Source organism: Ursus arctos, unplaced genomic scaffold (genome assembly GCF_023065955.2).
Source record: "Ursus arctos isolate Adak ecotype North America unplaced genomic scaffold, UrsArc2.0 scaffold_9, whole genome shotgun sequence".
Classification (NCBI taxonomy): Eukaryota; Metazoa; Chordata; class Mammalia; order Carnivora; family Ursidae; genus Ursus; species Ursus arctos.
Genome location: NW_026623111.1, coordinates 74148837 through 74437194, shown reverse-complemented (window position 1 = coordinate 74437194; position 288358 = coordinate 74148837). Strand labels below are relative to the sequence as shown.

The 288358-nt window shown below is 37.0% G+C and overlaps 2 protein-coding genes and 1 long non-coding RNA gene across 12 annotated transcripts; 2 read left to right on the top strand and 1 right to left on the bottom strand.

The window, feature by feature from the left end:
• Nucleotides 1-57387: 57387 nt before the first annotated feature.
• HPGDS (hematopoietic prostaglandin D synthase) lies at nucleotides 57388-105424 on the top strand. 3 transcript variants are annotated; one of them, XM_026509708.4, is made up of 7 exons: nucleotides 57388-57457; nucleotides 65014-65155; nucleotides 71829-71921; nucleotides 72461-72570; nucleotides 78382-78480; nucleotides 82487-82651; nucleotides 105078-105424. In XM_026509708.4, exons 2-6 carry the CDS (start codon nucleotides 65023-65025, stop codon nucleotides 82649-82651), a joined length of 600 nt encoding a protein of 199 aa, XP_026365493.1. In that variant the 5' UTR covers nucleotides 57388-57457; nucleotides 65014-65022; the 3' UTR covers nucleotides 105078-105424. The 3 variants fall into 3 exon arrangements, with proteins under 3 accessions (XP_026365493.1, XP_057165583.1, XP_057165584.1); XM_057309600.1 differs by lacking the exon at nucleotides 105078-105424 and having other exon boundaries at nucleotides 82487-88304; XM_057309601.1 differs by lacking the exon at nucleotides 105078-105424 and having other exon boundaries at nucleotides 57416-58352; nucleotides 82487-88304.
• Nucleotides 86890-163393, bottom strand: SMARCAD1 (SWI/SNF-related, matrix-associated actin-dependent regulator of chromatin, subfamily a, containing DEAD/H box 1). Of its 8 annotated transcripts, none has more exons than XM_048211811.2 (25): nucleotides 163268-163374; nucleotides 162933-163162; nucleotides 162412-162620; nucleotides 148716-148893; nucleotides 140144-140315; nucleotides 137138-137204; nucleotides 131791-131891; nucleotides 123783-123884; nucleotides 122618-122699; nucleotides 120785-121176; nucleotides 112072-112271; nucleotides 106502-106592; nucleotides 104045-104144; nucleotides 103305-103364; nucleotides 103125-103200; nucleotides 101861-101996; nucleotides 100790-100927; nucleotides 98990-99085; nucleotides 98777-98894; nucleotides 98437-98558; nucleotides 96559-96747; nucleotides 95820-95938; nucleotides 94170-94352; nucleotides 92848-92957; nucleotides 86890-88252 (listed from the first exon to the last, which is right to left on the bottom strand). In XM_048211811.2, the coding sequence occupies exons 3-25, from the start codon at nucleotides 162599-162601 to the stop codon at nucleotides 88191-88193; spliced, it is 3084 nt and encodes a 1027-aa protein (XP_048067768.1). In that variant the 5' UTR covers nucleotides 162602-162620; nucleotides 162933-163162; nucleotides 163268-163374; the 3' UTR covers nucleotides 86890-88190. The 8 variants fall into 8 exon arrangements, with proteins under 8 accessions (XP_048067768.1, XP_044244009.1, XP_057165582.1 ...); XM_044388074.3 differs by having other exon boundaries at nucleotides 131791-131894; nucleotides 162412-162650; nucleotides 163268-163373; XM_057309599.1 differs by having other exon boundaries at nucleotides 162412-162650; nucleotides 163268-163373.
• LOC123001628 (uncharacterized) lies at nucleotides 163219-166221 on the top strand. The gene is made up of 2 exons (XR_006410697.3): nucleotides 163219-163528; nucleotides 166171-166221. It is a non-coding gene; the product is annotated as an uncharacterized LOC123001628 (long non-coding RNA).
• The last annotated feature ends 122137 nt before the right edge of the window (nucleotides 166222-288358 follow it).

Genomic DNA, 288358 nt, shown 5'->3' with positions numbered 1-288358 from the left:
AGTGTTTCATTAAATTATGAAAGAAGAAAATCACAATGCTAGAGGAATTGCAATGTTGAATAAATTGGCCTAGGTATGTGGGATGTGTTGGGGGAGAGTGGGAGGGAGGAGTACGTCCTCCTCTTAGCTGGGTCCCTTATTTACACCTATTCTTAACCTGTCCTACTTTCCTGTTGCCTTGCTGATAAGAAGATGAAAGGCTGATAACCCATCACTGGTTATTTTAATTCCTTTTCCAGGTAATTAAAAAGACATTACAGTACTGATCATTATTATAATACCATGTTTAGTTATGAGCATGTTGTCTTGTACAGGAGTATCCAGAAAAGATCGGGCTTCCCAGTGGATTTGTACCTCACGACTTCAGATTCCTTGGTCTCTAGGGAGAAAGCTTTATGTCAAAAACAGGAATAGAGGTTTTAGAATGATTTCTATAACCATGTCCAGTAAATTCTTATCATGCAAGTAAAATAACAAAGTTTGTACTAAACACTGCACTTAATTGTGGACCCACACACCGCAGGACTCTGCTGGAAGTCAGATAATCCTGAAAAAGACACTGTTACCTATTTTAAAATATCCCTAAAGATTTAACAAAGTTGGTCCATGTGTAGAATGACTCTCTTTTAAATGTTATTAGGTATAAATATTTTAGTTTGAATGCTCTCGTGTAATATTGCTAAGGAATTTAGTATATTTTCTAGGATAAATTCGAGCTGATCATGTGACATCATGAGAAAAATAGCTAATGTAGACATGGAATGCATTGACATAAGTCTGATGTTCAGATTAATACTGTACTCTGTTACAGTCAGTCACATGTGAGATAGTGTGCTCTATTCTGGCATCAGAGTTTAATGATTCAACAAATCACAGAGGAGTCAGAAGCAGGAAATGTTGGAAGCTATTTGGAGAACAGCTAAACAAAATGGGCAATTGCTGATATTTTAGCTCTTTTCAAATATATGGAAGACGATACTGTAAAAGGAAAGGTATTGGGAGAGGAAAGATTACATCTAGGTCTGTAGTTTTAAAATCCTGCTGTTTTCTGTATAAAATATGTCTCAAACGTGTACCTTTCTTCTGTTTAATATGTCTCCTAGATTTGTCACAATTGCTCTATTTTCAATGTCAGTATTTTAATTTTGATTATTATAATAAATGTGTACCTGATTTTTACTGCTCACCCCTGACTTCATTCACCTTAATACTGTTACTAGATGATTCTTATAAAAATATTGTTGATGTCATGGAGCTACAATTCTAAACTATGGCTGACCTTTAAATGCCTCCATTCATAATTTATACTGATTTTACCTATTTAATCTTGTTTTCTGCTATTCCTAATGGGCCATCTACTCAAGTTTGTTTCTTCTTTATCCCACATAAATGTCATGTTGTCAGTTCATGCCGTTCTTAAGTTATATCCCTCATTTACCCATTCCTAATCCTCTGTTCATAAATTTGTCCCTTCACATCCAAGTCCTATCTATTCTTTGAGAGCCATTATGTGCCATTCTTTCCTTCAGGCTCTTCTTAAACTATTCTAGCCAAAACTTGGGGCATAATTCCTATACCATATTTTGACTATCCTTTACTACTTGGTTTTTTATAAGGTACAGTTACAAAATGATACTTATTCCATGATATTGCTCATCAATGTCATTCTAGTCACATTTTATATTGTTGGCGTAGATTGTTGCAGAGATGACCCTGACTTATTCATGTGTCCTAGTATATACGCCTTTGGGTAGACTCTCCTATAATGACTCTGGACATGGTCACTTGACATAATTTGACCAAAGAGACAATAAGCAAACACAATGCAATAAGAAACTTGAAAAATGTTGCCTACCGGGGCTTGCCTTCTCTTGCTGCTTCTGGGAACCCTGAGACCACCCATGAGAAAGGGCTTAGGCTGTCCCGATGGAGTCATGTGGCCCAGCCATCCCTATTTCTTAAATCAGGGTCAGTACCAACCACCAGCCAGTATCAACTGCTGACATATGAGTGTAGCTCACCTAGAACCACTAGCCCCAACCAACCCCACCAATGTATTGCAACCACATGACTGAGCCCAGGCAAGACCAACAGAAGAACTGGTTAACTGACATGGCCAGCTGACATTACTGACTCACAGAATTGCTAGCTAAAAAAATAATTGTTGCCTTAAGTCACTGTATTTAAGAATGGCTTGGTTTGCAGCAAAAACTAACAGATAAAACAGCTACTTACTAGCCAGTTGTTAGTTGGATATTAGATCTGCCCCAGCATCTGTACTGTGAGTTACGTGAGATCAAGAAAGATGAAATCTTTTCTAAAATCTTCAGGATTTTAAGAGGTGCTAGATACATAATTGACATTGCATAGACAATTTGATTAAAATTTTCTAATAATAATTTTAATATTGTTTTGTTGGTACCACAAGGATGAGATATTGATCTTTAGACACAATGACATCACCTGCATCTTCTAATTTTATGTAGGATAAAGTGTTTTCTTTTAAATGTAGAATTCATGATATGTGTAATCCTGGATTGGACTATAATTTTTTAAAAAAATGCTAGAAAGAATGATACTGAGACAATTGGCAATATCTGAATGTGAACTATATGTTAGGTAATACTAATTTATCAATGTAAAATTTCCTGAGTTTTATAATTATATTATGGTTATTAAGAAAATGAGTCCACAAAAATACTAGTACTAAATTCACTACTACTAAGTGTATATATACATTAATGTAATAAATTTACTACTAAGTATGTATAGACAAACAGACAGAGAGATGGAGAGAACAGGTCTGGCAAAATGTTAAGAATCTGATGAATTTTAGGTGAAGGATGAAAAAGGAGTCATTACATCAGCCTTCACAACATTTTTCTAGGTATGTCTCCTCAGGCAAGGAAACAAAAACAAAGATAAACTATTGGGACTACACCAAAATAAAAAGCTTTTGCACAGCAAAGGAAACCACCAACAAAACAAAAAGGCAACCTACTGAATGAGAGAAGATATTTACAAATAACATATCTGACAAGGGGTTAATATTCAAAATATATAACTTAATACCAAAAGGCCCAAATAATAAATTAAAAAATGGGCAGAAGACCTGAATAGACATTTCTCCAAAGAAGACATACAGATGGCCAATGGACACATGAAGAGATGCTCAACATCACTAATCATTAAGGAAATGCAAATCAAAACCACATGACATATCACCTTATACCTGTCAGAATGGCTAAAATAAAAAACACAAGAAATAACAAATGTTGGTGAGGATGTGGAGAAAAAGGAACCCTTGTGCACTGTTGGTGGGAATGGAATCTGTTGATAGACGAATAAAGAGGAGGTGAGATACATATATATATAATGGACTATTGGAGATATGGATATATATTATATGTACAATGGAATATATATATGGATGTGGAATGGAATATATATATAATGAATATATATAAAATATATAGTGGAATATTACTCAGCCATAAAAAGGATGAGATCTTGCCATTTGTGACAACATTGATGGACCTAGAGGGTATTATGCTATAAGTCAGACAGAGAAAGACAAATACTGCATGAGTTCACTTATACATGAAATTTAAAAAACAAAACAAATTAATAAACAAACAAACAAAAAGCAGAAGCAGACCCATAAATACAGAGAATAAACTGTTAGTTGCCACAGGGGAGGGTGGTGGGGAAATGGGCAAAATCGGTGAAGGGGAGTGGGAGATAGGTTTCTAGTTATGGGGTGAATAAGTCATGGGATAAAAGGTACAGCACAGAGAATATAGTCAATGGTATTACAACAGTGTTTTATGGTGACAGATGGTGGCTACACTTGTGGTGAGCATAGCATACATAAGGACCTTTCAAATCACAATGTCATATACCTGAAAGTAGGGTATATTGTGTGTCAACTGCACTTAAAAAAATAAAGAGTCGTTATACAATTCTTTTTTTTTTTTTTTTTAAGATTTTATTTGACACAGGGAGAGAGAGTACAAGCAAGGGGAGCAGCAGGCAGAGGGAGAAGCAGACTCTCTGCTGAGCAGGGAGCTTGATGTGGGACTCGATTCCAGGACCCTGGGATCATGACCTGAGCTGAAGGCAGATGCTTAACCAACTGAGCTACCCAGGCTTCCCTATTATACAATTCTTGTACCTTTTAGGTATATTTGGAATTTTTGTTCAAAATAAAAAGTATGAAAAAAGAGGTAAGAGCCCCTACTCACCAAGTACTTTAAACATTTTAATTTATAAAAGAAGAGGTCACTGTTGTTTAAAATGGAAGGTCTGCGAGACTCAAAGAATGAGCTGCCAGTTACTCTATCCATTCTACTGTCATTGTTTGTTATCCCAAGGAATTTGTTCTTCAACACATGATGGAGGATTTGGGAAGGAAAAGCAGAAAATGTTCAATGAATGCTGTAAATTCAGTGGCCAGAAATAAACTTGGAAGTCTTTAGGCCAACCAGATATTCTAATATAGGCAAATTTTACAGATAGATTCTAAGAACAATTGATTTCTGATGCTATTCCCAGAAATAGTGTAGTCCTGACCTACTATTCCACTCTAAAAGCCTGTCTCACTGCAGTGGAGAGCGATTTACTTTGCCATTAATAAATGATAAAAGAGAAGAGAGATTGCATTGCAGTAGTTTTCTTTGGGTAGGAGACCCAGAACTGAGACTTTAAACATTCAGTGAATTCCTGAATATTCAGAGTATTTTTCTTTGCAGACTGAGCTATAGGATCCTTAGAAATTTAGCACAGTGACCTCACTTAAAATTTATCTTAAATTCCTTAACTTTTATATACTATTGTATACATATCCAAAGAAGAAAAGCCACCATTTTCTGGAAAAATTGTGGAATGCTACAGCCTAATTTGAGATATTTACTATTTCAGGAAAATTTTTTTACAGCAGGAACATTAATCTTTAATTACAAGATGTTAAAGATACTGTTTTATTTAAATACACAACTAAAACAAGCAAAACAGCCTGAAATTAAACTCTGAATGCTTAATTCCAAATGCTGTAAGAGAGTGAATTTTAGTAATTGATTTCAACATCTTTTTCAAAGTATTGACTTTGTTAAGAAGTGTTACTAAAAAAGATAAACCAATTTAATGCTTATGATAGATTGAACTCAAAAATAGGGGCTTTTCCCGAGCTATTCTTAAATAAAAGCACAGAATTCAAAGATGGAAACGTTTAGCTTTGCTGCAATTGACACTATTTGGGGATACAAGATAAATACATGGCCCAGTAACAAAATTATTGTTTAAAGAAAGATCAAAGACAGAAAAATCTGGTTGAAAAAGAACTTTCTTTGAAAGTACGCTATGCTTTTCATTGTTAATGGGAAATATGGCCATAGATAAGATAAAATCTTCCTGTTTCTTCTCCATCTATGCAGTGTGCTAAGTGCAATGGCAAATGGCCCCAAAAGTGTTGAAATTGTTACTTAGCATCAGTTAACAAAATCATAATGGGAACACATTTGCATGAAAACTCTCTTAACATAGAGAAGTTCAAAGAATAACAGAGTACACAAAGCATACAGAGTAATGCTCTCTTAAGTAAATAAATAAATAAAAATTTCCCATTTAAATTTTAAAAATATTTACCCTATAACCTGAACTGGGGTAGAGGGGAAAAATGTTTTTCTTGAAATGCTCAAAACTCTGATTTCTTTTATGTTTTGTGATTTTTCCCCTCATATAAATGAGATAACTGGCTCATAATGTTTGTTATCTTAAAATACATTTTTACCCTTTCTAACTGAGCCCAGGCGCCACACACTTGACTGTCCCTAGTTCAGCTCATTCCTTAGCACTCCATCCCGTCACTGTTTGGAAATGATGAGGTATGTCCTGGTTTCTTCCTATTTATAGAACAGAGGTGATGACCAGAAATGACAGGTGGGGCTTATATTAGTTAGAGTTTAAGTAAGAGTCCTAAGCTCTAGGCTTGTGTGTGAATTTAAAGAATGAGGAGTGGGCTCTTTATTAACTTTGTCTTTTCCTTTGCTAATCAATTTCTATTAATCAATCATATATACATTTAGGAACTGGCAAAGGCTAATTATTTTCTCTTACCTACTAAATAGGAACTTCTAAAGAATTATAAACCTCTAAGTAAATGAAGCTTAGTATATCCTTGTATCTGTTATTCAGGGAGCTATTTTTCCCCCATGCAGCCTGAATCATTAATTGTTGTTTTCATATTTTATATTTGCTTAAGAAAGAGTCAATCTTTTATCTTATTCATACCTTACTGGGCTTAGAATACTGTCATCTAAATGAAAGAATACGAGAATTATTCATTTCAATTGATTATAAGTTATAAAAAGGTCAAGTTGGTCTCTAGATTATGCCATTCATTCATTCATATAACGAGTACTTACTAAGTATGTGCCATGTGCCAGGCTTTACTGGAGATGTAACACAGTCTTCATTCCTATGGGTTTGATATCTTACATAGAATAGAACCAAGTGTGTAGACGATTATAACAGAGTATGGTAAAGAAGTATAATAAGGTCTTGGGTGAGATTAAGTACAAGGTGCTATGAAAGCATATGGAAAATCCATACAACTCAATCTTTGGAACTGGAAAATTTTCCAGAGAAAGTAATATCTGACCTAAGAACTGAAAGACATGTTGGAATAGGGAGATGAAGGCCAGAAGTAGAGGAGGAAAGAGTGGTGCAAGGGAAAAATAAAAAGGTATTTCAGTGGGAGGTATCAGCATGTTTAAGACCCAAAGTTTAGAGAGAGCATGATGTGAGTCTAGACACTGGGGTGGAGTAAAGAGAGAGAAGGTTGACAATGTATTGAAGGCAATTTCCATCCTTTTTAGGATTTTGAACTCTACCCAAAAGGCAATGAACAGTATTTATAGATTTTTAAAGCAGGTGGCAGACAATATAAAAATTATTCGGTCTGCATTGGAAATGGATGATAGCAGGAAAATATTGTTAGGAATACAGTTAAAAAGCTGTTGCAATGATCTCAGCAAGAATGATAGATATTTAAAACAAAGGGATAAAGAGAAGTTGACAAATTTAGGAGAGATTTAGAAAGTAGAGTCTAAAAGACTTGGTAATTATTTAAAGAGAAAGAGAGAATAAAAGATGGTGCTTTCAATTTTTGCCAAGGCAACTGACTGATGGTGGAAATATTAATAGTTATATATGTGATATGGGACACAAGAGAGAAATTCCGTTTCCAGATAAAGATTTGAAAGTCATCATCATATGAACTGTAATCAAAACCCAGAACATGCATGAAACCATCCGGTGTATGTGGAGGCGAAAAGAAGAGGAGGCCTGAATATCACCATGAAGGAGATGAACATTAAAAAAAAAAAAAAAAAAAAAAGAATGAATTAAACAAGATAAACCTGCAAAACAAACTGAGATGGAATGCCCAAAGAGACATGAGGAAAACCTAGGGTGCCAAGGGAGTCAACAGAGGCCATTGTCACCAATGTCAATATCCTATGGGTTTAAGTAATATGAACATCGAAGGGTATCTTTATGCTTATTAATAGTTTATGCCTTGAAGATATTGCTTTCATAAAAATAAATTCAAAATGGATGAAAGACCTAAATGTGAGACAAGAATCCATCAAAATCCTAGAAGGGAATGCAGGAAAGAACCTCTCTGACCTCGGCTACGGCAACTTCTTGCTAGACACATCTCTATAGGCAAGGGAAACAACTGCAAAAATGAACTATTGGGACTTCATTAAGATAAAAAAATCTTGGGGCGCCTAGGTGGCTCAGTCGTTAAGCATCTGCCTTCAGCTCAGGGCATGATCCTAGGGTCCTGGGATTGAGCCCCGCATCAGGCTCCCTGCTCCAGGTTCCCTGCTCCGCTGGGATCCTGCTTCTTCCTCTCCCACTCCCCCTGCTTGTGTTCCCTCTCCCGCTGGCTGTGTCTCTCTCTGTCAAATAAATAAATAAAATCTTAAAAAAAAAAAAAAAGATAAATCTTTTGCACAGCAAAGGAAACAATCAACAAAACTAAATGGGAGAAGATATTCACAAATGACATATCAGATAAAGGGCTAGTATCAAAATCTATAAAGAACTTATGAAATTCAATACCCAAAAAACAAAAATCCAGTGAAGGAATGGACAGAAGATATGAAACAGACATTTCTCCACAGAAGACATACAGATACATGAAAAAATCCTCAACATCTCTCAGCATCAGGGAAATACGAATCAAAACCACAGTGAGATACCACCTCACACTGGTCAGAATGGCTAACATTAACAACTCAGGAAATAGCAGATGTTGGCAAGGGTGTGGGAAAAAAGGAAATCCTCTTACACTGTTGGTGGGAATGAAAACTGGTGCAGCCACTCTGGAAAACAGTATGAAGGTTTCTCAAAAAGTTAAAAACAAAACTACCCTATGACCCAGCAATTGCACTACTAGGTATTTATCCAAAAGATACAAAAATAGTGATTCAAAGGGTCACATGCACCCCAATGTTCATGGCAGCAATATCCACAATAGCCAAACTATGGAAAGAGCCCAGGTGTCCATCGACAGATGAATGGAGAAAGAAGAGGTGGTATGTATATACAATGGAACATTACACAGCCATCAAAAGAATGAGATCTCGCCATTTATGATGACAAAGATGGAACTAGAGGGTATTATGCTAAGGGAAATAAGTCAGAGAAAGACAAATACCGTATGATTTCACTCATATGTGGAATTTAAGAAACAAAAAGATGAACATAGGGGAAGGGAAGGAAAAATAAAATAAGATAAAAACAGAGAGGGAGGCAAACATTAAGAGACTCTTAACTATAGGAAACAGAGGGTTGCTGGAGGGGAGGTGGGTTCAGGGAGTGGGCTAATTGGGTGATGGGCATTAAGGAGGGCACTTGATGTAATGAGCACTGGGTGTTATAAGCAACTGATGAATCACTAAATTCTACCCCTGAAACTAATAATACACTATATGTTAACTAAATTGAATTTAAATTAAAAAATAAAAATATATTTGTATATATTTCTACACATTTGGTAGCTATGTAACGTTGAATAAATATCTTAACTTTTCAAGCATCAGTTTCTTCACCTAAAAATTGGAAATAATAATAGTATGTATCTTCAAGTATTTTTGTAAAAATTAAATATAATTTATGTAAAGTGATTAATACATTAGTTAAATAGTTCTAAATATCACTGGATTCGTTAACACATTATAAACAATTGAACTAAATAGCAAATAATCTGGTAACTTTTGCTCTTCTATAAAAACTGTAAAAATATTAGTATGAAAATCCATGAGGAGATAGCAATTTTGAACACCACTATAGACCAAAGGAACCTAACAGACACATAAACAACATTCCATCCAACAGCAACAGAGTACATATTCTTTTCAAGTGCACATGGAACATTCACTAGGATAGATTATATATTATATATTAGGGCACAAAACAATTTTAAAAAGTCTTAACAAATTTAAAAAGATTGAAATATCAAATATTTTTTCTTTTTTTTTAGAGAAGGAAAGCCAGAGTGGGGGAGGGGCAGAGGGAGAGGGAGGGAGAGAATGAATCTTAAGCGATCTCCACGCCCAGCGTGAAGCTCAATGCAGGGCTCAATCTCACAACCCTGAAATAATAACCTGATTTGAAATCAATAGTAGGATGTTTAACTGATTGAGCCCCCCAGGGACCCTCAAATATTTTTTCTGACCACAATGTTACAAAACTAGAAATAAATAACAAGAAGAAAATTGAAAAATTTAAAAATATAAGGAAATTAAACAATGCACTTCTCAACAACCACTGGGTCAAAAAAATCAAAAGGGAAATAAAAAAATCTTGAGACAAGTGAAAAGGGAAACACAACATAACAAAACTTATGGGATGAAGCAAAAGCAGATCTAAGAGGGAAATTCATAGTAACAAATGCCTACATTAAGAAAAAAGAAAGGGGTGCCTGGGTGGCTCAGTCGGTTAAGCGTCCCACTCTTGATTTCGACTCGGGTCATGATCTCAGAATCCTGGATTGAGCTCTGCCTTGGGCTCCATGCTCAGTGGGGAGTCTGCTTAAGGAACCTTTCCCTCCCTCTCTGCCCCATCCCCACCATAGTATGCATGCATTATGTGCTCTCACTTTCTAAAATAAATAAATAAATCTTTAAATAAAAATAAATAGGGGCACCTGGGGTGGTGTAGTCCATTAAACGCCAACTCTTGGTTTTTGGCTCAGTTCCTGATCTCAGGATTTTGAAATTGAGCCCTGTGTTGGGCTCTGCACTCAGTGCAGAGTCTACTTGGGTTTCTTTCTCCCTCTCCCTCTGCCCCTCCCCCCTCTAAAATAAGTCAATAAATCTTAAAAAAAAATAAATAAAAACAACTGCAAACTCAAATATGTGAGCTCATATTTGTAACATACCGAAAAAGAAAAAAGAAAAATCTCAAATAAAAAAAGTTAGCATCACACCTCACAGAACTAGAAAAAGTAAAACCAGAGTCAGCAAAAGGAAGAAAATATGTACACTAAAAACTACAAAAAATTAATGAAAGAAATTGAAGATACAAATAAATGGAAAAACATTCCATGTTCATGGAAAGAATTAATATTGTGAAAATTCCCACACCACCCAAAGCAATCTATAGATTAAATACATTGTCTATCAAAATTCCAATGGCATTTTCCACAGAAGCAGAAAAAAAAAAAAAAAACTTCTAAAATTTAAATAGAACCACAAAGACACATGAAAAGATACTCAACATCACTCATCACTGGGGAAATACAAATGAAAAGTATAATGAGATATCACCTCACACCTGTCAGAATGACTAAAATTAACAACACAGGAGATAACAGATGTTGGCAAGGAAGCGGAGAAAGGAGAACCATCTCACACTGTTGGTGGGAATGCAAACCGGTGCAGCCACTCTGGAAAACAGTATGGAGGTTCTTCAAAAAGTTAAAAATAGAACTACCTTAGAATCCAGCAATTACACTTCCAGGTATTTACCCAAACGATAAAAAATAATGACTTGAAGGGATACATGCACCCCAATGTTTATAGCAGCATTATCAACAATAGTCAAATTATGGAAAGAGCCCAAATGTCCATCAACTGATGAATGGATAAAGGAGATGTGGTGTACACACACACACACACACACACACACACACACACACACAGGAATATAATTCAGCCATCAAAAAGAATGAAATCCTGCCATTTACAATGACATGGATGGAGTTACAGTGTAGTATGCTAAGTGAAGTAAGACAGAGAAAGACAAACACCATATGATTTCACTCATATTTAGAATTTAAGAAACAAAGTAGATGAACATAGGGGGAAAAAAAGAGAGGCAAACCAAGAAACAGACTTTTTTTTTTTTTTAAGATTTTATTTATTTATTTATTTGACAGAGAGAGACAGCCAGCAAGAAAGGGAACACAAGCAGGGGGAGCGGGAGAGGAAGAAGCAGGCTTCCAGCAGAGCAGGGAGCCCGATGCGGGGCTCGATCCCAGGACTCTGGGATCACGCCCTGAGCCAAAGGCAGACGCTTAACGACTGAGCCACCCAGGCACCCCTACAGACACTCGACTATAGAGAACAAACTGAGGATTGCTGGAGGGGGGTTTGGGTGGGTGGGGGATGGGCTAAGTGGGTGATGGCTATTAAGGAGTGCACTTGTGATGAGCACTGGGTGGTTTATATGTAAGTGATGAATCACTAAATTCTACTCCTGAAACTAATATTACACTACATGTTAACTAACTGGAATTTAAATAAAAACTTGAAACTAGAAAAAATATATATATAGAGAGAGAGAGAGAGAGAGAGAGAACCACAAAAGACAATTAATAGCGAAAGCAATCTTGAGCAAAGGAGCAAAATTGAAGGCATCACACTTCCTAATTTCAAAATATACTGCAAAACTATAGTAATAAAAACAGCACGCTACTGGCAAAAAATCAGACATATAGATCAATGGAACAGATAGAGGGCCCAGAAATAAATCCATTCACTATGGTCAATTGATTTTTGACAAAGGTGCCAAGGACACACAACGCAGAAAAGACAGTCTCTTCAATAAATGTTTTTGGGAAAACTGGTTTTCCACATGCAAAGAATGAAATTGGACCCCTATCTCACTCCATACACAAAAATCAACACAAAATGAAATAAGAGACTTAAATGTAAGACCTGAAACCATGAAACTATTAGAAGAAAACATAGGGGGAAAAGCTTCTTAACATTGGTCTGGGTAATGATATTTTGGATATGATCTCAAAATTATAGTCAACAAAGGCAAAAATAGATAATTATGATTGTATCAAACTAAAAAATCTTCACAAAAAAGGAAACAATCAACAGGGTGAAGAGACAATCTAAGGAATGGGAGAAAATATTTGCAAGCCATACATCTGATAAAGGGTTAATATCCAAAATACATAAAGAACTCAAATAACTCATAGCAAGAAAACAAATAACCCAAGTAATAATAGGCGAAGGACATGAATAGACACTTCTGAAAAGAAGACATACAAATGGCCAAGAGATATATGAAAAGATACTCAACATCACTAATCAGTAGGGAAATGTAAATTAAAACCACAATGAGGGGGGCGCCTGGGTAGCGCAGTCGTTAAAGCGTCTGCCTTCGGCTCAGGGCGTGATCCTGGCGTTTCGGGATCGAGTCCCACATCGGGCTCCTCCGCTGGGAGCCTGCTTCTTCCTCTCTCACTCGCCTGCTGTGTTCCCACTCTCGCTGGCTGTCTCTCTGTCACATAAATAAATAAAAAATCTTAAAAAAAAAAAAAATAAAAATAAAAAAATAAAATAAAACCACAATGAGACTTCACCTCACATCTGTTACTATGCCTATGATCAAGTAGAAGAGATAGCAATTATAGAAGAGGGAATCCTTATACACTGTTGGTGGCAATGTAAGTTGGTGCAGTCAACTTTCTATGGAAAATAGTATGAAAATTCCTTAGAAAACTAAAACTATATCTAATATACGATCTAGCAATCTCATTTCCGGGTATATACCCAAAAGAAATGAAATTGGGATCTCAAAAAGATATCTGTACTCTTATGCTCATTGCAGCATTATTCACAAGAACAAGATATGAAAACAACACAAGTGTCCATTAGGGGATACTCGGATAAAGAAGATGTGATATATAAACACAATGGAAGTTTAGTCATCCATGAGAAAGAAAGAAATCCTACCTTTTGTGAAATCATGGATGAAACTGAAAGACATTATGCTAACTGAAATAAGCCAGACAGAGAAAGACAAATACTGTATCATCTCACATGTGCAATGTAAAAAAAACAAAAAAATTGAACTCATAGAAGCAGAGTAGAATGGTAGTTACCAATGGCTTGGGGGAAGGAAAGAGGCTGGGTAAATGGAGAGATGTTGGCCAAAGGGTACAAAAAGTTGCAGTTATGTGGGATGAATAAGTCTAGAGATTAATGTACAGGCATGATGACTATACTTAATAATACTGTATTAAACACTGGAAATATGCCAAGAGAGTAGATTTTAGGTGAACTCATCACATAGAAAAATGGTAATTATGTGAGGGAGATGATATGTTAATTAATTTGATGTATATGTACATCAAATCATCATTTTGTACACCTTGAATATACATACTTTTTATTTGAAAAATACATAAATAAATGAAAAACTGCCAAAAAATATTACTCTGATGTTCACAACTTACTTTGAAATCCATCACAGAAATCAGATAGATTTCTGAGTGTATAAATGGACAGATTCTTAGAGTCGTTCTTGCAAAATTCTTTTTTTTTTTTTTAAGATTTTATTTATTTATTTGAGAGAGAGAGAGAGAGCACGAGTGGGAGGGAGGGGCAGAAAGAGAGGGAGAAACAGGCTCTCTTCTGAGCAGGGAGCCCGATGTGGGGCTTGAACCCAGGACCCTGAGATCATGACCTTAGCCGAAGGCAGATGCTTGACTGACTGAGCCACCCAGGCACCCCCCCCCCATGTTTTCTTTTCAAAGATTTGTGGGTTTAGTATTTTTTATCCATTGTGAATTAATTTTAGTTAGGTAAAGGTCGAGATTCATTTTTTTCCACATTGATATCCAATTGTTAACATGTGTTGAAAAGATTTATTGTTCCCCCATTGAAATGCCTTGGCAACTATGTTGAAACTCAATTGACCACATGAGTTGATTTCTGGGTCTGTTTCTGTACTCTGTTCTGTTCCATGGATCTATATGTCAATTCTTACACCAGTTCCACATTTTCTTAATTACTGTTACTTTATAGTGAATCATTATGGCAGGCAGTGTAAGTTCTCCAATTTTCTTCATTTTTAAAACTATTTTGGCTATTCTAGATACTCTGCTTCTTCATAAAAATTTTTTTCTTTTTTTAATATAAATTTTAGAATTGCCTTGTAAATTTCTACAAGACAAGCCAAACAAGATTAAAAGTGTTGGAAGTAGGCAACAACTTGGGGTGAATATGTCCTAGTTTTAAATAACAAAGAGTTTTAAAAAAATTCAAATCTTATATGAGAAATTGCCTAACTTATGTTGTGGGTTTCCCTTTCTCTCATTCTCTCCCACTCAGTTCTCTTTTTTTCCCCTTTATTTCTCAAAGCTAAAAAGCTATTTTGATAGAAAAGCTAAAACTCAATTGCTCAGAATTGAAAAAGGCCAATCTAAAGGCGTAAGTGTCACAAAGAAGGTTTTGCTCTTACCTGCTGGCAGCAACTTGATTTCTAATTCATAAATTCTTGTATAATGGTCACGCAATAGACAAAAGTTTTCCTGTTGTGGCATTTATTGTTGGGATATTGTTGAAAATGTTACCTCCATGAGAATTCCATTTAATGAGATGTCGTGAGAGGCATTTTAATCCTCAGTGCTAGGAAAAATTGTAGTTGACCTAAACAACTAGACTATTTTCATTTTATTGACACTGAATTTTGAATTCATCATATTTCCTCCAAGAAATCAAGAAACTTGTGGCTTAATTCTAGCATTTGTGTAAGAATTTAATATTTTCAGTATATGAGCTTCATCCTTGCCTTCATTTTACGATCCTACTTTTTCTTGCCCTGATGTTATTTTTCTATTTATCTTTTAGTCCATTGTATGCATTTATTTTTGTAAAGTGTCAATCTCTAATGATACTGTGTGTACATATGTATGTTATATATACATATATAATTAAATTCCATTTAGTCATTGCAAATTAGTGGGATAATAGTTACGTCCATTTTGTAAATAATACTACTAAAGCCTAGACCTTGCCATATGTTTCTTATGAACTAACCAGTTGCTAGAGACATATTTTTATTTCAGTAACAGTAAATATTTAATAGAAATAACCTTAGCTGAATTTTTCAATTTGGGAAACTCCTTCAGAAAAGATGAAGACACTCAGCAAACGACTGGTGGTTGAGTTATTGGCCTGCCATCCCATCGACCTCCTACCTCTCTGGTTGCGGAGCTTTGAGACCACGGCCTCATTGCAGCCCCGCTGCTTCCTAGAAGCCCCAGGGAGTGGTGGATGTGATTCTTCCAAATCTTTCAGACTTCACTCTCTAAGGGCAAGATTGGAATCCTTTCTGCTCCTCATTACATCTCCCACATCCTTATCCACCAATCTCTTACAGAGAGGAATCCTACTAATCCTACTTCTTTGAGGCTATGCCCTTTGTCATCTATGACCTCTTAAGTTTCTTTGTCACTGTCGTATCTATCATCTGGCCGCTCTCCTTCGTTCATCAAGAAACTTCGGCACCAGATTCACAGTCTTCTCTCTGCCTCAAGTCCTGTCATCATCGCAGGTGGATTCAGTATCCGCCAGTGCAGTGTTTTTCCCAACCCTCTGGCCTCTCATTTCCTGACCCTCCTTATCTCTTATGGCCTTTTCTCCTCTACTCAGCTACCTCCTCCCACAGGCACACTCTGGATCTTTTGATCAACAAAATTCTTGTTTTCCAAATTTTTGACTTTGACATTGAGCACTCTCTCCACACCTCTCATCTTTCTGGCTTGCTTCTTCAACTACATCCATCTTGACAACTCTCTGACCACTCTGAACCCTCCAACAAGGGGCCAGTCCCCATTCTATATCTTTCCTTCTATGTTTAATTTTCTTCCTATTCAACTTATTTTCCATGATCTATAATTTTAAAAACAGTTTTGTCAATGTCATAAACTGTCTCGTTTCTTTGTCTTATCTCTTCTATCTGGCAAAAACCGTTCCAGTGTGATCTTATCTTTATCTGGACAACAAAACAATTGCAGGAGAAAAAAATCACAAGACGGTATATCAGTACCTCCAGAAACACGATCTCCAGCTTCAACTGGACTATCTGAATGGCCCTGAAATCCTACTGTGTAGGTAATTTGCTTTCTTTTTTTTTTTTTTAAGATTTTATTTATTTATTCGACAGAGATAGAGACAGCCAGCGAGAGAGGGAACACAAGCAGGGGGAGTGGGAGAGGAAGAAGCAGGCTCGTAGCGGAAGAGCCTGATGTGGGGCTCGATCCCACAACGCCGGGATCACGCCCTGAGCTGAAGGCAGACGCTTTACCGCTGTGCCACCCAGGCGCCCCGTAACTTGCTTTCTTATTTGCTCAGCTATTTCATATTTTCTCTAATTTCCGAAATTCCTTAGACTTATTCCATCTTCCCTTTCAGCCCAGATGAAGTCAGAACAATCAACTCCCTGTTGCCTCCCCCAACTCTCACCTCTCTTTCCTGATTCTCACCTGATGTATCTGAGGAGAGTCCTCATCTCTTGTCTTGTTTTCCGTCAATGCCCCAAAATCCTTCTCCTTTTCCCTTTCAAGGGCCTTACAGAATGCATTCTCCTTCCTCCCCACTGTACCTTCAACCTCTTTGCTCTTAATGAGGCTTTCCCATCAGCATTTCAATTTGATCAAATCTTTCTCAGCCTAAAAAAATACCTTTCGAAAGCCTCAACTACACAGCATATTTTAACATCAACATTCTCAGCATCATTAACAGAGTTCCTATCAGTAAAACCTAGCAAATATTTTGAGGTTCAGCCTCATCACCATTACTTTTCCCGTATAGTGGAATCTAATTGCATTTAGAAAATATTTTCAAGGGACACTTGGGTGGCTCAGTCTGTTAAGCGTCTGCCTTCAGCTCAGGTCATGATCTCAGAGTCCCGGGATTGAGCCCACATTGGGAATCCCTGCTCAACGGGGAGCCTGCTTCTCCCTCTCCCCCACACCCCCACTCATTCTCTCTCTTTCTCTCTCTCAAATAAATAAAATCTTTAAAAAAATATTTTTTTTCAAGATTAACTAACACCCTACTGCCAGCAGGTGGCTCTGTGTCAAAAAAGGAAAAGGATGTCGAGTTTATAAATTCTTTATATATTTTGGATATGAGACCTTTATCAGATATGTCATTTGCAAATAATCCAATTAAAAATGAGCAGAAGACATGAATAGAATTTTTCCAAAGAAGACATACAGATGGCCAATAGATACATGAGAAGATGCTCAACATCACTGTACATCAGGGAAATACAAATCAAAACCACAATGAGATACCATCTCACACCTGTCAGGATGGCTAAAGTCAACAACACAGGAAACAACGGGTGCTGGAGAGGATGGAGAAAGGGGAACCCTCTTATACTGTTGGTAGGGATGCAAACTGGTGTAGCCACTGTGGAAAACAGTATGGAGCTTCTTCAAAAAGTTAAAAAATGGAACTACCCTACAATCCAGCAATTGCCCTACAGGTATTTACCCAAAGAATACAAAAATACAAATCAAAGGGGGGCGCCTGGGTGGCTCAGTCGTTAAGCGTCTGCCTTCGGCTCAGGGCGTGATCCCGGAGTCCTGGGATCGAGTCCCACATCAGGCTCCTCCGCTGGGAGCCTGCTTCTTCCTCTCCCACTCCCCCTGCTTGTGTTCCCTCTCTCACTGGCTGTCTCTCTCTCTCTGTCAAATAAATAAAAAAAAATCTTTAAAAAAAATGCTAATTCAAAGGGATTCATGTGCCCTGATGTTTATAGCAGCATTACATACAATAGCCAAATTACGGAAACAACCCATGTGTCCATTGACTGATGAATGCATAAAGATATGGTCTATATCTATATATCTATGTCTATGGCTATATCTATATATTTATCTATAATTAAATACTACTCAGCCATCAAAAAGAATGAAATCTTGCCATTTTCAACGACGTGGATGGAGCTAGAGAGTATCATGCTAAGCGAAATAAGTCAGTTGGAAAAAGACAAATACCATATGATTTCAGTCATATGTGGAATTTAAGAAACAAAACATATGAGCAAAAGGGGGAAAAAAAAAGAGAGGCAAACCAAGAAACAGACTGTTAAAGATAGAGAGCAAACTTGTGGTTACCAGAGGGGAGGTGGGCAGCGGGATGGATTAAACAGGTGATGGGATGAAGGAGCGCACTTGCTGTGACGAACACAGGGTGACGTATGGAAGTGTTGAAGCATTATATTGCACACCTGAGACTAATATTACACTGTATGTGAACTAACTGGAATTTAAATAAAAACTTTTATAAAAGGGAAAAAGGGAACAAAACTACAAACTGTAAGAGCACAAGCTAAGATTTGGGCCCAGGTTCCTGTTATTACTGCTTATTCTGGTTACACCTTAATAGTTACCACCTGAAAGTTGCTTACTCTCCAGAGAAGAAGAGGATACACTTGAAGGAACAAATAAGTAAAACACTAAAAGATACCAACAATTTTTTCACGGAGATTTCACAAGAGTTCAGACTTATAACAAGAAGTGTGGGGTTTTTTTAATTTTGTATTTTACTTTATTTATTTATTAATCTAGCCAAAAAGATAAGAGGGTAGGACATTAAAACGAACTATTGTTCTACATTGATTTTCTGGGGTTAGGGCAGAAAGACTTTGACTATCACTCATATGCCCAAAAAATATATACATTATAAAATATGAACAAAGCAAACATCTGTGCACACCGCGCATCCAAATAAATAGAAAATTGTCTAACATTTGATAGCTGTGTAAACAAATTTACCTTTTTCCTCACAGGAAACACTGTTCTGTTCTTCATGTTTATAATGCTTGTCATTTCCTTTCTTGTCACTAGTTTTGCTACATATATGTTACCCCTAAATATAAATTGTTTAGTTTTAGTGTAAACGATGCCATACTATGTGCATCTCTGTCACCTACTCTATCATCAACATTTAAATTTGTGAGGTTCATCCATTTTGAGATATATATTCCATTGTAGAATATACCACAATCTATTATTGAGTTGTCACCTTTGATTAATAAAGAACTTAGACCAACTGAGTGCAACCAAGGGAAAGAAGAATATAAAATGGATATTGGAAAAAGAAGTTACAAGTTTGGGCCTTTAATCAGTTGCAGAAATGGGGAGTGTAGGATTCATATTTCATCTCACCTTACCATGTATGAGTTATGTGTATATATAACTAAGTACATTTTTCTCCCTTTCTTCCTTCCCTCTGTTGTTTTATATGAATGATTGGTAGTGGTTAATTTTATAAATTTGGTACAGGATATCAATACATGATTGTGGATGAAACAAGTGGAGGGGAAATGTCCAAAACTGCACAGGGTATGAGGTTTACCCTACTTGCAAGTTAGCCTCATGGAGCTTCATGGATGTTCTTAACACTCCTGGGTCAACAATGGACAGTTTACTGTCACATCGATAGCAGTAGCTAGAAAATCGTCATTTGGTATATGTGCTTGTTCTCTGAGCCTCAATTTCTACAGGGAAGTCCAAAGAGGACCAGATAACATCTGTACGTGCAATGTGTTGTATTCCAGCAAAGGAATCTGAATCTTTCATAATGAGCAGAAAACACGCCCTTTGCTCCAGAAGAGACATTATATCTATCTTCAAAGGCTGTTCACTATTATAAACATTCTTGAAAAGAATAGACATTAGAGATTAGAGACAGTGTGCTAAATTCTGACCCCCACCTGTGGCATATGACGTAGGCATTAAGGTACCCCTGAGGAAGAATTATTAAGGTATATGTGGATATCTATATTCACTAAAAGCCTCTTGCCTGCTTAAGACATCAAAACACTTTAATTTAATAATGTCATTGTTAATAAAAAAATGTAGCCCAGAATCACGTTGCATTGGTTGTTGTATCTCTTTAGTCTCTTTTAATCTGAAACTACTCTCAACATTTCCTTGACGTTCATGACTTTGACATTTTTGAATAATATGGCCAGTTATTTTGTAGGTTATCCCATATAAAAAATGTTTCCTTATGATTAAATTCAATTATCTCTGGCAGAATTAGGACAAAAGTGATGCAATGGTCTGATTGGAAGAGAAGGCAAGAACAAGGGAAAGGTAAGAGGCAAGCATTCATTTTGTAAAATTTAGTGGGTAGAGAATATTTTCCCTGACAAAGAATTCTAGGTAAACTTCCACCCTTAGAATTTCTGAGATCTAGTTCTGACTTCTCTAGTTACTGACCATATGAACTTGGGCAAAGTATTAGATTTACATGGGATAGGCATTGTAAAATGGCAACTTCTGACATTCTCAAAGACATTACAAAGGTAACAGGTATGGAAAGTTCTTACAGCCAATATTGAACATAACATTTTTATAGGCAAAAAAGTCCCCCATTAGAGTCATAAATTATATAAAAACTCATTTCTAAAACCAGTAACAACTATAGCCAATATATGGTGCCTCCTTAGAAAATTTAGAACAAGGGGCGCCTGGGTGGCACAGCAGTTAAGCATCTGCCTTCGGCTCAGGGTGTGATCCTGGCCTCATGGGATCGAGGCCCACATCAGGCTCCTCCGCTATGAGCCTGCTTCTTCCTCTCCCACTGCCCCTGCTTGTGTTCCCTCTCTCGCTGGCTCTCTCTCTGTCGAATAAATAAATGAAATCTTTAAAAAAAAAATTTAGAACTGGACATTTAATGTTTATTAATTTTTCCTGCATATACATGCATGAATAATAAGCTTCATACTTAGCTTGTTGGTTTACTCAGAGAAAATGAGCAGACGTACATAGCTAAATTCCTACGCCCAGGAACATAAAATAGGTGTTATTGTCTCTTCTTTCAAAAGAAAAATAAAGGACTAAACACATGCAAAGTACAGGTAAAACACCATTGTTCTTATAATGCTCTCAGTCAGTCTCAAGCCTCTGTTTCATTGGCAACTGAAATATTTTTTTTAAAAGATTTTATTTATTTATTTGACAGAGATAGAGACAGCCAGCGAGAGAGGGAACACAAGCAGGAGGAGTGGGAGAAGAAGAAGCAGGCTCATAGCAGAGGAGCCTGATGTGGGGCTCGATCCCACAACACCAGGATCACACCCTGAGCCGGAGGCAGACGCTTAACCGCTGTGCTACCCAGGCGCCCCCGGCAACTGAAATATTTTAACCATTGAGAAGAGACTGAGCTAGGGTGTCTCGTAGGAATATGACTCTAGCTATAGAGTGGTAAAAATACTAACGTAAAAACGGTCAGCTCTCATAACATCTCCACTTGAGTAATGAAGAAAGCAGTATTTAATTGTCTAGAAGTTCTATAAGGCTGAACTACTGTTAGAAACCAGTAGAAATGAGCAACACGTATTTTTTAATGAGGTAGAGGAGAATGTTTTTTTTTTCTTTTAATGATTTTTTATTATATTATGTTAGTCACCATACAGTACATCCCCGGTTTCCGATGTAAGGCTCGATGATTCATTAGTTGTGTATAACACCCAGTGCACCATGCAATACGTGTCGTCCTTACTACCCATCACCGGTCTATCCCATTCCCCCACCCCTCTCCCCTCTGAGGTCCTCAGTTTGTTTCTCATAGTCCATAGTCTCTCATGTTTCATTCCCCCTTCTGATTACCCCCCCTTTCTTTATCCCTTTCTTCCCTTACTGATCATCCTAGTTCTTATGTTCCATAGATGAGAGAAATCATATGATAGTTGTCTTTCTCTGCTTGACTTATTTCACTCAGCATTAGCTCCTCCAGTGCCGTCCATGTTGTAGCAAATGTTGAGAACTCGTTCTTTCTGATAGCTGAGTAATATTCCATTGTATATATGGACCACAACTTCTTAATCCAGTCATCTGTTGAAGGGCATCTCGGCTCCTTCCACGATTTAGCTATTGTGGACATTGCTGCTATGAACATTGGGGTGCATATGGCCCTTCTCTTCACTACGTCTGTATCTTTGGGGTAAACACCCAGTAGTGCAATGGCTGGATCATAGGGTAGCTCAATTTTTAACTTTTTAAGGGACCTCCACACTGTTTTCCAGAGTGGCTGTACCAACTTGCATTCCCACCAACAATGTAGGAGGGATCCCCTTTCTCCACATCCTCTCCAACAATTGTTGTTTCTTGCCTTGTCTATTTTTGCCATTCTAACTGGCGTAAGGTGGTATCTCAGTGTGGTTTTGATTTGAATTTCCTTGATGGCTAATGATTTTGAACATTTTTTCATGTGTCTGTTAGCCATTTGTATGTCTTCATTGGAAAAGTGTCTGTTCATATCTTCTGCCCATTTTTTGATTTATTTGTTTCTCGTGTATTGAGTTTGAGAAGTTCTTTGTAGATCTTGGATACCAGTCCTTTATCTGTAGTGTCATTTGCAAATATCTTCTCCCATTCCGTGGGCTGCCTCTTAGTTTTTCTGACTGTTTCCTTGGCTGTGCAGAAACTTTTAATCTTGATGAAGTCCCATAAATTCATTTTATCTTTTGTTTCTCTTGCCTTTGGGGATGTGTCATGAAAAAGGTTGCTTTGGTGGATGTCGTAGAGGTTGCTGCCTATGTTCTCCTCTAGAATTTTGATGGATTCCTGTCTCACATCGAGGTCTTTCATCCATTCGGAGTTTATTTTTGTGTATGGTGTGAGATAGTGGTCAAGTTTCATTCTTTTGTATGTAGCTGTCCAATTTTCCCAGCACCATTTATTGAAGAGACTGTCTTTTTCCCACCGGATGTTTTTGCCTGCTTTATCAAATATTAGTTGCCCAAAGAGCCGAGGGTCCATTTCTGGGCTCTCTATTCTGTTCCATTGGTCTATGTGTCTGTTTTTGTGCCAGTACCATGCTGTCTTTGTGATCACAGCTTTGTAGTACAGCTCGAAATCCGGCATTGTGATGCCCCCAGCTTTGTTTTTCCTTTTCAACAGTTCCTTGGAGATTCGGGGCCTTTTCTGTTTCCATACAAATTTAAGGACTATTTGTTCCAGTTCTTTGAAAAATGTCCTCGGTATTTTGATCGGGATAGCATTGAAAGTGTAGATTGCTCTGGGTAGCATGGACATTTTAACTATGTTAATTCTTCCGATCCATGAGCATGGAATATCTTCCCATCTTTTTATGTCTTCCTCAATGTCTTTCAAGAGTGATTTATAGTTTCTAGAATATAGGTCCTTTACGTCTCTGGTTAAGTTAATTCCAAGGTAACGTATGGTTTTTGGTGCTATTGTAAATGGGATGGATTCCCTAATTTCTCTTTCTTCGGTCTCGTTATTCGTGTACAGAAATGCAACTGATTTCTGAGCATTGATTTTGTATCCCGCCACGTTACTGAATTGCTCTATAACTTCTAATAGTTTCGGAGTGGCTTCTTTTGGGTTTTCCATATAGAGTATCATGTCATCTGCGAAGAGAGACATTTTGACTTCTTCTTGCCGATTTGAATACCTTTGATCCCTTTTTGTCGTCTGATTGCTGTTGCAAGGACTTCTAGTACTATGTTGAATAATAGTGGCGAGAGTGGGCATCCTTGTCGAGTTCCTGATCTCAAGGGAAAGGCTTCCAGCTTTTCCCCATTGAGAATAATATTTGCAGTAGGCTTTTCATAGATGGCTTTTATGAGATTGAGAAATGTACCTTCTATTCCTACACTCTGAAGGGTTTTAATCAGGAAAGGATGCTGTATTTTGTCAAATGCTTTTTCGGCATCGATTGAGAGGATCATATGGTTCCTGAGTCTTTTCTTGTTGATATGATGTATCACGCTGATTGATTTGCGAATATTGAACCACGCTTGCATCCCAGGTATGAATCCCACTTGATCGTGATGGATAATCCTTTTAATGTACTGTTGGATTCTATTAGCAAGTATCTTGTTGAGGATTTTGGCGTCCATATTCATTAGGGAAATCGGTCTGTAATTCTCCTTTTTGAGGGGGTCTTTGCCTGGTTTGGGGATCAAGGTAATATTGGCCTCATAGAATGAGTTTGGTAGCTTTCCTTCTGTTTCTATTTTTTGAAATCGCTTTAGGAGAATAGGTATTATTTCTTCTTTGACTGTTTGGTAGAATTCCCCAGGAAAACCGTCCGGGCCTGGAGTTTTGTTATTTGGAAGGTTGTTTATCACTGACTCAATTTCTTCATAATTAATTGGCCTGTTTAAGGAATCATTTTCTTCCGGTTTCAATCTTGGTAGTTTATAGGTTTCCAGGAAGGATTCCATCTCTTCCAGATTGCTTAGTTTATTGGCATATAGCTGTTGATAAAAATTTCTAATAATCCTTCCAATTTCAATGGTGTTCGTCGTGACCTCTCCTTTTTCATTCATAATTTTAATAATCTGGGTCCTTTCTCTTTTCTTTTGGATAAGTGTTGCCAGTGGTCTGTCAATTTTATTGATTCTCTCCAAGAACAGCTTCTAGTCCTGTTGATCTGCTCTACTGTACTTCTGGTTTCTGCTTGATTGATTTCAGCTCTAATTTTGGTCAACTGCTTCCTCGTGCATGGATTAGGCCTGTCCCTCTGTTGCTGTTCCAGCTTCTTGAGGTGAGAATATAAAAACTGCATTTTAGATTTTTCTATTCTTTTGAGTGAGGCTGGGATGGCTATGTATTTCCCCCTTAGGACTGCCTTTGCAGTATCTCATAGGTTTTGGACTGTTGTATTTTCATTCTCATTGGTCTCCATAAATTGTTTAATTTGATTTTTGATTTCCTGGTTTATTGAGTCATTCCTGAGCAGGATGGTTCTTAGTCTCCAAGTGTTTGAGTTTCTTCCAAATTTTTCCTTGTGGTTGAGTTCCAATTTCAGAGCGTTGTGGTCTGAGAATATGCAGGGGATAATTTCAATCTTTTGATATCGGTTGAGACCTGTTTTGTGTCCCAGAACATGGTCTATTCTTGAGAATGTTCCATGGGCATTAGAATAGAATGAGTATTCTTTGGTTCTGGGGTGTAGTGTTCTATATATATCTATGAGGTCCAACTCGTCGAGTATGGCATTCAAAGCCTTTGATTCTTTGCTTAGTTTTTGCCAGGGTGTTCTATTTCTGATAGTGGAGTGTTGAGGTCCCCTACTATTAATGTATTTTTATTTATATGTCTCTTTATTCTGGTTAAGAGTTGGCTTGTGTATCTTGCTGCTCCCCTGTTGGGGGCATATATATTTATAATTGTCATATCCACTTGTTGAATACTTCCCTTAAGAATAATATAGTGCCCTTCTGTGTCTCTAACTATAGTCTGTAGTTTAAAATCCAATTTATCTGATATGAGAATTGCTACCCCAGCTTTCTTTTGAGGTCCATTTGCGTGAAAGATGGTACTCCATCCCCTTACTCTCAGTCTGAATGCATCTTTGGGTTCGAAATGAATCTCTTGTAGACAGCAAATGGATGGGTCATTTCTTTTTATCCAATCTGCAACCCTGTGGCATTTATGGGTGAATTTAAGCCATTAACATTAAGACTGAGTACTGAGAGATATGATTTTAATGATGCCATGTTGCCAGTAAAGTCTTTGTTTGTATTGGCTGTGACTTTCTGTTCTGTATCACTCTTGGGGCCTTTTTACTTTTATAGAACCCCCCGTAATATCTCCTGTAGGGCTGGTTTCATGGTTACGAAATTGGTTAGTGACTGGCGATTCTGAAATGTCTTTATTTCTCCATCAATTCTGAATGACAGCCTTGCTGGATAAAGGATCCTTGGCTGCATGTTTTTCTCTGAAAGAGCTTTAAATATGCTCCCCCAACCCTTTCTCTCATTCCAGGTCTGTGTAGACAGGTCTGACGTAATTCTGATGCCTTTGCCTTGGTACGTGAGAAATTTCTTTGCCCTGGCCGCTTTCAATACTGTATCCTTGGATCTCATATTTGCGAAATGCACTATGACATGACGTGGCGTAGGTTTGTCGTGGTTGAGCTTGGGAGGGGTCCTCTCTGCCTCTGGGATATGAATGTTTGTTTTCCTCGCTAGATTATGGAAGTTTTCAGCTACAATTTGTTCAAATATCTCTTCTAGACCTCTGTTTTTCTCCACCCCCTCGGGGATGCCGATGATTCTAACATTGGATCGTCTCATTGAGTCAGGAATCTCCCGTAACCTACATTCGTGGGCGTGGATTTTTTTAAGACCATCTTCTATTTTCATTTTTTCCTCTATTAACCCATCCTCCAATTCACTAACCCTTTCCTCTGCTTCTGTGACCCTGGCCGTCAGAGCCTCTAGTTTCGCCTGCATTTGGCTCATAGAATTTTTAATTTCTGTCAGATTCGCTCTCATTTCTGTCCTTAGGGATTCTATATTCTCAGTAACCTTTTCGTTAATAGTTTTTTCAATTCTACTCTTCATTTTGACCATCGTTACTCTGAATTCCATTTCTGATACTTTGGTTACATCCATATCCATTATTTCTGTGGCAGAGGCCACAGACTCACTGTCTTTTCTTTGCTGGGGGGGGGGGGCTTCTCCTTCTTGTCATTCTGATGAGGAGAGGTTGCGGGGTTGTCCAGAGCCCAAATTATTGACTGGGTCCCAGGCTGTGCCCCTTGTTTTACAGGGATCTTAGGGATGTGGGCTTCTTCTTTAAAGATTTTATTTATTTATTTATGTGGCAGCCAACCAGCGAGAGAGGGAACAGAAGCAGGGGAGTGGGAGAGGAGGAAGCAGGCTCCCAGCAGAGGAGCCCATTGAGGGACTCCTTTCCGGAACGCCGGGATCACGCCCTAAGCCAAAGACAGGTGCTCAATGACTGCGCCACCCAGGCACCCCGGGTTGTGGGCTTCTTGATTTTTCAGCCTGCCTTCTGGGGGAGGGGCCTGCCGCGCCGATACTCAGGCAACCCTGTTTGGGTAGAGTCTCCGCGTCGCCTGCGAGGGGGGATGGGGATGGGCACTCTCTGAGCCGGTATTTCCAGGCTTTTGTTCTCTGGCGGCTTTCCCTGGCGGTTTGCTGTGCCTCTTCCGAAAGTCAGAGCAGCAGCGGCCGAATTTCAGCCTCTGTCACAGAACAGAGGGATTGCGGCCCGTTCTCTACCAATGTTCTGGCCACTTTAACTCTGTTACTGTTGGTGCTGCTCAACCCTGCAGCGTCCGGGATGTGCGCCCCACACCCGGCGACCCAGCCCTCACTTCCAGGGCCGCCGCGTCTCTGTCCTTTGTGTTTCTAATGCCGCCAGCCACCGGCCGCCCCGCGCGCGCTCCGGAAGCTCCCGGTCTCAGTCTGGATCCAGTAAGCGCACCGGGATTCCAGTGTTCCGCAAGATGCCTGGTGGCGCCCGCACCCGGCTCACGGTTTCAGTCTGCTGTTTTGCGGGTGCCGACCATGAGCCCGCCCGCTCCCCCGTGCAAGTGGCTGCCGCTTCCCGGTGCCCGAACGCAGCGGCTCCCTCCCCCTTCCATTTATCTTCCGATATCTGTGCACGGTTTCATGGCTCCCCGCTCCGTACCTCAATACTCAGCGCTGGAGATGTTCATTTGTAGAGATCCAGATGTATCTTCCTGCATCTCAGGCTGGTTCCGTGGTTGTTTAGGCTGGTCTAGTACCTATCCAGCTCGACTCAGGGGACCGGCTGAAAAAGGTGTCTCCTACTCCTCCGCCATCTTAACTCCCCGAGGAGAATGTTTTTACCTTCCATAGAAAAATGTATTGATGTGAGTAAAATTCTCAACCACTAAACATCAGTTCTCAAAAACAAACACACACACAAACAACCCAAAACGACCCCATGCCCACCCCCAAAATACATGGAAATCTACTTGGGTGGAAATACCAAATCTGATGATATTGACTCATAAAGATAGAAATTTGAGTTATCACCTTTTCTCTGTAACTCTCCATGCACTCATTGCTGACAGATGGTAAAGCACTTTATGTTCTTAGGAGATATCCAGGGAAGAAGACTCTGTAATGCCTCTCAGGAATTTGTTCAGTTCTTTACAACCTTTACTGTCAGGAAACTATTCTTCATATTTAACCTAAATCCCACAAGCCAAAGTTTAGACCCATTTCCTTTGGTTCAGTCCTCAGTGGAGATGGAGAACAGCTGGTCACCATCTGCATAATATTTCTTTATAAATGAGAAGGCTGAGGTCATCCCACAGGCTCCTCTACTGGATAATGATCCCATTCATTTAACCTGTCCTCATATCGCCTATTTGCGAACTCTTTGTCATTTAAATTCATGCCTGTGACTTCTAAGTTTTTCATGTCATTCATAAATAGTGTATAAGACACTCTAATATTTGTACCGGAGTAGAGAATAATTTCTTTTTTTCTTCTACATCTCTGTCCATAAGATCTTGGTGTCATCTCCACTTTTAAGCAATATTATGTGTTTCGAAATAAGTCATTACCTGTGTTCTCTGCCATTACCATCTTTTTAGTTAAACCTCACGTTCTTGAATTCAATTACTATACTTTTTCTTCTGTATTTGGATCACTTTAGGAACATGAATCTTCAAGACAAATTCCATTTTTTCTGACTTAGAGAAATTATGTTACCATAGTGGCAAATATCTTATTATTTTAATTTGAAATTACCTGATTTTAATTTATATGCTTTATAGTCCATTAATGTGATCATCAAATGAAACATGAAAAAAAATCTACATTCAACATGAATTCTATAAAACATTTGGCTTCCAGGTTAATGTTGCCTTTGAGGACTGTGTTTTTTTCTTTTTCTAGAAAAATATTTCCATTGACAGTAACATTAGTTAGGCAGTCTTTGGAGAAAACACACATACATATTTTGTTTGGGGTATTGATCTGCATTGCTGTTGCACTGAGTTTGTTCCTCAAACATCATTTTCTTTGCCTTCTGCCGACAGACCAGAAATTGCTCTCTGTGAGCTTGTGCCACTGGCTTTAGTGTCTGCTGGCCTCTTCTGCAGCATTGTTTCGTTGAAGTGTCTGCTGGCCTCTTCTGCAGCATTGTTTCGTTGAAGTGTCACTGCTACTGTGTGCCATCCAACTGTGGCCACAACCTCTCTCCAATAAGACTTTTACCATAATCACAAAAAGCAGTATGTGCAGAAAGCTCATGTAGAGTCCAACTAGAAATTCTCTTGGTCTCGGGGTCATGAGTTCAAACCCCACCTTAGGTATAGAGATTACTTAAAAAAAATAAAAATTAAATTTAAAAAAATTAAGAAGAAACTGACTGAAAGAAGGGGCTGACTCTCATGCCAGACTATTTTCCTGGGGTCATGATTTCCATTTCTACAATATCCTATTCAAGTCAAGATAAATTATACCTATTCTAATCAGTTCTGTCACTCTGGTCTGCAAAAAAAGTTAGATAGGTCCCACAGGATATTACAAAGCCATGCTCCTTATTATTTTGTTGTTCCTTAAGTGTTTGCCAACAGATTTTCTAATGATTAAATATAGTTATTTGGAGGGAGGGGTTGTTGAACTTTTAAGTCTATAATTTCTAAGGGGAATTTGGAAGGAGGAGGCATTAAACTCCTAACTTTATAATTTCTAAATAGACCCTTTCATTTTTAAAAAGATAGGCATTTCATTGACTCTTACTGACAGAATTTACAGTTAACAAACAAATACTAAAGATTGACCTTAAAAAAAAACTAAGGCAGAGGCACCTGGGTGGCTCAGTTGGTTAAGCATCTGACTCTTGATTTTGGTTCAGGTCATGATCTCAGGGCCTATGTGGGGCTCCACACTTGGCAGGGCATCTGCTTGAGATTCTCTCTCTCCCTCTCCCTTTGCACCCCCCTCCACACACACTCCCTCCCTCCTTTCTCTCTCTCAAATAAATAACTCTTAAAAAAAATAAGCCAATAAGTCAATCCTTAATTTTTGTCTTTAAAAAATATATATAACCACACATTATGAAACTTTCCAGGGTAGTTCTCCATTCTTTCCCCAAAGCAGACTTACAGATAGTGTTCTATTTTAAGTTGGCCATGAATTAGGTAATAGTTCCTCATTGCTCTAAATTGCAAAATGGTCGCTATCTTTTATTGTTCATTCAGAACTACATTTCACAAAATAACTTAAAAATTTCCAAATTTAGGGGCATCTGGGTGGCTTAGTGGGTTAGGCATCTGACTCTTGATCATAACTCAGGTCTTGATCTCAGGGTTGTGAGTTCACTGAGCTCCATATGGGCATGGAGCCTACTTTAAAAAAAAGGTTTCCAAATTTAACACTGTTGAAGTTTTAAAAATTCAAACCATAAATTGAAGTTAAAATGTTCTCATTTAGACATGTCTCATTCTAATTTATAGTTCCCTTATGAAATTGGAAATCATTCTTATCAATGGTTTTAAAAACTTTTGCTTATATAATCCTTAAAGGATTTTTCATTCATTTATTCAGCAAATATTTTTGAGCATTTTCTATAGACAGGTGCTATTCCATGTTCTTGGGATATATTAGTAAAAAAAATAAACCAAGTTCTTGCCTTTGGGAGCTTACAGTCTTGAAACAGATAATAAACATAATAACTAAATCAAATGGTATGCTAGAAGGTGATATGTGTCATGGAAAAATGAAAAAGTAGAAGAGGAATTTAGAGAGGCAATGGGAGGTCAGCTCCTGAGGGGACCCTGCAGCCATTGTAAGGACTTTGGTTTTAATTCTGAGTATAAAAGATGGCACTGGATGGTTTTAAGCTGAGGAATAAGGTGATCTGAAATACATTTTTTTAGGGTCATTCTGGTTGCTTTGTTGAGAATAGACTGTACATAGGGTAGAAGTAGGCAGACCTCTAAGGAGGCTATTGAATAATTCAAGTAAGAAATGATAGTGTCTTGGAACAGGCTAGTAAGAAGTGATCTAGTTATGGATTTTATTGAAGGTGAGTCAAAACCTGAAGATTTCTAGGTGCTCTAGATGTGCAACATGAGAGAAAGAAAGGAGTAAAGGATAACTCAGGGCTTTCGATGTAAATAAAACATAAAATTTGTAGATAAGCCTGAAGTTCAGGAGAATGGACTGTGATGAAAATACATATATGAGAGGCAATATGGACAATGTTATTTAAGGAGTGGAATGAGATCGCAAAGAGAATGACTGTTGAGAAAAGTAAAGGATCAAGAATTGAGCCATGTGGTAGACCAATATTTTGAGGTTGGGTAAAGAGGAAGAAAGAGACACCAGTGAGGGAGGAGGAGCACCAAGAATGAAAATTTTTAGGTTGCTAGAGGGGAAGGTTGTGGGGGATGGGCAAACTGGGTGAAGGGGAGCGGGAGATACAGGCTTCCAGTTATGGAATGAATAAGTCACAGGAATAAAAAGCACAGCATAGGAAATACAGCCAATGATACTGTAATAGCATTGTATGGTGGCAAATGGTAGCTACACTTGTGGCGAGCACAGCCTAAGGTACGGAGAAGTTGAATCACTATGCGGTACACCTGAAACTAATGTAACAGTGTGTGTCAACTATACTCAAATAAGGGGTGCCTGGGTGGCTCAGTCGTTAAGCATCTGCCTTTGGCTCAGGGCGTGATCCCGGGGTCCTGGGATACACTCCTCCACTGGGAGCCTGCTTCTTCCTCTCCCACTCCCCCTGCTTGTGTTCCCTCTCTCTCTGGCTGTCTCTATCTCTGTCGAATAAATAAATAAAATCTTAAAAAAAAACAACTATACTCAAATAAAATTTCGTTTAAAAAAAAGACTACAACGCAAGAGAAAAAAGATAAAAGTTTGGAAGAAAAGTTACTTTTTTGGAAAAAAAACTGAAAAATTTTACATAACAATTTACATCAAGCAGTAAAGATTAATCAATTATATTAAATCCTGCTGATAGATCAAGTAAGCTGAAATGGGATTGATCATTGGATTTTGTAACTGTGAAAGTCATTAATGAATCTTATAAAAAACTTTTGGTGTAATGATAGGTGAAAGCCTAATTCTGTAGCAATTAATGGACTAAGAAGAGAGTGGAAGAAGAGGAATCAGGGAAAGCAGGTATAGACAACTATTTTGAGAAGTTTCTTTAGAATCGATAGGGAAAAAAAGAATGATAGTTTTCAGAATAAGTGTGGTTAAAAAAGAGTATTTTATTTTATTATTTATTTCTTTTAAGTAGGCTCTACGGGGCTTAAACGCACAACCTTGAGATCAAGACCTGAGTTGAGATCAAGAGTTGGACACTTAACCGACTGAAGTCACCCAGGTATCCCAAGAGGGTATTTTGAGATAGGAAAAATAATAACATATTTGGATACCGATAGGAAATATTTGGTACAGAGTGAAAAATTGAGAACATAGGAAGGGGTGGGATTGCTTTCAGTTTTTGAGTAGGGAGAGTTAGGATGGGATTTATGTCCAAGTGAAGAGGAATTGGCTTTCTTCCTAAACATGATAGTTAGCGATGCTGACAGGTGGGAAAGCAGAGTATATGGTTACACTTTTGGTGGGTGGACACCTGTGGGGGTGGAAGACTGGAGTCATCACAGTTACTGGAAATGACAAGGTGTATTCCATGATCCTAGAAGTTAATGGTGGAGGTAGGGTGAAGTACAAGATCACTGCAGAAGAGTTTAAAAACAAAGACAACAACAACTGAATTTGCTGACAGGATGAAATAAGGTGCTGTCACCTTTAGTATGCATTACTGATGCTCTCTGCTTTGTTCTCGTTGTGCTCTTCCTCAGATGAAAAGTATTTTTTTTTGCCTATAATTAGGGGATAGAAAAGAAATGACTATTAAACTAAAATAGTCGTCACTCTCGGTCTGCCTACTCTACAATATATCTAAATTAAGAACATTCCAACATGGGCCAAAGCACTCCATTTCTAGCAGCACACACAGGAGTATGTGTAAGACAGGAAAGATAGAAAGTTCTACTGTGGATTTATGATGCCCTGCTTAAATGAGGCTTCACTGACAGCAAATATTTTGAGGTTTTCCTATATTTGGCACTCTCAGAGATTTTCACACCCTGGCACAACGTACATAGTAGAATTTGGACGGCTGGACTGTTCACCTCACTTTTATACAGTGAAAGGGAAGGTGGGAGAAGAAAATTGGCATGACTCCTTGAGGCAGATCAGTTTTAAGGAGAAATGCATATGAAAGTTGAGATTAAGGAAAATTGATTCCTTTAAAACTTTCCATGTTGACATCCCCTATGAAAAGTCTTTGTGTGTCCTAGTTTGCCAACTCCTGATAGAGATACTTAGAAATTAAAACAATCTGGTTCATTAACAGTCTGAGAAAGAATTTATCACAGCTCAACATATTCAAGATGAATATTTAGTTCAAGTAAAGCAGAGGGGAAATAAAACAAAAATAATTTGGAGCCCTCTAGAAAGGAAGGGACATTCTTTTTTTAAAGGAAAAACTGCATTGTCCTTAAGAGAACATTTCTATCTGGTGTCCATTCTGGAACCTTTATAACATTGGATGGCACTTGACTGGTTGGGACACTTGATCCAGGGATGGCAATAACTCACCTACCAGAGCAGGACAGACCCAAGGAAGCCCATCCCAACGACAGTGGTTGACAACACAGATTTAGTCTTGCAGGAAAGGCTGTATCCAGGGATTTCAACGGTCTTCAAATACCATTCAAACATACACCAACAAGGGCATTAGTACAGAGCACCTGGATATCCCAACAGGCTGATGGAGCCTATGACCGAGACTGAAGCAAGGCTAGTTAGAATCTGAGTTGTATAGATAATTGCCATTAGGGAAGAAGCTTATCCAGGGGTACCTGAGCCTCCTGTCAACAAAACCAACAATTTGTAACTTGACTGAACACTTACCTCTGTAGCTATTATCAAGATATGTAGTTCTATAAAAGAAAAGGTTGACAACTCCCACTGATAAATGGGGAACCTCTAGTGGAGACTATTGGCTTCAATTAAAACAAATTTGTGGACATCCTAGGACATCTCTGCTTTCAGCCAGACCACCTCCTCTGGTTATGTTCTGGTAATGGGCCTTATGCACATTGCACTTGAAAGTAACTGATGGAGAACAGAGAGTGGAAGAGTCACTATGAGTTCAGCAACTCTTTGACATTTTACTACTTTTAAGAGCATCTGCATAAATCTGAAAACTATTAATATGCATATTTACAAGATATTTTATTTATCCTGAAAAAGTTAGTGTTTGTTGTGCATAGAGACTCCTCACTTAGTTTCAAAACTAACTCCTATGGTCACGTGTGCTAGAGATCAAAAGTCATTGTTCTAATCCAGTTCCTTCCCATCTTCTTATTTTGTCTTGCTTCAAGGAAGCCACCTTCCCCAATGATCTATCTTGAAACATGTCATCTATAGTCAGGATTCTAAAACTGGGATTCTTGGGAGAATTATAAGGAAACCATCTCTACATGTCCTGAAATGTGGTCGTGAGGCAAGGCCTCCTTATAAACTTGATCTGAACTTTCCATTTTGGAAAAAAATACAATATGGAATTTATGAAAACATAATTCAATGAAATGTTTAAGTATCTGTGCATTAGAAAGTTTTGTCAAGAGTTCCAAAGAAAATTATAAAGATTACTCTGACACTGAGAGTACTCTCAAAAATCAGAAGATAAATTGGTTTGAATGGCATGATATATAGAAATAGATATTTCTTCTGTTAAAGCTGTAGTCTCATAAAGATGTTTTCCTTTATAGAAAAGAGTAAAGGTTATAAATAAAATAAGTTGGAGAAAAATGATTACCAGCATTTTCTCATCTTAAATCAAAGCCCCACCAGAGAGCTATAAGTATTTTTGTGTGATTTTCCGAGCATTGGTAAGAATGTTTGTGATTAAAAAATTCACTTCCAAATACTATTATGTATTTGTTTTGCCATATGTTTGAAACTAGGTTTCTAACGATTTCCCTGGATACACCAGTGTGCTCACAACAGTGCTTATTTCCAACGAAATACTGGAGAAATATTAGGAAAATAATAGTAAATGAAACAAATAAATGTGTGGTTTTTATATGTAGGCAGATTTCATACAAATTAAAGTGTTTGGTTTATTTTCCCTTTTTTAAAATCTTCAGAACAATTTCAATTGCAAAATTAAATGAAGGACATCAGATCATGTGTATTAGCATTAAGACATGGGTGGAAGTCCACAGAGTACTTAAGCTTAATTTACAAATAGTGCTTACACAGGAAAACCTGCCCTAGAGTGCTGAGGATGGAGATTCTCGTTTCCTTCCAGCTGCGGATTCTAAAACCTCTCTTATTCCTCCCCCTACACCCCTGCTCCTGTCCTTCCACTAGCCCAGATTTTTAAAAAAATTTTTAGCTTTATTTATTTATTTGAAAGGGGGGGTGGTCTCAAGCAGACTACCCACTGAGCACAGAGCCCCATACTGGGCTCGATCCCACAACCCTGAGATCACCATCCAATTGGAAATCAAGAATCAGATGCCTAACCAACTGAGCTGCCCAGGGACTCCCAGCCCAGGTTCTTCAGAGCTATGTTCCCAGTACTACACTCTACTGCAGTCTATGGCAGGAGATAGGTGAGGGCCCAGCAAAAGAGGCAACTCCTCTCATCCCCCTCCCTATTCCTCTAGTGGACTTGTCTCAGCTGCAGGCTGGCCAGGACTAATCTAAGATTTCCTGCCTCATCCAAAGTCCCTGTCCTATCCTCCAGGGTAACTTCCATGCTAACTTCAGTGGTGAAATGCTTAGATGGTGTTCCTTTCTAGAAAAAAAAAAAATGTTTGAGGAACATTTTGAATCTGAATTTGCCTTTGAAATAGAGATGCTCATACTTCGGTCCATTATGAACAGTACCTAAAATGTCCAATTATCACTAAAGCGGTCTTGTATTTCCTTACAGAGTGAAAATAAGTAAAAGAAAATAAATAAGAGGGAGAGAAGGAAGTCTTTATGGAACTAAACAAAACAAAAATGGGGGGGAGGGTGATTATTAAGATTGGGTTGGAATGGGTTAGAATGGGTTAGATGGGTTAGAATAATCACTTCAGATAAAATAAGGAATGGTTAAGTTCATTTGAGGATTATTTCCTCCCTCTCTCCCTTCCCTGCCTCAACAAATATTTATACAGATCTACTATACACCAGGAACTGTGCTCTATTTTAGGTTTACAATGTTAAAAGAGAAAGAATCGTCCTATACTGGTCAAGACAAAAATTTCAATAGCTCAACACAATAATGATTTAATTTTTGCTTGTATCAACGTCTGACTAGGTGCTTTAAATGTGCTGATTCAGGGCTCCTGGTCTCGTTGGAATCCACCCCTGGATACTCCATGTTTAACAGATTCATAGGCAAGGACAGCAAGGGAGAAAACGATGGCCCAGGATGCTTTGTGCCTAGGCCTGGAAGAGCTCTACTATTCCAAGAGTCAGAATCCAGTTGTGTACCTCTAATAGCAATTGCAAGGGAGGCTGAATAAAGTAATCTCCCCATATGAGCTGGAGGAGGAAATGACATTGCCGGGGACTAGCTAGTCTCTGCCATCTATGCCCAGGGAATTTGCAAGGATATAACCATAAAACAATGCAAAGGATAGTTTCTGGCACCTCGTACTGCTTTCTGTAACTATTTGTTGGAGGAAAAAGTGAATTCAGAGAGGAACCAGAGGATAGGGTGTGAGGATAGGTGAGATGAAAAGAGTGGGAATGGTGTAAAAAGCCGGATTGGTTTTCAGTGTTTTTCAATAGGGACTTTCTTAGAAATTTGGGTCAAACAATTCTTCATTGTTTTAACTCGTTTGCATCATAGGGCATTAGCTCCAGGGTGCTATAATAGTTACACTTACATTGCACTTACTATGAGCCAAGCATTGTTGATGAATGCTTTCTACGCATGTAACTCCCGTAATCTTCACAACCATCTTATGAGATAAACATTGCACTTGCTATAATAATGAGAAAACCGAGGCAGAGAAGTTAAGTAACTTGGCAGTCACCCTTCAGTCATTACGGTAATGAAAACACTCCCCTACATTTCCAAATGCTGAACGTGGCTAGAGTACTAACTTGGTTGACAACAACTAAATATAATTCCACTACCATCTGGCTTTCATTACTGCAGCCGAGTACTCAGTTGATGTGTATTTTAAGCTGATCTGGGAAGATCTTGCCTATGGTATTTTGAAATTTCACTACAGTATGATGAAAGAGGGTATTTCTTTTTATATATTCTTCACTGGACTCATTGGTCTTCTGAATCCTGAGGATTGATATCTTGTATCATTTCTGGACAATTTTCAGCCAATCTCTCTTTAAATTCCCTCCCCTATTCTCCACATTTTCTCTATGTGGAACTTCCATTAAACGTGTATAGAGATTTCTCCATCTTCTGTGTTCCTTATCTTTTTTTTTCATATCCTTGTGTCTCTGGTTTACATTTTTAAAAAAAGACTTTATTGTTAAGCAATCTCTGCACCCACCATGGGGCCCGAATTTACAACCCTGAGATCAAGAGTCCCACGCTCTTCTGACTGAGCCCATCAGGCACCCTCAGGTTTACATTTTTATAATTTCTTGAGTGCTACTACCTTCCAGTTTACTAATTATCTTTTCAGCCATTTCCAGTCTGCTATGGAGCCAAAATATTGAGTTTCTAATGTCAATATTATGTTTTTCGTTTTTTGAAATTAATCTTGGTACTTTTTACAAATTTGCTTATTCAACTGTATCTTTCATCATTCTTTCAATGAATTCTTTTATATCTTTAAATGTACTTATTTCAAATTCTCCTTTGTTATCAATTCTAAAAACTGCTGTTCTTAAAATGTGAATACAGTAGTTTGATTTCTATTGACTCTCACTTACAGTATCTTGTTTTCATGCATATTTACTAATTTTTTATTTTAAGCTGATTTTCCTCGGAACTTTATCTGTGCCATTTCTTTGACAACTAATTTTTTTTTTTTAAGATCTTCTTGATTTATTTGCCAGTGAGAGAGAGAACACAAGCAGAGGGAGTGGGAGAGGAAGAAGCAGGCTCCCAGCAGAGCAGGGACCCGATGTGGGGCTCGATCCCAGGACCCTGGGATCAGTCCCTGAGCCAAAGACAGACGCTTAACAACTGAGCCACCCAGGCGCTCCTCTTTGACAACTCATTTTAATTAGCTAGAGAGCACACACCTGGAATTGCTTTAAAGTGAATTTATGATCTGTTTTTGGGGGGAGGGGATACAAAGTTAGTGTGAATACAGACTTGAAATTAAGAATTATTAAAAGCTTTTTTCTTTTTTTTTTCAATCTTCCCAGAATGCAGCAGGTATCTCTCTATGTGAGATGGTTAATTTTTTCCTATTTCACTTAATAAGGATATTGTTCTTTAGTGACTTTACAGCCAAGGTCTGTACATATGCACAAGTCAGGGCCCCAGCTCTGTGGGTGGTCCATTAAAACACAATGCCTTCTTGTTGTTTGTAGCCTTTGAAGATTCCTTAATTCCTCTGCCAGCATTAATCAGCAATCCTTTCTGAAAAATATTTTGCCCAAATATTGTCTCATGAGGAAGGATTTCTCTGAACGCTAGACTGTGATATTTCCAGAAATAAAAGTTGAGGTTGGATATCTTATCGGGGACCAGATCTTAAAGTCTTTGCATACTGTACATTATCTGACTGCTTATGTGAACTGATGGATTACATGTGTTAGACAGTCACAAATGGAAAACCCATGAAAGGATCCACGCAAAAAATCAGTAAATAGAAAATTATTACAATGCAAGCACGGGCAGACGAAAGGAAATTACAAAGCTGACTTTTCTCTTGCCCTTCTTTGGCAGCTATGTTTGGAGGTAAAAAGTAAATGATAATCTAATTGGATACAAGACGAGGAGGTGGTCTAATAAAATTAGTCAATCACGAAGGACCTTTGAGACATGAATTTAAACCATGATAATTAGCAATAAGCTCCATGCTAAGATATAATTATATTTTAAGATATTAGATAATTATCGTAATACACTTGTGTAATTTCATATGGAGGAAATACATATTGTCATGCTTAATTTATTTATTTTTTTTACTGTTTAGGCATAGCTAGTTGTAAAAAAAACCTTGGAAACCAATGCTGTAATCAACTGCCTTTTTGTAGACAATAAAGAGCTACTGAAGTTTTTGAGCCAAAGAGTAACAAGATTATACTGCTGTTTAGAAAAATTAATCTAATTGTAAAATCCAGGATGGATCTGCAGGAGCAAGACTGGAGGCAGAAAGACTGGTCTCTAATGATCTAACTCAGTGATCAGGACAGCCTCCTCCTTCTGTGTCCCCAAATAGAGCTTAGCGGCAATTTCTATCAAACCTGAAAAGACTAATAGGCGGTTAAATTGGGATTAGCCTCTGCTGTGGTATGCCAGGGAGGTGGCTTCCTTAACTGTGCTTTTAAAATCATGACCCAACATAACTTATATAAAAATAAATTTACTGCGCTTCATGATCATGACCAAAAACAGTTGATCAACTCTTCAAAGAGATCAGCCTGACTAACTGAATATTAATTGCACTTTCAGATTACAATTGCTGTAGCCAGTGTCCTATGGTCCAGACTAAGAGAATGAAAGCAGAAAATGTAGTAAATTTTTGTTTGTTTCTGTATGTATGTTTCATATTCATCTGCAACATTTCCGATTCTTATTCCTTTTTTTGAGGAGATTCAAGTAGAGATGAGGACGAGTTTACCATGTTTGTCCTTACAGCACTGCAGTGAAGTAAATAAATACGTGTGTAACACCTCGGTGTTAGACCTTCTTGCACACGATGATGCTCCGTGCTCAGAGCAGCCCGCGAGAGATGTAGGTTGCGTTGCTGTGACAGCCACGGTGTTCAGAGACTGCGTGTGTTGCTAAGGATCCCTGTCTTTTCTCTGGAACAAAAGCTGTAATTGACAGAAGACTTAGAGTCGTAGTGATAAGAAAAAAGAAAGATACTAAAAGGAAATGCCTCTAGAATTGATTTAAAAAAAAAAAACAACTGAAGATAAAGGAGCCAGTGAAAGAGGGCTTGCCTTGACTAAGCCTGTTCAAAGGGGTCACAATGAGGGTGGTCACATTCTTGGTTAGTCATTAAGTATGTTGGAAGCCTAAAAATGAGCAAAAGCAAACACAACGAAGGAAATCAAAAGGATAATCTACTTTCCTGCGCGCGCGCGCGCACACACACACACACACGCACACACACACACACACACACGCAAACACACGTCAATGATTCTCAGTCAATTAAATACACCCAAATATGTAGATCTAAGGCATAAAGGTTAAGTGTCTGTTCTATAAAACAGTAAAGCTACAAAGTAAAACTTTCTGGACCACCCAGAAAATTAATGGTAAAAACAAAAGGAAAGTTTCAAGAGTCTAATAATGGCCCTTACTTTGGAAACCAAACTGAGTGCTGTATCTTTATATATTATAGATTATGTATTATACGTTTTATGTATTATAGCATTGCATTACTATACTTAATACAAGTATGATTTTTCTCCTAATTTCACCCATTAAGTGTTATGCCCTCTGAATGTTCCATGGGTGAATTTTCTTTATAGAGAACCAGAATCAAATGTTTTGATCCTTATTTCCTTCTAACATGTGAGCAGAAACCATATCTTATTTATATTTTTATCTCTAGAGTCTAGCACAGTGCCTGACACACAATGATTTTTCCTTTAATGAATTGTAACTTTCTCCATACAAATATTTCTCTCAGCCAAAATAATTATTCAATAGGTATTTTTTACTAATCAGTTCTTTATAAAAAATGAAATATCTTTGTCAAGGGTCTTTCTTGTTAAAGAGATCCTTTAAGGTCTGCGTGTACACCTGGGGAGAATAGAACCTAGCTAAATTCTGGCAGTTCATATGTGTGAAAGGAGGAGGGCTGGGGTGCTTATTCAGCTAAAACAATAATGATCTTCTGGGAAAAAAAAAAAAAACCATAGGGATATTTGAAAAAAGGAAAATAACAAAAGTCAGCATTAATATACACTGGTGATGGAAAAGCATTTTATTATCTTTCCTATTGTCATTATTCTTACTTTTCCTATAAGGAGACATAGTATCTGGAGTTAATCTTCATGCCTGAATTCTAGATCAGCCATTTTCTAATTTGTGATGTTGGGTAAGTTACTTATTCTTTCTGTGCTTTGATTCTCTCATATGTAAAATGGAGACTATAATAATACAACTCCCTGGGGTCATTGGGAGGATTAAATGAGAAAATACATTTGAAATAGCATGAAGATTGTCTGAAGGAGACTGTCAATAACTGTTAGTTGCTATTACTATTCCTGAGACAATGGGGTTTAGATAAACTCCCCAATGAGTATGTTATTCATTAGGATCAAATGTCAAGGAAAATTCTGAGAAAATTAGCACTTCACCATTAATGCAAATTGTTTTTTCAAGGACACTGAGAATATAACTTCAGAGCAATGCACAAAATTAACTTTTCCCCCAAGACAACTGTCTGCCCCACCATGCTCTGGACACAACTACACAATAGAACCTATGATTCTTTCTTTCCTTTAACTCTTCACATGTTCCTTGCCTCCTCTTTAAACTATGCACACCTGGAAGACAAGAACGGGCTCTGATTTGATTTACCTCTGAATTCCAGATTCTGTCTCCATTCCAGCCACTTTGTAAATGCTCGCTAGATTTTTAATGAATGGATGATTGACCATCATCACTCTTCTCTCCTTCTCTCGACTGTTCTCCTGAGCACCAGAGGCACAGAACCATATTATCAACAGGATGTTTGCACTTAGACATCCGCTGATCCTCCCAAGGGTAACCTCCTGGAATGCTCCTCGTCCCACATGTTTGACGTGGTGTCATGCAACAGACGAATATGGCATGTGTTTTCATCATATCACTGTTTCATTACTGTCTCTGGAATTTGCTTTCTTCTCTCCATTGCACATGTCCTCTGGTCCCTCCCCACTCCTGACTCTATACATTCTCCTGCCACAGCACTCTTTCTAAAATGCAAATCTAGTCACACACTTCCTTGTATAAAATCCCTCAATGTCATCCTTAAAAAGTTTGCTAAAAATCTTAATTCTTTAGTATGACATAGCAGGCGTTTACTCTTTTCTCCTCTCTCTCCAGACTCTGCTCTCGTACACTCCAGCTCACGCGGACGGCTGGGGTAGCTGCAGTCTCCGTACAGTTCTACTCTCCCAGATCTGGGATTTTTAAATATGCTGCTCTCCCTGCTGGGAGCATTCTTCCCTTCCCTTTACCTCATCAACTCTAAAGTCCTGTGTCATCTCCTTTGAGAAATGTTTTCTCCTCTCTCCCTTTGGATCCTATTCTCCATTTTGTGTGCATTTTCACACGTTCCCAGGTTTCAGCTGTCTTTTCCCTTCCGTGCACCCACCATTGAGTATGAATCCCTGAGAGCAGAGTGGTGGGAGCACTAAATGGGGAGTCGGAAGAGGGGGCTTCTATTCTCAGCCTTGCGGCCAGGTCACAGTATGAATGATGCCGGACCTCCATTTTTCTTTTCTTTCTTTTCTTTATTACAGTGCTCACATAGGTTACCTTTACATGGAAGCTTAACAATTCCATAGGGAACATTTTAAAAATAAACTTTCCATATCTCTTACTCTGTTGCTTTTCTGCAAAAGCTGAGTTCCATGTGACAGAGTCACTTTAGCAATCCTATTGACCGTTAGTCACAACTGACAGGGAGACCAAGACCCAGCCACTTGGAGCAAAGCGACAGAATTAGGAACATTCTTCTGCCCTCTGGCATATACTTTTTACTAACTAAAAGAAGTATCATAAGGGCCAAAAACAAAACAAAACAAAAACAGTCGAAAGTCTTATATGAGCATAGGGTGCAAAAGCACTGTGCAAAGCCAAGAGAGGAAATCTCTCAGGGTGTGCCTGCATTATAGTTTAGAGATAAAGAGCACCGCTTTTAAAGACAGGCTGCCTGGGTTCAAATCCTAACCCTTTCAATACTTAGCTGTGTGAATGTGGGCAAGTTCTGAGCCTCATTTTCCTTACTTATCAAATAGGGATAATAATAATAATAATACCCCATAATGGTGTTGTAAGGATTAAATAAGTTAATTTGTATGATGTGCTTATAAAATGACTGATGCCAGTAAGTTATGTAAACTATGAGTATTATGAAGAGGAAATACAAAACAGTTACTTAATCAGATCATAACTGTGTCCGCCGCACACGTCCACAGAACATGATGTTCTGAAGAATTCATCTATGTAATCAGAGATCGGTATTCGGTAACTGACTGAAAGATCAACACCATTATCAATGGTGGTGTTCTGCATAGCGTGCCCCTAATTATCTACAGGCATAAGCTACACTGGAGAAGATTACGAGATTTTAAAGAAAAGCAAAAACGCTTAAGATACGCATCACTGACTGAGAATCGAAACATTACTTTTGCAGCAAGCCCTTTGCACTTAACCGACTGAGCCACCCAGGCACTCCAAGCCCTTAGAACTGAGTAGGATAGTAATCGCTTTATATATGATCAGAAATAAACACACATTGAAATTAATAAAAAATACCTACAACAAACTGGAATTACAATAGATTGTTTATAACAGAAAATTGTTGAAATAAAAACAAAATCAACCAAAACTGTTAACAATGTAATCCTAGGCTTATTACAGAATAGTTTCCCAATCATGAAAAGATCTTGGAAAACAATGTCTTGAGTCTATGACAAATATAAACCTCGGTCAGTTTTACATGAAAAGCACACAGAAAAAAAAAAATCATACAGCCTTTTGGCTTAAGGATCCTACTTGAGATATCTGACAATAATGTTCCAGGTCATAGGACCATCAACTTTGTATTGAGCATTGATCCCAACGGACTCGAACTGAACATTCTTCAAGTTATGTACATAACTTGGCCTGAAGATGGACATTGAACCTTAACCAGTTTTCCACAGAAATATGTTTTGCAAGATTTGGGCATCAGATAAAACAGTCCAACATATTTCAATTATAAGCAGTCATACGGTATCTCTAGAGGAATGACTGCTTGGCAAACAGAAATATAAGTATTGAACACATATGCTAGAAAAGCAATAGGCATTTTCTTGGAGCTAGGGATATGACTTGATTCAAAACTGAGCTCAATTTGGACAATGTGTTTGCCTGTCTGTTTGTTTGTTTGTTTAAATGAATCAGTAAGGACATGAGCTATATTTTGTGTATCCAATATAAATGTTATCCTTCACAACCAAGCCAAATACACCCAGAAAGATTTTGGCAGGAACTTAAGAACCACTGGTATGGTAGTCACTCAAAACTTTAAACCAAATAACATATAATGAAAGTTCAAGCTCAATCTGAAAAATATTTTGAAGTTTGGTTTTATTCAGGACCAACCGCTTTTTTAAAATATTTTTTAGGGGTGCCTAGGTGGCTTAGTTGGTTAAGCAGCCAGCTCTTGATTTGGGCTCAGGTCATGAACTCAGGGTCCTGGCCCCGCCTTGGGCTCTGTGCTGGGTGGGGGAGGGGGGTCTACTGGAGGATCCTTCCTCTTTCTCCCTCCGCCCATCCCTCCACTCACATGCTCTCCCTCTGTCTCTCTAAAATAAATAAATCTTTATAAAATATTTTTTATTGTGGTAAAATATATGTAACCACTTTAGCCATTTTTTTAAAAAGATTTTTTTAAATTCATTTGAGAGAGAGAGAGTGTGGGAGGGCAGGAACAGGGGGGAGGGTCATTGGGAGAGGGAAAAGCAGACTCCCTGCTGAGCAGGGATTCCTGTCTTGGGGCTCGATCCCAGGATCTGGAGATCATGACCTGACACAAGCTGAAGGCAGATGCCTAACTGACTGAGCCACCCAGGCGCCAGCCATTTTTAAGGGTACAGCTCAGTGGTACAAGCACATTCGCATTGTTGCGCAGCCACCATCACCATTTCCAAAAATTTTTTATCATCCCAACAGATGAGTAGTTTCAGAATATACACAGGTTTGGCTTTTTAAAACATTGATCCCCTAAAAATGTCTTTTTGAAGAAATTTTTGATTACTTCCTAGTTTCTTAAAAGAATGTATATTTGAGTTTATCACATGAATTCGATTTGTTCAAATGCATGCTTTGCTCTTTCTGTGCTTTAATTCTCTGCTTGGGAGCACTAGAAAATAACCCTACTGGGCAAAAAATTTACCTTGGATTATATTTTCATTCCAGGTAAAGTAGTGTGAAAATTCATAGCGATTGCATTTATACACATGAATGATTAGTATTCTACTTTAGGAAATAATTTTTGGATCTGTTATCATGGTGGTTCTATTTTTTAAAGGTACATCTGAAGTCATTGAAAAAAGGAAAACACCGATAGTTTGATGCCTAGAATTCAGTCTCCATTTCTCTAACCAAGTTGGAAAACCATGTCTTTCCTTTCAGATGACCGCTGGTCTCCGACTATTATGGATAGGATAGAATTAATAGAGCTAATAATTCATGATTTCTTGGGTTTAGAGGAATGCTTTGTGCCTTGAGTTTAGTTGGGGCAAGCATTATAATTTCACTTATTGGACTGTAGAGTTGATTCTGAATCTAATTTAGGGGCTGGTTCACAGAGATTAAGAATTCTTAGGTGACGTGAATTGTAATAGCTACAGAGCTCAAGAACATCAAGAAAATGACATTCCACATCATTGCTACTTCCCAGAAACCCAACTGTGTAACTCTTGTGGGAAAGGATCTTGTCAATCATGTTCACCCTTATACCACTGATTTCTGGAATAGTGCCAGGTATAGAGAAGACACTCAAAAAATATTTTTAGAATTAAAGAGTAACCCCTATCCATCTATACAACACACACACACACAAACACACACACACATATCTTTGCTTCTACCAGCATGAAGGTACAAATGAGATCATGTTAACATTAACTGCTCAAATTTAACAGGCTCAAGGCCTTACCTGCCTAACTGATGGTTATTAGCCTTTCTCTCTCCAAATCTCCTGCAGTTTTTGTAGACATCTCCCAAATGTGTCTCAGTGAGTGTAAGAACAAGTCTGCTCCTGTTCTGCTGACCTAGCTTCCTTGTGCTGCTGCCTGTGGCCCACAGCAACTGGAGGGAGCGTGTCCTCGTTCTCACTGCTGTGGCTGAGCAGCGGGAGAATGTGAGCCTGATGCGGCCCCAGACAAGAGTGCTGGTCCTGATGTTCCTGTGCCTGAAAAATCCTCAGTAGAAAAAAATGCCATAGTGCATATTCAGTGCTCAGGGCATTGGAGCCATGCCACATCCCGTAAAGAAATAGGGAGAGGGGCGCCTGTGTGGCTCAGTTGGTTAAGCGTCTGCCTTCAGCTCAGGTCTTGATCTCAGGATCCTGGGATGGAGACTGCATTGGGCTCTCCCTCTCTCTGTGCCTGTCGCTCCCCCTGCTGTTCTCACTCTCTCTCCGTCAAATAAATAAATAAAATCTTTAAAAAGAGAGAAATAGGGAGAATCCTTCCCTCATCCCAATTCAATATTATACTTTGGACATAGGAAATCACATCACCAAGTCTGAAGTCAAAAGATAGAAATGAACAACTGTAAATCCACAATAAGTATGGGAAAAAATAATTCTATAGCATGTCTATAACACATATAAAGAGAACCTTGAAAATCAACAAGAAGAAAAGATGAAAAACCTAACAGGAAAAAAATGCAGGAAATTTACAAAGAATAAATATAAATGACAAAGAAACATAGGATGCTCACTTTATGTTCAACTTTATCTGTAATGAAAGACATGCTAATGTAAAGCACTGTGACATATTTTTTACCCATGAGATTAGAAAAGAATAAAATAATAATATTAACTCATATTAGCTACAGAATAAATTTGTGCCAACTTTCTGGATGTCAGTCTGGCAATGGGTATTATCATTTAAAAGGCACATAACCAATTACTCAGCAATTCTCCTTCCAGGAATTTATCCTAACAAAACAAAACAAAACAAAACAAAACAAAACAAAACAAAACAAAGGTTGTGCCAAGATCTATGTACAAAATATTTCCTATGGGTAAAAAAGAAAAAACGGCAAACGAATTGAAGAAAGCTCTTTGTTCGTAAGTACATGGCAGAGCTAAAGTAATCACTTCATCTGCAGCATATAATCACAGATTTTGCACAGTGACATAGTCAATCATATTTATCAGGAACGTAACACGTTTACCACCATCACCATGATGAATTTCTTTTTTGCCCTAAAAAATGTGCTTTTACTGTGAAACGTTAAAAAATATCTCTACAGGAAGGAGAAAATGAGATAGGAAAAGAAAGATAAAAGCAGAAAAAAATTGAAAAGAGAATGGTTATCAGGCAATTTCTTATAACACGCTTTCTGGGTTTCATGGTGGGCCTTTAAAAAGGTTGACTTTTCAGCATCTTACATCTAGATTGTGAATCTTAGCACCTAACACACTTCGTCAGGAATCTGTTTAGCAGATACGAAATGAATGGAAGGAAAAGATGAGCAGCATAATTGCTGTAGAGTATTTTTAAGCAGTTTCTAGTAAAGAGTGACCTGGAGTGGTCAGCCCAGGCTCATTATTCCGAGGGTCTCCCCAGTCGGGGGGAAAGCACAGGCTGCCATGTTGGAGGAACAGCTTCCCAGTTGCTAACGGGCTGTCAAGGCTAGAACACATTCAGGGACTTCATCTCCCCCCTTAACATCACCTGAGTTACACAGAGTGGCACAGCCCCTCTTCCATTTGCATATTATCTTCATGAAGCCTTTTAATGTGAAGATTTTTTCCCCTCTTTCCTGTTACTCTTGCTATACTTTTCATTTTATTTAACTAGCTAAAAATTGCTAGGTATGGCAGGTGGACAAAAGACAAACTGTAAGATCTTTCCTTCCAGATCTTCCCACAAATCCATGTTTCCACCCTTTCTACCCAATTCTCCACCACACACCTCAGCTCAACTCTCCTGAAGGATGGCTCTGCCCAACGATTCATATAGAGAAAACAGGAACCTTAAATCAGTATGTGAGCATGCAAATTGCTATTTGGACCACCCGACAAAGAAAAAAAGTTGGTAAAAAATTTTAAAAATATATTAAGCTAATACGTAAATGGATAGAAATCATATTAAGTACTTTGACCCCAGCTATTAGCCAGAACACAACATTGATCAGGGGACAATGAGTTCAGGACACATTAGGCACAGAGACAGTCTCAGAGGAAATGACTAACGGAAAAAAAGATAGGAAGCACTTGGTAAGATTGACTCACATTGTTCAGTATTTAATGTGTATTTCTAAGTTTGATTTTTTGTATTTGCAGTTTTAGGAACAAAATAATATTTGAAAGTATTTATACTAGCCTTTGGATTTCAAGCTGATTAGTCTAGTGAAACAATGAAGTAATAAGAGAAGTTCTAAGCTTGTAGGAAATGTTCCCCGACACTCCTTCCTTATCTGAAGAATCTTCCCTATGTGCCAAGTGGTTATACACCAAAACTTTGTGAAGCATTTTGGGGTAGTTGTAAAAGTATAGGCTTGTGATCAACAGAACTGAGTTTGAGCACTAGCACTGCAACCTAATAGCTGTATGACCGTGGGTAAACTTACTTCATCACTCTACGCCATCATTTTCTCATCTGTACAGCAGGTCTAATTATATCTGCATTACAGACATGCCGTGTGCATTAAACAGCTCCACAACTATCATTATCATGAAATAAGCATATCAAATATTTGAATTGAATGCAATTTTCTCACTTTATTTAAATTTTTATGGATATTATTTTCCAAAACTACCCATCTGTAAGAAAAATTTTCAATAAATAAAATACTCGATTTTATATCCCACACCCTACATGGTTTCTGTTTCCCCCAGATTCTCCCGCTCCTTTTCTTTTTAAGACTGAGGGATTAGGGATGTCTGGGTGGCTCAGTCAGTTAAGTGTCTGCCTTTGGCTCAGGCCATGATCCCACAGCCCTGGGATCGAGCCCCATATTGGGCTCCCTGCTCAGCAGGGAACCTGCTTCTCCTTCTGCCTGCACTCACCCTGCTTCTGTGCACTCTGTCTCTCAAATAAATAAATAAAATCTTTAAAAAAATAAAAAAGACTGAGGGCTGGGGGTTGAGAAGAGGTAGGGCTACCAGGGGTCTGAAGCTTTCTCTGCTGACTTTTAGATAATCCCCTTGTTTTCAGTCCTGAATCTCAAGTCCACTTTTATGGGTCTCAGAGCCCTGGTCTCCTGGGTTCCTCAGGGTTACTGAGATGGCATTTCCTTAGTGTATGTCCTCCTCGCCACTGTTAGAGAAACTTGGGTCATAACTTTGACTCCATGGGTTGGATCAACTGTCACTCCTCCATTTGCTTCCTGTCTGCCAAAATGTTTTTTGAAATGTGTCCTATACTCTTCACTTCTCCCCTTTCTCTTTGTCCTTGCTGACTATACCTTTTATGTACTTTTACTGTCTTTTCAGTGTGTTGAAACAACACGTAACGTGTTGTCAATATGCCATGCTTAACCAGCTGCTCTGGAAACAAAAAGTTGGGAAATTTAAACAATAGGATTTAAAACTAGGTATGAATAAAAAAAAAGATAAAGCAATTTTTAAAACTTCAGGGAAAGGATGTATAAGAATTGCAACTTTTCAGTTTCTAGAGATCAATCCATACATTTAATTTGAGCACTTCCATCATCTAACTCTGAAGATAATGCAGGAAGAAGACTGAACCTTTTTTTTAAAGCGCATTTTTTCAGGAGTTTTGCTATCCTTACTCTTTGAATTTGTAAACAGGGTTTAATAAACAGGATCCAAAGAATGAGAACTAAAACTAAACATTCAACTGGCTTAAGTTCAAACTTCACTTTTTGAAATTCAAAGGGTGTTAGAAGATGTCTTTGACTTTGATAAAAGATGCCTTTAATTTTTTTGAAAAGAATGTAATACTTCGCATTTGCTAAAACTGAAAAAAATGAGCCATGAACAGCAACTTACTCTGGGTGGCTAACACGCGTCAGAACAGCCTTTTGTTAGAGCCGTGTAGCTGAAGAGGCTTTGCTGTAGTCCAGAGCATTCTTATCTCTCCTCCGCTGTCTTAAAACAGGAAACAAGTAGAAATTTACAGTTGATGTATGACCACCACTACATCCAAAGAAATAAAATAAAAGGCAAAGATTTGATTTTTTTTAAAGATCTTATTTATTTGAGAGAGAGTGCAAGTGAGTACAAGGTGGGGTGAGGGCAGAGGGAGAGAGAGAAGTAGGCTCCCCGCTAAGCAGGGAACCCAATATGGGCCTGGATCCCAGGACCCTGAGATCAAACCTGAGCCAAAGGCAGAGGCTTAACTGACTGAGCCACCCAGGTGCCCCCAAAGACTTGATTTTCAACATTTACAAAAACATAGTAGCATTTTAACATGAAGTTTAACTCAATATAACATAAAATTTCATATAAATTTCTATTTATTTGCAGAAAAGCCCATCTTTCCAAATTGGGCCTAACAAAATGTCTGTAATGAGTAAGTCTCCATTAAGCTAAGATCTGCTCCTTAATCTGGCTTATTTTGGAAATTTGATTAGGTTACTCAATATTTCATGAACCATTAAAAAAAACAAAATATGAATTTATTAGAATATGCATTTGCCAAACAAGAAATACATTTGCCAAACATTAGTAAATCTTCTTTCAGGTGTTGACTCAAATTATAGAGAACTGGATCATTTTAACAAAAAGCATAATCAAAAAAAGGATAGATCTGCATGGAAAAGAGAGTACTTGTGCCTGTCTATTGAAGCATATTTTATCTTAGATAATGGTGGAAAATGTCTCACTTGTTTTTCTCTTTTCAGGTATTCTTACTAGACACCAAAATGCGTACACCATAAGAACAGATCTCTGTAGGAGACATCTCACAGTGCTGGGAGCAGTGTTCATTCCATGTTGGTTATGTGCGTGTTGAGTGATAATGTCATCTTAATTACTCCTTTATGTGTATATTTTTCACTTCTTGATTTAACAGAAGTATTTAATTGAGGCAGGTTGCTCTCTTTGAAAGAACATAGCACTTTGAGAGGAAATCAAAAGGATTTTGAGGAAGGAAGGGAATAGCCAAATGGCCAAAACACCCTAGCCAGCAATTATACAAAGATGCTGCGATCCAGCACTAGTGTATCTGACATTTATTACATAAGCCACAAGGACTGTGTTAATATGTAGGAAGCAATTCCTTTCAGAATCACATTTACACATCTTCTTTCAGTTGGTGTCCACAGATGACAAGTTAACCATTTATATAAATTCCTCCAAACCCCACACTGATGCTGATAAATCTGGATCTTTTCCCCAGCCGAAGGTGGTTCATTCCTAATTAAGGCCTGTAGCTTCCCATGAGCTATTGAAACTGCTGCCTCAACAAAATGTCCATAGTGCCAGAAAACATACCATCCTCAGCCTTCCTGGATTAAGTGGCAGCATTCTGGAAACGGCTGATATTTTCTCTCCATTTAGTGCCGGCTCATGAAGAACCAAAGTTCTTATATAGCAAAATTGTATCTTGGAGGCCAGAAAAATATATTTTAGCATAAGTTGGTTTATTGTTTTCTGGACCTTTTCGTTACCTTTGCTATAGATGAAAACTGCTTTTCATTTGCTTATAAAAACTAACTAATGAGTCATGGAACGCTACATCAAAAACTAATGATGTACTATACAGTGGCTAACTGAACATAATAAAAAAAACTGCTTTTTAAAAAAATATTCTTGTATAATTCTGTGCTCTAAGGTTGAAGCTTCATCTAATTTCTGTAAAATTTTCCTTGCATTAGAACTCTGTTTCCCTTATAGACATAGGCCAGCAGATGCTAGTTGTATTAGCAGAACCAAGATTTCTTGATTTCCTTTGTTCTAAGCAATTTCCTCTCTGCATTACAGACCAGTCTGAAAGAATTCTGCCAGAAATCTTACATGTTTGATAGAAGGCATGCAAAATCAATTTCTAGAATGAAAGGGTGAAAAAACCTGCTTAGGAGAAAGAATTTAGATCAGAAATTTACTTGACATATAGAGTTCGGCTAAAGGAAGTTGAATAATCCAAAAACCTGGTGTCAGCAAATGATAGAAGTCTGATAGACTGAGAAATATATGTATAAAAATATATATCACTGTAGTGATAGTGATATATATTTATGAGACAATCTAATCTGGTGATTAATAGCAAAAACTCTGAAGGTACACTAGCTGGCTCAAATATGGGCTCTCTGCTTGCTGGCTTTGAGACCTTGGCAAATTAAAACTCTGAGTGAGTACCAGGTACATGGTAGGTTCAGATCTTGGAGTCTGCTATCATTAATTCTTTATAGAGTCTTAGAAGTTTTTTGACATGTTCTTATTCTCCAGAATCTCCTCTAATTAGGAGTGCACTTGTTGTGATGAGCACCGGGTAATGTGTGGAAGTGTTGACTTCCATATACTGTACTATACATCTGAAACTAATATTACACTGGATGTTAACTGGAATTTAAATGAAAACTTAAAAAAAACACACCCAAATCTTTTTTCTAGATTTCATGAGAAAAACAGACTTTAGTTTAATATATTTTTAAAATATGTAAAAAATCCAAATATACAAATTATTTGAATAAATACATTTTAGTTGCCGGCTTCTCAATAAATTCTAGGAAGTTGCTTTAATCTTACAAAAAAATTCTCTCTAAGTTACACTTTTGTCTGCATTACTGTAGTACCTGTAAATAGTGAATCTATTCTGTGACCTGAGATTATCAGAGAAGGTCAGAGGATCTTTTTTTGTTGCCAGATGTGGGAACAGAGATAGTTTATGCCCTTGTAACTTTCAGTCCAGGAACTCTGTGTCCCTTTGGTCTTAGTTTTCACGTTAGAAAAGTGTTCAGGGGGAAATTATGTCATTGAATAATAGAGCGGAAAGAGACTTCAGAGGTCACTAGGCCAATTCTTTTATTTTCTAAGAATTGGGGTTTTGAGAGGAGATGAGATGCTTTTGGGTAACAGGACAGGGTAAAGGCAGAGGAGGATGTAGGTGTGCCTTCCTCCCACAGTGTATGTTGTAATGATATAGAGGGCACAGTAATTGATTCTGGAAAAATCTTAAAAAGCAAGTCAACTTACTCTGTTGTAATGTTTATTTCCCCCACTCTTGACAGAAGAATAAACATGAAAATTCATGAATAAGATTAAAATATTCAAGGAATTTTGCATCTGGAAATGCTTTCATGACATGCCCTGGGCAGTTACATAACCATACTCAAGCATATGCACACCACTTATGATGTTATTTTAGGGGCATTAAATGAGATAATACATGCCAAGCACTTTGCTTAATGCCTGGCTCACAGGAAACAGTTAAAAAAATATTAGCTATTTATATGACTATTATTTACTTACCTCTGGGAATCCTCTTTCAGCCAAAAGGCTAGGCAGAAAAATATTTACTGACCATCTTGGAGATAATTATTGTATGATTCTTCACAGTATCTGAAAAGTCAGGTAAGAATAGCATTATCCCTGTTGAAATCTGGGAAACAGACACTAAAGATTTGGAGGCACATTTCAAATACTCAAATAGGTTAGAAGCAAAAAGAGAAACATATTCTTCACTTCCTGACTGCTCCTTCCCAGGTTTAAATACTTTAGTTCCTGATGTTTTTAGTTTCTCAAATAACTTTCTCAAATAGCCCTGAAAAGGATATCAGGAAGCTGAGTAAGGAAGCTCTGTGGGTTTCTCCCGGAGACTTCTTTCTTTCTCCATCAGCAGAGCAGCTGGAAAAGTAGAAATGGGTATGTTTGAACACTTCCCCTTTACCAAAAAAAAAAAAAAAAAAAAAGAGGAACCGATATGTGGGCAACTTTTTAAGTATTACATTTATTTTTCCATTATTTTTTTTAGAAGATTTTATTGATTTATTTGAGAGAGAGAGAGCACAGAGGGACAGAGAGAGGGAGAAGCAGGCTCTCGCTGAGCAGGGAGTCTCACACAGGGCTCCATCCCAGGATCCCGACATCATGACATGAGCTTCAGGCAGTTGTTTGAGCCACCCAGGTGCCCCTATTTTTCTATTATTAAAGGAATCTGTAATAACTACTGATACTTACCAAGCAGTGACTCCACGTCAAGCAATGTACTAAATGATTTAAATACATTAACTTGTTTAATCCTTTCAACTCTGAGAAGTCAGAATGATTTTTATCATTGCCATTTCACAGATGAGGAAGCTGATGCCAGCAGAGGGTGTTGGTCTGCGGGAGGTTCCAGAGCTCAAAGCGGTAGCGTTGAGAGTCCAATTTCAGGTAAGCAGTCAGTCCAGGCTGGAAGTCTTCATCAGGACCTTAGATGACCACATGAGTGCGTTGGTTGGAAAATAAGAAAAACAAGAACAAATTGGGACTCTGCGTCAATGTTGTATCTTGAAAGGCAATTAGGAACTCTCTAATTAAATACCACGGGGTCAAGAGGGCTCCAATTCCGGAGCCGCCCGAGAAAAATGAAGGTATATTCAATTACGTTCTCACAGTCCTTCAAAAGCTTGTGGGGACATTATCATACAGACCGTCACGCTTATTCATGCTCTTTCTCACGCGCTCCAATCTGACGCACGGGGTGCACGTGAGGGGCACGCGCCGTACGCGACGTGAGGGGCACGCGGCGTGCGGAAAGCCGCGCTGGCCAGGAGAGAAGGCAGATGATGCGTGAGGGGCGTTCACGCTACCTTTCCCGCTCTACCGTCCCCACGTTCAAGCAGACCGTTGACTCAGCTCGTTTCATCGAGAGGGTGAAGCGGGGTAAAAGTGCAGGTTGTTTGGCATCTGCTTCTGTTTCTGGCTTTTAGCTCCAAGGCCTACCGACGGAGCCGGCAAGGACTGTTACGCGCTCAGTAATGCTCCCGAAACCTTATAAGGTTGTTGTTACTAATATTAAGAAGGCTCCATGAGGGGGGCGCCTGGGTGGCTCAGGGTCATGGTCTTGGGGTCCTGGGATCCGCCAGGATGGGGCTCCCTGCTCAGTGTGGAGCCTGCTTCTCCCTCTCCTCCCCACCTCTGCTCTCCCTCGGTATCTCTCTCTCTCTCTCTCTCTCTCAAATAAATAAATAAATAAAATCTTAAAAAAAAAAAAGAATGCTCTATGAGGGCAAGGATTTTTGTCTGTTTTTGTTTACTGCTTTACCTCTACTATTCAAAATAGTAGTACCTGGCAAAGATTAGGTACTCACTAAATATTTATTGTAGAATATATTCCCATCTAAAGGTGGAGGAACTGAAGCACAGAAACGTTAGTAACCTTCTCCAAGTCCCAGAGCGGTGGTAGACTGAGATAGCTTAAAGCCTGCCCACCTGGGCCGGGGAAGGGAGAAGCAAGAGGAGGGGCAATGTGTGGTTGTTCCTAAGAGCAGAGGGGCCTGGGACCATACTGTGCTGCCAGGGAGGTGGAAGAAATGGCTTGGAAGAAAGGGCTATTGGGTGGTGTGCCTTTGCAACTTTAGGCAGCATTATAAGTGACTAAATTGCCACATTTGGGCAAGAGAGTGGCAGAATGAGGATACTGCGGACGCAGCAGGGAGCCGTGCACACAAGGACAGTGGGCCACATCTAGGACAGCTGGTGTTGATGATGATGGAGAATCGAAGGGCCACTCCTCCTTAGTCAATGATTGGTTGCTTTGTCTTCCTCCAACCAATAAAAATGGGTTGTAAAACAGAGCATTGTTATAGAGAATGGGAAAAGTGCTATTTCTTGCGTATTTGATTTTTTTAAAACTGAAGCATACTTAATATAGGGAAAGAATATTAAATATGCCATCAGAAGACGTAAGTGTTGATCTTAGCTTATCCCGCCCCAAATCCCTAGGCAATTTATCTAATTTCCCTATGTCTGTTTCCTCATCTATAAAATAGGGGTTAAAAGTGATTGAGGTGAGGGCAAAAAAGATTTTTTCAAAATGTAAGTTAAAACTCAGTGAAAGATAAATATAATATGCTAATTTTGTAGAGCTCCTATTTCATTTGCACTTAATTTTGACTTACATAGATTTTTTTGGTGAATAAGGGTCTGTATTTGTATCCTAATTAAACTTTTAAACAGACTAATATTTATATTTTTTTCGTTTCTTATGCTTATAATCAATGGATGTAAATATATTTTTTAAAGTGCATGCGCATAGGAACTATTACATGTTGATAGGTTGCTATTGCTGCCTGTGAGGGTAATTGTCTGGAAGTTGAAAGCCAGCCTGTCATTAAAATGTTTCATGGACAATCTGTGGGTCCAACAATGCACAGGTAGGTATTTTGCTAGATCTTTTCACTGAGCTGTCCCAATACTACAGCTGGAATTAATTGGAGTGAAAAAAAATAAATTTCTGAAACAATTAGGCATTTGTTACAAATCTGTATAAGGATTCTCAACAAGGTTTGTTAGAATCTTGCACTCCAGGTTTGCTTTAAACAATATGGCTCTTCTGAGAAAAGGAACGTAAACGAAATATACTAACAGCAATGAGAACTTAAGGAGTCCTTGTAAAAATGTGATTTGTGGGGAAATATAAATTGGGATCATTCATTCAGCAAAGATATATTAGTGCCTATGATGTGCCTGACATTCCTTCCCGTCATGAGGGCAACACAATAAACTGAACAATGAACTGCCTGCATTTAGGGCACTCACGTTCTGCTGGGGGAGGGTGAAAACAAGAAAACACACTATGTTGTCAGACACAGTAAAGAAGAAACACACAGCAGGTGAAGGATGAGACTGTTGGAGGAGGGTCCTGGTGAGGACGTGGTCAGCCAAGCATTCTCCAAGGAGATGTAATGAATTGAGGAAGCCAGCCACGTGCATATCTGAAAAGAAGGCTTACTTGTGTTCACTTTCTCTCATTCTCCAGGAGCCTACGGTATAAAGTTTTAAACATAGTTTTAAACATATGGCATGTAGCCATAGGCACACATCAGCACCTGTAACTCTGATTTTACCAACTGAATGCAAATGTGTTAGGTTACTTACAGAGATCCTATAAAATGCCAAGAATAACCAGAAGTCTTTGCAGGATTGGACTGTTTGGCAGGCATATTTCATCTAAGAAATGAAGGAAGAGACTTAGGTGGAAGTAAGTCCCTTCGTTTCTCATTGGTTTGTGACTGTCACTTACTCATCATATAAACCCAAGAAGCAGTCACTTATGAGAGCATAGAGGATACTAGAGACTGCACGGGGACATAGCACAAGTAAGTGATAAGATTGAACTCTACAAAGATGAGAAATGAGATAGTGTTCTTTCTTCATCTTAGTGTTTATTACTGTGATATTCTGTGTGTGACTGAGCAATGGATACCTATTTTCACCGTGCCACTCCTTCAGCTCTCATTCAGAGCCTTTCTGTTAGTGGCCAGGTAGAAATCAAACAGGAGTTTCTTTTTTCTTTTTTCTTTTCTTTTTTCTTTTTTTTTTTTTTTTGAGGGTAGGTGGAGGGGCAGAGGGAAAGGGAAAGAGTCTTAAGCAGGCTCCATGCTGGGCCCAGTGTAGGGCTCAATCCCACGACCCTGAGATCATGACTTGAGCCGAAATTAAGAGTTGGACGCTTAACTGACTGAGCCACGCAGGCGCCCCCAAATCAAACATTTGTTTCTAAGAGACATGTAGGTGCTGAAGATTTTGAAGGATTTTACGAGATTTTTAAAGATCCTTTAAGTAGATTTTAACATAAGAAATGCAGTCAGTACTGAAGGGAAAATTCTGTTCTTCCAGAATTTTCCCCACTGTTTTCGATGTGTGAAGCAGTAGAGAAGTTCTTTTCTTTTTCTTTCCTCCTTTCTCTCTCTCCTCCTTTCTCTCTCCCTTTCTTTCTTTCTTTCTTTCTTCCTTCCTTTCTTTCTTTCTTTCTTTCTTTCTTTCTTTCTTTCTTTCTTTCCTGTTTAGGTATTTTCTTTTAATTTTATTTATTTATTTGAGAGAGAGAGACAGCCAGCGAGAGAGGGAACACAAGCAGGGGGAGTGGGAGACGAAGAAGCAGGCTCCTAGAGGAGGAGCCTGATGTGGGGCTCGATCCCAGAATGCCCGGAACCACGCCCTGAACTGAAGGCAGACGCTTAAGGACTGCACCACCCAGGTGCCCCTGTTTAGGTATTTTCTTTGTAATATTTTCTATCACTTTAAGGCTCATTTTGTTGAAGCATCTCCATGTTTTGCCAAGAATTGTGTTCTATCATCATTTGGTTTCAAAGGTAATTTAAGGCATTTGCCCCAGGCTAAGAATTTGAGCTCTCAGCTCCCAAAGGATATTTCAATTATTCCTCTTGCTTTGGCTTTAATGTGAGGCAACTATTTAAAATGATATTTAGTTGGTCTTTGGTGGGAAAAGAGAGATCCTGGCTTGCCAATGCAAAATTAAACATTCGAGGTTTGATTGAAATCAATATTTTACTCAGTTAACAAAAATGCTTATATTTCTCTATTGTCCTACAATTCAACTCCAACCTGGTAATTTTTCCAGAACCGAACTAGACATGTTCAGGGACCTGTGAAGGAGGGAAAGCAACATTCCTTACCACCAACTGTTAGTGGGTAATGCAGTGTGTTATTTAATGTCATATTGTGCAAGAAGTTCTTATGTAGACAATAGCAGCTCATGTGATTTCTCTCTAAATCCAATTTTTACATTTCAACACACTACAGTGTCTATGATGGGATCACAAACATTACGCTCTATGCCGGTACATTTTTCGTCAGTTCGGTACTGGTCAAGTTGAGATAGAGCAAAGAACTGTCGGCAAATTCACATGTAATCTTTGTTTTTATATTTCAGACTCAGAGGTTATTGCATTACTACTAGGCATATATAAAACTATCTGGAATTCTTGAGTATGTTTGATGTTCCTTTTATTTAAGAGTAAGAGCTCATGTAGCTCAACGCTTTTATGAGTAAAGTCAAGGTAAATAGTGTTTAGGTTTTGAAGCAACTTGTAAAATGGTTAATACTTAATTCCTTATTTGTAAGTTTTTCTATCCATCAAAATTACTCCAAAAATTCAACTCCTTTTTTCAGTTACTTGCTGAAATCTTGCAGGTATGTAACATAGTAAATGAATAATTGCCTCCTTTTTTTTGTTTGTTATCTCCTTTCTGGCACAGACATTAACATTTTTGATACTGTTTTACTGTGCGCTTACAGCAACATACAGATTAGAACATCAGCTCAGTTAAAATGAAATGGTTTTATTATAGCTTGTATTTTATCAATGACTGCATTACAGTTGCCCCTGGGGTTGAATGCTCCCGTGTTTTGTGGTCGCTAATCAGTTGAAATGTACCAGTGTTACATTAAGGAAAAAGAGCTACAAACCAGGAGAAAGAAAGGAGCTCCCCAAGACAGAACTTTTCAAAAACACTATTATTTTCCATGTAAAAGATTTCTTTCTAAATAAGTTTAGCATATATTAAAAGCTCAATCTTTTTTGCATTTAATGGGTCCATCTGTCTGAGTTCACAGGTGAAAGCGTCTATGCATGGGTTTTATGAGTCATCATTCATATGTTCTTTGAGAAACCGTGTATCTTATTTTTCAAACACAATTCTTAGTGGGTTTTTTATTTATCTGATGAATCAGGAATGTTATTTTTTTAAAAGATTTTATTTTATTTTATTTAAGAGGGAGAGCATGCAAGCATGAGCAGGAGGAGGAGCAGAGGGAGAGGGAGAAGCAGGCTCCCAGCTGAGCAGAGAGCCCAATGTGGGGCTCCATCCCAGGACCCTGAGATCATAATCTGAGCCGAAGGTGGACGCTTAACTGACTGAGCCACCCAGGCACCCCTCGAATCAGGAACTTTAAATGACTTTCTTCAGAGTGGAAGGAAGCCAGTGGTTAGTTTTAGTTGTAAAGGAAAGCATTAAGTACAATCAGCTTACCTTTTTACTTGCTGCCCTGTATCATCTCAGGAAATGTTTTGCAGCATTCCCTACATGGGATTCTTAACATGGAGTGACAGTGGAAGGGCTCAGAAATGAAGCTCACAGGGAACAACCTGACACTGGAATTTGCACAGGCCAGGCAAAGCATCCTTAGGTCTATCATGCAGCGGGGTGGTATTTCCATGTATCATGGGAAGCTGGGATCTAATGCTGTATAGTTTTCCTCTTTGTCTCAGTCTGGTCCTGTTAGGTCGCCACTGTAATGGCATGTCTGTCATATATCTGAGATTCTGTTTCCAGACTCTATGCACCTCTAGATGTCTGGGCCGGAACAAAGATCACATTACCCTCATTGCAAGGTTTTATGTAGAAGTCTTGCAATCTGGTAGGTCAAATCCTCTCTTTCTCTTCTCTTAATTTGTCTTGGGTATTTTGGTGCTTAGCATTTCCATTTGAAATTTAGGCTCAGGTTTATCCACAGACTCTCTTGAATTTTAAATACAAACAGTAACTTTGATTGCAAATGAGGACAGTTTTGTCTCTTCCTTTCCATTCCTTACGTATGTTGTTTATTGTTGTCTTACCTTACTGAGTTAGCTGGGCCATCCAGGACTATGTTGAATAGTAAGGGTAATAGTGGGGTTCTCATTATTCCTGACGTTAAAGAAAATGCTCCCCGTTATGTATGATGTTTGCTCTAAGATTTTGTAGAGACTCTATTTTCTTTTGGGCCTGGTGTCTTTCATGAATGTAACTAACTACCAATTCTATTTCTTTACTGGTTAGTGTTAAATGCAGGCTTTCAGGGTTTTTTTTCTTTATGTGATTATGTGAGTTTACATATTTCTCAAAATTTTTCCATGTAAGTGTTCAGATTCAGGGACATAAAGTTATTTGCCATGTTAGCTTATGATGTTGAATGATCTTTTTCATCTGTTGTTATGACCCCATTTTGTGTATAATAATTTTTGTGACTTTTCATACATTTTCTCCATCAGTTTTACTAGAGGTTTACAATTTGACCTTTTAAAAGTTGTATATAAAAGGCTGCCAGGCCCTAGTTTCAAGCAGTGCATCTCTACACAGTCTCCCACTTGTGTGGGGACTTTATTCTCCTTTTTTCTGAAGGAGCTACCCTCATGGATGGCCACAGCTTCTCTCAGAATTAGGGGTCCTGCTTTACCATTTACAGGTGAGGAAACTAAAGCTAGGGACAGGTGACTTGCTCAAAGCCATTCATGTAGTAAGTGGTAGGGGTGACCCCAAAAATCACACATTCCCTTTGCCACTGACCTGCTCTGCCCTTGAGCCTATCCCTCACTGCGTCCGTTGGTGGAAGAAGGATATGTCTTACTTTCATCCTTTTAACCCATCATCCTCATGAAAGAAAGGCTTTAACAAACTGAGGTTATTGTAACAGAAATATACTGCTAAATACAGTAAGAGGAAAAAACATTTTTTTAGGCACTGTCCTCTATAGTGATCATTAGCTTACATTGTAAATTTCCTTATCAATTTTCACCATACAAACATGGAATTTCTTCTGTTAGTTTTTTTGTTTGTTTTGTTTTGTTTTTAAGATTTCATTCATCTATTTGAGGGAGAGAGTGTGCTCGTGAAAGAGCACAAGCAGGGGGAGCAGCAGAGGGCAGGGGGAGGGAGAAGCAGACTCCCCGCTGAGCAGGGAGCCGGATTTGGGGCTGAATCCCAGGACTCCGGGATCATGACCTGAGCCAAAGGCAGACGCTTAACAGACTGAGCCACCCAGGCACCCCTCTTCTGTTAGTTTTTATGCAACAGCTTTATAAAATATAGAAAGGATTTTAAGAATCCATGTTGCCAATTGCATTTACATTGGCTTATTTTCCATGTTATAAAAATGTGCACATATACCCTGAAAAACAGAAGTCTTCAAGTGTGGAAGTTCGTAGCTGTAAAAATCAAGAAACCAGACTTGGTTTATGCAAGTGACTACAGGAACGTGTTGTGCAAGTACAGCTTCATTAATGAGTTATGACTGTTGAAAGGATGTTCTAGCAGGAGAGAGAAGCATCTGTCAGATGGTCACGGACCTGTGCCACATCTTAGATTTAAAGATATATTTGCCGAGAACCATAGATAGCTGCCAATTTACGCTAAGGATTTTTTAATGTCTTCTTTACTTGAGTGAAACACAATATAAAGCAGCACGTTTTTGTGAATGAACAACAACAAACAATCCTTATGTTTTCATGCAGAATGAGGAGGTAGACACTGACATTTACATGGCATTTGACCAAATGAGAAAAAGTTATACGTTTAATTTTTAATATTGATCATAATGGATGTTATGAATCTATATATTCATATAATGTTCGTAAGGAAAAAACATATCATTTCTTTGCTGCTGAGGAAAAATTGACCTATGACAGTAAAAATCAATAAAGAGAAGTTGTGTAAAATGTCTGCCAAATAAAAACTGCAACCAAGAATGACACTTTTTCCACTCTGAAGGCTTTTTTTGTTCTTTTGAGATTTAAAACAGATAGGTCAAGGAATTGTGGCCACTATGCTTTTTATTTCCTAGATAGGAATGTTCCCTTTATTGTGATTACATAAATATTTCCTTTTTTCAGAAGGAAGCTTACTACTTTACATTTTTTATTGACCATTTTTGTACTCTTCTATTTTTCCAATTATTTATTTCTAAGCCCCACACTAAGCTTCATTTAGTCCTTACTCCACATTTGAACTCCATCTATGCATATTTCTCCCCCAAAGAATTGGGGCTGTAAATCTTGGCATTTTCATTGGTTCATACCAGTGAATTCTTCCCTCTACAGAGAGCATTCCTCACGTAGTGATGTGTGTGGCAGGTGCCACGTGTCAGTTGGGTGCAGACTGGACTGGCTAGCAGGAGTGGGATGGGGCATGGGATGTTCAGAATGACTGTTTCTAACAAGGAGCACCACCTCCACCCGCAACACCTGGACAGGGAAAACCAAGGCCCAGAGAAATGGATCCACCAGAAATCACCAGCATCATCATTTCTTGGATCTTGAGGGGGGTCTAGATCGGCAGTTCTTTGTAGTCACCCATAGACAGACACTGTGAATGCATGAACTTGGCAATCTAGATTTTTATGGTTTGTGTTTGACCTTTTATGTGATGTGCTTTTGAATATATTTTTTAAAGATTTTATTTATTTATTTGACAGAGAGAGAGAGCACAAGTAGACAGAGCGGCAGGCATACGGGGAGGGAGAAGCAGGCTCCCCGCTGAGCAGGGAGCCCGAGGAGGGACTCAGCTCCAGGACCCTGGGATCATGACCTGAGCTGAAGGCAGGCACTTAAGTGACTGAGCCACCCAGGCATCCCTGTAATGTGTTCAGATAGAATTTTGTTTTGAGGCTTTAGCCCAACTTTTCTTTCTATCTAATATTCCATTAATATCCTTGAAAGACTTCCTTAGCAGAGAATGAACTATTAATACTTACCACTTAAAATAAATGCTATTTATGACTTCTATTCATGTAATTACTATGATTATTATTTATTTTTAGTGTACTGTATTCACAGTGTTTATTCTTGACCACAGAATGAATTCAAAGTTAATATCGTCGATAGCTAATAATTATTAAGTACTTAGCATTGTGTTAAATGCTTTACATGTATTACCTCATTAAATCTCCAAATCCATATTAGTATCTCTATTTATAAGAAGTGGACTTTGAAATTCAGAGAGATTTTGTTGACTAGCCCAAAGATAGATAGCAACGAAGTGGAAGAGCTGAATTTCAAATGAAGATGTTTCTTTCTCAGTTGCTGGATCATTATCAAATTACAGTCCATGCTACTACCATTGCTTAAAATCATTAATTATTTCTAAACAATGAAAATGAGATGATACAAAATCACAGAAAACTCAAAAAATTATGATGACCTACAGCTACCCAATGCAGTGAGTATTAGCAAACTCTCCGAAATGTAAGAGAAGTTGCTTTCTTTCTTCCTTGCTCCTCTACAGAAGGAATGGAGACATAGGCTTACCATTGCCCCCACCCCCCCAGCAAGGTCACCAAAATGGACTATGTTTGTATGGTGCTAGTAATCTGATAGAACCCAGGAGCATGGATGCCGTAAAAAAGAATGAGAGCAATGTTTCCCTACGCCTTTGAGTCCCAGAGGGAAATGCCACGGGTGAGAGAAGAGAGGGGATGGCCCGCTCAGGTTGGCGAGGCTGGCCCACATTCCTCTTGCATGTACCCTGTTCTTGAAATTCTTATCCAGCTGTCCTCACAAACTCAGCTGCATCACCAAAGCCAACAATAAACCAAATGTCAAATTACAAGTGAGTAAAGGCAGGACAAAAACAGCTTCAAATGGAAAGTTTTGGACTCTATCCTCTGACAGTTGGTGTATAGACAGCCTCTCACTCTGAATTTTTTTATAAGTAAAATTTGAGTCTGGTTATTTCACTGGAATATTCCAGCTAGTTCTTTTTTTTTTTTTTTAAGATTTTATTTATTTGTTTGAGAGAGAGGGAGAGCAGGAGCTGTGGGGGAAGGGGCAGAGGGAGAGGGAGAAGCAGACTCCCCACTGAAAAGGGAGTCTGACTCGGGGGCTTGATCCCAGGACTCTGAGATCACACCCCGAGCTGAAGGCAGACACCGACTGAGCCCCCCAGTGCCCCATCCAGCTAATTCTTAAAGACAGAGTCATGATCTTATTTCTGTCAAGTCTTCCAATATGTTATTAGGATTCAGGTTTTGAAATATTCTCTAATATGTCTAGTTATCTCAAAAGATGCCATAAAGTTTTGAAAAAGTCCCTAAAGAAAAATGTTGAAACATCTTTAGAGGGCTGTTACAATAATCTTTCAATTTTTCTTTTTCCAGAATCACACCATGCCAAACTACAAACTCATTTATTTTAATATGAGGGGGAGAGCCGAAATAATTCGTTACATATTTGCTTATTTGGACATAAAATATGAAGACCACAGAATAGAACAAGCTGATTGGCCTGAGGTCAAATCAAGTAAGTGGCACAAGTAACAGTTTATGAAAATGTAGGGAAAATATGTCAAAACGTTCCGTCTTTCCTCAGGGAAATGAAACTACAGAGGTTTTTAAATCTCATGTAGCTTTACATTGAGAAGCAGCAGTTCAAGCAAGTTCAATAAATGCTATGTGGCCCAAATTTTCCTTTTCAAGGTGAAAACACAAACCTCACAGAAAGAATATATAACGATAAACAATAAGAAGCTTTGTCATAAGAGCTGAAAGAGGGAAGACTGAAGTGAGTGTTCTTGACAACTTGAATTGGATAGGCTTACTACAGATATCTACAATCTTCTGACAAGGAATCAGATATGCTGCTCTAACAGAAAACCAAACTCAAAGTGGCTTAAATAACAAGGAAATTGTCTCACATAACTGAAAACCCAGAAACAGGACAGGTTTCGAGAGATGGCTTTATCCATTTTTCCTCCTCTGTGTGGTGGCCGCATCATGACGTTAGTAGCAGTAAGTCTGCTGCAGTTTCAGCCCCATAGCCTTGAACAGTAGCATCAAGAGGTATATGAAAAAGAGAGAAAGAGCGCTGTTCCTTAAGAGTTCCCAGAAGAATGAAGAAAAACTCCCAGAAGACCTTGGCAAACTTGTCATGTCTCACTGGTTCAGACTGGGTGACATGTCCATTTCTGAACCAGTCACTGAGCAAGCAGATGGGAAAAACCTTGAACCTTCTAGTCTACCTCAGAAGTTGGGGTTGGAGTCAATTTTCATGAAGTATGTGACTATTCAAAAGAACGGTGAATATGTGAACAAAACTGGGATGTTTGATCAGAAGGAAGAGCAAATTGACAAATTGGGCGTGTAATCCAATGAAAACATGCTAGTTAGCACTCAGGACAAAGGGGGAGAACTAGAAATATTATCACAGTAAGAAGTGTATGGCTCTCAGTAAGTTGTACATCATCCTCTAGGTGCTATTTTCTTTTTAGAGTGAAGAAAGGATAGATGAGCTAATTCTTTTGTCCATCATGTCTGCCTAGAAATACTAACTAAATATTAATTATTTGTCTAAAATTCACATTTCTGTGCTGGGATTATTACAAATTTGCATAAAGATGAAGTTGAAGAAAACAACTATTGAGTATTTGAAGACTTTTGGGCATCTGGTGGATTTCATTTAATTTCTCCAGCACGACTTCATGGGATGTATTATTGTATCTATTTTATCGTTGGGATAACTATAACACACAGAATTTATGTAATTTTTCCAGGTTCACAGTCCTAGCAAGGTAGAATTATTTTTCAAACACAGGTCAATTTCATACAGTGGCCCAGGTTATTCACATTAGATAATGCCAGTAACACCATGATAACTAGCATATTAACAATATATCTTGCCACATGACTTTTGGAAACATGAGTTCCTTAAAAATCATTAGCCCTGTAGCCTGGTGGGCTAGAATATCCTATTTCCCGTTCTCATGAAACTTTCTCATTAATACCCAAACTTTCCCCCACTATCAGATTTTGTACACGGGATTTTTAATTCTGTGAATATAAAATAGGTGAAATTTAATTTTATCCATAGATGGATATATATGTATATAGTTTCAAATGCTTTAACAGACACCCAACACAAGTGGAATTTAAGAAACAAAATGGACATTTGGGAGGGGAAAAAAAAGAGAGAGAGGGAAACAAATCATGAGAGACTCTTATCGATAGAGACTGAGGGTTGATGGAGGGATGTGGGTGGGGGATGGGCTAGATGGGTGATGGGTATTAAGGAGGGCACTTGTTATGATGAGCCCTGGGTGCTGTATGTAAATGATGAACCATTGAACCATATGTCAACTAACTAGAATTTAAATTAAAAAAAAAAATAGACACTCAACATAAAAATGGACTAAGGAGGATAGAAATTTATTTCTTTTGCATAAAAGCCCAAGCTGATATGGCAGTTCTGCTCCACAGAGTGGTCAAAGATTTCTGTTGATCTGTCACCCCTAGTTGGTTGTCTTATTTATATAGTATAAGATAGTCCTGTCTCCTTCCACAGTCCTGCTCACAGGAAGTGTGAGAGGGAAGGAGGCACATCTCTTTCTTTCAACTGCATGACCAGAGAGTTTTATATCTCACTTCTGCTTATAGCCCCTTGGCAAGAACTTACTCACATGGTCACACATTACTGCAGGAGAAGCCAGGAAATGCTGACTTTATTGCTTTGAGAAAAAACGGAAAAAATAGATGTTGTAAACAGTTTATTACAAATTTTAGCTGGCCTCGCCTTCTATCTGATTTAGGCATGCTCTCTGGTGTTTGAAACCCTCAATATCACAAACCCTGTGATAACCTAGAATATCATTGGATATTTCTATTAAAAAGTTCTTCCAGGTTGGGGCACCTGGGTGGCTTGCTCGGTTAAGTATTTGCCTAAGACTCAGGTCACGGTCTCAGGGTCCTGGGATCGGATCCTGAGATCAGTCCCACATTTAGGCTCCCTGCTCAGTGAGGAGTCTCCTTCTCCCTCCCCCTCTGCCCCTCCCCCCGCTTGTGCACAAGCACGTGCTCTCTCTCTCTCTCTCTCAAATAAATAAATAAAATCTTTAAAAATAAAAGTTCTTTGAGGTCAAATCTGGTGGACTGTGCACAGGTGTTGACATTTTTTTTCTCTTTTCAAATAACATTAAAGTACTTCTTTTAAGAAAAGTCAAAGCCCTGCAAGGACAAAGACATCAAACTTGAATAAGAGAGCACAAAATTCTTAAAGCTGAAAAGCAGGTTGAAGAATGATAGGTGACTAAGTAGGCCAGTGATGCCCTAATATAAGCCTGGTAGAGGAGACGTCAAGCAGAATCACTCCAGGGAGCCCCCAAAAGGCTCAGGAATTGGTAGCAACAGAGAGCTCTAAAAGCTGAACCCCCAGGGGATTGACTAGAAGCATGTGAAGCAGCGGCAAGACCTCGAGATCCCTTCCCTGCCCTGGAAAAAGTATGGAGATTACTCTCAACAGAGGATAGACCAGAGGATTATAGGACCGCAGGCATCCCTGAGGACACAATACTATAGGTGGGATTTGGTGGAAGTCTAGAAACTCAATCGTGAGACCCAAAGCCCTTATCTCCTGCTCCACAGTCAGAATGCTACAACCAGACAAGTATCCCTCCGGCAGGAAGAGCTCTCTTGGGAGAAGCTGATCAATCAAATATCTGGCAGACACTGAACAGGTGGGAGTCTCAATGACATGGCCAGCCCAATCCCGTGTACATGGAGATTCCAATTAGCTTCTAGTCCTTTCGCTTATTTAAACCAGGAATTGCAAACCAAAAATGAATAGACATTTGTGAGAAGGCCTCTAATGTGAAACAGAAACAAAGAAGCAGAGGGAGAAAAAACTCAGCTGAAGGCATCAGGGTGTTGTAGCAAGAAAAAACTTCAAAAATATAAGCCTTCAGAGAGAAGAATTCTATACATTCTGAACAAGTATGCTATAAAAAGGAATGTTCAGAGACAAAAAGCCTTTGAAAATTAAAAATTTGATACAGACAAAACAAATCAATAAAATGATAAAAAAATAGGAACTCCTCCAGAAGGTACAATAGGAAAAAGAAATAAAAAAATAAGAGAAAAAAGATTAGAAAAATTGAGACTCAGTAAGTTTAGGATGTCCAATGTCTCAGTGAAATTCTGGGAAGAAAGGAGGGAAACTTTTAAAAGACTCTTCCTTATAAAAAATTAAAACCTATCTCCTCGTGGCTTTCATATACTGGATTTGGACATATCCTTTTAATCCGTGGGAAACAGCTCATTCCTTCTTTCACATCCAATTATTTGAAGCAATTTAATATCTTTAGGACATAGCAAAAAAGCCACTGCTGTGTAGATAGTTCAAGGATAATAACTCTGAGTGAAGATAAAGGTCACTGGCTGAATACGGAACTGAGTCCCAGCTAGCTCATGCATCCATCCCTCCAGCTATCAACTTTTAGAACTTGCGCGATTGTTCCTCTGAGCATCATTGAGAATATCAGCCCACACTTCCCAGTGCTGACTCCGCTTCTTGACTTAGATACTGTTTCCCGTGGACTATATCAGATCTGCAAAGTAGGTCCAAGGGACAACTCTCTTCTCTTCCTTGAGTGATCCATTTTTATCCCTTGGTTTGGATTTCCTCACTACCCAAGAAGGACAAGATCCTGTTGGACTTATGTCCACCATTTCATGTGCGGTGCATGGGGAATCACACTGTTCCAGGCATAGGAACAGCGCAGAGCACAGTGGGACCACCATTCCTAGTGTGGGTCCAGATACTGTCCAAAGACATTTTACCACGATCACAGTGGTTACCCTGGCAGCCGTATCACACAGCCTTATATTCAGCATCCCTAATTCCTTAAAGCTGTTTGACAGGTGCTCCTGTTTGGTTACACCTCCAACAACCCCAAAGTTATTATTTTTTTTCTGGAAGCTAATGAAGGACTTGGCATTTGTCTTCTTAAATTTCCTCTTGTTAGATGCAGCCGAATATTCCAACTGTTGGCAATTATCCCAAGCTTGGCTCAAATGCTGCCAGTAGCTGAAAGCTTACCATCTCACAGGAAAACACATTCTGTCGTCAGTGGTTCCAAGGCTAAAAAAATAATTATTCTTCATTTGAGTTAATATCTGCCCCCTTTTAAAGGACCTTTTAGTTGTAGTTCTGCATTTTAGAGATAGTCAGAGTAAGTCAAATTTTTCATCCATTTGATAGGTGTACCATATTTGAAGATGGCTATTAGGTTTGTTTTGTCTTCGTTTGTTTTGTCCCCCTCAGTATAGAGTGTCACGTTCTGCAGCCAAACCTTATCAAATGTGGTTCTCAGACCCTTCTCTAACTTGGATACTATCCTCTGAGTTTGCTCTGATTTTTAATGTATTCTCAAAACATGGCTCTGAGAACTATGAAAACAGCTGAGCAAAGGTTCCAGCTGGACTCAGTTTGAATCTCACCTCTACCAGGTGTGTGACCTGGACTATTTATATAACCTCTCTTCACCTCACTTCCTCATTTATAAAATGAGATAATAGTTAGTACCTACATCATAGGGTTGTTGTAAGTACTAGAAAACCTAATGGGTACGGTACATACGTAGTACACCCCTAGCATAAAGGAGGCATCCCTCAAAATGGTAGGCATGTTAATTCCTAATCCCATACTTTGCTTCAAATGAGGCATCACAGTTTGGGCCGGCTGGCTTTGGGGCTCTGTTTTGCTCACGGCAATATCTCAGGCACACGGACCAGCACTCGGCACACTCATGAGGTAAGTACTCAAAGATGTTTTCACTCCTGATGTGAACTGCAGTTCATCTTAGTTAATGTGCATGCGGAAGACACTTGAAGGTTGATTCTAGTAGTTGCTCTAGGGTCATGGGATTATGAGTGGCATTTCGTTCTTTTCTCTCTTTCCAAAATAATTATATTTCCCAAAGTAAGGCACTGATTGGAAAAATTGTGATCAATACATGTGACAAAATATAGTAGCCGTTAAAAAGGTGATGTTTCACTGATTTGGAAAGATTTCAAAAAGATGTTATCAAGTTAAAAAAGTGGTTTACAGGGGCGCCTGGGTGGCACAGCGGTTGGGCGTCTGCCTTCGGCTCAGGACGTGATCCTGGTGTTATGGGATCGAGCCCCACATCGGGCTCCTCCGCTATGAGCCTGCTTCTTCCTCTCCCACTGCCCCTGCTTGTGTTCCCTCTCTCGCTGGCTGTCTCTATCTCTGTCAAATAAATAAATAAAATCTTTAAAAAAAAAAGTTGTTTACAAATACATTATGATGCTGTTTTTTAAATATATATGAGAAAGCAAAGTATTCAAATGGTTATAATTATGTGGTAGAATTATTCTTATTTATCTCCAACTTAGAATTTTTCTATAAAATCATACGTTACCCTCTGACAAAATATAATAAGTTTAGATAGGAAAACAGAGTAGGATCTGCTATGAGGCTGCCCTGTAGTTGTACAAATTGCTTGCTGCCTTACTATATATTTCACAGAGTCCCTCCTCAAAAGAAGAATTAGGCTAAGTTCCTGACCGTAACTCAATATATAAATCAAACTTTCCATTTCCTCAGATTACAGTTTTATTTATTTATTTATTTGAGAGAGAGCACGAGCAGTGGGGAGAGCCAGAGAGAGAAGCAGGCTCCCCACTGAGCAGGGAGCCCCACATGGGGCTCGATCCCAGGACCCTGAGATCATGACCCGAGCCAAAGGCAGATGCTTAACCCAGGACTGAGCCACTCAGACACCCCAGACTATGGTTTTGAAGAATGATTAATGTTCTTGCTGATCTAGGTCACAAAAATTAATGAAGCTTTAAAAGAAAGGTTTTTTAAAAGGTAAGCGGTAAGCATGTGTAAGTCTATGAGGTAACACACAGTTTAGTACATTGTATCACCGTAAAGCTGGGCTTTAGACCTCGTGCTGCCACGAGCTCTGTGGCAGGACTTCTAACAACTCCTCTTCTGAAAGACCAATCAAGATTCTACTAGAGGGTGCCTATTATCCCTTTTAGAACAAATATTCAGGAATTCCGTAACTTTAAAATCATGATTTGTTTCCATAACAAATTTTTACTTCCAGTAAAAATGGAAGTAGTATTACTTGATGTTGTTATGGAAGTTGATATTTTGCTTGTTTTATTTTAAGCTCTTCCATTTGGTAAAATCCCCATTTTGGAAGTCGATGGACTTAAACTTCACCAGAGCCTAGCAATAGCAAGATACCTGACCAAAAACACAGGTAATATGGTTATTGTGTTGAAGAGTTTTGATAACTGAAAAAAATACATGACATATATTCATTATGCATTAAATAACTTTATAATTGAACAGTACAGTGTAAAGAATGAAACAAAAGATACGAAAGAAACACACCTCATCAGCTGAGGCGAGTTAAATGGATTGTGGCGCTTCTACTTACAGGAGTCCCATGTAGCTGACAAAAGAGCAGGGATGCTCTTAACAAACTTGTAAGGAAAGATCTGTAGGATATATGGAATGCATATATTGAGTGGGACATATAGTTTTATTTTCATAAAGAAATAATGGAAGAATACAAAAAAAAAAAAAACCCTAATAGAATGGTTACTAATATGGTAGGTAGGTAAAGGAGTGCAATGAGATGGATGGGGGCAGGGATGGAAGTTAGTCTTTCGTTGGATACAGATTTATATTGATTGGAATTTTTGAACCATAAGAATATGTTGTCTATTAAAAAATAACATTTTAATATAATAAATTAAAACCACTGTATGGCATAAAATGGTTTCTATTTCATAGATTTGGCTGGAAACACAGAATTGGAACAATGTCAAGTTGATGCAATTGTGGACACACTGGATGATTTCATGTCACGTTTTCCATGGGCAGAGAAAAAACAGGATATAAAAGTAATGTGATCATTTTGTTATTACTATATTAACCATATCTACTTGTGGGGTGCTTAAAAAGTTCCTTTTTATCATGTGCCTAGGTGGCTCAGTCGGTTAAGCATCTGCCTTTGGCTCAGGTCATGATCCCAGGGTCCTGGGATCGAGCCCCGCATCGGGCTCCCTGCTCAACGGGGAGACTGCTTCTCCCTCTGCCTCTGCCCCTCCTCCCCACTTGTGCTCTCTCTCTCTCAAATAAATAATCTTTTCAAAAAGTTTCTTTTTATCACAGTAAGACATAGTTTTAAAATATCAAATTATATTTAAAAATTTAAAACAAAATACGGTGATTTCCTGCACTACCTCCTCATGTTAACCCCTACTCAGATACCACCTTCTTTTTAACTCTTTTAGCTATTTCTTTAGGACATGTAAATCCAGCTATCTTTGGTTCACTAATTTTAGATAGTCTCTCTGGACTTATTATTATAGTAATAAGAATTTATCTCTTATATAATCATTGTCTCTGCTTCCCTTTTCCCAAACCACGAATATAATGATATCAAAGCATTTTGGCCAAATCAATAGTCACTTGTTACATTAGTATCCCCAGGCATATCATACAGAACTGTCAGTCGTGGTATACTTTGACTTTATTTCGTAGCTCACTTTACCTCCTCAAAATTAGTAATTGCCTTTCCTTCATTTGCTTAATTGTTTCTACATTTATTGCTGAACTTTCCCACATCAATAAAATTTTCCACAAGGTCAGTGATACCAGATTATCCATTACGTCCACTATTTTCTTGGAGAGATCCAGCTGAGATCCCCTCTCCTTTGCAGCGCTGTCTAGGTTTTCTGCACATTTGTCCCCACTGGACTTCCTTTTACTGCCATCCCAGGGATGTCCTTCCCTCGAGTTGGAGTCCTATTTCCTGGATGCCAGCTTCTGTCTTTGCTTACTTCTTTATTCATTTGGGGCACATCCCCCAGGATTCCCAAAGTTAAAATGAAGGCTCGATGACAAGAGGTGTAATGATGACGGACAGCATGGATATGTCTGTCTTGTGCATACACTGCTGCAGTCTGGTTTGGTCACCCTAAAAACCCTGTGGACCCTTGTCATCCTGTAATCTCTATTATATTTTTCCTCTTTGTTTTGGTCTCTGTCTTTTCCCAGGAGTCAGACCATCCTTTAGAATCTATGATAAAGAATAGGAAAATTAAAAAGTTTACCCAAAGCTCTGGGCATGTGGACAGGGTGTGCTGATTTTGAGCATCACTAGGCCATTTATGAAGTATTTCCCAATATTACTATCTCTACTACTAGACTCTTTACTAGAAAGTGTCCCTAGAGAAGACTTCCGCTGTTTTGCCTGGAAATAAAGGTGTGGCTGCCAGTGTTCTGGGAAACATTCAGCAAAGAGAAGGCTACGAGTCTCAGAACTTCACGTTCAGTATGCATATATTCATTTAATCCCCTATTTTGAAGAAATTATGAATGTCAGCTCCCAACACACAGACCATCGATTTCCCTCTCTCCAGCCTTCTGCTAAAGATGGGGAAGAGGCAAGTGTCAAGCAGTGTAAGATGAAGAAGGAAATCTTATGCTAAAACTACTTCTTTCACAGCTTTCCGCCACTCCTCACATTATCCCCTCCCTTACCTCTTTACTCCCCATTCTAGATGTATTCTGCCTTTTCCGGAATCATTTGAGGGTTACATGGGGTAGACAGTATTGTTTTTCAGCTTTCCCTTTGCAGATACCAGCATCCATTTGCTTTATAGCTTCGAATTTTGTTTTCTCTTGTCTCTTCTGCTGTTTTCCACCTCTTTGTCGGTTCTGTCTTTTCAAAAACATGTATTTACTGTGGTTTGGGGATGAAAAAAATCATATACATGTGGCAAATCCATCATCTTTATCCAGAATTCTAAATAGACCTTGTAGGTTATGCTCCGTTACAGCCCCCTAGTGGTTTCCTGGGGGGCACGCATCACAATCTGTATTTTAAGATATATTCATTCGTCTCCTCCGGTAGAACGTGTCAGGAGGGTAGTAATTACGTCTGCACGACTCGCTCCTGTGCCCACCCCCACCACGGTAGCAGGCACTACATACTTGCTGAACGGCAGGCAGCAAGGGCTGATTCCTCAAACAGCACGCGCCGATGCTGCTCGGGCCCTTTTCCGCGGCTGCTCTCAGCCAGTCCTGCCAATCCTCTCATGGGCTATGTGCTTTCTGTCGCCCTGCTCACTTCGCAGATGAAGCAGCTCAGAATCAGAGTGGTTATGGAGCTGCCCAGACCCATGGCCTCATCACCTATGCATACTTCCTGTTAAATTAGTGACTAAGACCCAGAGCATCCCTTAGGGAGAAACGATTATCTTCATTTTCCCACATGGGGAAATTGAGGTTCATGTCGAAGAAGTAAGTTGTACGAGGTTATTTGGCTGGAAAGTGGTATTCACAAGCAATTCAAATTCCAGCCACTCCGACTCCGACTCCGACTCTGCGCTCTCAACCACCGGTTGTAGGGCCACCGGGCCAGCAGCTGGTCGGTGTTTGTGTATGTGGCATAGCTCAAGGTCTGTATCCAAAAGTTACAGCACACAACAAATGGCGGCCTTGTCAATCGACTTAAGCATATTTATGCTAAATACTACTTGTTTAATTAGGAACTTCTGATTTCAATAGAGATATTTGGAACATAAAAGTATTCACATTAACTGATTCCTTGATATAAATGTAAGGTGTGTCACACACACACACGAATATATGACTAGCAGAGCAAAGTCTAAGATAGAAGCTCAGCTTTGATATAACAATATATTCGGGCTCTGGAGTCGCACTGCCAGGCTTGAATTCCGATTCCCTTCTTACTAGTTGTCACATAACTACCTAGCAGTAGTTCAAATTCTTTGTAAAGTTGGGATACTATAGAATCTACTCTGAAGTATGTTGGGAGGATTGAATGTTAGCATGAGTACCTATGACTAGGTTAAAAGTGCTCAACAAATATTAGATATTATAATTATATTATCTAGTATATTAATAACAACATATATAATTAATAGTGTTATATAGTTCACTGCTCATTGTTTTTCCTTTTGTCAGACATGGCATCTAGATTTTACACATCCTTACAAATGCAGAAACAAGTAGATACATAATGTCCAATTTAAAAAAATGGATCTAAAGCTTTTTGTTTCACATGCCAAAGGCCACACTGATCTGCAGTCTATCGACTTATGGGCTTGCCCTTTGCTACTCTGTACCCTTCCGTGGCTGAGGCTCCATAGTAGAAGCTACCTCCCAGAGGAAAATACTCTTTGAATGCTTAAGATAGGATAACACTCTACCTTTCTATTAGAATAGCAATGCTCTTACGTACCTCCTATCTCAAAAAAAACAAAAATAATCACAGGACACAATCCCAAGTTTATAAATAAATCATATGAAGGAAGGACACGTTGCAGAAATATTGCAGCTGGCTACATACTATCTGATTAATAAGGAGGACCTGGCTAGTATACAACAAAAAACCCCGCATAGTTTTAGTACATTTCCTCACCTAGTTTCCCTGTAGCGGGTCCCGTTGCTGCCACCTTGTGGTCAGGCAAAATTTTCAAAAGCAGAATATTGGTAACAGTGAAGATGGATGGATAGTGAACATAGTTCTTTTATTATAGGTGCCCTAAAAATCTATCAAACACAATTATAAATGTTTCAGTATCAATTGCCAGAAATTCCACTTCCAATTTTTAAAAAATTAAAATTTAGAAGGCAAAATATGTTTGTGGATATTGGTCACCCTGATAATCCGTGAGTTTACCACTAGTGTTTCTCTGGTTGTTCAACCTGTCTGTTCCAGTTTCCTCATGGAAAGAATGGGGAGGGGAGGATGAAGGATGAGCAGGATTGAAGAAATGCCAGCGGCGCATTTCCAACTCTAAATGATTTTGGTAGTGTGGATTTAAAAATGGTGCTTTGAAGAAACATAATTCCTCTAAAAGTCATTCGATAGAATACTGTAGCAATGACTTCTCAGGCTGAAAAACCTCCCGACTTAGAACTCCCCAGAGGAAGAGGAAGGAAATTTCTGAGTCTACCAACTGTAAGAGTGGCTATCTAAGATTTATCAAGAAATGCATTTTTAAAAGTACACATCTGGAAAAAAGGATATGTATAATCATCTTTCATCTTCTTTATGTTATTTTGGTGAGTATTCTTTACGATGACTCTTAAATACTAGTGATTATGTTGGTTAGTATTTACATATCATTAGATGAGATGAGTCACTGGGATGATTCACCAAACATATAGAGAACCTGGGCCACAAGAGAAGTCAATACAGAGAAAAGATTTTTATTGGGCACTGCATGTGCGTGCACAAGCGTCTGTGTGTGTACCTTAAGTTGTGGAAATGCTTAGAAGAAGTAACAAAATGATACAGGTGAGCATACAAAAGTTTTGGAAAGCTGTCCAGCAGCAACATTCTGTTCCATTCAACTCCATTGCATTTCTAGCTATTCTAGGAAAGCCAAATTGGCCATCACCTTTCCACCTGATGCTGAGCTCAGCTGGGTTATGGTAAGTGCCACACGGATCCAGGCCCATTGCCTCTCATCTCACAAATTATGTGTAGGAAGAACTCACACTGTTCTAAACTACGAACATATTAACCATAGAGAAAGAACCTTATGAATGTAGGTGGTATAGAACAGTGGAAAGAATATAAAGTCAAAATAATGAGAAGCTTCCCAAGTTTCAGTTTGTAAAATCTGGCAAATGGATGTAAATATGTAATGATGCTTTTATAAACTGTACTCTACAAACAAGGCATTATATGGCAGTAATCTCTATTACCTAGCTAAGTTACAGTAATAACAGAAAGTCAATCAGCAAGTTGGTGAGGTAGTTCTCCACTACCTGACTTGACTTAATAAAGGCTGGATTTTATTATAGGTCATTTCTCATTATTAATAAATCATGTATATACACATATTTTATAGTATCTTTGAGTTTGGCTTACATTTCATATCCAAGATACACACCAGCCAGAATTTTCATATACAAACACTTCTTACAAAGAAAGAGGCCATGAGTAAATTATTTAATCTTTTAGAGATTCAAGGAAAAACACAGATAATGTTTAAAAATGGATATATGTTAATTTTTCTCTTCCAAGGATATTTATGTTACCTTACATAATATATCAAAAGGGGGCACCTAGTTGATGGTTTTGTAGATAATACTCAAGGCAGACAAACCTCATACTAAGGCACAATGTCGAGCCAACAAAAGATCCATAAAGCCTGAGAGCATAAGGATTCATTAGATAGACGACTTCCATTAAGTGCGACGGTGAAGTAAGACTGCCCAACTGAAGGAGCCTAGCCTTTGAAAATAAAATTAATTTCTTAACCCTCAGTTACACTATTTCACTTCAAAAAGAGTGAGGATGATTTTAGAAATGTAAAAACATAATGGAATCATTTTTTCTTAATAAAAATTAAGATAAAAATCATGAAAAGATTTTATGGGTGAAATATTTGGTCATTATAAACGAAGAAACTGTAAGAAGTGGTCACAAAAGTATTTATTTTTTAATCCATGAGTAACAAAGGAATGACTAAGTATAAAGAATCAACTCACTCTCCATAATGTCGTACATTTGGGGGGGAAAAAAAACCACCACCACCAAGAACATATAGCTACTTCTCTTTCTTTCTGAACTCATGCAGAAGAATAAAGATGGAAAAATCTACTTCCTTTTCAAATCATGTTGTTTTCCTATTATCCTTAAAGTGATCTTTTTCTTTCTCTCCTAGAATCAGATGTTTAATGAGCTACTTGCATATGATGGACCTCATCTGTTGCAAGATTTGGACACATACTTAGGGGAAAAGGAGTGGCTTGTTGGTAACTCTGTGAGTATGTTTTACATCTTAAAAAAATACAAGTATATACACACACACATATAACCAAAAACTTACAAAGACTCACTGAGAAAAAAAAGCTACCCATAAGGAAGGATTAGATAGAAGGGATAAAAGCTAAACTTCTTTGAATAAACCCGTTTTGGTAGACTTAACTTTGGAACTATGAACTGAAATACTTTATATAATTATATAAAAACAACAAAAATATTTTAAAAAGCTAACATTGCAAAGCAAAAGTAAAGTGAAGCAAATGAACCTATGTTAAATTGATGTGTGAGGTGTATAGAGAAGAACCTATGTACTCAATTAGTGAGGAGAACCATTTTAAGAAATATCATCATTTGTAAAACACAGCAATTTGACTATACATCTTATATTCTCTCAGAACCAAAAAATAGAAATCTTATACCATTTTTAGTAGAGGCATACGTTGGAGAGATATTATGGGTTTGGTTTTAGACTACAGCAATGAAGTATCACATCAAATGGATTTTTTGGTTTCTCAGTATATATAATAGTTATGTTTACACTATTCTGTGATCTGGTAAGTGTGCAATGGCATTATGTCTAAAAAAATGTACATATCTTAATTTAAAAATACTTTATTGCTAAAAAAATATTAACAATCAACCGAGTTTTCAGAGTTGTAATCACTGATCACCGATTACTGTAATAATGAAAAAGTTTGAAATATTCCAAGAATTACAAAAATGTGACACAGAGGCCCAAAGTGAGCAAATGCTATTGGAAAAATACTGTCAGGAGATCTGCTCAACACAGGGTTGCCCCAAGCGTTTGTCAAAAAGGCAGCATCTGCGACGTGCAATAAAGCAAAGCGCAATAAAATGAGTGTTCTTGTAACTGTATTCTCAGTGGTACTGGGTACAGTCGTATTGGTTTATTAGTTTTTCTGACAGGAGTATACTTTGGGGTAAAGCAGTTAGAAAATATGTAGATGTCACTGAGAACCAGGATCTTCAGAGTGGGAGAAAGAAGATAGAGCTGTAAGGTCAGTGAAGCTAACTAAACATTCTATCCCCGGATGTGAACTATATATATGTACATACAACATAAGGTCCCGATGTACTGACTGTATCTTAGGATAAAGAAAAAAGCATGTTGTATCTCTTTTCCTTGAAACAATGACCAACCCCATTGTCCTGGGCACCTGTAGGACCCAGATTCTGGTCTCTAAATATTAAAAGGAACCAGGGCTTCTTGGAGAAATGGCTCGTTCTCAGTTTGGGACAGGAAATGTAAGAGATGAGTGGAAACACTTTGTCATATCAAAGCAAATAAATTATCAAAGACAACTGAACTGGGGACTCAAAAGTCAACTTGAAGAGGCTTCCATTGGCTAAATATGGGACAATTCAAGCTTCGCGAAGAATATTAAGAGCGGTGGATTGAAACGAGTCAAAATGAATGAATCCACGAATGTATGATGACCACTCCCACCACCACAACCAAACACATACACACATGCAAACCCTCAAACCAAACAGAACTTCATTGGTTAGTTTTGGAAGATGATAATGGAGACAAATTATTACTCTAAAAACTGTTTTTTAAAAAGTTGGGGGGTTTAATACTTTATCTTGCCTTTCCCTTCTATGCCAATTGGACCTCAAGATAACAAAAACTGAAGGGCAGTTTGTCTTCATATAAGTATGCCAGTTAGGAAGTAAAAAGGGGAGATTAAAATCAACTATCACCATTTTCCAACCCCTGATGGTTGGAACAGACTGAGGCATTAATAACTGTATCACAAAAAGCGAGACAACCAGCTACTACAGCCGTACTACTGAGAGAGGAGCACACCGCCACCTGTAAAGTACACGGACAAAGACTCAAATCCAAACAGGATTCAGATGCTGTGGTAGGTCGGAGTCTGTGCCTTCCAGGAGACTGCATTCTAGAAGTGTCTCTAGAAGAGACACAGACTGGTTTGGGCAGCACTCTTGTGACTTATTCTGGGTGACAAGGACGCATACTTGCCACATCTTTATTCTCAACTTTCAACCTTATCACATGCCTCTTCATTTCCTCCTGTTGATTCCCCAATAGACTTAAAAAAAAAACTATGTTGTTAGTCACCATACAGTACTCCATTAGTTCTTGATGTAGCGTTCCACGCTTCATTGTTTGCGTATTGCAATGAGCACTGGGAGTTATACCCAACAGACTTTCCTAAGATGTTCCTCTCCCTGCCCTATTGAAGGAACAATTTCTAAGGGCTTAAAAATTTCCCCCCTGTTTTCTATTAAGATTCTTCTGTAGGGGTGCCTGGGTGGCACAGCGGTTAAGCGTCTGCCTTCGGCTCAGGGCGTGATCCCGGTGTTATGGGATCGAGCCCCACAACAGGCTCCTCTGCTATGAGCCTGCTTCTTCCTCTCCCACTCCCCCTGCTTGTGTTCCCTCTCTCACTAGCTGTCTCTATCTCTGTCGAATAAATAAAATCTTTAAAAAAAAAGATTCTTCTGTAAACTACCCTCCTGACCCCATCTCTTAGCACTCTCTCCCTTCCTCAGTGTTCCACACACACACTGCTGTTCTGTTTGTTCCTCCGACACACAGCTCACTTCCACCTAAGAGCCTTTATACCTGCTGTTCCCTCTGCCTAGGCGGCTTCGTATGCAGACTGCTGCCTGTCTGGATCTTGTTCTCATTTATGCCTTGTCTTAACTGTCACACTTAAAGGTCTTCCCTCCATGACCACCTGAGAGTCCTTCCCATCACTTCACTTTTTCTTCATCATCCCTACCAGTTTCCAAGTGTTTGTCTTCTGGCTTCTAAAACTAAACGTGCACCTGGCAAAGGGCCTGTGTCACATCTTGCTCTCCAGTCCAGCCCAGCACCTAGACCTGCCCGTCACACACAGTAGGTACACCATAAATATGTGTTGACTGAACTCTGAATCCTCTAACCCATACTCTCTTGCTGACGGGTGTTTAGTATGCAGGTTCATAAAACACTAGCAATTAGCATTATTACAAATTCCACACATTAATAAAACTACGGGGGCGCCTGGGTGGCTCAGTTGTTAAGCGTCTGCCTTCGGCTCAGGGTGTGATCCCAGGGTCCTGGGATCGAGCCCCACGTTGGGCTCCCTGCTCCGCTGGGAAGCCTGCTTCTTCCTCTCCCACTCCCCCTGCTTGTGTTCCCTCTCTTGCTGGCTGTCTCTCTCTGTCAAATAAATACATAAAATCTTTAAAATAAATAAAACTACGGTTAGGCCACATTTAAACTTCACTCTTTGATGGGTATTCATCTGGAGTCAAAGTAATGTCAGCCAGGTTAGTTTCTAGTCACAAAGGGGAAAAAAAATTGTACGAAGAAAAAGCGTACAAGGGTAGGACCAGGCTGTCATTACACTTGGGGAATCCACTAATGCTCACTGTATGTCTTCTGAGGTTATGCAATATAATGTGTTAGTCCAAAATATGTAACTTGCAACTATGAACTCTCTAGGGATAATTTGCACTCTATCCCTTTATACTCTGCAAAAGAAAGGAACAAGATAAATAAGATGAAATAAATACACAAATCCTGAAGACAGGGCATTCTTTGGGACTAGTGTGAAATCTTCAGTAAAAGGGAGTTGAGGGGCATAAATAGAAGAAATGCATCTCCTGGAATGGATTCTGCTTTGTCCTATAAAGGGAATTTTTTGTACAGATAAAAAAGTATTGATTGGGTATTAGATAACAACGTATTGTCACCGAGGGCTGGAGATTGAATCAAGTTACAAGAGTATGTACTGTAAGATCTCATTTTAGAAAACACACACACACACACACACTACCTATTATGCAAAGAGGTGTTAATGGTAGCAAGCTCTGGGTTTTGGGAGTATGGTGTTATCTGTAATTTTCTATCATATACTCATTCCACTCTCATAGTAACAGATAATTTTGAATTAAAAAGAAACTATTCTTGATTTAGTAAGTTATGCCTTCTGTGTTCAAATGGCAATTTGTTTCCTTTAAACTAGGTAACTTGGGCAGATTTCTACTGGGAAATTTGCAGTACCACACTTTTGGTCTTTAAACCTCACTTGCTGGACATCCATCCCAGGTTGGTAACACTGCGGAAGAAAGTTCAAGCCATTCCTGCCATCGCTGACTGGATCCAACGAAGGCCCCAAACCAAACTCTAGGTAATGCGAGCTGCCTCTACGCTTTATTGTTCTTCACAGCATGGCTTCCATCAGATAAGAAGCTACACCAGCCTGCCATGTAATCTACACACTCCCTTCCCCAGCTCGACCACGTCTTTCACTTTTGCCATATTCTGCGTTAAAAAAAAAAAAAAAAAAAAAAAGGAAAAAAGAGGTTTGGGAAAAAGAGCACTTAGTTTCAAGTATCCTTTTTGCCCCACCCACCTTTCCCTTAGAATAATTTCACATCATTTGCAACTGAGGAAAAGGTTTACAATACAGGCAGGGCTCACGTTTCATGGGTTTCGACATGCATGGATTTCAGTCACGACGGTTAAAGAACATATACATTTCCCCCCAGAATGGTTTGGAGTTAAGCTGTACTTGCGTAAAGTATTAACGTTGCTAGCTCTGTGCTCCCCAAATCACTATGTAAATAACAGACGCACTTCATGACCAGCGACCAATCACATCACTTCTTTCAAAGTGTGTTAGCGCTTGGTCACCGCACGTCTGTTACTCATTGCAGACGGCAGCGTGCAGCTGCATTGCCTGCTTGTTTCTCAGTGATAAGCCCACTCAGGAATTTTTAAAAAGTGGGTAACTGAAAAAGGGAATTCATCAACAAAGATGGAAGTACAATAAAGAAATGAAAAGTGACCATGCTGGAGCCAAATTCAAATTGCACATAAATGGGAAGAGCTAAGAGAACATTGACATGGCTCGAGAGTCCAAGGGGCTCGAGAGATGTAGCTGCAAGAACCCAGCAAACACGGAAATGAGGGAAATGGCTGTGACAAACATGAACAACCAGACGAGGTGAGACTGGCAAAGAGCTTCACGTTAAAAGAACAGAGATCAAAAGAAAGAGAAGCCAAGCCACAGACTGGGAGAAAATAATTTGCAAAAGACCTATCTGATACAGGACTATACCCAAAATACACAATGAATTCTTAAAATCCAACAAAATGAACCCAATTACAAAATGGCCCAAAGAACTGGACACTTCATTGAAGATATACACATGGTAAATAAACATATAAAAAAAACCGCTCAACATCATATGTAACCAGGGAAATGCAACTAAAAACGAGATACCATTACATACCTATCAGAATGGCAAAACTTCAAAACGCCGACAACACCAAATGCTGGTAAGGATGTGAAACAAAATGAACTTTTATTCACTGCTGATAGGAATGGGAGATGATAAAGACGACTTGGGAGGGAGTTCGGCAGTTTCTTACAAAACTAAACCCACTCTTACCATATGATCCAGCAATTATGCTCTTTGGTACTTACCCAAATGAGTTGAGAACTTAGATCCACACAAAAACCTGCACATGGATGTTTGTGGCAACTTTACTGGGGATTGCCAACACTTGGAAGTTGCCATTTTACAGTGAGTGGTTAAGCAAACTGTGGTACATCCCAACAAGGGATTATTATTTAGCACTAAAAAGAAATGGGCTATCAAGCCATGAAAAGACATGGAGGAAACTTAAGTTCAGATTACTAAGTAAAAGAAGTCAATCTGAAAAGGCTGTAAACTGTTATGGTTTCAGCTATAGAACATTCTGGAAAAGGCAAAACTATGGAGACAGTAAGACCACCAGTGGCTGTGAGGGGCAAAGGGGAAGGGAGGGTTGAACAGGTTGAGTACAGGGAATTTTTAGGCAGTAAAACTATTCTGTATACAATGATGGATTTGTTAAACCCATAGAATATACAAGACAAAGAGCAAACCCTAACGCAAACTACAGACTTTGGGTGATTATGATGTGTCAATGTCGATTCACTGATTGTAACAAATGTACCACTCTGGAATGGGGGTGCTGATAGTGGGGGTGGGTGTACTTGTGTGGTGGCAGAGGTATATGGGAATTCTTTACTTTCTGCTCCATTTTGCTGTGAACCTAAAACAACCCTAAAAAATGAAGTTTAATACAAAAGAAAAAAGCAGGGACATTTCATGACACTGGAAATACAATAAAATGTTGGAAGGTGATCCAAACTTAGAATTATGTTAATTTGCCAAGGTATAAAAAGAATGCTCACTTGCAGTTACACACGAAGGTATTATTAAAACTATTCTTAATACTTTTTTTTTTCCAAAGTAATACACTTTATCAGTTTCTTTTACTACTAAAATTAGTTTTACTACTTTTTTCATTTACCTATAACATTTATAACCAACGTTTTTAACGTGTTGAGAAAAAAACTTTAAAAGTCATAGAACGTTTTCTCCAATGACTAAGATTATTTTGCACAATTTCAACCTGCAGTCATTTCTATGGTCCCACACTACCACGAAAAGCAAGAACTGCCCATACAAACAAGCCATTTAAATAGAAATCTTCCAAGTAACTACAGATTATCCCTCAACCCATTTTAAACCATAATTATAGCACTGGAATATATTTTAGTTCAATATGCATGTTAATATTAATACTGGATTATCTAATCTTAGCATGTCATGTTATATATATAGAAAGACTAATGAAGTAGACGGCATATACTTGAAATGCAGGACAGAGGAAGGAGAACATGGCTGAGAAGCCAGAAATGGGGAGAGGGTGTAGGGGAAGAAAGAAAAAGAAAAGGAAAGCTGGGCTAAGTATGATTTTGTTTAGGGTGATTCTTTCATCATTAACAACGTTCTACGAAATAGGAGAAAAGATGTTAAATACTTTATACATCATTAAGGATTACCATAAAAACAAAATACATTTCCCAAGTAACTTGCTTCTTTGGATCACATTTTCATATTGCTAGTGGCTGTTAATAAATGGTAACAGGTTATAAGTGAATCTCATTGCAAAATACTGTATCATGTTATCAAGGCAATTTAAAGAAAACAATTATCTTTCACAATAGAAATTAAAATAATACCCTAGATAATGAGGGTAGTAACTTTTCTTTCCTCTTATGCATGTTCATTTTCTGCCATAAAATTACATTCTGACAAGCTTTAATGAAAACAGAATTCAGTAAAAGCGAGAACTACCATGCTTATCTAACATTATGAAAATTCACAGTAACATCAGTTCCACTTGTTTATACAAATCATAATTCAAATATAAAATGCAACCACAGGTTTCATAAGGAAATATTTCATTTCAATCATAGCATCATCATTAACCTTTAGGCCATCTTTTTTCACTGAAGGGAAAACACATTCCATTATCCCATCCTGTACCCAAAATAAATGGCTCCTTGCTAAGTGAACAAGTGTGAGTGAATACGAATGAATCAGAGTTGCAGATTATAATCAGAAAACACACATTTTGGGAAGAGTTAAAAGAATTAGTTCCTTAATTTTATGGACATTTGTCTTGCTTAGGGTCACACAAATGGAAACCAAAATCTCCTAATATTCCTGTCTAACCTCTATAAGTAACACCAACAGTTAGAAACAACAGTAGTGTTGCAATATAAATATCTGTTGGTGTAAAGTTACAAATCTATGGGATCAGGAATACAGTTATGAAACATAAGGCATAATCTTACTCCTTATAAACTGCATTAAAAAAATAAAAGTTGCTTCAGTTGGTCAAGATGATATTCCACCCATGGCTTCACATAATCGTTACTACTAGTAATGGATTATGATGTTCACATGAACATCAGTCCAGGGAAAAGACTAATGGGAATATATCCTAAGTAATAAATTCCTGTTTATTGAGAAACAGATAATATTAGGCACAAATGATCTCATTTGTGCTCAACACTATATTTTTAAGGGTAAAGGGAGAACGATTAAAAAGGGTGTGAAAATACAACTTATGATCACAAATATTTTTATTAAGCCCAAGACATAATAGAGCATTACAGGGAGAACCCAACTACATCTCATTAAAGATAATATAGACTAACAACAACAAAAGAAACAGCCTATCACTGAAGACACATTACCACAGAAAAGTTATAAGAAATCCATTATGAGATTTTGAAAGGTAGTATTTCCAGCCATCTAAGTGATTTGGGTCCTGCGATGTAGGAGGAGGTAGTAATAATATTTGCAGATTCCTTCTAGCCCCATTATACTAAAATATATCGATTATATTCACTATATCTTCAAGATTGGGTAAATCTCCTGAATCATGAGTTTGCAGAGTCTATACCATCTGAAGATTGCCTTGAGAGCTTCATTACTCTTCTAACTCCAGAGGATTATATGACCTTAGCATCTCAGTCAGGATGTCTAGAAAGTACAATCTCCAAAATTAACAAGTCTGTGATTTATAAATAAGTTTATTTATAATGATATTTACATAATAAAAACAAAACACATGAAACTCACAAGTTATACAAAGAAACTGATGTATAATAAAAACAGCAAGATAGACTGACAGGCAAAAATGTAAAGAAAGATTTAATAAAGAGTAAATATCAAATAGACAACTTTACTTCTTCTAAATTTCACTTTGTCACCCACACTGAATTGGAATTGAACAATGGCTCTCTCTTCAGGAGGTCCTGTACTGGAAATTCTGGAAACTGATAAATTATATTTTGAGAAGTGTTTAAAGTTAATGACCTATTTCCATGCAGTACCTAACGCTGCCTTAATATGAAGTCACATTCAGTCTGCTTTGAAGTGAAACAGCCTGTTAATCTGTCCTGCCAGGCTAGACAAATGTTACCCACATTTCGCTGATACGTGGCGACATGGCAGGAATAAACTACTATTCAGAGAGTAAAGAGAACTGGAGCAGAAGTGACTGGGCAACAGTTTCAAGAGAAGCAAAAGCCAGGGAGGGAAATCAATGAAAACATGCACAGGAAGAGGCAGAGTAATAAGCACAATTAGTGCAGTGGGGAAATGAACAGAAGGCATTAATCCGTGGAGCAAGAGAAGGGCTTCTTCGTTACTATTCACTGGAAAACAACTTAGTGCCTAGCCAAACAAATTTTTTTTTTAACAGAAGTACTTGGAAGGACCTGGGGGTGTTAGTAAATGGAATGCCACCTTTAAATTCAGGTTGAGTTCTTGTTGACAGTGGTGAACATCTGCTTCAAATAGCAATAAAATGAAAGCTATATCATCTATACAGCTGCATCCTTAAAACTAACAAAAGAAGAACTTCAAATGAGACAAGGAAAAACAAGACATAAGCATTGTCAAATAAGGCACATGTAAAAATCTACACACATTATCCAGTGAAAGACAATATATATATATTTGGAGGTAGAAATAATTACAAAAATACTGACATTTCTAAAGCATTAGCATATTTGTTACAAACAATCACCAACTAATCCCCATTCAGAAAACTGTTTTGTAAAATGATTATTCAACATCTTCAGGACTACATATTTGTGGCTTTTTTTTTTTTTTTTTTTTTTTGAAATTTCACATGTGAGCATCTGGAGAATTCAGTTAGTGGCAAAAAGTTGTCCATACTATGAGAAATGTAATATGGAAATTATAAAAAGTTATAAATGTTCATAAACCCCATGGTCATCATAATGTAAATGTCCTTGAGTGCACCAAGTTGATATTTCCTCATCAATTAGGAATTCACAATTCTTAATTTCACAGGCCCATTGACGTTTTTAGTAATGTGGCTATATCTGCTGGCATACTCCCTTCGTCACCTGCAGGTCAGAAAGGGGCATTGAAAGTTTAATAAAAATATTTTATGAAATATATTTTCTCTAATTTTGGTGAATTCCTAATCATCTTTCAAGGCCCAGTTTAGTATCATTCCTTGTTAAGACCTTCACGAGCGATGCCCGGGTGGCACATTCGGTTAAGCACCTGACTCTGGGTTCTGGCTCAGGTCCAGATCTCAGGGTCTTGAGACTAAACCCTGTGAGGGGCTCCGCATTCAGCACAGAATCTGCTTAAGTTTCTCTCTCCCTCTCCTGTTGCCCTTCCCCACTGTGAATGCTCTCTCTAAAATCAATCAATCAATCTAAAACAAAACAAAACAACACAACTTTTGCAATCCCTACATATATTCAGGGCTATTTCCTCTGTGCTCATATTCATATTACCAGCACAGTAATCTAGAGGCTAGGTTTCTGAGTTAACATAAATATAGATATATAAAGATAGGCACGTATTAATTTGGATCATATTCTATTCATATAGCGCACAGTATTTACTACTCAGGTTTACTCAATAAAACCATTTCTGTAACAAACTGAATAGTGAAAACAACCAAACAAATCGTGCATCTAGACCCTTACTTTCAATCCAAAGATAAAATCACTAACTTAGACTTACATGGCATACCTAAACAAAATTGTGAATATGGCACACCAGTTGAAGATTAAAGTGCCCACGTAAATAACCTTTTCCCAATGTTTGCCCCATATTTCAATTAAATGAGACTCCAGTATCTAGACACTTACGCAGGAAGCATTCAGGATTTTTTTTTTTAAGATTTATTCATGTGAGAGAAAGAGACAGCGTGCGCTCGCGAGTGGGGGGAGGGGGAGAGAGAGAAAGAGAGTCTCAAGCAGACTCCTCACTGAGCATGGAGCCCGACACGGGGCTCAATCCCACAACCCCAAGAGATCATAACCTGAGCTGAAACCAAGAGCCAGACGCTCAACCGACTGAGCCACCCAGGTGCCCCCAGGATTTTCTAAAGCAGGAAAACATCTTGTGTCAATTAACCACTTAAAATGTTTAAAGATGAACTGCTTTATTAGTTTATAGTGACAATGGCATAGTTGACAATTCATAAATATTTGTACATTCAAAGCAATGGATAATTTTATAAATTAGCTGTGGCTAAAATGCAGCCAAACTAATCACTTTTCTGTCACACATACACACCCCAGTTATAATCTAAAATTATGAGTACTTTTATCTACTCTTCTTTCAGTAAAAAAAACACATGCACAGAAACACAAACAATTCCATAAACTCTCAAGTTCACTGACACGCTTGCCTTGAAGCTCATCCACAGACTTAGCCCATGAAATCTAACCTGAAACTTGTCCTAAATTAACTGACCCAACTAAATAATCAGACAGCTCCAGAGACAGTAAGACAAGAATCCAAAAGTACAAGACAACAAAGCTCTACGAGATTCAGTATTCTGGGAACGGAGGGAAGGGTGGAAAGAAGGAAAAGGGGTGAGGAGACTCTTCTAAGTTTGAAGATACTAAAGATATGGTGCAATAAAATGCAATGTGTGAACTCTGGATTTTTTTTTAAAGCTATAAAAGACATTGGGGGATAAGTGGGAAAACATGATAATATTTGGAAATTGCTGTTAATTTTCTTGGATGTAATGGTATTGTGGCAACTTAGAGGGAATGCTAAGATATTCAGAATGACAAGTCATGTCTACAACTGACTGAAATGGTTCATGAGGAAAAAAAGTTAGATGTTAGAAAAAATGTTTACAACTGCTAAATTCATTTATACTATGCTTTCAACATCTGCATGAAAATTTCCATATTAGAGTTTTAAAAGGTAGAAAATCTATTAATATAATCACATTAAGAGATTAAAGAAAAATCACATACCCCCAAACCATAATTCTTATCCTAAAGCAGGGGTTCTCTGACTTTAGCATGTATCAGAACACCAACCAGATTACTGAATTCCATTCCCAATTTCTGACTGAGTAGGGATAGAGCTGGGCTTGGGAATTTGCATCTCAAGGCAATTTCCCAGGTGATGTTGTTGCTGTTGGTCCAGGGACTGCACTTTCAGAACAAATAAAGCAAGCTCTAGAAACACAAAAATCTGACAAGCATTTCTGAGAGGAATCGTGGTACTTATCTTTCATAGTGTCTTGGAAACAGAGGCATACAGATTGTTAACATAAAGCACAGACACACTCAATTACAAATATACTTCTTGTTTACAGTGGAAAAGAACCTCACTGTGAGAGATGAAAAGGGTACATGTACTCTCATTAGGACAGTGTCCAGTTACTTAAATAAAACCAGAAGCAAACACCAAAATCATTACAGTTAAGAGAATAAAGGCATTATTGTATTCTTAGCCTACCAAATAAAACACATACTGAAAAAACTGATACAAATAGCTTTAACAAGACAGAGAAAAATTTCCTACATAAAGAAAGAGTAATAAATGGGGGAACGATTCTTTATAACTAAACGCTTCAAAGGTAACAGCCTAAAAACATAGCTGAAATAAGTTGCTATTTTAAGAGATACTTGATATGAAAATAACAGGTAAAATTGAAGACAAAACAAATTCATACAAGTACAAATAATTTACATGAATTATGACCAGACATGACTGGATATACACTGGTCTCATCTGAAATACCATTAAATGCCATGGAAAAAGAAATCAGGGGCACTACACAAAAGAGAAAGAACAAAAGAAAAAGACAACGGTGAAGAGAGAGCTGTCAACAAATTTTGGAAGCTGAAAAGCAAATGGAAGAATGGAAGCTGACTTTAGCAGAATAGAGCAAAAACTTAAGTGAGCACAGGTAGAAAATGCAAGAAGGTTACTTCATACTCAGAATCTAACTACCCCACCCCCCGCCCCAACTCAAGACACAGAGGCTCCCAAAAGACGGGGAATACACAGAGCTAAAACAGATTGAAGAGTAGAACATCTAAGGCCTGCCCAACAGAGCCAGCCATTTACCCCAGATACACAAACGAAGGTTTATTCTTTGGAAAGTCTGAATCAGAGGAATGCTGAATATGGGCATGGTAGAAGACAGTGAAACTATACTGGAACAGGAAAATTAACTATATAAATATGACAACAGCCCTCCCTCCTTCCCTGCTTCTCCTTAGCTCTAATAATGTGTCAGTAGGTTTATACTCTATCTCCCACATTTCACAAAAGATTGAATATGTTCCTAGGGAAATGAACTAGCCCATGAGAAACAACTTATGTAGTTAAAGACAGTGGGGAGTCCAACAATCAAACTGCTGAAACCCCAATTAACTATGATGGTTCTATTTAAAGACTTACTGTTAGAATAAAATCTATGTATCTGGGTAGGTGGCAACAGTGCTAAAGGAGAACAGTTATTCTACAAAATTTGCAAAGATGCCCTAACAAAACAGGAAAAAATGTGCTGTGGAATCTGCCTTCTATGGCTTTCGCTAGCTAATCTGAAATTGGCAAGTTGCCACCTCCACACAAAGCCTAGTAATTGTTTAAGTTACAATCATAACAGTTGCTTCTACTCAAACTTTCTTCAATGCCTGCCTCCCCAACCTGAAGCACCCTGAAATAAACGCTACATAGGAAGGACACCTACTAATTTCACCATACATCCCTCTCTCTTTCTCTCTGTTCTCAAAGACAGATTAAAATACACTGAACTCTTTATAATACAGAGTGCCCGGCAAAATACTGGGACCCAGTAAATATTCAATGGAAGTTTGCTGAATTGAAATGACCTATGATCAACATTAGGAATATCCTTATTAGAATAATGATAAAAAAGCTTGTGTCCAATTAAATTTAACATTAAATAAGAAAAGAAAGATGTAAAAGACTGCATGCTAAGTTGTGTAAAAGGGAAAAAGAATACATATACTCACTTCCATCTGCATAAAATAAGTGGTCACATGCTAAAAGTCAATATGTCACTTTTAGGGGGAAACTGGATGACAGGGTGAGGAGGCCTTTGTTTGCTTTTTGCATCTTTTGAATCTTGAACTACGTGAATGTATTATCTTTTCAAAAACAGAAAACCTAATTTAAAAATTATTCTTTTCAAGAAGGTGGAATGAAGATTCTCTTAGAGGGTTCTTTCTAGTACCCAACCAACTTCAATCTGAAATTACTACATTTTTGAGGGAAAAAAATGCATTTTATTGCACTCTAGTGCAGTATTTGCTGGTCAAAATGAAAATGTAAATGTTACAGTTCTTAAGAAATTAATATTATACCACATATTTTAATTCTTTGGATTCATTTATATTACTTATGAAGTAAGTAAATTATAAAATTGTGAATAAAATTATAGATCTAGTTTTATTTGGGGGATGTTTTGGTGTCAAGAGATAAGGTATAGAAGAGACAGAATTATCCAAAATCAAGTGTTTGTATCAATTCTGGCAACCTAATCTTAGTTATTTCTTGTAGTACTTTTGAAACGAGCATGCTTTTCCTGTACAGTAGGCCAGTTAAAGATTCGGGCCATTTTTGTTAATCCCTTGCTACTGCCAATTTGATGCCTTTTCATATAAATAAATACTGATGTTTCTGCTTACAAACAACTTACCTTCATCGACTGTGGTCATATCTTGTTCTAGTTTCAATTTCTGTTGGTTAATTTTTAGCATGGATTCTTCAATTGTCCCCTGGCTTATTAATTTTATAACTAGTACTTCTCTATAAAGAAAATAGAAGATACGTCCATTGGTTACTTAATATAAAACTATTTGGATACATACAAGCTATATAAAACGTCTTAGAGTTCAATAAGAATAACCTGAAGATTGTGTAACAAATATATCCATAACCTTAAATTCCCCTTTTATTCAAACTTGGGATTGATGTTTTCTGAGCATGTAACTTTTAAAGGACCTTTCTTATTAATCCAAGATATCTGTACTCCAAAAATTACTTATAAACCTTATTACAACAAACACTCTGGGTTCAGATAGGTATTCATTTTAAAAAAGGAACATGTTAAACAAAAACAAAAATAAAAATAAAAATAAATTAAAAGGAACATGCTTTGTCAGGTTCCACTAAATAATTCAGTATAAAAAGTAAGAAAGTGTAGTGAAGTACAAAGATTACACAGCAAGTTTTAATCCCATAATAGGTACAGATAAATGTGGTTCATAAATGAATTTGTCAGTATCTTTTGGAAATACAGTAACACACTCCACACAGAAAACATTGATTATTCACTACTGACATCTGCAAATAGAGTTGAATTATAGGTATTGGCACCTCTTTAAGCTCAAATGTCAAAATGAACCTTCACCTAAAATATCTACAACTCAAATAATGTAATTCCTATAGGACAGTACGGTAGCAATAATATACATATTACTGTCTATCTGACTCTTAAGTGGTCTAACAAGCCTTTTTTTTTTTTTTTTTTTTTTTAGATTTTTTATTTTATTTATTTGACAGAGACAGCCAGCGAGAGAGGGAACACAAGCAGGGGGAGTGGGAGAGGAAGAAGCAGGCTCCCAGCGGAAGAGCCTGATGTGGGGCTCCATCCCAGAATGCTGGGATCGCGCCCTGAGCCAAAGGCAGACGCTTAACGACTGCGCCACCCAGGCACCCCTAACAAGCCTTTTTAACTAATATTTTTCAAAAGGGCTGAACCCCTGGTAATATTTTGTTTTCATCAGCTGCAGGACTAATTGGGGTGAGGTGGGAGGTTATTTTGCTTTAACTACTAGAAAAATGAATAGGTCACATAGTGAAGTTCATATTCAACACTGCTGGTATAAAATATATCAGCAGCCATGCTTTGCTAAAAACACAAAAACTGAAGGAGGACACTGACAGACTATATCCTACTATTCTATACAAATTAGATTGACATTTGGTTAAAAATAAATTTCAACTCAAAACACTTACTTAGTCTGGCCTACTCTATGGCATCTATCTTCTGCTTGTTTGTCATTGTACGGGTTACAGTCAATATCATGGAGTATAACAACATTTGCTGAAGTGAGGTTTATTCCTAGGCCACCAGCTTTTGTTGACAGCAGAAACACAAAGATATCCATATCGGTATTAAACTCGTCAATTAGGTGAATCCTATAAGATAAATATATTAGGCTAAATTTCACTAAAACGTATGTAACTAAAACTGAAAACAATCACGCTACATGGAAAAAAAACCTTGAAGATATAAATACATGCTCTTGGCAATATAGTTACCTTTCCTGCAGTTACTTTACTGAAAGACCTTCCAAGTTCACCTTCTTTTCTATACCATTTCTCTTTCTACTAATTCTCACTTTAATTCAAGTTTCAGGTCTGAGAAATGCTAAAAGGGTCGCCAGGAGTAAATAAACTGTGTTTAGAACAGTGCCTCAGAGATAAGTGGTCACCAAAAGACAGCTATGATATAGTATAATTTTCTCTGGCTGTCTTGCCTCCAGGGTAGAGACCTTCCCCTGACAGTTCCCTGGATAGGCTAGATGTCTAGTAGTTGCTCAGTGACTTTGTTGACTCACTGGTTCCATTGTTTTCCTCTGTTTGAAATGTATAGTCAGGGCCACCAAATGAGGCATTATTTTCCTTCTTAATGGATACAGATATCTCTGTGGGTGGTGTATTTACACAAGGTTGGACTTGCTTGACACCTCACTGGAAGCTTCCTGACACCAGGATTTCTCAACCCTGGCATTTTTGACATTTTGGGCCTGATCGTTCTCTGTCGTGGGGGTGTCCTGTGCCTGGTAGGGTTGTCAGCAGCATTCCTGGTTCCCACCCACTAGATGCCAGGAACGACTCCTTTCTTTTTCTAGTTGTGACAACCAGAAATGTTTCCTGACATTAACAAGTGTCTCTGGGGGAGACCTGGTGAGAACTACTGCTTTCTGCTGTTCTAAACACCTGAGCCCCCTCCAAGGTTATTTTCTCCTTCATTTCATGACTTCTGGCTTATCTAAATTTTGCATATGGCTTTTCAATCTTTAGCCTTCTGAGAAGTCGATTAGCCGCCGCTCTTGATACCAGATGAACTAAAGATCTCAAGATCAAACTAGAACAGTGTATTCTCTTTTAGCATGACTTCCATCCTTAATGCAGGAAAAAAAAATCCATTCTAGCTGATAAAAAAATAAACCAAACAATAAAATGCCATTTAAACACACTAGAGAAGGTATTCCTTTTTTTAAGACAATCTTTTAATCTTTGAGAATTAAAAAAATAAACGAACTGAACTCATTCAATTACTCTTAAAATATGAAAAGCCCAAGATTTTAAAACAATCTTTGTCTTTGTTTTTTAAACAATCTTGATTTAAAGGTAAGGTGCTTCAAGGGTCTGAATGAATCTTAAAGAGGAAAACATTCTAATTAGATATTGAGATAGATTTCTGCAATTCACATAAAAAACTTAAAAAATTTTATCTTAAGACGATTTGAAATAACAACACAGAAGACTCAAAAGTAATACAATTCAATCAAATGCTTTACACACATTTACAATTCCAACATTTACTCTTATTTGAAGCTGAGGTGGAGATTTTCTGAAACTAAAGTGAAGTATACTAACCTTTCAGAAATCTGAGTCTTCCCATCTAATCTGAGGTACCTATGCTGATGATGTTTTAAGAGAACTTCTAAAATATCCAGCATCATGGTAAATTGGCTAAATAATACAACTCTATCACCCTGTGAAAATACATACATGGATTAGATAGATGGAAAAATCAAATTATAAGTATCTAATGATCAACTGCTTTTTTAATAAAAATCAAGTGCTCACAGCAAAGGTAAATTTCTTGTTATAGATATAACAAGCTTATATATAAATAAACTACCATAACTTCTGAACTTCAGACCTAAAATTTAATTCTCAGTTTTGATTTTCAAGGACAGTTCATGAAAACAATAGTACAAAAGTACTATTTGGATTATGATCTTATAAATTTAAGTTGTTTCACATGTCAATGGTAGTAGTACTTAAATAACATGGTATCCTCAAAATACTAATTTTGAGGCAATCATACAGATTGTCACTCATGAAATAATGACACATAAGATTATTTTTTAAAAGCATCAATACAGATGTGTTCTACTAACTTGTTTTTCTTTCTCAGACTCAACAGAAGAGAATTAATCAAGAAAAGACATCCCCAAATATATCCCTAAATGCTCAAAGAATTAACTTCTAGAAACATGTATAGTAGACATAGGCTAAAACTTTAAGAAAGTCAAATCATGCCAGAATGATTTTAAAGAAGTTTAACTAATTGGAAAAATACAAGAAGAGTAGCATTCTTCTTTATTACCTTCTGCTTCAACTCAGACAAGATGCATCCTAAAACTCGGAATTTTCCAGAATCTAAAATCAAGTCCATGTCTAATTGGAAGTTATTAATATGTCGATACTGTTTACAAAGTACATGTAATTCAAAGTCTGTCATAACTTCCATATCTTCAAAGATCAAGTCAGGGTTAGCCTCACAATGTGTAGGTTCCTTAAAACAAAACAGAACCATATGCACTTCAAAATGAAGATAATTTATAATATGACCATAACACTCGAATAAAATTGTTCACATCTGATAAAATATTAAGTAGCTAAACAGCACATGTTACATGGTACAATTTAACAAAGGAAAATAATATTCATTATTTTAGGTACAATAAAGGGGGAAAAGTCCTTATTATTGTTTTAGAGACAATACCCTGAAATATTTAGAGATGAAGTAATGTCTAGAATTTGGTTCACAATAATCCTGGGGTGTGGTCTAGATGAAACAAGAGTAGTGTCATTCTAGATAATAACTGTATAAAAAAAAAAATGGGTGAGGGTTACATGGGAAGAGGATTTCATTACACAATTCTCTCTACTTACACATGCTTAAAATTTTTCATAAATTTAAAATAATATAAAAATTTTAAAAAAGCAAATAGTTGTTTTTTTTTTTTTTTTTTTAAGATTTTATTTATTTATTTGACAGAGAGACAGCCAGCGAGAGAGGGAACACAAGCAGGGGGAGTGGGAGAGGAAGAAGCAGGCTCCCAGCAGAGGAGCCTGATGTGGGGCTCGATCCCAGGACTCTGGGATCACACCCTGAGCCGAAGGCAGACACTTATGACTGAGCCACCCAGGCGCCCCCAAACAGTTGCTTTTAACACAAAGATCTATCTATAAAGGAGAACTATGGGTGGGTGCTAAGGGAGAATGAGGCAAAAATAAAGATTAATAATAAACTACAGACAAAATATAATAAAGAAAAAAATGAAGAAAACAAATGGAGAAAACAACTCACTGCCCTGGACATAAAATCTGAGGTATCTTTTTGGTAAAATAAAGAAGTGCATTATGGTAGTCTCAGTCAGGAGTTGGCAAACTTTCTGTAAAGGGCCAGATAGTAAATATCTGAGGTAGGCTCTGTAGGCATAATGATCAATTTTGCAACTCCTCCACTCTGCCCTTGTACAGGCATACCTTGCTTCACTTTTTTTGTGTAAGGGTTTCACAGATAATGTGCTTTTCACAAACTGAAGGTTTGTGGCAACCCTGTGTTGACCTAGTCGATTGGTGCCATTTTCCCAACAATATTGCTCATTTTGTGTCTCTGGTAAATCTTAAAATATTTCAAACTTTTTCATTACTCTTATATTTGCTGTGGTGATCAGTGGTTATAACTTGCTGAAAGCTCAGATGACAGTAGCAATTTTTTTTAACAACAAAGTACTTTTTAATTTAGGTATGTATACTTTTTTAGACATAATGCTATTGCACACTTATCGACTACAGTACAGTATAAATGTAACTTTCATATGCACAGGGAAACAAAAAAATTCATCTGACTCCCCTGCGGTCTGGAGACAAATCTTCAGTATCTCCAAGGTATGTCTGTATTGAGAAAGCAGTCAGAACAAACAGAAACGGAAAGACTTGGCTGTGTTAAAATAAAACTTTATTTGGCCCTAAGGCCATAGTTTGCTGACTCCTAATACAGACCGTCCATCCTCTCGGCTCTTATGTTCCCCCTTAAATTATCTTGAACTTTGTCTTAAAAATACTTTTCTTAACTATGGGGTTAACGGATCAATATGCTCATTAGGCTCAACTGATCTTTAGCCAGCCTAATCATTTAACCCGGGGTTTAACGGTGTTAGTAAAGGTCAGGGTTAGCATAACATGAAATCCTTACCTTTAGCATAAGCTGAGACATTTCCTTGAGCTTTTCAGCTGTGTAATATTGGCGATGTAATAAAGGATGATTGGCCATTTTTCTCAATTGCATCATGACATTGCACATTTCTGTGTTTTTTTCTGTGATCCAAAGAGCACACATTAGAAACAAAAAACAAAACCTAAGTTGACAGCTGTCTGCTGAAATACATCTCAATGCAAACAAAAAGCTTAAAACTGTTTCTTCAAATTGTAACTAATTTTTTTAAATGAGCAAATCCCACCATAATATGACTAAACTACGTGTAGCCCCAGTACAGGATTATTTTTCACATGCAACTGTAAAAATCAGATTATACCCATGTTGTTGATAGATTTTTTCAATCTGTTGAAAAGACCCAAATAGAGCTGCTCCTGTTTCTCTGACATTGCACACAATTCAATTCGATCTTTCTTGGGGGGTAGCTGCTTGAGAACCTGAGAAAGGAAAACAGTTTAAGCAGATCATTCACATAAAGAAGAAAACAGATTTTTAAAAAACAATCATCATAATAAGTATGCAGATAAGTTACCTCTTCTTTTACCCTTCGGAGAATAAACGGTTTTATAATTTGTTTCGCGTGTGCTATTCTCTCCTTTTCATATATACTTTGCTCATCTGCTGATTTCTAAGTAAAAAAAAGAACACGTCCTTTCAGAAATTAATGATTTAAATGATCACCATTAACAATATTACAGAACGTGAAAATCATCCTCACTACAATCGGAGTTATTTTCCACAGAAACGCACTTCATTCTAGATGGACTTTCACATTTCAACTCTGGGCTATTAGCCTACTTCTTCAAGCTCCATATGTATTTTGAGGTTTCATGTACTCTGCTGAGCGAATAAAACTGAACTGTCCTAGGAAGGTGTTCAGAAGTTTGAGTCATAACTAAATTACCAGACAGCTCTCATGAAAGTGTGAGTGTGTGTGTGTGTGTGTGTGTGTGTGTGTAACAGGGTGGGGAGAAGAGAAGGGGAAGAGAAAGAGAAACAGGTAGAAAACTTGTATTTATTTCTAGAAAAATGACCCCAAAAGAAAGCTAGTGCAGGTGATGTACACCATGTGTTTTAAAAGACAGGGATGGTTGAGATTGTCAAGGCTTGTTAATTCTGGAGAATTAAAGAAGTGGAATTTTACTCTAAGATGTGAGGAAGTCCTCCATATTCTATCATCTACTAGGCCATCAAGTGGGAGTGATTAGTGAAAGTTTAAAAGGCAGTTAATTTGCAGTGGAAGAATATCATAGAGAATTCCTGCAAAATGTATGTGACTTGGGAGAGAGGCAAGAATCTATATAAACATTGCAGGACTGGAGAATTTAGTAGGACTTCCTGAAGTCTATTACTATACTTTTTCTCTATTAAAAGATTTCCTTTCCTTTCCCTTTCCTTTCTTGAATTTATTGAGACAGAGAGAGAAAGAGGGAGAACATGCGTGAGCAGCGGGGAGGGGCAGAAGGAGAGGGAGAGAAAGAATCTCAAGCAGACTCCACGCTGAGTGTGGAGCCCGACACGGGGCTTGATCTCATGACCCCAAGATCGTGCCCTGAGCTGAAATCAAGAGTCAGGCACTTAACCAACTGAGCCACCCAGGCATCCCTCTACTCTACTTTTTCTAAGCAACATGGAGAAAATTAACTAGATTCTCTTATATATAGAATTTCTTTGTGTAACTGTAAGAAACTGTTACTCTGGGATGCCTGTGTGGCATAGTAGTTCAGCGTCCGTCTCTAGGTTTTGACTCAGGTTGTGGCCTCCAGGTCGTGGCCTTCCAGGTCATGGGCTCAGCCAAGAGTCTGCTTGAAATCCTCCCTCTCCCTCTGCATGCCTCACCCCTCCATCCCGCCCCCCAACCTGCGCTCTCTCTCTAAAATAAATGACTTTTTAAAAAAATTGTTACTTTTTAATTTATGGACTTTTATTTCAAAACATTTTTCCCAGTATAGGAATTTTCTGGATAGTCTACCTTTGCCCAGTTCTACAGTTTACCTACAAAGAAATGCTACTAATTCACCAAATTTTAGTAAGGTAAATGCAATGCCCAAACCTTCCCCACATATTATATACCTGAACACTCCACTAATTTAAAATTGTCACTGCAGAAAATTAAGATATTAAAACCAAGACTTTTGGATATCAATTACAGAAGTCACCAATTTATTTCCCATGGTATTTTGGCAGACTTCCCAAGTCATGCAAGTAGACGGATATCAACTACTTAACTGATATCACGTATACACTATGAAAACAAGAAAAAAAGGCAGAAGAGTGGCCTATATAAAACATAAAGTAACATATTTGGGAGAAAATATAAATTTATGCTTACTGTTTTAGAAGAAAACATTCTTCGTATTTCACTGGTGCTACTACTAAACATGTGTGGCATAACAAAATTCAACAGCGACATGAGCTCCAACAGGTTATTCTGTACAGGTGTGCCTGTGAGCAGCAAACGGTTATTTGCCTGTGAAAGTAAAATTGAGATTAGCTTTCTTTGTTTTAAAGAGCCAAGTCCTTCCTGTCTATACTCTTCAGGAAAAGAGAAAAAAAATTAAAACCATTATTAATAATGTAACATTCTGTGATGAAAGACTAGTAATTCAGAAAAATTATCACCTATTGTATTTTAAGGTAAAGTATGTAAAACTAATGGTTTCATTTTATAAGTAGATAACTGGATTGTATTTGATATTCATAAAGTTTATCACATAGAACAGGGGTTGGTAAATTGAGGCTCATGAGCTAATAAAATGGTTTTTATACTTTTAAAAGGTTATAAAAGAAAACGAGGGGCGCCTGGGTGGCACAGCGGTTAAGCGTCTGCCTTCGGCTCAGGGCGTGATCCCGGCGTTATGGGATCAAGCCCCACATCAGGCTCTTCCACTATGAGCCTGTTTCTTCCTCTCCCACTCCCCCTGCTTGTGTTCCCTCTCTCGCTGGCTGTCTCTATCTCTGTCGAATAAATAAAATCTTTAAAAAAATGGGGCGCCTGGGTGGCACAGCGGTTAATCGTCTGCCTTCGGCTCAGGGCGTGATCCCGGCATTACGGGATCGAGTCCCACATCAGGCTCTTCCGCTATGAGCCTGCTTCTTCCTCTCCCACTCCCCCTGCTTGTGTTCCCTCTCTCGCTGGCTGTCTTTCTCTGTCGAATAAATAAATAAAATCTTTAAAAAAAAAAAAAAAAAAAATCTTTAAAAAATAAAAATAAAAAAAATAAAAGAAAACGAAACAAAACAAAAACAAAAGCAAAGAACAAGTCGCAGAGGAAGGCCCACAAGGCATGAAATATTATCTGGACCTTTACAGAAAAAGTTCGCTGACCCCCGATATAAAATACTAAATACATTAAAACACATAACTTCATTATAATTGGAAAAATTCACAAAATACTCTTACATTAATTGTCATAAGGTGCTGGTAGCGGATGGAGCCCATGTTCTTCAGCATATGGCCCTCATCAAAAATCGCGTAATTAAGTTTCAGCCGTCGAAACAGACTACGATCATCAGAACTGCTGATTGCACAATTATACCTGTCACAAAAAAAACAAAAAACAAAAAAACTCTCTAAGGTTACACCTTTAAGAGCCTGGACCATAGTGAAACTTAATGTTTTCTACAATGATTTTTACTTATTATACATTTCTAGTATCCAGTACCTGAAAGATACCACTAGATCTTGTTGGTGTTCAAATAAATACTGATGCGCTTGTATACAATTATTATCTACGTGTAACCAAGTTACAAAAGCTGCAATGTGTGGGTAAAGGAAAATTTTAATGTCATAATTGGACAACTTCTACACAACTAAGAAGCAGCCAATTTGGGTATAATTTACACGTTATCTGCAATCGTTATACACTTTGCTTCACAAACTGTTGTATTTTCAGAACAAAAGTGGGGAAAAAAGGACATGAAATGAAGACATTTGTTAAGAACATAATACTACTGTATTAAACTAGTAGAGCATATCCATGAAAAAAGAGTTAATAGTAGCTAGCAGTACTATACTATATATAAAAATGAAGTCCATTTTATGTAGGAAAGATGAATTATGGATTCTTCTTTTAATCATGGCCTCCTACAGAAGTCAGTAGATGGAAATAACTAAATACTGACAGTTAATATGAACTTGAAATAACCTATGAACTTGAAATAACCCATATTTAAAAAGTAACATGACAGCATTAAGTTCTCTGCTACATATTTATGCTAAACGGACCACCAAGGAATGACTAACTTATTCAAAATTTTCTTTCCCATCCTTCTATTTTAATTCAGTTTTTTCATTTAGAGTGAGATTCCACTGTATTTAATACTTAATTATTAATAATAATTAACATTTATAAGTTACAAATATTATAAATCGTTTTAGTGGGATATCTTCAATTTTACTTGAAGTTTAACAGAAAGAGTCCTATAAAACTATGTTTTCGATCACATGGACAAAAACCTTTATATAACCACTATCAGTCACCTGTTGTACTAGTAAAAAACTAAAAAGTGCCTGAATACTCAACATAAGTCGTTCCATCACTTTTGTTGCATAGTTCTTAGCCTGACCTTTCCTTCATGTTACTACTAACGTATTTTAAATATTTTTTGTAAATATAGGGGTTACACAATATCTCTGCCCCCATATTTTTTTTCTCAATACTTACGTGGTCACAATTACATTATACTCTTCATATTTACTATGGATGTTATATCTAATCTGTTTACGTTCTTCTTGAGAGCCTACGATTTAAAAACAACACACACATATTGATTATACTTAATGTACTTTACTATATGTCAGGATTTTAAAGAAATTTCCAATTAAAGCAAAATGACACTCTTACCATAGTAACAGAGCACCTTTAAAGTGGGGCACCATAAATTAACTTCTCTTAACCAGTTGTCTAGGAAACAAGAGAGGTATTACTTGCATCTGCTAAACAGGTTAGGTGTATGCAGTGAAATGAGTTCTATCCAAAAACTTTTCTTTTACAAAATAATACAAGATTTTTTAAAAATCACAGACCCTTCACAATTTTATTCCTGATGTTTAAAATAATTCTGAGGAGGCATAAAACAAAAGGAAGAGGACCAACCATTATATTTACAGAATGACTAAACTTCAATTTAAAGAGTTTTTTGGATTATGTTCATACATACATTCACTTACTCTAGTCTACAGTCAATCTAATTTAAGTGGGAATGAACTGTATACTCTCTGATTCCATAAATGTTTAATTAGAAATTTAAAAGGACTTGTTTCTTTTGGTAAGTCATTAAAACAATTTTTTTCATTAAAATAATTTTTTAAAAGTATTACAAAAACAAATGATCTTATCGATGGTCCTTTGAGGCATAATAATTTAAAAGCTGAATAACTGACTTGTATTTGAGATATTTTCTTTTAAAAGACCTCCTGTACAATCAAACACACATACACACACATACGCAAAGGGGGGAAAGTCTAAGGAGACCACAGAGTTAATATTCACCTCCACAAACTAAGAAATCACACATACACAGTTTTTCTTCTCCCTGTATAAACACTACACAGTCAAGTATGGTTGTTCACAGTATTACAAACCTATAGTTGACGCTGGAACAACGATCAAATGAGGACCTTTATTACCCTCCTGATAGAGGTATGCCAGGAATGCAATGGCTTGAATAGTTTTTCCTAGGCCCTAAAATTAAATGTTTAAAAGACAATATATGAAATTTAAAAACAAACAAAAAATACTGGAAAACACAAAAGGAAAAATAGTATTTCTGGTTTTATTTACTTTTGATTCCCCAAAATGCAACCCTATGAGAATTCTACCATGTTCTTAGCTCTCAGTGACAGATGAAACAGATCATAATCTCCAAATGATAACTATAACTTAAGTTTAATGAGCAGAATGTATCCTAACCGCTAGTTAAAAATGGGACACACATTAATATGGAAGAGCTCTGCAATGCATATAAAGGACATAATTTTGGTAATTGTTTTATATAAAGCAAATATTTAATACATACTGGATAGATTAACAACAATGTGCCAACGGCTAATTGGATTTGAACATGTGCCTGCCCTATTACCCACCAATTTCACTTCTAGGAGTATATTCAAGAGATATGAGAACACATGTCCACAAAGAGACTTGAGTAAGAATGCTGACAGTAGTTTTATCATGATAGCCAAACACTGGAAATAACTTCAATGTCCTTCAACAGGAGAATGGATGAAGTCATAGCATATTTATGCTAGGGACTACCGCATGCCAGTAAAACACCAAACTACTGATACATATAAGAACAGATGAAACTCAGTAACCTTATCATGCACCAAATGAACCAGAAACAAACAGTATATACTATATGGCTCTATTCATATAAAGTTCAAAATTTGAAAAAATAATCTATGGTTATAGGTGTCCGAATAGTGGTGGAGGTAATACTAAAAAGGAGCATGAGGGAACTTTCTGGGATAATGGAAATGTTGATCTGGGGAGGGTGGTCACACAGGTGCACATATGTAAAAAAAATCACCAAGCTGAACATTTGTGCATTTTACTACAAGTAAATTATACATCAATGAAGGTGTTTTTTTCTGTTTTGTTTTTTTGTTTTTAAAGGCTACTGGGGAGGAGCCAAACATTACCAACTGTTAAGAACTGAACTGACCTCACTGCCCAATTCACGTGTTGAAGCTCTATCCCGCAATGCAACTATATTTGGAGACAGGGCCTTTAAGAAGGTAATTAAGGTTAAATGAGATCACAAGGATGGGGACTCAATCCCCATCGTAAGAGAAAGAGACACGAGGGATGTGTGCGCACAGAGAAAAAGACATGTGAGGACATGGTGAGAAGGTGGCCATCTGCAAATGAAGGAGAGGCGCCTCGGGAGAAACCAAACCAGCCAACACCTTGGTCTTACAGACTTAAAGCCTCCACAGCTGTGAGAAATAAATTTCTGTTGTTTAAACCACCCAGTCTTTGGTCTTTTATTATGGGAGTCCTAGCAGACCAAGCAAGACACTAACTTATAAATACAGTGCTTTACAGGTCACAAAAAGTTTTACATATTCTACCTCATTTGGTAAGGACTAGCCCATGAAAGCCAAAATTGGGGCCCCAAACCTAGATCTGATTCTCAAGTCCAGCTTTCCACAACTGTCATGTTCTGTATCTAATTCTATAACTATTTTGAAATCATGCATATACATTATTTAGTTTTCTATCAGCTAAACAGCATCTCTCTTATGATGATAGTATGATTTTTGTGTGGGAGTAGTCTTAAAGTACAAGAGACTACTAGAAGCCAACTACAGAATAAAGAGCACTATTTATTTTAATAATGTAACATACAATGTATGTGTATTTAACAAACATTTTCTCCACTACACATGACTAATTTTTAATAAACTTTTTAAAGGAGGAAGGACATTAGGATAGAGTAAAGGTCAAGTTTCTATGTGATAATACCTGACCTACACTGTAATGAACTTCTAAGCTTAGTTTCAAGCAAATGTGATTTGGGAAAAAAAAGACTCAGAGACAGCTAACAAAAAAAAGTAAAATGGCTGAAATGATGTTGCTGGTAAATGTGTGGATTTATACGTATCTATAAATTTTAAAGGTAGCTACAGAAAAGCACATATAACAAAATCTCATTTAGTACTTTACACATATATGTATGTATACACACAAACCTGCAGAAGAAAATAATCCGAAAAGATATACATCAAAATAATACTTACTTCAAAGCGGTAGGAATATGAGTGATCTTGATTTTTTTTGTACTTTAAGGCAGTCTAATTTTTAAAACACATATATTTATTAATTTTATAATCAGAAAGAAAGACCATTTTCATTTTGGGGGGCAATGAGGAGGCTAGAGCTAAGAGAAGCAACAGAAAATTAGAAGGGGTGATTGGGGTATTTAAAATACTGAAGTGAGAGCAAGTAAACTACAGGCGTCAAGGGAAAATTTTATTTTTTAAATGACAGCAAGAACTCCTTTTAATGACAAATCCTAGAAACAGAGTTCTACTTACCATTTCATCTGCCAAAATGCCATTAAGTCCATGTTTATGTACCAATGCCAACCAATTCAAACCAACCTTCTGATAGGGCTTGAGTGACAAACTGGTAAAGAGAGTTATTAAATATTACGGATTTGTACTTCTAATAGTTTTCTCTACTAGCTTTCTGACATGACTGTTAAGTTTACAGCACATACAAAAACGGAAATACCTATGTCTAGTCTTACCTTTTACCTTATGTATACAAGCGATTTATACTTTGTTAAGAAAATTAGCCCAAAACACAATACATTTTTTTTCAATTTTCTCAAATTTTATTTTGTGTTGATTTTTTTTTCCGGCTATAAGAATTACAAAAAAAAACATTTCCATATTCAGTCATAAGGTAATGCTACCAAATTAATTCCATAAAAGATCAGAATATTATGATAACATATTACTAACCTAATATTTCTACTAGAAAATGGTAGTGTATGGATTTGAATTCCACCACATTAAGGAACTTCAAGTATTAGGACAACACAAGCTTAATTTGCCTTTGCTGGGATGACTGAATAAATGTCAATCACCTCTAGTATCAGTGGAATGTGTAATTCTAGAAGGTGTATGTATGTGTATATTTGTGTTTGAACTATGTATGAATGGAAATTTGCTAGACATCAACGAGCATCAGTGAGTAGAAAGTAGCAAGACAGTGTCAAAATCTCATTTAATTTGTAAAGACGTAATTTGGAGATAACTTGTTTGGAAGGTAATATGGAAGGTCATAATGGATGAAAACAGTATTTTTTACCCTAAAAGTTCAAGTGGTTAAAAACTAATAGCAGTTATTACCAAACATATATACAGACACACAAATATCATTTTCGAGCACCACCTCATTTAATCTTTTAACATCCTATAAAGACTGTCTTTTATCATCATTTTAAACAGATGAAAAGCCTGAGGCTAAGTAATTTGCTTGAGGCTGCAGAGCTACAAAGTGTTTTATGGAAGGCTAAGATTTGAACTAAGGAAGTCTATCTCATTCGGAAGTTTATTCTCATACTCGCTAGGTAAGCATACACCCCATATTAAGATGGAAAGCTAGGATAAGGCCATGCGCCTCTCGTTCTCCAGCTTTTATCCTGTCCCCTTAATTTCCTATTACATACATCCTAACTGCACATTGGGAAGGGGTCTGGACATAACTATGGTATAATAAAGTAGTTAAGGGCCAAATCCTAAAATCAATATACATTAATTAGAACAGTTTGTAAACGAGCGGGGGTAGAAAAAATTTCCATCTCAAATCAGAATCTATGCTTCAACTGTAAGGTATGCAATCTGCACAACATTTCTCATTAAAAAAAAGTTAAAAGTACTGGTAGGAAAAAAATCAGCAGTATTACTGAAGTCTTTGTAGTTCCTTTTTAAAAATATCCTTGCCTTCTTGGCAAATATAATTTCTACTGCCACTATGAAAGTAATAATAATATAAAACATGTTATCATAGATATTTTAATTTCCAGATCCAAATGAATTCTTTCTACAATAATGGTGAAAGTAAATACTAATATTGGAATATATACTCTATTCCAGTCACAATGCTATGGGCTTGATATGCATTATTTCTTCATTTAATCTACATTATCAAGCAAGTAAAATTATGACCCCCATTTTACAGATGAGACCATCTCTGGGACTCAGAGAAGGTAAGTTACTTGTCCAAGGTGATATAGCTATCCAAATCCATGTCTGCAGTGGCAAAGACAGTATCCAATCCAGGTCTGATCCAGACCTCATCCCTTCAACAGCAAAACATGAAAAAGTTCTTTCTCTCTGACCCACCCACTCTATGGTCAAAACTGAGTTATTATTTTTGAGTCCTTCCCAAGGCCTCAGTCATCCCACACATATAAGATCCCATTTTACGAAAATGATGAAATTTGATAAGCCTAGGCACAGCACACCATTTATGAATGCATCAAGGGGCCAGTATGCTATCCCAACATCAATCTATCACAAGTAGCCAAGAAATATTGAGAAACTAGTGTAACTGTTAGAATATTCTTCACTACACACAAAACTTCAAAAAGTGATGAAGGAATTTTGAGAAGCATCTACTATATAGAATTTTTTGATCAAATAAAACGGTCTCATCCATAATCACAAAGCAGCTCTGGTGGCTGTTTTTGATCAGGACATTCAATAGTTTTGTTATAATATTTTCTTTAAATTGCAAGTATTTGTGTGTGTGTATGTGTGCTTGTTTGTGTGTATATCTGTATATCTGAGTGTGAATGTGCTCTCTACTGGATTTATCTAAGCTACAAGAAACTTTTTGTTGCTTAGTATCCCAAGGGTGCTGCCCATCAACATATCCTTTCTTCAGAATGCAAAAGATCAATGAAAACGCAATTTTGACAAGGACGTTTTAAATCTAATTCACTTGTTATGACAAATTTTTAAAACAGGGCAGCTGTATTCTTTCTCTAGCAGGGTCTAATACTTAGATGTTGTACAATCGTACCTTCCATTTATTCAATTTATGACATTCTGTGGTTTTCTAAGAATTTTCATGACTGCATATGAACCCCAAACACCAGTTTACAGGTAAGAAAGTAATCTGTCCAGGGTTACCCAAATGGCAAGAACTGAGGCCCAGGCCTTCTGAATTAGTTAAGTGCTCTCTTCTCATTAGCGGACTATAAACACCTTTAAACTGAAGGTTTATCTTACCTCCTACGGAAAAAAATGATTTTATGATTTAAAATTTTCTGAGATCATAAAAGGAAATGAGGCAGCATGTTATTTTGAAGGTACTTGTTTTATGTTAGGAGAAAAAAATCCTTCCAAACAGTTATGATTTCTTTTCAGAGTGAAAATTAAACTGGGTTTAAATCTCCTGCCAGAGAAACTAGTATCAAAATTATTTTGAAAGGTGAGAAAAGCCTGAAATGGAAACAACAGGAGTCCATACAACATGCTAACTTTGATTTTAAAATGCAGGAATAGTTTAGGGAAACTTGTTGCAAGTAGTTCATATGAAACAAGTTTAGGGATACTAGCTGACCAAAAGTTTATGTCCCAACACAGTTGCTGAAAATACTACCACAACATTAGTTTGTACTAAGAGTAGTACCCAAACTACTAAAATATTTCCATCCTAGTACTTTGTTAGTCCAATCACATCTGCAGTACTGATTTGCATTCACATCACTGTCAAATGGCTTCATAGCAACTGTTTACAACAGGAGAGAAACCGATCCTGTCAAGCTGAGGACAAAACAGAAAAACCTCAGGTAGATTCAGCCCAGAAAGACCGGACACATATAATTAAATATATTGTATACTGAGCAACTGAGAAACGTTTTCAGTTAAAACAATTTAAACCCAATACATTTTAGATAAAAAGCTAAGGTCTGAAAGATGGCTACATTAATGGTAGGAATAAAGAGGGAGAAACACTGATTTTTTTTTTCCTTTTCGCTCACAGTATTATATTTTAACTTTAGGCATCTTTAGTTTTGACATTTTAAAATAAAAATTATGAATGTAATGGTTTTGAGATATATGCGAGACATTTTATTTTCCTCTGCCAAGACTTTATTTTTATTAAGGATGTTGGTATGTCTGTATGTCCCTAATCTCTAAAAGGCAATTTTTTTGTTATAATTCATATAAATTTGTAATAAGAAAATAAACAGTTAACATAATTTCACTGCAAGGAATTGGTTCTGTTAAGAAAAGCAGGATAGCTTAGTCATCAGGTTAGCTGAACATTTTCCTCCATGCTAATGAATCCTTTCCCAAGGCAAGGCAACTCCTTTGCAAGTCTCTGTGCTAAGCAGCGATGATGCCTGGCCAGTATACCAAGTAAAACTGCTTGTGTAACTCTTACCTTGGCTAAAAATAAAAACCAAGACAACAAATTTCACCCCCTAAAAGTGCATTTAAATAAACTCTAAAGAAACTATCACACAGGTGTTTAAAAGTTATATTTTGGGCTAGAGCACTTTTAAAAAAGAGCTATTTTTCTCATCTATCATATATTTCATCAAAAAATTCCTCCGCCTAATGGAAAGGATAGTTTATTACCTGATCATACTATTTACAAGTAACAGGACTTTGTGGATGTGGGTTTAAGAGAGAAATTTTTTAAGTGATGCAATAAAGCACTTGATTTTTTAAAATCCAAATTATGATAAAGTAGACTCAACTGGGTAAGTCTTGTAGAGTGAAGAACTCCCCATATCCAATGCTGTAGAACAAGAAGGAGCAGCTCCAACTACACTTTTAGGAGATGAATTTGCTGACATGGCCATAGTTCTTTCTACGCAACAGAGAAAAGAGCTTCTTTGTGGGAACTGCATCACGTTTCCCTACACCATCCCATAGCACCCTAGAAGGGCACAGAAAAGATTGTAGCTTACTATTAAAGGCCAGTAACCATACCTTGACTTTTCATTAACCAATGATCAGCAAATATGCTTTGATCATTAACTAGAAAAATGCGAAAATAAGTAAATAAAATCATCAACTAAGGTAATTAATTTTAATGAGGCCCTAGTGCTAATTTATTAAATACCTATCAGAAATATTCTGAACAGATGTAACTCATTTTTAATGTTGCATAACACTACATAGCATGGCTATACCATAATCCAGTCTAACTATTCATACCATAATTCATTCTATTCTGATTTTAGGAAATTGGATTGTCTCTATGTTTTTGTCACTATAAATAGTATCACAGTAAACAATTTTATACATTTCTTAAGAAGGAAGTATTCTAAATAGTTCTGAGCCCCCAAACCACTTAAAAATAAACTTTTAAGGGAAGTTCAAAACAATCTCCCCATCCCAGTATCCCAACACCATGCAAAATGGGGGTAGTTCACAATTATAAAATGACATTTTAATATGTACTGGTTGTTGTATGAGGTTTTTATTGAAAATAATTTAGTGTCTATTTTTTGTAAGAATTCTGACAAGGCATTTCACTGACAGCAGTTTTGGGAAATACACTTTTTATAATCCTTCCTTATATAATCTATTTAATAAGTGTCCTTTTCATTTCTGATTGTTTCTACTCCAAAAAGAGATTAAAAAATATGGGCTTTTTAAAGCATTTAAAACATTACATCACAGATACAGGATAGTCTAATCATTTCATTTTATTTATGACTAAAAAGAAATTGAGCTAAATTTTTTTCATTGATGTAATTAAGCAGCTGACTTTCTGAAGCACCATACTGTGTAAAGGGATAGCTAAAACCAGCTTTTCAGTTTTTGTGATTATATATGAAATTATCTGTCATGAGACAAGGAAAACAGGTCACATAAGATCGTAACATTTGCTCCCTCTAACTTATGATGATATAATGGAGTAAAATACCCGTGGCACGGTGGGGGGGTATTGATAAAAAACAATTCCTATATCACTTATGTGTCATTACAGGAAACCTGAGGCTTCCCTTCTAACATTAGTTTTCATAAAACTTCCACATTTAAGTTCTCTAGGCACAACACAGAAATAAGTTCAGAATTTTTATACAGCTGAGATAAAGGAAGAAACAGGTAAGTACAACAAATATTACCTCTGGTTTAGAATGGAGGGTTGTTCTATGTTCCATCCACCTCCATTTCCAGTGAGCATCGTAACTTGTTTTGTCAATTTATTTGAAATGTCTTCACATTTGTTCATAAGTCTTATAACTACATCCCTTTCCTGGATCAGTGTTTTACAATGCCATATCAAATCTTCTGATAAGCCATTAGTTTTGGACATCTTTGTGAACTATGGCATAAGAAGAAAAATAATTTAATAGTTCAGACCTAGTAAATAAAAATCCAGTATCAATTTCTTTCTTTCTGAGGGAAAAAAATTTGTTAATTTAATTAAACTTTTACTAATGACATTAAATCAAGTGCTAAGAGAAGCTTTTCTTCACGTCTACATTTGAATTTCCATGCTTCTCTTTGATAAGTCAAACTCACCATATTGAAATAAAATCTATCTTTCTCCCCAAAACGCACAATCTCAAGTTACTTCGCCCCTAGTAGCTGTTCTCTTATAGAAGAAACTCTCAAGTAATCGTTAATGTCTTCTATGAAGTTTTGTTTTAAAAAAATCTCAGATTCATCTTTATCACCAAAGGAATGGCACCAAGTATAATAACTGTATACCTAAAATCTCGCCTTCATTTTCGTCCCTTCCCATGACTATGACATATTATGTTTCAGAACATATGATCACAGCGTATCTAAATTCACAGAGAAGCTCAAGTAATAGAAATCCAACACTTACGGGATATACAAGATAAGTTCATAAAAAATGCATTATAATGATATACTTTTTTCATATCTAATCTAGAAAAGGTTGGAAAGAAATAAAATTTCCAATCTATTCCAAAGCAGGATTAAAAAACAAAACCTTACTAGCACTTCACAAAATGGCACTGTGAAATAGTTACTTACACACGATTTTACATCTTCAGAAGGGCAACATTAACAATCACAATGTGATCTCCCACTTTGTGCTTTTCAGGGAAAAGATTTATAGACAAACACCAGGATATATAAGAATCAGTGCCTTGAAGATTTTAAGGAGGTTCTGTTAGAACTTTTTTTTAAAAGATTTATTTTGAGAGACAGAGAACAAAAGCAAGGGGGATGAGCAGAGGGAGAGGGAGAAGCAGACTCCCCACTGAACAGGGAGTCCGATGCTGGGCTGATGCCAGGGCTCGATCCCAAGACCCTGGGATCATGACCCCAACCCAAGGCAGATGCTTTTTACCAACTAAGCCATCCAGGCGCCCCTCTATTAGAACTTCTAATTAAGTATTTTTAGGGTTCCTGGGTGGCTCAGTTCATTAAGTGGTCTGGCTCTTGATTTTGGCTCAGGTCAATGGTCTCAGGGTCCTGGGACCAAGTCCTGGGATCAAGCCCCAAGGTGTGCCACACCAGAATTGGGGCTCTGTGCTCAGTGGGGAGTCTGCCCGAGGATTCTCTTTCCTTCTGCCACTCCCTGCCATTTGTGCTCTCCATCTCTTTCAATAAATAAGTAAATCTTTTTTTAAAAATAAATAAATTTTTAAATGGAACTCTAAAATTATAGATCAGAAACCCAATCTAATGCCTGTTGGGGGTAAATGTGTAAATGTAGGTTTGTGATGTGTACGTGTGTTAAGAGAACAAGAATAACCAGGAAATAAAGAAGAAACATGTACTGTGTACCATGTATGTGCTAGAAACTACTAGATAGCTCTTTTATTCACTAGCTCATTAAATCTTCACAATAAACGAAGATCAATTCACCAATTCTGGAAGAATAAACCAAGGTTCAATTTCCAAGGTCATCAAGTAGGGTAAGATTTCAAAGTCCATACTGTTTTCTTTTCACTAAAATTAGTACCTCCCTAAGTTTAAAACAAAACAAAACAAAAAGACCTTAAAAGTTTAAAAAAACAAAATTTTTTTTCTGTAAACATCTACCATTTACTATATTCTAATTTTTTAGAAAATAGTACACTGGCTGGTGAAGACACCTGATACGTAGACACAGTCCCCGTCCTTATGTGGTTTATAGTCATTGGGCAAGACACGCAACCCATAATTTTAAGTGTAACGGCTTCTATTACAAGGGAAAGAACAAAATTTCATGGGCACTTCCCAAAGAGACTAATATAATCTAGGATCTAGAAAGTTCTTTCAGAGTAATAAGGCCAAAAATAAGAAAGAACTATTATAACCCAAAGAAGATCAATTATGTCAGAATCTAGAGAAGAGATAAACTAACATTACAAAAAAAGAAACCACCAGACATAATCCTCCTGATGAAAGAAAGTATCAACAACCATGTACAGGAGTGGTAGGAGCATTTAACCTTCCAGTTGTAATTTTACAGAAAAACCTGATCCAGAGGAATGTGTTAAACTATACCAAGGAGGTATAAGCAGAAAAATATAGACAGGGAAGCTGTAGAACAAATGATCCAGTTCCTTCACCAAAGATATTAGAGGAAGAGAGAGGGATGGGGAAACCTATAGGTTAAGAGACTTGAAGACTGATATCAATCTCAGTATGTGGACCCTATTTAATGGATTCTAATTCAACTTACTCAGAAAAAAAATTTATGGCATTTATTAGAAACAATTTGAACTCTGAATGGATATTTTCTAATATTAAGGAATTATTGATGATTTTTATTAGGTGTGACAATGTAGTTTAGTTTAAGGAAAAAAATCTTTTTTATATATATTTCAATTTTTATGGATAAAATGAACTCTGAGATTTGCTACAAAGTAGTATGAGAAGGAAGGAGGTGGATGAGGATAAAGATGAAAAAAGATCAGACATCAGCCAGGAACTGAAGAAGCTGATGAGAACATGGGGGTTTACTACACTATTCTAAGTTGTATGTTTGAAATTCTTGTAGGGGAAATGAAGGAGAGTACAGAAGGTAACTCTTATTTCAGGATACTGCATCAGATTGAGTTGGTTACTAAGATTTTTAAATGAACTTGACATTTTGGTTATTTCTGCTGAAGTCAAAACTTATCTTCCTGGCGCTTCCTATTGTCCCTACCCTTCCTCCCATATAACCCAACCGACATTAGAGATGATCCAAATTATTGCTGCTAGTTTAGAATTTAAATCTATCTAGTAGTAATACACTGTCCATGAATGTAAAACGCCAGATTTTCAAGGAAAAAGTTTCACTAAAAGACAAAGTTGTTAGGATTTGGTCCAGTTATGAGTTAACAGTAAACCCAAATCAGGGGTTTAAATAAAACGTACGTTTATTTCTCTTCCATGTAAATGAAGACCTGTAGAAGCACTTCAGATTTGGTATGATGGTTCCCAAGTCAAGGATTTTTCTACTTTGTTGCTTCACATCCTCAATATGTGGGGTTCCTGCCACCGCAATGACATCTTAATCAACAGGAAAAAGGGATCCTATTAAGGACACTTTCCAAAAGTCTAATATACTTCTGCTTACATCCCATTGGACAGAATTTTGTCAAATTACCACAATGAAGGCTGAAAAACGTTGTCCTAATTGACTGTGGGTAATGTAAACAGCCATAAATCTGTTTAAAAGCCCAGAAGGAGTTTTAAAATAAAGAAAAACTTACCCAAAAAAGTTCCATTCAAGAAAATTGTAACAGTTTCTTAGCATTTCACTAGTAACATACACAACACTTCCCATGCAAAATATTGTGGATATCTGCAGCTAACATTTTCTAAGAACTGGGCAACTAAATGGGCGTTTACTCCATTTAATCCTTAGAAGTCCCACCGGTCAGTACCATGATTACACCCATTAGAGATGAAGAAATGGAGAATAAGAACTTGCTGAAGGTCAGATAAACTGCTGGAAATGTCAGAATTGGGATGCAAAGCCAGGTCATCTAGCTCCACTATATAATTCACCCACCTCTACCTCTTACTATGTACTCATAAAACCAAGGGAATAAAGAGGCATGCGTGAAATTCAGGAAGAAGAGATCCTACGCGAGAGAGACAAGGATTCCTGAGGATGTCAGGGAAATGAGAGCCCAAAGCCACAGATGAATAGCAGGCCCAAAATCCAACCAGTGCAAACCAAAGCAGGTCATTAAGATCCTGAGGAGACTTTCTTAGGAAGATGAAACTGATGGAATACCTGAAGTGCCTAAAAACTGAGGGGAAATTTAGACAACTGAGGAAAATTTTAGAGTTGAAATAATAAATATATAGAAAATTAAGCAAACAGAAAAATCAAGACAACTAATACCTAGAGAAAACAAAATGCTAAGCTAAGAAAGGCATTTATATAGTGACAACAGTGTAGATAACTAAACAATGATCTTCAAAATTATCCTATTACTAACTTCTATTAGTAGGACCGGGGAACAGGAAATGGGCATGGGAGGTGAGACTGACAATGAGAGTTAATCTCACCACAGTGTTATACTGTCATGTCAACAAATAAGACTTAAAACAAAAATAAAACATAGCTTTATGCTTATATTACCTAGAGATATGGAAATGATAAGAATCAGACAAAAGAAGTGAGAGCAGTTATTTGCAGTGTGGGAAACCGGCTGGAGAAGGGGATGGATATGGATTTTTGGAGGGAACAGCATGTAGAATTATTTAACTTGCTAATCTAAATACATAAATAATAAAAATCAAAACTTAAATCTCAATACGTAATTCCACAATATCTTCATTAGTGGTGTATGTTTTTGTGTGAGAGAGAGAGAGAGAAAGAGAGACAGACAGACAGACGGGCCAGCTGGCACTAAGGAAATATGTAAGAACACTCCACTGTTGTTACTGTTTTCTGAAGACAAAATGCATGTAAGAATCCTATAAGTTACTTAGCCTCAACAAAAAAAGGATTTAAGAAATGTAAATACTCTGTAAATACAGGATCTGCTAGTAAATCTAAAGTTTGCTCATGAGCATAAAAAATACGGTCCTATTTATATAATATGAAATATACAAATCGACACACAAATAGATGCTCAATACAGTCTCAGGTGGTGCGTATCTTTGGCAGAATTTTCGCTTATTTTCTTCTTTGTTATTGCAGGTACTGTTTTATTTTAGACAAAGAAAAATCATTCCTCAAAAAGTGATAAAGCCTTTTTTTCTTATTTTTCGGGTGGAAGGAAAAAAAAAGAAAGCAATTCCTACTTGCTGGATAATAGTGTGGGAAAAAAAAGAATATCAATATGGCCCTGATTACAATCACTTTGATTTAAAACTCAAGTATCACTCTAAAGACTTTTCTTTTAACAACAGTCACAAATTGAAGTACCTCTCTCCCTCCACAGAGTGTCACTCTTACAATACAAATATTTTTGAATTTGGATAGGAAGTGGGGAATTGTTTAAAACCAGATTTACCCCCTCACCTAACAAGTAACATTTTTGAGGACAGAGTCCTAATCCTATTCACAGATATAAATACATGGCAGCAGCCAACAAAGTGCTCAAAATGCATTTATAATTTTTTTATAAATGTTTATCAACTAACACAAATTAAAATGCTGAATTTACTGAAAATCATCCTATCAGGAAGTAACAGGCATTACAATGCTTTAAGTGACAAACTTAAGCAGTTTATAATAACAACTAGGAAAACAAAGTAAAAAAGAAAACGGGTGGTCCAAGTTACTAGTAGGCGCAAACAGCACAATGAGGAGCATAAAGTGTTTCTGACATGAACAAAAAACCTGGGTTATGTGGTTAACGATCAAGAAAAACTGCATCTACACCAACCTAAATGTTAAGGAAGTAGATGCATATATGAAAAAAGTTCTTAGGTTGAGTTATCCATGAATGAGTAACTCATGAATCTTGCTTTGGTCAGCATACATCACATCCTGATTAAAGTATAAAGATGCAACATCATAAGATTATCACAGATGTAACAGTGTCCCCACCCTAATTTGCACAAGGCTAAACAAAAACTCAGTAAGTGGTTGGTGAACTGATGCTATCAAATGCGTGAAATCTGGCAACTAAAATCCCAATTTTACCACCTTAACAGTAAATGTTAAACTGACATCATTGGCTTGCTGTATTTCCAAAGTCTACAGGATTTGATGTTGTGGTTTCTTATAATAAACACATACTTTACTACTATTAAGCAGAAAAATAAGATGGAAAAATTATGAAAAAAATTTGACAAACAGTATTTAAATTCTGATTCAAAGAAAACAATAGGTGTAAAGCTGCAAACACAAACACTCTCATACACAATGCACTTATTTTGTTAAATAAATTTTACTCATGTAAAATAGGGTGACTAGAATATCCTACAGCATTTAATGTTTAAAAATTGTAATTCTCTGACAAGGAAAGTCATAACTGAGGTACTTTTCTAATTTTGTTTTAAACGGCACTGCAAACATAATTTTCACATTCAAACTGTTTTTATAAGACAATGAAATACTAATGACTACATTTAACCTACCAATGTTATAGACTTCAGTTTCAACAAAAATTGTAATTAAAACGTATGTGTACTTGATTTGTTGGCTCAGTATGCATTTTTAAATGAAATATAAATGACTTCTGAAGTTCTGACAAATTCCCCAATCCTTAAGACCAAATAAGCTTCAACAATGTTAAGACTTTACTAGACATTTACATGCTGTTCTTAATATACAATGCCATGTAATTTTCATCAAAGTATGACTGAGTGTCATAATTAAATTTTCAACTAATTCTCACAGGAATTTCTAAAAATAGTAGCTATGAAAACAAAAGTAAATGTTTTCTCTTTTGTTTCTTTCTGAAGTTGTTTATATGTACATTAAACAACCTTTCTGAATAACAGGAAAGGAATATATCATATACAGTTTTTTACTAGGATGTACATTTATTTTTACCTTTGATGATTTTAAAATGAAATTGTTCTCTAAATCAGTCACACCGAAAATTCTAAAGTGATTGAAAGTAGAAGCTTAAAGTTCTACACAAATTAAAATTCAAAGCTTATAAACACAGATGTGCCAATGTTAACTGTTCATTTCCAAAAACTCTTCATTTACCTACATCTTTCAGGACAAGTAGCAAGTTTACTTTTTAAATGTTACATAAAATAACCAACATTTAAATAAACAGCTAGCAAAAAATATCATCTTTGTGTTCAATTTTTAGAGAGGGGGAAAGATACAGTAGATTTATGTAGGCAAAGCATGATCTACAAAAATTTCATGTTGAGACTAATTTAAACTACGCCATTAATTAGTAGGGGAAATATGTTTTCTACCCGTTAAGTTGAATATTTTTAAAAAGCATCTGGCACATATGAGTCTGGTATAATTTACTTTTACCATAAGATATTTGAGCAAGTAGTTACAGTTACTAAATACAGTGGTGTAGATAATTGCATTCCTTATTAAATAAATTAGAATCCCAACAAGCCTGAGCAACTGACTCTGCAATAACATAGGAGACCATTAAAGATTAAAAGAAAGAAGAAAAGAATGAAAAGAAGAACAAGAAAGCCCTTCAGCAAATACTTCAACAAATAAATCACTCAGGCAAAGCCGAACAAGTTTTGAAAGGACCTGCTTTAACAGATGTTCTCTGGAAAAGCAAAGGCTTTAGGCAAAAAGAATGGCTTTATTTATTTTATTTTTTTAAGCTACGAAATACTAGTAATGTTGTTTCTTTATTTTTCAAATATCTTAATTTTTAAAAAAATGCTTTTTAGAACCACTGTTTAGGGACCCTCCCATACTACCAGTTTAAAGACACTTATTAAGGGAACTTATGCTCTTACAGATTTGTCACAAGTATAAAATTAACCACAAAACAACTTTACTCTCTAAGATAGGGAATAAATCTTCCTTAACATTTCTAAAGCTTCAAGAGGCACTTCATCTTCTAAAGCTTCTAAATCCATATTGCTTTCACAGCAGGGCCTGTATATAACTCATGCTATAAAAGCCCACATACTCACAAAAGTCAAGGCAAAATTTAAAAGACAGAGTTCTTATCACTCTGTATGAATAAAATTTGCTCACTGCTGACACTTACAAAACTCAAAATACAAGTATTTTGGATAATGCTTGTTTATAGGAAATCGAATTCCATAAAATGATCATGCAAATTGTACTTACCAGTTACTTATGCCTTCCCTTCACCTAACGCTTGAATCCTAGGCTTCACACACTTTTCTATCTTTTCCAATTAAAAACGCTGCAGCCTGCTACATGCCACAAAATGGCCGTGTTGTTTAACCAAGAAAAACATGTTAGAGATTGAGCTGTCATTTTTCAAAGAGAAAGAAAATAAACTCTTGCTTCTTTTGTAGTGAAGCATAAAACACTTAGGCTGGCATTTTGAATCATGGAGCTCCCCTGGACGTTGCTATTGCTCTTCAAGTAGCTGTAGTAAAATTTCTGCCACATTCTTGCTTTCTGCATGGTGTCTCAGCATAACAGATCAGAACAGGCTAGCAAACAACTCCTTCCTAAATGTAAGCTCTAATTTCTTCTTCTGCAGTGAAATGAACCAAGTTTCTATGCAAAAGAATGAGTGACAGTATGCCCAGCCAATCAGCTTGGGGTTTTTCAGGAAAATCACCCCTTAATTCATTCAAAATTAGGTCATATGACACTATTTGAAATACTATTGGCTTACAATGAAAGTAATGTTTGCCTCTACACAGGATAAGGCCACCCATCTATGCTTCCCTGGGCTGAAGACACCTTGACTATAAACGGTACTGTGAGTTAAACACACACACACACACACACACACACACACACACACAGAGGAAAAAAAAATAATGTAGCCTCACCAGAGCTTCCCAACTGTTAAAGGGCCGGAGTTCTGTTATCTTCTGAGCCTTTTTCTGAGAACACTGAGGAATCAAAGTAAGTTCACCAATTGAAGCATCTTGAAGAAAGTGAAGGATTTTACCCTTATAGCCGTCCTCCATCACTTCTTCACCGCTACTGTAGTCCTCGTCTAGTGAGCTACCCACATCAGAGCCCGAATCGTATTCAGAGTCTTCAATAACTCTCTTAGGATTAAATACATTTTTTTTACGTTTCTTGTTAAAACCATTTTGTGGTTTCATGGAACATTTCTGTTTCAGTTTTGTTTTAGCTGCATTTTTAGGGTAATTCTGACTTCTTGAAGAAGCTTCTTTTCCATTTGGAAATTCACTTTGTGAAGCATACTGCATATCTGTGTAGAAAGAAAGACAAAAATGACTAAGATATAAATTAAATATAAAAATATAAGCCCTCAAATAAGATAAAAAATTACCTAAACATGTTATTTTCCTTTCGAATACAGAATTCAACCATAATTTGTTAAATCTTGATATGATTTAAAGAGAAATACTGAAGTGGAAGTTGTACAATGAGTTGAAATAGTTTCAAAAACAGATAGTAACTTTAAAAAAAAGAATAAAACCCCCCATATTCTAACAAAGGTCCTGAGAATACAAATGGCAGCTGCAATTCTGTGAGATATCCTAGGTGCTACTTAGTAGCAGCCCCATCTCCATGTCAACACTGACGTATAGCAAAAACATGTTCACCTAAATTAAAACCATCCCTATTATATTAATTTTCCATCACCATGTCCATCTGTTGAAATATACTATTATTTAAAAACACTGCTACTTTATCACTAGTTAACCTATCATACTCCATAGATTTCTAAGATGTCTGTGATTGAAGAGAACTCTGTTATTTCTTACCAGTTAATCTATAACACAATACTTTACTGTTTAGAATGTTTGTTTTACTTACTCGAAGAGCTCTCAGACATACACACTGATTACCATACATTCATTCTTGTACATACATAAAAGAGAAAAATAAATTGGATAAGGTAGTCCTCAAATTCTTCACATTCATAATCTATCTCTTTTGAATCATTTTCAGATGCAGAATTGGTGATATTGGTGGCTTTCTTTCTTCCACACAGTATCACTCTCTGTGCCATCAAGAGCGCTGGTACTAAGATATTTCTTAAAAGAACTTATTAAACAACAAAACCAAAAACCCTAAAGCCACTGTACTGGGCTTTTTAAGCTGGTTTTGCAATCAAGCAGGAATCAATCAGATCAGCTCTTCATAAGGATGTTACATGTGATTCAACTCTTCTTCACTACTTCTCCTCTAACATCTAGTTCTGAAAGTTAAAAGTGCTCCAGTACAGGTTTAGGGACTTTCTGCCATGCCAGTGAAATTCATCTTTTAGGTTTTTGATACTGGTGCTTCTGATATTCATGTAAGACAGCAGGCTAGGATACCTACTTTACAGTGATTATAAACCACCAGCCATCCTAAAAGCCATCCTGCGAGCTGCTAAAATACAAAAAATGTTCCTTTTATATTCAGTAAAACATGGCAATTTAAAAGTAGCCTTAACTATCAAAAAAAAAAAAAAAAAGCCAAATGGAAAAAGATATTTACTATTTCACTTTACACTGCCATTAAAGAACAGGCCAAAACACTTGGAAACTGGTCATTTAAAAATTTTTTACATCATTATTTCCAAGATTTTTTATAATCCCATTTTCTGATTATTAGCTAATAGGTTTACATTTTCTTATATACCAAAATACAGAACATAACAGGAAGTATGTGTTTTCCAGGACAGAAGAGCTAATTACCTTGGTCTTCTGCAAACACTTTTAAAGATTCTAAAGCTTCTGTGTACATCCATTCATGTTCCTTGAGTACTTCCCTTAGTTCCTAGAAATAAGTCATTGATCTTTTTATTAAAAATCTAAAATTAACAACTTGTAAAAAAAATTTTTATGCTCTTTTAAAATTAAGTAAATCACTTGAAAATTCGTATCTGATTATTTCACATGTTTATATGCAGCTTTAAAAATGCTTTCTGTGTATATAAAATTTCACCTCTGCGAATTTGTAAGTCTTCAAAGGAAAGGAAGCTAGACTTTTTCTGCATTTCTACTCTCCCTATGAAGTGCTCTGACCACAAGAGGATCAAAAATGTTTCTTCAATTAAACTTCACCATGCCGCTAGGCTTTTTACAAACTGCCAACTTCAAAACATAATAGTTTCAACACATGTAAAGAACCAACATAACAACAAGATTTTGCATTTAGCTTATCAGAACTCAGATGTGCTACCTGTGCATACAGCTGAATAAATCAATGCGAGTGTGAATATATTCTAAATGTTAAACAAATAATGTGCTTCTCCACACAACAGGTGATTCGAAGAGAAGCAAGCTTGGCATGAATCTTTATATATAGACTCTGGAAGTAGTCTTACTACTTAGCAAGTAGAACAAAGCTTATAGAATACTAAAATACTGAAATGCAGTATTATACTTTAAAATTCTTTTTTTTTAAGTTTCTTTATTTTTTTAGTAATCTCTACACCAAATGTGAGGCTCGAACCCAGGATCCTGAGATCAAGAATCACACTTTTCTGACTAAGTCAACCAGGCACCCCTAACGCTTTAAAATTCTTAACAAAAAATTTAAAGGACAAGATATGAAAAAAGCTGAAACAGTTGACTTGGCTTTCTACATAGTCACATTTCATATATAAGTCCAAATTGTTATGTTTATTATGATTATAGTTACTATGCCGATACAGTTAGCAATTAAGGTAAATAAACAACGTGAAGAATTAACAAGCAGTATAAAAGTATTTTATAATATTGATAAAGGAGTATATTTAATTAGGAAAACGCAAAACACACCCTAAGCTTTTCCAGTTTATCTCGAACACTATTTTGTTGTAAATATTTGTACCAAATATTTAGTACACAGATTAAATTTCTGTCTACAACCACCTACCTGTTTATCAAAATTGGGAAATTCCTTTTGCAATTTCAATACAATACTTTCTTGTTTTTCCCAATTATTACTAGATTCTGCAGACTCATTTGACTCTTCTCCCTAATGGAAAGAAAAAAGAACCATTTAAGGAGATATTCTACAATGTTAACAGTCTTAAGACAATTACATTTCTATGTGACTTGATTTGGAACTTACTGCATTAAGAAACCAAAAATGTTTCTTGTTTCTTGTGAAAACGGACAAATTTCTATCTTTAAGGATAAAAAATACGGCTACTTTATGATCACAAAAAAACCTAACTGCCTATGCGATAACCCCCACTTCATTCATAAAGCATTCAAAATGAGATAAATCTGCTAAAAGACCAGAATGTTCCTCAAATTACTCTAAATAATTCGGTATATTGAAGTATATTTGCTAATGGCAAATAAAAAAAATGATTCAAATATCTCATCTTTGCTCACAATTTTATACCTCTCTACAAATTTCAAATACTGAGAAAAAAAAGTTTACTTTTCATTTGGTACTGATTCACAGAATGGCTTGAGTATTAATTGTTCAGCCATAACATGAGAGTAACACGATGATAAACTTACGTGAAACCAAAACATTAATCTGGCAATAATTATAGTTACTCATACAATCTCTTTCTTCTTTGTCACTTAACTTGACTTAAAGAAACTGGTTAAAATTCCACATTTAAGGGGCACCTGGGTGGCTCAGTCAGTTAAGTGTCCGACTCTTGGTTTCAGCTCAGGTCACGATCCCAGGGTTGTGGGATCAAGCCTCACGACAGGCTCAGTGGGGAATCTGCTTGAAATTCTCTCTCTCCCTCTCAAAATAAATGAACAAATCTTTTAAAAAAAGATTCTTGGGTTCATGCATAAGAAAAATCTTGTATCTCAGTCAGTCAAAAAACATTTTTCTCTAATTCTGCTTAGAACTGTACCACATGCCATATAATCAAGATAAAGAAAAATATAGCCTCCTGTTTTCTCTTCTACCTCCTTTCTTATCCAACAACTAAATGTTATTTTTCTTTCCCCACACAAAATAGAAATACTAAATTGTAACTGATACCTCTGCTGCACAAAGGTATATGATGGAGTTCCACAAGACAGATGCAAATAGAATATTATGGAAGTCGGAAGTAGGAAGAAGAAAACTGCATGTGTTTTTAGAATAGTGAATGGCCCATTTGGGTTGAAGCACAGAGACTATGGGTAGGCTACAAGGCTGAAAAATCAGAGCTAATACTGCATTTGGCCTGGAGCGCGAAACTAAGGTCAGCCTTTATTAAGAAAGCAAAAGATTTTGAGCTGGGGAATAAAACACTAATATGTGGCGAAAGCATTTCAAAGCCCTCAGAAATTCATACTGCCATCCTCGCTTAATAGCTGAAGACACTGAAACTCCAGGAACAAACCTTTTAGAGGTCACAGATAAGTAATAACTATCTGAGGCAGGAACAGAAACTTAGGTGTCCAACCGTACATTGGTGTTTTTCTACTATGCAAATGTTTCCTAAACCTTAGTCATTCACAGAGCACACTCTCTGTTTTAAATATATCAAATGTCCATCAAAGAATGAATGGATAAACTAAGTATATACATAAAATGATATATTATTCAGCCTTAAAAAAAGAAGTACTGGGGCGCCTGGGTGCACAGTCGTTAAGCGTCTGCCTTCGGCTCAGGGCGTGATCCCAGCATTCTGGGATCGAGCCCCACATCAGGCTTCTCCACTAGGAGCCTGCTTCTTCCTCTCCCACACCCCCTGCTTGTGTTCCCTCTCTCGCTGGCTGTCTCTGTCAAATAAATAAAATCTTTAAAAAAAATAAAAATTAAAAAAATAAAAATAAAAAAAGAAGTACTGATACTTGCTACAATGTGGATGAACCTCCAAAAACATTATGCTAGGTGAAAGCTAGACACAAAACATAACATATTGTGTGCTTTTATTTACATGAAATATCCAGAATAGGTAAATCCATAAACAGAAAGCAGACTGGTGGCTGCCCGGGGCTGAGGGAATGAGAGAATGGAGAGAAATGACTTAAAATGGATGGCATGCTATTATGAGGTGATAAAAAGATTTTGGAACTAGATAGGGGTGGTAGACTGGCAATGAACTGTTCATTCTAAAATGGTTAATTTTATGCTATGTGAATTTTACCTTAATAAAAAAAGTTTGACATTTGGAAAGCAGTAAAATATCTTTTGCGAATCAAATATATGATAGCACAAATTAAACATTCAGAAGATGGTATACCTCTCATTTGATGTCTGCTCTCAGATTTAACACTTCTGCCAGCTCTGCTAATCCCTGGTGACTTAAAATACCTATGCAATCCAGTGGTTACACTAGAGCTTTAGAGAAGACAGGTGATACACAGTTTGGGCCTAAATCTGTTTCTCAGTGGTCAGTAGGGTTATAAATTAATCTGTGGTTATTTTTCCCATTCCAGAATGCAGAACTGGACCAGACATCTTTAGGACTGGCAGCAATCTCATATTAGCTCCTTGGCCTGTAGAGTAAGGGCCATTATTGTAGGAAAAAAAAACAAATCCAAGTTCCTAAAACTAAGGAGGGGGTAGAGGGGGAGCAAGGGGAAGAGAAGTACAAACAGCAGCAATACCATATTCCTGAAGGAAATGAGAGATGGCTATCCCCATCCCATCCCAATGTAATGGGGCTCCTTGGCCTATACTAAAGCTGGATGATGGGTTTTGGGGGATTATTTCAGGTTATCATAAATGAAGAGGTGATGACCCCAATTTTAACTACCATACCAGATGTGGTGTTTTTACTGGAGCAAATCAATAAAACTGTGCAGTTATCAATCTGTCGGATGCTTCGTCCCTCATTGCCCTCATCCCAATTAGAAAGGACAAGCCAAAGAAACTCGCTTTCATCTGGGCAGGGTCAGTGATAAATACACCTTCACTGTTTTTAGGGCCATGGTAACTCTCCTGCTCTTTCCTTATACAGTATTCTAGGACTGACAGTCCCACACAGTCCACAGAATTCACTTCAATCATCTACACTAAAGACATCACAATGACTGGACTTGGTAGGCAAGAAGTAGTAGGTACCTTAGTAAGATTCATGCATGCCAAAGAGTGGGAAATAACCCCCCTCAAATTCTGGGGACCACCACTTTCATGAATTTTATGGGTGATCCAATCTGGGGCATGCTGCAAATGCCATTCAAAAAAAAAAAAAGGAAAGAAAAAGGGTATATACTGTTTAACTCTATGGAAGAAGCACAACACTTGGTCGGCCTCCTTCAAATACTGGAGGCAAGGTATACTTCACTATGGTGTGTGCCGCTTAATCCGTTTACAAGCTAACTCTTAACACTGTCACAGTTATGAATGGGGCCCACATTAACAGAAAACTCTGTAGCAGGTCCACGATACAGTACAAGGTGCTCTGCCGCTTGGGCTTCATAACCAACAAGCAGATGCAATGTTCTCAAAGAATCTGTGGCTCATAAGGATGCTGTACGGTGTCTCTAGAAAGCCCTAATAGGAAGATCACAGCAGAGACCCATAAGCTTTTGAAGCGAGGTCAGATGTCCTTCTGCTGAAAACTACAGTCTGTTCTGCTACATGACATATGTGTTTCCAAAATTACTGCACTGTGCAAAATCATTAAAATAATAAACTACAGTGTTTAAGAAAAATCACGTTAGAGGCACAATATTCAAAAACTTCATCAGTGACACATTAAAAAAAAGAGAAAGGATCCTTAAAACAGGGTAGCACAATTTTACATACTTTAAATGGTTAAGAAATATATGTATACAATAAATATGAACTGAAGTCTGCTTGGGGGTGTTAGCCCTGGAAGGATTGTAGCTTCTGAGTTACTGTGAAGTGGTAAAAGGGTTATCTGAAAATGAACAAATATGTTAACACCAGCTATGGAATGCCATGATTCACTGTCCTTGTGTTATCTCTGCTATACTGGCTGAAAATATAAGAAATTATAAAATAAACAAATATATATTTCTGCTCCTTTACTAGCCCTTCCTTTTATTCTAATGCTATCCATATGTTTGTTTGGTTTTTTTAAACTTATTTATTTGGGGGAGAGAGAGCAAATACACGTGCAAGCCAGGGGAGGGGCAGAGGGAGAGGCAGAGATCTTAAGCAGAATGCACCAAGCGCTGAGCTCAGAGCCCAATGTAGGACTTGAACTCACAACCCTGAGATCATGACCTGAGCTGAAATCAAGAGTCGGATGCTTAACTGACTGAGCCACCCAGGCGCCCCCGTCTCTATGGTTCTAAATTCAACTGTATGCTATTCATGATTCTTACTACGTTCAGCATTAAAGCCATTATTTTCAAACCAGTACAACTGTTTTCAGTAACACTTAAAACACCTGCTAACTTGATGTGTTAAGCCTTTTAGTCTTCACCATCGTCATCACCTTCTGCATCCATATCCACATGGCCAGCAGCAGCAAATTACTGCAAGAGTTCTGTGGTCAGATGATCAGAGTGGGACCTGAGCTCTTCAGCATCTCCAGTTTCTACTTCCTCAAACCCAACCTGCTTTCCTAAATCAACAGCTTGTTCTAGGTTTTAAAAACTTCTCTAAAGAATCAAAATCTTTCAAAATCACAAATAAGTAAAGGAGAGTTTTCCACCACACATAATGCAAACACTCTTTTATCACTCCAGGCTTTTACAATGGTAGCAATGAACATTCTGATGTGCAATCTATTCCCAAATTCTATAACCACATCTGCATTCTTTCAGTAATAGCAATTAGCATCTTAAATGCTCACTTTAAACAGTAAGCCATAAATGCTATAATTACATTTTTATCACAGGGCTATCTCAGACAGGTGGTCTTCTGAGGCAAAAAGAAGAAAATGGGGTTGAGTTCAGTTTTTGTAAATAGGCAGGCTTGATGATTAAGAGTTTTTAAGGAAAGTTTTTTCATTTGTTTTTGTTTTTACAATAATTCTCTTGCAACAAACAAGAATTTAGTAAAAATATCAATGCAGATTTGGGCAATCCATCCATTTTTCCTATACCTGTAGTGAACTCTAAGGCTGACTTTATGTCTTTTAAAAGGCTCAGCTCAGTTTGGTGAGTAATAAACTACTACTGGTTTTAGCTCTAAGTCTCTACCTGGCACGAGTGCTGAACATCACAGTAACGCTATCTTTCAAAGCCCTAATTCCTGTTTTCTGTCTTTCAAATTTGAGACCGGGAAGGCAGGCATTCATAACAGATACCTGTTTCATCAAAACTGAGAGTTTAATTTGGTGTACAGTTGCTTCCTTTAGCTTACCTGTATATCACACCTGGAAAATTCTTTTGCAGCCTTCCCATCCGCACTCATCACTTGTGTGTGACAGTTGATGGCTTAGGAATTTGCAGCACTGTTTGAAACTACTGAAGCAACCACTAGTGGCACCAAAAGAAGCTACTTCTGCAGGATACAATTATTTCCTTACAAAGGCTTTGTATATAAAGATCCATACGGAAAAGGTTGTTCCTGACTTTTTCACTCTTTGATCTTTAATTCAAACACTCAACAATTTTCTTTTCTCCTATTTCTTTACGCCTATCCTTACCGACTTCCCAGCATTTCATGACAGTCCAGCAGTATTGTATTTGTGGCACTGTCTCTGATGCTCCACAATGTGGATTCCTTAATGCCTGTTGCTCAGGATATAGCACATATTCTCATTTCTTCCCAAATGTCTGTTTCAAGCTTTTCTTCAACACTTAAACTTTCCTTTTCTATGTACTGCCCGGTATTTTTGACCGAGAGTCCTTAGATATGTTTGGGATGCTGAATAGGTGCTTTTTTTCCAAATAGAAAAGTTCACCAATGTGAAAGAATAGCAAAATACCACCTCATGGGATAATAAACATGGTAAAATGAGGCAGCCAGTAGATGTCTGGGGTGCGTGCATTTTATGTATTCCTATGTGGCCCAGTGCAGCTGGGTACAGTGTTCTGTGTTCACCCAGAAATTCTCATGAACGAAACAGTACATAAGTAACACAAAATTTAGGTTACACTAAAATTGCTGTTTAACATTTTTTACTGCACTGGAACAAATTCACATTTTAAAAACCGAATGGACTGATCTCTTTTTGTGAAACAATTGTTGGCTTGATAGGGAGTCCTGATAGGAACAGAATGGTTGACCATGGGACATCAGATGACCATGAGACCTGAGCTGTTACATGATCTTACGATCTGATCTACCAAGCCTAAAACTGAGCATGAACGGCAGCAACCCATCATCAAAATGGCAGACTGAAACTGAACTTGAGCACGTTCAGGAGGCATAAGTAAGTTGCACGTACAGCAGTCCCAGATTCCCATTGTACCTACTTCTGCTTTACTGCTACCCCTCCTTCAACCAGTATCTATGGCACTTTTGGGAATTCTTTATAATCAAATAAAATGAGGGAAAACCTTGAACTTTTTTCAAAAGGTTTATATACTGTTAGAAGAAGCCCGAAGTGAAGTAAATAACTGCTATGATTTAACCTCATTTTAAAGAGTAGCCCTGTGCACAATGTTGGGCAATACATCTTATGTCCAATTTGTATAGAAAGAGATGGCTAGATGTATAGAGCTATGATATATTATGGACAGAAACCAAGAAGGAGAGTAAAAGATCAGAGACCAGAAGTTTGGGAAAGAGGAAACTAACATATCATATACAGATATACAGAAAACCTAATTCACATAGTACACTGTGACACCATAATGTTCCTGACCAGGGACCTACGAAAAGTGCATCAATGAATTCATGCCCAAGTTCAGTGATTTCACCATGTGCCTCAGTACTTAGAAGCAGCAGGCTTATAGAACAGTGGTACCACTTAGTGAAAATTCAGCAAATGATCTTATAGAGAACACCCAAGACTGATGTGTTATTCAACAGGATGTGCGAAGAAAGTAAATACTTTGAATCAGCAATCAGTATGACGCCATTTTCCCCACAGCCATTATATATAGATCTATATAATCTGGGACTAGTGTCTTACACTACAGCTGTTATACTACACCTGAAAAACCCACTCACAGAATTTTTACTTCCTATCAGTATTAGTTCTTCAGAAAAAATGTTTCTATGTAGGGACATTAACAACAGTCTCATTAAATTAGGGTTAGAGATTGCCCCCTGGCTACTTTGGGCTTCTTATACCATTAAATTATAGGTTAGGGGCGCCTGGGTGGCACAGCGGTTAGGCGTCTGCCTTCGGCTCAGGGCGTGATCCCGGCGTTGTGGGATCGAGCCCCACATCAGGCTCTTCCACTATGAGCCTGCTTCTTCCTCTCCCACTCCCCCTGCTTGTGTTTCCTCTCTCGCTGGCTGTCTCTATCTCTGTCGAATAAATAAATAAAATCTTTTTAAAAAAATAAATAAATAAATAAATAAATTATAGGTTAAAACAAAAAGTTACTACACTAGTTGGGGTAACTGATTTTGATTTTGATTACCAAGAAGAAATTGTGCTGTCTTGAATGCAGACAGGAAGACTATGTCTGGTTTCACTGGGAGGCCTCTCAGTAGTTCTACTCATAAAGTAGAAAGTTAATGGAAAACTATAGAGTAACCCAATAAAAGCATAACTGTAATTATTTTTAGATAAGCAGTTAAATATCAAAGATGTCATCTAGAAGAATTATAAATAGCTACCACTGAGGAGGAGGAAATGGTGCTGGTGGTGGTAACAGCTGTTTTTCCCAAGTGTTCAACTATATATTAAAAGTATATTTTCCCAAAGTTACTTCATCATGCCACTAGAATATCATTAATAATTGATTTTATAACTCAGAGATAAGCAATTAATACCAGATAAATTAAAAAGAAAGCAAGAAGTCGTAAAGGAAATGCAAACACATTCTGATTTGGTTGTGAAAAAGGACTGATTCACATAGGTCTAATATTCACAGATTCAAGATATTCTATGCCTAACAGCTGATTTTGATACTGCAATTCAAATGTAACTTACATGATCCAGTCTTTTCTTTTTTATAGACTGATCATCATTAAATTCATCTTCCTCATATGGCTCTGAAGAAGAAGATAATTTTCTTTTCCTGGGTCCACCACCTTCTAAAACAGAGAAGAACAATCAAAGTCTGCACAGTTATTATAAGAAGCATTAATGCAAAATAAAGGCAAAAATGTTATTACAATGAATACATGTGTAGACAGTTCTCTTGACATCAGGTCCAATGTTATTTCTTCTACATATCATGTGTACTCAAAAAATGTCAACTGAATTAAAGGAAAAATAGAGACTCTTATCAGTCTTTCAAAAGTAGAAATCACTGTAATAATGTTATTTGTAAACCATCATGTTATTTAACAATAACATAAATCACTAAACTGACGGGTAATTCTACAGAGCAATATTGAAAGGAAAGGATTCTCCCCAGTGACTGAGTGTTCAGCAGTGAAAAAAAAATGAGCCCTATCAAGTACAGTTCATTGAATACCATCACTGATACCAATAACTGTTTACTATGTACCAGGCTTTGCAAAGGGCTTTTATTAACCGTTGTTTCATTAATCTTTCACAATACACTTACAAAGTAGGTAACAGTCTTTCTCATTTAACAAATGAGGAGGAAGTGATATATAGACAGCTCAAGCGATTAATGCTCTTAACCTAAAACCAAGAGAGTGTAACACAGAAGCTGCTAACAGCGATAGAAAATTTACATATTCTGTCATAACTGAAAGAAAAGCTCAAACTACACGATCTTAAGAAGCTATATTACAGGGGCGCATGGCTGGCTCAGTAGGTAGAGCACATGACTCAGTCTCAGCGTTGTAAATTCAAGCCCCACACTAGGTGTAGAGACAACGTAAAAATAAAATCTTAAACAAAAAAAGGAAGCTATATTACATATTTGTACTTTGAATACATTTATCTATTTCTTACATACTTTTACTTTCAGAAAGCGAATTCCTCAGACATACTTCTGTGCTAATATGAAACCATCTGCTAAAGCTTACGAAAGTACAGTATTAAATCAGTACCCTAACTTTGCTGTTAGAAATGAAACTTGTAGAATTACAATATTCAAACTAAATATAAACATGACAGCTTTTAAGCTGAAAGCCTAAAAATTTTATAGTATAGTTGTAACAAAGTGAGCAAATGTTATTAACGTTTTGAAGTATAATTTCATGTAAGTGTGAATGGTTAAATTTTTATCTTCCAATTTATTTCATAAAGTAAATGTGCATTCTGCAGAAACCAACTAATTCCCATTATCCACTTTAAAAAGGGGTTATTACCCATCTATTTATTGGGGTAGGGTGAGCAGTGTTAGTAATAGTCTGAGTCTGAAAAAAACTTCAAACTAGATGATTTATGCCATGTCACCTAGACAGGTTTCTTTCCTAAAAGAACAAAAACTTTGTTTTGTCAATAAGGGATTCTTCAACCTTAATTATCTGTTTAAACATCTTTCCTTTTTGTTAATATTATGACACCAAATATTTACATGTATTTAAAGAAGCTACAGGCAAAAAATTTGAAAATGTGGGGGAGAAAATGCAAATCTAAAATTTTACTACGAAAAGGTTACATAACAGCACACAATGCTGCCTACATCTACATCTACTCTATTTATAATTAATTAAAAATTTGGATGTATCTGTGTTACACTGTGCTCACCTCAAGTGTAGCTACCGTTTGTCACCATACAATGCTATCACTGACTATATTCCCTGCGCTGTGTGGCAGTGCAGCGTAAGGCACAGTTGTTGTATCACTGTTGTACACCTGAAACTCATGAAACACTGCTATACTTTAATAAAAAATTTTTTTGCATATATCCAAAGAAAACAAACTAATATTTTCCACTGAATATCACTTCCAAATTGTGTTTCATAAATTCCCATCTTTTACTGGGAGCACCCATCATCAATTTCAGAAAAAAAAAAGTTAAAATTGTACCTCATACCCCAGATGAAAATGAATTTCATCTAAGTTCAGTATTTAACAATAAAAAATAAAACATAAAACTGTAAAAGGAAAATAGACAACACATATAGGCAGTTCAACAGGAAAAGAAAATGAAAAGATGCTAAACTTCATTAATAATTAAAAAACAGGTAAAATTTAAAAATACCAGTATTTTTATCCATTAAAAAAGAGTAGTAAATAGCCACTCTAAGCAGACCAAAGGCAACAAGGCACTTTTAAACATTATGCATTGTTATGCCCTTTCTGGAAGGCAATGTAAATAATACATCTCAGAATTTTAGATTTCTTTTAGTCCAACAATTCCTTCTCTAGGAATTTATTCGACAGAACTGATGGAAATGTGTGCTTAAGTATACATACAAGAATTCTGTCTAAATGCCCAGAATATTAAACAAATCAGAATATATGCATAAATCCCACTCTTATAAATAAGGTAGACTTCTAACAATAAGCATGGAAAGATGTCTCTAATAAATGAAAAGGTTACAAAGCAGAAATATAAAAGGATCACAATCACCTAAAAATGTTTTGCTTATTTTTCTACAAACATAGAGAAGTGGAAGAAATAGCTAGACCCCTGACAACACCGATAAATTCTTATTATTACATTTTAAAACAGGGTAAAAACTTTGTATATATATATATATATTATTTTTTGTTTTTGTAACCTAGTATCCCTAAACGAAAACTTTCAGAAAGCAGTGCATAAAAGGTATCCGTACTTTTTAATATGTGAAATATTATCTGTTAAGAGATTATAACTTGTGTTAAAACCAATATCCAACATCATGATGTATAGAATGGTCCAAAATATCTTACAGATATTTAAAAAGGCCTTTTTTGGGAAAACTATCCTAATATATCCAAAATAGTTTCCTGTCTTAATGATACTGTATATTGAAGGCTAGCTTATGTTGGTGAGGCCAAGCTGTCATTCTCTCCATCACCTCAGAAGTGTAAAGTACTAAAGATGAAGATGAAGATGACTGATACGACAGTCTAGTCCATTCCAAGATGAGGCATGGAAGCCTACTTTAAAAACAAGAAAACCCTGATTTCTTCTTTCCTTGTAACTTTCCACTTGAAAATATTTATTTTTTTTTTTATTATTACTATCATTAAATAGGCTCCATGCTGCGCATGGAGAATAATGCAGGGCTTGAACTCACAACCCTGAGACCAAGACCTGAGCTGAGATCAAGAGTCAGACCCTTAACGGACTGAGCTACCCAGGTGCCCTGAAAATATTTTTAAATAAGAAATAATATCAGTGTACAGTGTAAGAATGAGAAGAAGAAAAAAACTCAGATGAAGTTCAAATTTAATGAGGATTATGAACTCCATGAAGGCAAAGGTTTTGTCCATTTTGTTTCCTTATGTATCTTCGATGCCTAAAATAGCATGTGGCACCTAGTAGTAGATGCACAATAAGCATTTGTTAAAATAATGAGTAAGTTGAATGATACAAGTTGCTTAAGAGAAAAAGACTAGACACAATTATGGAATAAAGTTTTTTTCTACATAATTTGGAAAGATTATCAAATGCTGAGATATCACAAGAACAAGAAAGTATATGTAAAATTTCCCAAACCATTCTGCAACTCAGCAAATGTTCAAGGAGTCTACCATTTTTCAGAAACTTTTACAATAAGTGTTAGGGCTATGGTAATGAAGGAAATACAGTCAACCTTCTCCTATACCATTTTCTATCATCAGATGGCCCGTAAGAACAAACGACTGCTAACATAGTACTTCTTATGTGCCACACACTACAGGAAGAAATTTATATTAACTTTATCACTTTTTCACAACAAACTATGAGTTCAGTACTATTATAACACTACTTTGCTGCTAAGGAAACAGAGACATGGAAGAGTTAGGCAACACTGCCCAAGGTCACACAGCTAGTAAGTGGAAGAAAATGAAGAATCTTAACGTTCTATGTAGATAGCACCCACACAACACCATACTATTCCCTTGCTCAAACTGAAGAAAATGAAAGATTTAAAATACTGCATATGAATGAAACAATTTCATCTTCGGAATGCACTCCAATAGAATCTACTTAGTTCATGGTAAAAGTGAGGTAGATACTTGTTGAAGAGGGGTGACAGGCCCATGGGAACACACTATGCGATCTTCTATTTTGGCATATATATTTTAAAGTTTCAAAAAATTTTAAAAAGCTAAAAAATCCACTGAGGGAAATGGGCATTTATTACACAATACTGATGAAAAAACAAATTAGCACAACCTTTAAAAAAGTAACATGGAAGTACATATTAAACTTTCACATGTGTATATTCTTTGATTCAGCATCCCAGTTTGAAATTTAGTCTACAGAAATAATAACATAAAGATTTCCTTATAAGGGTATTTACTTTAGTACTATAATAACAAAATAATGGAAGTTAAATGCTAATTTGTAACAGAGAAATAGTTAATAAAGCAGTAATATGGGTAGTTATAGAGGAATGTTATGGGACCATATTTTAAAATTGGATAAATCTGATTGTTCTGACAAGTTATCCATGATAAATCATCAAGTGATTTTTTAAAAAAGGCAAACCAATACCATTAGTGCATTTCCTAATTAAAAGTGTGCGCGTGTGTTGTGTAATGGTAGGTACAAGCATAGGAAAAGCTGAAAATGATACAAAGCAAATTGAAGAGTGGTTAATGGAGTGTGGGTTTGCTTTCACTCCTTAAATACTTTTTTGGTAGTGGGATATTAGGTTATTTTTAGTTGTTTGGTATATATAAGTTAGGGGGAAAAAAAACCCAACACAGTATTTGCTTTTAAAAAAAAAAAAATTGGAGGTGCTTTTATACTGCAAGCTCCTTCAAATGCATTTATTTTTGTATCCCAAGCCTGGAACATAGCATAAATATTTACTAAATGAAGGAATGCTGATTACCAGCTAGGACTTTCCACAAGACATTATGTTCCTACTGACTCAGATTTGTAGACCTGTAAATAAAACCACAATGCAATTAGAAAGGACACTTAAGAAAGAAAATATACCTTCCAAAACTTCACTGTTATGAGATTTGATCTGTAGAAAACAAGCAAAATTACCAATGAAAACCTGCCCCCTCCCTAGGGGAAAAAAAAAAAAAATCAGCCTAAAAAATTTGGTTCCCAAATAGCTGTATGACCTCAGGTAAGTCACTTAACCTTCTTCAGCTTCAGTTTCTTCATTTAAAAAAAACTGAAGCTATTAATAACTCATAAGGTTCCTGTAAGAATTCATGAAGGTGCTTGGAAAATTGCAGAGCAACTATTAAAAATGTGAAGATATTTATTATTATAAAACTAATAAATCGATATGGCTAGAAACGAAGTGAGGCCTACCTGCATCACCAAACATCAGCAAGGCGGCAGCAATTGCTCCATCCATAGTGCTTGTTGATTCAATCAACTAACAGAACGAGAAAAGACTGTTTTAAAAATAACACTTTAAGAATTAACTCACATAAGTCTGTACAATGTAAGCACATCTTAAAATGTTACTGAACTTATTCGTCATCCCTATGTAGTGAATATATACAGCATATTCAAAGTTTTATTTTAATTTTTAATTGCAAAGTTCTACATTAAAACCTTAAAAACTCCCTACTTATTATGTGTTTATGTGTCCACGCAGTGAGAGTGAGAGAGAGAGAGAGAGAGAGAGAATGGAGAGAGAAGGAGGAGGGACACTAGTTGACATTTGAATTATTCCTTCTTTATTTATGAAAAAATGAACCACAATTCTGTGATCATTTTTTTAAATCTAATACTTCTTAAGATGAGTGGGACGAAAGGTTCTTTTTTGATTTTTCCTCTATTTCTGAATTGCCTGAATTTATTCAAGAACATACTGATATACTATTTATATAATTAATAACCTCAATATATAATTTTTTGTACTGATCTATAACATTCTGCATTTCAAAAGAAACTGAACATCCTATATTTTTCCCTTGCTACAGTTAAGAGTGCTCTCTTCTACTAGTTTTCCTAATCTTGGATCCTTTAATATCCTGTAAGCCTCTCTTCATTTTCAAAACAGTCAAAGCATATTCTATTAAGTCTAGGACTAAACTGTATGTTACAGCTTCTTGAAATCTTATATGGGTGTAAGAGCCTTTGCAGAGTACTTCAAGAGTGCTCTGCTTCGCAGTGATACACTAAATTCCCTAAATTTTCAAATAGTGATTAATGAAATATGCATACAAATTCTGTGTATCAATCTTATTTTCCCACTGTAATTATAAAATTAGAGATAAATATTCTTACAGAAGAAAAGTACTCTTAACTACGTGAACAATTAGCAATCAGGCTAAAGTATTTTTAAACAGAGATTTGTTCCTCTGAATATTTAATACTCCATCATGTTTATTCTGTTGGAAGCTATTTCCAACACTATAAGCAGCCCCTGTAGTTACTAGTCGCTACATTTATTGTCTTCTTATTCTAGAAAAAAATCACATCCAGAGGAAAATAACACTCCTGGCAGGGTGCAAACTCAAGATACCACTAAAGTTTCATTTAGCTAACAGTAAGAAGGTATCAAATTTATTTTTGGGGAAAAAAAGATTCATGCTAAAGATAACGGAGAATAGTAGTAATTTATTCTACACAGTTTAAAACTAGCAGGTCCAGCACCACTTTCAGTTCAGACACATTGTTTAGCCTGCATAGTACTTCCTTCTTTAAATTAGTTACCATAGGGGCAGCCTGGGTGGCTCAGTTGGCTAAGCGGCTGCCTTCAGCTCAGGTCATGATCCCAGGGTCCTGGGATTGAGCCCTGTGTCCAGCTCCCTCCTCAGCGGGGTGTCTGCTTCTCCCTCAGCCCCTCCCCCCTCTCATGTTCTCTCTCAAATTAATAAAATCTTAAAAAAAAAAAGTTACCATAAAAAGTTAATGAAGTACTGATACAACATGGATGAACCTGACACCCTTTTGCTAAGTGAATGAAGCCAGTTCACAAGTCAGATCATAAAAGATCACATATAATCCCATTTATATAAAATGTCAAGAATAGACAAATCTATAAAGACAGAGACTAGTGGCTGCCTAAAGAAAGAGGAGGGAAATGCAGAATGACTGTTAATGAATACAGAGTTTCTTTTTGGGGACACCTGGGAAACTCAGTTGGTCAAGCATCTGCCTTTGGCTCAGGTCATGATCCTGGAGTCCTGGAATCCAGTCCCACATAGGGCTCCTTGCCAGGCAGGGAGCCTTGCTTCTCCCTCTGCCTGCCCCTCCCCCTGCTCATGGACACACTCTCTCTCGGACAGATAAAATCTTGTTTAAAAAGTTTCTCTTTGGAAAGATTAAAATGTTCTAAAATTAAAGTATGGTGATAACTGCACAATTTTGTAAATATATTAAAAACCACTAAATTAAACACTTCAAGTAGGTAAGGAAGCTATTAAATTGATCAACAGTAAATAACAGCCTTTTCACTTTATTTGGAAACTCTGAAACCTAATAAAAATGGGCCACCATTAATATCACATGGCCATATCCTGCCGGCACTAGACAGCAGGTACCCATTTCAGAAAGAGCATATGCTCTACGATATACCAGTGCCCACCACTTCAAAGTTACCTGCCTACCCCATACAGATATGGTACCTCCTAAGGTTCAGACTGGAGATGGTGGTGGTCATGACAGATACAAATGTGAAAAACATAAACCTGCAATTAAATGATCCTCCTAGGGTCATTCAACTAAGTGATAGAGCTAGAAATAACCTATTTATTTGATGAAGATAATTAGTAATCTTCAGAGATTTATTCTCTACCTGAAATTTAATTGAATGGTGAATTTTTATGTGCTCTTATAAAGATACCTACTACAGTCCAAATACTGCCACTGATTTTGTTGTATATAATTCAATCAATGTTTCTCAGCAAGAGTGCTATTCACAGGATAATTCTTTTGTTCTGCAGGACCACCCTCAGTACTGCAGGGCGTTTAGTGTCCCTGGTCCCCTGGTATTAACTATCAATAGCAACCCTTTGTCATTATAAAGACCCCCCCACCAAAAAAAAGCCTCCTGACATTTCTGAGTTTCTAGTGGGAGACCGGGAGTCCCTACTTCAGAACTAAGCACAAAAAAAATTTCACAAGCTATGTGAGCTATTAAGGGAAATATTATATATTATTATATTATTTATAGGTGAATAACCTTACCTATTTAAAAAGTTAAGACTCCCAAAAAGTAAATCTCTGGCATTTACTTTTACTACATAAAATAAAAGTTAATTACCTCACATAAGACTTCTTTAAAAAAATGACTATCCACTAAATACAGTACTAAAAACATCATTACAGCTACAATAACCAATTACTATAAAAGGGTATAACCTTAAGTAAATCATTGTCACTTCTTTGTGGGAAAAGTTCCTTCAAGGTCTGAAGTTTAGCGTCTTTAAGGTCTTCCAATTCCGAAAGGTCTTCCAATTCTGAAATATCATCAGTATTTCTACCTGCCATGGTAGGAAGGCCCTGGGACTCTTCATCTTCAGATGGCTCAGAACTAAAAATATTTTCAGAGGAAAAAAACAGTATTTTGATGTATTACTGTTATTTTATTAGAATCATATATATATGTAATACAGCAATTCTTTTCAATAAGAATGTAATCTTTGTCAAAGATTTAAAAACTTTTTTCATTTCAGTATGGTTATATATATAAATCTACATTCCCAGAGTCAGCATACTTTAAAAATATCTCATATTACCTGGGGTGGGATGGAAAAGAACAATAAAACACCTGGCATTTATTTTAAGATACACACATGTATTGCATGCCCACTTTATCTTTCCTTTTTTACCTGTACTCTACTCTGTGTATCAGATGAACCTTGTCAGGTTGCTCTTGAGAAACTATAAAGCCTACATTACTACAAAGATAAAAGCATTTTCATGGCCTACCTAGCTGATCAGAATCTAAGTGTTAAAATCCTAATGGTCCCACTGAGTACCAGAATCTCTGCCAAGAAGGAAACATTTCTTCAGCAGACAAGGAGCATTTATTCCGTGTGAGGTGTTACTCTACAACTAACGTTAATCTCATTCCACCTCAAGTTATATGTTAATCCTATAAAAGACATTTGGAGCCAAATTTTAATAATCTATCTCCCAAACAAACAAAAATCTCATTTGGAAATTTTGGTTTTCTACCATGGTAGCCATTCTGGAGATCAGAAAATAGAAGTAGAACAAATGGACAGAAGTTAGAAGGATCAGAGAAAGCAAGCTGGGAATTTAGTTAAGTATGTTCCTAGTGTCAGAGAATGCAGACTTTGCTATACAGCTCATCTATTTTGGGAAACATATACAGAATCTGTATCGTAGTAACTTCACTGTATCTATTCATCTTAGTTCAGCTGTACTGGTTAGGACACTAGTTTTACCTGAGCATCCCCCAAAATATTTAAAAGCAGACAGATCCCCAAGGACCAGGAATATGTATTTTAACAGACTTCTAGGTTGACTTCTTGAACCCGGCTTTTGAGAAAATGCTCCAAAGTAACAAGGTAAAATAAATCACTTCCTTTCCAGAAGGAATGTCCTTCAGTATCTGAATGCGATTACGAGCATCTCCCTTTCCATTATACCCAGACCTCTCATTCTTCATGTCCTCAACTCTTAATGCTCATTCTGCCTCACTCTGGTCACATTCCCAATTTTGCCACCTAGTTCACGGAGAAAATGAAAGCATTCAGGTCGGAATCTTCTCACAATTTCTGCCCTAGAAAACCACTTTCAAAGGTTCTTACTCTGCTAGCCATCACCTTAACCTAATGATCAGATTCACAATCTGGTGGGATGAACTGGTGTGCCTCCTGCTGTACTAAATATTTATACTAACTACCAATCTTACCATGCCTTGGATTAACTGTTCAGCTTGCAGGAAATACATGTGAGAGAGGAATAAATTCAATACCATCATGAGGAAACAATCAGAAAAAACTATTTTCTCAAAGAAAAGATTCTACTTCTTCAGTAAGTTAAAATCCTTAAAAAAGAGGAGGGGAGAGGACCCTTTAAGATCGAAAGAAAGTCAGGAGTTTTAACAGGTGAATACAGTGGATGCTTCTTGTTTGGATCCTGGTTTGAAAAAGCTGGTATAAAACACATGAATGTAGGGACATGTAGGTGGCTTAGCTGGCTAAACAACCAACTCTTGGTTTCAGCTCAGGTCATAATCTCAGGGTCGTGGGATCAAGCCCCCAGTCAGGCTCCGCACTCGGGGCCAAGTCTGCTTGTCCCTTTCCCTCTGCTCCTCCCCCAACTTGTGCTCGTTCTCTCCCAAATAAATAAAAACTTAATTTAAAAAAACACAAGAATATAAAATGGGAATTAGATGATATTAGAGAACTGATCACTGATTGGCATTGGGTTTTGGGGAGGAGAAAGACATATCACCAAGTATTAGGGGTAGAAATGTTGGAATGTCCATAATTTACTTTAAAATACTCCAGGCCATCCAAGACCTATAAAGAATTTCTCAAACTCAATACACGAGAAACAAATAATCAAATCAAAAAATGAGCAGAATATATGAACAGACACTTTTCCAATGAAGACATACAAACGGCTAACAGACACATGAAAAATTGTTCAAAATCATTAGCCATCAGGGAAATTCAAATCAAAACCACATTGAGATACCACCTTACACCAGTTAGAATGGCAAAAATGGACAAGGCAAGAAACAACAAATGTTGGAGAGGATGTGGAGAAAGGGGAACCCTCTTACACTGTTGGTGGGAATGCAAATTGGTACAGCCACTTTGGAAAACAGTGTGGAGGTCCCTCAAAAAGTTAAAAATAGAGCTACCCTATGACCCAGCAATTGCACTACTGGGTAATTACCCCTAAGATACAGATGTAGTGAAGAGAAAGGCCATATGCACCCCAATGTTCATAGCAGCATTGTCCACAACAGCTAAACTGTGGAAGGAGCCGAGATGCCCTTCAACAGATGAATGGATATAGAAGATGTGGTCCATATATACAATGGAATATTACTAAGCCATCAGAAAGAACGATTATCCAATATTTGCGGCAATATGGATGGGAATGGAGGAGATTATGCCAAGTGAAATAAGTCAAGCAGAGAAAGACAATTATCATATAGTTTCAGTCATTTGTGGAACACAAGGAATAGCAGGGAGATCGGTAGGAGAAGGAAGGGAAGAATGAAGGGGGGGTAAACAGAAGGGGGAATGAACCACGACAGACTATGGACTCTGGGAAACAAACTGAGGGTTTCAGAGGGGAGGGGGTTGGGGGGATGGGCTAGCCTGGTGATGGGTATTAAGGAGGGCATATATTGCATGGAGCACTGGGTGTTATATGCAAACAACGAATCATGGAACGCTACATCAAAAACTAATGATGTACTATATGGTGACTAACATAACATAATAAAAAATGTAAAAAGAAAAAATAAAATAAAATACTCCAGGCCAATAATAATAATAGATGAAACAATGAAGCAAACATTATTTCATTAACAATATTAACAAATGTTAAGTCTAGGTGGTAGGTACATGAATGTTCATTGTCTATTATTTTATTTTATGCCTGAAAATTTAAAAATAAAAGAAAAAAATCTACAAAAACAAGAGCTGACTACTTTGTGTTCTTTTATCTGGTCTCAGATAAAGTTCTTCCCTTCTACTGAAGGTAAAGTCCCCTCTCAGTGCTAAGGGATTCCAGCCCTTTCTAGTTCCTACAGGACCCTGCTTCAACCATCTACTATCTTCTCTTCCCAGTCTCCTCTCTCTCCCTGAGCTCTTCCTCCCAAGCCTACAATGAGCTCAAGACAAGACGCATTAACTAACTAATTCCATGTGCCAGGAACTCTAGGAACTGTGGACACAAGCATGGAAATAAGCAAATTCTCCTCTCCTTAACGAATTTTATAAGACCGATTATCTACTTGCTCATTTCCTGTATAGTTCTCCTCTCAATGTTTTATTACCTTTTGCCCAACCGATTTCAATGAAATTGTTTTTACCAAGGCAATAATATCCTCGAAAATGTCAAATGTAATAAAAACCTTTCACTGGTTATCTACTCCTCTGTAGTCCCATACGCTGCTGACAAATCTCTGAAAATCTGGCCCTACACCCACCCTCACGCCATGGGTTTTACAACATTAGTATTTCTGATTTTCCTTTACCTCTTCACCTGTCCTTAATCTCCAAAGAAGGCTTTCCTCCTTTTGTTCACATTTGTGAATTGCTGGTGTTTCCTAGGATTCTATCTTTTCAGCTCCTTCTCGTCTACTAATAATTCTTAGGAGATTTCATCAACTGCCAGTTTCTATTATCAACACCAGCGCTTATCAAAAGGGGGGTGATTTTACCCCAAGAGAACACGTGGCAATGCCTGGAGACATTTTTGCTTGTTTTGACTAGGGAGGTGCTACTAGCATGTAGTGAGTAGAGATCACAGATTCTGCAAGACATCCTGCAATGCACAGGAAAGAAGCCCCCCAAAGAATTGTCTGGCCCAAACTGTCAACGTTAAGGTTAAGAAATGATAACCAAGGGGCGCCTGGGTGGCACAGCGGTTAAGTGTCTGCCTTCGGCTCAGGGCGTGATCCCGGCATTCCGGGATCAAGCCCCACATCAGGCTCCTCCGCTATGAGCCTGCTTCTTCCTCTCCCACTCCCCCTGCTTGTGTTCCCTCTCTCGCTGGCTGTTTCTATCTCTGTCGAATAAATAAATAAAATCTTTAAAAAAAAAAAAAAAGAAATGATAACCAAAATAGCCCATTCATGGGTACTGATTATAACTATGGAACATTCACACAGTGCAGTACTATGGAGTATGAAAAAGAATATAGGTTTCTATAAACGGACACGACTTCTAGGATCTATACCTAAGTGAATAAAACAAGTATCAAAAGAGTATGTATGTATGCATGCATTCATGTAGTGTGCTATCTTTTGTGTAAGAAACAAGAACAAAGAGGGGCGCCTGGGTGGCTCAGTTGGTTAAGTGTCCAACTCTCCCAACTCTTGATTTTGGCTCAGGTCAGGATTTCAGGGTCGTGAGATTGAGCCCCTAGTAGGGCTCTACACTGAGCATGGAGCCTGCTTAAGATTCTCTTTCTCTACCTCTGTCTCTCCTCCACCCCACATGGAGGTGCACTCTTTCTCTCTCTTTAAAAAAAAAAGGAAGGAAGGCAGGAAGAAAGGAAAAGGAAAAGGAAAGGGAAGGAAGGAAGAAAGAAAAGAAAAAAGAAAAAAGATACATGAAAGAAAAAGTATGATGAAAAACTAAACTGGTTAGTTCTGAGGTGGGATGACAGTGGGTATTACAAGAAAAACGGAGAGACGTAATACTTTTCTAAGCACATTCCATGTAGAGTTTTGATTTCTGAAATCTTAATATTTTAAATATTCAAAAATAAAATTTAAAAGAGGGATAAAGAAAAAACCTTAAAAGGAATACAAACAGAAATTAATGAACTGAACTATATTTTAAATGAATAACAGAGAAAACGTTAGATAATCCCAATACTTTGACCATATACCTTCGATCTAAAGACAAAACCTATAAACAAATTTTGAACTCTACTTAGTAGGCTTAATGGTCAAGTGGTATGATCACAGCAAATCTGAAACTATTTTATGTATACTGGATGAGTGCGCAAGTTAAGAAATAAACTGACAAGCAAGAAGCCAGAGTTCTCAATGTCAGAAAAGGAAATATAGAAGGAGAGCCAAGGAAAAGCCTTGTAGTGGTAGATTAGAATTAAAGGTTATCATTAAAAACTTGTGATTTAAAAACACACACACAAAAAGCAACACACACACATTCCCCTCATATTTCCTAGCCCGTATAGCTGAAAAGGACAATGATATAACCCTTGCCTTGCCCAATAGCAAAGAAAGAACACTCCTAGTCCCCAGATTTCCAAATACCATTCTCTATTAAGAGGAACCAGTGCCAAAAAAAAAAAAAAAAGTAAAAAGTAAAAAAATATAAAAGGAACCAGTGTTTTTTGGAGAAATGGCTAATTCTAAATTCAGGCCTAGGGTAGGGACAGTATAAGTTTGGACCATCTTTTGCCAGAGGGAAAGGCTCATAAAATGATAGGAACCTTTCAAAATCAGAGCCTGCCTAAAAAGGCCCTCAACTGCCACAAGTTAGCAATTTGAGCACCAAAATGAATAATGACAGTAAATGAATTACAACCCGCTAAACAAATAAGTATCTATGATTCCATTTTGATATTTACTTACACTATATAAATACCATATAAATAAATGGGGAGAAAATAGAAAACCCTTTTTTATATTAGCATACCAAATAATTAAAGTATAAGATCTGAAATGTTAATTAGAATACCACAAATTCACAACCCTCATTTAAGTACCTGATTCAGGTAAGAATCATCAACAGATACTAAAACTACTGAGTGAAAGTCTGCTAAGGAGTAAGATCATTACCTGATTTCCCCTTTGTAGCATTAATCACTACAAAGGGGAAAACAGTAACTCTATAGGGAGAACGCTGGCAGGTTTCTTAGTGATCCAGATCACTTCACCAATAAAGAGACAAACTGCTATCAATGTTCCTTGTAACATGACACACTGAGGTAGCATTCCTTCCACTTAACCCTAATTTAATCATGAAGAAAATCAGGTAAGTACAAGTTGAGAAACCTCCTTAAAAAATGGCCTCTTAACCTTCAAAGGCCAATGACGTGAAAAACAAAAAAAGGCTGAGAAACTGTTTCAGATTAAATGAGACTAAAGACACACGATACTGTTGAAAAAAAAAAAAAAACTCCAACATGATACTGAGGAAAAAATTGCTATGAAGTACTTACTTAAAATACAGTCCAAGGACTGACTGCTCGTTCCTAACCTCACGCTGTTACCCATCAATGACAAGATAAGGAACTTGCACCAGAAGGTAAAACAACTACATTACTAAGCATATCACTTAGTCGAGCTGACTTTTCCTTGTAATACTTTCCTGGCGAAGAAACTGGTATACTGATTTGCATTCTAGAGCACAGTACTTATTTACAAATCAGTACTTCTGAACAGCACTTTATCGGGATTAACTGGTAATATTTAAATATGTAATGTACATTAGATACGTGTACTGTGCAATATTAATTGGTATTTCTGAATTTGAAATGCTTCTCTTGTAATGTAAGAAAACTACCTTGTTCTTAGCAGGTAAATGTGACTCTAACACATTTAACCATGCAGGATCTTCACTATTTTTTATTTCAGAGTGAATTTCAGTAGAAAGGCATGTTCATTATGGCTTATTTACAAAAAGTTCATTTTAAGAGGAAATTCTCATCATCAGCAGACAGTCTCGATCTCTTAGCTCCTTCCTGCCGCATTTTCTTCACTTAGCTTCTGAGCACACAACATTTTGACTTTTCTCTTAACCTTAACAACGATTCCTTCTTAGAACCTCTACAGATTTCTCCTTACCTCTCTGTTCCTAAAATCCCAAGTTTCCCTGGCCTAAATCCTTCAACCAGGAGATCTCTTTTTCAGGTATACTAGTATCTCTTGGTGATTTCATCTTATCATATGACCTTAAATATCAAATCTGTATTCTGACAATTCCTAAATTTAGATGTTACCCAGATCTCCACCCAAAACTCAAATGTCACAAATCCAATTGCCTACTTGACATCTCCCGCCTAGATGTCTAACAGTCTTCTCAATCACAGCATGTTCAAGACTGAACTGCCAATCTTTCCTTTCAAAAGGAGGACCCATACCACACCCCAAACAGTCTTCCTTATCTCAGTTAATGGTAACTCCATCCTTCCACTTGTTCAGGCCAATCTTAGGGTCACCCTTAACTCCTTTCTCTCCCACCCAAAATCCAACAATAAAACCTCTCTGCTCTACCTTCAAGGTATATACAGTTTCTAACCCCTTCTAACCATCCCCATAAACAGGAGCTTTCTTTAAGTGTCCATCATGTCTTGCCTGCATTATTACAACAGTATCCATGCTTCTAGTACTGTTCCCCTATAGTCTCAAAGACCTTTAAAGCATGTGAGTGAAATAATTTACTCCTCTGCTCCATACACTCCATTCATTAGCTTTCTCAGAGTAAAAGACAAATAGCCTATGTGCCTAACAATTAAATCCCTCTTCTACCCCGCTGCTTACCCTGTGACCTTGTTAGGTCCCTCTCTCTGATTCATCTGCCCCCTACTTTCCTTAGAAACATCAGGTATAATACCACTTTCAGGGTCATTGAACAAGTTATTTCCAGTGACCAGAATACTCCGCTCCTGCCCTCTGCCTTCATATCCATATGGTTCACACTTTCTTACCCCCTTTAGATCTCTTCTCAAGCATCATCTTCTCAATAAAGCTTCTTTCCAGCTGTGCTCTTTAGAAATCACATCCCCTACCCCTGGCCCTGAACTCCATTATTCTCCTTCCCTTTTGGTCATAATATTTATTATTTTACATTCTACATTGTTTATTTGTTCACTGTCTTTCTACCTGACTATAATACAAACTCCAAGCTACTCCACAGAAATGTGCCCCAAAAATGTTAAAATTATTTGACTCTGGGACTCATGAATAGATCATAAAGCAATTATAGATGAAGGTACATGTTAAAATAATTTCTCTATGGAGGATTAAAAAAATTAAATTATCTGCTCTCACTAAACTTTTTATTGAAAATCAGTGTTACCCAGAAACATGCGTGCGCGCGCGCGCACACACACACACACACACACTACCTCTTTACAGTTCTAAGTTAGGGAAAAATAACCAAGATGCAATAGGGAAAAGGCAAAAAAGAAAGAAAAAAAGAGAGAAGTCACCAACCAATTTTCAAATTAAATAACTTTTTCTTGAAAAACCTCTTACATAGACAAGCATAATGAATGAATCTATTAAGCTGCTTACACTATAATCACCGTGTCTTTGTTGAATTTTTTCTCTTGAACTGTACTGGAGCAATTCGGGGAAACGATATCTTCACTATCAGAAGACAAATCAATATACTGTATTCCTCTTTGATTCTTGAAATATGATATACTAGCTTTTCTTTCATTTTCTGTAGTTTCTGGAACACTAGAATCTTCTGCAAAAGAAAAAAAAGGAGAAAGGCATTCTGAGCAACTTGAAAATAAATCTGTTTTTCATAACTATAATCATGTGCTAAAGTCTCTAATTTGTTCACTGTTTCCACCCTAAAACCAAAAATTCCCACCAGTTTTTAAAGAAAAAATTAATAGTCAGACCAGGGCTGATGTTAAATGATTTTCCGTTTCACAGGTTAATCTACTTGCAAGACCCTAGTGGAAACTGCAAGAGAGAGGTTTGTGCTTTAAAATGTCATCATCTTCTCTCTGTGCTTTAATTTCCTAGTACCCAGTTCTGGCCTAAATGAACATGGACACTACAGCTCAAAATACTTATAATCCAATCCTGTCTCTTAGTCAGGTTATGTAATCACTCCAAACCTCGGTGTCCTCACCTGTAAAATAGAGATGCTAATAATCACAGGGGTCATGTGAATATAAAATCAAAAGATACGTATTAGGCATTTAGTTCGGTCATTGGCAACATAGCCCGTATTCAATACACATTACCTTACACGCAAATGTTGGTGTTATTGGCTGAATAATGGCCCCTCCAAAATTCTTAAGTTTCAACCCCCAGGACCTCAGAATGTAACACATTTAGAGACAGGGTCTTCAAAGAGGAGACTGAGTTAAAATGAGGCTGCTTCGGTGGAGGCTCTAATCTAGTATGACTGATGTCGTAAGAAAAGAGAGACAAAAGATGTGTGTACGAAGGCAAGGCCATGTGAGGACAAAGTGAGAAGGTGGCCATCTGCAAGCCATGGAGAAAGTCCTCAGAAGAAACAACCTTGATCCTGGGTTTCCAGCCTCCAGACATGTAACAAAATAAAGGTGTGTTGTTTAAGGCAGCCAGTACGTATTTTGTTATGGCAGTCCTCACAGGCTAAAAATTTTGGCTCATTCAAAACAGGTGAATAAAATATTTTACCAAGGTCTCTTCAATAGCGGAGTTCCAAAATTATTCTCCCTTCTCCCAGCAAAACCACCAGTCTCCCTTACATATGTGACAAAGAAAAGATCACATTTAAGAAATTCATATTAAAAGTAGTCAATGCCTTGGTCTAGTGAATGTATTTTAAAAAACAATGACCAGATCAATCTTTAGTTCAAAGGTGTCAATGTAAAAAAACAATCACTGCCATTAATTATTCTCTAAGTCAGACTCAAGTCTCAAGGGATGCACAAACATTTATAATCCTCACAATAATCCTGAGGGTACACATTACATCACCATTTTATAGATAAACTAGGTTTAGAGAAAACAACCTGTCTAAAAGGAGAAGTAACAAATCGGAAATCCATGCATAAAGGTCTAAATCCTTATACTCCAAAACTCTTAGGCCATCCCCAATACCTGTCACAGAATGCTGGCAATCATTATAATGAAGCTCATGAGCTGTATTTGTAAATAACATTAACCATGGCCTATATGACTACTATTAACCTGGAGGGCAGTAAAATGATATTTTACTTCCTATGACGAAGTCCTGTCAACACTACTGAAAAGCAAATCACGTTTTTTCCAACAGAACAATTTTATAAATGTTGAGTGAAGAAACTGGATGAAGAACTCTGCATTGGAACAAATTATAGCTATATTAACTTCATGTTAATATATGAAGACACTTACAAATTCTGATAGGTATGTGAATAACAAGATTAAAGGCCAACTCCTATGAAGTATCAGGGTAATATGGATTCTGCTTTTACAAAGTGCTCCTGATACATCAAAAATCATACATAAAATTAAAAACTAGATATTCACTGTATCAAAAATCTGACCTAAAGCTAATGCATATCAGCTAAACATGTTAACCAGCATCCTGTTTTCTTATATTTTCAAAGGGCTTTTTGAATGATTTTACACTGTGTTTTTCTTCAAAGTCTCTTTATTCAAAATGAATAATAAATCTTTTTAAAGTTGGCTACTTAAATGCCTAAATGTCTGGAGGAGAGGAGTCCTAAAAAATCTGTTGATGAGTATTAAGAGAACTACAGTTTCTTGAACTTGATTACATATTCATCTTTGATTTTCTCTCACTTTTTTTTCTCTTATTTTATACAAATAATACAAAATATACAGTGAAGACATACCAATTTTTAAAACTCATGCTTAATGTGGTTAGTTAACGAGACAGGAAAAAAAAATAAAGACGTATGGCTTACTCTCCATCATGTACTCAATTACTCAGAGCTTTTACTGGTAATGTAATATATACCATCAAAATATATACATTATATATATACACACACATACACTGCATACAACGTATTACTTTGTATTATATATTATATTTTTATTATATATTATACATATTTTATATTATATAGATTATAATATACATTAAACATACCTATATTATCTCTACCTAAAAATATACCTTAAACATGTACACAGCTCTGAACCAAGTGACATCCCCATAGCCCAACTGGTAAGTGACTAACAGAGGAAGTAGTTTGATAATATGGAGGATAAGGGAAGGTTACAATACAATAGCATTTCTCAAACTCAGAACCCTTTGCACTCTTGAAAACTGAGGACCCTAAAGAACTTTTGCTTATGTTGCTTATGTTGGTTATATCTGGATTACCATATTAGAAAGTAGAAACTAAGAAACTTTATTAAACTGTTTACATAATAACAAATTTTTATGAAAACTATATCCCCTCATCCCATCCCTCTCCCCCCAGTCTAGTGAGAAGAGTGGCACTGTTTTATATTTGTAAAAACCTTAGGTTTAACGTAAGACAGCTAGGTTCTATCTGTTTCTGCAATTCAATTATTATAATATACTGTTTTTGTTTAGGTTTATGAAGAAAATCATGCGTCACACAGTTACACAGTTAGGAAAGGAAGAGTATTTTCATAACCTTTTTACAATACGATGGATATTCTCTGATACTTAACCCAAATTTGACAGGTGGTAGTTGTTTTTTTTAAAGGTCAGTTGCAATGTGGAATCTGAAACTATATGAATAAACTTTCGTGTTCTATTACATTTAAACCCACCGGTCTATCTTGCACTTGAATGGACCTTTAAGCCATGCATTATTTTGTAACATTGTGTGCACTGGTCATTTGGAAGTACTAGTTCACTTGCTGATTAATGCAGATCTTCCAAATGTTGACACATTTCATGATATTTTATCAAAAAAATTAGGTTTATTAATATCACCATTGATCTTGAAATATCTGGGGATTGTCAAACTCACAGTCCAAAATCCAAACTTTCCTTTGAAAATTGGAATCTTATCACTAGCAATACATGCGGCCAGTTATTTCCTTGATATCACTGTCCATTTTTGAGAAAATGTCTGTTAAATACCTAAGTCTGCTTAACTACAGTTTGTCAGTCATTCTTTTAAGTAAAAACGGTGAAAAAAAATGACAAGTTCAAATCAGAACTGCAAGCAACTGTTCAAATGCTTTCCCTTGAGATAACCCCTGTACACACTGCAGTATACAGCAAAGGCTGGTTCACATTTTGTTTCACAAAGGTATTAAAAAGACATCTACTGCTTAGTTGAGATTTACCAAAATTAATAATTTTTACTGCTTTATCAAAAACATTCTTAAGTGAAACTGACATTTAAAAAATTTTAAGAATATAATGACTACTAGAACAGTTTGGAGTCTTGGCCTTGATTTGTGCTAAGGCACCAGCAGTTTTATCTACCATTGCTTTTGTACCATCAACATAGTAAAATGGCAAGTAGTATCTTAGTATTATTATGAAAGTAGTTTGCCCTTAGGGATCCTAAAGGTTCACATACCACACTTTGAAAACTGATGGGACACAGTAAGAGCTTGTTTATATAAAAAGATCAACTTCCCAATACAGTGAATAATTTAGAATTAGAATAATGCTTAATGCTTAAGATTTGTTTGTTTGCACTTTGTGAAGTAAGCAAAACCAAAAATAGCTAAGAGGCAATGGCCAAAACTATGCAGTGATGGGTTTTTGACCCAAGCCAAATAAGCACTTTTAAGCAGCAGCACAAGGGAGAGAGGAAACAGAAAAATACAAATGAAAGAATAGTGAAACGCTGCAACAATTATGAAGGCATCAGCTACTATTAAATTCTGACATTTGCTGACTGCCTCTGTGCTTAAGGCACTGTACCAGGAGGTAGCGAATATTAAAGGAAAAAACTTCAACTTGCCCTAGAGAAACAAGAGCTAAGTAGTCATGTACACAAATAACAGTTATGAAATATGATTTGTGCCATGAGAAAGGAATAAACAAAATGCTACAGGAACATAAGGGAAAACAGTCTATTCTTTCATACAAAGACCACAAAGAAGCTTATCATATTTTAGAGACAGAAGATGAATATTTTCTCATTACCAAAAGGTAATGGGAACCTACATCACTAGCATATGCAAGAAGGCACCAAGATTCCAGGGAGTTTTTCCAAACTAAAATCCCTATTAATGGTATGCACAAGAGAATACAATCTTATATCCCAAATTTTTCCAGTATGCTTGTACCCATTCTCATATCTAAGTCCACCATAAAACAAAAGAAGATTTAAGTCTGACAGTGGTTTCACCTTTCCAAAGGGTCCAAGATCAAGGGCCTCTCAAAAACAAACAAAAATCAGTACTAGGATTATGAGCTCACACCAAAGTAGTCCAAATTAATTTGAGAGCCCGTAAATAAAAATTATCTTCCAAAGTAGAATGAAAATACATAAACCTTTGTATCTGTCCTGAAGACTTACAGAACTGTGCCACTTGTCATCGTCTAGTTGTGTTGCTCTACATGGTTCAATTCTCTAACATGGCAACTAACTTTCAAGGCAATTCCTTTGAATACTAAGTAAAACACATCACTGATTTACCATTTTAAAAGGTAACCAAAATAGTAAAATCTGAGCAGCCTGAATGTCACAGTAGAAAGAGAAATACCAATAGCATCTTCTAAAAAATAAATCTCTGAGGAAAGCTCTAAAGAAGACAGAGAATACACTAATAAAAGACTGAAGAGTAACTTCTGAAACATCTCAGGTGTAAGCCAAGAGAAAAGGGAAAAATGTAAAAAAAACAAAGCCATGCTATTGTTACTGGACAAAGCAAAAGTGTTTAACTTGAGAGACACATTGTTTAATAACAGAACTTAGATCCACAACAAAAATATAATTAACATATTATCTCAACATAAACACTGCAGGATACATAGGCAAAAACTCAAGAGACAAATATGAGGCTTTAACTCTCTTTTCCAAGCTCTTTACAGACAGCACAAAAATAAGACATATAATACTGCTTTCCACATATTTTTGATTGGGACCCACCGTAAGAGACACATTTTAGATTATGACCCTAAACATGATATTAAACACATATAACTGAAATAAAAGTTTCAGAGGCTTTCTATCAGTGATACTTCGATAATTTTCTGTTTACTCTACTCCATTAAAAAACAGTTGCATGTAATTAGGATCCAAGAAACTGAGTTTATGACACAAGGTTTGTGATCTACAGTTTGAATAAAATTATATAAATAAAATTCATCTGTTATTTGGTACATAAATTAATCTATACTTAGATTATGTCATCTTTTCAAGTAGTCTTAGACCTTTCACAGAAATTAATGGTAAATTAGGCCCCAAAGAAAATTTCAGTAAATTAGCCAAAACAGAAATACTATAGACCACATTCTCTAGTCATAAAACAGTACGATTAGAAGTAAATGTTAATAAGAACAATGAAGCAAATTTCAGCCACTTGGAAATTTAAGAAAGGAAAAAAAGCCAAAGAAACCACTTCTTTGAAGTTTCAGGTCAGAGAGGAGGAAAAAAACAACACCTTAAAACTACAAGAATTGAAATAATGGGGTAAACAAATATAAAACTAGAGAAATAAATGAATGGCCTATGAGATGCAAATATACATGAGAATTTAGACTATACTGATGTTTCATAAGAAAAAAGGTTTATCAATAAATGATTCTGGAACAATTGACTAGTAAATGACAAATAATGAGCAAAGGAGAAAACTGTATCAACCTTTCTTTAGTCCTTATAATAATATAAATTCCAGATGAGATTCAAGATTAAAATAAAAATCAACACAAAATCTAACTCATATCCATTACTTTGCTTATCACTGCAAAACCTGACTCAGATCCATTAGTTTGGCTATCAAAACAAAAAAAGAAAGTAACAAGTGTTAGCAAGGATGTGGAGAAACTGGAACCCTTCCCACCTGCACTGCTGGTGGGAAAGTAAAATGGTGCAGGTATTAATGGAAAGAAAACATGTGATGGTTTCTTATATGATCTGTCAATTCCATTTCCAGGTATATACCCTAAAGCAGTAACAGTAGGGTCCCAAAGAGATACTTGTACACACACTTCATAGCAGTAATAGTCATAATAACCAAAAGGTAAAAGCAACCCAAGTATCCATCCACAGATGAATCGATAAACAAAATGTAGTATATACATACAACAGAATGCTTTTCAGCCTTAAAAAGGAAATTCTGATACATGCTACAACATTAATGCATCTTAAAGACTTTATGCAAAGGGAAATAAACCAGTCACAGAAAGACAAATCCTGGGGCGCGTGGGTGGCTCAGTCGTTATGCGTCTGCCTTCAGCTCAGGGCGTGATCCCGGCATTCTGGGATCGAGCCCCACATCAGGCTCCTCTGCTGGAAGTCTGCTTCTTCCTCTCCCACTCCCCCTGCTTGTGTTCCCTCTCTCACAGGCTGTGTCTCTCTTTGTCAAATAAATAAATAAATTCTTAAAAAAAAAAAAAAAGAAAGACAAATCCTGTATGATTCCACTTTTATGATGTACCTAGAGTAGTCAAATTCAGAGACAGAAAGTACAAGGGTGGTTACCACAGGCTGGGGATAGGAGAGAAGTGTTTAATGGGTACAGAGTTTCACTTCTGCAAGATGAAAAGAGTTCTGAAGATTAACTGAACAATACTGTGAATGTACCTAACACTCTTGTGATTTGTATACTTAATAGTTAAGATGGTAAATTTTATGTATATTTTACAATTAAAAATAAAATTAACACAGATGTGTAAGAATAAAATACAGATGAAAATATTTATAATGTGATAGTAAGGAATGCCAGTCTGATCAGGACCTAAACCCTGGAAGCCATCAAAGAAATGAATAAACAAATTGACCACGTGAAAATGTAAAATTTCTCTAGGACAAACAACAAGGAATCAAAAGAATAAAAAACTTACAAATCATTTATCAGAAAAAAAGAAAAAAGAACAAAGAAAAAGTCCAGAACGCTAATACATTTATGAAAGCATACTTAACCTTAAAAGTAAAGAATAAAAGTAAAACAATTTAATTCCCTGGTAAAGATTAAAAAGGTTTCCAATATTCTGGCCTAGTATGAAAAAGGAGACATCTAAAAACTAAGCTGTAGTCTGGTGCAAAGTGGTAAAACTTCCGTGTATGGTAACTTGGCAATTACTAAAATATTGCTAACATTTGCTCTAATCTGAAATTCCAAGAATTTTTCTTCAGATTGTACACAACCTAAAAAATCTGTGTAAAAGGATGGTCACTACAGCCTTCTCTTGATAGCAAAAAAAAAATGATGAAAAAACCCAACCAACTGATGTCCATTAATGGGAAACTACATGAATTATAATATATCTATATAAGACACTGTCATCATTTAAAAAAAACTGAGGAACAGCAAAAATAAATATATACATAAAAACAAAAACCTGGAATATATACAGGCAGAAAAAAATGTGAAAATAAACACCAAAACTAAAGGATTACAGAATATTCTTCATTATACAATACTGCATCTTTCATATATAATATTTTATTTTGAAGAAAACAATAGCTAAGCATGGAGAGTAAAAAGGTAGAGAAGGGAAAACACAGATGAAAGTATACACTTTAAATGTACTTAAGACTTTTACTTAAGCATGAGTATTCATTGTACTTTCTTCTATTAGAATAATTTAGCACTTAGCCTTCTACCAAGTACTGCTTGTCAACTAACACTTGCAGTCATTAAGAAACCAGAATAACTATCCAAAGATATAGTGATGATATGCATTTTGGCCACACACAACTAAAAAAAAAAAAACCCTGAGTATCACCCAATGGTTACAGAATCATGATGTTAAAATGATACACTTGGCTCCATTATTCAAAGGATCATACCCATTTTACTGCTTGCAGGGACTTCAGAGAACATCTAGGGAAAAGAGGTGAAGTCCAAAAATGCTGTGTCTTACCCAAGATCCTACAATCTGTATGACAGAACAGTGCTCTCTGGAAAGCTTTTTTTTTGGGGGGGGGAATCTTTTTGATTAACTGGAATAATTTCAAAATTTTCTTATTAACAACTGTTACTTCCAACATGACCACCACACTGAAATGGCAATCATTTTAGGAGACTGATTCTATTTCACCAGGGAAAGGTATTAATCAAGCATTTACTAAAACTTTGCTCCATTCCAACCTCAAAATAATTGATTAACCCATGTATTTTTATTTTATCACTTTTCCTCCCCAGGTAAAAAGTGTCTCTATTCCTTTGCAACGTTAAACAGTCCAGCTGTGCACCTGTTCCCACGCCCTAGGTGCCTGTCTTCAAATACCTCCCCTCCCTTCATCCGTTCGCTCTCCACTAGCATCTTTCCCTAGGCCAACAAATACACTCAATTTTCAACAATCCTGAAACATCTTCTTTTGACACTACTGTACCATCAAACTGTTTTCTGTTCCTTCTCGAAAGACCAGTCTTCATTTCCCTACCTTTCTACTGAAACTGTCTGTTAAAGGTCAACAGTAACATTTAATTTTCAAGGAAAGTGGTCTCTCATCAGTCCCCATCCAATCTGACTTCTCTATAGTATCTGATAGTGTGCACTATACACAAAACTGGAATCTTGTCTTTCTTTAGTTTTCAGGGTACCATCATTTTCTAGAACTATTCAAGTTATCCTTTATTATCTTCGTTGGTTTACCTTCATTTGCCCACCATTAAATGTTGTTATTTTTTACTATATGCCTTACTTGGGGATATTTTTTGTTAACTTCCACAATGATGACCCTCCCAAAGTTGATTTCTCAGGTTCCAACCATCTTTGAGCTACAAAACTAATGTTTAATCCTCTACCAGACCTCATTTCTGAAACAGGAGAACTGAACTCAATGTAATTATCTCTCCTAAATGCACTGCCTAATTCAGTCGACAGTGCCCATCACCCAGCTGTCTAAGCAAGAAACATCTGAGTTTATCTTTAAACCCTCTACATTTAACTGATCACCAAATATCATCAAATACTGAAATATAAAACTTCTCTAAAATGCCTCCTCTATCCCACTATCATTTTCCTACATTTAGGCTTCAATTAATTCAACAACTTCATCAACGGTCTTCCCATGCTGAAATGCTCTCTGGTGTCTACCAAAAAGTCCATCCTTCCTGGCACAGCATATAAACGCCCTCATAACCCAGTTTACGTATCTTCTCAGTTTCATCTTTACCTGCCCTAAACCACCTCTTCCACAGATAACCTCCCCTCCCACAGACACACCGCTCTTCTAAGCAATGTATATTTTCATCTTTTGTTCACCAAATAAGCACTGATTCATTGTTTAGGATCCAGTCAAAGTCATCTCTCTGTGACCTTTCCTAATCCTCTCCAGGAAGAATAATCATTTCTGTATTGGATTGTTAATTCTACACTGCTTAATATTTTCCTGAATTATTACATTGTACTATTTCAACTATATATATTTATAAGTCCCTTCCTCCTGGTGTTTCTTTAAGATCCAGCTTTGCTCTTATTTTTACTCTTTATGCATAAAACATAATAAGCTCTCTCCTCTTTCACTCATCTGCCATTATTTTATCCCCTCAAAACCCCGCTGCGCTCTCAAAAAGGTCAAAAGAAAAAAACAATGTGTAAGCAAGCAATAACCATTAATAACTGGACACCACAAGGGCAAAATAAACACGGGAGGGAGAGGTGCCCACAAGTTAAGTGTATGCCCTCATATCCAAAGGCTGGATGAAGGAAGACCATCCTGCATCAAAAGCAGTTTCAAGTAACCACGGCTGAAGAATGCCTGATGGCTATGAGACTGCTTCAAGATCATAAAGAGGAAGGCTACTTTTAAAAATTTGTACAAAGTACTAGTATCGCCCACTTATCACCCAATACCCCTTCCTTCAACAGAGATTTACTAAGAGCTTACTATGCAGCCAGTCACTGCTCTGAGCAATGGTGAATAGGACAGTCTCTGCTCAAATGGATCTTATGCCCTAATAAGGGAGACACAAATATATAGAATCATGGGTAGAAATAAGTACTACATAGAAAAACACAGAAGAGTAAAGCTGGGGGCGGGGGGAGAAGTTGCTATTTCAGAGAGTGTGATCAGGGAAAGGGCTTCTAAAGACAGTAAATATTTCACTAAGCCCAGAGTCATATGCACATATCAGCAGGAAGGGTCTTGGAGGAAGAAGAGCAAAGAGGAAGAAGGAAAGATTGCACTGTCCTTGGCATATTTAAGAAAAGGTGTGGCTGTGGCACAGTAACTGAAAGAGAATGGCAGGAAATATTGGTAAAATTAAAAGGGTTAGCTAAAAAAGTCATGACAGGTAATTTTTACAATTTCCACTCTATTTAAGAAATAGATGATTTAGACCTGATTTAGACCCTAACACTAAATAAGCAAATATAGCATTATCACACAATGGTAGAATAAGTAGTAAGGCCAAAATCCATATCCCACCGTATCTAGTGAGGATCCTAAACCAGCTTCAGTATCTCGTCCTATATAGAGGCCCAAGCTCCAACATTCAATTCAGAATACCCCACCTCTATGTTAAGTTGCCTTAGGTCTCATCCAACATGCTAAACTGGGGAGAGAACAATTAATTCTTATTTGAATTTTTAAAGGCATGCCCAATAGGTTAGAATGGGTACTTTATACATATTCTGATGTACAAAACTACCTTTTTTTTCTTCAATTACCTAAACTAAAATTCTTTTAGGATTTTATTTATTTGACAGAGAAAAAGAGAGAGAAAGAACGTGCATGTGCACACGCACAAGCAGGGGGAGTGGAAGAGGGAGAAGCAGGCTCCCTGCTCAGCAAGGAGCCCAAGGTGGGGCTAGATCCCAGGACTCTGGGATCATGACCTGAGCTGAAGGCAGACGTTTAACCTACTGAGCCACCCACACAACCCGAAACTAAAATTCTTATTTATCTCACTCCTCGCACAGATTTGGTTGTAAAACTTAGCCCTTTCTTTGAAATCCCTCATATCTCTTTCTTCACCATTTCTACTGTTATTTCTACTTCCTAAAGGAATTTTCTCCCTTCAAAACTTAAGGACTGTTAGACTGATTTTTTTTTTTTAACAAAACAACTTTCTTTCATCATTTTACCCTTCTATCTGTGAAGGCTTTAATGGATCTCTAGTAACTACAATGTAAAACCGACGACACCTAGCCTTCGTTTTCAAGATTCTCCCAAATTCACAGTACCATCTACAATCATCTTTTCTTAAAGCTCTCTATTCCTAGTAGGACAAATTCTCACCATTCCCAGAACAAACTTAATTTTCCTATTTCCCAATGTCATTAAGACTAACCATGTGATTCCTAAAGGCAATCTCAGTTTATAAGAGGAATTTACATACGAAGGAAAAAAAATCCCAATAAAGATGAATGAAATCTCCTTAAACAGGAAAAAAAAAAAAGGTACCGCAGCATCTTCTGACCAGAAGAGACAATTAAGAATTTCACATACTAATACTGATAAATAAAACATTCCACTGTGTTCCAGTTTACAAAGTGCTTTTTATTCTATAGATGAAAAAAATGTTAATCTCAGATTTTAAGTAATTTGTCCAATGTTCCATTTAACTAAAATGAAGCAGTAGAGATTTTTAAGGACCCAAAATCCCATGACTACATGCTGGCCTTCCCAGCCCTCTCTGACTACGTAAGAAACAAATTCATATATTTATTGTTAAAATATTAAAGTACCTGGACGTCTACACATTAACTAAGCACGTTATGCAAAGTAAACACCTATTAAAGAATGAACAGAGACAGCACTCCTAAGCTTCAGTGGTTCCTCACAGAATCTGGACGAGTTCAGAACCTTTTATACAAACAAAGCCTTTCAAAATTATGACTCCTCATTACCACATAATTCAACCTACCAAATCATTCCCCCGTTTTCCAATTATACCCAAAGATTTTTAAATATTATTCAAATTATAATGTGTAGGGAGTCTGCCATCACTGGTACAAATAGAAGACTAGCAAATAAAGTAAGACACCAACGATAAAGACAGACATGTGACCAATCTTGTCAGGGCCACATCAGTGTAAAAGCTGCTTGGGAAATACTGAGTTTTTTATTAAAAAAGGTATCACTAGGGGCGCCTGGGTGGCACAGCGGTTGGGCGTCTGCCTTCGGGTCAGGGCGTGATCCCGGCGTTATGGGATCGAGTCCCACATCAGGCTCCTCCGCTGGGAGCCTGCTTCTTCCTCTCCCACTCCCCCTGCTTGTGTTCCCTCTCTCGCTGGCTGTCTCTATCTCTGTTAAATAAATAAAATCTTTAAAAAAGAAAAAGGTATCACTAAAATAACCATTAAAATAAAGCTTCTAATATTCCTTCTACCCTTCATAAGAAACTGCGTAATGTAAACAATTAAAAGTTTATGTTCAAGAACTAGACTGACTGGATTTGAGTTCCAGTTCTATCAAATTCCTAACAACCTAACCTCTCTGGGTCTCTTTTCTGCAAAATATGGATAGTATCTTGTGGAACTGCTGTGCAAATTAAATGAGAGAATGTGAAGCACTCGGCACAGTGCCTAAAACATAAGAGTTCAAATATATCCTGTTAACTGTTCAAAGAAACCAGACTAAAATGGAAATGCTAATTTCTGGCTTCCTCTCAAATCCCATTGTCTGTGACAATCTGCTGAAGAGGTTAAAAATGGTTCTTTCACCTTGAAGAATACCAATTACTCATTCACACCCTGGGGAGCTCCAGGAAGTCAAATGATGGCAAAATCTGAATGTGATCTGCTCTTCATTTGTCCAGAGGCTGTCTTCAGGCACCTTGAGTAAAGTCTGGTTCATATTAAGTGAGCAATATTTTTTGAAAATATACTGAGATGAATGTAAACACCTGGCCAAACAACAGACTCAAAGTCTCCATCACTGGTCCGAATCACCTAGTTTCTCTTCCAGTAGCAACTATCCTGACCTAAGGGTGACCTAAATTAAATTAAGGTATCAACTTCCATCATTGGGCCATATTTCAAGAACTCATATAAAGCTGAAGAAGCCATGGATGCTCAGCTGACGGTAGGTATATGGTGCCTTTCGCGTCCCCAAAGCGGTATTTTAAAGGGCAAGGTGGAAGACAATGTATTAGTATGCACAACATAAAGAATATTAGAATCTCTTCCGCCTTTCATCTTTTAAAAATACCTCTTGATGCTACATCAAATTGCAACATTGTAACTCACCTGTTTTTTCAGTTATATCTGAATCAGGTGTGCCTGCCCTGCTACCTTCCCCTTCAGCATTCTCCTCTTCAGCACTAAGAGAAATTGGTGAAGAAGGGCCAGGCTGGGAGGGTTGAGGGGTTGCTTCGGGCACTTCCTCAATCTTACTCCTTTTCTCAAAGCGAAAACGATCCAAGTTGAAAAGATTCATATTGGTAGAAACCACCACCCTGTGGAATTAAGAGCTTTAAATGAACTATCTGCAGGAAGAAAATAAAAAGACAAAAGAGGCCATGAAAACAATATAAAATACAAAGCCTTAGCAGTTCATTCCCAAGGCAATTAAGAGCACGCAAACATGCCAGTGGCACAGGATGACTATTATGGCTGCGCTTCATTGTTAGGCCACAATAATCAGAAGGTGGACAGGGATATCTTTTTAAAAATTTCCATTGCTCTTTCTACTACCCTTCGTCTCCCCCCTCCCCGCCCGCCCCGCCTTCCTCGAACCACACGCTGACCCTCGTGCAACCTCCTCTTACCCCAGCACGCGCAGGCACGTTCCCCACTCTAACCCCCCTGCGGGCCGCGCGCCCGCCCACAGTGAGAGGCTCCCTGCACTACGATGCTCCCTGCCTCGAGAAAGGACGTGCCAGGGCCCGCGCCTCGATACTGCGGGGACACAAAGGGGCCAAAGAAGGGGAGCGGCGGAGGCCGTGCTGGCGGGCACCCGCCCGGAAGTTGACGCGGCGCGATCCCAGCTGAGAGGAAGCTGATAGGATCAAGAAAACATAGGGAGGGTTCAGAGGTGGGAAGTGTGCTGCGGCATCTCTTTTAATGTTCACTCGCTCGCCCTCTTTCTTTCTTTAGTACTTACAGTCTTGCAGGCTCGATGCGATGTAACAAAGGTTGAAAGAAAAAATAATTCCTGGCGGGGGGGCGACGGTAGCCGGGCCGGGACCTTCCAAAACAGCACGGAGAGCCCAAACGAGCGCGCGGTGATGACGCAACACGCAGCTTAGGCTTTTTTTCTTCCCCAGCGACGCGCGAGCGGAAGATGTCTAGGCGCGCGCTGTTGCCATGGTAACTCGTACCCGCCTCTACGCCTGGGAAGCGCGCTTATGGCCTGTTTCTCCAGGTTAGCGAGAGTTGTTAAATAGAACAATGATAAATTGCACAGTCCAATAAATAGCATACTACTAATAAATAATATAGTATTTGATATTTATAATGTATACTATTTTGTATAATATATACATGGTATGATGGTAATATTGTGCTAGAAGTTTTACATGAATAATCTCAACCCTTTCAACAAGACTTTTTTACATAATAAGGAAACTGAGGCCTGCAGATGTTAAATTTAAGAAGTAAAAACCCGGGTATGTTGAGCTTCAGAGGGTATCAACTGCCTCCCTACTGTTGGCTGGATTATTCTTAGAGTGGAATATGACAATTCACCTATCTTGACGGAAATATTACCTTGAGAATATTTACCCTTTCTCTTCTAACATTAGGCTAACAGGCAGTTTTCTGTGTTTTAATTTGATCCTCTGGTTGGCATTTCCCTTAAAGAAAAATTACTACAAATCGGCATTCTATTTTATAAATCAGTGTTTTGAACTGTATAACATGAGCCAACAGTTTTATCAAATGTGGGCACACTTTAGAATCAAGTGACTAGATCCATAAAATTCAGGATCAAAGCCTGAACGATTACTATTTCGTTATAACTATTTTTGATATCCCATGAAATGGGATATCACCAGCTTTATGCACCCATGTAAACTGATGGGATCAAAAGATATATCAACTTATATATAGTAAATTATTTTTGGTGATAAAGAATATTTGCTCCAAGATCTACTTGCAGCAACTTTCAAATACGCAATACAATATTAACTACAGTAATCATTTAGTACATGTAATTTTTAAGAAGAGTATTTGCTTTATATTCAGACAGATCTAACATTGAAAATGGATTCCACTACCTGAATGACTTTGAGCAAATTGTATTTAACTTCTCTAAGCCTTAGTTTCCTCATCTTTTAAATGCGGTTGATGACACCATTGCCTCTTAAGGCAATTTTCTGCAACACAATATTAACCCCTTGACATTTGTACAGCTGGGGCAAGAGTGAAAATGGAGACCCAAACATCATATGTCTGAATATTTAAACATAAATACAGTTAACAAAATGTAAAAATAAATTATTTTTTCTTGTCCTATTTTGAAAATGACCTGGAAAGCCAGGTTGAATTTAGAATTCCTGTGTTGGACAGAATGGGTGATTCAAGGAGAATTGGTTGGTGCATGTGTCCTGCCTTCCCTGTATCATGTCCGCCCACTCAGTCTGATACCATTAAGGGCCTTGTGCTTATGCATATGGACACCCAGCTCAAATGCCCAACTATGACCCCAGCTAGGGTTCCTATATTGTTTAAAAAAAATGGCTGATTTGTAAAATTTGGATTTTATATAAATAATACCTTTTTAATATAAGTATGTGCCATGCAATATTTAGAACTTGCTAGTACTAAAAACTTATTTGGTGTCTGTTTGAAATACAAATTTAACAAGGTATCCTGTATTTTATTTGGCAAGCCTCCTCCCATCCCACTGCTTCACCACCTCTTGGGCCTATGAGTTTTTTACTACATGTTGGGTCTAAGGATTTAGATACTGTTGGGTCTAAGGATTTAGATACTGGAAGCACTGTTGGCCCCTAGCAGGAAGGACTGTGAGCAGAAATTTCAAAGACCAGCTACTCAAAAGCATTGTCTAAAATGGAAGACATAGGTTCTGAGTGAACCTGTCTTTTTGGCCCCACAGATTCCTTGCTCTTTGGGGTTCGGTTTAGCAGGAAAAGGGCCAAATTGTGTTCTATAAAGCAATAGCAGTACAGGAGCCACTCTTACCCAGTTCTAAGGGTGGGATGGTTCCGTAGCATTCACTGACCTGGGAGAATTGGAATTTTCCATGATTGGAATTCTGCTTCATTGTGAATCAAAAGGTTAAGGGAATGTATAACAAAGTACACAGACTGCCATAATAAAGTACCACAGACTGGATGGCTTACACAACAGAAATTCAATTTTCTCAAAGCTCTGAATGCTGGAAGTCTGATATCAAGGTGTTGGTAGGGTTGGCTTTTGAGGACCATGAGGGAAGGATCTGCTTCAAGCCTCTCTACTTGGCCATCTTCTCCCCATGTCTGTATGTAATCTTCCCACTGTACTTGTGAGTAAATTTCAGGTCATTTTCAAAATAAGACAATAAAACATAATTTATTTTTACATTTTGTTAACTGTATTTATGTTTAAAAATTTAGGCCCTATTTCCAAGTGTAGTCACATTCTGAGATACTAGGGGTTAGGACTTCAACATACAAATTTTGGGGAGCACAATTCAGCACATAACAGAGGGCAAAAGGGTAGAAGGATTCTCTGTATGTACTTAAAATCTTCTGGAATGATAGCAGGAATTGAGGCTAAAAACTAGTCCTCTGATTTTTCTTCCTTCTGACCCTCAAAAAGATCATTTTCCAAAATTCAATCCTTTGTGTCCTGCTTATCTCACTCTACTCTTTCCCAGAGTGCATTGATTATAGTGGTGACCAAATATATTTGTGAAATCTTAGTCTCAACTATAGACTTAAGAAGGTTTAATCTTACTGTTTATAAGTTACAACTCAATACACCTAGCATTTTTTTAAAAAGTGACTACAAACATTTAATTGTTGATAAGGAAGAAAATTTGAAAACCACCTCTCCCCCTAGAATGAAGAGGAAAATGATGAAGAGGTGAAATCAGTGAGATTTAAAGAAATGGTAAGTATAGGATTCAGAGGACTGAGAAGCAAACTTTGATGAATTAATAAAATCAAAGAACAGAAAACACACAAAATGAGCAGAACATATAATGAAACTATGTAATAGAAAATGTTCATGAGCTCTCATTAGTCTGAAAATGAAAATACTCATGGGATTCAAGACAAAAGCAATTAAAGAAAAGTAAACACTAAAAATGTCCTAAAGAATTTTTTTTTAATTTCAAGAATTTAAAAAATGTATTACAATTTTTTTTTTCAGAAAAAAACATACAGCCTCCAAAGGAACACAAAAAATCAGTCAAAAACTTGTTCAATGGGGTGTCTGGGTAACTCAGTTGGTTAAGCATCTGCCTTCGGCTCAGGTCATGATCCCAGCGTCATGGGATCAAGCCCCATGTTGGGCTCCCTGATCGGTGGGGTGCCTGCTTCTCCCTCTTCCTCTGCCGCTCAACCTACTTGTGCTTGCTCTCTCTCTCTGTCAAATAAATAAATAAAATCTTAAAAAAAAAAAACTTGTTGAATAAACTAAATGCCAGAAGGTAATAATGAAACAACTACAAAGATCTGGAGGGAAAAGACTGTGACTCAGTAATTTTTTAGATTATATATATGTTATTCATTTATGGATAAAAAAATTGCAAACTTTTAATTCCTTGAAGATAATGTCTTCATTAAACTGTTCCTAAAAACATAAATCCAGGAGATAGGGTCAAGAATGAGAATGTCAAGAATGTAGAATTCATGGTTTAGAAGTATTCTATTGAGACTAAACACAATGAGGACTTAATAATTATAAGTATGTTGTATTTATCAATATTTTGTTGCATAACAACCACAAAATTTTAGTTGCATCAAACAATAATCTTGATTGGCTAGGGTGGTTCAACTTCCAGCTACAATGCCTGTCTGCACATAGTACATGCTCAATAAATATGTGTTAAGTAAATGAATGATACTAATAACTACATAAAATGCCTAAGTATACAGATAACCACAAATAAATTTTATTTTTTTATTATTTTTTAAAGATTTTATTTATTTATTTTGAGAGAGAGCACACAGGCACAAGAGCAAGTGAGCAGGAGTGAGGGGGAGGAGCAGAGGCACAGGGAGAAGCAGGCTCCCGGCTGAGTAGGGAGCCTGACGCAGGTCTCAATCTCAGGATGCTGGGATCATGACCTGAGCTGAAGGCAGACGCTTAACTGACTGAGCCACCCAGGCACCCCCACAAATAAATTTTAAAATAAGCTGAATATCTTCAAAATATTACATCATGGAAAAACAATATAAACCAGATTTTTTAAAAATTTTTTCTGTTTGTTTCACTTTTTTATGTAAGCTTTACACCCAGTGTAGTGCTTGAAATCATGAGATCAAGAGTTGCATGCTCCATCAACTGAGTATCCAGGCACCCCTTAAATCAGAGTTAAAAAACAAAACAAAACAACAAAACAAAAGAAAGCATCAAAGTTTGCTTTCTTCCCTTCCCAACTCAAGAAGGGAAGAAAAGTAAAAGAAAAAAAAATAGAGATGAAGATTAAACTAGATGTAACATGTAGTTAAATAAATATAACAGATAATGCCTAAAGAGAAAGAGAGGTTGAAAAGGGAAAACATAAAACATAAAAATAGGAAGATAAATAGATTTCAAGAGAAAATAATAAATATTGAAGATAAGCAAAGAAGATCCAACATAATTATAATAGGAATCATTACAGAAGAAATCCAAAACAAAGCAAAAGTGTGGAAGAAATAACTAAAAACTGTAATTCAAAAAACATTTTCTGAAAATATAAAAGATTTTACACCATATATTGGAAGAGCACATCATTTACCTGAGAATATCAACTGAGATGGCTAATACCAAGACCTAGTCTAGTAAAATTTAGACTTGAAAATTTTTTTAATTACTTGAACATTTAGACAAAAATAAGTAAGTGACCTATAAAGGAAAGAAAATTATATTACAATCACAGTTTCAACAGCAAGTGTTTATGCTGAAAGAAAATGGAATATTGTATATAGGAGGCTCAAAGAAATAAAATGTGATACAAGGATTTTTTATCAAGTAAAAGTGCTTTTCAAATATAAAGCAGACTCTTAACATCATGCAAGAACTCTGTGGATATTATTTTCATGAGCCCTCCTACAGAATTTATTAAAGAATAAACTTCATAAAACCAAAATGTCTATAGTAACAATTACAAAAGGACAGATATTGAGCATTAGCTATATAGTTATTTGTAGAACAAAGACAATAAGACGTTTAAAAGGGAAAGAGTAGCATGTCATGGTTATATGATCTGTCAGTGCCCACCTCTTAAAATTGGAAGTGAGTGGTAGGAACATATGAAATTTTTTTTTAAAATTTTTCAGTAATTGTATTGGAGTAAGTATATTAGTAATGTTATTCTGAGACTTTTGTGTGTATACTTTTGAATAAAGCAAATAACTCCATTATATCCTGTTTCTACAGGATTTTCAACTAGAAGACAGGAGATACAGATGTGATAGAAAGAAGTTAGAGTGTGGTGTGCCTGGATGGCTCAGTTGGTTAAGTGTCTGCCTTCAGCTCAGGTCATGTTCCTAGGGTCCTGGGATTGAGTCCTGCATCAGGCTCCCTGCTCAGTGGGGAGTCTGCTTCTCCCTCTATCCTCTACCTCTGATCATGATCTCTCTCTCTCAAAAAAATAAATAAAATCTTAAGAAAGAGAGAGAGAGAAAAGAAGGAAGGAAAGAAAGAAAGAAAGAAAGAAAGAAAGAAAGAAAGAAAGGGAAAGAAAGAAAAAGATTAGAGTACAAATCCTAGAATGCAGAATGGCCTTTTATTTGAATTGGATATCTGTAGGAACCTGTGAGGTTTAATACACACACACACACACACACACACACTCACACACTTCTTGGAAAAAGAACAGATACCATTTTAGGACAGGAAATATCTTCCTATACCAAAAGCAAGAAAGTTATCAAAGACCACTAACATTATGTCAAGAAGATTCAGGAGCTAACTTGAAGAGGCTCCTACTACTGGCCAAAGATGGAGCAGTTTCAACTTGAAGAAGATTAAAAATTCCAGTTACTTGAAAGCCATCAAATATGTTCAAGTCCATGAGTTCTTTGTGGTATTTTTAAAAACGTGGTTGATTTTGTGGAAAGTGAAAGGAAAAAACAATTCAGTATCATGAAAACTGATGTGTGTGGGAAAAAAATTAAGCTTTTATGTTGCCTTTACTCTAACAGTTCTACTAAGTAATCAAATAATAGATGAAGGAAATATTTCTTTACAAAAGTATTCCGAATAGTGAGAAAGAAATGATAAAATTTGAATCATTCAGCAAGCCTGGACCAAATTTCTGACCTATAAAATTGTAAGATGAAATAAAATGGCTATTATTTTAAACCAGTAAATTTGGGGGTTAGTTTGTTATGCAGTAATAGATAATAATTAGAACATATCCAAATATTTCCCTACATTTTTGTCTCAAATATACTCATTCTTCCAGTTAGAAGTAAAATGTTACTTATTTTCCTGTCTCCAAATACCTACACTGAGAAACTGTCTGGAAATCTTAGGCTCGTTTCCTATTCACCTCAAGTTTGGAGTAGCTGAGTCCAGAAATCAACATTTAATACTTAGTTTGTGTGTCCTCATACTTTCTCTCTGCCTTCCTTGCCAAAAGAATTATTTCCCACAATAGTATCTAATTTCTCTTTCTCGGTAGTACAAATGAAATTAAAGGCACCTCTTTTTAGAAATATATACTTAGTCACAAAAAAGCATTATCATTTCTAATTTGTATAAGGTGATTCAATGTGGTAACTAAGATAAAGTTCCTAGAATAACAATATAAAGTAGAATTTTGTCAACAGAACTATTCAAATGTGGGACTAAGATTTCAGAAATAAATGATTGCTTCAAGCATCCCTATGGGGATAGAATTCACCTTTTAAGTTAAAATAAATATTTATGTACAGCTGCTGTGATGGTTAGTTTTAAGTATCTATTTGACTGGACTAAGGGATGCCCATTTAGCTAGTACAACAGATTTCTAAGTGTGTCTCTGAGAGTGTTTTTGGAAGAGTTTAATATTTGATTTGGTAGACTGACTAGAGAAGATTGCCCTCACAAATGTAGGTTAACATTGCCTAATTCTTTAAGGGCCTGAATAGAAGAAAAATGTAGAAGGGCAAATTCACTCTCTCTGCTTGACCTGAGACAGTTGGGTCTTGGACTGGAGGTACACTGCCAGCTTTCCTGGACCTCCAGCTTGTAGAGGGACTTCTTAGCCTCTAAAGTTGAGTAAGCAAATCCCTCATAATAAATCTGTATACTATATATATATATATATATATATATCCTACCAGTTCTCTTTCTCCATAGGCCCCTGACTAATACAGCTGCCAAAATCTTGTTACTTGTTAGCTTTGAAATAGGCCCAGTGAAAATGTTTTATAGAAGCCTCAAATTTCTTCATTAAATGGGAAGAAAGACTTTGTGGAAATTTTATTTTTATTTCTTTTTGTTTTCTATTTACCAGAATAAAACCATGAAGCAATTCAAGGAAACAGAAACTCTTCCAAATTTGAATTAAATAAGAAACCAAACAAAATAAGCAAAGATTAAAAATGGGATTTGCAAACCTGGATCCCTTCTTAACTTGATATCTTAAAAATGTAAACCACACCTAGTTGGTAATGGAAACTTGTGTAAACTACTCTTACCTCCCACACACAAATATGAAATGGAAAAGACAAGATACCAAGTCATAAAACTAAGTAGATCTTCCTTCCTTGGTAACAAGACTAAGACAAATATTACCAGTTTGTAAGCAAATACTTCTTTTCCCAGAGTAATAATTCTTAGTGTGCTGAGCTAGAGGGGATGGTCATGAAACTCTCTTGAGAATCTGATCTTTAAAAAGACATGGAGGGGCACTTGGGTAGTTTAGTTGGTTGAACATCTGACTCTTGATTTCAGCTCAGATCATGATCTCAGAGTCTTGAGAGCAAGCCCCTCGTGGGGATCTGCACTGGGCGGGGAGCCTCCTTAAGATTCTCTCTCTCCCTCTCCTTCTGCTCCCCTCCATGCTTGCACACACATGTGTGCGCTCTCTCTCTCTCTCTCTCTCTCTCTCTCAAATAAATAAATAAATAGCAGGTTGTAAAACCTGCATATGCATGTGAGAGATTGTACATAATTTCGGGAAGTTCATGGAACTCCTGCTCTGTGAATTTCACATTGAAGAATTATTATTTTTTACATTGAGAAATTATGACAAAAAGGTCCTCAATCCTTGTAACTAGTGGAATTCATGGTGATTCCATCCCTGTATGTGCCTTTTGTAAAAAAGTTTTTATTTAAATTCCAGTTCATTAACATACAGTGTAATATTAGTTTCAGGTGTACAATATAGTGATTCAACACTGCCCCCCAATACCTGATGCTCACCATGACAACTGCAGTCCTTAATGCCCATCACCTATTTAACACATCCACCCACCCACCCATTTCCCCTCTGCTAACCATCAGCTTGTTCTCTATAGTTAAAAGTCTGTTTCTTGGTTTGCCTCTCTCTCTCTTTTCCCTTTGCTCATTTGTTTTGTTTCAAAAATTCCACATATGAGTGAAATCATATGGTATTTGTCTTTCTCTGACTTATTTCATTTAACATAATATTCTCTAGCTCTATCCATGTTGTTGCAAATGGCAAGATTTTGTTTTTGTTTGTGGCTGAGTAATATTCCAAAGTGTGTGTGTGTGTGTGTGTGTGTGTGTGTGTGTGTGTGTGTACCTCTTCTTTATTCATTCATTCATTGATGGACACGGGCTCTTTCTATAATTTGGCTATTGTAAATAATGTTGCTATGAATATCGTGTGCATCTATGCCTTTGAATTAGTACTTTTGTATTCTTTGGGTAAATACCTAGTAGTACAATTTCTGGGTCTTAAGGTAGTTCTATTTTTAACTTTTTAAGGAACCTTCATACTGCTTTCCAGAGTGACTGTACCCATTTGCAATCCCACCAACAGTGCAAGAGGGTTCCTTTTTCTTCACATCTTCACCAACACTTGTTGTTTGAGTTTTTTATTTTAGCCATTCTGATTGATGTGAGGTGATAGCTTATTATAGTTTTGATTTGTATTTCTTTCATGATCAGTGATGTTGAGCATCTTTTCATATATCTGTTGGCCATCTGTATGTCTTCTTTGGGAACATGTCTATTCATGTCTTTTGCCCATTTCTTAATTGGATTATTCATTTTTTGGGGTGTTGAGTTTTATGAGTTCTTTATATTCTTGGGATACTTACCCTTTATCAGATATATCATTTGCAAATATCTTCTCCCATTCCAAAGGTTACCTTTTCATTTTGTTGATTGTTTCCTTCCCTGTGCAGAAGTTTTTTTTTTTTTTATTTTGATGAAGTCCGAATAGTTTATTTTTGCTTTTGTTTCCCTTGCCTTAGGAGACATATCTAGAAAGAATTTGTTGTGGCCAATGTCAAGGAGGTTACTCCCTGTGTTCTCCTCTAAGATTGAAATGGTTTCATGACTCCAATTCGGTCTTTCATTGATTTTGAAATTATTTTTGTGTATGGTGTAAGAAAGTGGTCCAGTTTCATTGTTTTGCATACTGCTGTCCAGGTTTCACAGCATCATTTGTTGAAGACTTTGTCATTTTCCCATTGGGTGTTCTTTCCTGCTTTGTTGAAGATTAATTGACCATATAGTTGTGGGTCCATTTCTGGGTTTTCTATTGTGTTCTATTGATCTATGTATCTGTTTTTGTGCCAGTACCATACTGTCTTGATCACTATAGATTTGTAATGTAACTTGAAGTCTGAAATTGTGATACCTCCAGCTTTGCTTTTTTTTTTTCCTTCTTTTTCTTTCTTTCTTTTTTTTTAAATATATTTCCAGGGGTGCCTGGGTGGCACAGCGGTTAAGTGTCTGCCTTCGGCTCAGGGCGTGATCCCGGCATTATGGGATCAAGCCCCACATCAGGCTCCTCTGCTATGAGCCTGCTTCTTCCTCTCCCACTCCCCCTGCTTGTGTTCCCTCTCTCGCTGGCTGTCTCTATCTCTGTCAAATAAATAAATAAATAAAATCTTAAAAAAATAAAATAAAATAAAATAAATTTCCAAGACTGCTTTGGCTATTCGGGTCTTTTGTGGTTCCATACAAATTTCAGGATTGTTTGTTCTAGCTCTGTAAAAAATGCTGTATGTATTTTGATAGGGATTACAATAAATGTGTAGATTGCTTTGGGTAATATAGACATTTTAACAATATTTGTTCTTCCAATCCATGAGCATGGAATGTTTTTCTGTTTCTTTGTATCATTTTCAGTTTCTTTCATCAGTGTTTTATAGTTTTCAGAGCAGAGGTCTTTTATCTCTTTGGTTTGGTTTATTCCTGGGTATCTTATTGTTTTGGGTGCAATTGTAAACGGGATTGATTCCTTAATTTCTCTGCTGCTTCATTATTGGTATATAAAAATACAACAGATTTCTGTACATTGATTTTGTATCCTGTGACTTTACTGAATTTATCAGTTCTAGCAGTTTTTTGTTTGCTTGTTTGTTTGTTTGTTTTGGTGGAGTCTTTCAGGTTTTCTACATAGAGTATTATGTCATCTGCAAAGTTTTACTTTTTTCTTGCCAATTTGGATGCCTTTTATTTCTTTTTGTTTTCTGATTGCTGTGGCTAGGACTTCCAGTACTATGTTAAATAACAATGGTGAGAATGGACATTCCTGTCTTGTTCCTGACTGTAGAGGAAGAGCTCTCAGTTTTTCCCATTGAGGGTGATATTAACTGTGGGTTTTTTGTATGTAGACTTTATTATGTTGAAACCCTTATTAACCAATTTAGGGGATTAAAAATATTGAGTATGCTTCACCCTTTGATAATTACCTGCTATATGGTGATAACTACCATAATTGCTTTTCTGGAAAAACTTGCTTACTGGGAGTCTAATTCCGAAATGAGGTGAATTTCACTTTAAAAATCATAAATATTTACTTGCTATTAGCTATATGCCAGGCCCTGACCTAAATATGAATTATTTCAAATTTAATTCACAGAAACCCTTTAGTGTGGGTACTATTTTCACTCCATTACAGATGAGGAAATTGAAAGAATATCACACCACTAATCAACAGAAGAGATGGGATCAGGTGTCTTTAATTTCATAATGACTTTATAATTTTGAAATTGCTTTCTTATGAAGAATTCCTTGTACTCCCTATAAATGACCATAAATATATCACCATGACTCTTTATTGAAACCTATGTCTTTAGTTCAGTAATGCTTTTACTTTTAAGAATATAGACATGTATAATGTAAAGCATTTATGATATTATCAAATAACTAAGTAGGAACAATCTGCAGACAACATATGTCACACAAAAATGTAAAATGTGAAAATGGAATTTATCCCCAGAAGTGTGTTTTGACCAAGCCTAAGTAGATCTGGCAGTAAGAATCTTGAATTTTGTTAAGTGTTTGTGGAATTTGAAATGGCTGAAGGAAAAGAATAACTTATTTTATTTTGACAAATCTGACCAATTCAAGAAGAAAAAAATTATATAAAGAACTGATTATAATGATACAGTTTGAGTTAAATATATGGTGAAAAATGATATTTGCAGAATGGCAAATGTAAAAGGATAATTTCGTGGTAAGCATTACTACAAAAAAATGAGATGCCACTAGTACAGATGTGGAAAATTTGGACTGGATGTGTGAATTGAATGTTTCAAAGTAACGATATATGCAAGCAGAGATATAGCATAGAAATGGTAGTCTAAAAAACATCTGGAGAATACCAGAGGAAGGTTTCTTTATTAATCTCAGAAGATGTGCTGGAGGGGCAGAGATTAATGGGAGACTTGTCCAGGAACAAAGGAGCTGGCAAGTGCCATTTGCCTTCCCCACCCCCCAGCATAAACACACAGCCACCTGGGGAAACCAGCAAGGTGTTAACACTCACTACCTAACTTACACTGTGTGACCCTCTCCCTACCCTCTGCACATCTGTGAATCTGCCCTTTCCAACCAAGACGGCCTCAGTCCCCATGGCTGCAGGTCCCCTCTTGCAGAGGACAGGCATGCAACCTTGCTAACACTGCATGTCCTGCCTTTGTGAACTTTGCAGATCTGCCCCATCCAATACACTCTTGGCCAAAGCCTATCCAAAGCAGTGACACAAGTCTAACAGTGTGCAAGCAGCCCTGACAGAAGCCGGCACTACTCCAAAGTGACTCCTGTCTCAGGTAGAAGGAAGGATAACCACACTAGTCTGACTGTGCCCCCAGCAGTGTGCTGGGGCAGACAGTTGGTTTGACTGCAGGCCCCACCCACCGAGGAAGGCTTTTCCAGAGACAACACAGGGAAAGTGCCCTGCATTTTGGTGCTACTGCATCTCTGGCAAATGTCTTGTCTAACTTAACTCAAGTCCCAGACTGATCCGTTAACACCACAGGGACCAAACACTGCCCACAACAGGCAAAGAAAGCCACTGCAGATGACTGGACTGATGGGAAATGTGGCCAAAACACAACAGCAGTGTGCAGCAACACACATAGGAGACACCCCTGAAGAACCAGGTTCTGGTGAATAGGGGACACTGCACTGCAGGACACTAGAAGGACCTGTTTTTCATAAGGCTACAACTTTCAGGAGTAGGAGATGTAGCTGACTTTTCTAACACAGAGAAACAGACACAGAGAGTTAGACTAAATGCAAAGACAGAGGAATATGTCCCAAATGAAAGAACAGCACAAAATCACAGCAAGAGACCTGAGTGAAACAGAGATAAGTAATATGCCAGATAGAGAGTTTGAAGTAATGATCATAAAGATACTCACTGGACTTGAGAAAAGAGTGGAAGACATCAGTGAGAACTCTAACAAAGAGATAGAAAGCATAAAAAAGAACCAGTCAGAGATGAAGTACTCAATAAATGAAAATAAATATACACTAGGTGGAATAGATAGTAGACTAGAGGAAGCAGAAGAATAGATCAGTAAACCTAGAGGTCAGAGCAATGGAAAGCAATCAAACTGAACAGGTGAGAGAAAAAAAAATAATACAAAATGAGAATAGCCTAAGGGAACTCAATGACACCAGAGCGTTATAACATTCTCATTATAGTGATCTCAGAAGGAGAAGAGAGACAAAAGGGGACAGAATATTCATTTGAAGAAATAATCACTGAAAACTTCCTGAATCTGGGGATGGAAACAGAAATCCAGATCCAGGAGGCAGAAGGATCCCTCAACAAAATCAACCCAAGGAGGTCTACACTAAGGCAGTGATTAAAATGGCAAAAAGTAGTGATAAAAAGAGAATGTTAAAAGAAGCAAGAGAAAAGAATACAGTTAGTACAAAAGCACAACCCCCTCTCCCCCCACATAAGGCTATCAGCTGATTTTTCAACAGAAATTTTGCAGGCCAGGAGAGAGTGGCACAATATATTCAAAGTGCTGAAAGGAAAAAAATTGCAAGAATACTCTATCCAGCAAGATTATCATTCAAAATAGAGGGAGAGATAGAGTTTCCCCAGACAAACAGAAGTTAAAGGAGTTCATGACCACTAAGCCAGCCCTACAAGAAATATTAAAGGGGACTCTTTGAGTGGAAAAGAAAGACAATAAGTAAGAGTAAGAAAAGTAGAAGCTCAAAAGCTGTAAAAATAAGTATATCTGTAAAAATCAGTCAAGGGAGTTATAAAAAGATGTAAAGTATGACATCTTATATCTAAAATGTTGAGGGGAGAGTAGTAAAGAATGGGTTGAAACTTAATGACCATCAACTTAATATATACTGCTATACGCAGAAGATGTTATATACAATGCAAAAAATACAGAGAAAGGAATCCAAGTATATCACTAAATAAAGCCAACTAATTGTGAGAAAAAGAGCAAGGGAAGAAAGGAACAGGGAAGAACTATAAAGACAAGCATAAAACAAGTAACAAAATGGCAATGAGTACATACCTATCAATACTTTGAATGTAAATAGACTAAACACACCAATAAAAAAACATAGAATGACAGAATAAATTAAAAAAAAAAAAAACAAGACCCATCTATATGCTACCTACAAGAGACTCATTTCAGACCTAAAACTCATGCAGCTTGAAAGTGAAGGCATGGAGAAGCATTTATCATGAAAATGGATATGAAAAGAAAGCCAGGGTAGCAGTATTTATATTGGACAAAATAGACTTTATAATTTTTAATTTTTAAAAATTTTTTGAGGGTGTGCAGAAAGAGAGAGGGAGAGAGAGAACCTTAAGTAGGCTCCATGCCCAGCACAGAGCCCTATGGAGGGCTCTGTCTCACAACCCTGAGATCATGACTTAAGCTGAAACTGAGTCGGACACTTAACTGACTGAGCCACCCAGGTGCCCCAGACCAAAAAGACTTTAAAATAAAGACTGTCACAAGAGACAAAGAAGGATGCTATATAATTGTAAAGGGGATAATCCAACAAGAAGATATAATAATTATAAATATTTGTGCACCTAGCATGGGAATACCCAAATATATGAAACAGTTACTAACAAACATAAAGGAACTAATCGATAGTAATACAATAGTAGAAGTCTTTAACACCCCACTCACATCAATGGACAGATCATCCAAACAGAAAATTAATAAGGAAACAGTGGCTTTGAATGGACCAGAAGGATTTATTTAACAGATATATTCAGAACTTTCTATCCTAAAACAGCAGAATACACATTCTTTTCAAGGACAGAATAGATCACATATTAGGCCACAAAACAAGTCTCAACAAATTCAAAAAAATCTAAGTCCTACCATGCATCTTTTCTGGCCACAGTACTATGAAACTAGAAATCATCAACAAGCAAAAATCTGGAAAGAACACAAATACATGGAGGTTAAACAACATGCTACTAAGCAATGAATGCTACTAAACAACGAAGAAGTCAAAGAGTAAATAAAAAACACATAGAGACAAATGAAAATGGAAATACAACAGTCCAAAATCTTTGGGATGCAGCAAAAGTGGTTCTTGGAGAGAAGTTTATAGCAATACAGGCCTACCTCAAGAAGCAAGAAAAATCTCAAACAACCTAACCTTACAGCTAAAGGAGATAGAAAAAGAAGAAAAAACAAAATCCTAAACCAAGAGAAGGAAGGCAATAATAAAGATTAAAGCAGAAATAAATGAAATAGAAATTTTAAAAAATAATAGAATAGATTGATGAAACCAGGAGCTGGTTCCTTGGAAAAAATCAACACAATTGATAAATTTTTAACTAGACTCATCAAGAAAAACAGAGAGAGGACTCAAGTAAAAAAAATCAGAAATGAAAGAAGAGAAATAGGGGCGCCTGGGTGGCTCCGTTGTTAAGCGTCTGCCTTCGGCTCAGGGCATGATCCCGGAGTCCTGGGATTGAGCCCCACATCGGGATCCATGCTCCACTGGGAGCCTGCTTCTTCCTCTCCGACTCCCCCTGTTTGTGTTCCTTCTCTTGCTGGCTGTCTCTGTCAAATAAATAAATAAAATCTTAAAAAAAAAAAAAAAGAAATAACAACCAATAGCACAGAAATACAAAAGATTGACAGAGAATTATTATGAAAAATTTTTGTCCTAAGGTGAGCTCAGGGAGGACAGAAACCTCCCGTGGAGCAGAAGGGCAAAATCTTGCTTCATCTTAATTTTCAGCATGAATACAGACTGTGAAAGCAGGACCTCACAATCCTTCTGACCTTTTGGGTTTTAAGCAGGAGGTGTCAGAAAAGTTGCCACAGGGATAACTGGCTTGTGGCGGCCAAGCATTCATAGTGATGTTGCTTTTTGATCCTTCGATGTCCGCATTACTATCATTTTGAAACAGAATTCACCAAGCATTGGATTGTTTACCCACTAATAGGGAACGTGAAAATTTTTATGCTGGAAAATTTGACAACCTAGAAGAAAGGGATAAATTCCTAGAACTCTCTAACTTCCCAAAACTGAATCGGGAAGAAATAGAAAATTTGAACAGACCGACTACCGGCAATGAAATTGAATCAGAAATCAAAAGACTCCCAGCAAACGAAAGTCCAAGACCAGATGACCTCACAGGTGAATTCTATCAGACATTTATTTATTTGCTTGTTTGTTTAAAGATTTTATTTATTTATTTGACAGAGAGAGAGTGAGAGAGCACAAACAGGGGGAGCGGCAGGCAGAGGAAGAAACGGGCTCCCCACTGAGCAGAGAGTCCTACACAGGGCTCGATCCCAGAACCCTGGGTTCATGACCTTAGCTGAAGGCAGATGCTTACCGACTGAGCCACCCAGGTGCCCCATCTACCAGACATTTAAAGAAGACTTAATACCTATTCTTCTCAAACTATTCCCAAAGAAATAGAAGAGTAAGTTAAACCTCCAAATTCATTCTCCGAGGCCAGCATTACCCCGATATCAGAACCAGGTAAAGGCACTACAAACAAAGAGAACTACAGGCCAATATCTCTGATGAAAATAGATGCAAAATCCTCAATAAAATATTAGCAAACCAAATCCAACAATACATTAAAAAAATCATTCACCACTGCCAAGTGGGATTTATTCCTGGAATGCAAGGGTGCTTCAGTATTCACAAATCAGTCAATGTGATACATCACATCAATAAGAGAAAGGATAAAAACCATACGTTCATTTCAATACATGTAGAAAAAGCATTTGACAAAGTATAACACCCATTCATGGTAAAAACCCTCAACAAAGTAGGTTTAGAGGGAACATACCTCAACATAATAAAAGCCATATATGAAAAACCCACAGCTAACATCATACTCAGTAGTGGAAAAGTGAGGTTTTTTTCCCCTAAGGTCAGAAACAAGACAAAGATGTACACTCTCCCTACTTTTATTCTAAACAGTACTCATAGTCATAGCAACAGCAATGAGATAAGTAAACAGAATAAAAGGCATCCAAATTGGTAAGGAAGAAGTAAAACTTTTACTATTTCAGATGACATACTATATATATAGAAAACCCTAAAGACTTCAGCAAGAAACTACTAGAACTGATAAATGAATTCAGTAAGGCTGCAGGATACAAAATCAATGTAAAGAAATCCATTGCATTTCTATACACTAATAATGAAGCAGCGGAAATAAAAATTAAGAAAATAACCTATTTACAATATCACCAAATAGAATAAAATGCCTAGGAATAAACTTAACCAAGGAGGTGAAAGGCCTGTGCTCTGAAAACTATAAAACATTGATGAAAAGAAATTGAAGATGGCACAAACAAATGGACAGGTCTCCCATGCTCAGGGATTCGGAGAACAAATATTGTTAATATGTCCGTGTTACCCAAAGCAACCTCATATTTAATGCAATTCCTATCAAAATACCAACAACATTTTTCACCGAACTAAAACAAACAAATGGAAAATTTGTATGGAACCACAGAAGTCCCTGAATAGCCAAAATAATACTGAAAAAGAAGAACAAAGCTGGAGATATCACCATTCCAAATTTCGAGTTCTACTACAAAGCTGTAGTAATCAAAACAGTACAGTACTGGAATCAAATAAACATGGAAAATAGAACAGAATAGAAAGCCCAGAAATAAACCCGTGATTATATGTTCAATTAACCTTATGAAAGGTGGCAGGAAAATGTAGTGGGAAAAAGTCTTCAACAAATGGTGTTGGGAAAACTGGACAGCTACATGCAAAAAAATGAAACTGGACCACTTCCTTACACCATAAACAAAAATAAACTCAAAATGGATTAAGAACCTAAATGTGAGAACTGAAACCATAAAAATCCTAGAAGAGAGCGCAGGCAGTAATTTCTCTTGCATCAGTCATAGCAACATTTTTTAGATATGTCTCCTGAGGCAAGGAAAACAAAAGCAGAAATAAATATTGGGACTATGTCAAAATAAAAATCTTCTGCACAGCAAAGGAAGCAATCAACAAAACACCAAAAAACCCCAAACAATCCAATTAAAAATGGGCAGAAGACATGAATAGACATTTCTCCAAAGAAGACATACAGGTGTCCAACAGACACATGAAAAGATACTCAACATCAGTAATCATCAGGGAAATGCAAATCAAAACCACAATCAGAACCACCTCACACTTGTCGGAATGGCTCAAATCAAAAACACAAGGAACAACAAGTGTTGGCAAGGATGTGGAGAAAAAGGAATGCTTGTACACTGTTGGTGGGAATGCAAATTGTGGCAGCCACTATGTAAAACAGCATGGAGGTTCCTCAAAAAAATAAAAATAGAATTACCATATGATCTACTAATCTCACTAGTTTGTATTTACCCAAAGAATATGAAAGCATTAATTTGAAAGGGTATATGCATCCCTATGTTTACTGCAGCATTATTTATAATAGCCAAATTAGGGAAGCAGCCCAAATGTCCATCAATAGATGAATGGATAAAGAGGATGTAGTGTGTGTGTGTGTGTGTGTGTGTGTGTGCACACGTGTGTGCACAATGGAATATTATTCAGCCATTAAAAAGATTGAAATCTTGCCCTTTGTAACAGCATGGATGGATCTGGGGAGTATAATGCTAAGTGAAGTAAATCAGTCAGAGAAAGACAAATACCATATGATTTCACTTGTATGTGGAATTTAAGAAACAAAAAGGAAAAAAGGAATAAAATAGATAAAAAACTTAACTATAGAGAACAAACAGATGGTTGCCAGATGGAGGGGGATGGGGGGATGAATGAAATAGGTGAAGGGGATTAAGAGCACATTTATCTTGATGAGCACTGAGTAATATATAGAATTGTTGAATCACTATACTGTACGTGTGGAACTAACATAACTAATATAATAACTAATATAACTAATATAACACTATATGTTAACAAAACCAAAAAATCTTGAGATGGGGTATTCTAAATAAAAAAAAATTAAAGAAACCTAATACATAAATGAAATATGTAAATATTCATTGGATCTTAGATGGGAGAAGGAAGATATTTTCATATTGTAAACACATTTTTGGAACAATTAAGGGAATTTGAATATGGATTATTACATATTACATTACATAATATAATGGAATTATTAATTTTTGTGTAATGATGATACCTTGTTTATGTAGCATAATATTGGTTTTTTTTGAAGATTTTATTTATTTATTTGTCAGAGAGAGAGAGCAAGCACAAGCAGGGGGAGCAGCAGGCAGAGGGAGAAGCAGACTCCCCGCTGAGCATGGAGCGCAATGTGGGACTCCATCCCAGGACTCTGAGATCATGACCTGAGTTGAAGGCAGATGCTTAACCAACTGAGCCACCCAGGGGTCCCATAGCATAATATTCTTATCAGGAAATTCAGGCTGAAACATTTAGGGTTAATGATGTCTGCAAGTTACTTTCAGAGAGAAAGTTCAGAGAGAAAAATTTACAAATGTAGAGAGAGGGAGAAAGAGAAACACAACAATTGTAGCAAAATGTTAACTGGTGAATCTAAATGAGATATATGTAGGAACTAAGTACATTATTTTTTATACATTATATTTTATACATTTGGGGAGAGAGAGGATAAAAAGTCTGAAGGCCTACTGAACTTCAGGTAGGATGTTGTACTCTTCCAAACATGAAGTAACAGTGATTTAGACCAGGGTATTGATAGTGGAGATGGAGAAAATAGAATGGATTTTGAAACAAAATAATGAAGTGGAACTGGCAGGATTTGTCAATAGCTTGGCATGTGGTAAGGGTGTTGGCCAGGAGAGGGGTGAATTCTGGAATGGACAATGATATAAATGTTGGTTCCCTTGAGATAGGAAGGAGGAGGAGGGGGGAGGAAGTGTGTGTGTTTGGCGGGGAGGGTCTAGTCTGACACTTGAATGTGTCAGATGGTGAAATCAGTGTTCGATAATGACAATCACCAATCAGGATTTCTGGACCTACAAAATTCTCATGATAACCACAACATGGTGAGGCCTGCAGGAACAGCCACCCATTTTTCCCTAGATGACGTTTCAATGTAGTTGACCATTAACTGTAAAACCAAGAACTATATTAGGCTCTCATAAATACATTACACATATAATCCTTACACAGTCCAATGAAATAATTATTTGGTTTATTTTTTTCTTTGAGCCCTAGTTCCTCATTGCAAAACAGAAATAAGACTTAGTCATATTAGAGAATTAAAGGGAATGGGTATCAGAAGCAGAGGGTCTGAAGTTCACGACTCCTAGAAGGGGAGGGAAATGAAAGACTCTCAGTGAAGAAGTTTTCTTCAAAAGAAATATGTTTGAAAGACAAATTCTTCAAATGTTATTTTCTCACCCAATTCTTCCTGGTCCATGCAAAAAAATGATGTTACCTTCATACGAGATTGGTCCAGAACCCTTTAGATCAACTTACCAATAAGTACAATATGTACTTATGTACAGATCAATATGGTTGAAATGGGAATGAATGAGAGTTATTGCAACTTGCCAGCAGCACATACCCCCATTCCCACCTCCCCGCAAGGTGTAATTTGAAAACAACTGGAAAAACGCATCCCCTCATAAATGGCTTGAAATGCCGCATCTGTAATATGCTACATTAAAATGTTTACTTATGCCAAAAAAAAAGACTTAGTCATATTACAATAAACTTCAGGAAAGTATCGTGTCCCAGGTGCCTACCATAATACTTACGTGTATAGTAAGTGCTTAATAAATATGGGTTGACTTAAATACATCTCTGATATTTCCCCGTGTTCACTTTTCATTCTACCAAATAAACAAGCTTGTGCTATGACTAGTTACAAAAAACAAAGTTACTGATTTGTCCAAGCCCTAAGATAAGAATCCAGGATAAAAATAATAGAACATATCATGTTTATAAAAGACATATATCATTTCATTTAATCTTGATTATAATCATGAAGATGTTAGTTTTAACATATTATAAATGAAGAAATTGACTCTTGGAAAGATTAAATGGTAATAATTCAGCCCATGTTATAGCTGGTAAGAAGCAGAACTGGAAAACAGACTTGGGCCAAACCTGCCCCAGAGGTGCTGTATAAAATGCTGGGTTTAAAAAATTGAGCAAGAAGAAATGAAACAACTGTGAACTTTATGTGATCTCAGACATTGCTCCAGGTAATGTACAGCAACACTCTATACAGGTTTAAAGTTTCACTTTTAATTTTAGGATTGTGCGTTTTCTGAGCAGAGACTGAAAATCATAAAGGGTGGAATGGGTGCTGTGTGTACGTACCTGCATAGTCCTATACCATCTTTCACTGGTGATCAGAAGTAGTAAACATTTACATTTATGTCCTAAGAGAAACTAAACTTAAGTCTTTATGAAGCTAAGGTAGGTTAGTAATTTTTTTTTTAAATTTTATAAGATTTTATTTATTTATTTGAAAGAGAGAGAGCAAGCCCAAGCAGGGGGTGGGGGGAGAAGGGTAGAGCGAAAGGGAAAAGCAGACTCCCCACTGAGCAGGGAGCCTAACACAGGGCTCAATCCCAGGACTGATAGACCATGATCTGAGCCCAAGGCAGATGCTTAACCAACTGAGCCACCCAGGCACCCCAGTAGGTTAGTAATAACTATTATAACTCTAACTCAACATCAGTTTAATCTGTTGTCAGATTACTACCATGTTAAAAGTGTGTGAGGGTAACTCTCTAGACACATAGATAATCTTAAAACATATGTAAGAAGATCAGAAATCTAATGTGATAAAATGCAGTGTAGACAAAATATTTTGTAAGTTTTACATGTGCAGAGTTTGGCTTCATTTGAAATTTCTATAGTACACTTGCTCTCTCCTCTTAATATCAACATATGATACTTCCGAGACTGACTGCAAAGTACATTTGAGTTAGTGTACTAGGAAGAATTACTTCAATACTGTGTTAGAATCAAGACTAACGTCTCTAAATGATACATATTGACCAGTCACTTTTCTACTTAGGCAAATTATATAGAATAAACAATTCCTAGAAGTACCTCCGTTCAGAAATCTCACTCGCTTTCCTAAAATGCCCACCATTCAAGTTTTATTGGTGCTAAACATTGCCTTGGTTTTAGATGGTGCTTAAAAAAACTAAGTATAGTGAGAAAATTAAGTCTCTGGTGAATGTATCAATGTGTTTTGCACTCATTCATGTTCATTTCCTTATTCTTACATAATTTTTTACAATACATGTTTATACTGAGATATAATTTATATACAGTATAATATACCCCTTCTAGGTATACAGTTCGATGACTTTTGACAAATATATGTGGTCATTTAAATACCACCACTGGGTGCCTGGGTGGCTCAGTCGTTAAGCGTCTGCCCTCAGCTCAGGTCATGATCCTGGAGTTCCTGAATGGAGTCCCACATCGGCCTCCCTGCTCAGCAGGGAGTCTGCTTCTCCCTCCGACCATCATCCCACTTGTGCTCTCTTTCTCTCTCCTCTCAAATAAATAAATAAAATCTTTAAAAAATAATGAAATAAACACAACTAAGATATAGAACATTTTTATCACCCCAAAAAGTTCCATCTTGTCTATTACCAGTTTTCTCCCCACTTCCCCTGTTCCTGCCAGCCACTGATTTGATTTTTGTCCCATCGTTGTATGTTTTATATGCTAGTTGCAATGCTTGATGCTAGGGATACAGAGATAATAAAATCTAGTCCCTGAAGGGAAAAATCTTATTATCAAATGGTAGAGACAAACTTGTCAACAGAATATTACCACAGGGTAAGTGCTATTACAAAGATAAAAGTGACATACTTTGGTGGCACAGAAAACATAAAACTAACTTTGTGGCTATTGGGAGATATCCTACATTAAGATTATGGTAACTGAGTTAATTGAGCTGAATCCCGAAAGGAGGAGTCGAAAGAAGACAGACAAAGAGATAAGACTTTCTGGCTGGAAGCTGTATCTGCACATTAGGCACTAAGTCATGAATGTTTCTGTGTCTTCTGCAAAGGCGGCTGAAGATAAGTGTGGATGAAATCTATCTGTTCAAGGTATATGTGATTAAGGGTCAATATTCCAGTCCTCATGCATTTGCTCCCCAGCTTCAGGCTTCTAGGACTCATTTCCTGGGTGTCTGAACTAATGAGATAATCTATCAACACTGTCAGTGGCTATTTCTGCCATATATCTTTGCAGTTTAAATTTGATCTTTAATTACATAATAAAAGGCTCTGGTTTGAATGATCAAACCAGCAAGGAAGTTATTTGAATTTGAAACGTCAGCAAATAAATGAGGAAACAGTTCTGGAATTGGAGAACATTTCTTCATTCTACAGAAACCATACCTACGGCCATTTCTGTGTGACACAGAAGTCTTAATTTGGTACCAGTTTATTCCTTCCTGTCTTCCTTCCCTCAACTAATTTCCTGTTTCAGTTTCCTGTTCAGAAATGCTTTTCCTGGAAGAAACAGAAAAACTAACAGTGGTTTAAACCATAAGGCCATTTCCTATTTTCTTTACAAGAAGACTACTAATTGTTGGTCTCAGAATTGGTCAGAGTATCATCCAAGATCCAGACTTTTCTAGCTTCTTCTCCAGTATCCTCAGCATTTCATCCACATATTTTTTTGTATTATGTTGTTTGCCAGAGGGCTGCACAATTCTAAACATCACATTCACGTTCAAGGTAAAAGGAGAGAAGGAGCAGTGCAGTGAGCTCTCTTTCCATATCCTTAATAAAAAGCCCTCAGAAGATTACCCCTCTCAGTTCGTCAGAACTGGGTCATGTGTCTACCCCTGAGATCAAAGGGAGGCCAAGAAAATGAGAACCTGGTTTTCCTGGATTTATATAGGAGGTGCCAAAGAGAAAGAGGGATTAAGAATGCTTTTATGTTGCCAATCGACAGTGTTTGCCACATATCCCAACAGTCTTTTGATTCCTATTTAGTAAACAAAATTACTACTAGCCTTAAATTCAAGAATTCCAAACATTCTGTCTGCAGTATCTACTTCCATCTCTTCCTACCAAAATCATTAGACTCTTCAATACCATTCCAAATGCCACACTTCTCAATTGGATAATACCCTTTATATCTTCAATTCCTTCTTTGGGTTTAGCCTCCACAGCCTGGTCTGCCAATATCTAATCCATTCTGCAAGGATATCACATCGGCTTTACTCCCTTATATGACTCTATAGCTCTAGACTTAGGTACCAAATCTTTAGCTTGGCTCATAGGATTCTAGGTGTCCTGGCCCTTGATCTTTGGATTTCTCTCCTGTCTCATATTTAAGCATGACCCTTCCACCCCTACTCCAATCATATTGAACTTTCAGTTCCTCCGGTGCACTGTTTTCTCTCTCCCTTCCTAGCCTTTACACAAACTGTTCTCTTGCTCTGAAAAACTATTCCTCGCATTCTGATGTCTTAACCCATTCATTTAGGACTGCCTTTCATGTCCTCCTTCAATTATTCTCAGTGTTCTTAGATCATACAGGGTTTCCCTCCCAGATGTCATTATCATACTGTATCATAATTGCTCATATAATTCTCTGTCACCCCTCATGGACTCTAAGCTGCATGACAGAGCCTACTGAAGTGTGCTTTTTAAAATAGGTGCTCTATAAATATTTTGGGAATGAAGGAATCAATGACTTGAGCTCAGACTAAGACTCGTCAAGTTTAACTGTATTAAATGAGAAGTAAGGTGGTATAGAAATATAAATGTACTTTAATACTTTGGCATAAAAAAACACATTTGATATTTAGGGTTGAGTTTTAAGATTAAATTATAGGGAAAAATAGGTATCAAAATGTAGTTGGTTAAATGTGAGCTCTTAGTGAAAAGGATGGGAAAGGCATGTTAACAGCATAATCCCAAATCTATATTTTTGCCGCATCAGCTTACCTAAGTTAAACTATTTAAGTATACTTATTCATTTGATGAAGGATTTTAAAATGAGGAGAAAAAAATCATTATTCTAGCAGTGACTTTGTCATTACAGGTCTGAACTGCCAGAGGCATCAAGCCACCCAAAATCTATACACCATGAGTCACAAACCAAACAGGTCTTTACCATGCCTGAATTCCAATTCCTAATCACAAAGCTAACTATAAACGTGACAACATTTTAAGATAAAAGAACTGATACTGCAAGGGACATTTCATTACATACATTTCTGTATACTGAAAGAGAGTCAGAGAATAAAAGACGCATTCAAGTAACAAAATAGTTCACAATATGCATTCATATTCTAAATAAGCGCTCAGGTAATAAAAACTTTTAGAATAATTTTTAAAACATTTTTCTTTAAAAAAAAAAAAGAATATTCCCTGTAAAATAAGGAGCAATTGGGCCTGTTGGATGGATTCCATTATGCATGATAGTCTCTCAGATATTTGTTGACTGGATTGACTCAAATGAATATGAGGAAATCCAGATTCTAATCCCAGCTCAAGCTGTATGAAAGTAGGTAAATCGGGGCGCCTGGGTGGCACAGCAGTTAAGCGTCTGCCTTCGGCTCAGGGCGTGATCCTGGCGTTATGGGATCGAGCCCCACATCAGGCTCCTCCGCTATGAGCCTGCTTCTTCCTCTCCCACTCCCCCTGCTTGTGTTCCCCCTCTCACTGGCTGTCTCTATCTCTGTCAGATAAATAAATAAAATCTTTAAAAAAAAAAAAAAAGAAAGTAGGTAAATCACTTAGCCTAACATAGTCTAATAAATATGTAAATTATGTGGTATATTAGAAAGTGATAATTGCTTTTGGAAAGAAAAGGATAAAATAAGATTGACTAAATCAGAAGTAGAGATGGGTGATTAGGTGGGTGCATATGCTTGACATATATAAACCTTCAGTAAAATACTACCTACCATCATTATTACTTGGGCTCACATCTGTAAATAAAAACATAGGTTGAATGATTCCTAGTGCTTGAAATCCATTTTGGGATTTTGAGGCTAATGAGCTGTCTTGTAAATTCCTTGTTCTTTGGTTTCATAAAGTTATTGTACTTCTATTTGTAACTCAAGAATTTTTTGTTTTTCTATTCCATATGATATCTACAAAATCATCTGATGATGTGGGGATTACCAAAATTTTAAAATACATTGATTTGTTTAATACAACATAATCTCAAAATAAAATTTTAGCATATACAAGAAAAAATATGTAATAATACGAGATAGTAGTTTTCTGTCAGGACAGTTTCCTTTAAATCTAATTTTTTTGGTCATTGATTCATGATTGTTTTAAGTTTTTCAACAAATATTGGCACATAGCCCCATTCTAACACATTCCTGTTTGAAATTGACATAGTTATTATTGTCTTGGAAACATTTGCAGCACATGTGTTAGGACCTGTCCCCAAAGATTGTTCGGCATCATTAAAAGTAGGTGTTCTGCATTGCTATAAATTGTAAACTAGAATCCAGACTGTCAGTCTCAGATGAGTTTCTACATGAATATTAATTTGGAAAAAATAAAAGAAGGAAGAAAAGTAGGTTTGAAATGTTTAAAGCAGCATAACCATATTTCTTGAAGACAAAAGAAAGGCTGTATGTAATGAATGTTGTTTCTATAGCAATGTTACTATTCTTTTGCCTGTACAAGTATCTAGATTCCAACATAGTAAAACATACAATATTCCTAAATGTTCTAATATTCTAATAACCTTCCACTCTTCATCCTCTTCTAGTTATTTAGATTGGTGTAAATTATACTTTCTTAAGTCCCAGAAACTTTGGTAGAAAAACTGTAACCATTTAAAAAATGTGTGTATTAGTTATCTATAGCTGCATAACAAATTATCCTCCAAAACATAGTGGGTTATTATTTCACACCATTTATGAGGATTAGGAATCTGGGAGTGACTTAGCTGGGTGATTCTGGCTCAGGGACTCTCATAAGATAGCAATCAGGTTTTTAGCTGAGGCTACCATTATCTCAATACTCAAGTAGTACTGAAGATTCACTCATGCAGTTATATGCAGGCTTTGATTCTTCACTAGTGAGCCTGGCCATGGCAGCTAGCATCTGCCAGAGTAAGTGATCTAAAAAGACTGACATGCCGTCACTTCTGCTGTATTCCATTGGTCACACAAACTAATCCTAGTTACAATGTGGGAGGAAACTATACATGAATATGTGAACCAGGAGGCAGGGATCATTGGGACCATTTTGGATCATTGGCTACCACAATATATATTTAATTACTAGTCACCAATCTACTTACCACCAGATTTGAGTCTAGTGACCTTATGCCAAATGATTTTTCTATGTGTCTAGGCAAATAAATATTTCTGTTTTTACCAAGAGACTATCTTTGATTTGACTTTTCCTTTACAGAAAGATTAGATTAGAATGCACCTTTTTTACCAAGAGACTATCTTTGATTTGGCTTTTCCTTTACAGAAAGATTTGATTAGAATGCACCTTTGACGTGTTCAGCATTACATTTTCTGAAAAAAAAAATTTTTTTTTTTAGATTTTTTAAATATTTATTTGTCAGAGAGAGAGAGAGCACAGGCAGGGGGAACAGCAGGCAAAGGGAAAAGCAGAGCTGAGCAAGGAGCCCGATGTGGGACTCGATCCCAGAACCCTGGGAACATGACCTGAGCCAAAGGCAGATGCTTAACTGACTGAGCCACCCAGGTATCCTGAAAAAACTTTTAAAAATAATCCTAAAGATGAGAAATAAAGGAACTTTATTCTGAAAAAGTAAACAAAAAAATTAAACAAAAGCTGAAATTAAGGAAATAGTAACAAAACATATTTGATAGGAGAAAAGAAATCCAAAATCTTTTCTTTCATAAGCATTCAAATAGGGGCACCTGAGTGGTGCAGTCACTAAGCGTCTGCCTTCGGCTCAGGGCATGATCCTGGCGTTCTGGGATCGAGCCCTGCATCGGGCTCCTCCGTTGAGAGCCTGCTTCTTCCTCTCCCACTCCCCCTGCTTGTGTTCCCTCTCTCGCTGGCTGTGTCTCTCTGTCAAATTAATAAATAAAATCTCTAAAAAAAAAAAAAAAAGCATTCAAATAGAATCTGACTAGGGAAAAATGGAAGAAAGCAAAGACATACGAGGTTTGACATGATCAAGGAGATATTACTATGGATCAAGATGTAGAAAAGAAATAATGAGACCATTATGTGAAATTTCATAGCTACAAATTTGAAAACCGAGGAAAAAAAAGTTATGGAGACGAATGGTTCTTAAAGTGTGGTCCCTCAATCAGCATTATCAGCATCATCAGGAGCTCGTTAGAAGTATAATTCTCAGACCCACCAAATCAGAAACTCTGTGAATGGAGCTTACTACTGTGTCTTAACAAGAACGCTAAAGTATAAGAACCACGGAAATAGAACAATTACCATAAAGATGATTATTTAAACTCTAACATTAAAAAAGTCACCTAGGTCAAGTGAGTTCACAGCTGTGTTATATCTAACCTTTATAGGCTACACCAGGTTTTTTTTTTTTATTTTAAAATGTTCAGGCATTATAATATATAGGAGGCAAAGATATACAATGGGGAAAAGACAGTTTCTTCAATAAATGGTGTTGGCAAAACTGGACAGCTACATGCAAAAGGATAAAACTGGACCACTTTCTTATACCACACACAAAAATGAACTCAGAATGGATTAAAGACCTAAATGTGAGACCTGAAACCATAGAATTCCTGGAAGAACACTCCTGCCAGTAATTACTTTGATATTGGCTGTAGCAACATTTTTTCTAGATATGTCTCCTAAAGCAAGGCAAACAAAAGCAAAAATAAACTGTTGGAACTACATCAAAATAAAAAGCTTCTGCACAGCAAAGGAAACAATCAACAAAACTAAAAGACAACCTACAGAATGGGAGAAGATATTCGCAAATGACATATCTGATAAAGGGCTAGAATTCAAAATATATAAAGAACTTATGCAACAAAACACCAAAAAAAACAATAACCTGATTAAAAAATGAGCAGAGGATTTGAATAGACATATTTTCAAAGAAGACATTCAGTTGGCCAACAGATGCATGAAAAGATGCTCAACATCACTAATCAACAGGGAAATGCAAGTCAAACCACAATGAGATATCTATCACCTCACATTAGTCAGAATGGCTAGAATAAAAAAGATAAAAAATAAGTATTGGGAAGGATGTGGAGGAAAAGGAACCCTTGTGTACTGTTGGTGGAAATGTAAATTGGTGCAGCCACTGTGGAAAATAGTATGAAGGTCTCTCCAAAAATTAAAAATAGAAATACCATATGATCTATAAATTCCACTACTGGGTATTTACCCAAGTAAAGGAAAACACTAATTTGAAAGGTATGGGCACCCTGATGTTTATTGCAGCATTCTTTAAAATAGTCAGTATATGGAAGCAATGCAAGTGTTCTTTGATAGATGAATGGTTGAAGACATGGTGTATATATACACTGGAATATTACTCAGCTATAAAATAGAATGAGATCTTGCCATTTGTAACAACAGATGGACCTAGAGGATATTACGCGAAGTGAAATAAGTCAAATAGAGAAAAACAAATATGATATGATTTCACTTGTATATGAAATCTAAAAAAACAGAACAAATAAACTCAAAAAGCAGGAACAGACCCGTAAATACAGAACAAACTGATGGTTATCAGAGAGCAGGTGGGTGAAGGGATGGGCAAAATGGGTGAAGGGGAGTAGGAGATAAAGGTTTCCAGTTATAGAATAAGCATGGGAACAAAAGGTACAGCATAGGGAACCTGGTCAATGATATTGTAATAGTGTTTGTTGTATGGTGACAGATGGTAGCTATACTTGTGATGAGCATAGATTAACATATAAACTTGTGGAATCACTACATTGTACACCTGAAACTAATGTAGCATTGTGTGTCAACTACAGTTAATATAAAAAATATATACATATTATTAAATTAATTTTACCTAAAAAAAGGAATGCATTGGAGGAAAAAAAAATAATGATGACAGAGGAGAACGTGGCTGGGGTGGCCATATAAAGAATTTTTAGGAGTGCTGCTAATGCCCTATTTCTTGAACTGAGAGGTTTGTAGTTGCTTACTTTTTAATTATTTTTAAACTAGATATATGTATGTAGATAGATAGATAATTGATGCTCACTTTTGTATGTTTATTCAACCCATATTTATTTAGTGCCTTTCATGTGGCAGATACCATCCCAGGCTATTGGGATACTTCAATAAATAAAACAATGTTCTCTGTCCTCATGGAGCTTACATTATATTGGGACAAGGTCAATAATAATAAATACAATAAATTATGTCTTCAAAGGTGATAAGTTCATGGAAAAAAATAAAGTAGAGTAGTTAAGGGGGACAAGGAGTGCCAGGTTGAAGGTCTCAATGTAAAAGAATGTTGCAGTAATAAAAATAAGATGACTGTATGCAAGAAATACAAAATGTAGGAAACTGTCTCCATAATCCCATTTTTGCAAAACCATACATTCCTGTTCATATATGTATGTATGTGTCCGTATATGTATGTACATGTGTATACATGTTTGCGTATGATGGCATGAGCATGGATACAAAAATGGAAGGCTATGTTAATTTGCGGGTGGGGGGTTAGAATAGTGGTCAGAACATGAACTATGAGTTTAAAAGTGTTCCTGTCACCTACCACCTATGTGATCTTGGCCAAGTGACTTTATCCTTCAATGCCTGAGTCTCCTCATTTATTACATGTGGACAACAGTATCTACCATCTGGGATTGTTGCAAAGGTTAAGTAAGTTAATATGCATAAAGCACTCAACAGTTCTGGTAATGGTAAGTCATTTATTTGCAGTTATTTTTCTATTTGCAGTTATTATTCCATAACCTTGGTTGCTGCTATAAAATGTAGGAGGGATGTAGTGAGGACAACAAAAACAAAAACAAAGCGGTAAACATTAGGGAAAAAAATAGTGCGTTTATGATTCAATTAAGGCACTTCTAAAGCATCATATACATGTGTGTATGGATATGAACATAAAAATGACTGGCATTTTCTCTAATAAACATGATTTATAAGTATATCAAAAATAATTTTTATACCTTAAAAATAATTAAAATATGTTCATATATATTATATAGCAATTGTAGAAGGAAAGGAGTGTATCACGAAAATCAAAATTCTGAAATGTATGGGCAAACTGAAATACCTTGGATCCCTACTTTCAGTAATTAGGTGACTCGAGCTGTGAAGAATGCAATAAGTAAGGTAGCAGAGTCATTTGATAATCTAAGGGGGATATATACATATATATAGACACATATACGTATTTATTAAACAATCAGGACTAACCTGTGGCGCCTGCGTGGCTCAGTTGGTTGAGTGTCGCACTCTTGATTTTGGCTCAGGTCTGATCTCAGGGTCTCGAGATCAAACCCTGAATGGGGCTCTGTGCTCAGTGGGGAGTCTGCTTTCTCTTTCTCCCTCTGCCCCTCCACTGGCTCCTGTGTGTGCGCTCAATCTCCTTCTCTCTCTCTCAAATAAATAAATAAATAAATAAATAAATATTTTTTTAAAAATCAGGACTAATCTGAGATTCCTGGTGGCAGTTGGTTGGTGAGGTTTTTACTTGATTCTTTTTGTTTGCTTTGTGTAGTCAAATGTGTACTTACGTAAAAATATAACAAAAAAATATAACAAAATATAACAATGTGTACTTATGTAATAATATAACTGGGTGGCTCAGTCGTTAAGCGTCTGCCTTCAGCTCAGGGCATGATCCCGGAGTCCTGGGATCGAGCCCCACATCAGGCTCCTCTGCTGGGAGCCTGCTTTCTTCCTCTCCCACTCTCCCTGCTTGTGTTCCCTCTCTCGCTGGCTGTCTCTGTCTCTGTCAAATGAATAAATAAAATCTTTAAAAAATATATATATATATAACAAAAGGAAATGGCAACTCAGTTTGTGGGAGGGAATTTACTCAGCTCGGATCCTGTGATAAAGACTCATGTCATCATATTAAAACATATAAACATACACATACGTATATTAATATACACATACATACATGGTGGGATGCCATGGTTTTACAAAAATGGCATTATGGAGGCACTTAAGTGCATTTTGCATTTCTTCTCAGAAGTATTTCTGGAATCCTTTCCAGGTCAATAGCTCTCATTCATTATTTTTAATGATTGCATAACATTCCATGGTGCAAATACACCATTATTTCTTTAAAATTTTATTGTTATTTGTCAGAGAGCAAGAGAGCAGGCACAAGCAGGGGAGCAGCAGGCAGAGGGAGAAGCAAACACCCTGTTGAGCAAGGAGCCCTATTCCAGACTCGATCCTAGGATGCTGGGATCATGACCTGAGCTGAAGGCAGACGCTTAACCAGCTAAGCCACCCAGGACTGCCTGCAAAGGCACCATTAGTTCTTTAAAGGTGAATATTTTACAAAGTGGAGCTTTTTAAAAACAGTTGTTCTTACTCCTGGTCCTTGACCCAGTGCTTCTGGAAGCTCCTGGCCAAGAAAGCTCCTCATGCAAATTGATTACTTGATAACAGATGGGACTGATTATTGCCCTGGGATAGCTCTTTTTCAAGTGGAAAAAAGGTCAAATATTTAAAATTAATTGCTGAAGTTTATGGGAATCATGATTATAAGGATTTTGGAGGTTGCCTGGTTTTGAGAAGTACCTTAAAGGGAAAAAAATACCTACTTAATCTTTCTAAAAACACAGGTCTTATCTTGTTTTAAAAAGCTTAAAACTCTTCAAAGACTTCCATTGCCCTTAGAAGATCCAAATTCCATAGAACAGCTCATTAGGCATTTCAAAACCCGTTTGGTTCTCTCTAGCCCTATCTCCTCCTTTGCACTCAATTCTTAAACCATTCTGAACTGCTGGAAAGTTACCTTGGAAGCTTGATGGTGTCACTCATTTCTGAACTTTTTCCTATATATTTTTTTTCTTTTCAACTACTCTAATTGGTGCTTTCCTAATTTCTCTTCATTTTTCAAGTCTCAACTTTGACACCCTTCTTTGAAATGCTTTAGTCTAACACTTATACCTGTTGATGCCTCACTGCTTTCTGCTCCCACAATGCCTACACTATTATAATTACTTATTTAATTATATATTTTTCCTAGACTCTTACCTTCTAGAGATAGTACGTATTTGTTGCATTCCCCATACCTGGTACATAAGAGGTGCTCAGTAAAAATTTGTTGAATGAGCGAATATATAAAAAGCAAAGGCTGCTGAGAAGTAAGTAAGGCCGATTTGGAAACCTGCTTTTTGGCCCTAGGGTGTGGCAGTAAAAAGCCCTGGGGAGATGCGGAGAGGAACTGTCAAATGGCTGGGAGGCATCTTGATGTTAATGCATAGCAATCCTTATTGAAGAAATGCGTCAATCTCTGATGAAATCATTCAGCAGTATTTTGTAATTAAAATAACCAATAGCTGCAAAATGTTATAATTGTGGTCCAAGCAGAGGCCAAAGCGTTAGAGTATCAGTATACAGTATCAGCATACAGTAAAATTCAATACAATTTGTTTGTAATTAAAATAACCAATAGCTGCAAAATGTTATAATTGTGGTCCAAGCAGAGGCCAAAGTGTTAAAGTATCAGTATACAGTAAAATTCAATACAATTTGTTTTAAATCACTTAAATTATGGCAGTACAAGTACCATTATAAGACAGTCTCCACAATAACATGCTTCCAAGAAAAAAAGGAAACAAACCCAGCCTGTATGACATCAAAATATCATATATTTTTAAAATAAATAATCTTCCTAACTCAATAAGGTAAATAATCGATTTACTATTTCCTCATGGCAAGATAAATAATAATTTTTAATAGATATGTTATGAAATATTTCATTACATGTATTATTAAATTGTTAATAACTCATGTTTTTGAATTGTTAGTACATTTTAGTTGTCTTAAACATTGAGTGGATAACCTTTTTAAAAGCTTTATTGATATAAATTCACACGCCATATAATTTATACATTTAAAGTGTGCAATTCAGTATCTTTTAGTATAGTCACAAGGTTATGTAACCATTACCACAATCTAATTTTACAATATTTTCTTCTCCCCTAAAAGAAACCCTGAACCCTATCACTTCTCATTCCCCTCTCTCTTTCCTCCAGCTGAAGGCAACCACTAATTTACTTCGTCTAAATAGATTTTCCTCTTCTGAATATTTCGTGTAGATGGAACTATACAATATATTGCTTTTTGTGTCTGGCTTCTTTCACTTAGCGAACTGGTTTTTTTTTAACGTTTATCCACTCTCTAGTGTATCAGCACTACATCCTTTTTTATCACAATATAATACTTACTGTTTGTTTAGACTGCATTTTATTTATCCATCAGTTGATGGACTGAATAAACTTGTTCGAGTGTTAGAGTAAATTACCCTAATCCTTAGGTACAAAGGAGTTTACTGTGGGGATAAAATAAAATCAATTGATTACCAAAATACTCTCTGGTCAGGGTTGGTTCAAAAGAGTTTGGGTAATAAAAATTTCTAGGAAGAATATTTTCTCTACAAGATCTGGGATTCTGTGGTTTCTAAAATATGTCATTTTACCTCACAAGCTTGATGTTGATACAACAACCTATTTAAGATAGTTTAGGTTCAGATTGGGGGCTGGAGTAGTCCTACCCTTCCAGTTGTTAGGCGGTCTGTCTCACAGCTCCTATTACTAACCCCTCTGAATTCTCCACTGCCTTGATTTCTACCTAATTTTGTGTTCCTTGAGTCCACTCCAGGTTTCATAGCTTTCTATACTCTGGCACAATCTGCTTTCTCTACCCAATGCTGTTTGACCTTTTAGAGAAGGTCCCATGCTGTGCTGTTTGGTACCTCCAGAAATATTTTACCTTCCATATCAGGAATGGGGAGGCGGTGCCATGGAAAAGTCCTTTTACAGTCTTTGGACAGTTTTTTCCCCCTGTTTTTTTTTTTAAAGATTTTATTTATTTATTTGACAGAGAGAGAGACAGCCAGCGAGAGAGGGAACACAAGCAGGGGGAGTGGGAGAGGAAGAAGCAGGCTCACAGCGGAGGAGCCTGACGTGATGCTCGATCCCAGAACGCTGGGATCACGCCCTGAGCCGAAGGCAGACGCCCAACAACTGAGCCACCCAGGCGCCCCTTTCCCCCTGTTTTCTTTGGCAACTATTTCAAACATAGGTAACCACCACCAAATGCTCTAATTCCTGTATGAATCACCATGAATCACACTCAGCAGAGGACCTTACTATTGAGAACATCTTACTGATTGAGAAAGAATTTTCCTACCGCTGTATCTAAATTTGAATATTCTTATATTTTGGTGTTCTTGATCTCTGCTCTTGATTTCTCTTTCAAGATCTTGTTCCTTCTCTTATCCATAACTTCTCTTGTTCCTTCACTTATCATCACTTTTCTATCCACTCCATTAAGCTCTTTGAAAAGCAGTCTAAACAGATTCTTTTTCTCCTCTTTACTCTTTGGACCACTGAGTCTAGGCATCATTTCTCCAAAAATCACATGTAACCCACCTTCACCTCCCTCCCTTTTGTTACTCTCCTTACTCCTCCCAGGCTGGGCACAGAGCAGCTAGTCTGTGCTTTTGTAACTCTCACCTGCATATTTTCCCCACTGAACTGTAAAACAAGGATATCTGGGGACAGGGACTGTGTCTCGCTCATCGTTGAATCTCTGGAGACTTTATTTATTCCTGGCACATAGTTGCTGAATTGAACTTGAGTCTGGGGAAAGGAAGTTGCTAAATCAGAAGAAATGCTTCACCTGCCTTAGATTACATTTGTGTGGTAAAGTGTTATTAATACAAATATTTTAGAAATTGTATGCTGTATGGGATGTTCGTAGAGAATTGTCAATGCTCTTGCTGTGCAAGACATGTTTCTGTTTATCAGAGTTCTGGTGCTGCTTTGCCTGATATTAGACAACAACACCACAGTATTATCAGTCATAATCTCAGTAATTTTTTAAAATATTGGCCAGAACTTTACTTCTTTAATTTGAATCTAGCTTCTTCTAGGCAGGTGGTTTTCAACTGGGGATTCATATCACTTACCTATGGAGTTATACGAACATGCAGAAGATATAGTCTTATAGAATCCCTTTACTTGATATTCTTGATGCATTCTTGTTATGTTCTAACTATATGCTTGGTATATTCATGGTCTATTATGTCTCACGATTATTATATATTATAGCCATGATTTTTTCTTTGTAGAAATTATGCTTAGTCATTGTCGCAAATTAAATGTAATATCCATTCTTCTTTGAAAATAAGTTAATTATTAGTGTTTGTAGATATTTTATCTAAAACTTTTTGTTGTTGTTGACTGGCTTATCTTGTCTTGCACACAATGGAAACAACTAAATTTCCTTGTCAGTTGTGCTCTTCTTGTTGAGAACTCTCATCAGATCTTTCCCTTTGGAAAATTATCAGTAATAATTTTACCATAGTCATTTTAAGTCTGTCATCCACAGAGATTTTATTTTTCTCTAATGCTTCCCTGAAAACTCTTACAATCAACGCCAGCCCTGAACACTTCCTCTTCAACAAAGGACTGCCTCAGTGCTCTGGGAAAAAAGATGATGCCTGGCACTGGGGGGGGGGGGGTATAGGCTTCTGATGGCATCACTTAAACAACTTGGAAAGCATATTGGTGGACTGAGTTGGGATTTCCTGAATTCCTGTCAAAAAGCAGATGGGTTCATGAGCCTACTAACCCAAGACTGAGCAGTACAAGAATAATTACATAGGACTGGATGAACTAATGAGAGATCATTGTGGCTTTTGTTTGGAATATTGGTGTTGTATTTTTTGCGTATCTATGGAACTGCTTTCTCATTTCTCGTAAGCTATTTATGACTCATAACGATTTCCTGCTTTTTAAAACAGAAATACAACATTTATAAATGGTCTTTTTGTCCCTGTCTGGGCCCTCTAGAATTGGGAAACTATTATTGAATGTTTTTATCTTAATAGCAATATAATTATTTGCATAGGTTCAAAAAGAACCTTTCTTCCTTGTTACCAGGACATAATTAGAAGAATCAGTTACACAACTGAGACCTTGCCTGGAATATCATATTTGAGAATGATGTTCATTTGCTCTATATGCCTAGGCACTTTTAAGGAACTAAAATTGACTTTATGGAGCAATGCTTACAAAACCACTTAGGAAAACTAGCCTGGTACCTGGCTTACAGTGTCCTCTGCCTTATAGGTAACTAAGGAAGGTTGCTTCCAGCAAGCCCAGGAATCTTAAGCTGTTTTGGGGATCTCATGAAGAGAAGAACTATCCCAAATTTGTATCTACTGCAGGTGAAATTTAATAGCAGTTTTTTGGCTTAGCTTCTTAACCTCAAGAGGCCATTGAAAGTCTAATCTGAGATTTTTAATGAAAATTACCAGCAAAGCAAATTTTAAAAGGCCTATATAATAAATTACCATCATTGCTACACCTATGTAAATAATCAGGCTAAATCTAATTATACCAGTTTTATTTTGTGACCAAGAATAATCTTTCTTTGGGGTACCTGGCTGGCTCAGTTGGTAGAGCATGTGACTCTTGATCTCAGGGTCATGAGTTCAAGCCCCACATTGGGCGTGGAGCCTACTTAAAAAAAAAAATAATAATCTTTCTTTGTGATTATTTTTGATTAAAAGGTGGGTGACTATAGAGAGAAATTTTGTAGTTTAATGGCAAACTGCATCGTTTATAGCATACCCTTCTGGGTTATCAGATTCTAACCTGGTTAGACTCAGCCTCGTGGAGAACTAAAACCTGACTTCCCAATCCCCAGGACTCTAAGCTGCCTTGAAGCTGAGCCTTTCCACAGGATAGGAAGAAGTTCTGCAATCTGAAGCCCAATGGCCTGATACAAATCTTGAAGAACTCACTACTACCATAGCCCATGCATAGTCCAGATTTCTCCCTGTACAAGTCATTGTCTGGACCACTAAGGAAGTCCAGAGAGATGCTTCAGTTAAGCATATCTTTATGTAAGATGTAACCAAGACTGTGGACAACATCACCAAGAGCGCTGAGGTCCTTGTTTGATAGCATGAGACTCAGCAAATGGTGCTGCATAACCAAAAGATTCTTGGAATCCACCGGACTGGTTGCCCTCAGGCTTCAACTCCTTTATTTTAATACAAACTTTTGTACTACTATTTCTCTTTTTCCTTTTAAGCATCCCCCTTTTAGGATGCCTAAGTCTTTAAAGCCTCCAGGACTCCAGAACGATTGACATTTGCCACCACCTCTCAACAGATGGTTTTACCGAGTTTACAGGAAATAGTGCCAACAAGAATCCATGAGACTATTTCTTAGACCTTATCTTATCTAGAGATTTATGGTAGCTCTGAGTTGTTCAGGATGAATGATATTCATTTTTCTTGAACAATTGTCATTGTCTTGACAGTGTTGAACTTTATCTCAGCCCTGTGTTCCTGGAAACCAGCACCAGTCAGGACCCTTCCTCTCCACTCCTTTGTGTTCCAAGAAATGGCTTACTTCTTGGTGAGACACATCTCCATCCTTCCTCAGTGACTCCCTTGTTTGTTTGCTTGTTTTTTGAGTAGGCTCCACACCCAGCATAGAGCCCAACATGGGGCTTGAACTCATGACACTGAGATCAAGACCTGAGCTGAGATGAAGAGTTGAATGCTTAATCAACTGAGCCGCCCAGGCACCCCTATGTCTCCCTTGTTTATCTGCCTCTGTAAAACCCTAGTTCCATTTCCTTTTCTTTGAGATGTTCCTTATTAATGAATGTTCTCCCTATTACAGTAGCTTGAATAAAACCATCTCCTTAATTGTCAGGTACATTTGTCTTTCACACAGGGTTAATTTTATGGGGTTGAGATCAAAACTGTGGTTGAGTTGAAATGTGATTTTTAAAGAGTAAGGCAGTTATAGCTCTACTTAACCAGAAAGGCATCCTGCTAGCTTAAAAGTGTTAATTCACCTTTATTCAATTTACCTTTACTTTTTGGGTTATAGGATCTGGACCCAACGAGGAGGGGTGGCAATAAAATACAATACTATTATTCCTAAAAATAAAGTAGACCCTGAGCACCCAAAATGCTGCATATCTGCTCTAAGATTTTAAAAAAGAAATGAAATACAAAACTTATTAAAGAACATATATTAACTAGGTGTCAGTATGTCCTAACCAATTCTATACTATCTTGGTAATTGCCTGCTATAAGATATTATACTAGAGATTGTAATTAAAGCTGATTAATAGATTTAGCGATATTCAAATTAAATTCCACTTTAAATTGGAGCATATGAAGAGCCACTAGTAGATGGAAAACAAGTATGGCTAGAACCCCCAGATGGATTTGATCACCCTGTGAGTTACCACACATACCTTCTTGTCTGTCTCACCTTTGTTATCAATAAGATAATTCAAGCTGCTTGCTTTTATTTGGATTTCTGATCACGTGGCCATGAATAGGGGGGAAAAAAAACCAACAACAAACCTTGTCTGTTTTTAAACCAGCTAGTAGCCAACAGATGTGAATCAGAGCCAGAGGCAGGTACTGAGTCTGAGTTTCTGTGTTTCTGTGGACTGGCACTGCTTAATATCTGATTCCTGCAAGGTAAGTACCCTATCCGAGCTCTTTTAGACATCCTCCAAGACCAAAGCAAGAAACTGAAGAGTAATAACAGCTCATCAAGGAGTAGAAAACACGGAAATAGGATCGGCTTAGTGTTACTCCGGCAAGTGTCCCAGAGGTGGGATATGAAATACTGGAATCTGGAAGTCACCGAATGTTTGGAGATATTCATTACTGCTACTGTCTTTTCAAACAAGATTAAGGAATAGTTTGAAAGGTGGGGTGCAGCCTGGAGATTATAGAGCCAGTGAGGAGGTGCCAGTAAGTATTTCAGCTCCACAGGAACAAACTGGATCTTTGAATTCGAATGAAAAAATAGGATTATTTAAGAGACCTTGAAAAGGTAAGCAAAAAATTTTGATGTATCCATTCTTAATCAAAGGCTGGGGGCAGAGTTTAAGGGAAAATCATTTCTATTGGTTCAACAGAGTACAAGGAAATGTATAGTGCAACATGAGAAAAAACAAACCATGATGTCAAAATGAATCAGCACAAGTTCAATACGCTAAGTGGTGTTTAAAGAATAGGAAGAGGTGCAGTGATATTGAGGGGTTGAGACAGAAAAAAAGGAATTAGTCAGGAATGACTCTTGAATTTCAAATATTTCTGTCTCTATCTGTGAAATGTGATAATCCATGTACAAAGACATTTTCAAAATTACATTTAATAGGCTAAAAATAATTTCAGATTTAATTTCCATGGATTAGAAGATTTTGGCCTTTGATTTGTCCCAACTTATAAAGCATTTCTTAAACCACAGCAATTGTGACCACTTAAAAAACCATTTCCTTTAACAGGAAAATTAGTCTGTTTTATTATGTTATATTTGCCCCCGTGTTCAATAATAATAACTAGTCTGAGCTAGTCTCTAGAACTGAAATATGGAAATGTTTATCGTAAACATCCAGCTACAAGGCATTTACTGTCATAGAAAATTGTTTTTTCCACATCTACTTTTAAATTCAGTGTATCTATTAGGATATAGTTAAGATTGACAAAGTGCATAATTAAAACATACTTTAGAGATCTTTTTAATTAATTAGAGAAGTTAATATCTACTTGTCTTTTGTACTTTGTCTATTCTATTCTATTCTATTCTATTCTATTCTATTCTATTCTATTCTATTCTTTCTATTCTATTAACTATTCTATTATAACTTAAGTTCTATTTAAATTCAGTATGGGTATAGACCGTGCTTCTACTGCTCTGGGCTGTATCTTTAGCATCTAATACAGGACTTGGCACTGAGCACCTGAAAAATACTGGGTGAGTAAATATTTCCAAAAGAGGGAAGTGTAAAAAGGTAACACTTTGAATGCCTTTGGAAGACAGAAATCTTGCATTTTTCTTTTTCTTCCCTTCTTTCCTTTTCCCTCCCCTCCTTCCTTCATTTATTTATTTTTTAAAAGTATATATTAGGTGATCATGGGGTGCCTGGGTGGCTCAGTCATTAAGTGTCTTCGGCTCAGGTCATGCTCCCAGGGTCCTGGGATCAAGCCCCGCACCAGGCTCCCTATGCATCAGGAAGCCTTCTTCTCCCCCCAACTCCTGGTGTTCCCTCTCTCGCGGTGTCTTTCTCTGTCCAATAAATAAATACAATCTTAAAAAAAAAACAGTATATATTAGGTGATCAGGAGCACAAGTAAGAGGCGCCCGGCTGACTCAGGTGGTAAAGCATGAGATTCTAGCTCTTGGGGTTGTAGTTTAAACCCCACGTTGAATGTAGAGATTACTTAAAAATAAAATCTTAAAAAAAAAAAGTACAATTAAAATAATTTTGTGAATAAAATTCCTGTTCACCTAAATATAAACTTTGACTAAATTTGTATATTATCTAGTAAAAATCAGATAAATTTTAGGCATTCCACTCAATGTTACTAGAATCAGAAACTTCTTAAAAAGATATTTATTTGAGGGAGAGAGAGTGTGTGAGCACGAGCGCAAGGGGGAGGGTCAGAGGGAAAGAATCTTAAGCAGACTCCCCACTGAGCGGGGAGCCCCTTGCCAGACTCAGTCCCATGATCCGGAGCTCATGACCTGAGCAGAAACCAAGAGTCAGATGTTCAACTGACTGAGCCACCCAGGTACCCCTAGATCAGAAACTTTTAAGAAACACCAGTCATTCCAAACAGAGCAAATTAGGTAGACACATTTCCAAAACCAATGCTTAGCCATTTTCTCTGTCTTTTTTTTGTCCCTAACTCCGATATATTCCTACACTTTTCCTGGAAGACAGTTAATTGAGTTTTTAATATCTGGAGGCAGAATACTCACACTTATATTTAAAATAACATTCAACATACTAAAATTGTAAATTCCAAATATAATCACAAATTTCACATTTTTATTATCCCAAGTACTCAAACAACCAATCAAGGACGGTTTGCAAACCCAACAAATCTTTGTAAGTATATGAATGCTATTTACAAATGTGATGGTTTAAACGTCAGGGTTTAATATTTGATTTTCTTTTAAAATTTAAAATATTGTTTATAAGCAAATTATTTTATAATTTTCAAGTTAAAATCACAAGTCTAATATTAAATTCACTTACACAGTTCAGATTAAATTAATAAATCTAACACTTAAACATTTCATATTAAACATGTTTAATTTGTTAGATCATCAGTGATGCAATCCCCACTGATGCCCATGTTGAAAAACACTGGTTAGAACTTGGGAACTTTACGCAGTCAAAGATTTCCAAGGGAGCTGGACACTACTTACTGGAAAATTTCCACTGAAGCCCCAGATTAAAACTTACTTTTACTTGGGACTCCTGGGTCGCTCAGTCTGTTAGGCATCGCCTTCAGCTCAGGTCATGATCTCAGGGTCCTGGGATTAAATCCTGCATCGGGCTCTCTGCTTAGTGGGGAGCCTGCTTCTTCCTCAGCCGGCTGCTCCCCTTGCTTGTGCTCTCTTTCTCTCTGACAGATGAATAAATAAAATCTTTAAAAAAAACCCAAAAAAAACAAAATTAAAAAAGTGTACTTTTACTGTAATGTGACTTTTATACCCATGCCATTTTTTGCCACCTGGTACATTGCATTGGTAGGTTTCAACACACTTTTTGACTGCCATGTTTATGTTGTTGAGATTCTGCATCCCTTTCAGAAATATAGTGAGTTTCAGGGCACCTGGGTGGCTCGTCTGTTAAGCATCTGCCTTTGGCTCAGGTCATGATCCCAGGGTCCTGGGATCAAGCCCCACGTTGGGCTCCCTGCTCAGTGGGGAGTCTGCTTCTCCCTCTCCCTCCGCCACTCCCCCCTGCTCATGTGCTCTCTCTCTCAAATAAATAAGTAAAATTTAAAAAAAAAAATCTAGTGAGTTTCTTTACTACCTGATGTGATACTCAAACCAATTATATATTTTATTTTTTTTAAATATATTTCATTGAGTACTTTCTACAGTCATTTATTGACAAAGATCACTTATCACTTCAATAACAAGTCTAGATTGCCCTGCTGGGCCTTCCAGGTGTAAAGATCTAGAAGAATTTTTTCAATGCTTTCTGGAGTTGCATCAAGATGTGAGCATGGATTGCACAATTTAGTGTCAGATTTCCAGCAGCAACTTTTCTCAACAGTTTGGGACTCTTCCTTTTCTCAAGGTGCAGGTGAGGACTCTCTTGGTGAAGAATGTCCACTTTTATCTTCCTTATGTAACAGAAGTGTTGGTTGCCCAACCAGCACCCCCTCCCCTTTTTAATCCTCCTAATGCCAGTGCATCTAAATACCATTTAAAGAAGCTAGAGATCCAATTACCTAAAGGTGAGAGCTATCATAGACAATATGCCATTGGAAGAGCAGATGAATATTTTTCAGGCTAAAGAACACCTTATTTTTAAGAGGTTTCCCTTTCTCTATTTAATTTCATTTGAAGGACACAGCATTTAAGTGATCACCAGCTACGGAATAATTTGGGGCAATAGAGATTAGATGTTGATCCTTGCATTGTTCTGAAGAGCAAATGGTATAATTCTTGGGTGAGTATTTTATAAAGTGGTATGACATTTGTAAGGTGTTATCATTTAAATCCTAACATTTATTGAGCATTCTCATAGGCTACCCATTGTGCTGAGGGCTTATAAAGTTTATAACATTAAACTCTATGATTGCCAAATTTAGTTGTTCAGTGCAGATCCTCTTGGGATCTATACACGTGCAGATTCATGAGCTCCCCTTCTCAGATTATGAATCAGAAGATGTGGCATCAGGGGCGCCTGGGTGGCACAGTGGTTAAAGCGTCTGCCTTCGGCTCAGGGCGTGACCCCGGCGTTATGGGATAGAGCCCCACATCAGGCTCCTCTGCTATGAGCCTGCTTCTTCCTCTTCCACTCCCCCTGCTTGTGTTCCCTCTCTCGCTGGCTGTCTCTATCTCTGTCAAATAAATAAATAAAATCATAAAAAAAAAAAAAGATGTGGCATCAGATCTGGATATTACATTATCCTAATCTCTTAAGGGGATTCCGATATACCATTAGGTTTTAGAACCACTGATTTAGTCTTCAGAATGACCCTGTAAGATAATTACTAATTCCTGACTATTTACTTAAGAATTTTTACTTACTACTTACTACTTACTATTTTTTTTTCTTTCACCAAAGAGCCCTGTTGGCCTACAAAAAATTAAGGTTTTTGTCCCTTCTCTGAAAATTTCTATCATTGGTAGGTCAGAATAACAAATTTTTACCAGGACATGGAATGGAATTCTTTGTCCTCAAAGAGTTTATAGGCTAGTGAAATGCCAATATAAGAAAATAATTATATTAAAGTGTTATAAGAGCTATAAAAGAAGCAAGTTTCAGACAAAACATTAGTGAAAAAAAGGGAATAATCATCTGGAGAGAGTAAAGGTGAGGGAAAGCTTCACAGAAAGGTCAGAGCAGTCTGTGTACTTACAGAGGCAAGGACATCTGAATCAGCTCAGCATGTTGAAAGAATAGCAATAGTTTGATTTGGTGGTGGGTAGGACATTTAGTGGAAAGCATGGACTTTGGAAATTGACAAACGTGGGTTCAGATTATAAGGCTGCTACTCACTACCTAAATGAAATTGGATAAATGTACTTAGTGCTGTGGTCTGAATGTTCGTGTTCTCCCCAAATTCATGTGTTGAAATCCTAACCACCAAAGGTGATGGTTATCAGTAGGTGAGGTGGGGGTTGGTTACATCATGAGGGGGAGTGCTTGTGAATAAGATTCGTGCCTTATTAAAGAAATCCTGCAGCAACCTGGCCCCTTCCACCATGTGAGGATACAACAAGAAGTGTCCAGTCAGGAAAAGAGCCCTCATCTGATGGTGTTGGCACCCTGATCTTGAACTTGCATCCTCCAGAACTGTGGGAAATAAATTCCTGCTTATTAGCCACCCAGTGTATGGTATTTTGTTATAATAACCCAAATGGACTAAGATTCTTAGCTTCCTTGAACCTCTGATTTCTCACTCTGATTTCTCAGCTAGGATAACGGAACCTATCTACATTTCAGGGTAGCGGATACATTATAAATGAACATATATCAATTTATTTTAGCTTTAATATTCTCCTACTACCATGACTACTACTGTAAGTCCCCTTCATGGAAAGCATTTGGTTTTTATTACTATGGTTAGCTGCTCTTTGCCACTAAAATAGGCTGGAAGGGTGGGGTGGGAACAGATTTGCCTTCTACCAAACTGCTTTTTCGGTGGGAGAAGGATGACTGTGAAGACATGGAAGCAAGGAGATTATCTCCTGGACTATTTCTCACCTAGGTGAGGCATGGCAAGGATATTAGTAATGACAATGGGAATGAGGAGAAAAAGATTTGGAGGTATTTAGGAGATAGTTTAACATAATACCGTACACAATTATGTTGAAGGCAAAACTAAGCATGAGATAAAATTAACAAAGACCGTTTGTTCATAACTTCCCAGCAAGGGAAGCCTCTGCTATCACTTTAACTTCATCACGTTTTCAATGGTGTTAGAAAGGCCCGAGTTTATCCTGAATTCTGAGGCAGAATCTGACGGGCAAGGTGGGAATTTTGGAAGCAGGGGACATTTACTAATTGCTTGTGAGGTACATTTGGCATTTGTTGATTGGCTGTAAGGAAGCAGTTTGGGGTCATTTCAAAAGAGGATACACTGGCTGTTCAATGTTAAGATTGGGCAGTTTTATGTGACTGGCCATTTCCTGGAGCAAGTTGGGGTTAATGGGGTACTTTTTTGTGCTCAAATTGTTTCATTTTGGTCCTTATGGGGAGTGGCTGCCATCGCAGGCAGTTTCTCGATTATTTAATATGAAGATCAGAAAAAGTTTGTCCTTCATTTCACTCTGGAGGAAAAATCCTCAAAAATTCTAGTGGATGAAAGAATCCTGTATTACTGGACATGGTATCCCTGTATGTGCTAACTCGGGCCTTTTTTTTTTTTTTTTAGGGAAAAATTTTAAGATAGCCACCATTTCATCTACATGCAGATGTGCATGGGATTATATATTGCTGTAGAATTAGTTCTCAAAATCACAAGACCAACAGGAATCTTAAATAATTCATCAGCTCCATTGCAGTTTAACGTAAAGCTCCAAGAGCAAAAATATTTTCACATTCAGGTTAGTAGCATGCATGGTGCACAAGCTTCCGAACTAATATATTGTAAAAAGAAATGGAAAAGACTCAGGTAATTTTAAAATATGCTTTGAAAAAAAAAATGGAACCTCCTTAATCTTACATGTGCTTTAAATGCTTTCATGTACTTTGTCTAGGTAAAGCAGAGTTTTCCATAAAAGAATCTTGGCTAGAAAATCTGCCCGGTAAATCAGTCTTCTAAAAGCTGCTGGAGATAAGGGAAAAAATTAGTAATGTAACTGCCCATCTAATTAATTCTGTTCGCTGCTAACTTTTTTTTTTTTTTTTTTTTGCTTTTTTTGGCAAAGGCTTTTCTCTTTTCACTAATCCTATCTCAACTCATTTCAAGAGGATTCCATTAGTTGGATAGGCAAGAAAATGTTCTTTGTCTCCTTTATGTAACTTAGTGTTTCCACTTAAATAAAATGCCTTAAGGAAGAAGAAATTGCAGAGAAGGTAGAAGAGAGAGACAAGAACAGGGCTAAAAGGACTTGGTTTCAACAGGCATACACTTGAGAACCTTCACAGTCTGAGAACTTCTGGAGGGTGGGGTCATCCTGGGATTAATGATGAAGGGATCCTGTCACCTTTGAACACCAACGTTTTTTTTACCTGTGGCTCTGCAACAAAGAAGCTATTGTGCTGCAAAACAGAAGCTTTAACAATATCAGGGAAGCCAGGCAAAGGGGGCCAGAGGGGTGGTTGCTTACTGAAAATTTCAGTAGCATTTTCGAGATAATTGGCTTAATTACATGCCAAACTAAATTGTAATTTTAAGGGCACTACAAATAACAAAGATTTATTCTAAAGCTCTGTAAATAGGCCTTTGTTCTTTATTTCCTGTAAATGGATCTCTGCTGGAATAACCCAGACCTCAATTTTTGGGTCAAGACTTTGTGAAGCAAAGGCCCTCAACTTGAGGATGGTTAGAGCTATTTGGAATAAGGAATGTATAGTCACTTTGGGTGTGATAGGTAAGAACTAAATAAAATAAATTCTAATAGTATTAATTTGTATTTTACATAGTACTCTAGCTAAAGGCTGTTTGGTGTGTAGTTAAAAGCAGGACATCTCTGTGGAGACAGACTGCTGGGATTTATTGCTTAACTTTGCCACTGTGTGATTTCAGGGGAAGAAATAAAAATTACCTATAATTCCACTACTTAAGAAAATACAAAGGGGAGTGTGGGTGGCTCAGTCGGTTAGGTATCTGCCTTCTGCTCGGGTCATGATCCCGGGCTCCTGGATCAGCCAGAATCAGGCTTCCTGCTGGGGGGTGGGGGGCGGGGGAGTCTGCTCCGTCTACCCTCTCCCACCCAGTCATGTGCACAAGCGGCCGCGCGCGCGCGCGCGCTCTCTCTCTTGCAAAAATAAATAAAATAAAAAATCTTTAAAAAAAAGAAAATACAGGTATTTACAGTCAGGGATGAAAGCAAACCCATACTCCATTAACCATTCTACATTTGATTTGTAGCCTTGTCAACTTTTACCCAAAGTCAGACACATCAGTGTGTAATGGACACGTGCATAATGCTAATAATACTGTTTTACAACTTAAAAAAAAAAAAAGTTTAATGATCTAACATGGACCATTTTGTAGGTTAGTACACATAAACTAATCTCATGAAAAAAAGAACTAAAGTATTTCTTTGTCTTACTAATTATTGGTCTATTTAACGAGCATATAGGTTTCCATTATTGTACTATTTTGGCGGTAAGGTGAATATATATATACACACACATATATCTATAACGTGATTATTTCTGTAGGTTAGATTTCAAACTGAGGTGATAAATCAAAGGGTATGCACATTTTAATTTTTATCATTTTTTTAAAGATTTTACTTATTTATTTATTTGACAGAGACAGAGAGAGAGAGCACAAAAGCAGGGGGAGCAGCAGAGGGAGAGAGAGAAACTGGTTCTCCACTGAGCAGGGAGCCTGATGTGGGGCTCAATCCCAGTGCCCTGGAACCATGACCTGAGCCGAAGGCAGATGCTTAACAGACTGAGCCACGCAGCCGCCCCGGGTATGCACATTTTTAATTTAATTTTTTATTGAGATACAATTGACATATTCGTTTCAGATGTATAACGTAATGATTTGGTATTTGTATAAATTGCTAAATGATCACCACGGTAAATTTAGTTACCATTCATCACCACATATAGTTACAATTTTTTTTCTTGTGGTGAGAACTTTTAAGATTTACTCTTAGCAACTTTCAAAAATACAATAGAATACTATTAACTATAGTTACCATGGTGTACATTACATTTCTGGAATTTACTTATGTCATAACTGGAAGTTTGTACCTTTGACCACTTTCATCCATTTCACTCATCCCCCAATCTCTGCCTCTAGCACCCGCCAATCTGTTGTCTGCACTTATCAATTTAGGTTTTTTGTTTTTGTTTTTTAGATTCTGCATATAAGTTGGATCTTATGGTATTTGTCTTTCTCTGTCTAACTTACTTTACTTAGCATAATGCCCTCAAGGTCCATTCATGTTGCTGCAAATTGCAAGATTTGCTTTTCTAACGGCTGACCAGTATTCCATTGTGTATATGTATATATACATTTTTAAATCCATTCATCCACAGATGGACACTGACATTGCTTCCATGTCTTGAATATTTTAGATAATGCTGTAATGAACATGGGTGCATATATCTTTTTGAGTTAGTATTTTCATTTCCTATGGATAAATACCCGGAAGAGAATTTCTGGGTCATATGGTAGTTTTATTTTTGATTTTTTGAGGAATCTAAATTGGCTGTACCAATTTGATGAGGGTTCCCTTTTCTCCACATCCTTGCCAACACTTGTTTCTTGTCTTTTTGATAATAGCCATTCTAATAGGTGTGAGACGATATGTCATTGCAGTTGGGATTTGGATTTCTGTGGTAATTAGTGATGTTGAGAATTTTTCCTATATCTGTTAGCCATCTGTAGGTCTTCTTTGGAAAATGTCTATTCAGATACTTTGCCCATTTTTTAATTGGATTGTTTGTTTTGTTGCTATTGAATTGTATGAGTTCTTTATATATTTTGGATATTAACCTCTTACCAGATATATGACTTACAGACATTTTCTCCCATTTGGTAGGTTGCCTTTCCATTTTGCTGATGGTTTCCTTTGTTGTGCAGAAGACTTTAAATTTTAATTAGTACTTCCACATTAATTTTTTTGAAAAACACAGGACTTGAACTCACAATCCTGAGATTATGATATGAGCTGAAATCAAGAGTTGGAAACTTAACTGACTAAGCCACCCAGGCACCCCACTTCCACGTTAATTTTTGAAAGGTTTTGCCAACTTATGCTCTCATTAATAACACGTGAATGTCCACTTCCTCAATCCTTGTAAATTTTTTAAGCTTTTTATTAAAAACCAAGATAGAAAATGGCGTAATGAGTGGCCATGTACACAGCATTCAGTTTCAGCAATTATTAACTTCATTTTTATCCCCTCCTATTGAATTATTTTGAAGCAATTTCAATCATGACATTTCTCCATGAGAACTAGATATTTTAAATCTTCAATTCTAACTGTGCTTTCTTGTAACAATATATAAGCATGATGATATTTGTTTCCCTTCCATTCTCATCTCTCAAAGCGAGACAACAAAAAATAGACCATTTAAGAGGTCCCCTGTAAGACTTTAGGGTGAAGATGGAGGATTAAAAACGCTTCATTTTTTTTATTCCCAGACTTATCTATGTATTGATTAGCAATCACTGGTCCCGATAACATGCCGGGTTCTAACATGGCTCTTTGATGTTGTTATTCTTGGAAACATAGAAACACTTTTTTTTTAAAAACATATAATGTTTTATTTGTTTCAGGGGTACAGGTCTGTGATTCATCAGTCTTATATAATACCCAGTGCTCATTACAACACATACCCTTCCCAATGTCCATCACCCAGTTACCCCATCCCTCCTAACCCCCTCCCCTCCAGCAACCCTCAGTTTGTTTCCTAAGATTGAGAGTCTCTTATGGTTTGTCTCCCTCTCTGATTTCATCTTGTTTCATTTTTTCTCTTTTCCCCTATGATCCTCTGCCTTGTTTCTTAAATTCCACATATCAGTGAGATCATAGGATAATTGTCTTTTGTCAACTGACTCATTTTACTTAGCATAATACCCTCTAATTCCATCTGCATTGCTGCAAATGGCAAGATTTCATTTTTTAGATGGCTGAGTAATATTCCACTGTGTGTGTGTGTGTGTGTGTGTGTGTGTGTGTATACACACACCACATCTTCTTTATTCATTCATCTGTTGATGGACGTCTGGGCTCTTTCCATAGTTTGGCTATTGTGGATATTTCTGCTATAAACATTGGGGTGCTGGTGCCCCTTTGTATCACTCCATTTATATCTTTGGGGTAAATACACAGTAGTGCAATTGCCAGGTCATAGGGTAGCTCTATTTTCAACTGTTTGAGGAAACTCCATGCTGAGAAACACTTTTAAAAAATTGTATGGTTTTGAAGGACTTATCAGTAGCCATTTGCTCCACACCTAATGTGGAACTTGAACTCAGGACCCTGAGATTAAGAGTCACACGCTCAACCAACTGAGCCAGCCAGGTGCCCCCGGAAACATAGAAACACTTTAATGAATGAGAAATAATCTTCCATTCTGGGATGAGATCATCACTGAGGAGCCAACCTTTAGTTCTAACAGAAACCAGAACTCCTGTTGGAAGACAGTGTCCTGGTGATGCTGTTGTCGTGTGCTTCCTGCTGGCTTATTGACCCTCGTCAGCTTTCGTGAGTATACAGCCAAAAACGGGGCCCATTAGCAGCCAAACCATGATCTGTGATAAAAATAAATAATGAATTAATTATCATATGGTATCACTCATGTGTGGAACATAAGAAACAGGGAAGAGGACCATAGGGGAAGGGAGGGAAAACAGAATGGGAAGTCATCAGAGAGCGAGAAAAACCATGAGAAACTCTTAACTAGAGGAAACAAACAGGGGGTTGCTGGAGGGGAGGTGTGAGGGGGAGATGGGGTAAATGGGTGATGGGCATTAAGGAGGGTACGTGATGTGATGAGCACGGAGTGTTATACGCAACTGATAAATTATTGAGCCCTGCATCTGAAACTAATGATGTATTAAAAGTTGGCTAATTGAATTTAAATTAAAAAAATACTAATAAAGTTTAAAAAACATTGTTAGTATCATAGCCACTTTAACTCGAGTGCAGGCATCCAAGCCCTGGGGGGGTCCAAATACACCAGGTTCAGCTCCTCCCCACTAAAAAAATTTAAAGGCAGAGGAAGGAGTGGTGGTGAAATAAGAAAGGAATTTATTTCAGCGAGGCCAACACTGAGAAGACAGCGGACTAGCGTTTCAAAAACTATCTCCAAAGTGCCGAAAATTCTTCCAAGTTTATGTAAGGGAAAAAGTGGAGAAAAGATGGGTGGGTAGTGCAGGTAGGCCGTGAAGGTCAAATCAGTCATCGTCTTGGAGTCAATCGTGGGGCGGGGGTATCGGGAGGGTGGGGCTTGCTGGCTCGGGGCAGTGCTTACTGCTCCAGGGGTAATTCTAGTTCCCATCAGGGGATGCTTTGGCCTCAGGGTCTTTCTTTCACTTGAGCCCAGAGACCAGCTGGAAAGAACCCAACTAGAAAGTTCGAGGTTCAGCTCTCACAGGTACTTTCCCTCCGAAGGGAAATGATCTGGAGATTACTTCTTTTTGCCCAGGGGGATACACTGGAGGGGACCAGAAATTGGAACAACTAATTCCTTCTTCATCTGCTTTGCTCCTAAAGAAAATGCCTATTTTAATAATCTGGGGATTAAACACTCTTAATTAACCCAATCCAAAATCCACACAATGCTGAAATCTTTTTGAAGAGTAAATTAGATTTTGTTTTTTACCCTTTGAAACCAATCAGAGGCTTCCCCTTGCCTTTAGGATAAAAACTAATGCTCTCAAAAGGGCCTACAAGGCCTGGTCTGTCTGTCTTTCTTTAAAGCCTTTCTCCATTTCGCTCACTTTGCTCTAAACACCCTGGGTTTTTTTCAGGTCGTTCCGAGCTTTTGGGCTCTTTCCTCACTCGGAAGCTGCTCCTTTGTCCTGGGCCACTCTCTTCACCATGATAGGTGCTCTTTATACTTCAGGCTGCAGTTTAAATTCACTTACCAAAAGGCCTCAGAGGCAACCTATTTTAAATTAGATCTCCCAAGTTTTATTCTTTGTAACCTGTACCTTTCTCCATTTCACTCATTTTTTAGTGATTATATAGTTATGTATTGGTTTTAAATTGTACTATCTGCCCCCCCCCGCCCCACCCCCAGTTGTTCCTCAGAACTCAGCATAGCAACTTGCCTCTAGCACGCATTCGTTACTTTTTTTTTTAATATAAATGGATGACTAAATGACTTTAAAATAACTTTAGAACGAAGACAAGGATGACTAGGACTTAGCTAGGCAAAGGATGTGTAGGAAGGGGGCACGAAAATGAGTTTTCTGCATAGAGCCTTTGGAAACTTTCAAGGAGGGAAAGGCCATCTGGAATGAGTGTCACAAGTATTGAATTAGAAATTTGCTTTGCTCTGCTTTGTGATACATAGGAAAATTCCCCTCTTTTTTTTGTAAAGGAACTTTTTCTGATATATTGCCATATTTAGTTACTAAGTCAGGATCATTAGAGGTGTAGGAAAATGAGCTAGATAAAAATCTTGGTGGAATTAGTATTGGGGTGCTCCTGTTGTATGCAGGTGTTGGATAAGGTGACTCACTCCCAGCCTGTGAGGTTCTGGCTCTGAGAAGGGAGAATGTGGAGAGTAGAAATCAGGATGAGTGGGCTGCTGATATGATCTGTTACTTTGCTGAATAAAGGAAAACAAATCACTTTTAAAAGTGTTTTATATTTTGAACTCCAAACTTTTTTCTATGCTTTTTCTTAGTAAAGTTGTTAACAAATTAAGGATAATAGCCTGCAAATAATCATTGACTATTCTTAATTTTCAAGGTATTTTGGCAAGGAAATGTGAAAAAAGCCTCATAAGCCACTTGTTATGTTGTTTAGTAATATTTTGCTCAAATATTTCACTTAGTAGCTACTTCCAAATCTGAAAGGTCTATTTTCTTATGGAATTAATTCCTCAGAAAGGAGATACGTGGATAGGAGACCTATGCTAGAGCAGGTCCCTGGGTTGGGAAGTGAGTCCCACCTCCCTGTTTCTTTGGAGGAGAGCGGATGTGCTAGAACTGAGGGTCAAGATGTTCAGATACTGTGGCAAGTTGCATTCCAAGTTTAGAGGGTTAGAAGGGGGATATCTAAGATGAGGAGAATAAAACAAGAGGCTTTAGTTCTAGATCTTCCTTCTCCTCTAATCTTCTACAAGTCAGCTCATTTTCTTTGGAGAAGGATGATGACTTGACATCTGTTCTGATCTCCAGCTTGAACGTTCCGGAAGTCAAGTCTGAAACATCAGTCCCTGGAGGTACTCTCCGTTACATTGCTAGTTCTGCTTTGTTCTCTAACTATCATCGGGATTCGGAGGTTTTGTGATGGTGAGTAGGCCAAGGAGGAGAGATGCATTCCTAGAAGTTGTGGAGGAGGAAAAATAATTTTCTTTTTACCCTTCTAGATTTTTGGTGGAGACACTCCCTGTCATAAGAGACAATTAACAAGAGAAAAACAAAAGAAAGTTTAATAACATCTATACCTCCTGTATACATGGGGGATACCCAGGAAAACGGAGTAACTCCCTCAATGGTCCAAGTCACCACCCTAAATAACATCTCCAGCCAAAGACAAAGAGATGTGGGGCATGAAGGGGAAGGCCAGTAATGGGAGGTTGCCAGGAAAAGTACAGTAAACACGGGTAAGGTTGTTATGCAGATTTAATTCATTGCCTTCTGCATTGATAAGAATTTCTGAAGATTTAGAGTCCTCCTTCCTTTTCTGGTACAGAGAGGGAAAAACCCTTACAAATGGAGATTTGCTTTATAAATGTAAATGTTTCTTTTAAGAGGGTAACTTCTCAGGTTTCAGAGCTTTACTTGGGTCTGCTATTTCTTAAAAATAACCAGCTTGAAATAATATGCATTGGGGCACCTGGGTGGTTCAGTCATTTAAGTGTCCAACTCTTGGTTTCGGCTCCGGGCCTGATCACCTGGCTTGTGGAACGGAGCCTAGTTCCAGGGCTCGATGGGAGTCTGCTTGGATATTCTCACCCTCTGTCCTTCCCCCCCCCCCCAATAAATAAATAAATCTTAAAAAAAATATAATATGCTTTAAGGGCATATTTTGAGGTGGTATATTTTGCTCCCCTTCAATCCCACCTTTGAAACTAGTTCCACAATCCAAAAGCAAAATTGATGAATTGCTCCATATCTCACTTAACCAGTCTCAATGCTGATAATAGGTCAGCTCAGTTAAACAGTTGTGGCTCATTTTAGGAGGCAGTGATGATGGGAATGGGCTCCCAAAGTCAGGCCTGTTTTGTGCTAGAAATGAGGTATTTAATAAGAGGAATTTCTCTGGAAAGGAAAGAAAACCAAAGATCAGTGGTTGGAGCAAATTACAAACCCAATCTGAGTTCTGAAGGCTGCCAGTGTTTCTAGATATTGGGCTCAATGCATCTTTCACAGGTTGAAATTCTCTGACGGTATTGAAGGGGCTCAGGATGGCCCTCCCCTCTCCTGAATGTGTCACTTTGGCATGTGGATTATTTTGAGCTGAAGGCACTTGAGACCCTACAAGCCTAAAGAGAAACTTTTGTCCCTTCCTTTGTTAGAGTAGGCAGTTAGTTAGGTTCTGACAGGATACCTGGAGGCCAGCAAAGAGGAAGTCATGCCCGGAAATCCCTGACCAAATAAGGAAGAAAGGGCATGAAACCCTGCTTCTGAGACATCCCCACCACCCTTGCCTGCCCCATCGAATAATGAATATTCCACCCCCTACTTAACAAGTGTCAATAAAAGATAGAAACCCAAACCCCAGGGCTTGCAGCTTGCGCACTCTCTCTCTCTCTAGCTCACCCACCCTCATATCTCCAGAGTGTACTTTCGCTTTAATAAACTATGTTGTGTCTGTTCTTGAATTCTTTCTCATGATGAGACCAAGAACCTTCAAAAACCTCTTTGGGTATGGGCTAGGTCGAGTCTTCAAGGCCCAGGGTTTCCATAGTTACCCAGCAACATCTTAACCACACGGAAGAATCTGAATTGGGGGTCTTTCCCAGGATAAAGGGTGTTAACAGAGATAAACTTTTATCTGAGTGACCCATCTGTACAGTAGGGCAAACATCTAATTACCAAACATCTGCTTTTCTTTCTTTCTTTTTTTTTTTAAGACTTATTTATTTGAGAGTGAGGCGGAGAGGCAGAGGAGAGGGAGTCTTAAGCAGACTTGGCACTGAGCCCAAGGTGGGGTTCGATCTCACAACCCTGAGATCACGACCTGAGCTGAAACCAAGTGTCACATGCTTGACTGACTGTGCCACCCAGGTGCCCCTAAACATCTGCTGTTATTGCTCTGTGAAATGCATTCCTTTCCTGTGACACCCCTAGCCCCTGCCCCTTTCTCCTTAGTTCAGAATGACATACGTACCTCATTTTGTCTGACTGTCTTTGGAATTTCCATGTGTCTGTGGATTCCCCATTCATATGTCTATCACATTTTATTTTCTTCTGATAATCTATCTCATCAATTTGATATTTAGTTCAGCTGGAAGGATCTTTGGGGGGGCAGGAATTCTTGCTCCCTAACAATATTATCAGGTGTTCAGGTAAACTTTCTGAGTGGCCCATACCACAACAGCCATGAAGATTGTCTAGACCTGATCTATTGTGACAATTTCTCGTAAGTTTATCCATGTTCAGTTTGCAGGGCTTCAGAGAAAAGGGCAGTTTTACCTCTCAGTGATTTCAGGTAAAAAAAAAAGGTGGGAGAAAACTGAAAATGTTATTTTGGAGAGTTGTAGCTTGATATTTGAGGAAAACAGAATTGAGGATCTGGTCCAGTTTACGGGTAAATAACACAACCTCTAAAACAACGTGACTAGAACCTAATATCTACAAAGGTGCAAACATAGTATCTCTTTATATTCACCCCTATTTCTATATCATAACCGTGGTAAGACTAATTTGTTTGCAAAATAAGTCTAATCTCATTAAACTTGGCCTAATTATTTCAGTAAGTGCAGCAAAAGTACCGATTGACCATATATAGGCTCTTTAAATTTGTTCTGCTGGTATCATCCTCAATGGGGAAAAACTGAGAGCTTTTCCTCTACAGTCTGAAACAAAATAGGGATGTCCATTGTCACCATTACTATTTAACATAGTACTGGAAGTGATAGCCTCAGCAATCAGACAACAAAGAGAAGTAAAAGGCATCCAAACCAGCAAGGAAGAAGTCGAACTTTCACTGTTTGCAGAGGACATGATACTCTATGTAGAAAAGCTGAATGAGTCCACCAAAAAATTGCTATAACTAATCCGTGAATTCAGCAATGTTGCAGCATATAAAATCAATGTACAGAAATCTGTTGCATTTCTGTACACCAATGATGAAGTAGCAGAAAAAGAAATAAAGGAATTGATTACATTTACAATTACACTGAAGACCATAAGATACCTAAGAATAAGCCTAACTAAAGAGGTAAAAGATCTGTACTCTGAAAACTATAGAACACTTATGAAGAAAATTGAAGAGCACACAAAGAAATGGAGAAACATTCCAAGGTCACAAATTGGAAGAATAAACATTGTTAAAATGTCTATACTACCCAAAGCAATCTATACATTTAATGCAATCCCTATCAAAATACCGACAACATTTTTCACAGAGCTAGAACTAACAATCCTAAAATTTGTATGGAACCACAAAAGATGCCAAATAGCCAAAGCAGTTCTGAAATAGAAAAGCAAAGTGGGAGGCATCACGATTCCAGACTTCAAGCTATATTAGAAAGCTGTAATCATTAGGACAGTACAGTACTGGTACAAAAACAGATATATAGATCAATGGAATAAAGTCGAGACCTGAAATGGACCCACAACTATATAGTCAACTAATCTTTGACAAAGCAGGAAAGAATATCCAATGGAAAAAAGACAGTCTCTTCAACAAATGGTGTTGGGAAAACTGGACAGCCACATTCAGAAGAATGAAACTGGACCATTTTCTTACACCATACACAAAAATAGACTCAAAATGGATGAAAGATCTAAATGTGAGACAGGAAAACATCAAAATCCTTGAGGAGAATATAGGCAGCAACCTCTTTGACCTTGGCTACAGTATCTTCTTACTAGACACATTGCTGGAGGCTAGAGAAACAAAAGCAAAAATGAACTACTGAGACTTCAAGATAAAAAGCTTTGCAGAGCAAAGGAAACAATCCACAAAACTAAAAGGCAACCTACAAAATGGGAGAAGGTTTTTGCAAATGACATTTCTAATAAAGGGTTAGCATCCAAAATCTATAAAGAACTTATCAAACTCAACACCCAAAAGCAAATAATCTGGTTAAAAAATGGGCAGAAGACACGAATAGACATTTTTCCAAAGATGACATTCAGATGGCTAACAGACAGTTGGATAGATGCTTAGGGGCACCTGGGTGGCTCAGTCAGGTAAACATCCGACTCTTGATTTTGGCTCAGGTCATGATCTCAGGGTCTTGAGATACAGCCCCCTTGTCGGCTCTGCACTTAGTACAGAGTCTGCTTGAGATTCTCTCTCCCTCTCCCTCTGCCTCTCCCCCTGCTTGTGTTCTCGATCTCCCTCTAAAATAAATAAATAGAATCTTAAAAAAAAAAGCCCAATATCACTCATCATCAGGGAAATACAAATCAAAACCACAGTGAGATACCATCTCACACCTGTCAGAATAGCTAAAATTAACATTACGAGAAACAACAGGTGTTGGCGAGGAAGTGGAGAAAGGGGAACCCTCTTGCACTGTTGGTGGGAATGCAAACTGGTGCAGCCACTCTGGAGAACAGTACTGAGTTTCCTCAAAAAATTAAAAATAGAACTACCCTATGATCCAGTAATTGCACTATAAAGGATACAAAAATACAGACTCAAAGTGGTACATGCACCCCAATGTTTATAGCAATGTTATCAACAATAGTTAAACTATGGAAAAAGCCCAAGTGTCCATCAACTGATGAATGGATAAAGAACAGGTGGTATGTATATGTATGTGTGTGTGTGTGTGTGTGTGTGTGTGTGTGTGTGTGTGTAATGGAATATTACTCAGCCATCAACAAGAATGAAATCTTGACATTTGCAATGACATGGATAAAACTAGACTGTATTATGCTAAGTGAAATAAGTCATTTGGAGAAAGACAATACCATATGATCTCACTCATGTGGAATTTAAGAAACAAAACAGGTGAACATATGGGAAGGGGAAAAAAACGAGAGAGAGGGAAACAAACCATAAGAGATTCTTAATGATAGAGAACAAATTGAAGGTTGATGGAGGGAGGAGGGTGGGAGATGGGCTAGATGGGTGATGGGTATTAAGGAGGGCAGTTGTTATGATGAGCCCTGGGTATTATATGTAAGTTGTAGATCACTGAATTCTACTCCTGAAACCAATATCACACCCTATGTTAACAAACTAGAATTTAAATAAAAATTTAAAAAGAAAAAAATAAATTTGCTCTGCTGGAACTTTTTATAAGGAATGTCAGATTGAACTTTTAAGTCTCAAGCCTAGGAAGCCAAGGCAAGAATTTGTCATTAGACTTTATCTGTAATACCTGTAGATTTGGGTTAATGCCTTTCTTGTTTGAGGTACCTGAAATATCTTGAATTTTCTGAGCCTGCCAGGAAGTGACCTTTCTTAGTCACCTGATAAGGCTGCAGGGAGCCCCATAAAAGGTACTAGGCCATTTTTCCAAGAGGCTTTACTCGTTCCATAGTTTCCAGTTGTGTCCTATTACAAGGAGAACAGATTCTTACTGAAATTATGCAAATAACTACGTTGCCATAAAGAATATTCAGTAAGTTTCCAAATTTTAGAGGGATCAGATAGGGAGAAAAAGTAATTGCTTCATCCTTGTTCACAAAGTACACTTTACCAAATTACTCTAAATCATTGGTAGCTTACGTGAAAAAGTGTCCTTAAATATGGAAAACCGAAGTATAAAAGAACCTGCAATGTTTCAAACAAAAAAGTCATAAGAATTATAATCATCCTTATTAGTTCATTCAGTCCCATATTATTAATTCTTGTTCTGCTTGAATCCAGTTTTTCCATTAGTTCTGGAAACTCACAGTTCAGTCTTATGATCTTAAAAACTATCAAGGGGCGCCTGGGTGGTGCAGTCGTTAAGCGTCTGCCTTCGGCTCAGGGCGTGATCCTGGTGTTATGGGATCGAGCCCCACATCAGGCTCCTCCGCTATGAGCCTGCTTCTTCCTCTCCCACTCCCCTTGCTTGTGTTCCCTCTCTCGCTGGCTGTCTCTCTCTCTGTCAAATAAATAAATAAAATCTTAAAAAAAAAAAAAAACTATCAAAAACCTGTGCTTACCAGAGGTTTTTCCATGAATCTCCTTGAAGATGAAATACTTCTGCAGGAATACACTTGAAAAGCGTAAAAGTAAAATAATAACTTCAAATGACACAAGGCTTAAAAATGGCCTTGATTAAAGACCTGATGAGAGTTCATTATAATGCAATTGATAAGGAACTTTGGTTACTTCCCTGACACACAACATTTTAAGATAAGTGGAATTATGACTGATAATGTTATACTAAGTCACATCAGATTTCTAGGAATTTCATACAGTTTCTGGAACACTTATATGCAAGTTACAGATCTAACATAAGGAAGGCTTAGTACTACTTTTTATTTGACAATGCTTCCCATGTAACTTAACATACCAAATAAGCCTAACTAGCTTAGTGTTTCCTTTAAAAAGAGAAAGAACAAATCTTCTAAGACCCTCTAAACATTTCCAAACTTAATTTCAGGTCTAAAAGACTTCATTTAGAATTTGGTTTGGGAAGTTTGTCAAAAATATGAAGTTTTGAACACTTGACTAAATAGGATCAGAGATCATTATGAAACAATACTCAGTTATCCATTTAACCAAAGTGACAAAAATTTTAAAGGCAAATACAGAAGGTTATATAATGGTGAAAAAAACTTGCTTTTTTTTTTTTTAATATTGAGGAGACTCGGTTTTTAAGTAAGCAAAGAGCTGATTAAGACAACATGAAGCGCAGAAAAATTATTTTGGCAAGACACAAAATCTGTGCTTTCTAGGTAAATTAGTTAAAAGATAAAGAAAAACACTTCACAATCTCTTATTACCAAGAGCACACCAATAGTCCCAGAAAATTTTGTCCTTTGGTGACAGGTGAAAGAAAATTAAGTTTCTGTTTAACATAAGTACATTATTATTATTATTATTAAAGATTTCATTTATTTCTTTGACAGAGAGAGAGCCCAAGCAGCAGGCAGAGGGAGAGGGAGAAGCAGGCTCCCCACTGAGCAGAGAGCCTGATGAGGGGCTTGATCCCAGGACCCTGGATCATAACCTGAACCGAAAGCAGACGCTTAACCCGCTGAGTCACCCAGGCGCCCCTAACATAAGTACATTATTGATAGTAAAGTTTATTTTTAGAACCCTTATAATAACAGTTCAATTTTATCCAGCTTGAACACCCGAGGTAAAATTTTCTCTTTTTTCTCTTTCTCCCTGATTTTCTATACCATTTTGTCCTTTCTTCTCCTCTTTCCCATTCTGAAATAGCTAGTTTTACTCGGGACAAATTTACTTTTTTTCCCTCTTAACCAAATGATCATGATGCTGTGAAAATTAGTAATGGAAATCTCACCAAAACGGAGTTAGGACTTTTCGGCAGGAGGAGCTCTCATGCCCTCCCACTCATAGTTAATTGCAGACTCAACAGGAAGAGATGAACTTGACCTTGCACAGACTTGACCTTGAATGTGAATACTACTCCATTATTCCAATTGGAGGAAGAGACCCTTTCCTTATCCCCCAGGGCAGCAGCTCAGCCAATGAGAAGCCACCATACTTCAAATTTTCAGTTTACTCCAAGGGATTTTTAGTTTACAACAGCCTTTCTGACTTACCCCCTTTCTCTTAAAAAACGTACACCTCTCCTTTGTTGCCTGGACTTGCCTATGGTTTTACTGTAGTTTGTTTGTCCCAGATGGCAATTCTCTTTTATTCTTGAATAAACCCATTTTTTTCTGCTGATAAAATAACAGGTAGTTTTTATTTTTAAGGTTAATAATACCTCATACTTTTTCTTACCCCAAAAGATATCTTACTTTCTTTGCATACAAAGTTGTTTCCTTTACTTCTAGTATTTTAATTACATATTAATTCAAATTCTTAACCTTTAGAAACTTTAATTTCTAGTGAAAACTAAGAAGTTAGCAATTCGGAATTCTCACACTAGCCTTCTTTACGTTAGTGAATTTATGAGTATATCATAATTTCTAGAAGCATACCCTTTTTTTATAGTACAGCCTTTCAGTGTGGCACAAGATATGTTTACGACAGACCCAAAATTTAACTTTAGTTCCTCTGTAATAAGAAGTCAAAAGTAGAACCTATGTTCAGTAATTAATGTTCAGTATTTTATCTTATGTGAAAATGATCTAGATATTTGCTAAAATTCCATGATTTAATTTTAATTAGCAAAAACTCATAAGGTTTCAAGTTACCAAAAAGATTTGGGAAACTATTTTTAAGGAGATATACCATAAATCATAGTTATTGCTGAAAAGTTTCCCTAAAAATTCTTATCCCACTTACATCTATCGAAATCTTACATCTATCGAAATCACTTGCTCCCAACGATTATGTGTAGACTATTCACAAAAACTTCCTGAGACATTAGACAAAATCAGCCATCATCCCAAGCTATTTATTTTTGTTGACAAATTTTGTAACAAAGATAACAAATTTATTTGACCGATAAATCCAGGTAGAATAAAAGTTGCATGTCGGCATTATATTTAATGCTCTAACTCTGAAGACATACCTATTTCAATTACACCAGAAAAATTAAAATCACTTTTTATTTAGCAAGGATGATCTCAGATCACATGACCTTGAAAAACATTTGAGCTAGTTTCTATATTTCTGATAGTTTAGAAATATTTAATTCATATAAAAGCTTATTTCAAGCCAATGAAATAGAGCTTTTTTTACAAATTAGTTTTGGCAATACCATCTGGAACTAGAAAAATATCATACATTTACAACACATGAACACACAGGTGGATACAGAGAAATTACTGCTATTCTAAAATTTTAGCCATGTGTCAGATACAATAATGCAAACCTTGCTAGTTTATAAAAGACAGTTGGATCCAAATTTTGATTTGGCAGTTGGAATAAGGTAAGTTCACCTGCTCAGATGGCCAAGGCTTTTGTATTTGTATTATTTGTATTTGTATCTGTGGAGAAAACATTTAAGCTTTTTCATTAGCCAAATTTCCAAATAGTTCCTTTGCGTGGCTCTTAAGTCGTAGAAAATATGTGGTACAAAATTTACATCACAAAGGCACGTAGAAACTCAAGTTTTCTCCAAGGAGATTTAGGGTATATTTGCCTATTATCAAAGGTCTAGTGTAATTACTATTTAAACTTTTCTTTCTTTTTCTTAAGTGCAAGACAGTTCTCTTTTCTTTCTTTTTTTTTAAAGATTTTATTTATTTATTTGACAGAGAGAGACAGCCAGTGAGAGAGGGAACACAAGCAGGGGGAGTGGGAGAGGAAGAAGCAGGCTCATAGTGGAGGAGCCTGATGTGGGGCTCGATCCCATAACGCCGGGATCACGCCCTGAGCTGAAGGCAGACGCTTAACCGCTGTGCCACCCAGGCGCCCCAAGACAGTTCTCTTTTCAACGTTCTGATCTTTTACAATATTTGCAAACATTCTGGGATGAGTAGGAATGGTTTAAGGATTGAGGAAAAGAATAGTTGAATTTTGAATTGTTCCTAGAGCCAAAGTTCTAGTTTGGTAGAGATTTGCAAGACAAAGACAGTTAGTTGTTTTCAATCCCCCAAAGAACTAGATTGTAGCCTGAATATCAAGGGGCTGGCCCGCCCATTTTACTAAATTTGCTTCTATATATCATGGAGATGTCCAACTAAGACGAAAATCAAAAGATTTCTACATTCTAGAGCTTCAGGGTTTAATGCTGTATGCCTTTTAAAAAGTCTATCTGAAGCATTTAACAAAGGCCTTCTTCTTGAGTGAGTAATTCAACTTTGGACCAGTTTACCTTAAAGGGGAAAACATTGACTATTGCTTCTGTCAGTCCCTGAACGTTGACCTCTAGGTAATCCCTTTCTCTCTCTCTCTTTCTCTCTTTCTTTCTTTCTTTCTTTCTCTTTCTCTTTCTTTCTTTTTCTTTCTTTCTTTCTTTCTTTCTTTCTTTCTTTCTTTCTTTCTTTCTCTTTCTTTCTTTCTTTCTTTCTTTCTTTCTTTTTCTTTCTTTCTTTCTTTCTTTCTTTCTTTCTTTCTTTCTTTCTTTCTTCTTTCCTTTTTTCTTTTCTTTTCTTTTCTTTTCTTTTCTTTTCTTTTCTTTCTTTTCTTTTCTTTTCTTTTTTCTTTCAGAGAGAGACAGCAGGGGAGGAGGGACAGAGGGAGAGGGAGAGATAGAATCTCAAGCAGGCTCCATGCCCAGTGTAGACCCTGACGTGGGGCTCGATCTCATAATCCTGAGATTATGACCTGAGCTGAAATCCAGAGTGAAATGCTTAACCGACTGAGCCACCCAGGGCCCCCTCTATCTTATAATTTCCTAAATGGAGTCTTTTGAACTGCAACATTTTAAAATTCAATATTCAATTTATTAATTTTTTCTTTTATGTATCATGCTTTTGGTGTTTTACCTAAGAAATTGTTGCCTAACCCAAAGTCATGAAAATTTTCTCATATTTTCTTGTAAGAATTTTAGTTTATGTATATAGTGAGTCTTATGTTTAGGGCTAAGATCCATTTTGAGTTAATTTTTGTGAAATGTATGAGTTAATGGTCTAAATTCACTGTCTTGCATGTGGATATTCAATTTTTGAGAAGATTATCCTTTCCCCCGTTGAATTGTCTTTGTACAAATGATTATAAATTCATAAATTCAATGGTTTATTTTTGGACTCTCAACTTAATTCAGCTGACCTGTGTCTGTCTCTTTAAATGCGAGCCACACTGTCTTGATTACTATAGCTTTCTAGAAAATTTTGAAATGAAATAAGCTTTGTTCTTCTTCAAGATTTTCTTTGCTACTCTGTATCCTTTGTATTTTTGTATAAACTTTAGGATCAGCTTGTCAGTGTCTATAAGTAAAGCTTACTGGAATTTTGATCAAGATTATGTTGAATCGGGGCGCCTGGGTGGCACAGCGGTTAAGCGTCTGCCTTCGGCTCAGGGCGTGATCCCGGTGTTATGGGATCGAGTCCCACATCAGACTCCTCCGCTATGAGCCTGCTTCTTCCTCTCCCACTCCCCCTGCTTGTGTTCCCTCTCTCGCTGGCTGTCTCTATCTCCGTCGAATAAATAAATAAAATCTTTAAAAAAAAAAGATTATGTTGAATCTACATACCAATTTGGAGAGAACTGTGTCTTCCCCACTGACATTGCTGAAATTATTAATTAGTTCTTATAGTTCTGTTGTGGATTCTTTGGAATTTTCTACACATTAGATCATGTTTCCTGTGAATAGACAGTTTTTACTTCTTCCTTTCTCATGTAGATACTGTTTATTTGTTTGTTTATTTGTTTTTCTCACATGATGCTTTAGTCTATTCAGATGGCTAGAATAAAAATACCATAAACGGTCACTTAAACAACAAATTATTTCTGGCAGTTCTGGAGGCTGGGAAGTCCAAGATCAATAATGTCAGCAGATTAGGTGTCTAATGAGACTGATTTCCTTGTTCACATACAGCCATCTTCTCTCTGTGTCTTCACATGGTGGAAGGGTGGGGTGGCTTTTTCGGGTCTCTTTTATAAGCACAGTAATCCCCAAAAAACCCAAACTTCAAAAAACCCCACCTCCAAGTACTAGTACATCGAGGATTAGGTTTCAACATATGAATTTTTGGGGACACAAACATTCAATTGATAGCACCTGATTACCCTGGTTAGAATCTCCAGTACAATGTTGAATAGAAAGTTTGGGAGCAGATATCCTTGCTTTCTTCTTAGGAGGAAAGCATTCAGTCTTCTATTATCAAGTATGGTGTTAACTATAAGTTTTCCTGAATTGCATTTAGGGTTAAGAAAGTTCCCTTTTGGGATGTCTAGGTGGCTCAGTCTGTTTAAGTGTCTGTCTTTGGCTCAGGTCATGATCCCAGGGTCCTGGGATCCTGGGATCAAACCCTCAGTGGGACTCCCTGCTCAGCAGGGAGTCTGCTTCTCCCTCTCCCTCTGCAGCTCCCCCTGCTTGTGCTATCTCACCCTTTTGCTCTCTCTCTATAATAAATGAATAAATAAAATCTTTGAGAAGTGGGAAAAAAAATCCAAAAGTTCCCTTTTATTCCTAGCTTTTTGAGAGGTTTTAAAAATTTGCTTGTATTTTGTTTTTATCATGAATGTATTTTGTTAAGTGCCTTTCCTACATATATTAATAGGATCATATGTGTTTTCTTCTTTATTCTATTAATAAGATATCACATTAATAGCTATTTGGATGTTAAACCAACCTTGCATTCCCAGTTTAAATCCCACTTGGTCATGGTGCATTATACTTTTTGCATGTTCCTGAATTTGGTTTGTTAATATATTGTTGAGGACTTATGTGTGTAAATTCATGAGGGATATTGGTTTGTACTTTTTTTTTTTTTTAATCTTTTTCTGACTTTGGCATCAGGCTACCCTGATAGAAAGTATTTCTTTCTCCTTTGTCTTCTGGAAGAGTTTGGGAAGCATTGTTTTTTGTTTTGTTTTGTTTCTGGATTTTTTTTTTCTTTCTTTAAATGTTTAGTAGAATTTATCAGTGAAGTCATCTGGGCTTGAGTTTTACATTTGGGGAAAGATTTCAAGTAACTAATTCAATTTATTTGTTGTAGGTATATTCAGATTTAAAAATTTTCTTGAGTCAATTTTATTTTTTATTTTTACTTTTAAAAGATTTTATTTATTTATTTGTCAGAAATAGAGGGGTGGCAAAAACAGGGGGAGCAGCAGGCAGAGGGAGAAGCAGGCTCCCTTCTGAGCAAGGAGCCCAATGTGGGACTCGATCCCAGGATGCTGGGATCGTGACCTGAGCTGAAGGCAGATACTTAACTGACTGAGCCAACCAGACATCCCTTGAGTCAATTTTAGTAACAGTATTTTTGTCTTTTTTAGGAATTTGTTCATTTCATCTTAGTTGTCCAATTTGTAGGGATAGAGCTGTTCACAGTACTCTCTTATGGTAATTTTAAGTTTTAAGAAATCATTAGTGATATCTTCTCTTTCATTTCTGATTTTGTTAATTTGTATTTTTTCTTTTTCTTGGTCAGCTTTTCTTCTTGTCTAATACAAAGATAATATTCATTTGATAGAATAAGCTGTATTACTTCCTTTCCTACTTCCTGAATTGTGAATTTGTGAAGGATTGGTATTATTCTTTAAATGTTTCGTAGAACATGGGGCACCTCGCTGGCTCACAAAGTACATGGCTCTTAATCTCAGGGTTGTGAGTTCAAGCCCCACATTGGGCATGGAACCTACTTAAAAAACAAACAAACAAACAAAGAAACAAACAAGAACTTAACAGTGAAGCCCTAAATTTAGGTCTCGGCTTTTCTTTGTGTGAAGATTTTTAATAACTAATTCAACTTCTTTACTTGTTAGGTCTATTTTGTTTTTATATTTTCTTTCTAATATATACATTTACAACTATACATTTCCCTCTGAACAATGATTTAGCAACATCTCATTAATTGTGATATGTTGTGTTTTCATTTTTTGTTTTTTTAAATTTTTAAAAATGATTTTATTTATTTATTTGACAGAGAGAGAGACAGGCAGTGAGAGAGGGAACACAGGCAGGGGAAGTAGGAGAGGAAGAAGCAGGCTCCCAGCGGAGGAGCCTGATGAGGGGCTCGATCCCAGAACGCCGGGATCACGCCCTGAGCCGAAGGCAGATGCTTAACGACTGAGCCACCCAGGCACCCCTCATTTTTTGTTTTAAAGATTTTATTTATTGGGGCTCCTGGGTGGCTCAGTAGGTTAAGCATCTGCCTTCAGCTCGGGTCATGATCTCAGGGTCCTGGGATCGAGCCTCATGTCAGGCCCCCTCTCCCTCTGCTCCTCCCCCACCCCTTGTGCTCTCTCTCTCACTCTCTCTCAAATTGAAACCAAGAGTCAGATGCTTAACCTACTGTGCCACCCAGGCGCCCTGACCCCTTTATCTTAAAATACTACTCTTCATCTCTAGAAATATTTTTTGTCTTAAAGTCTATTCTGTCTGACATTAATATACACACTGCAGCCTTCTTATGATTATTAATTTCATAGCATATCTTTTTTCCATCTTTTTGCTTTAAACCTATTTGTGTCTTTGAATCTAAAATGTATCTTTTGTAGCTAGCACACAGTTGTCTCTTTCTTTCCCTCTCTTTCTCTCTCTTAATACCACTAGCATATTGTTTAACCTTTCTAAAATATAGAAATTATTAATTTCATAGGGTCATTGTAAGAATTAAATTGGACAGTGGGATAGGCTGTTAAAACACTGATTACTGGGCTCTACCTTCAGTGTTTCAGATTGAGTAGTTCTGATATGGGCCTGAGAATTTGCATTTTTATGTACCCTGCTGATGATTATGCTGCTGGGTTAGTAGCCACAGTTTGAGAATCAATTTAAAATGCTTGACAGTTCTGGGTACCTTGTTGCTTCTATTCACTTCCTTCGTCAAAGTCATTCATTCTTTAAATAACCTACTCTGTTAAGATACTTTTGGTGTTGGCTCCAACATATTGGTATTTATGTTTTTGAGGTCTGTTAATTTTGATTGCAGAAGAGGAAATTTATAAAAGATAAATTTTTATCTTTCCTGGTATAAGAAATTCATGTAACTTGAGCCCTGTAATTCCTCATATCAGATTACATCACTAAAATTAATAATATTGCAGAAGATAGAACTAAATCCATTAATCATAAGATAGGAAGACATTTTCATTGTGGGAAAAATAATGGTGAATTCTACAAAGAGGTGTTAAAGTGTTTCAAGGGTACTGTTATGGCAGATTTGATATTTTGACCTCTTATAACTTCAAGAAATAACTTGAAATTAATACTATTTAACATTTGATATAACTAATCCACTTCCAAATATCCCTGAAGAATGCTACATTTGTATAAACCTGCACCTTTTATCACCCAGAACCAGGGAACTTCCAGACCTTTGCATGCAAGCTGTTTTAAAAGAAAAAAGGCAAATCTCCCTTTAATCCAATGCTTTTGAAAGGTTATAAGTGTTTCATTACTTAAAAAAAACACACACATACATACACATGCTTAGAAAAAATAAATGAGTATCTTGGATTAAATACATTATTTTCTTGCTACAAGTTGGTACAGAGCCTTGTCATTTTTCTGTTTCCATTCTAAATATTAATCTATAGCAAGCTGATTCTGCAAGAGGACATTTTTGCTGCTTGTTTTCTCAAATGTAAAAATAAATCTAAAGGATAATATCAGCATCTATAATGCATGATTGTGGTACTTGTCATTTTGAAGTAGGATTCACCCAAAATAGAGGTCACAATAATTTAGTTTTAATATATGCACTTAATATACTTGCTTACCAGATTCTTATTGCCTTTATCAGCATTACTAATGTTATTTTCAAGAGATTCAGAGGTTAAGCACACAGATTTAAGATCAAAGATTATTGGCTAAAACCTTCCTCTCTACCATTTTCTAATTGTGTGGCTTCAGGCAATTAACCTCTCTGTGCTTCATTTTTCTCTTATCTAAAATAAGGATGAAATAGAGCCCACGTTGTAGGGTTGTTGTGAGGATCGAATTAACTGATGTGTATACACCACTTGAGACTGTATCTAGCACTTTGTAAGGCTGTAAATTCTGGCTGTTATCACTGCTGCTTAAAACAGCAATACTAATAGTAGCACCTTGTATTTGTGGAATGCTTCAGACATTATGGGAAACTTTCCTACTTAATACTGGTCAAAACCCTCATGTAATTGATACTGAAGCCATTTGCAGCTGTGTGTGTGGAATGCATTTGTGTTAAGTTGCTGTATTTTGCCATAATTATTTGTACAGTACAGTGCTGAAAGACACACACCAGACCATCCCTCCCTTTCCCTGCGGTTACAGAGCAATTCCAGTCACTTCTTTCCTCCTCCCTTTTTCTTTGATCCCCTCTCTTCCCTTCTAGTCCCATTTTTCAAAGTGTTATTAAACATTTTTTTAAGAGCAAGTTTGGTTAAACATAAATATTATATTAAAAATTCACCGGTTCTTTCCATTTTATCTTCTCATTCATTCTTGTATTCCAGAAATTGTGGAGGGAATATTATATGCTAAGGAGTATCATTATATAGGAAGGAAGAGCTTTCTCTTTAAGAAATACTGTTGCATACTTTAGAGACCATTGCATAGTCTTAAGAGTGAGGTATGTCTTAGGAAGTGGTGTTCCCAGGGCGCCTGGGTGGCTCAGTCGGTTGAGCATCTGCCTTCAGCTCAGGTCCTGATCTCAAGGGTTCTGGAATTGAGCCCCGCCTCACACTGGGCTCCTTGCTCAGTGGGGAGCCTGCTTCTCCCTCTCTTTCTGCCCCTCTCTCCCCCACTTCATGCTCTCTCTGTCGCTTTCTTTCTCAAATAAATAAGTAAAATCTTAAAAAAAAAAAAAAAAGGAAGTGGTGTTCCCAAATTTACAAAAGTCTCATGAACAAAGTATGGGTCATTATTTAACTACCTTAGAAATAAAGAAGCAAAAAAGTTTCCAAATAAATAAGTAAATGTCTCATTTCAATACTTTTTCATATCATAGTTATTAACTTTGGAAGTATACAATTTTCTTCATGGATTTACACATTGTTTACAGGAATTTGACCCACATTTTGAACAATAGATGGTTAGATACCAAGTTAAATGTGAATTGTAAGGTTCAAATATAAAACAGGAATAAAACCATTTCATTTCCCTAGGCTGAACCTACAACTAGTCTCTATTATTTTACTGACCATTAGGTTATTATGTAAGAATTTTAATTTACAGTGTTACTTGATGTCCACTAGAGGGGACCAAACCATGAACAGAAGAGTATAGGCTCTATTTTCCCAAGTGATGAAAAGCCCTGCCCACCTGAAATTCACAAATTATTCTTCAATATTTTCTACTGTTAAAAGGCCAACTCAACCTTATCTGGATACACAAGAAAATCTATGGAAACACTGAAGAATTAATACTAGACAACATTTTAGAGAAGAGCAAAAGGTTTGCCTAGAGTCTTTAGTAACTTGAGAGTTCAGTCAATTCATAGAAAAGCACTAAGCTATTTTTGAAATTGTTCAACTTTTAGTATATACCAAGTTGTACGGTTATAAGTTTTTAAAAAAACATTTTACTGATTTGACAAGAAGATAAAGGTGAATTTTGAAATGACTCTATAGTGTATACTAAGTTAATGTATTTTGGGTCATGATGAATTTTCAGAAGTAAAGTTTTTTTTTTTTAACAATATCCGATTGTTTTATATTATCAGTGAATAACAAGTGAACAAAGCCTGAAACTTGTTTGTAATTTGTAATTTAAAATACCTTATTCTAAAAATACTGTTTTCCAAAATAAAGTCAATGTGTACCTTAGAAATCTATAAATTTCAATACCTCTGTTATTACTTGAAATCTCTTATTCATCAAAGATTTTTATGCTATGAAACAATAGATTTTGCATACAAATTTTTGGTTCCTTCTTAAAGCATTTCCCATTTTGTGAAACTTAATAGTCCAAGAAAAACAGACAGGATTTTATTTTGTGTAAATATAATTTAAGAATCTCATACTGCAATATTTTTAAAAATAAAAAGTAAGCACACTTGGGTGAGATTCACTTTGTAGAAACGTAGATTCTAAGCATTTTTTTTCATATGAGCAGTTTGAGTTTTGTTGCAAAGTTAGTATAAAAAAATCATGCTATGAAAGATGAAAACCTGACTTATTTAAAAGAACAACCATCACCACCACCACCACCACCACCACCACAGTTAAGCTGCAAAGATCAATCATATATCACATCTATTTCTCTGCAAAATACACTAAGGTATTGCAGAAACGAAACGTCCACTAGATGCCAGACTTCCTTCGCAGAGCAAAGCAGTACTTCGACCCGCAAGCTTTCCGCAGATGCTGTTGTATCTGGTAACAGGATCCAAACAGGAACAATTGTTTTTCCCTTCACATGCTCTTTCTGATGCCCTCTCCTATTAATATGCCTAATGGTCTAAAATTTGAGTAGTAGTGTTAGCTTGTAAAGTTCTGTCAAGATCCTTTATGGGAAGGCAGGGAGCTTCTATTTATTGACTAAAAATCAAGTCATCTTGGAGCCTTTTTTTTTTTTTTGGTTTATGGTAGCTAAAGATGGTTTCATTTGGCTTTTCCACCACTTACATTTTTTACATGACATGTTCTTTTGCATATGTGTTTATTCTTTGTTTTTCTTTTTGTGTATATGTTCATTTGGTTTCCTCTTTCAAGAAAAAAACAGGTTAAAAGCCAATTTTCTCAAAATGTAATAAAGAGATATAATTCAACTTCTTAGAGAACTATATTGAATAAAACTGTGGTTGAATTTTCTTTAGGGGCACTACTGTTTTGTTTTTAGAGATTATTAAAACTGAAAAAGACGAAGATCTTTCAGTTTTCTTTGACATGTTTGTAGGCTGAATTCAACAATGAAGTGACTAGAATTCGGTAAGAGAAGACGCACAAGACATCCCACTCTACGCTACGAGACAACCCTAAGAAGACTGCTAAGTATTCAGAGTACTTATTAGCTTGAGTCACAATATTTGATGTACCTGTGAATTGTCAATTGCAGCACCTTCATGGGAATGTAATCTGAGATTAGCATTTGCTGATATAAAATAAACATACATTTATCATGTGTGTGAAGCCAGTCCTCTGTCTTCTTCTTCCAGATTATTAGCCTCCTGAGCAATTTTTCCCTAGGACAATTATAACTTTATAGCACTCTGTTTTCCCTATTCTCATAATCTTTTGAGGATCTTATCGCTGTATCCGGTCATTAGGGAATCTGCAGTGAATTTTTACCATCACGCTTAGGCTGACTTTAGTTGCTGGCGTAACTAGTGGATTTACCAGTTGGTCGGCAAATTTTCCTTTTCTAAATTAATGTGTTTGGAGGATTAATTTTCAGATGAATCACTTTCAATGTAGCTTCTATGAAAGAGTTTTTCTTTCTCTCTCTTGACAACTGACATAAGGTTGACTAAGTTTACTGGCCAATTTGTTGAAGACATTCTATTGTGGAGAAAAAAAAAATCTCAACCAAACAAATCTCCAAACCAAACAACAAAAAAACAACAAATTAATGAAACTACTAGGAAATCTGTATAACAGGAGGTTATCAAAATAAATTCCTGTTGTTTCAATGTTTTCCTAGTAGTTTTTTCCCAGGTGGATGATATCTATTATTAAAGTGAATGGAAATTCACTGGGAAATGTACATAATTTTTGGTAGCTTTCCAAAGGAAACTAGAAGAAACAGATTAGCCAAAATGTGACTTTCCAAAAAGGCCTCCAGCAAACAAAGCAAGACACTGTTTAACACCTCCTAAAAGCTGCTCTAAGAAGAGATTGTTGTTAGTTCGTTTCCTTTTGCCTTTGGAGTATGTACCGAAAGCCCAAAGGGGTTTTTATAGGTTAAGGAAACCCAGAGACTTAAGACCTCATAAAGAATTTTTTTTTCTTCATTTGAATGATGTTGCATGTAAGGATACTGTAATTTGTACTAATTCATTTCCATTGAATTCTAAGAATAAACAGACTCTGCCCTAATGACAAACTTTACCTTCAGCCCTCCCATTTTCAAGGAAATTGTGACTTCATCAGAAATCACCTAGAAAAATGTTGCCACGCAATGAACATGATTGTGCATCGATAATATGGCTTGCATCATTCTAGACACCGTAGAGAGTAATACATGAAGTCCTCAAGAATCCCTTTTCCAAGTCAGACCTAAGATAAACTAAGGCATGTTGATGAAGATGGGAGTGTGTTTAGGTCTGGATCCCGGTAAAAATTCGATCAAGGGTGTAAGGGGGCAGCCTGATGTGTGTTTGGAGTGGAGCGCTCTCCCTAAACAATAAGATATTAAAAATTCTAACTCTAATAGTAGATATGTTCATTGCTAAAAATCCTTAATACAGAAATATTAATAAAATATCTAAGCAAAGGATCTCAAATTGGAAAATGTTTGTTGTTAATACTTTTTCTGTAGCGATAAGTGTATATTGTAGAAGGAATTTCTTCCTTAGTAATGATTTGAATAATTACGACTGTTAAAAGAATAGTATTTAATGGGGTGCCTGGGTGGCTCAGTCAGTTAAGAATCCAACTCTTGTTCTCAGCATAGGTCCTGATCCTCAGGGTCCTGAGTTCAAGCCCTGCGTTGGGCTCCAAAAAAGGAATAGTGTTTAATAAATCCCTGCTAGGTATTCACATCCCCTTTCAGAACCTTTCAGTACCAAAGGAAAAACTCAGAAACCCATAAAAGCCCTTATCTGCTTCTTGGGGATAAGCAAGACTTAAATATTGGGTGCTCCGTGGCCTTTTTGGGTTTCCCGGTCAGGGAATATCTTTCTTTGCCTTCTCTTCACTGTCCACACCCTTCGTCATTCCCCCACCCTGGTCCTCCAGTCAGTAGGTTCAACCAAGAGACTTTATATAATCTTCCTACAAAAGTGGTGAAAAAAACAGAAGTTAAAAATTTGGCTGGTCCTCAGCATTACCCTAAAAGAAAAATTCCTCTTCCTTTCAAGACTATCACTAGACGCAGGTTTTGCTTTGGTTCCCTTTGAGAGCTAGAATGTGTTTATCCCAAACGATACTTTGTCAGGGGGTGGCGTTCTCACCAAGTTCTCTAAGAAGTGGTAGGGGAACCTAGATACTGTGCTAAATGCTCGCTTTCCTTGCAGGATCTCCATTAGTTCTTTCAAGTTTGTTCTCTCCCCATCCAAGGTCTAAGGCTCAAGTTTTTTGTTTTGTTTTGTTTTGTTTTTTAAAGATTTTATTTATTTGACAGAGACACAGTGAGAGAGGGAACACAAGCAGGGGGAGTGGGAGAGGAAGAAGGAGGCTCCCAGTGGAGCAGGGAGCCCGATGCGGGGCTCGATCCCAGGGCCCTGGGATCACGCCCTGAGCTGAAGGCAAACGGTTAACAGACTGAGCCACCCGGGCGCCCCTAAGGCTCAAGTTTTTGAACTTGTCCAACTTCAGGTCTGCGAAGGAGGTGTTGATTGGCATTGAGCAGACTTGTTCAGGCTTAATTTCCACAGAAGCCTTCTCTATACTGATCCCAACAATAGGAGCCACTGTGTGTAAATCGTGGGGCCCTGATAAGCAAGTTCTTGGAAGTATATTATCTTGAAAGCATTATCTTTTCTACATATTGTTGATACTATCTTTCCATATTTCTACAGTCACAGGGTTTCAACCCTGAAAATTTTTATTTAAAAATTTTATTACAGATTATAAATGTAATACATACATGTAGTAATTTAAGCAAAAGAGATGTGTTACACAGAAACTAAGAATATTTCTGTTCACTGTACTTCTTGTTCAGTCTTGGGACGCCTGGGTGGCTCAGTTGGTTAAGCGTCTACCTTCGGCTCAGGTCATGATCCCAGTATCCTGGGATCGAGTCCCCCATCTGGCTCCTTGTTCAGTGGGGAGCCTGCTTCTCCCTCTACCTGCCGTCCCTGCTTGTGCTCTCTCTCTCTGACAAATACATAAATAAAATCTTAAAAACAAAGACAACAAATATTAATAATTTCGTGCATTTAAATATACATACATAAATTTTGTTATGTATATTTTACTATAATATTTTAGTACTACAATAAATATTTATATATAACATAAAATTAACCATTTTAGCCACTTTTAAGTGTATGTTTCAGTGATATTAAGTACATTCACACTGTTGTGCTACCATCACTACTATCCATCTCTAGAACTTTTTAGTCATCCCATACAAAAATTTCATATTCTATATTAAATTCTATTAAATAATAACTCCCTATTCTCCCCTCTTCCTAGCCCCTGGTAAACACTGATCGACTTTCTGTATGCGTTTGGCTGTTCTAGGTACCTCATATAAGTGGAAACATATAGTATTTGTCCTTCTGTATGTGGCTTATTTCACTTAGCACAATATCTTCAAGGTTTACACATATTGTAGTATGTATCATATGTAAATATATTTTAAATAAACCAAAAAGAGAATATCTGACTCAAATGCTTTTTTTTAAGGTAAGAACTTGCCCAGAAGGTGACCATTTAATTATATGACCTCTTCTGTTCCCTTCCAGAACTGTAATCCCATCATTATTATTATCTTTTACATTCTTTTACAAATTGAATTGCAATGTCAATGTTATCGGTATACAAATGTCTCAATAAACACTGCTTTTAGAAGGCATGATTTTGAGTAGGAAATGCTATATTAGCAGCGAGAAAGGGCCCAGGTTCTAGCTCCAGATTTGCCAGTAATTAATGGACTAATCAGTCTTAGATAGAATTGTACGTATGTGCATATGTGCACACGAGTGTGTGTGACTGCATACATGCACATGCTATACAGTGTTTATTATGAGTACATTGAATATTCCTGTCATAGTCTGTCATTTCCCAAATTGTAATTATGCAGTAATTTGTCTGACTATTTCATCTCTTCTGCTAGACTATGAGTTCCAAGAGGAGAAGGTAGATGTGTTTCTGTTTTCTTCACTGATGGGTCGCCAGGCCCGGGGCAGTGCTTACAGAATTACACAGAATGAATGCTGGTCACTAGGCCAGGTGCTCTATACATTTATCTCACTTGGTCTGCAAAGTAATTCTGCAGTAGATATTATCGTGTCCATTTTCTTTGATAGATGAGGGAACTAAGGATCCAGGAGGGTATGAAATTTTTGTGAGATTATTCAGACAACAAGTAGCATAGTCTGATTCAAACCTAGGCGTGGCTGACTCCAAAGCTCATACTTCTTCATCATGCTGGTTGGGCTTTGAATTAAAAACCATGTTGTGAGGGGCGCCTGGGTGGTTCAGTCAGTTGGGCACCCAACTGTTGATTTCAGCTAGGGTTGGGATCTCAGGGTTGTGAGATCGAGCCCTGTGTCTGCGCAGGTGCTCAGTGGGGCCTCTGCTCAAGATTCTCGCTCCCTCCTGCCCCTCCCTTCTTTCTCTGGAATCAATCAATCAATCAATCTTTAAGTTGTTTTTTAAAAAATTATTTATTTATTTGAGGGAGAGAGAGAGGGCATGAGATGGGGGGATGAGCAGAGGGAGAAGGAGAAGCCGACTCCCCGCCGAGTAGGGAGCTTGATGAAGGACTCAATCCCAGGACCCTGAGATCATGACCTGAGCTGAAGGCAAATGCTTAACCAACTGAGCCATCCAGATGCCCCTAAATAAAGCTTAAAAAACAACAACAAAAAACCATGTTGTGAATCTTTTTTTTTTTTAAAGATTTTATTTATTTATATGACAGTGATAGAGACAGCCAGCGAGAGAGGGAACACAAGCAGGGGGAGTGGGAGAGGAAGAAGCAGGCTCATAGCAGAAGAGCCTGATGTGGGGCTCGATCCCAGAACGCCGGGATCACTCCCTGAGCCGAAGGCAGACGCTTAACGACTGAGCCACCCAGGCGCCCCTCATGTTGTGAATCTTAGCCAAAATTTTAAGTAGTTCAGAATTACACAGAATGAACGCTGGTCACTAGGCCAGGTGCTGTACATATTTGCATTTTTTAATTCTAGACTTTGGAATATATTTTGGACCATATTTTGACTATACATGCATGTGTTGTTCATGTAATTTTCAATTTTTCAACAAATTAATAAAGTTACAACTCTGAAGGGAATAATATAATTTAGTTTCTAGAAAAAAATGCAATGTTGGGCCCTAAAATATGTTTTTGTTGTGTTGCTAACCAATTTATTTTAAATTTTGAATATTTTCCAATCCAGAAAAAAAGCCAAGGGAACAGAGATGGATACTCATGTTCCCCTTCTCTAGTTTCACCACTTAATGATTTTTCTTCTTTTTTTTTTTAAGATTTTATTTATTTACTTGTCAGAGAGAGATTGAGAGAGAGAGAGTACTAGCTGGGGGAAGCAGTAGGCAGAGGGAGAAACAGGCTCCCGGCTGAGCAGGCAGCCCAATGTGGGGCTCAATCCCAGGACCGTGGGATCATGACCTGAGTCAAAGACAGGCGCTTAACTGACTGAGCCACCCAGCCATCCCACTTAATGATTTTTCTCTTATCCCTTCTGTATTTATTACTTTCCTGTAACAAAGTGTGCTCCATCCCCAATCCCACCTCTGCCTCCATTTCGTGTAACACAATGGACTCAAAATTTTTTTCTCCATTTTATTTGTTGTAGTTATTTCTGATACTCATATTGTCAAATTATGGCCAGTGGGAACCTCTTCAGCTGGCACTTGTGTCTTTTGACATAACTCCATTATTCTCTGAGCACGTCCCTGCTTTCTGGCACAAAATGGTCCAGACCCATAGACCTGAAATTAGCTATTTCTACAAGGTGGCAGTAAATACTTGAATTCATTACGAATATCTCAGAGTCTTAGACTGGTAATGACTTCAGTGTATGTCTAAATCATTATTAGGTGATTACTATATTGATTTTAGAAAATTGTAAGTCTTGGGGAATAGTCAGAGTTGAAATATTCACCTTGATAGTCTACATAATCTTTCATATTTAGATGGTTATTATTAATTATTCATTATCTCAAATTTTAGAGGGTATAAAAATAAAAAAAAATTAGAAACAAAATAAATTGTAGTTATCTGAACTAAACCTTTTTTCCCCTAAGCTTCTTTCCTCTGATGAGGTGGACACTGTACATGCGATGAAAAGATGGAACCTGAGGCTATAATGAATATGGTTATATGAATGCAATGTAGAAACATTCTATAAGAGAAATAAGCAGCTATGTAGATTTAAAATCGGTCCACTGCATCTAGAAAATTACGAATGTACACAAGAATGGGACACTGTCTCTAAAACTTTGGTATATTTCATTTATAAGGCATTGCACTCAATGTGTTCAAAGACATTAGATAATCGGTTGAAAGAAAAAAGAATCCATTAGCAAATATTATTGCTCATATTAATATTAAAGTTATTGATTTCTGTTGATTTTATTACTGATTTTTTTGCAAAATAATTACATCAATGTGAAAACAAGACCCTACTAGGCCATAACATTTGTTATATCGCTGTTAAAACAGTGAGATATTGGTACAAGCGTAGGTAAATACATTTATAGAATTGAGCAGGTAGCCTACAAGATGAGAATATATGATCTTTATTTTGACTGTTTCTCTCATCACTATTTATTTATTCCATTCATCTTTAGTCTATTATTTTTAATCCCCCTTCATTTATTCATTTATCATTCCAGATAATCCCTTCTCTTTGCATGTGAACAGAATTTGGGAATATGATAGGATGTTACTCTTGTGGTTATGTTTCATTATATGGCAGAAGGGATTTTGCAGATGTAATTAAGATTCTTAGTCAACTGACTTTGAGTTAATCAAAAGAGAGATTACTTGGGATGAGTCTGACCTAATCAGGTGAACACTTACAAGAGATGGAAAGATTTTCCTCCTGGCCTTAAGGAAGCTAACTAATATGTGGGAGTAGAACATATGCCAGGCAACTGTGGGGAATGCCTCCAGGTGCTGAGAATGGCTCCACTTGACAGCAAGGAAAAAAGTGGGACCTCAGCCCTACAACTGCAAGAAGCTGAATTCTTTTAATAACCAGTGAACCTGGAAAAGGACTCTGAACCTAGATGAGATTGCAGTCCCAGCCAATGTCTTGAGTTCAGCCTTGTGAGACCGTGAGCAGAGAACTAACCACACCATGCCACACCACGAACTTCTAAACTACCTAACTGGTGAGATGATGATTGTGTTGTTTTGGGCTGCTAAATTTCTGGTAATATGTAACATAGCAACGGATAAAAATACACCATACCTGGTAAACTCACAGACCAGTGAATTTCCCCCAAATATTTGTCCTGACTTCATATTTTGGCAAATGGGTAAGTAATCCGTAGTAACAACTATTACAAAGGTTGGAAACTGGTGGCTGTGGTGGGAATTTGGCTCTGGATGTATGTTGCTTAGCTTGTACTGCTAAAAATTCTTTAAAAAAATCAATTTTCAACATTTTAAAATTGAGAAATTGTGTATTTTTCACTTCTCTTTAAAAATAAAAAGGAACAGCTTGCCTGGGTGGATCAGTTGGTTAAGCACCTGTCTTTGGCTCAGGCCATGATCCCAGGGTCGTGGAATGGAGTCCCACATCTGCATTCCTACTCAGCAGGGAGTCTGCTTCTCCCTCTGCCCCTCCCCCTGCTCGCGTGCAAACAAACAAACAAAAAACCCAAAAAGGAACATTGGGCCCCAGTTCTACCTGGAAGAAATCAGCTAGTTCAATGGGACATCTGCTTGCATTTCACTATATTCTCCTCCACTCTTTATTTTTCATTGCACCAAGTTACTTCTCTAATTTCACTCATTCGTATTATCTGCCTGACTGCTGTACTATATATAAGATAAATTACAAGACAAATACAGTATGAAAGAAGATATATGTTATGTACATAACACACATGAATTTATACACGTATAGATATATGGTACATGTGTACTTACACACTATTTATAAAAATAATCCCGTCTATTTTGCCTTATGAAAACCCCATTTCCTTTTCCTTCCTTTTTTTTTTTTTTTTAATTTTCTTTATTTATTTGAGAGAGAGAGGGAGCATGAGCCAGGGTGGGGGATAGGCAGAGGGAGAGGCAGAAGCAGACTCCACTGAGCAGGGGCCCAATGATGCAGGGCATGATCCCAGGACCCAGGGATCAGAACTTGAGCCCAAGGCAGACACTTAACTGATTGAGACACACAGGAACCGCTCCTTCCTTTCTCCTCCTTCATTTCACAAAGATCTTTCTAAAATGGGAAACAATTATTATTAGGTTGCCCTCAGTTTAGACTGTCTTGCTTCACCCACCCTTTTGAGGCCCTTTTAATGCACAGCTGAAACTATGTAAAAATGATACTCAGTGTAAATAATCCTAGCTTTAAATATCTTTTCAGACCTAATTTGTTCACAGAAGTTAAGAGAGGAAGGATGATGTAAAGATCATCATTACAAAAAAAAATTCATCTTTGCAAATTTAATTCTTGTCTGTTTCTTATTTAAGGGGTCCAAGTAAACTCACCAAGTGGGATAAGTGGTCCAGGGACAAATTAACCAGCCATATTGTTTATTCAGGGCAGTATAGCCACAATAGACTGTAACTTGCATTACTTAATTTCTGTTACCCCAGAGTGCTTTTTTTTTTTTTTTAAGATTTTTATTTATTTATTTGACAGGGAGAGACAGCCAGCGAGAGAGGGAACACAAGCAGGGGCAGTGGGAGAGGAAGAAGCAGGGTCCCAGTGGAGAAGCCTGATGTGGGGCTCGATCCCAGGACTCTGGGATCACGCCCTGAGCCGAAGGCAGATGCTTAACGACTGCGCCACCCAGGCGCCCCAGCCCCCGAGTGCTTTTGGATAAAGGGTGTAGATGAGCACAGGCATCCTGATTCAGGGTAGGAAATGCTCTGCAGTAGATTGCAAAAATGGTTACAGATTCTTCCTATCTCTTTGTATACCTTTTTTTTCTTTTACAGTATGACTTTATAGCCCTCCACAAAGAGGTGGCCTCTGTTCTTTCATTACCTGAATCTGGGTCATAGGACTTCCTTTGAACCATGGGATAATAGCCAATGTAATAGAAATAGAGATTTTTATCGTTAGGACTTGCCTCTCTCGTTGCTCTTGGGAATCCTATATTTAATGAATTTGGGTGAGCCTCGCAGAATGATCATAGCTATGACTCACTTACCTTGTTGTTTCCAGCCAATATCCACACCAGCTGACCCCAGATACATGGAGGGTGACCAGATCGCCTTGGCTTACCTGGAATTTTTCCAGTTTTAGCGCTGAAAGTCCCATGTCTTCAAAAGTGCCTCAGTCCCAGGCAAACTGAGACATTCGTTATCCCAGATACATAATCGAACCCAGCCAAGACCAGCAGAAGAACCATTATCTGAGCTCTATCCAAAGTTCTCACCTACAAAATCATGAGCTAATACACGAGTGGTTTTGTTTAAAGGATTGAGTTGTGGCATGGTCAGTTATGCAGCAGAAGCTAACTAATACAGACTTTTCAAATTTATCTAGCTCGTGTAACTCGTTTTTGAGATGAGAAAGTTGAGATTCAGAAAGGTAAAATGACATACCCAAGATCACGTACCTGGTAGGTATAAAGTTTGCCAATAAAAACAAATTGAAGCCAGTATTAAAGAAAGGCCAGAGGAGATTACACAAGGGATAATATTTGAATAGTAGTTTATTAAAAAAAATTAAAGTTGATGAATATCCAATTGTGTATCTAAGTCTGGAGAGGCGGTAAAACACAGCAGTTAAAAGTTCTGAAGTCAGGCAGATGTGAGCTGAAATTCTATATTATTATGGACCTTAGGGAATTTATTAGCCTATCTAGTCACTAGTTTCTTCACTTGTGAAATGGGCATATTTGTACCCACCTCATAGGTTTAATAATGTGAGAATTAATATGCAATACTATCTTCAGTCACCAAAAAAAAAAAAAAGTGCTGTGTACAGTGCCTGATACATAGTAAGGACACCATACGAGGTAGCTATTGTCATTACAAATATGCAGATCGGAGAGTCATTAAAAATACTTGTTTGTGGTGTTTCAATATCTGCTTTTGGGCAATCCTAGTAGCGACCTTGGATTGAGTCTTTTCCATTGCTAGTCCTAGATAGAATATAGAGTAAGAAGCAGAGAGCCTAATTCTAGTTATTTTATGCCTCGTCGTTCCTTATTTCTGTAATTGCAGTAAACATTTACAGATGTGTATCAGATAGCTGTCTGAGGTTAAGTAACTCCAGTTTTAATAACCTCTGTTCTGTTGATAGCCTTTTGAAAAGAAACATTCTGTACACACAGACCTTAGTTAAAAACTTTCTCAATCATTTTTATTTGTAAGCAATAGTCATTTTATTACATGAGATAGTTTTGGATAATTATAAAGGAACATAACCGAGGGCACTAAATAGAACAATATTCGACATTAGCAAAACTAACTTTAAAACTGAAGGGTGAAAGGTAACTCAGAAGCCAGAGGACAGTAAAATATTCTGATTGAACCTATCGTCACAATGAATGGCAGGCTGGTACAGTTAAGAAGCGGAAATCCATTCAGGTAACCAAAAAAAAAAAAAAAAAAAAAAAAAAAAGAAGACACCAGCTGTAAACCCCCAGCTGCAGATAGAAGAAAGAAACATTACAGAAGAAGCATCTTAAACTTCTCCGTACTGTAGTTTTTGTGAATGACCATTGTAGTGTCTCTGGTATGGGAGCACATTAAGAAGAAAAGACAAGATCCACACCGTGACCACACCACAAGCCTCAGGAAAGGCATTGTCAGTTTATTGTTGAAGGCACATTGTTTCACATTTCAGCGAGCAGAATATCCCTTGGTATTTCAGGGGCAGAGTTGCATCTCCAGAGCTTCCTCTCCTTACAGTTGTCTTCTCATAAATTCTGGGGTAAAGCAACCCAACTCTCAATAAAGTGATATCTCTCTGGCATCTGATTTAAATAATCAATACATAGAATCTACATAGAGGTTTTTTGTTTTTTTAAATAGAAATTACCACCTCTGAATTTGACAGCAGCGTGTTTTCATACTGTGGAATAAGATTGCATTTTAGAAATTTCGAAATGTGATTTCATCTCAATACATAAAATCTTACTAGAAGATGATGTGATTAGTTTTAATTAGTACAAATGAAGTCCTTTGTAATGTAATTGACATTCTTTAACAAAATTGTGACCAAGTTTAACAAATAAATAAAGAAAATGAAAACAAAGAAGTTCACTACATTTTTATTTTGAAGGCAGCGATAAAGGAGCGTTACTTAAACCACGCATATGCAGAATGAATTCTTTGGTGTTTTAAAGGTGCCTAAGTGTGTACTCGTACAGAGGAAAGCTCTCTATTTATCTATAGGACAGGTCCAAGACACAATAGCAGCATTACTAGCTTCTCCAAGTAGCCCCACCAGGGAGCCTTCATCTTTCCCTGGTGAGACTAGAATGAGTTGGTAGTTCGAATTCCATTGCCCATTCAGTCTCCTGAAACTTCAAACGAGGGAGCCAATTATGATGGTGGGTGCTGGGTTGTAGACTTGTGTCCACCATTAATCAGACTGGGTCTGCCTCCAGCTCATATTATAAACTCCAGCGAGTGGCGCTCAGGTGGCATGGCTTTCAGTCAGGCCTGCGAGGGCTGAGTTTGAACTGATGAACCGACATTCTGCAAGTGAAAGCTTGTTACTAGTCCCCTGAGATGATCAAAAGCCACCAATTACTTCCTTGGTGGACTACCGCATGCAGTAGCTGGCACTCAATTTTATATCGCCTTTTAAAGAGCAAGGCCTGGTATTAGCAACAAAGAGAAGAAGTGTAAGGAATTCAGCGTAGACGGCTACATAATAGCTTGTTTTCTTCTGTGAGAGAGAACGTTATTTGATTAGATGAGTAAGTGAAAACTATCCGCAGTTTTAATTTTCAATGATCTTACTTAAAAACACATTTATTTGACTTAACTAGGTAAAATATGTGTCTAGGAAGGATTCCGCACACTTGAAAATATTTATCCGAGACAAGAAAAATTGTAAATTTAGACTTAAGAGGAATTACATTTTGTTAAGGGACAACATATATGGTAAACATTGTTAGATTTTTATAATGCTTATTTGTTGTTGCTGAACAAGCAATCTTTTGTGAATCACCCGGATTTTACCCAGAGATGGTATGCATACCATCGAGGACAGAATTAATATTGAGTCAATGGCTTCCCTTTTAAAGGGAATGAGATTAAGAAGAGAATCTCATTCTAAACTCCTCCAACAGTTCATAATAAAACTTTTAAACTTGAAGTTGATTTTTAAATGGGGGGACAAAAAGGAAAAGAGACCGAATTCGTAGTCCAAATTAAACTAATGAATAAGTATTTATAATTTTTTAACATATTATTCTGACAAAGCCTGATCAGTGATCAAAAGGTTGCAGTGGTTTGTTTTACTTTTGCCCCCAGAGTATGTTGTGTTTTTTATATACTGATGACTCTTTTAATCTTGTAAGAACCACATCCAGCAATGAATCACATTCTTCGAGTGAATAATTCAGTCCTTGACGCCAACCTCTGAGGGGGAATATTGTGGTCATGCTGTCTGAACAGTGTGGTAGCTATGGCTACCTATATAATTCTTCGCAATGAAAAAAAGTGACAATGACATTAAATTTAATCAGGTTCCCCTTTTCTGTGGTTCCCACTGGGATGAGCCACTAGTGTCTTGCCTTAAATATTCAAAGGCCTTCCTGAGTAGTTTGCATGTGTTCATATACTGGGACAATGTCCTGCTAATACAGAACAATAGATCTGTCATGTATTTCTCCTGCAAGTAGATGTGAGTCTGAAGTTACTAAGTATAGGGTTTAAGGGCTGTCTTCCCCTCAGTGACCATCTTTACTTAAGTCTTAACAAACAGCAGTAAGGAAATGTACATAGACACTAAAGTGTAATGAAGTTGATTATCTGAGTTGGAAACTCAAATGGGTGAAAGAACAGTGTTTGCTAAATAATAAAGCTGCCTCGCATTATTTTCAGTCACACTTCATCTGATATGAAAGACACAGTACAGAATATCCCATGGCTAAAAACATTTGAAACACATAGCTTAAGAAATATTTAGGAACAGAAGCCTGTATTTATGCCCTTGTGCTTCTGCAGAATACTTAAGAGGCTAGCACTTTCTTTTAAATCACAGTTGAGAAATTATAAGATGTAATTTACATCTATCGTGCATCCCCGAGAGGATGATAAGCTGACTTTTAATGTTCAAGAAATGAAGAAAGCAAAAGGATGTTCTCTATAATAATCTGTGACTGTTTGCAATAGATCTGTGCCATTGGTTTAAAATCTCTCTGATTGCTCATAACTTTGACATTGGAGAAAATGAAGAAAGAGAAATGCAAATTTATTTCTTTTTTCTGTCTTTTCCAGGTAGGCAAAACCAAGCAAACAAATAAACAAAAACTAGCCAACAAAACACTATTTCTAGGAAAGAACTGCATTTGAAGGTAATTAATTGTACATGACATTTTCTATCATCTAAACAGAGTAATGCTATCTTGGGCTGTATTTAATTCCTTAGTATTTGATATTAAAAAGTGACCCTGACACTCTTTGGGTAACTTTAATTAATATATTTGTGTGGCATATTATAACTCTAAGAGCAATATTTAAATGGTATACTAAAGTCATAATATAATAAAAGATGAACTTCACAGTTCTATCAGAACTTTGAGGATGCTTGTATAATTCTACCTGCTGACTTTCTTCTATTCTATGTAAATAGAGGTAGAAATGAAGTCTGTGGTAAATACTGAACATTTCTTTGTTTTTCTTCTACATTCATCCCTATTTTATTGCATTTTAGATTCTACTGAAATCTTTGCGTTCTTTGTCTTGTAGATATGTATGTATAACTCCTATTACCATCAATTCCATTGCATGAAAATTGTTAGTTCTCTGCACAATTGAAAAGAAGATTGATCCCTTTATAGCTTTTATGTTTTCTTTCATTAGGTAGGTGTTTGAAGATGGACAACTTAAAATTGTTTCTAATGGCAAGATCATAGTCAAAGAAGTGAGCTTATAAATCTATAAGAAATTTCTCCTCTAATGACATATCACTGACCTCAGAGTCATGGAAGTGTTCAAGGTCAACCAGTGAGACACTCACAGTGGTCAACTATTTTTAACTGACTGACACTTGTTTTTTAACCTTTGAAAATGTGATTTCATGTTTATCAAACTTTGACATAAAGCATTGTGTGCAATATAGAAATAGGGACCTTATGCTATGGCTTTATAATATAAATTTGACAGACAATATATTGGCATCCTCTTTAGGACAGATCAGTGTCAGGGGGGCAGGAGGTCAGGAATGAACAGTCTTACTGAATAGGTTTCAGTCAGAGAAGACAGGTTCCACAGGAAAACTGCCTTTCCAAATGGTCCCATTTGTAGACCTAAGACATCGCAACTCCACTCTCTCTACTCTTTCCATTGTTTGGCAACAGGGAGATAGAATGCATCAGTAACCTATGCACATATGCCAAAGACGACATGAGATCATTGTTCAGTGTACAATGAAACAGAATACAGAGGGAGTTTTTTGTGGGTGCTAGGGCTGATCCAAGAAACAAAGGGTGGTAAGAAAAGTTTGTCTTTGTGACTTTTTATGCCTTAGTACTTTATTTTTCCTCCCTCATGGTTACTCTTCTTGAATGTTTCTGACGTTTTGCTGGTAAGGCGTTAGCCGATAAATGCTTAGGGTCTGACCTATTCCAGAATATCTGAAAGTGTCTTGAAATCTATTATTTTGGCCTTCTTAAATGACAGAGTACATACCTGGATTTACCCCTTTCATATCTGTCTTTGCTACTTGAGTACAGAAACCAACATTTAAAGAAATCATGTTTCTTTATCTCATACTTACCAGTGGGCTTGTTTGCATGGAATTCTTGAACCTGAAGGAGTTTATCAATGAGCAATTGGTCTACTACTTCAGAAACTTACTATTTTTGCATTAGGTTTGGTGATTCTTTAGCCCTTCTCATATCTCAAAGAAATCACATTAAAAATTATTTTGTTTTGAAAAAACATTTTAGAATTAGTTCCCTACAGCTCCTTGTGTTTTTTGAGGGAAAAATGATGCAAAGCATAAGGATATTTTAATATACACGACCTCATTATATAGAGATTTCATGTGGACATTTAGACTATAATCATGCCTTGTATTAGAATCACTTGTTATTAAAAAAAAGAATCACTTGTTATTGTTTTTGCTAAACCCTTTGAAAGTAAGTTGCAGAAATCATGATATTTTATTCTTAAGTATCTTGGTATGTGTCTCCCAAAAGCAAGGACGCTCATACAAAAGTCACGATACTATTTTACCAAGAATTTAAAATGAATATAATCATAATTTCTGAAATACAGTCCACGTTCACATTTCCTCAATTATCTCCCCAAATACCCTTAATATATCTCTGTAGCTCTCCTCCTCCCTTCCTCTCTTTCTCCTTCCTCATCTCTCCTTCACGTTCAATCCAGAGTCCAGTCAAGGATTATACATTGCATATAGTTATTATTAGATTAAAGGAGACTAAATAGTCTAAATAGTCTCTCAAAAGGCTAAAAACATCTACAAAATTAAGTCACATTAAAAAAAAAACCACAAATAGATTTTGGGATTGGTCTCTTTTGGCCAGATAACTTTGTAATGTCGTAATGATTTTTTGTTTTGTTTTGTTAGCCGAGTCTTAAATCTTTGCTTGCAGAATTCATTTAACAAAACTAGTTTCTTCCCTCAGGAGTATTATTAGGGTGGATTTTGTAATCCTTTTGAGGTCCTTGGATTCACAAGGAGAATTTAAATTTTCAATACCCAATAAAAATTAATTTATTAGAAATATAAACTCAAGTGTTTATTAGCATACTAACTTTTGCTGAAGATATTGAATGTCTGAAATATTTAATAAAAAATCTACCTACACAGGTTAAGGATACCCAGAACATCAGTCTGAAGGAAAATCCACTTAGTATTCTTTATCCAATCTTCAATTATAGATACAGAAAACGTTTGTTAGGTGATAAGCATTTTTTCCCCACTTAAGGTACCCTTGCCAATGTGGGGGCAGTTCAGCATCCCAGTCTGTCTTTACTTGTACTCTCAGTTCCTGGTGGGAGAATCTTCATTGTTTGTGTATTTCATGAGAGATTAACTCACTTCCTACTGCGGAAACTGGAAATCGGGGCATGTGATTTAGACCTGGCCAAACAGACACTTCTTTCTCTCAGGACTTTGGAATTTTGAGTGAAAGACACAAAGGGTAGCTGAAGGTTATTTGTGGCATCCGTGGTAATGAGCTGAGCAAATCTTCTTGGTTAGGGACCATTTCTGCAATTCTTTTTCTAAGGGTAAAGACCCTTAGAAATGACCCACTTACTATTTTAAAAAGCTGATTCTTCAGCTTCTGTCAATTCTATGACTCTCCTGATTTGCTTCCAGTACATTATCTTCTGCTAAAGTTAGTCAGAGTCAGTTTCTTCAATTTACAAAAATGTTCAGTAGAAACATGTCTACTGAAGACAATGGGAAAAGTTAAAGTTTTTTTAAGTTTACATGATAATGAATCTGTAACACTTAGTTTGAAGGTTTAGGTGACTACAGATGAATGCAGTTACAGCAACAAGGAAATGTCAAATTTTGGTTCTACAAATTAGCAAGGATGAAAAAGATAAAACTACATGCTAAAGAGAGAAGGGAAAACCCGCCCATTCAGTGTTGATAGCATATAAGTTTATAATATTAATCCATAGTACAGTTTGAAATAAATTAACATTTGTTTATTTTTTTATTTATAGAGGTAGAGAGGGATGGGGAGGGGCAGAGGGAGAGGGAGAGAGAGAATCTTAAGCAGGCTCCATGCCCAGAACAGAGCCCAACCTGGGGCTAGATCTCACAACCCTGAGATCATGACCTGAACGGAAGTCAAGAGTCAGACACTGAACTAAGTTACCACTGTTGCCCCTAAATTAACTTCTAAAATGAGCACATCCTTTGATTTAGCAATCCCACTCAGGCGCTGACTTCTATAAAATAATAGTCCTTCATTCTTCTGCATGTTGCTGTCCAGTTTTTCCAACATCATTTGTTAAAGAGACTTTCTTTTTACTAGGGATGTACTGTATGGTGACTAACATAATATAATAAAAATTATCATAAAAAAATTAAAAAAAGAGACTTTCTTTTTCCCATTGGATATTCTTTCCTGCTTTGTTGAAGATTAACTGAACATAGACCATGTGGTTGCTGGACCACTTTTTTTTTTTTAATTTTTTTTTATTATATTATGTTAGTCACCATACAGTACATCCCTGGTTTCTGATGTAAAGTTCGATGATTCATTAGTTGCGTATAACGCCCAGTGCACCATGCAGTACGTACCCTCCTTACTACCCATCACCAGTCTATCCCATTCCCCCACCCCCCTCCCCTCTGAAGCCCTCAGTTTGTTTGGACCACTTTCTTAATACCAGACAAAAAATAAATTCAAAATGGGTCAAAGACCTAAATGTGAGACTTCAAACTATAAAAATCCTAGAAGACAACACAGGCAGTAACTTCTTTGACATTGGCCATCGCAACTTTTTTCTAGATATGTTTCCTGAGGCAAGGGAAACAAAAACAAAAATAAACTATTGGGACTGCATCAAAATAATAACTTCTGCACAGCAAGGGAAACAATCAACAAAACTAAAAGGCAACCTACGGAATGGAAGAAGATATTTGCAAATTTCTGATAAAGGATTAATATCCAAAATATATAAAGAACTTATAAAACTCAACTCCCCCCAAGTGAATAATCCAATTAAAAAATGGGCAGAAGACATGAATAGGCATTTTTCCAAAGAGACATACGGCCAACAGACACATAAAAAGATGCTCAACATCACTCATCATTAGGGAAATGCAAATCAAAACTGCAATGAGATATAACCTCATACCTGTCAGAATGCCTAAAATTAATAACACATGAAACAACAGGTGTTTACCCAAAGAATAAAAAAATACTAATTTCAAGGGATACATGTACCCTGATGTTTACAGCAGCATTATCCACAATAGCCAAATGATGGAAACAGCCTGTGTCTCTTTTTTTTTTTTTTTTTAAGATTTTATTTATTTGACAGAGAGAGACAGCCAGCGAGACAGGGAACACAAGCAGGTGGAGTGGGAAAGGACGAAGCAGGCTTATAGCAGAGGAGCCTGATGTGGGGCTCGATCCCAGAACACGGGGATCACGCCGGAGCCGAAGGCAGACGCTTAACCGCTGTGCCACCCAGGCGCCCCACAGCCTGTGTCTCTTGACTGATGAATGGATAAAGAAGAAGTGATACACACACACACACACACACACACACACACACACACTGTAATATTTTCAGTCATAAAAAAGAATAAAATCTTGCCATTTGTAATGACATGGATGGACCCAGAGAATATTATGCTAAGCGAAATAAGTCATTCAGAGAAAGACAAATACTATATGATTTCAGTTATATGTGAAATTTAAGAAACAAAACAAATGAGCAAAGGAGAAAAAGAGAGAAGCAAACCGTGAAGCAGACTCTTAAGTATAGAGAACAAACTGGTGGTTACCAGAGGGGAGGTGGGGGGGGGGTGGGTTAAATAGGTGATGGGCATTAAGGAGTGCACTTGCTGTGATGAGCACTGGGTGCTGTATGAAAGTGTTGAATCACTATATTGTACACCTGAAACTAATATTACACTGTATGCTAACTAACTGGAATTTAAACAAAAACTTAAAAAAATAAAAATAATAGCTATTGTTAGAAAAGATATATGCACAAAGATGCTCACTGAAGCAGTTTGGAGAGTGTAACATTGACAAAACCCCAAATTTCCATCAATAAGAAATTATTCAATAAATTGTAGCATGTATGTACAGTGTTGTGTTTTATAGTAATTAAAATACATAGGAGTATCTATATTTGTTGACAGAGAAAAATATCCTGACATTTTTTGATAAACATAATTTTAAAATTATTTCAGATTTATTTTAAACAAATTGCTAAATTTGTATGGTATCTTAAAGAACTCTGAATAGCTGAAATTCTTGAAAAAGAAGAACAAGGTTAAAGGTCATACACTTCCTAATTTGAAAACTTATGAAATTATAGTAATCAAGACAGTGTGGTATTGCCATACAGACAGACATATAGGTCAATGAAACAGATTAGACAGTCAAAGATAAACTCTCACATATATGATCAAATGATTTTCAGCAAGAATGCCCAGACCATTCAATGGGGAAAGGATAGCTTCTTCAACAAATGCTGTTAGGAAAATTGGATATCGACAAGCAAAAGAATTAAGATGGACCTTATCTAATGCCATGTACAAAAATTAACTCAAGTGGATCAAAGACCTAAACCTGAGACCTAAGTTAGTGGTAGAATTACCACATGATCCAGCAATTCCAATTTTGGGTATATATCCAAAATAATTGAAAGCAGGTTCTTGAAGAGATATTTGCACACATATGTTCATAGCAACACCATTTATTTTTATTTTTTTAAAGATTTTATTTATTCATTTGACAGAGAGAGAGAGACAGCCAGTGAGAGAGGGAACACAAGCAGGAGGAGTGGGAGAGAAAGAAGCAGGCTCCCAGCAGAAGAGCCTGACGTGGGGCTCGATCCCAGAGCTCCAGGATCACGCCCTGAGCCGAAGACAGACGCCTAACGACTGAGCCACCCAGGCGCCCCTATAGCAGCACCATTTATAATAGCCAAGAGGTAGAACAACCCAAGTGTATATTGATGAATGAATGGATAAACATATGAATGGATAAATATATATATAGTTTAGCCTTTTAAAAAGTGAATTCTCGCTATTATGGACTTAATGTTGGTATTGCCCATGAATTCATATGTTAAAATCTTAATCACCAATGTAATAGTATTAGGAGGGCCTTTGGAAGGTAATTAAGTTTAAATGAGGTCATGTGGGTGGAAGGAAGAGGAAGAGGCTAGAGCTTTCTCTTTCCACCGTATGTGGACACAGCAAGAAGTCTGCAAGCAGAAAGAAGGCTTCAACTGGAACCTGACCATGCTGGCACGCTCATTTTCCCATCCTCCAGAACTGTGAGAATTAAATGTCTGTTGTTTAAGCTACCCAGTCTATGGTATTTTGTTGCAGCCCAAACTGACTTAAGACCTGACACATACAACAACATGGATGAACTTTGAGGACCTTGTGCTAAATGGAAAAACCAGTCACAAAAAGACAAATATTGTTAAGATTTCACTTACATGATTATATAGAGTAGTCAAATCCATAGAGATGAAAAGTTGAATGGTAGTTGCCAGAGATAGAAGGGAAGTGGAAATGAGGAGCTGTTATTTAATGGGTATAGAGTTTTAGTTTTGCAAAGTGAAAAATTTGCACAACAGTGTGAATACCATCTTAGCACTACAGAACTTTATATTTCGAAATGATTAAGATATAAATTTTATGTTACATGTTTTTCACCACAATTAAAAAACTGGAACCACATGAATGTGTTCCAAAAAAATAAATAAAATTTAAATTTAAAATAAAAAATTATGAAGACAGTACAGAGAGTTCCTGTATATCCCTCACCCAGTTTCACTTATTCTTTTTTTTTTTTTTAAAGATTTTATTTATTTGGCAGTGATAGAGACAGCCAGCGAGAGAGGGAACACAAGCAGGCGGAATGGGAGAGGAAGAAGCAGGCTCCCAATGTGGGGCTCGATCCCATAACGCCGGGATCACGCCCTGAGCGGAAGGCAGATGCTTAACCGCTGTGCCACCCAGGTGCCCCTTCACTTATTCTTAACATCTTACATTAGTATGGCTCGTTTGCCACAAGCAATGCTAGCCTCTGCAGTTTATTCAGATTTCTTTCTCTAATGTTCTTTTTCTGTTCCAGGACCCTGTTCAGGATACCAACTTATACTTAGTTGTCATGTTTCCTTAGCATCTTCGGCCTGTGACATTTTTTCAGACTTTCCTTGTTTTTGAGGAATGCAGGTGCGCTGTTTTGTAGAATGTCCTTCAAGTTAGAATTGTCTGATGTTTTTCTCATGGTCAGACTGGGGTTGTGGGTGTTCGGGAGAATGATCACAGAGATGAAATGTGGTTTTCATCATGTTGTATTAAGTGAACTTGCTATCAACTTGGCTTATCACTGATGATGTTAACCTTGATCACCTGACCAAGGTAATGTTTGTCAAGTTTCTTCACTGTAAATACACTTTTTTGTTGTTTCAATTAGTTTTTTAAAAATTTAACTTCAATTAATTAACATACAATGTATGTTTCATGTATATGTATTTGTTTCAGGGGTACAGGTCTGTGATTCATCAGTCTTATATAATACCCAGTGCTCATTACATCACATGCCCTCCTTAATGTTCACCCCCCCGTTACAACATCCCCAAACCCCCCTCCCCTCCAGCAACTCTCAGTTTGTTTCCTATTATTAAGAGTCTCTTATAGTTTATCTCCCTCTCTGATTTCATCTTGTTTTATTTTTCCCTCCCTTCCCCTATGGTCCTCTGTTTTGTTTCTTAAATTCCACATATGAGTGAAATCATATAACTGTCTTTCTGAAACTGACTTATTTTGTTTAGCATAATACCTTCTAGTTCCATCCACGTCATTGCACATGGTAAGATTTCATTTTTTTGATGGCTGAATAATATTCCATTGTATATATACCACAACTTCTTTATCCATTCATCTGTTGATGGACGTCTGGGCTCTTTCCATAGTTTGGCTATTGTGGACATTGCTGCTATAAACACTGGGGTACAGGTGCCCCTTTGGATCACTACATTTGTATCTTTGGGGTAAATACCCAGTAGTGCAATTGCTGAGTTGTAGGGTAGCTCTACTTTTAACTTTTTGAGGAACTTCCATACTGTTTTCCAGAGTGGCTGAACCAGTTTGCATTCCCACCAACAGTGTAGGAGGTTTCCCCTTTCTCCACATCCCTGCCAACATATGTTGTTTCCCGACTTGTTAATTTTAGCCATTCTGACTAGTGTGAGTTTGTATCGCCCTATGGTTTTGACTTGTATTTCCCTGATGCCAAGTGATATTGAGCATTTTTTTTTCATGTGTCTGTTGGCCATTTGTATATCTCCTTTGGAGAAATGTCTGTTCTTGTCTTCTTCCCATTTCTTAATTGGACGATTTGTTCTTTGGGTGTTGAGTTTGATAAGTTCTTTATAGATTTTGGATAACAGCCCTTTATCTGATAAGACTTTTGCAAAAATCTTCTCCCATTCTGTTGGTTGCCTTTGGTTTTGACTGTTTCCTTTGCTGTGAAAAAGCTTTTAACTTGATGAAGTCCCAATAGTTCATTTTTGCCTTTCTTTCCCCTGCCTTTGGAGACATGTCTAGGAAGAAGTTGCTGTGACCAAGGTCACAGAAATTGCTGCCTATGTCCTCCTCTAGGATTTTGTTGGATTCCTGTCTCACATTTAGGTCTTTCATCCATTTTGAGTCTATTTTTGTGTATGGTGAAAGGAAATGGTCCAGTTTCATTCTTCTGCATGTGGCTGTCCAATTTCCCAACACCATTTGTTGAAGAGACTGTCTTTTCCATTCAATATTCTTTCCTGCTTTGTTGAAGAGTAATTGACCATAGAGTTGAGGGTCCATTTCTGGGTTTTCTATTCAGTCCCATTAATCTATGTGTCTGTTTTTGTGCCAGTACCATACTGTCTTGATGATCACAGCTCTGTAACAGAGCCTGAGGTCTGGAAATGTGATGCCTCCAGCTTTGGTTTTCTTTTTCAACATTCCTTTGGCTATTGGGGTCTCTTTGGTTCCATATAAATTTTTGAATTATTTGTTCCATTTCTGTGAAAAAAGTTGATGGTATTTTGATGGGGATTGCATTGAATGTATGGATTGCTCTAGATGATAGCACAGACATTTTTTAAAAAAGATTTTATTTATTTATTTGACAGAGATAGAGACAGCCAGCGAGAGAGGGAACACAAGCAGGGGGAGTGGGAGAGGAAGAAGCAGGCTCATAGCGGAGGAGCCTGATGTGGGGCTCGATCCCATAACGCCGGGATCACGCCCTGAGCCGAAGGCAGATGCTTAACCACTGTGCCACCCAGGCGCCCCGATAGCATAGACATTTTAACAATATTTGTTCTCCCAATCCATGAGCATGGAACATTTTTCCATTTCTTTGTGTCTGCCTCCATATCTTTCATGAATATTCTATAGTTTTCTGAGTACAGATCCTTTGCCTCTTTGGTTAGGTTTATTCCTAGATATCTTATGGCTTTTGGTGCAATTGTAAATGGAATAGATTCCTTAATTTCTCTTTCTTCTGTCTCATTGTTAGTGTATAGAAATGCAGCTGATTTCTGTGCATTGATTTTATATCCTGCCACTTTACTGAATATCTGTATGAGTTCTAGCAATTTTGGGGTGGAGTCTTTTGGGCTTTTCACGTAAGGTATCGTGTCATCTATGAAGAATGAGAGTTTGACTTCTTCTTTGCCAATTTGAATGCCTTTTATTTCTTTTTGTTTTCCGATTGCTGAGTCTAGGACCTCTAATACTATGTTGAACAACAAAAGTGGACATCCCTGCCATGTTCCTGACATTAGGGGAAGGCTCTCAGTTTTTCCCCATTGAGAATAATATCTGCTGTTGGATTTTCATATGTGGCTTTTATGATATTGAGGTATGTTCCCTCCAGCCCTATACTGTGAAGAGTTTCAATCAAGAAAGGATGCTGTACTTTTTCAAATGCTTTTTTCTGCATCTATTGAGAGGATCATATGGTTCTTGTCCTTTCTTTTATTAATGTAGTGTAACACATTGATTGATTTGCGGATGTCGAACCACCCTTGCAGTCCAGGAATAAGTCCCACTTGGTTGTGGCAAATAATCCTTTTAATATACTATTGGATCCTATTGGCTAGTATCTTGGTGAGAATTTTGGCATCCCTGTTTAGCAGGGATTTTGGTCTGCAATTCTCCTCTTTGGTGGGGTCTTTGTCTGATTTTGGGATCAAGGTAATGCTGGCCTCATAGAAAGAGTTGGGAAGTTTTCCTTCCATTTCTATTTTTTGAAACAGCTTCAGAATAGGTATTAATTCTTCTTTAAATGTTTGGTAGAATTCCCCTGGGAAGCCATCCAGTCCTGGGCTCTTGTTTGTTGGGAGATTTTTGATTACTGCTTCAATTTCCTTGCTGGTTATGGGTGTGTTCAGGTTTTCTATTTCTTCCTGTTTCAGTTTTGCTAATTTATACGTCTCTAGGAATGCATCCGTTTCTTCTGGATTGCCTAATTTGTTGGCATATGGTTGCTCATAATATGTTCTTATAATTGTGTTTCTTCAGTGTTGGTTGTGATCTTTGCTCTTTCATTCATGATTTTGTTTGTCTGGGTCCTTTCTTTTTTCTTTTTGATAAGTCTGGCAAGGGGTTTCCTAGTTTTATTGATCTGTTCCACTGTTCTTCTGGTTTCTATTTCATTGATTTCTGCTTTGATCTTTATTATTTCTCTTCTCCTGCTGGGTTTAGGCTTTATTTGCTATTCTTTCTCCAGCTCCTTTAGGTGTAATGTTAGGTTGTGTATTTGAGATCTTTCTTGTTTCTTGAGAAAGGCTTGTATTGCTATATACTTCCCTCTTCAGACCACCATTGCTACATCCCAAAGGTTTGAACAGTTGTGTTTTCATTTGTTTCCATGAATTTTTAAAATTCTTTAATTTCCTGGTTGATCCATTCATTCTTTAACCTCCATGAATTTGATTTCTTTCCAAATTTCCTCTTGTGATTGAGTTTGAGTTTCAAAGCATTGTGGTCTGAAAATGTGCAAGGAATGATCCTAATCTTTTGGTGCTAGTTGAGACCTGATTTGTGATCCAGTATGTGATCTATTCTGAAGAACATTCTATGCGAACTCAAGAAGAATGTGTATTCTGATGCTTTAGGATGGAATGCTTTGTATATATCTGTGAACTCCATCTAGTCCAGTGTGTCATTCAAAGCCCTTATTTCCTTGCTGGTTTGCTTATATGATCTGTCCATTGCAGTGAGTGGGGTGTTAAAGTCCTCTACTATTATTGTATTATTATCAATGTGTTTCTTTAATTTTGTTATTAATTACTTTGTATAATTGGTTGCTCCCATGTTAGGGGCATGAATATTTACAATTGTTAGATCTTCTTGTTGGATAGACCCTTTAATTATGACATAGTGTCCTTCCTATTCTCTTATTACAGTCTTTGGTTTAAAATCCAATTGTCTGATATAAGGATTGCCACTCCAGCTTTCTTTTGATGTCCATTAGCATGATAAATGGTTTTCCACCCCCTCACTTTCAATCTGCAGGTGTCTTTGGGTCTAAAACTAGTCCTTTGCAGTTAGCAGATTGATGGGTCTTGCTTTATTATCCATTCTGATATCCTGTATCTTTTTTTTTTTTAAGAGTTTATTTATTTATTTGACAGAGATAGAGACAGCCAGCGAGAGAGGGAACACAAGCAGGAGGAGTGGGAGAGGAAGAAGCAGGCCCATAGTGGAGGAGCCTGATGTGGGGCTCGATCCCAGAACACCGGGATCACGCCCTGAGCCGAAGGCAGACGCTTTAACCGCTGTGCCACCCAGGCGCCCCTGATATCCTGTATCTTTTGAGTGGGGCAATTAACCCACTTACATTCAGAGCAACTGTTGAAAGATATGAATTTAGTGCCATTGTATTACCTGTAAAGTCATTGTTTCTGTGTATTGTCTCTGTTCCTTTCTGGTCTATGTTACTTTTGGGCTCTCTCTTCGCTTAAAGGATCCCCTTTAATGTTTCTTGCAGGGCTGGTTTAGTGATCACAAATTCTTTTAATTTGTTTGTCCTGGAAGCTTTTTATCTCTCCTTCTATTTTGAATGACAGCCTTGCTGGATAAAGTATTCTTGGCTGCATATTTTTCTCATTTAGCACCCTGAATATATGATGCTAGTCCTTTCTGATCTGCCAGGTCTTTGTGAATAGGTCTTCTGCCAGTCTAATGTTTCTACACTTTTAGATTAAGGACCTCTTGTCCTGAGCTGCTTTCAGAATTTTCTCTTTGTCGCTGAGATTTGCAACCTTCACTACTATTGTCGATTTCTATTGATTTTGAGGTGGCGTTCTCTGTGCTTCCTGGACTTGAATGCCTGTTTCCTTCCCCAGATCAGGGAAGTTCTCCACTATAATTTGTTCCAATATACCTTCTTCCCCTTTCTCTCTTTAGGAGGAAAGTACTCACATACATTGTTTTGGGATTTTTTTGTATGGGAGATTTTCCCTTTTCCTTTAACTTATTTATTCAATCACTTATTTGTATCAGTATAGACTTATAGATATTAATTTTATACTTTGGGTTATAACTCAGTACTATGCTATTTATTTTGCTGCTTAAATTGTTCTAGTTTTGGCTATTAAGACTTTTTTTTTTTTTTTTTTTTTTTTGGTTGGCTCCTGTGTCCTTTTATTTAGGTTTTGGATGTTTCCTTACTTTCTGGCACTACAAGATGCTCCAATATCATCTTGAATTTTCCCTAACCTGGTCCTAGAACTGGCCATTCTAACAAGGATCCCTGATTTCTTTTATTGGAGAATGGTATTAGAATCCAAGTTCCTGATACTGAGTATGTTTGTTGCCACTGGGGTGTCATTGTTTCTAATTGCTCTCAGTGGACAGAGGTAGAAAATATATGAATGTGTACTAACCTATATATATATATATATATATATATATATATATATATACACATCTGTATAATTATTTCTTTCTTGGCCCATCCCTATCTATATTAACTCAAAATAGTTCATACCTATGTCTTTGAATCTAATCCAGCACCATGTGGTTCCTTCTTGCCTTCTCCTCTTACATCTCTATATTCTACTTTTCCAGCAGTGAGATACCTGCTCCCACCATCAGCCATACAATTACTTACTTGTTCAATCTCACTATATGTGTATAGCAGCTTCAGAATTATTAACCAGTATTCCTGTGTGAAGATGGTATTTTAAAAGTTCCCTTTTGCTTTACTTTTACAGTGTCCAATCAAAAGTGTAAAACTGGGGCACCTGGGTGGCTCAGTGGTTAAGCCTCTCCCTTTGGCTCAGGGTGTGATCCTGGTGCTCTGGGATTGAGCCCCGCATCAGACTTCTCCACTGGGAGCCTGCTTCTTCCTCTCCCACTCCTGCTGCTTGTGTTCCGCTGGCTCTCTCTCTCTCTATCAAATAAATAAATAAATAAAGTCTTTTTTAAAAAGTGTAAAATTATTAAAAGGCGATTTTCAAGAAAATGCTTAAACTTTACTTTTTAAAAAGTTTTGAAAAGTATACAAAGTATATACAGGTACATTATTATTATTATTATTTATTATTATTATTTAAGGACTTTCTTTTTCAGTAATCTCTACACCCAATATGGGGCTCAAACGCACAACCCCGAGACCAAGAGTCACATGTTCCACCAACTGAGCCGGCCAGGTGCCCCACCACCTTATTATTAAAGATTGAGGGAATATAGAAGATATAACACAAAAACATGGCTAAGAGTTTGGTTTGCATCCTTCTAATCCACTTATAACTATGTGTATGTGTGTATACACATGTGCATATGTGTGTATGCATACTATATCTATGAAGAAACTTCTTGTCTCATAGTTTGGAGCCTATAAGTCTGAAGTCAGGGTGTCTACCAGGCCGTACTCTTTCTCACAGCTCTAGGAGAGAATACTTCTTTTCTTTTTCTAGCTTCTAGTGTTTGCTGGTGATACTTGGTGTTCTTTGTTAGATGCAGCATGCCAGGCATGTGGCCATCTTCTCCCTGTGTATCTTCATAATGTCTTCCCTCTGTGGGCACCCGGCTTCACAAACTGCTCTCTCTCTTGTAAGAACACCACTCATATTGCATTGGGGTCCATTCTACTTGAGTATGACTTCATCTTAACTAATCTGTAATAAACTTTTTTCTAAATAAGGTCACATTCTGAGGTACGGGGGGTTAGTGCTTTAATGCAACTTTTGGGGGGACAAAATTCAACCTGTAGCAGTGGCTTCTCATTTTTTGTTACCAAAGGCATTAATACAGTAAAAATAATTTTGTGTACATTTTTGTGTATGTGTAGGATAGTCTTCAGACAGAGGTTCAGAAGAGGAATTGTTGGGTCAAATGATGTACACCTTATATTTTTAAACATTCTACTAAATTGTCTTTCCAAAAGGATTCATTCATTTGCCATCTTCCCAACACTGTGTGAGAGAGCCTGTTTCCTCACATCCCTATGAGTACTCACTGTTATTTAAAAAAAATATATTGCCTTTCTATTGGGACAAAACACTACTAATAGAGTGGAAGACAGAATATTTCCCTTTTTGCCCTAAAGTAGCTTTGTGTCCTAAATCTTTCAGAGTCTATTTCTAAAATTTTTCCCAGAACCCAGAGGAGCAAGAAAAGCTAACTCTTGGGTCTCAGTAGCAGACAGACCCATCTTCCTTCTTTCCTCTCATCTGTCACTGGGCTCTGCTCCAATCTCAAATTCTTTATTTCTTTTCCCATCTAAAAACAAAACAAAACAAAACAAATCTCCTGGATGCATCAATGGATGAAAAAATGTGTTGGGGATGGGGTTGAAAAATGCCATTTATCCTAACAGTTTCTGAGCTTCAGTTAAACTGGTTAAAAGTCCATTAACCACCCCTTATTTCCTAGTTAGACTTTTGTAGACTCTTACAGAAGTGTCCATTGTCGTCTAAGAATATATTCTCAGAGTTATCAGCCATAGTGGAAAACCTCATCATTCACAGAATATTGGATGGAGTAGTTAGTCCTACATTAAACAGCAGTGGTCTCACCTAACACATGTTAAAAAGAAGACCCAAATGGATTAAATAAAACTCAAAAATGTTTATAGGGGCACACCTGGGTGGCTCAGTAGGTTAAGCATCTGCCTTCAGCTCAGGTTGTGATCCCAGGATCTGCAGATTGAGCCCTGCTCAGTGGGGAGTGTGCTTCTCCCTCTGCCCCTCCCCCTGCTTGTGTGCTCTCTCTCTCTCTCTCATACGTGCTCTCTCTCAAATAAATAAAATCTTTAAAAAAATGTTTATAGGAATACAAAAATATCCAGCAACCAAGCTGACATTCATAGTTTCAGGGATCAGTTAAAAGAATTACCAGACATGCAAAAAAGCAGGAAAATATGATGCATAATAAGGAGAAAAATCAATTAATTAAAATTGACCCAGAGTGGCACAGATATTAGCATTAGCAGATAAGGACATTAAAATAGTTTTATTGCAATGTATGCCATAGTTTAAAAAGCTAAAGGAAAGATTGGCAAAGGAAAGGCATAAAGGATTAAGAAAAAAAGCAAATCAAATTTCGAGAGATGAAAACTGTAATGTCTGAGATAAGAAAATACACTGGAGGAAATAAATGACAAACTACATATTGCAGAAGAAAATATTCATGAATCTGAAGACAGAAATAGAAACTATCCAAAATGAAACACAAAGAAAAAAATTTTTTAAAAAAGAACAGAGTATTAGTTATGAGACAAACTTCAAGAAACTTAATATACATGTAATTAAATCCTGGAAGGAAAGGAGTTTAGAACAAATATTTGAAGAAATAATGGCTGAAGATTTCCATATTTGATGAAAACCATAAACCATAATTCAAAAGCTCAACAATTTCTAATAAGAATAAACCAAGAAAATGACATCATGGCACATAACAAACTGCTTAAAACCAGTGATTTTCAAAAGAAAATTTTGAAAGCAGCCAGAATGAAAACATGTGATGTATAGAGGAACAAAGATAACAATGATGTCAGATTTCTTTTCAAGAAACTATTCAGGTAAGAATACAGTGAAGCAACAACTTTAAGGTACCAGAAGAAAAAACTAGAATTCTATACCCAGCAAAAATGGTTCTCAAAAACGAAAGTGAGATACTTTTTCAGAGATACAAAGCTGAAGGAATTCATTATCAGTAGATTTGTAGTACAAAAAATGTTGAAGGAAGTCCTTCAAGAAGAAGGAAATTGATACCAGAAAGAAATGCGGATCTACGGAAAGAAATAAAAGGCACAGGAACTGCCAATTGCATAGGTAAATGTATGACTTCTTTTTTACTATTTAAATTTTTAAAAAAATAATTGACTGAACAAAATTAATAATAATGTATTGTGGAGATAATGCATAGGATTAAAATGTCTGACAAAAATAGCACAAAGGTTGCAAGGCGAAGTATAGTATTGCAAGGTTCTGTTGCTATGTGTGAAGTAGCATACTATTATGTGAAGACAGACAAGGAGAAGTTAAAGATGAATATTTGGTGGCGGCCCTTAAGCCACCACTAAAATAATAAGACAAAGATTTATAGCTAGTAAGTTGGAAAAAGAGAAAGAAAAAAAAAGGTATCATAGAAAAGAATTAATCTGAAGGAAGTCTGAGAAAGAGGAAGAGAGAACCAAGAACAGATGGGACAAATAGAAAATATATAACAAGATGGCAGATTTAAACCTGACCCTACCAATAATCACATTAACTACAATTGGTTTAAGGTAATATGGGACATTATAAAGGTGCAGGTGTTTGTTTGCCAAAAATATTTTCTCCCCCTTTCTTAAATACTAGAACTCCTGGGTGTTACTTGTGTACATGATTGCCCAATAGAAACATTTCCCAGCCACCCTTGCAGCCAACTGTAGCCATATGACTAAGTCCTGGCCAAAGATCCATGATGCAAATGTTGTGTACAGTTAGAAGACGTGCCCCTAAAAGGAGTGGCCTTGCACACTCTTTTTTTCCCCTTTTCCACAGGGTGGAAGATGGTGAGAGGTGGAACAGCCAGCTCAGACCATCCTATAATTGGATAAAGAAGCGACATGTCAAGAGGCAGGGTTACACCGCCAGCCCTTGACTGTACACGTCTGGACTAGTTCAAGAAAGTGGAATAAACTTCTATCACATATGCGCTACTTTCTTAATTTGGGTTATCCCAGAGCATACTGTGAGACAAAGACTAGTTTCCAGTTCATTTATTTGGGAAGTCATCGTGGGAACCAAAGACAATAAAGGGCACACGACTGTGTGGGGAACTGCTCTAGGCACATTCTATTGGGGATTCTCCAAGAAACGTATCTCAGAATCACCCAGCAATAAGCAGGGATTCTGGGATATTTACTGACTGAATCCCTTTCACACCTGATGAAGGCGTTTCCTCCTTAGGTATTTACTCTCCAGAGCTGTCGGCGTTCCAGAAGGCACATTCACCTGCCACTGCAGGTGCAGAATCAGCGATGTGGGGTGCCATCATGTCTGAGTAATGCACTACTATTCTTGTAAGTGTGTTTTCTCATGTAAAAGTAGCCCAGCTGTCACAATGAAAATGGAGCATTTCTAATATGCAAGTTATAATTATTTACTATTTTGCTCCTGAGATATAGGACTCTATCCTTTAAAAATAGTGCAGAATCACTTTTTTCCATATTGCTTCATGGAATAAGTATTTTACACTCCGATTTGTTGATATCAACTACACTTCACAAATTTGGTGTAAAAACATTGACTTATGGCCTTCGTCATTTTAGTAATTAGGTCTAGTTGATCATTTCCTTCACGATGTCTTACGGCTATTCTGGCATCACGGGTTAGCTAATTGTACCATAAACACCAGTTTTTTTTTTGTCACATTGCAAATTCCCTGACATCATACCTTAAATATTTTTCCTAGTAAATGTAATATCTGTTTTATGTTGGGGTAATAAGTTATGTGCCCAGTACGTGGCCTTTGGTTTCTCATTTAATGCACAGTAGGTGTAAATTAATATATCACAGCCAGCTTTTCTGAGGGCTATAACTAGACTGTGCCTACAGCTGGTTTGCAGTGGAGAAAGTTCTCTTCTAAAAGAGCTACAACTTTGTGCCTGTGTCCAAAATTTAAAGGTTTCCTTCTTGGATGTGCCATATGTTTCACAGATTCTACTTTGTAGAGCTTTTAAGAGGTCTTGCAGAAGTTCAAGAATTTCAGGTAAGAAATTGTTTATTTTTACATTGCTAATAAGTAGGAAGTTAATTCTTCCTTACTAAGGTTTGAAAAAAATACATATTTTGAGAAGATAAGCCCAAGATGTGATAAATATTTCCGAGTTACTCTGGGGGGCCTGAAGAACGCTAAAAGTTTTTAAAGTTATATTTTGAAAAAAAAATAGAAATGGAAATCAGGATATTCAGAAATGAATGACCACCTTCTAACTTTTTAAAAACATTTCTTTAATGTCTACATTCGAATGTACCACTTGAGCCAGTTTTAACACACCTAAGAGTTTAGAAATAGGATTTTGCAGTTATTCCTTCCATTCAAATGAGGGTTTCAGAATCTAGGACTAACTAGATTCCCTTGTTACTGCCCAAACCAGAACCCCATCAATTCTACGACTAGGGTGAACAGTTCTAATGGCAAGAATAATATGAAAGAATACATGATCAAGTCTTTTGATGGCTAATGGTGGATGAAATGATGCTTATTTTCAGGGTGTATGTTTTACAGTTATAGAATAATGCTGAAGATGGTAGTTACTTAATACACTGTTCATTGGAGTGCCAGTGTAAACTTATACATAGGGTAATTGGGTGATATCTCTCAAAAATTAAATATACCTTTGGTCCAACAATTTCACTGTAAAGAACTTATCCTACTTGAATGAACATACAAAAATATATGTACATAGATGCCCATTTCAGCACATTGTAATGTAAGAACGGGAAGCAACTTAAATATATGTCAATAGGAAATGAAGTAAATTATAGAACAATCATACATGTGATGACAATTAAGTATTAAAAAAGAATGAAGTTTATTTTTATGTACCAACAGGGAAATTTTCCAATATCTATTTTTAAGGGAGAAAAGAAAATGCAGAACGGCAGACCTATTATGTTTCTCACATGCATGAAATAAATATGTGTGTGTGTTATTTGTATTCTTGTATTTATACTCAGATTTTCTACAACAAGACCCAAGAAACTATTAATTTTATCACTGGAGAGTGAGACTTAGGCTTGGAGCACAGAGAGCTATATTTTTCCCCCTCTTACTGCCTTCAGCCTTTCTGAATTTATAAAAGAAAGTCATGTGCATATGTAGTTTTTAAAATAAACAATTACATTACAAATAAAATTGAACTATTTTTAAAGTCTTCCAACTTAATGATAATGGAACTATGGAGAAACATACTAACAGGTTCATCGACATCCTAATCTTTTTCAAATACACTACCTCTAAGGAATGACTTGGGTAAATTGATATTTGATGATTTTTAGTTCTCTCTGATATTGTTTCTTTCATTTGGTTTGTTTGGTTTGATTATTAATTTAATTCTGGCTTGTTAAGAGAGTACTCATTTGTCCTGAGCTTTTTCTTATAAAATAATACTGGTTTCCCAAAGAGGTCTTATATACGCTGTAACCAAATTCAGCAGGCATGGTTTATTTTTCCATCAGGTTAAGTTGTTGCAAAACAGCCACAGGCAAATCCCATTGTGGCAAATTCTCCATTATGAGTACAAGGAGGTGGGGAATTGGAATGGGTCTGGGGAGAGCTGCTGCAGGATTTGCTGGTAGCCGTCTTGGGGATCATGGGCTCCAATTTTCCTTACTGAACTTAGTCTCTGAAATGGGGCCTGAATATGATGTAGTAGGTTCCCCCCCAAGAAAAGTCCTTGCTTTGTTTCTCAAGCTGCATCAGTGTTTTGAGAACCACTTCTAATCTGGGAGGAGAGGCTAATTCGTTTTATGCAATTTTTATTAATGAAGTATTTTAAATACTTTTATTGTCATTTATATTTTGGAAAGTATTGAAAAGTACAAAGATGTAAATATCAATCCTTCTATTCATCAGTCAGTCAAACATTCACAATTTCACCCTCCAGGGACAGTTGTTAATATTATACTACTATTTAATATTTTAGTGCATTTTGAAATACATAGCTACATTAGATGTATCTCCTTATACTCTTTTTTGTTTAAATTATATGCATTACTTCTCATTGCTAAAACCTTTTCCAAAACATAAGTTTTCACAGATGCTTAATATTCCATTCTGAAATTACCATATCTTGCACAAGCATTCATCTAAATTTGGATTTTTAAGTCAATTCCATTTAAAAATTTTTAGCCTTCATAAAGAATGCCACTAACAAAACTTCTTGTAATAATTCTCATTTATAGTTCTGATGATAAATTTATTTGTTTCTATTCCCTTTTTAAATTTTTGTGCATATTTTGGAATAAAGCAGCCATCTAAGTTTCTTTTTATTACTAAAACTTTCACACATGTACTCACATAGGCAAATTAAATTTCTCAGATTGATGGAAGGATATTACAGAGATGTCAAGGGTAGTTTGAACTGGTAGCATCTGCAATTACTTAGCTGTATGCTTTGAATAATGAACAAAAATGCAGGGAAAAAATTGGATTAAAATGGTTGAAATGATTGTAGTTCTCATGTACGGTCATTAGTTCATCATAATTCTCATCAATTGCTTTATAAAAAAAATAAATTTAAGTGTAAACTTGAGTGGATGTTTAATAAGCTGTTTCACTTCAGATTTCATTTAAAGTAAGAGTTTTATTGCTTAAAATACATGAAAATATATGAAAGACCATTAAAAATGACAGCACACTGGGTTAGTAGAGAAGCATAAGTAAGACCTATTTGTGTTATTTACCTCCTAAGTCATGTAGAAAAAACATTCCCCAGTGCTTTTTTAAAAATATTTTATTTTTAAGTAGTCTTCGCACCCAATGTGAGGTTCGAACCCACAACCCCGAGATCAAGAGTCACATGCTCTACCGACTGAGCCAGCCAGGTGCCCCGAAAACACATTTTCTTAAAGGGGAATGGAGTCATTACTCAATTTATGCACATTTATGTATAGGCAGGCTTCACTTTGCACAGTAGCAAAATAATCGTGCAAATGATCTTAAAATCCGTGGGAAAAAAAATCATGATTGTTCTGTGATCTTTAAACATTTTTTGTGGAAACATTAAAAACGTCTTTACTGTTTATACATGTATATATATGGTTATATGTATATAAGGACACACACGAAATAGGAAAACTAATGTTTCGTACACTGTAATACGTAACATGTATTAGTTTGTTTTATTTGTAAAAACTTTAGTTTGAGCAATGCTTATCTTCTTGTCGTATAACTTATAATAAGGAGTAAGAATCCTTTCTGTGTTGGTTAATTGTTGTACTCCTTTTTAAATCTGGATCAACTCCCAACATTTTATCCTATGCATTGCAATGTTGGAAAATACTTTTGCAAATTCCTTTTATGTGAAGCTTTTTGGTGGAGTCACTTCCTCTGAGATAACGTTATGCTTTTCATGACACTTGTTTTTCCCAGTTAAGTCTCCCTTCACGAAGTTCCTTTCGCTGGAGATTCTGCTAGCACCAGCGTGCCCATTCCCACATCAACCATTTCCCCGATAATGGCGTTTATGTCTGATTGTGATTTTCCGCATTTCCACCTTTCTTTGCTCTGCTTTTATCTTTATGGCCAGTTTTCTCTTTTGATTATTCATTTTTGCAAAATATCACCTGAGTTTGTCACTGGGAAACAGACACAGCCCAACTACATATCTCGCTGTCTGAGTGGGGACTGAGATTATGACCTGAGCTGAAGGCAGACAGGCCAACTGAGCCACCCAGGCATCCCCCTCTTTGTGATTTTTAAATCAAATGATTCTTGTCAGTCATTAATTATAAAATACTATCAAACATCATCTCATTGGGGATGCCTGGGTGGCTCAAGTCGGTTAAATGTCTGCCTTCGGCTCAGGTCATGATCCCAGGGTCCTGGGATCGAGTCCCACATTGGGCTCCTTGCTCAGTGGGGAGCCTGCTTCTCCCTCTGCCTGCCGCTCCCCCTGCTTGTGCTCTCTCTCTCTGACAAATGAATAAAATCTTAAAACAACAACAACAACAAAACATCATCTCAGTGAATATGTTTTGACTATATTCTTTCTATTCTCTCTTCCCGTAATTCCTATATCTTATATGTGGGGTATTTTCATTTTATTTTCCATGTTTCTTCTGTTTGCTTTCATATTTCCTACTCCTTCTCTTCTTTCACTCTGTTACTCCTGGGTCATGTCCTCAGCACTACCCTCCAGTTCTCTAATCTAAACCTCAGCAGCTCCGTGTACTCTGTTATTAATTCATCCGTTATATTTTTAATTGCAATGTTTAATTCTAAAATTTTCTTTTTTTCCCCAAAAGTTCTATTCATTTTTGTCTCTATCTTGATTTTTTAAAATAATGTTGTTCTTTCCCTATAGTGTTTGTTCTTATCTCCTTAATAATTGAAAATATACTTATTTTCTAGTTTCTTTCATATTATTTTTTTTTAAAGATTTTGTTTTCTTTAATTAATCTCTACACTCAATGTGGAGCTCGAACTCACAAGCCCGAGATCAAGAGTCACATGCTCCACTCACTGAGCATATTATTTTATTACCTTTCTTTCATATTATTTTATTACCTGAAGCTTTTGGGTTCTAATCCCCCTGTTTGTTATATTGCTTACTGTATTCATGCTGGAGTATTTCCTCTTAGGATTTGTAATTTGGAGTTAAGTCAGCTTTATTGATGATTGTATGTATATTTGTCCAGGGCCGGGGAATAATGCTGAAGGAAAATAACCATCAACCTAGATTTCTACAATATTGATGCAGACTAGTTTTGCATTTTCCTCTATTGGGTATTTGGAATTTGAGAGTTGGGAATAAATCTTCATGCTGAGCTTTTTGGCTTAAGGTTTCCTATGCCATAAGATAACATAAACTGAATCTTTACTTTCTCAAATGGCTTTTTACTTTTTAAATCCTTATAGAGCCTTTGGAAGAGACAGTGTCCTTTTTCATCTCTGGAACTTTTGGGTAGAATGCTTGTCTTACATTGAAGGGGCAGCCCCATTGGGGTCCTAACTTCATGAAAGGTCTCATTTCTACTTCTTTCTCGTCTGTATGTTCAAGGCCACATCTCTTGTCCCTGTCTGGAAATTGAAACCTCAGCCCCTGGCCCTAGATCGTGTAACTCCTCTACTTTTGTCTGACTGATTTCTTGTAAGTTGCCTGTTTGGGCTCCTCCCTGGCACCTGGATGTTTCTCTTTCTTTCATTTGACTTCAACTATGTATTTGTCTTTCTGTTATAGTTGTACTTAGCATTTTAATATTTTTAATACCTTTAAATTATATTTTATTTTAAAGCCATCATGTTCAAAGTCAGCCAAATATTAGTTCTAAATATATGGAAACATTGAGATTGTCAAAAATTTTATTTTTCATTGATATGCTTGGCATTTCAGAATAAAAATTTAAGGGGTGATACAAACTTATTTTCATTAATACTATAAACTGGGAAAATATGGGAATGTAAAATAAATTGGGAAAACAAAGGCCATGGATATTAAAACTGTGATGTTGGATTCACCAAAATACAGGTCTTGCCATTCTAATTCCAATAAGTTAAAGTGATTAAATTATATTTTCTACTGTAAATCAATCCAATTTCTTCTAATCAAGGCTTGGGCTGGGAGATGGGGGGTAATAATGGGTAGGGAGGAATATAGTAACAGGTAGCTTATCATAACTTTGAGTTTCAGTTATTTCTTCCTTTGACAATTAAGGCAATACTTGATTTTTGCTGTCAGAATTGTATGTCCAGTGGAAAGAAACTCCAGGGAGACACAGGTACATGAAGAAAGAGCAAGAATACAATGCATGTGAACAATATCATTTCTAAGGAAACATGAGTTCAGAATAAATAATAAAGTTGCTTCTTCAAATAGAATAATATTTCAGCCTCTGTCATTACACAGTAGGATGGTCAAGAGGAATAAAAATACCTCAGTCTCTTAAGAATCTTGTTGAGGAGTGGGACACCTGAGTGGCTCAGTCGGTTAAGCATCCAATTCTTGGTTTCAGCTCAGGGTCATGATGTCAGGGGCATGAGATCGAGCCCCACACTTCACTCCACATGACACTGAGCCAGATGGAGACCCATGTTGGGCTCCATGCTCAGCAGGGAGTCTGCTTGAGATTCTCTCTCTTCTTCTCCTTCTGCCCCTCCCACCTTCTTCCTTTCTCTGAAATAAATAAATAAATCTTAAAAAAAAAAAGTATCTTATTGAGGGGCACCTGGCTGGCTCAGTTGGTGGAGCATGTGGCTCTTGATCTTGGGATTGTGAGTTCGAGCCACATAGTAAATGTAGAGATTACTTAAAAAAAAAAAAAACTTCAAAAAAAAAAAAGAATCTTGTTGAACAAATTAGACATTTTTCAAATAGGACATAATATGAAAATATTTATACTGAGAAAAGATCTCCAAACTTTAAATTTTGAGAGATAAGTGTAGCTAAGAATTTAATAGCCTCTATTTAAAACTTTTTTTTTTTTTAAGTAAACTCTACCCTCAACGTGGAGCTTGAATTCAGCACCCCGAGATCAGGGGTCACATGCTCCACCAACGGAGCTAGCCAGGTGCCCCCAGATGAGGGTAACTTTATTGATTTTATTTTTTAAGTAAGGGGGGCCTCCAACTCATGACCCAGAGATCAGGGGATGCATGCTGTACTGACTGAACCAGCCAGGCGCCCTTCACAGCATCTATTTTAAAATTAGAATCACTCTGTTTGAATCTAAGCTCTCAGACTAGCTCTGTTGCTTTTGGGAAAATAACATAATGCTAACTCGCAGTTTACTTATCTACAAAAAGACAACAATACCATACTCCCATGTTTCTGGAGGGAATTAAAGTGACACGTTCATAAAGGAATAAAATGTCACACTTTAAATACACTGTGCAAACCCCTTAGCACAGTGCTGCATGCAGTGATCTTTAGCGCAAAGGCTGCTGCTGTGGTATCAACACAGAGGGCTCCGGATCACTAGAGGTGAAAAAGGCTCCAGAAGACCAGAAAGGTGAGGAGCTTATCTCTTAACTAGCTAGTTCAAATTCTGAGATATCTAGAGGCGCAATAAATAGAGGTGATAATATTATCCTCATAGCTTGAAAATACTGTGGTGGGAAATTTTTCTATTATGTGAGCTGCAATTTACAGAAAACGAAGCCCTGTTTGAGAAGGAAAGGGAAACACTACTTTTTGTGAATAAGCCTCTGTGGGTGCTCTGTGTTAGTGTGTTTGTTCTGGTAGAAATACTTTTATTGTCTGTTACCTACTTGGGATAAAGATGGTAATGGGAAAAGTTTTCGGGCGACCATAAATCTCCTTTTTTCCCCCTTGGGTCAAAAAGTTTCAAATCCAGATAATTTTTGTAATGATTAGAAAGCATATTCCCTATCAGTAAAGGAGTCTATTCCTTGCTTTTAATTTGCCTAACCGTTTTTCTAAGCAAATTTACATCTTCTCTTCTAGACTTGGAAAAAACGTATACTTGTCTTATTCTTTTGAAAAGGCAGTGGTGACATTGAGTCACCTGAGTCCCATCTCTGGACAACAGTGACAAATGGTCACTTGCAGTGCAAAGATCAAGTGCTGAGAGTGTGAGGTCAGCTGCTTTACACGACACCTAATGGGACTGTCATTTCTCAGGGTCCCCCGCCAAAGGCAGGGTGGCGACATGGTGTACCCATCACTAAGGTGCCATGTCTGGCATCTAAATGGAGCTCAGTAATTCCAGCGGAGCCAAGTTATTAGAGATCTAATTGCCATTGTCTAATAAATTCTTTTGAGGTCTTTGTGTTGGTTCACTTAAATATTCAATGTATCTAGCTCGAAGCAGTTATTAAAAATGTAATTGTTTTGTAAATTTTTATCTTTCAATTCCAAAACACCCTCATGAATTAATAAACAGTGTTCAGATAAAATAAGAATATTCATCAATAATGCAAGATTTTCTGTGTCATTGGGGGGTGTAACCTTACTACACTGTTGATCCAAAACTCTGGGGAAATAACATATCTCCTGTAATACACTTCCATCTTGGATATTCTAGATCATGTTTAGCTGGAGAGTTTTTACTTCGAAGGAAAATGTTTTTATTCATATCTGATTTCCAATAGAGTTTATTTGAACTCATCATCATCCTAAGTTTATTTCCAGTTATTACTTTCTGGCTTGTCTTTCCAAAGCTAGCTATGAATACACAGTGGACTTTAAAATAGCAAGGCTGTTTTTGTTTAAAGTGAGCCATGATTGTCTTGTCCCCAGCTAGGGAAATGGAACATAATCTTCCCAAGGCATTTAAATGCTTCCCAAAAGATTGACCCTTAGTCAACAAATGGGGAAATATAAAAACTTCTCCAAAGGGACGAGCTCTTCCTTAAATGAACTGATTGACAGCTCTAGGCTTGCCCAGGGACACTGTCATCTGAGGGACCCTACACTTTCTTTCCCAGGTTTTCTGAAGTCTCTTGGGTATCACGAGGGGACAAACCCCCGTGGTACAGCCAGGCCCCTCTCTGTCAGAGGGCTGAGACCTGGACTAATTCATTGCAGTGCAGTTTAATTAAACTGCCCCAGAGTTGTTTCCCTGGTAAAATAAGTGTGGGAAGAGAATGTGTGTCAAAAGGGACATGCCCCTTACTGTGTGTGCTTTATTGTTACACCACAGCTAATATATTGTGGGAATTCCCATGGAGTCAATGATAAACTGTATTATCGAGCTCCATAAAATAGGCATTCTACTAGTGCAGGTTACTGTAGCTCACAATTCTATTAATCCTTCTAATTTATTATATTATAGCTGTATGTGAGGTCTCATAAATTTATTATACCCCTTTCATCTAAAAAAAAAAAAGCACCATGCTTGTTTCTCCTCTCAAATAAAACCTTTTATTATTTGTTGTGTCTGCCTCGAAAAATGTAATAGCCACTTGTAAGAAAATATAATTACGGGCTGAGAAATGTAAACTGCATTTGACATGTCTTCTACTCTAAAATTTAAAAATTCTATTAAACCTTGCTGTACGTGTACAAATATTGGTGCATGAAGACCCATTGGTTTTTTTTGTTTGTTTGTTTCTAGTTTTCTGGCAATAAGTTCACATAAATGACATCTTTATATTTTTCACTGTTTTCGACATTTTGTTTATGATAAAGGAGTTTACTTATAGTATTCTTTCCTCTTTATCGTTTATACCAGGGGTCAGTGGAAGGGCAGACATAACATCTGCTTTGTTCATTTCTGTATCTCCAATGCCAAGTACGATGCCTGGCCCATATTAAAGGTACAATAAATAGATGGTAAATAAATGGAAGATGAAGGAAATAGAAAATTCTGTGAGTACTTGTGCTGATCTTCGTAGCGTTTTTACCTATATATTCATTAATATGTTTACTAATGACAGCTTATTTTTTATCAGTTGCTATTGCACAAAGATTTGGCTTACTACTTAAAAGGATATCTGAAATATGCAAGAAAAAATAAAATATGCAAGAATAAGTTCATTAAATTATAAAATTTCAGTTACTGCCTTCAGATTACATTTTCGCTTAGTTTTAACAATCTTGATGCCTCAAAGAAACTGCACCTTGAGCATTGAAAATAAGCTGAAGATTCTGTGGGCTGGCCCTTATGCGGTAAGAAGAAATGTACATTGAGCGACACTTCATAGCCATTGCTGATCCGATTCATACCTCTCCTGTTTGTAAATGAGCTGAGATGAGCTTAGAAATACGTGAATTTCAATTAGGCAGCCTCATTTTGTTGTCCTGAAGCAGAAACATAAGTGCTGATTGACACAGAAAGACGGGACATGGAATAGATCTCTACTCTAAGTTACTATCTCAGATCCCAGGTGAACAGTGACAATGACCGAAAGTCTTTCTAGCAAGCCTTGCTTTAGAGCAATGTGCATGAAGGGAAATGATGATTAATTTCAGTAAAGGTGGTTGGAAATTAGAAAAGGAATGAAGATGATTGGTACTGTGAACATATCATTGGAAACTTGAGAGACCAAATCAAGCTTGGCAATGGAATTGCTGTTTCACTGAAAAGCATTTCTGTTGTGACACAATTTGGGTAACAATAATGAGATTGGCTAATTTTCTGGTGTTGCTTAAGCTTCCCATGTTTCCGTTTTGCAAATGAAGATGAATCTTCTGTTTGATATCATTGCTTTTCCCATCATAAGAAGAAAACAAATCTTAAAACAAGTGCAATAAATGTGTCCGGAACTAACAACATGGGTGGTCCCAGTCACACCACTTATGTAACCTTGATCTTGGACGCCAGGTTGAATGTAGAAGCAGTGCCTTGTCGCAGGTGAGATCAAACTTGTTCAGTGATTACTGAGAGATATGTAGCATAGTGGAAGGGCAGGATTTTTGGAATGCATCATTCCTGGATTTGAATCTTAGTTCGACCTCTTCATAACTCTGCAAATGCAAGAAAATTACCTAATTTTTTTGAGCCTTCATAATAGAATTTTTTAATGAAAATTATACTAGATAGTATATGCCATGTGCTTAGTGTGGTTCCTGGCACATAGTACCTTCTCAATAAATAATTGTGATCATTTACCATTATTATCTTTGCCCCCAAGGTAAGGATTGTGTAGAACAACATGGCAAATCCTCCCACGGAGATTTCTATAGAACACATTTCCTACTATTGGATTAATAATTATCTTTTACAAATGAATTTACACATAGCTCCAAGGAACAGTGAATTAAATTATAGATTATAAGGGGAGCAATTCTGCAATTAATCTTCTCTGAGGTTTTAACCAGTTTCTCTCTTCATTTGCTATATTTTCAGAATAGACCAACTCTACTTCTCCATAAAGCAAATGAGAGGGACATGTTTAGGTCACTACTCCACTTTTATGTGTTCAGATATTGCACTAAGGAAAATGTGCTCTACTCATTGTCTAATTACAGAATTAATGTTCTCAGGGAGATAAAACTGAGCTTCTAGAACTTTCCACTCAGAAGGGATTTTGGACTTCACTAGTCTTATGCCTTTTGTTTGATTAGCATCTCCCCTACTTGACCTCATTATACTCTGTGCCAGTACTATATCAAGTGTGGTGTGTGATTATTTTATTGAAGCTTCACAATAAACCTAAGAGGAAGGTTATTACCTCTGAATGATGGATTAGGACACTGAAGTTTAAAAATGTTATGTAACTTTTTTTTTTTTAAAGATTTTATTTATTTATTCAACAGAGATAGAGACAGCCAGCGAGAGAGGGAACACAAGCAGGGGGAGTGGGAGAGGAAGAAGCAGGCTCATAGCGGAGGAGCCTGATGTGGGGCTCGATCCCATAACACCGGGATCACGCCCTGAGCCGAAGGCAGACACTTAACCGCTGTGCCACCCAGGCGCCCCCAAAATGTTATGTAACTTGCTCCAGATCATACATGTAGCAAATCATAAAGCAGGGATTGAAGAGGTCATAATCACTCCAGGTCTGTGTTCCTGACTGTTTTGCAATCTCAGCAACCCCTAAACCTTCCCCCCCCCCCCGGGTAGGCCCTTTCTATTTTTCTGGGCAGTGTCTAGTCAATACAAGCTTTTGATCAACTCATGGGGGATTTGATCAGCCTAGGGAACAGCACAGGGCGATCAACTTCTTTGGAATCCCCGTCCTAATGGTTGCTTGAAGATGAGATTTCTTCCTCTTGGAAGCTCATGCACTTTTAAGTTGCTGCTGTCATAAACATTTAACATATTTCTTTCACATTTTGAAGTGATGCTTTAACTCTTTTTCCTTAAAAAAATGAAATAGAGTCTAATAATACATAAAATAAGCAAACACTTTGATGACTTTATAGAGTCATTTTAATTAAAAAAAATAAAAATGACATTTAATCTATAATTTAAAAACATGGATTGTTTCTGTATGCACAAAACTAACATAGTCTTTATAAAATAGCTAGTGTTTTCAATTCTGGTATTAAAAAATATGATAAAGATGTAAAATTAAAAGTTTTTTCTAAGGCTGTGTTTCATTTTGATGATAAAAAAATAGAATTAGCGTAAATACATACTTAAGGATGTTAACTCATTCTTATTTACATAGTGCAAATTATCATTCTGGTTGTTTAGGAACATAGGGAAGAACTTATTTCTTCCGGCCCTAAGATAAAAGAGCAATTCTTGACATAGTGATTGACGACAGCAGTTTACATACTGCGTCTCTTCGAAGTGAACAAGAAATTTTTCCTATTTCCTATTTTGTGAGATTAGGTAGATTTATATAAGGTATTATGTGGATTAATTCAAGAATTTTTAAGATTTATTGTGTACAACTAGAGTAGCTGCTATTAGAATTAGTATATTGAAGATAGTTTGCCAAAACAGTTTCAAAATACGACATTTTCCTGGCTTTGAGATGAAATGAGATTAATAAATGTCAAATTAGTATTTTTACTTTAATTTTAAAATTCATTTCAATATAACTTTAAGGCATAAATTTGGATGTGGAAGAGCTTTAAGTCATGAAATTATTAGCAGGGAGAGATCATGCCATGTCACAGTAAAATAGTGCACCACAGAAAGCACAATAATTCTTAGAAATGGAAGAAATATTGTTTTAGCACTATTTCTTCATTTGCCAAAATAGCTGTTGTGCTTTCTGTATATAATAAGTCAAGTTGAAGGCATTCTCCACCCTTTGCCAAATCAAAGAGACCCACCTCATTTAATATTTGCCATTCTGTTATTTTATACCTTAGCTTGCCTTTGATCTGATGTTTGTTGCTAGGTTCTCAGACAATGTTATAGCTGTAATTTAGGTGCCTGTATTCTCAGGACTTTTCACACGACTTAGGTAAGACCCCTGTAAAATCTCTCGCCTTCTTCTGGTACATAACACAGAGTAAGAGTGAGCATCTGGAGATAGAGGGCCCAGTGGAAGAGTAGCATGACCTTTGACCTGCTTGTGACATACTGTATAAAGATTTTGGGAAATGCTGTCTAGGATAATCCATCATCGAGCAATCTGGTATAACCTGGATGACCCTGTTTTTCTAGCACAAGAGGAATCGTGGTGCAGCCAGTGTTTTAAAACATTTGTGTTTGTTGAATAAAGACATACACCCTACAGAGCAATAAAAATGCAAAATGTGAGTTTGTCGAATCAAGTAAGGAGTAGATATGTGAAAATATTGCTTAGTGTAAACGTTGCTTGGTAGCTGTTGAGGTCTGCAGTCACTGGGAACAACTTTTCCAAGGCAATCAATTAGGCCTTGCAAGTGAGAACAAATGCTATTTTTCTCTTGGCTGCCATCACAAGGGTTACACTCATTTACATCTCTGAATGTATTTTGTAGCTGCACAGTACTGTAATAATTTCCTGCGTTGATGTGAAAGATATTCAGAACAAATTTAAAATATGAATCTAGGTTGAATTAAGTAAAAGCAAGAAACAAAAACCAGGCCAAGGAATAGAAACCTTTGCAATGTCAAACGTAAACAATGAGAAGAGGCGGCCATACTAAGATCCTTGGGGAAAAGGCATAAGATTCATGGGATCTGAAGAAAAACCAGAGTATTCTATTTCTACTGCCTTAGTTCAATCCACCTTTAAGTCTCGTCTGCTTGACCGGAACTGCTCTCTTGGTATATACGAATCCAGTATGAGTCTCTTTCAATTAACTCCTCAACCTGCAGCATAACGCATCTTTCTAGAAGGCTAATCTGATCCAGTCACTTCTCAGCTTTAAAGTCAAAGCAAAATTGGGACACCTGGGTGGCTCAGTCAGTTAAGCATCTCCCTTTGGCTCAGATCATGATCTCAGGGTCCTGCGATCGAGTCCCGCATTGGGCTCCTTGCTCACGGGGAGCCTGTTCCTCCCTCACCCTCTGCTCCTGCTCTCTCTTGCGCTCTGTCTCTCAAATAAATAGATACAATCTTAAAAAAAGTCAAAGCAAAATAAAACCCAGCAAAAAATAAAGAAACAAAAAATCTTTGGTACTTCACCTTTAGCCCATCCACTGAAATCCCAGCTCACGGTCTTCCCCTCCAGCCGTAATTTCACTATTGCTATCTCATGTGCTAGCCATATTGAACTTGTAACTCTTCAAAAGTGCCATCTTTTCTCTTTCACGCCCAAACCTTGGCTTATCTCAGCCTGGAACCTTTATCCCTTCTCATCGTTCAGGTCTCAGCGTCACACTTCACTTCCCCAAAAGGCACCACTCCCCCGGATTGGGTTGGGCGCCCTTTGTGTACTTCCAGTGTTTGCGTGGGCACTATTGTCTCTACTTTACAGAAGAGGAAATGGAAAACCCGAGAGCCCGACTGGCTTGCAGAGTTTTACGCACCTACAGAATGTCAGGACCAGACCTTAAATTCAAGGCTTCTGTCTAGCGCTCATTCCACTATTCCACAGTAATCTCTCAGGCGCTTGATTTTACCTGGTCAAATACGGGCTTATGTAGAATTATTTTCGGTTCTGTGAAAGTTCTATGTGGCTTCATTCCTCTATTCCTTTACACATTTCCCACCTGGGAAACCTTACACATTTGTTAAGACCCAGTTGCAGAATGCGAAGCATTATTCTCAGATCCATCCTCCTTTTCAGGCTCACTGTGTTACTTCGTCCCCACCACTGTTGTGGGGCTTAAGGATCTCAATGGAAGGGTCTTATTATATGTTTATCTCTCCTGTTAGACAGTGAGCTTCTTGTAGCAAGGATTTGTTTCAATCACTTCTATTCCTGCGGGCACCCACTGCATTGCCTCATGCATAGTAGGTTCAGTATTTTCAATTGAATCATGGAAACACATGTTAGTAATACCTGTATGTCATTTCTTATACTTTCTCTCTATGACAGCATATAAATCATCCACCTTATAATTGTAAATTGTCATCAGGTTGTAAGGTGTGACCTCTCTTTACCTAAAGCAGGACCTTACATGACTTGTCATGGTTTCCAGTTCCAAGACCTTGCTCCAGGAGCTAAGTTCTCACACAAGTTCTACCTGCTGCATGAGTTTGATTTCCAATGTTTCTGTCTTTATACACTGATAATACGAGATTTCAGAGATTAATGACAGTCTCTCATGTCACTATTACACACACACACACACACACACACACTCACTGACGTGGTGTCTCCAAACTCTTCAATCTGGGGAAGTGAGAGCTATGTGTCTAGAGGAAGAGGGCAGAGAACGAGGAAGAGCCTTTTAATTGCCCTTACAGGGTAGAGCAGGTTAACCAGAGTAACCTAGGTTTTGCATTTGAGCTACGAGATGTCAGAATTTTTCTTTCTTCTATACGTTCTTCCAAATTTCCCATCTCTGTTTTTGAGGTTGCCCTCCAGTTAGGCCATCGAGTCAGAGGGACCTGTGCTGATGGAGAAGCCACTGCTGCAGTGTCATGTGTGGGACATTTTCTCTCCGTCTGGACACAGACACACACAACTGCTGCCAACCGGTGCTTTACAGTGTGTTTTAGCAGCTTACTTTTTGCATTAGTGTAAAATCAAGTTGTCATTGTGTATGGTGGCATGAAAATTCTATGGCTTTAAGTCCTAAATAATCACAAAACTTTTTTCCTGCTCAGTGGGGAGCTGGCTTCTCTCTTTCCCTCTTCCCTTCCCCTCCGTTCCTGTGCTGTCTCTCTGCTCTCTCTCTCTAATAAATAAATAATCAAAATCTTTAAAAAAAATAATCACAAAACTTCTGCTGAAGTATTCTTTCAATTCTCCCTCTTCTGTCTTTTTCTTTATCCATCCACTATTGCCAATGAATAATAACCAAATAAATCTTTTATGTTTCCTTGGAATTGGTGGAAATAGCATGAATTAAGAGCCAGAGAATCTTGGGATAGAATCCTTCCTCCACCATTTACTAGTGACGTACCCTTGGATAAAGTGCATCCTCATTCTGAAGCACTTTTCTTATCCATAAAATGGACTTAATACCGTCTACCTCGCGGTGGTTACTGAAACGAAGCAGAGAAGACAACAGTGCTGACTCCTGGTGGGTCTAAGCTCAGCAAGTGTTAGTTCTCTTCTCTTTCTCCTCCCTACTTTCTCCTCTTTCTTCCCTACCTCGTGATTCAATTGTTAATGGGTTGTGGAAGTCCCAAAATATGGGCATAAAGGACGGGAGAAATACAAGATAGCCATGTAATAGCTCCATTACTCAGGAGGAGTGGGAAGCAGATAAGTAGAATGGTGAGGAATATGTTTTGACGTTGTCTATAAAGTTCATCATTAAACCTTAAAACAGGATTGGGTTTTTTAAATTTTTTTTCTTTTATTTTTTTTATAGTTTGTGAAGCAGTTCACTCTGTCCTTCAGAAATCACTAAACCAGGGGCACCTGGGTGGCTCAGTCAGTTAAGTGTCCAACTCTTGATTTCAGCTCAGGTCATGATCTCAGGGTTGTGAGATCAAACCCTGTGTCAGGCCCAACACTGAGCGTGGACTCTGCTAGAAATTTTCCGTCTCCCTTTCTGCTCCCTTTCCAGAAAAAAAAAATCACTAATCCAAAGAAATGCATCTAAATTCCTTTTTAGGCCCTAAACTGTGATTCTCGACCTTTGCTGGACTCACACCAATTGCTTTTATGTATTTATGTATTTATTTTTAATTTTTAAAAGATTTTATTTATTTATTTTGAGAGAGAGAGAGAGATAGCATGAGCAAGGAGGAGGAGCAGAGGGAGAGGGAAAAGCAGACTCCCTGCTGAGCAGGGAGCCCAATGTGGGGCTCCGTCCCAGGACCCTGGGATCATGACCTGAGCTGAAGGCAGACACTTAACTGACTGAGACACCAGACGCCCCTACACCAACTGCTTTTTAAATAATGAGATTATTTTAAAGTTTCTAAAAACACAGAGATGCTGAGGTCTCAACCTGGACTTCTTAAGTTAGGATCTCTGGGGATGAGGCTTCGGCATCAGTATTAGAACAAAGTTCTCTCAGGTATGGCAGCGATGGTTATAAACCTTGACCTAAATCATAATGTCACTGTAACGTTCAGGCATATTTGATTGGAATCATAAAATATAATAATAGTTGTGTAAAGGGACTTTTTAAAAAGGACATAAACCAGGGGGAAATTAAGTTGACAAAATGTAGAAAGGATAAATATAATTCAAAAACATTATCCATGGCTATGACAAAATAAGATTTCCAAGGCTCCCAAAGTACTAAAAATATGATCAATTTCAAAGGGAAGAACCATTCTTTTTCTTAAGAACTCAGATGGAATGGCTTTGGGAGGTGGTTAATTAGATTCAATGAAGGGTTGAAAATGTGCTTTTTTTTTTTAATTAGGGAAATCAGTGATAGAATCCACATTTCTGAGAATAAGAAACTAACAAAATATGACATGCTACATTCAAGGAAGAAGCTAAAGAAGTGTATTTGATGGTCTAACTGGAAATATTAACCCCTTGGAAACTCCTGACATCTATTAAGTCAGGAATGGAAAAGAGCTATCAGATAACAGAACCTATCCTCTCGGGAGCCGCCTGGATTGTGTCGAGCGCCCAGATAGAGGATAACGCGCTCCTCCCAGCCTACAGGCCATCCTCTTAAGTACTCACTTGGCAGACGTCCTGGAAAATTGTAGTGTTGTGAGGGCTAAGTTACTCTTCTCAGACATCTCTATTGGACATGATAAAGAAAAAAAAAAGCTCAAAGCACAAACTGTATACAATCCAATGTACATTTTAAAGGATGTACTAGTGAGTATTTACATAGTGGGTCAGATTTTCATTCTGTGAGATTCAAAAGAAGAAAAGAACTCTTTGAGTTGAGAATCTAGCTTATTGTTTTTAGTGATGGCGTTTAGAGACAAGTGATCCAATAGCCACTACTTTTGAAGATCGTGATTTTATAAGCAATGGAAGTTTCAAGTGTCAGTAACCTATGTCGCACTGGTTTAAGGTGATTGTCACAGTTATTTCAAAGTCCTCTAGCACTGTGACTTGTAGAAAATAAATCCGACATAATAAGACTGATGAAAACGGAGGCCTCTCTTTTCTTAACTGACATCTATTGTCAATGAATTGACAATAAAAGGCAAAACATAAAAAGAACTCAGCCTTTTTCTGGGACTCAGCTGACTGACATATCCTCAGAGTAAGACTTGTGAAATGAATATAATTATTAATTAATATTGGTTATTGCATCTTCTCAAAGAAAAATCCAAATTGTTGCAATGATAAAAGCCTTGATAGATCACACGTCTATCAATTTATTTTGGATTATTTTTCTTTTCTTGTCTTTCTTTCTTCTTTTTTTTCATCATGAATACCAGTTATTAAAAAAGCATATTTCCTTACAGACTTACTTTTTTTTGCCAAACTGGTATTGTCAGGAAGATTTGAACAATCTTTGGATTGTGTACAAAATAAATTATATCCTTTCTACGACTAGCTGTTTCTGAAACAAGGTTTATATATTTTTTGTTTTAGAAAGATGCTGATCCTCAGTTAAAAATTTGTATTTACAGATAAGTAAATTTAAAAATCTCCCTATGAAACATTTCACATGCTGAAAGTTCTGAGGACTTTTACTATTTTCTCTCCTTCACTTTTGCTCAGCATATACCTTCGATTTGATGGCCAAATGCTACTGTCAGCTCAAAAGGGCTTGGCTACTGCTTGTTCTTGGTAGTCCTATTGGTTCTTCTGAGCCACGTGTCAGAGGTCGTTTGGTCATTTGGAGGAGACTCTGCTGTCCTCCACCAAAGAGAGAGAAAAGCATCTGCCCTGAAGAATGAGTTCCTTGTCTGCCTGCCTGACATGTCAAGATTCAGAACTAGAGTGGCTATAACTTATGCGCCACCTGAGGACACCTGGAATGGAATATTGCACACAACTAGTATTGGGTCCTTGTCACAGCCCTGGATTTTAGCTTGGGTGAAGGTTGTCACTGCATGGCCAGAGCCTGGACAATTTAGAATTGTCTAAAGGAAAGTACTTCAACTTATAAAATATAGGCATAAATTCCTACTAAAATGATTAACTTTACTAGGTACATTGTTCCATAATTCGTTAGTTTAGTACAATATTACTCCTCAGTTAATAAATTTATTACTTTTCCATTTGAAAAGTGATTATTTACTTCCAAATGCACTTTAATTAACTGATTTATACTACCACTCATTTCAGACAGGATTCCAATTTAAAGGAAATGTCACAATGAGATAAATAAAATACAAATATGAATGGAAAAGGGGAAGGAAAAGAACATGAAATATAAGGAAAAGAAGATGTAATGCACATAGAATAATCTACATATAGATTTAAGGTAACACTTTATTCAAATCCTAGAAAATCGTGTGCTTTCTAATTTTTTTAATTCAATTGCTTATGAAATGAAACTGATTTAGAACTATTTTTATTATGATAGCCCATATTTTAAATTAGATGATATAATTGCTGTATGTTTAATAAAGGTACATAAATTTAGAGTGATCTTTAGTTTGTCATGCTTATCCAGGGTGTGGAGAAAGTCACAACATAGCGGAGGATCATATTGGCTCAAGAATTTTTTTAATGAATATGTTAAGTGTAGTCACAGTCAAAATATTTGAGAACATGGAACCATTCTGTAATATAAATACTTTCATGATTTCAATGCATTTTTCATGTTGAAATGAAATACATGGATTCAGTATATATATTGTTATATGTTTCATATTGATTATATGCACACATATTTTGAATAAACAAAAATCTGTTGGCAGCAAAGAATTAAGGAGAAAATGTGACACCACCACCATAACAAGTGTCTTTGGGAGCATTTTGCAAATTTGAATGTTGCTCACAACTAAAGATAAAAACAAAAATAAAAACAAAATTATAATCAAATGACAAAATGCTATGTTTATGGCTATACACATTACTTTTAGGTTTTAAAAATTGTTTGATAAAAATAAACAATTCTATTTCTCACTAATGCCAAGAAACAAGAATAAAACTCGCTCCCAGTGGAAAATTTTAATGGAAAGAGATTTTAAGAGAAGGAAAGAATTAAGTTTAATTTTTTTTTTGCCAGATAGTTGATCTACTTATTTTCTCAGTTTAAAGCATTTGACGTCACATTGTTCTTTTAAATAGAACATAATTAAAAAGTAGGTCTAGTGACAATAAATGAGAGAAATACATGTGTATTGAATTCCACCAGGTAGAGTTATTTTTCTGTTGCTGGGTATAATAAGTAACAATAAATTCTTAGGGCACAAATCTTGCATCTATGTATGAGGGCTGTAAAATTCAAAGCATTTAAGTATTGCAGTGGATAATTGCCTCAAAAAAAAAAAAAGAACATATAGGTTAGAGAACTGCTAATAAAAAAACAAACCCATGGTATATATTTCTGTAAGAATAATTCTTCTGGGGAGAAATACTGCTTCAGGTCGCAAAGAAAGCCATGCAAAATCTGTGCATGATTGGGGGGAAAGAAAGCATGGTGTCTACATGAACTAAGCATGTAAGGGAGAATATAAAACGCAATGGCAGGCAGCTCTAGCTACTGCAGGGACGTCTGAGATCAGCCCTGGGCCTGACGCTGAGGGGGAATGGGATAGACCGGTGATGGGTAGTAAGGAGGGCACGTACTGCATGGTGCACTGGGTGTTATACGCAACTAATGAATCATCGAACTTTACATCAGAAACCGGGGATGTACTGCATGGTGACTAACATAATATAAAAAAACATTAAAAAAAAAAGAAGAAGAAGAAAGGGCTTGCTTTAACAGGCCACCTTCGGCTTCAGGAGTCTTATTCCTAGAGTTGATACATTAAAATAAAAAGTTCCTGGTAGGGAATCAGTATAAAATAAACACCCCTCACATTAGTCAGTGGTTGAACAACTTCGAACTGTTTCACAGAAGGCTC

Bases quoted from the DNA above. Each gene is read 5' to 3' on its own strand.
- HPGDS (XM_026509708.4), top strand. From the start codon at position 65,023: ATGCCAAACTACAAACTCATTTATTTTAATATGAGGGGGAGAGCCGAA. The intron at 72,571-78,381 runs GTAATGTGATCA...TTTCTCTCCTAG, and splicing joins AGAAAAAACAGGATATAAAA to AATCAGATGTTTAATGAGCT. The intron at 78,481-82,486 runs GTGAGTATGTTT...CCTTTAAACTAG, and splicing joins AGTGGCTTGTTGGTAACTCT to GTAACTTGGGCAGATTTCTA.
- SMARCAD1 (XM_026509712.4), bottom strand. From the start codon at position 162,601: ATGAATCTTTTCAACTTGGATCGTTTTCGCTTTGAGAAAAGGAGTAAG. The intron at 95,939-96,558 runs GTAATAAAGAAG...GTATTTTCACAG, and splicing joins TGTCTGAGTTGAAGCAGAAG to GGTGATAGAGTTGTATTATT. The intron at 94,353-95,819 runs GTTAGTATACTT...TTTATCTTATAG, and splicing joins AAGACTCAGATTTCTGAAAG to GATTCACCTAATTGACGAGT.